Below are 208,151 nucleotides of genomic sequence, written 5' to 3'. Positions count from 1 at the left end.
CAGAGAAGAAAAAAGCTGATGACAGGGTACTTTCATGTTTCTTATCGTGACACCGTATCAGAGCGATCTAGATGGGCCAGACAAAGTACCACCAGGTCCCATAGCTTTGAGCAAAATTTCATCTTTTTCATCATATCTCCCTGCCTTTAGTCCTCAGGGGAGATGGGAGGTTGGTGGTCCGTGCATTTAGACCACAGTGAAAACAGAGGGGGAGTCTGAATTACAGATAAGTCTGGTCTTATTCAACAGGACATATCTGTGTTTTGTGAAGAACTTACAAATATGGAGCTGGATGAAAAGAGAGAGACAAAAGGTCTGATAAACTACGCACACATCGTCTCACGCAACACTTCTCAGGAGGAGATAGCGTGCTCATCTCTTAAATGCCCCGAAAGCTAAAGGTGGGTTTCATGTGGGGGATGGATGGAAAAGGGTTTCCAGAGGAAACATCTTTAGACTAATGCTTAAACGTCTGTGATCAGACGTGCATTTCCACATTTAAAATGAAATTTAAAAAAAGAACACAAAGTCACAACTGAAAAATGTATAATGAAAGACACACTTATACTTCAGTGGTTGACTTATCGGTGTGTGTCTGTGTATCAGCCAGCCCGTCAGCAGGATCCTATCTATGTTCTCAGGGTCCTGAGGTTCCACGGTCCCATGTTCCAACAGTCTTGTGTTCCTGGGGTTCTACGTTCAGAGGGTCTTAAGTTGTCAAGGTCCTTTGCTCAGAGTCCTAAGTTCCCAAAGTCCTGTGATCTCAGGGTCCTAAGTCCCCAAGGCCCTATGTTCACAGGGTCCTATGTACCCCAGGTCAATGTCCTGTTAACACACATTAACTTTCGCCCTAAGGGAGCATTAAGCTACGACCTTAAGCGATTCCATGATTTCAACCATTTGATAAGTGTCCTCAAGTATACTGCAGGCGTATTATATTGACAGGGGAAACACTGGATCCCTGGACCATAGAACCCTGGGTTCACAGAAATGACTTTGTGCGTAAGCATGCTGGCATGTGCTTATTAGCACAAAACATAAAGCGCTACAGAAAAAATCAGGATATCACCAAATCATTTGGGTTCATCCTCTGGTGACCACAAATGCCTTTTATAAAATTCTATGCCGGTCCATTGAATAGATGCGGAAATACCGCAGATTCAATTTGGACCACAGTGGTCAACCAACTGACGGACATCCTGAGAGCCTTGTTGCTGGCATGGCTAACAAGCATCACTACTCGGTCAGTCGGTGATGAGTGCGACACCACTAAACCTTTCTCAGTACTGCTAATAATTACTACCAGCGCAGAAGAGTGCAGGTATTTGGCAGTGAAGGTATGTAATTTCCTCTTTTATCGTAGCTCGTGTTCAGTGCTTGTTCCTGCACGGAGCTGCTGCGGGAAACTCCAACTCCCCGACGCAGAGCACGCTCTGCTCATCTGCAACTGTGCTGCCAGGTGTCAACTTGTGACACCGTAATAAAAGAGCATTTTTTTCCATACTTGTAATGCATGAGTGTGAAGTCTATAAATAACTCGAATGCTTGATTTGTTTGTTCATTTTTAGTTTGAACATCCGTTTCTGATAATAGATTTGTCCCGGGGTGGTAAATTTGGAACGATTGTGAACATGTGCCCCAAGGTGCCTGTCATCTTTTATCACTTCATCTCCACTTCACTGGTAAATATAATACAGCTTCTTTAAATGAAGCCATAATAAAAAATCAAACAAAGCTGCGAATGGGACTAAATTTAGCCCTTTTTTAAGTGTGCTCTACATTGTTCAAAATCTTGGCTTCAGACGCTGCCGTCCCCAGCAGCAGAGGTGGAATTCTTACATGGGAGAGATAAGGACAGACTGCTCTATTTGTCGGTGCAAGGGGCCCCTTAAGGGCCCGGAGAATCTGATGTCCACACACTCTCTCCCCTGCACTCTGACATTTTCTCAGCAGTATGAGGTTACATACGAGGAAAAAGACATCTACATCATCAAGGCTCCTTCTCTGTGAACAAAACTGCCTCTCACTCGTGTGTCTTGTGACATCAGGACAAAATGTCAAAAGTTCCCAAAAGATCGCCAGCAAAACAAACTATTCTCTAAATGAGAATGGACAGGAGCTAGTATTTTTAGATGACCTATGTATCAGTTGCTATTTTTGTCGGCAGCTTCTGTTTGGTACGATGACTTTTGACCTGTGAGGTTCTTTCTGAATTTTAGAAAGGGGCAAAGAGCATAAAGTGTACTGAAGTACATCCCCTGGATTACAAGAGCTCCAGGGTGAGGGTTTGTAACCCGCGGTAGCTGCAGGCGAGCAGGGTCACAGCCCACCCAAGGGGGAGGGAAGACAGGGTCACAAAGGCTGAGGAGGATGCATGTTCCCAGACACAAAGTAGACAGCTCCAGAGCCCAAACACAAAACACAGGAAAGCACTGGCAGACAGGCAGGAAAGGCTTGATTCTTGATACTTTCCTGTAAAACCCCAAGTTAAAAGAATTGGCATCATCAGGTTAAAGAATTAAAAGATAATGGTGATAATTGTGGCAATAAGATGAAGCCAATAGAGACCCAATTTCAGGTTAGATCATGCTGACAATTATTTGCACTTTGAATCTTAAGATATCTCCTCGCAGTGCAGGAAAGATTACAATTTGGACAGCGCGAGCAAAGTGAATGACAATAGACTCTTGCATTGCAGCGGGGTCCCTCAGGAAGAAAAGGTTATAGGATCTCTGAAAAGGCGGCCATTGTTCATCATCTCCAGCGAAATGACTTTGTAAAATTGAGAGGAAGAAAGGCAAACCAATGGACCAATGTGATAGCAGCCCGTGAAAGTGGAGAGCACTGATGCATGAGTGAAAAGCGCCTTATGTCAAATATAATTGTCCTGCCCTGAAAAACAAGCTAGCGATGTCTGATTTGATTCCCTCCTGTTTGGCTCAAGTTACTTCCTGTCTGCTTTAAGCATGTTTGCCGAGACAATCAAGCTCCTGGAGAGATTTTGGGATGTTCCGATGTCTTTGTCCACCAAAGACCTGAATTTAATAACCTCTCATTTCCTGTTTCCTTTTTTGTTATTTGTTTGAAGTCAAATGTCTTTTTTAAAAGTCCCAAAAACTTGGTTGACATTCCACATTTACACTTTCACTTTCTTGCTGGGAGTCCGATGAGATGATTTATGACACGCTCGTATCTGTACAATACATATGGAGCTACCCACAGCTTAGTGCAAAGACGTGGGGTAAAGCCTAATCTGTATAAACAGATATCTGTATATGAAAGTAGAATCTGTTGGCATTAGATAAAAGCATTCTGGTTTCTGTTTGAGAAGGCTTTGGTTGCATGCAGGTAACCAGCCCGTCCTCATCAGGAAAACAACCATATTAACTGTGAAAGCAGCTTATTGTGACCCATATTGATGTTTGTTGTTATGTGGCGACCTCTACTGGCCTTAGTAATTATTATGGCAGCAAAGGAGAAAGTCAGGTGAGGCAGTATGAGCAAAAAGTCCACTTAAGGAGGTGGTTTGGTCGGACAAACACAGGACTGTCTTCCAGGAGACCATTGTTGGTGTCCAGTGTGAAAAACAGAAGTCAACGGAGTTAGTTAATTAACGTATGTAACCCTAATCCTAACCCTAGTAACGTAGTTATTTTAACACAGACCACAATATTTTCCCAAACCTAACCAATTTTTTTTAGTGCCTAAACATAACGAGGTATTTGTCTGGCCTAACACGACCAACTGCACCCTATGATGAGGATCCAGTCCATGTTGTTTCGGTAACGGTGACATATGTTGGTGGCAGTCGACCTATTCAGTAGTTTTGGTATGAGGATGTGTTGAGGTTAAACAGTCCGTTATGAGAGCAAAGGAGGCGGAACGCATTGACCAGAATTTAATCTGAAACCATCAGATATCATCTGCTGACAATTAAGCTTTTTATTAGCCTTTTTTTTTAATCATCTGTATTCATATGCAGATATCTATTTGAAGAGATTAGCCGAAATGTTATTGTGCGTCTTAAATTGCTTATTGGAGGCACAGAAGAGGAAGTGTTGGCCTTTTCAATCCATCCCACAGTTGTTGAGACATTTCACTCAAAACCACATTGGTCAACCTCATGGCGAAGGAATAGTCAGGAGGAGTCATGAGAACCACAAACATATGTGTAAAATGTGATGGAAATGAATCCAGTAGTTTTTGAGAGATTTCAATCTGGACCAAAGTGGTGCACTAATATACTGACATACAGAGCCATGGTACTAGCATGGACAAAAAAGAAATGAACTAGTACAACATTCATTCTTTTGACCTGCAATAATTATCAAATAATTAAGTTGTGAACCCTTGAGCCCAGAATGAGACTAAACAATTTAATTTATTATAGTTTCCCCTCCATGCTTGGAGATGCCAGCTGTTAAGTCAAGATGGAGAAGGTGGATGTCTTCCTTGGACACCTGTCATCCTCCATCCTGCTTTGGCCCTTGGAGGTTGGCTCCGTGGTGAGATGTCTGCAGTGGCCCTTCTCCTGGCTTTTCTTTTGCCCATTGCTGCTGGCCTGGAAGCACGTCCAGCTGTCCCATCATTCTGTCAGCACCACTGTCTCCCTCAGCCCCAGATTAAAAACGCCAAAGGGGCCGCCAGGAAAAGTGGCTCGCCCCGTCTCTCAGGACTTATGTCAAAAATGTTTCAGTCCTCAGGTAATTTGCTACAGTCTGGGATCCTTTCACTATTACTTCAAAGAGCCTCGCAAAGAGAGGCAAAGAGAGAGAAATGAAAGGGAGGAAAAAAGATATTTAGTTGTGGGTAGTGACAGATCTACATTCTTGAGTATTGACATGTGATCTGAGTGAGGAGTCCTCCTCCTCTACAGCAGCCCTTAAATCATCTGACTGATAAAAAACGCACTGTGTCCGTGGACTGTCTTCCAAAATAGAGCTTAGTCAAACAAATTGAGTCATTTCCAGAAGAATTCACAGTCGCTCCCACACAAATAGACAGCATAGTAGAGAGGAAAATGTGAAAAGGGTTAGAAAATCATCCTGAGTATTCACATTTGACACATTAGAGGTTTTTAAGGATAATATTTCTAATGTTATACAGGATTTTAACTTGTACTTCTGCACAAATTTAGATCTGTTGCCCAAATACATGGCTGAATGTGCAAATTTTTTTTAGCCCGAGGCAGATATTCTGAATCTGGAAGGAGGTTAAAGTGTCTGAATCAATCTTAAATGCTCTTGGGTTGATGCACTCCTGCAAATGTTGGCACGAGCAGTTAGTTCTTCCCTCTGTGTAAGAAAATCCTCTGCTCTTGGACTTAAATACAAACTGGGCGAGACCTGAGGAATGAGGAACAGAAACAGGAAATTTCAACTCGGATCACCTCACGAGAAATGTAGATTTACTTGAAAGCTCTTCATTGGCTGATTTTTATGCCCAAACTGAATAAACAAACTGACCTTAAAGGACAACACAGTTTCATACTGTTTTACTTTGTTTATATTTGGCGGACCCTGCCACCATTCTAGCTTCAAACAGTGTTCTGTGGACCTTAATTTCCTCTGAGAACAGCTTGTTTATTCAGTCAGGGACAAAAGTTTGTATTATTACCTTATTAATATTGTAAATATTACAATTCTGAGTTTAAATTTCTTCTCCAAAACTACATAGTGCCCCTTGAAGTTAACCAAAAATTAAACATGGCAAATGCAGCTCAGCAGCAGATTGTCACAGTCTGGGTGTTTCAGGGACTGTCGTGATGGGCACCTGTCCTGTGGAGCCGCTGAGCTACATCCTAGCACAGTACAGAGTGCACTCTTGCTGTTCATGTGCACATGTGTGATGAAAGTTTGAAAGTATTCAGAGCCCCTCAGCAGGCCGGGACAAACCCTTGACATCTCCACAGTGCAGCGTCTCGAGTTTTCTCCAGATCAGGAATGCATGGGCGCATTCGTGGCAAACAAAAACAGTGATTAAAGAGGGTAACTGGATCAGCTCTAATCAGCACGTCCTGAGAAAATGCCAGGGAGTTTTCAACCATTGTCAGGTCACTCTGAGAGGTGATCTCTTTCCCTATTAATTATGTGTGCCGTGCCGCAGCAGTCGTCCTCTCCAGCGTGTGAGCGACCTTCTCTGCTCTCGTATGTCTGTGCAGAATGATCAAAACATTTCAGGGAGACAGTGTGCAGGATCCAGCTCCCAGTGATGTGCCTGCCCTCTCATTTCTCTGACAAAGAACAATGGCCACCTCAGAAGTAATGGCACTGGCACAGAGAGAGGAGAAGAGGAGCAAAGAGGGAGAAAAATAACCATTACCCCCAAGACATGTTCTATCATGTGATAAATTCTGTTTTCTCAAGCCAAATCCTCCCTGCTGAAAATATTCAGAGCTTGTAAAAAAGATTTGATCATCAGATAAAGAACGGGTTGAGCTTTGAGAGAAAGAAAACGAGGGCAGGGAAGAAGGATGATCATGCATCGTGGGCTTACCGGTGATGGAATAGCTCAATGACATTCTCTATTTATCCCAAGCGACAGCTCCTTTTTATTATCCTCACTGTGAGAGGTCAGGGAGGGATGGAGATCACCTAACTCTGCTGTGTCAATGCTGCCCTCTGCTGAACAGAAGCTAAACAACCGCTTTCACACTCTGTAGCTGCCACTGTGGGTGCTTCTCACTTCATTTCTACCTTCTGCAAACTAAATGTGTCCAATTAACGTCTCTCACTGACTTTGCCAATGACTTCCATGATGAACGAGCTGGTAGTCACAGTGGACATTTAACTACAGCTTACACACATGGGCTGATTATCAGAGGTGGAGCAAGGACTCAGATCTTGGGAGCAACACCACAGTGTTGAAGTGATGAATTCAAAATTGTACTTAAGTATAAGTACAAAAGCATTATCATCAAAATATACCAAAGTACCAAAAGTACACATCGTGCAGAATAATGTATATAAGTGGATTATATTTATTGATGCCAGTGTTGTACAAAGTACCCAAAAGTCATACTTGAGTTGAAGTAATGATGTCGGTTTATGTCTGTAATGAAGTTTAAATATTAATTTGGTGACAAAACCTGGGGTCATTAAAGTTTTATGTTAAGGACAGTAGCATGTGTTACATACGGGGTCACAATTTCAAATGTTTCTAAATATTTTAATTGTAAAATAAAACATCATCATCACGGTCAGTTCTTTTTTTTTCTTTTTTTTTTACAAAAGCAAACAATTTGAACATTGTCAAAGATTGTCCTATGCTACTGTAAGTGCTATATATGCAAATATGTATGTGTGAGATGGTACACAAAGATACATAGTCACCCAAATGACTTTGACAGAATATGAACAGCATAAACATTCAATGTTTGCTCCTCCCTTGAACCATCACTGTCCTCTCGGGAACCAAGTGTCCCCACCCCCAGGTCGTGGGAAATATCGGTGGTTCTCGCACTACTACAGGTGCAGTCAGGTAGATCTATATACTATTGAAACAATGTTGCAATTGTTTGTGAGAATTGCTAACAGGTGTGGTTCCCGTCTGGGTTACCAGGTTTGTGTGTATGTGTGTGTGTGTGTGTGTGTGTGTGTGTGTGTGTGTGTGTGTGTGTGTGTGTGTGTGTGGTTAACTACATATTTCAGAGACAAACTTTTAAACATTATAGTGACCTTAATGTCATCCTAAACAACCAAAACAAATGTGTGTAAAATATTTATGCTTGTTATTTGTTTTATACAGTTAAAACCAGCCTATTAAATGGAAATACTCAAGAGACAGAAGTGCCACAAGATTGTACTGTGCAGTACTTCAGTAAAAGTGTGTTGAGAAGCTGAAAAATAAGGGGAAAAGAACTCATTAAACTAATTTGTGGTTTCAAAATAAATCATGTGCCGACAAATAATTTGTTAACGAGCCAAGGAGTCCAGCAGGTACACAGAACGTACTAGAGGTCAAAATATCGTAGAGGTGATTCTCCACAGTCTGGATGCTAATGGCTTCAGCAGCTCCATTAAAACCAGAGCGTGGCCGTTGTTTCAGCTTACGAAGCTGCTCAGAGGGGAATGAGTCTGGCCTCATGAGGGTACAATAGAGGCTGATGTGGCTGTGAAAGTTGACTGGATCTGCCAAATCATGAAGTGGAATCACCAAATCCAAGGTTTAGTTTCTAAGTTACTTAGTTGACTTTATTGCTTGCATTCAGGAAGGCTCCTGTTTGGATGATTTGGAGTAACTTTGACCATATGCAGACATGATGTTCACAATAATGCTTTGCACATCTCAAGCATGTTGTGTGGCTCTGCAGGTTTATTCTAATACAGTCCAAAATAACCTGAAGCCCTACTACTGCTCTGCATGTGAATCTTCCACACAAAGTAATACTGTACATGAAAGACTAATTATACAGGACATCGAGTGTACAGCAGCAGTGCAGCACAACTGGAGACTATACAGCACATCAGAAGGATAAGGGGAACAGGTTGCCTCATGATTCCTTTGCTGGGTGAGGGAGGGATACTTAAGGTTCAACTGTATTTTCTTGTGTGATGCAGAAATTATCTGATCTGCACATCTAATTAGCAAAGTTCCCACAAAGTCTCACCACTGGTCTGTGGTCAGTAAGGCTCTCACCTTTTACTCATTAGTCTAATTTTGTGCGACATGTGGTGAGAACAGATTTTGTCATCACAATGTTGTTGCCTTAATCTCAATTTTAACATTTTCACACATTATGACAGGAGAGCATGTAAACTCGAGGGCAGGTACAGTAGGCTGAAGTGCAGTCAAAACACTGTGTTGATGTATTAAAAGAGCACTCCAGCAATTTAGCAACGCACTGCTGTGACACTGTCAGACTCACTGTGGACAGTTTTAAAAGAAGAATGACATTTCTGCAGCAGAACCAGAGATGTTGTCTTTCTTTTTTAAAATCTGGCGACCAGGGATGGGAGCGTTACTTGAAATGTATTCCAAAACAGTTACTAATTACATTAAAAATGTAGTCAGTAATGTAATCGAAGTACCATAATATTAAAGCAATTTAACCTGATGACTTCCCATTACTTTTGGATTATTTCAATACCAAACCTCAACAAATAGAGACTAAAGAATGCTTTTAAGGTTTAAACATAGACGGCCCTCATCCAGTTTATATGGTATAACTGTCTTCATATAGGTAAAAATATTTGTTTACAGTATCAGACATGTCTTAGCAGGACTGGTGTATTTACTGACATTAATGAATGATGACTGTATTGCAGTTAGCTGTGCCTGCACAGGTGATTAACTTACTGAAACAACAGAGCCGTCGTTAAGGTTATTAGTTCCACTGGTGCTTTTTATACAATGACCAGTCAAAATGTCTGCTGAGAAAAAAGTTACAGGCTATTCGAGTCTATTAGAATCATTCCAGATGCCTAAATAGACATATTATGTTTTATTTCTGTTTTTAATGACATGATTATCTTAAATATCAGTGAACATAAAACCTGCAATGTATTCATGGTGAGTGTATAATCACATACATACAGTAGATAAATGTACAAACTGAGACGTGTTATGTTCAAGTAGCAGTTTTATTTCCAAGAAGAAATACAAAATATAGGCAATTTAATAATATGTACACTATACATTCCCAGCTGGGAGAGTTTTTCATCCTCTCCACAGCTGGTTTCAGCTAGTCTCCACTAGGTGGCTCTGCTGTTCTCAGTCCGTCAGTGTCCTTCATCAGAACCATGGCCTCCACATGGGTGAGGAGGCGTTTGGTGGTGACCCCTCCCTGGGTGCAGCGTGTGGAGGAGACCTCAGAGAGGTGAGAGGGGGGCACTGAAGGGCAGGAGGGCCGGAGTGAGGGATGGTGGACGGGAAACTGAAGAAGGAGGTGTTGGAGGACAGAGGTGACAGGCTGGGGGGGAAGGAGAAGTGAGAGGCAAACGACGGGAAAGGAGGAGAGGTGGCGTATGTGGAGAAGGAGGGAGAGAGCCAGGGGGAGGGAGGGGGGGACAGATAGTCGTGGCACGGTGTGGAGCAGGAGGGCGGCTGGAACGGGGAGAGAGATGGGAACCTCTCTTTTCTCGTCTCAGATGTGCAAATGGCGTCCACAGATGTTGCATGTGGTGGTTTAGCCGCCTCCGTCTCAGTCGTTCTCTGGCTGAAGTCTGGTTTCGGGTGCTGGCTCTCTGTGTGATGTTTCAGGCCCTCAATCAGGCTCATTCTCTGCGTTGGGGTTATCTTGTGCATGTAGCTGGTCAGCTGGGTCACACACTGCTGGAAACCTGCACTCTGCATGGTGAGGAGAGCAGGAGCACTGGGCTGATGAAGGTTTACCGCAGGAGCAGAGTCTGCAGGGAGTGAAAAGACACCATGGTGAGGGATTTGTTGCAGCAGAAAGGGACTTTTATGGAGAATTTCATACATTTTTTTCAAGTGATAAACTATTTTGTCTGACTAACCATTGCTCCTGTTCTTCTCATCTGTCCACTTCTGAAGATACTCCACAGCCAAGTCAAGAATCTCTGCTTTCTCTATTTTAGGATTCTGCAGCCGCTGTGTGTGAGAACAGTGAAACGAGGGAGGAAAAACATTTCATCATTGTAAGGTTATGAATCCTTTAAACACGTGCAGAGGCTGGATGTGATTTCCTTTGACATGACTCACTGGATCAGACGTGTTATTCAACAGCAGACTCCTCAGCTCAGCCAGACTTTGGTTTATCCGATCTCGCCTCTTCTTCTCCACAACTGGTTTCAGCACCTAGAAGGAAATAAAGTTATGGTCACTTATGAAGGTGTCCCAGCTGTTGGACCAATATGTTTATACAGTATATACCACCAGTTACATCTATCTATCTATATGTGTATGCTCTAAGCAGTTTTGTAAAAAAGTACACGAAAGTCATACTTGAGTAAAAGTAAAGTTACTGTCTTCAAATATTACTTAGGTAAAAGTGGAAATCACCCATACAAATAATTAAACAGGCAAAAGTCTTAAAGGATCTGATATTAAATGTACTTAAGTCCCAAAGGTAAGGTTAATTTAACATTAACATTTAACATCTATGTATATGAGGATGTCTTCACCACATTGGCTCTAATACAGCATGAGATCTGCAAAGTAACTAGTAACTAAAGTTATCAGATAAATGTAATGAGTAAAAAGTATAACATTTGCCACCATAATGAAGTGGAATTAAGGTATAAAGTATCAGAAAATAGAAGTAACTCTTAACTACAGTACTTGAGTGAATGTACTTAGTTACATCACTGGCTTTAAGTGATGCATTAATGGTTTATAATAATTCTGTATAAATCAATTATAAGTCGTTAATTAAAAATCTTTTTTTTAAAAATGGGTTGCCAGGTTGTAATATTTGTTTATTAGCATGGCTGCAGTAAATGGCAACCAAAAACTGTTGTTTAGTTACAACGTATGAAACGAGTGTTGATGGAGCGTTATTATAAATTGTAAAAGAAGATTTCTTACTCTTTTTCGACTCTTGCCATCCTCCACAGAGGTATTGTGTAGTTTCCTGGTCATGTTGCAGTGTTGGGTCCGAGTGTCCTGAGGGGTGAAGCTGCAGCAGTTTAAACAGCCTCCTGTCCTCTGTGGGGGGGTATATGTAGACCTCGTGCTACCTCTGATTGGCTGACAGGTGTGAGTGACGACACTTAACCGAAAGCGGCCTCAGTTAACTTCTTTATGGGATATAGATCAACCCGAAACTAAATGTTTTAACAGTGATTAGGTGGGGAACAGTCTAAAAAAACAGCACTTGATGTTAAAAGCAAAAATATTATAACATACAAGTTATCTTTGCAAATGATGACATCATCAGACAGAGGCAGCAAGTTTATCTCATGAAAGGTTCAGCTTTAAATTTCTGTCTTTATTTTGTATTCAGAACATTTCGTACATGAAATATTACATTTTTATTTAATAATGAGTCTCGATGTCCATCTTCTCACACATTATTGATTCATTTAATTAATTAGGCTAAACGTGGAGCATTTTCTTGACTTTTAACGCGTCAGAGACAAACGCACCCATGAAGTGAGACTATGGGAAACTTCTTCTTTTCTCGTGGGAACAGAAATGAAGTGAGAAAGTTTTTTACGATGTGTGAGACATCAGCACTCTGCCTGAAGTGATGACAAAGACCAAATGAGAGCAGCGCTGGGCCAAAAGATGAGGCTCAACTTCAGATACAAGAATGTATTTATTATTCACCATTTTCTGTAAAGGAGCCTACATATGACTATACATCAAATAAACATAAATTCAGCTGATGCTGGTCCTAAAGATAACTAAAGAGAGCAGGTCACGTGTGTGTGTGTGTGTGTGTGTGTGTAGCTGTGATGAAGAAGTGTGAGGATGATTATTACAGCTGAGTGTGAAGTGTGCTGCCCTCAGCTCAGCCTGATGCCTCGTGTTTGGACTTCACACAGAATCCAGCCAGTTGTTGACTTCACTACAGCCCAGCTCCGTTTGATTTCAGCTCTTTTGTCAGTGTGGCCGACACACCCGAAGAGCCACGATATTACAAGTCCACGGTCCGTTTGTCCGCCACCAAAGGGCACAGTCTCCCTCATTAGTTTCCCATCACAGGCTCAGGCGAGCACATTACAGCACTTATTTATGGGGCGGGTCCACGTGGCTTAAAGCCTACACACACACACACACACACACACACACACACAGAGAGAGAGAGAGAGAGAGAGGTAGTCAATATCTAAATAGTGCCTCTTTTATATTATATATGTATTAAATATACATTTATTTTATATAGGCTAAAAAGGGGACTATATGGAAACTATGTAGCCTATGTAAAAATGTATCCTTTAGTTTCCTTAGAAACCAAAGTTTCCCTGGTGACCAACCTCTGATCCTCCACTAATCGGCCTCTCTTTGATTTGAAACGGAAGTATCATTGCCTGTGAAAAGCCATTTAATCTGCGGGATCCCCGTGATCCGATCATCGCAGTGTTATCTCCACACTTGAGCCTATTATGGGGATCAGGGGGACCGTAAATGCAGTGCGGAGAAAGCTACCCCGAAAACTCAAAGCCCGTGAAGTCAGCCTTTAAAATGAAACATCTTAGATGGAAACTGGACATTTAACTTGTATGCTGTCTTCTGCAGGATCTTCTTGTGCGACACGAACTGGAGGTAAACACAACTCCTTCACACAGCACAGGCGTTTAGGTGTGAAATGGGCAATTTGGCTCCATACAACACGAGGCGATGGCCTATTTGGAGATATGAGGGTGTGGTGTGGGGGTCTGGGGGGAGGAGTAGACTAGTTTAATCTGATGTTTGTGTTCAAATAGTGATTAAAGTCGATCAAATAAACCTGAGTCAGTAAAATCAACAGATCTAATGTCAAGTTTGATTAGGTCCAGAAACTATAATGTTCATGTACTCAAGCACTGTATTCAGGTAGACATTCAGGGAACTTTACTTGAATATTTCCTTTTTATACTACTTTTTTCTTATCTCAGAGGTAAATATTCTTCATTTTACTTCACTAGACTACATTTGTCTGGCAGTTTTAGTTATTGTTACTCAGATTAAAATTGTTCATATACTTTTCCTGTCCAATGAAAACCATGAAGCCAATCTACAGATGAGAATGTTTGTAATAAAGTCTACGTTTTTCTATCTTACTTTAAGTTAAAGCCTATTTTTTATGTTTTCTGTGCACCTACATTTTTAACACTAGCTACATTCTTCTTCTTCTTGTTTTATCTGACTTACTTTTCATGTTTTTTTCTCTCATGATTTGAACTTTAACTTGTAGAAGTATTTTCACACTGTGGTATTAGTGCTTTAAAGGGACACTACGTAGTTTTGGGAAGAAATTCCAACTTTAATTTCATTTTAATTTACAAAATTAATGAGGTAATATTACAAACTCTTTAACTATTTATCTTTCCCATAACTGAATAAACAAGCTGTTCTCAGACGAAAATAAGGTCCCAATAACACTGTTTGAGGCTAGAAAGGTGGCAGGGTCCGCCACATATAAACAAAGTAAAACAGTATGAAGTTGTAATCCTTACAACACACCTTCTTTAATTCCAGCAATGTGCTCAATTTTGCCTCGTGAACGTCTTGTTTTGGGGGCACTTCAGTTAGAGATGATGTAAACTGTGACTGTGCACAACAAGTTAAAAGGTCTATGACGTGTTTGCTGCCAACAAGAGGACAGGAACTCTCCCTGGGGTCAAGGCCGCGCGCTGCTGAATGAACGAGGGGCGTGTCCCGCAGGGGCGGGGCTACACACGGGGATATCAACAAATTGCAATGAGAACACACACGTGCCATTTTGATTTTGGGTCCACAGCAGCGACAAACAGACACGAGACAACTTTCCAGCATGAAAGCGTTATCTCCAGAGTCTCCCAGACCTCGGTCCATGAGAAGGGTAAGCTGCCGCATCCTCACTCCTGTGAGGCTCAATGACACCTGAAGGTAAAACTGAGGGTTGTTCAGAGTTATTAATTGTGATCTTTTACTCTTCAACCCACAGTTCTCCAAACCGATGATGGAGAAACGCAGACGGGAGCGCATCAACCAGAGTCTGGAGACGTTACGACTCCTGATGCTGGAGAACACTGATAGTGAGGTAAAGACCTGCGTCATGCTCTGGTTGTAGTTTGATTCCTGGCAACATTTTACTACTCTGAACTTCGTGTACTTGGTGAATGATGTGTACTCTCGTTCCTCTGTTCAGAATCTGAAGAATCCAAAGGTGGAGAAGGCAGAGATCTTGGATAGTGTGGTCCACTTCCTGAGGACGAAGAACGAGGTGGAGAAGGGTCACCGGGCCGTGAACAGAGTCCTGAGCAGGGACCAGGGACGTGCATGTACCCGCCAGCACAACTACCACGAAGGCATGAGGTCCTGCCTGATGAGGGTCAGCCACTTCATAGCCAGCAAGAGCCAGGAGTTGGGGGAGACCTGCGGGGACGCAGTGCAGGCCTCTCTCGCGTATCCCAAATCCCAGACCCACCCTTCATCTCCAGGGGACATGTACCCCTCTCCTGCAGCTCTGTCTCCTCAACATCTGCACCACCAGCACGCCATGTCCCATCCATACCTCACCCAGACGCCTGTCCTCCACTGTGACACCAGGGAGCCCTTCTCCCCCAGCGCAGCCTCCATGCACATCACTGATCCCGTGTGGAGGCCCTGGCCTCAGTGACAGACACTTCGACACAGATTTTATTTTTGATATATGGCTGATAGATGCCGACAGACTGTAAATATGTATGTTGTTGTACAGCCTGGATTCTATTGTACAGTGAAGATATTTTCCATGAAAACTCACGTGTAAGATTAAATGTTCCACTTTCATGTGGAGTTGTTGCTTTATGCTTCTTATGATTTTTTTTTGTTTTTTTATAGTTTAGCTGTAAATATGTGATGTTTTTAAGTGGCAGTGTCCGAGCACTGTTGTTATTTTTTTGTATATGAATACCCACGTGTGTGTGTTGCTGCTGAAACGCGTGCGTCAAAATGCTTTTTTTTATTTTTTACAGCTTGATCAGAACTGCCATTCTTGTTTTGCTGTCTTTGCTCTGAGATGTAAATATTTCACACGTGAAATGTGGAATTAATTTTATGATTGTGCTTTGCTGACTTCTCTGTCCCTGTTCACAATAAAAGTACAACTTCCTGATCATTCCAGATCCAGAGTGGCCTATTTGCTTTGTCGATAGCTTGTACTTGAGCTGAAGAGGTGGGCGTCCACAGGACAGTTAACACATACTTTATCCGGCCTGGACAGCAGTTATGAAATGGTTTTTCTATTGAAATGTTGATGGTAGGGAGTCTGCTGCTCCTATGATCTTAAGTGCAGTTTTTCAGATGTAACAAAAGCAGCCAGGAGTGGTCGTTCACACACTGTCCAGCATCCAGACTGTTTCAGGTGTGGCAGCAATTTATAAAATCCACATCGAAATGAGCCAGACCAGCTGATAGTACAAGGTTAAATATTTCAATTCACTACATTATATATATAAAGTATAAATTCAAATATAAAGCCGAGCCGGTTCAACTATTTGGCACGCGTTCGCGCAATGGTTTCCATTACGCGTCCTACAATTTAAAACAAACAGCTGAACCATGTGAAGGTTCAGACCCTTTTGGCTGACAAGCAACAAGTGTTGAGCCGTTTTTACCACCTACTCACATTTTCCAGGTGCAGCTTTGCACTGTGCGTGTTGGAAGAGACACTTAAAGCATAGAGACAGCTGGCTGTGGTGATGGGGGAGGCCAGCTTTCTGCGTAAAAGATAAAATTATACTGTTATTAAGTCGTGATATTGTCTGATGTAAACATTGTCAATTTGCACTTCCACCGACAAAACACTCTTAAAATGTTGTAGCAAACATTTTATTTAGGGTTTCAGTTGGATGTTTTTAGTTATTAAGCACATCGGCCTGATTTGGGTCGTGGAAACTAAATGTTTCAGATCTGGACTGCAGATTGGAGGACACTGAGTGCTGCAGAGTGCAGAGTGTGTGTTAATGGCCATTGTCATGATCTTTTCTACATCTGAAAACTGCTCTAACAACAACAGGCTCTCTATCTATCTTGGGGTTACAGTTGGTTGATACATCTGTAATGAAACGACGCGCAGGTCACAGTGCAGGGAGCAGAGACTGTGCCATCATAACCTTTTTGGCATAACCTTTGAATATGTTCCTGATATTGAGGGGTAAGTTGGAGGAAATGTATTTATCGTGAGGGTTTGGTTGGTACATTCCTTGAAGCCTGTTTGAAAACATCCTTTATGAAAGCAGGTGTTAGTCCCGCTGGGCTGATCCCTCGACAGGATGCTCTTTTGTGCGCTTTGAAGCTTAAACCGCCTGGAGAAAAGCCCGCGGGACTAAGTAAATCAATTAAAGGTGGAATCAGATTAGGGTTTCATCTGAGGGGGGTTTCCTCTCAATGAAGATTGAACTGGTCCAGTGGCAGAATGACCGTTCATTAGTCCAGGATTCATCCAATGCGGATGCATCTACTTAAAGGTCTGTTTACTTTAGACAAAGAGCACGAAAAGGCAGAAATGTATCTCAGAATGTTTACGAAACTTAAACCGTGAGAAATCTGCCAGTTTCATCTGACCTGAGAAACCTACCACATCACTCCACGCGCTCATCAACAGTTGTTTCTGTTGGTTTTATCACATTGGCGCTAGCACACTTGAGAAGTGATGGATCACCTTTTGGCCTCATCAATAAACCATCTGATGACTGTAGGTCACATAAGGAGCATCGTCCGATAAGATATTTTGATTGTGGGATTCTCTCATAAACTTTTCTGGAGTTAGGCGACTTTAAGTTCATGTGTTTTGAGTTTGGGCTTCAACGTGGCAGTGATGTTGTTTCAAATTTAATGAAATCACCTGTAATAAAAATACATAAATCGGCCATAGTTTACTTGAATGTAGCGTCAGAGGTTATTTTATATTTTAGAAAATGTGTATATTATATAGCCTGCCTGCCAGTGGCCACGTGTCGGCCATCTTTCCAGCTAAAGTGATATAATAAGAGCAGCACACCTCAGTGTTAATGGGTCTGCCGCTTCCCACGCGCCACAGGTGACAGACTCGTGCACGAAAACACCGTCTTGTCCTGCAGTGTTATTACAGTGCACGTGTGTGTGGCGTCAGGTATTTACAGCCTAAATTCAGTACAAGCTATAGTATAAACATTTGTTTGTAAGCTTATATTATTTCTAGTTAAGAGTTATTCATGGAGCTAAAGGCTGAAGGTTCAAGAGTTAAGTAACAAAAACTAGCATAAAATAATGAGAACGATTAGGAGTGCCATATTTTGTTTAATGGTATAAATTTAGCTTGGTCATTTACATTATATTTCAGTGTGTTTTAAGTATTTTAATGCATGCTAACAGCTGTGTGTTAGCTGGACAGGCTAACACAGAAATTGTTTAGCTAGCTTAAATGTTATTAGCCGGTCGGCTAGCCCGCTGTAAGCTACTAATGTGGCTCAAACTTATTAACGACGAGATTGTCGTCGGTGATCTCATCTTTCAGTCTGTTGGTGTGTGAAACCACTGAATACAGTCACATTAACAGCCAACACATCTGCAGCTCTTTGGGATTAAATAAAAGATTAAATATACAGTCATGCTACATCTTTCAGCTGTTTGTCCTTAGTCTGCATTTGTTATTTAAGGTTTTTTTTGTTCTTACGGACTCTGAAGACTTTGTTTTTGATTATTCATGTCTCCTAAAGCCTCCGCTGGTGGTAAACTGCGGGGTAAAGCACATTCATTAATGTGAACAAAGCTGCACTGCTGTGCCTTGTTCAGGCTGTGAGGTGTGGGGCGGGTCGGGGACTGGACAACATCTGCTCCGGTGGCCACCAGCCTGCCCCCGCAATTAAAGAGGGGCTGCTTCAACCTGTTGTGTACTGATCACTTATAAACACTCTGCTCACACAATTAAAGACCCCCTCCAAGGAAAATCAAGTTTTTAACCTTGTTAACCTGTCCATGTGGTGTTTTTCTACACGATACCAGACATATTTAATAAGCAGTCAACTCCATATTATAGGTCAGAAAACTGAAGGAAAGTTTGAGCTTTCATGAAAAACACGTTTATTAGTAACAAGAGAGAAGTCACAGTAATAAGGCTGCAAATTACTGACAAGATACAAGCAGAATTTTATCAGCCTTATGTTAAAGGCTTACATTATATTATGACTAACCCCTTCTACTTTCGTCTATGTGTGTGTGTTTGTGTGTGTATAGGCATGCAGCTGGATCACTCGGTCAGACTTTGCCAACAGCCATGCCCTGAGCTTTCTGAAACTCCTGCTGCAAACTGGACAGGACTTCTCGATGCTGGTCGGATTTCTTTTCCATGTCTTTCAGGAGCGTCTCGTACCTTTGACTGGAACAGACCAAAGAAACAAAAATGAGAGATTCAAAAACACATTCATGTGGACTGAATGTTTTCACGTAAGAGATGTAGGAGAGAGAGAACAAAGAGAATGTAAACACACTTTAATTTAAAAAATATGATTGATTTTATTGATTGTAGTGATCGGTGATTACTAAAGAGTGATCACAAAGTTGATTTAGCAGCAGTCTGAGGTTAATCTCTAATTTTCTGATCATCTGATTGGAATACACAAAAAAGGTGGATGCTCCTGCAGCCACAGGGAGAGTGAAGACTGACAAGGATGTTGTAGAATAGATTATTCTCTCCTTACTGCCCTCTACATGTGAGCATGATAACACAGCTTAGTTTGCACCAATATCCACCCTGAGCCATTTGTAAATATTCAGGAATTGACATAGTACCAGTGTCTTTTAAGACTGCAAGTATGTGGAGAGCTATCAGAACACTGATACCCTGATATTGTTTAAGGAGTGGAGAAAGGAAGGAGAGGGAAAAAAACAGAGAGAGAGGGAGATAAAAAAGAAACAATGGGATATTTCACCTCCCTGCCAAGGAAACTTAACCAAATATTATTCTATTTTTATTTCATTTTGTTTTTATTTGTCTGTTTAAATTTTTTTGACGAACTATATACGTGAACTTTACTCTTTTCCCTATTCCACTTCCGGCTATTTCTAAACTTCTTCCCAAACTTCTTCCCCTTACTGTTCCCCAACACACACACACACACACACACACACACACACACACACACACAATTTCGCAAACATACATAGTGCCAATACTGTATACTCTAGACTGTTTTTTTTTGTCGTTGCCATTGTCTGTATTCAGTGTTTGTTTGTTGTCATGATTCCTGGTGTACCTGGTTCTGTCTTGTCTTATATCACTTGCTTCACTAAATAAAGGATAAAAACAACTCTAAATACCACTGAATATACCATGCTAGATGACTTTAGTTGTGAGTTTTACTTTAACACATGATGGACAACATACAGAATACATGTCCATGCAAGGCTGGTAAGGGCCACATTTAGAGGAACCTACAAAAGAGGATGGGCCTTACAGGCCTGTAGTGACACATTCAATCCACAAATGTGAACTTCAGGGGACACAAATTTGATTTAGGTCACAACACCTGAAGCAGTTTAGGACAAGTGTGCATCAAGCACTGGTGCTATTGAGTGCATGCTGCACGTTGGCTTTTTTCAGAACTGGGACACACTTTCCTACTTACCTGATGTGACTGGAAGAACCTAATATTTACTCTATTTGCACAAACGGCTATGGTGCCTTAAACCAGATATGAGGACTACAAGCAGTGTGAGGCTTAGCTATGTGACTTAAAGGTAAAACTCTATACCTCCAACATTGCCATGGCAACACATAGACTAATTGTAATTATTATGTATAATTATGATAACTGACCTCTAACAACTGAGACCACACTGGGCCCCCACATATATGGAATAAAGACTTATTTATAGCCTATTGATCCGGTCACACTGGACTTCTCCTAGCATGGCACCTGTGTAGGATGTTAGACTACAGACTGGACAGAGTGACTCACATCTCTCCGTTGATGTACTCCAGCCTCTTTGTGACGGTAGCTTTGGCTTCATCCAGGTCCTGCTTCACTAATACTGGGCCAATAAGCTTATAAACTATGTTTGCGCTGTCCAGCAGATCCAGCTCCTGGAAAGACAGAGAGATCATATGTTAATACTGAACACACCATTCGAGGAAATGAGTTTTATAAAAAGGAAAATGAGCTGAGTTACCTCTTTGACAATGTTGTTCTCTGTCAGCTGCGTCTCCAGCTTCTGTCTGGCTGACATGCTCTTGCTAACATCTAAACGACAAACAGGTATTAATGAACAGAGGCAGCGGTCTATTTTTACATAATGTAACAGAAGTATTGTTGCTATCATTTACTATATAATAAAAGTACATGCAATAGCTTTTGAGTTCATTTCACAGATGACTAGCTGCACTACTATGGTCAGTTAGCTCGACACAACATGGCCCGGTGTGACAAAACATGCAATGCTAGCTGCCACCCACCTTTTTGTATCTGTGTGTATTTTTCTAATTCCGCTTTCAACTTCTTCTGAATGGCGTCTGCCATCTTTGCGTTTGATCTAAGAAGTAGTATAGACTGAGTAAATGTATCAAAGAGCTAAGAGGCTAAATGTGGTGTGACATGGAAGCTGTGTGCTAGCTAACAGGAAAGGGCAGCGGCTAAGGCGGATATTAGCCGATCCCTTCAGCGTAAGAGCATTCGCTACTTAACGGTTTTTACATGACCTGATAATTAGCACAAATTAAAAAAACATAAATAAACGGTCATTAAAAATCCACTCAGAGTGTGCGCATGTATTTGTTGTTTAATTTAAATATGTTCTCTTCTATTTAATATATTTGGTGATTTTTTTTTTACCCTGTCATGGTTGCGGCTGTTTACGACACCGTTTTACGACACCGCACAGTCGCTCATCTCCCTGGTTCAAGATGGCCTCGTCGTTTTGGAAAGGTGTTGTCGGTGTCGGACTTTTTGCCTTAGCTCATGCGGCTTTCTCAGCGGCACAGCGTAAGTTTCAGTACAGGGAGTGAAAACACAAGTCTCCGTGTCTTTGTTTGTATCAGGAGGGCTCCGTTGTCACCGGGAAGGTTGATAAAACAGCCGGTTGGGCCTTTGGGTTCAGCGGCTAGCTAACTAGATGCTAGCGGAGCTTAGCTCCGTTCTTAGTTATTCACAGTGGTGGAAGAGTGAATCACCATCTACAGTTAATATTAACATGTAACCACCAATGATTTACGACGTTTAGTGTGACTACCGTCGTTGTAAACTTTTAATACGGCTTTTTGTAGATGCATATGCCTTAGCTGTTCAGTTGCATCTGTCACAGTGTAACGGGGCTCGTTTGAATTGTTGGCTAACATGCATTTGTCCCATCAGATCGGTCATACATGCGACTCACAGAGAAGGAAAACGAGACACTACCAATTGATGTGAGTACTTTTAATCCTAATACATTCGTTTTAATTATCCCCCTTCTTTTCACAACAAAACCCAAAGAGTTGTTTGTGTTATTTTCATCGTTATCTGGTTCTGTCTTGTTGCAGATTGTATTACAGACCCTATTATCGTTTGTGATGACCTGTTATGGTATTGTCCACATTGCTGGAGAGTTCAAAGACATGGACGCCTCCTCAGAGCTGAAAAACAAGTGAGTTGAGCAATCCTGTAGCACCTTCTCCCCTTGATAATGTGGTTGTTTGTGTCCTCTGCCACTGGGGAAGCATGCTCATCACCTCTACTGCATTCATAGTAACACTACTGTGATTCAAATCCCACAGACACACACTGAACTTTTGTTTGTCTTCAATCTAATGTAAATGTCAGACACTTTATAATATAATGAGATGCATTGAAGAAAAAAATACAACAAATGACAGGTAAACATAAGGCATCTATAAAGATAGCTCATGCATCTTTTACTTTCAGTAAAGACCAGGCAGTGTAACTACTAAGTTTCAGATGAAATTATCTGTCCAAACCATACATTAAGTTGTCTTCAATGAGTCACATGCCAAATTATTACAATCTAAGCAAGCAGACTGTTGAGCAAGCCTCCTAAAGCTGTTTTACAGTCTACGCAGTATCTGATTAATAAGTGCGTCACTATATAGCATGATTGTAGTTTAGATTTTCTTCCACGCATTCAGCCACATCCGTCTGCCCTCCATGAGACTCAGCAGATCATCTTGTCCAATTGTAGAAACTTGACTGAAAAACGGAAGAAGAGTTCTTTCTTTTTTTCAATGAGCCATTTATTATGTAAGAAATCAGGAAATGAAAAACATCACCATTCCTAAAATCTAATTTAATCCTGTCAGATGACGATAATGTTCAGTTTGCAATGATACAAAAGAAGATGAATCTTTCTTTATCAAACACAATCTTACTCCGTAAAATGTAGTGGATTGTGTTCTTTGAATTTAACCCATCCCTGAGGAGCGGTGGGCAGCCATCTTATGGCGCTGGAGGACCTACTCCAGATCTAAGATATTAGCTTGGGTAAAGCACTGACCAGAGAACTGACCTAATATACATGTTTTAATGGTGGGGCAAACCGGAGAACCTGGTGTCAAGGACCTTCCTGCTGTAAATCAACAGTGCTAACCACCGTGCAACAAAGGAAAGCAGTAAATTCTCAGACATAAGAGGCTGCATTTTCTTGATTATCAAAGTTGTTGAGCCAATTAATCAACAAAGCATTGCGATCATCTGCAACCAGTGCCTTATTATTTATATTCATGTAAGTGCCTGAACTATGTTATATCACAGACTCCTTTGCTTCTTCTTTTTTTGTATCGTAATTTTCCACCAAGAGGACATGTGGTAAGAGGTTCCTCATGCACACATGCACAGAGGAATGTGTTATTTGAGTGTTATTTGTTGATATAAAAGCAGTGTACTTAACGTTATGTAAATAATTGACACTAAAAAAAAACTCCAGTGGTTTGTTAATGCTCAGAACTTTTGATTTTAATGTCTTAATTCCCCACAAAGAGCACAAGCAGTAGTAATGCACTATCATGTGCACGTTTCCACTGGTAACCACAAGATTATTATGGCAGTAGGTTTTTCAAATTGTTGTATGTATGGGTTTTGTTTCCTTACCGTTTAAGTCCTTTGCTCATTTCTCAGAATAGACTTTGAAGGGAGCAGATGTAATTGTTTGACAGTGGGCACAGACGTGTGATCTGCCATTGTAAGAGGAGTTAGTCCCGTGTGACTTATGTGTTGCACTAGGGCTGTAATACATGCGTTGAATAGTTTTATTATTAATGAGTATTTTCATCGTTGATTAAATCTGTCAATTAATTTCTCAAAAATTCGATCATCGAAATGGTGAAAAATGTCAGTCAGTGTTTCCCGAAGCCCAAGATGAGTCCTAAAATGTCTTTTTGTCCACAACCCAAATATGTTCAGTTTACTGTCATAGAGAAATAAAGACACAATAAAATACTATCATTAAAAGCTGGAATCTAAGAATTTTGCCTGTTTTCTGAACCCAATGAACTGTGTTATCAAAATAGTTGGTGATTAATTTAACATTTGAAAACCAATCACTAATCATCATATCGCTACATGACAGTGCACCTGCTGCCTTCTTAATTGTCCGACATGTGAACGTCCGTCTGTATCTTTGAAAGCAGGACAATATTCCTTTGCTAGTATGTAAAGAATGACAGGGTGTAATATGGTCTGTTTCTATGTCTTTTCATAACTTAATCCTTTTTCTCTTTTCAGAACATTCGATACACTGAGGAACCACCCGTCTTTTTACCTTTTCAATCACCGGGGTCGGGTGTTATTCCGCTCACCGGAAGAGGAGCCCTCCTCTGTACGCAACCAGCAAGCTCTTCCCAACCCCATACGGCTACGCAAGCTGGAGCATTTGCACTGAGACTGGCCTTTTCCTGCCTGTGACATCACCCACATCAGATAAAATTTGTTTTTGTTAGACAGAGGGGGCAAGAGAGAATTAATCTCCCTCTACTTTAATTTGTATTTGTACATAAACTAATATGCTGTCCAAACATGCATCTCTGTCCATACAAGTGGTCACCACCATATTCAACACTGACTGTGCCAACCCTTCAGTTTTTCAAGCCGATTTGTTTGTATATACAGTATGTAATCGCTTTGGAGTCTTAAGATACAGAGACATCTCCCCTTTTTGTCCCCTCTGAACTGAACTGGGATCTTGCTGTCCTTTGTATATTCTTTGTATGAGGGGCATAGAAAACGTCTGTTTTGTCACTGTTCCATTTCATCCACGCATCAGTCCTCTGCAGCTGTCTGGGCAATATTTTGTCAACCGAAACGAGTTTTGTTGTATAAACGTAGGACCCATTTATTTCCTTGATGATTTCCTGAAAGCATAAAGGCTCATTTGAACATCCTGTATTCATTAAAGAGGTTTGAGTTATGACACAGGAAATCGACTCAAGGTGAGATGTGAGAACAGGAAACATTGGGCAGATGCTCTAATGATACTGTGAACACTATGGCGAACTAGAAAGTAATGGTACATTAATTTGGGTGAAGTTTGTTATTCCTTCATTTTACATTTTGTTAAGATTCAACAAATGTTTTTAATTTAATAAAATGCATACTGATTTTACAAGTTGTCTGAATCTGATTTTTGCTTTATAACATTGAGAGGCTGCTTCTGCCAAAAAGGGATCAAATCTCTACTGTGTGTATCACTGATCGTTTACGGGAAGAAACGCTCCTATGCAGAGATGTACCTGTGACCTTGCTGGACTGCTGCATCACAAACAATTCCACCTGACCAGTTGCTCATTTTGGCCTCTAGGTGGCAGCAGAAGCTGAATTTTGAGACCGAGTTGTCAAGAAAGCTGCACCAAATGTTACTCTTGAGCAGCACAACATGTTAAATGTTCACATCCCCCATTTGATTTGCATTGAAACATATTTGAAGAGAGGTTATTTCCAAATAATTTGGTTGGATGAATTGATCTATCCAGTAAAATACATCCAAGACGACTGCTGAAAATGTTGCCTTCATTCAAGGAAAGATTCTGTTTTTTTTTGTAAGGGATAAGAGATTTAGTAAATCAGAGCTTATGCTTCATTTCTGTTAAAAAGCAAACCTTGTTCTTCAGCACAAATATCAGGCAGTTTCACATCTGTGGATAAAACAATCCTTTACCGAAGATTAATCTGTTTATTTTTTAAGGCTATATGTTTAGATGCAACATGTCCAAATGTGATGGCACTGTAGGCTATTAGTCTTTAAGGTCTTAAGTACACACACACTTGCACACAAAACAGGAGACACCATTCTACCACTGGTTTATTTTTTGTTTTGTTAAAAAAAGAGTAGGTTCATAAAACTTTCCATTTTATATACGTATTTAACAGTTTACAAAATTGGCTTTAAACATTTCAATCAAAATATTTCTTATACTCTGAAATAAACAAATTCACAAAAATAATCTCTATTCCTTATGAACATTAAAAAGTAGTGTACATCTGTCATAAAAAAACGAGGGAAATGGAGGAGGAGCACTAACGTGGTTTCATGTAAAAAGCAGCAGAGGGCAGATTATTGGCTGTTAAATAGCAGGTGACTGTCGACTGAGCCTGACAGATGCTGAAATTCCTCGAAGGGAAGTTGTGATTCTGGGAATCAATGGAGTGCTTGTGGTGCTGTGGAGGAAGATTTACAGGACGCTGAGTGTGTGCGCGTGTGTTGGAGCAGAAATCTCTAAATGGATTCCAACAGCTGCATTCACTGAACTTCTATTGCTGTAATGGCAGGAAACAGGGTAATGATCCTCAATCAATAAACCAGTAAACATTCATCTTGTGGAGGGAATTTCATTAACAGTCCAACTCAGTAATACATCTATATACTACTGCTGTCCAGCTCCAGCTTCAAAAAGCACTGCTGTGTGAAGGTTGTCAACACAACTGTAAAATTAGTAGGAAAATGGACCCAATTTTGACACTTAAAAGCCAATTAATAAGGATAAAACAGACGTGTGAAGGCTAAACTTTGTTGGATTTGATAACTGAAAAAAAAAAGTATTTGGGTTTGACAAGACAAGATATACCATGATGAGAGAAATGTGAAAAATATGCCATATCATTTAAACTGAGGTACCTATCCCGTTAATATGGCAGTACTGGATATGCAGATATTTTTGCATCAATGTGATGTTGTACCGATATTCTTCTGTTATTTTATTGACTGGATTAGCCAAAAATAGACATTTCCATCTGACTAATTTTTCTTTCAATTGTTTCTCAATTGAATATCAAGAACATTGGCGATATATCACAAATATTGCTACTGTAACATTAAATTACATAAATACTCAGATTGTATGCATATCGCCTACCCTTAAAGGGTAACTCCACCAATTTTACACATCAAAGTATGTTTACAGGTTGTGAGGAGTACTACGGAATATGTAGTACTACTTATGAAAAAAGTAGTATGAAGTGTTTTGTGGCTCCAGAAGTTGCATGTAATCTGATATGTTGGCCCCAGTAATGTCATTCATTAGCTTGCATTGTGGGTAATGTAGGCACTAGGTATTGAAAAGCAGTCCACTGGTCTACCACTGTACTCCTATAACACTGTTGAACTCATTATGGACAGTTTAAAAATGATCAAAATCGATTCAACATTACCAGAAATATCACCTTCGCACATTCTTCTTCCTTGTCAAAACCTGGTGCCTACATTACCCACAATGCAACTTAGCCACTGAATGACATCACAGGGGGCAATATATATCAGATAACATACAGCTTCTTCTGGAGCCGCAGAAGTCTTAATACTACTTTTTTACATATGCAGTAGTACTCCTCAAGTCCTGTAAACACACTTTAATGTGTAAAACTGGTGGAGTTACCCTTTAATGCAAATGCATATCAGTATGAGGTGATATGGCTAGGAAAATATCAGATAACAGGATCAGTATGGTACAGAAAAACATAACTATCTTCTGTACCTCATCCTTTACAACACACTCAGAATCTGAGGTAAACCAAGGTGGACCAAATTTCAAACACTTTTCAGACCAGCTGAAGAACGATCTGTTTCTGCAGAATAACAACAACAGGAATGACTCTGTCCATCCCCCACTCTGTCATACGAGGATCTGACGGCTTATTGTGTATCTGTCTTACGGAGTGTATGTGTGTGTCTATTAAACAATGTGCCGCTACAGACAAAAGCCATATGCATGTTTAAGGCATCTGTCAATATAAAGAGGATTATATTTAAAGTCTCTTTACTAATCTGGAGTGGATCTGTACTGCAGGCCGCTCCTTCAGTTAAACCCCTCACCCTCCACCTCTAACAGAATGTGATGTAACAGAGCAGGGACAGTGGGAGCATCTACTATCAGTGCATTCGTCCTTTTTTTCTCCTACAGGCCCCCAAATTGTCTTTTTGAGGCCTCTCAATGCTCTTTTGTGGTGGTGAATCTAATGGTCAATACTTCAGACGAAAGGAGCTTTGTTCCTGTTTTTAGTCCCAAAGTGGCTTCTTCACTAACTGCCATGATCATTTGGAAGCTGTGAGGATGCCGCGTGCTTCTCGTCCACTTTAGCGAGGGCTATCTCCAGCTGCTGGATCAGCACCCGCTTCTTGAACCTGCAAGAGAGAGGCAAAGGAAATTAGAAAGAAGACTAGGGGTGACTCATGTAGGCGGACAGGATTTACAAGGACATGAAAATAATTACAATGTGGTTATGAGTCATTGTTAATAACATGCCTCCAGTTAACCCAATACTTTAAAAATTAATCATTGTTTCTTACCTGATGGCCTCTTTGATAGCATGCTGGATGAAGTACTTTTGAACATTTGCTGGTCCTTTCACCTGCTGCAGTAGTCTGAGTATCGACTCATAGTCTGAAAAAAAACACACAGAATTGAAGAGACAGACATATGTTTCCATTATGACACTGACTTCAACAGGTGACAATAAAAATAAATGTAGTGGCTTATACTCACTTCTCCCAGGTTTGCGGACCTCCTTGATGACCCGACTCCTCAGCTCAGCTTGGCTGCCATCTAGTGGGGCTATGTATATGGTCTCTAGCACTGTGGGGTCAGCCTCAGGGTCCTCTAGGAGGCTCTGTGGACTCAGTCGCTCACAGTTGAGTTTCTCCTCCAGCGGCTGCTCCTCTAGATGATCTTCCACTAGTTTCTCCTCCGTCATGTTGACATCCTCTCCCAGCCTGGCCTTCTCCTCCAGGCTCAGTGGAGATGGGTTATCTGCTACAGTGTCCAGCTCTGCGGGCCAGATCTCCCCCGGTTCCGGCTCAAGAACCCCATCTCCGTTACTCTCAGTGACCACCATGTTGTTGCCATCCACTCCTGTCAGGGTAACAAATATAACAAATTACAAATTCAGTAATTTTCTAATTTTCAATCTATTTTCTATGCATCTCATGCTCTAGGTTCTTACCTTTATGCTGTGGGATGGGTTTGAGGAGGTTCTGCTGCCCTTGAACCCCTGCCGGACTCTTTCCCACCACCACGTGGTTGGGGCTGCCTGGTGGAGTCTGTGGCCGCCGCAGTAACGGGGACATACTCCGCCTTCTCTTCATAGTGACGCCCGAGTTCGGATCACCAGAATTTACTCTTTTCTTATTTTGAGGACCTGCTACAAACTCATCAGCCTCATCGATCATCATCCCCTATACAAGAAAACGAACATTAAAGAGAGGTCAAATATTGAACAAAGAGAACTCATTGTGCATCGATAAAATGTTTTGTGTTGATGTATTTTTACCTTCTTATCCTGCTTGAAAGGATTCCCAAATGTGTGCAAGCGTTTAGGTTGGTCAGGGTCGATCTCCCTCAGAGGAGAAGGCATCATTTTTAGGTACTCTTGATAGTTTCCCATCTGAGCCACCGGAATACTGTGCAGATAGTCTGACAAGCACAGAAAATCTTATTAAAATCAATCAAATACTCAAGTAACTACACAGGATTTCCCACAGTATTTATTTTGGCATCATTTACTTTCATTAAATGACTATCCCCAACCATGCAGCATTTGGACAAATTGTTAGAAATGTATCTTAACTGGATCTGCTCGATACTTTTTAGATTAATATTTTTTTGCATGTTTGCATGAAATTTTCTTAAAATTGCATTTCAAAGTCAGCTCTGACTATTTTAAGACTGCAAACAATTGGATTTCCTCCTTTGGACTTGACGTTTGACTGCTGCTTTCATCAGGATGGTGGCAGGACAAAAGTACTCAAAATAACTTTAACAGTAGGATTTTATACCTTCGTCTTGCCCTCGTATCAGTTTTTGTGATGTCCGCAGCAAATTGGAGCGCATTCGGGTGAGCTGATCCAGAAGGTTCCGCCTTGGGATGTCGTAGGCATTTCGATAAGCTTGAGGTTTTACATCCTGTGAACACATCAGCATGTCCAGTCTGAGAAAACACACCACTTGCCCTGTATTTCCTCCAGCGTTCCCACCCATCATCAGTATGACATGCTTTTCAGAAATGTCCTTCCTGTCCTAAATCTACCTTGTTGAGCAGAGCGATCTGGAAGCCAGCAAACTCTTTGAAGTTCATGTCCACCAAACGAAGGGGCCCCTCCCCGGTGATTCCCTGCAGCAACTGCTTGAAGTCCCGGCGGTGGGCCAGAGAGAGGGAGCTGGAGTGGTTCTTCACCTTGATGCCAGTTTCTTGGGGAGCCTTCTTCCCCACAGACACGATCAGACGATCTGACTCCATCTTTGCCTTTATACCAACAAAACAGGGAGAGAAACAATACACTTAACACGTGTGTCAAGTGCTTGAGTTCAGACTGAAATGACACTTTGGTAAGGCATACTGTTTACAGCACAGACACATCAAAGCAGTTTGTTGTGCATTTTTCTATGTTAAGTCTTGAGTCTTTTATAAAAATAATTTCACACTTCACGCTTGCTTTCTTTATACTAACACTCTTTACCAGCCATCTGCTGAACTCAAACACTGCAGCAATATGTTTACATCAATAATAATGGTATAAACACACTGCAGCTCCTCTCCCACATAATAGAACAAAGAGGAAGAGCTTGTTTGCCTCGTGTTTGGATGACAAATTAAGATAAATTGCATTGCATACTTTCATTCTATGAACATTCACTAAGGCGTCACTGATGATTACCTTTAAGGCAGAGAAAGCAGACATCTCAACAACAACATCCCTACCTGTGACAGAATTACAATTCTTTTTTATTGCCTCATATAACTCAAGTTGTTGCCTTGTGTGTTAGTTGTTGCCTTAACCTGCCAATCAATTTCCAGAGTTTCCATCCCATGTTTTGATTTTGTCTCATGCTCACTGTACCTGCTGGCTGAGCTTCTTCAGGTAGGAGATAACACTGTAACTGAGGCCACAGTCCATAGTCTCTGCAATAAGATTAGGCGCCCCCATCATCCTCAACGCCTTTTTCAAGGGCTGTCAGAAGATAGCAAAAGAAAACTGTAGATGTTAGTTAAATGCAGAAACATTATAAATCCATGTGCTGAATGGTTACTTAAAGCAGCATAAGTGACACAGCATTAGTTTACCAATAGGTAGTACGGAGGCATCGTCTTCAGGTACATCTCAAAAGCCTGCCGCCACTTGAGGTTTGGTTTTAGTTTGTGCACTTTAAACAAATCATCTGAAAGGAGACAAAGAAAGGAGTCAGACATCCACCTGCACCTCCTATTGCTGCTGCAAACATACACTACCATTTATCCTTTTAAATGTCCCATAATACCCCAAAATATCTATTTGTTGCACAGCATTATTAAAGATGAACTGCTGATTAAGCTGTTGTTGTTATGTGTGACTATGTTTATAGGTAAAGACGATCAGGGGGAAAAAAAGATTGTGGATAATGAGGTGACCCAGAAAAGGAAGGCTCAGATCTACTGATCCAGAAGTTTTGAGGCCACTTTAAAGAAACAATTTACTGCCATATGTCTTACCTAGGAGTGGGAGAAGGACTGGGTAATTGTAAGGCATGACAAACAGGTTGACACAGGTGAGAGTGGTGCTGGCTTTAAGGTAGCCAAATGGCTGCCCCAGGTCATTCTGCTTCGCACTGCTGCTAACAAACACCTGAGGACAACAAGGAAAATTATAAAGTCAAATATGATTTTGGTTATTGAGCTGCAAAATTTAACTTCAGAAAGCCGTGCTCAGGGACTTCATAAAAGGTGCATTACTAATTCATAACCACAAACAACAAACAAAAAAGATGTTTTGAATTAAGCTGGCAGCCTCATTACTATTTCTCATTTTTCAAAAATTCATATAGGCAACACCAGGGACAGTAGAAACAAGCCAACAGGAGAGGATGGGTGTGTGAATATCTACTATACCTGCCAGCACATGTGTGGAGACTTCCTTTCCAAAATGAACTGGGTGAGTGGAGATGGCTCAAGTTCATACTTGTCAAAGGGAAGCTTGTCAATCACCATGGGCTCACAGTCCACACAAGAGAAACGCACCACAGGGTGTGCAGTGCGAGGTGGCTGGGAAGAAGAGATGGAGATCAGTGAGGAAACTGTAAGACATGTTTATCTGTTGCTTCTTTGCAAAAGCAACAGATAATGGAAATCAGAGGTGTTTGCAGAGTTGGACACTTGATTATATCGGCTGTAAGTCAAAGTTACTGACTCAGAAAAAGAGGACTGCCAATAAAAGATAGAAGGGCAGTAAAACAAGAGAGACAAGGTGAAAGTGAAAGAGGTTTGTGTAAATGTGTCTCTGCTGGGAAAATCTACTCACACACTGCAAATATGGGGTGAACAGAATAATGTCAAAGACAGCCTGCAGTGTCAATCTATTGCGTGTGTATGCAGATTTACCTGCATATATATTCATAAACCCAGTTCATTAAAAGATAACCTGCAAACTGATGGACTTAAGGTGCTCCTGACACATTATAGCCCCTGTCTGCTCACCAGGGTGGGAGAATTCTGGTCTGGCCAGAAGGACTCTGGTATGGGCCAGTGCCCAACTGGAACCCCCGTCTTTGGGTTCGGTCGCACATAGATGAGTTTGTGGCAACTGTGCCACGGCTGTGGGCCAAAGGACGACACAGGACGACTCAACTCCACTGCGTTGTCTGTAAAAATAAAAAACACAAACAATTAATGGGAACAACAGCTGTCAACCTGAGTCACTGGTATGAATAAGGTTTTGTACAAGCTTCCCTTAAAATGTCTGTTTATAAGATACAATACAAACTGGACTCTCTCCTTTCACCAGTATAATTATTATGAGTAAAAATGCTCAGCATTTATGCTCTTTTATATTTGGCTGATCGAGAGAATGCACTCAGTTCTCCTTTTAGTGTAAAACTGCACTGTGGTGATCCTGGGTGAGAAGAGTCTCTTCTGCTTTCGGCTGGTTTACTGCCCGCAGTATGTTTGCTCTAACTCACTGCATGAAATGTGATGAGATAATGTACTCAGAAACTCAATAAAACACACTTCTCACAGAGTGCATGAGCCATTTGATTCATGCTCCATGCACTTGACTGGGTGCTTTGGTAGTGAAACATGTTGTGGGTGACACCATTTACTGACTTAAATACTCGATTTTTTAAACTGCTCCTAATGTTTGTAAACTTGTCCATACCTATTTTGAGGACAACACAAAGGTCACATTTTTGTGTCCGTTCAGTCTGTGTAATCCAATAACTCACCCTCCCCAACGAGAGGCGGATCCGGCCCCGTCTTCTCAAAATTAATAACAACACCACTTTGAACCTTTTGGACCAGAGACTCCAGACACTGGTTCAACATCCTCTGTGTCCGCACGCAGTATGATCGCCCTGAGAGAAAGATGGGAGTTTAGCGTCGATAATAAAATTAAATTATGACTGCTACCAAAAAGTGTAGACACATGATAATTATGAAAAGAAATGGTAAGAAAATAATGAACCTCCAGTGACTTCACACATCTGGGTGATGGCAGACTCATCTGTGGGGACACTGCCAAGCTGCTCGTTGTCTGGCGTGGCTGCTCCTGGCAGCCTCAGCACCAACGCAAACAGACGCTGGTCCCAGCGAAAGGGCTCTTTGGTCAGCTCACTGCCTGCCAATGGAGAGTTCAGAGGCAGGTGCAGCTAGACAACAGACAGGGTAAAAATAGACAAGGATGAGAAGTTTTATATAAGAAATTTGCCATAGGTCACCATTTTATTAACCGTCCGTCAAGTCTGGACACATTACTACAAACACTACATGGTTGCACTACTGCATTTGTTTGTGTTCTCACCTCATCTGGCACCCCAGAGCTGTGTGTGAGCTTGTTCCCATCAGTGATAGTGATGATCACAGATGGCTCAAGGAAGAAGGGGTTACGGCCCTGAGAGGGAAACAGTAACACCCAGCAATTAAATCACAGTTCAGCCAAACAGTGATCCTGATTTTTCTCACCAGACTGCTTTCTTTCGTTTATGTTCCAAACCAAACACATTGTCTGGGCTCTGTGTCTCAAAGAGATTGTAAAACACAAGATGTAACCAGTCTCTTCTGCTTACAGTCATGCAAAAGGCCTGTACGCAGATTAAATTTAACACAACAATTAGCTTGGTGTTGGCATAACACCTCTGACAACCTCCTGGATACTAATGTGAACTGTGTGTTGCAGCTTGTAATCTTGTAGCTGTAAGCTGCAGAGTGTCCTTGTGTTACTTGTTAAGGACAGAGGCCTCTACCACTGTGCTGCAGGGGTCAGCCTTGTCTAATTCAAACACACAGAGAATGCATCAGTGGATTTACACACACACAATGCATAGTACTTGAATCACTACTTGAGCGTAGTAGTCTATCTTTGGCTCCAGGCATGGGTTTGGAGGAGAGATGTGTGTGAGGAGCTGATGACAGTGCTCACTGGGGCAGGATGGAGTGGATTAAGCTGCAATCAAGAGTCAATATTCTTCTCTTTGTCTCCAGGTAAGGGAATAAAGACTGCCGACTGAAAGCTTTGGCACAATCGTTATCAAAACCTCAATTTGTCCTGTGTGTGGTGGCTGTATCAGGAAGGCCTTGTTTCACACTCACTTTCTTGCTGCTCTGTCAGACCTAATTTTGTCTTGTGGAATCAGCTTTAAAATGCTTTGCTCACAGGCACTTAACGTCCTCCACTTGTAATATTATCAGCTTTGCTTGGACTAAAATCAGCATCTCTCTGTTTCTAGGCCATCTTACTGGTTTTCCTGGTCAGTCTATTACACAACCAATCCGCCACTAAATGATAACAAATACATGGCATACTAGAAACAGGGCACGTCACTGTCTAGTCACTCTGTGTGTTTAGGGTATGAAATGTGTACCTGATGCCATGTTTTCAACCACAATCAAAACTAGAAAAGACAGATTAATTTGTGTTTTATACAGTCACTGTATCTAAATAAATTCTGTGAGTAATCATTAAAGGTGCACTATGTAGTTTTGGGGAAGAAATTAAATTCAGAAGAGGAAGATCTTCATTGACTGATTCTTTTGCCTAAACAAACTAAATAAACAAACTCTCTTTGTTTTCATGACTGAATGAACTGAATAAACAAACAGACCTTAAAAGGACAAGACAATTTCATACTGTTTTATATTTGGACCCTGTCACCTTTCAGAGTTTCAAACAGTGTTCTGAGGACCTTATTTCCCTCTCAGAACAGCTTGTTTATTCAGTAATGGAAAACATAAATATTTCTGATTTTGCATTTTTACGTCCTTTAAATTTCAATATTGTAATATCTTTACCTACATAATGCCACTTTAAAATGATTAATTACTTTTAAACATTTTTTGCTCATAAAGAAATTACATCACATTGCTCTTTTTGTCTGACCAACGGTCATTCTGATAATGGACTAATAAATTAAAATGACTAATAATTGCAGCTCTAAAAAACCCTATCTAAACTAATTCTACTTTTTCTTATGACAACAGATGAGACTGCTGCCAAAGAAATGTATACCAGGATGCTGTTATCAAATACCTGTCCATAGTTGTCGATGCCTGAGACAAGACGGTTGAGGTTAAGCAGGTCAAAGGCTGTGCGAAGGGCGTGACCTAACGTGGTCAGCCCAGATGCCTGCAGGTTCTTCAGCTCGCACATGAAGGTGGCGTGGTTCTCCTTCCAGCCGGCCTGAAATACATACATGGACAGTGTGCTGACTGCACTGCATGGAAAACACACAACACAGTAGCAGCAGAAGAGGCCTGAAGCCTCAGTGCATGGTGAACAACCGCAAACCAAAATAGATCCACACCCACAGATACCCATACTATGTAATTACAAAGGAAAACAGAAGGAGTTTTGTTCGCTGACAACCACAAACTGATTCATGTCAAGCATATGACTGCTACCTTGGGTAAGGCTGGTGTGTCTAAGCAGCCCATTGATTCTGTGCAGGATGACAACCAAAGTGTAACCATGCAATGATATCAGGTTATGTCAAGCTCTGGAAATAGACGATAATATTGTTGAAATGCAGGCCCACATTTGAGCTGAATGGTACTGTGAAAAAAAGAGTCTAATTTCATACATGACAAGCACCCAAAAATACTCTTCTTCCCACTGCAGCCTGTCCTCTCTACTGACGGAGATATACTCCCACAGGAGAGCTCGTGGGTGTGTTACTGCTCTTGGACTTTTCTCCAGCAGGGTCAATTACCTTACTGCTGCAGCTTCATGCTTAATCTAAGGATGACCTGCAAGCTTACCACTTCCTTTATCGGGAGAGAAGGAGGGGGAGACGCACAGAGAGAGGTGAAGAGTAAGGGAGATAAAACTTGAAGTGCCAGTGTCAACATGTGTGCTCTGAATTAGGCCAGTGTCTAGATTTTTAGATTGTCATGGGATATCATTCCTAAGCCATGATTTGGGTGGAATTTCTTGTGTCACATGAAAGACGTTAGATGAATATTACACAGACATACAAGCAACATCACTGAGGCAAAACTGAATGTGGAAGACAATCACAGGGATAGTAGAAAAGTAATAACCCAGACATAGACCCTTGTGTAGGCCAGTGGAAGTGTAAGGCTTAGCTTGCACTCAATAATTCAGACTACAGAATATTTCTATTTTCTTCTCGACCAACCTCCTCTCTCTCCCTCTACATCAACAATTTATTGCCTCTCTGTAACTGTGCAATCAGAGCAGCCCCATTCAGCATAACCTTGTCCTTTCATCATAATCCTCATAGCACACAGCGGGCAGAAACAACAAAGGAGGCAAAAAAGAGAGGAAGAGCAGGAGGGACAGGAGTTGAGGACTGACTTTGAAATAAGGGAATAGCACTTCAGACAGCAGCACCTGGGTAATTTTAGGTGAGGGAGGAGAATCAGATGTCGGATTATTTTGCTCTGATGTCAAACACACGATTGTGTGGATGGGATACATCAGCCAGTGATCTGGTTTTTCAAATACTGCAAGGTCAATGACTGAATGAAGTAGGAAGAAACACATGAATGACAACATCCACTTGCCTACAATAACAAGATAAAAATTACACAATAGTGCTCTGAGTGCTGAGGCAGTGAGCTCAAACTGCTCCATTTGGAGGTCAATAAAGAGCCAGATAAAGCCTGATAGTTACTTTGCTTTTGCATAACTTTTAATATAAAAGCTAAGCAACAATGTAAAGGTTTGTAAAACAAAATATATTGCGCTAAAAGTTCTCCTTTACATGTTTGATTCAAATATCTAAGGAAAGGGAAGTGGCTAAAAAGCTTTGCCTATCCATCAAAAATTAGGGGTATAATAGTACCATTGTCCAAAAAAGCATTTAATTTTATGTTACTTTACCTAATATATGTTAGGCAAAATATAATCAAAGTAAAAAATGTAGGAAGCCCTAGACTGTTAATAATGGACTAGTCAAAAGTATAATTGAATATATAAATCATAGCTAGTTCAATGTTGGAATTAATTGTACAAGAGAAAACCTCTAATCAGTTCATAAAATAAGAAGAATTTATTTTACCAGCGCAATTTTTCATCCACTTCTCCTATATTCTCATTCCTCCCACATGTTTAATTATTCATACATTTCCCATTTTCTTTGTTGCTTGTATGATCATTAGAAGTGTGTGCATCCCCACTGCTTGGACAAAAGTGTGAAATATTCTCACTTCTGTGCTGGCGCACCTTAAAAAGCTGCAGCTGTTGGAATGGTGCAGCAAAGTACACAAAAGTTGATTTTTCAAAATCCAAAAAAGTTTGTGAGAAAAACAATTAATACAGAATTAAGTTGCAAAAACAAGTACATTTTGACTTGCACTATACTATATAACATATGCTCCTCCGCACACCAGAAACTACTATTAAGATGAAATACATAAAAGATGGATTATAGGAAGATTGTATAAGGAAAGCAAACTATTTTAAACCTTCCAAGCATAAATGGAATAAAAGTACTCAGCACATTTGTTGAGTGGTAGTAATGTTGTTTGTAGACAGAGTTAGGCAGGCCAAGAGATTTCTATTAAAGACCAGTCACTGGAGCAGATCAGGGACTTGGGGGTTCATGCGGGTACTTAGAATTGCACTTTATTGGGCATGAAAAGCTTAGTTGTGAGGAAAGCTTTGTTGATATGGAACCCCTAATGTTGTTGCAGTGATTCACAAGTTGTTTTGTTTTGTTTGGGTGCATGTGTGTGTGTGTGCATGGAAACTAGAATGTTAGTATGCTGAGCATAGCGCTCATAATGTCAGTATGACAAATAATTATCATCTGAATAATGAATATTTTCTTCAAGCGAACTCACATGAAAATTAAAAAAAATTCTCATGATGAAGAGGGTTTATCAACTTTCAGCCCAGATTGACCAATAGTAATGCGTGGATGATGCAAAGGGAGGAGTAGAGGATGATTGGCGGGCTTCTTGACCAATCTAGACACTGTACTTTCAAAAAAAGAGCGACGTCATAGGCGATAATAAATCTCTCCGCCTCCATCTCAACGCCCGAGACTTTTCTCAACACAAAAGCAAAATGTCCGCTGGATGGTCGGAGGCAGTGCAGCTCCGGGTCTGCGGGTATTTGGAGCAAAAAAAATGCCGTTTTTCGCCACCGGGAAGCCGCCCAACACTGACTACAAACCAGAAGGACAATAAAGTCTCACTGACAGAAAAATACGTTCGACTTGTCAAATGTAAAAATTGTATCAGTTGCTAATTACCTTCACTCCGTATGGTGGATCATCGAATGTAACTAGCATGTACCTGTCGCCTCTACTAGCCGGGTCTCGGGCACGCAGCTGTCAAAAAAAGAAAACCAAAACAACATATATATTAATTTCGACCAATCTTGTCCATGGAACCCTAAGCTCTCCAAAGGTGCATACTTGCTGAAAAAAGTCGGGGTAAAATCATTCTTTACCTTCATAAAGACCTCAACCGCGCCTTTAGCAACGTCCAGATACGTCGTACCCAAATAAGTGCGCTGATTCATAGAGGCGGACGTGTCTAAGAGGAAAAGTAAAATAGGCATTTTAAATGTAAAGCCGCGGTTGTATGCTTTTCTAAAATAACTGTTGTCCACATATGACCTATCGTGCGGCCAAACAGTTCACACATGTGTGTATATATTTGTTATAATAAGCCCCCCCTCCAGAAGAGGGCCGTTGCCTCTGCTCTCTCTCTGGCTGCCTTTCTAGAGCTCTGTCTCAGCTCGCGCTGTTCAACTTCTGCTCCTAACCGAATGGAACGCCCCGCTCCCTCCACTACGACGCCATTGGCTGAGCCCAATTCCACTGACCACGCCCTCTCTAATATATAAATATATAACGAGGTCGACATGGCTCGTGTATACAGTACATCCGCTTACCCTTTCGCTCGTGCGTGTGTGTGTGTGTGTGCTAAACGGCCGGATATTGAAAAGTATGGTGTGTGGCTCTGGTGTGTGTTTGTACGCATGTGATCCATACCATAAAGAAACCTGTCTGCCAGGTTTAAAACGAGTTAACTGTCAGTTATGGATGAATATCATATTCAGAGACCTGAAATAAAGAAACATATCTTGAAATTTGTTGCCAATTCCCTCGCACCCCTCCTCCACACACACACACACACACACACACACACACACACACACACACACTACCCCTCTCTTTCTCTGCTCCCTCTCATGTCACTCGCTTGATGCGTTCAAAGCCCCTCAAAAAGGTCCGTCCTTCCGACTCAGAAACACAACACAACAAGAACATATGCACTTGCATTACCTAATCAACCACCAACGATATTTTAGTTGGAGACTGTTTGAGTCCAGGAATCAAGATTCATATTTACGGCATGTGCATTGTGTGCTGCATAATGCACAATCAAGATAAAATGCACATTTAAGTTAGAAACAGATAAACTGAGAAGATAGAACATAGGCTACGCAAATTCATTCAAACAGCCCACAAAAAATATAGCATTGGAAATGTATAAAGTCACTTTCACCATCAAACCTCCACAACCACATGAAGCACCTCCTGTTCTGCATGTGCTTTAATGATTGAAATACATCCGACAGCACTTGAAGGCAGCATCGCTATTACATTAAAGAGTATTTTTGATATGTCTTTATAACACTTTATCAAACACCTTACCAGTAAATCACGCTAAACCGCTGACTAATGTTTATTATAAACTCAGACTATAACAAACGAGAGAAAAATACTGCATAGATTAAAGGTCAGTAGAAAGTCATAGCAGCTAAACCCAGACACATTACCTACTGTAACAAAATAAAGGCCTCATCTTTTTTGACTGGTTTTTCTGCCTAAACTATAATGCATATGCTGTGTAACAATACTCTTGACAGTTGCACTTGTTGTTTGTCACTTGCTCACAGGGAAAAACAGGTTGGGGTGGATGATAAATAAGCTATAGCCTAAAATAGGCTAAACACATGAAATATATTTTTTTAAATGATAAATCAAGTCTAATATCTGTTGGCAACTGAACATCATCATGACTACAGTGAGGGTAAGGGTTTTACTTTTATCTGTCTGTGCAAGGTGAAATAGCCTGGTGTACAATGATATCCTATTGTGATCGACGTGGTGAAACACTTCAAAAATCGATGCTCTTCAATCTATTGTTATTCATGTAGAAGTAGCTATATGTGAGCGCAATTTTCAGCTACTTTAGACGATTATCATCATCATTAATATCTCAAAGTATTACACAATTATAGCTAACTGTATTGTTACGCTCTTAGATACACAAGGGACGGATAATGGAGTTATTCTGCACAGACTCCTCGCTTGGAACATCTTTACGTCCGCTTTGTTGACGTCTTGCACGTACTCTTTCGCCCTCCGCCATCCCAGCATGCACTGCGAGGTCTGCAGCATATTATTGACAAAGAAAAAAGCCTGAAGAGAAACAACAACAGGGTGGGATCAGAAGCTCTAACACTGGTGATAGCACTTACGTTACTCGACCCCGAGTGCTGACAACAAGGTAAAGTCTCCCCCTCAGCTTTTTCTTGAAATAAAACAACTCTGTGTTTTATTTGCTGCGATGACACTGCGTGTAGACAACGTTAAGTGGCTATCAGCTAACATCTGGGGTGTTCGTTGTCGGCTAATGCTAGCCTACGTTAAAACTCTTTAACAGCGGTAGCAACGCATTATAACGATATGTTATTACAGTGTCAGAGCAAGTAAATGTCGTGACATTAGATGGTTCAGATGAAGTTTAACCATAGTCATGGTAAAATGAGTCTCAATCACCCTGTTGCTAAATTTGTCTCCAACACATTCGCATAAGCACCTCGTTTGTTGTGTCTGTTGACGTTGTCACCTGCGATTACGCTGCAGTTTAAAGGCAGCTTTTGTTGTAAGCTAACACATCATACACAAATACACATAAACCTGGTTAGATAGCTTTCTCGAGACGCAGTTAGCTCCAGATAGCAAAACACTTGAATAAAGCGTTGTTGCTGGTCATATAAAGAATTAATCGTGTTTTTCATGAATACGTGGGGAAAAAAAGTGTTGCAACACCACGAGTCTGGGTCCTCGAGCTCTACAGCAACCATGTAAACACACGGAAGCACGTGACCAGCCACATGGAGTTCACTTCATGCTGTTGAACTGCACTTCTTTAAACTGTATATGTCCATGAATTCAGTTACTTTTGCCTTCTCTAGTTGCCCTGCTTTGCCGTTAACACTTACTGAATGTATCTCCTTTTGTTGAATAAAGCAGTATTTTACCTTAAAAGCTATTAAATCCTGCAGTAAAGGTTAATTTAAAGATGTACGTTAGCAATTAAGTGTATCGTTAGGAAGTATGGTCTCTGTCATGTTAGATTTTGTTACACAATGTTAGTGCAAACAGTATTTTAATGTACAAGGTGCAAACTGCTTCATGCACTTCTGAGTTTAAACCATGCGTAGACAGTAACTTATTACGGATGCAAGAGTATTAGAATATATGCCAGTCAATAAGCAACAAGAAATTGTAGTGCTGAAATTAAGATTTTTTGAGATCCTAAATATCTGCATTGGTAAAGGCCTCTAAAACATAGTATCAGTTGGGCTTTAGTTGAGTGTTCACCGTACTGTAAGCTTCATTGTATTTGTCACATGCAGATTAAAGGTCCTATTTGTAAGAAAAGTTGATTTTTGAGTCTCATTCCCAACTCGTCAAATGTGCTTTGGGATGGCAACCATCCCGACCTACCGTCCCAAGGCGTCAGTATTTGACAAGTTGGGAATGAGACTCAAAAATCAACTTTTCTTACAAATAGGACCTTTTTAATATGCAAAGTAATTAGATACAACAGCTGCTGGATCGATAAATAGAATAATAAACCAAATATTTCCCCACCAAATGCAGTGGAACAGACTATGAAAGTGTCACTGAATGTTAATAAGTGGCTCGCTGGTGCCTCTTGAGTAAATATGCTTAAATATTCATCACCGGTGTCTCTTCACAGTACTACTATGTCATGGCCCTGAGGCGATGAGAGCGGAGAGTGCCATTTCCACCTAAAGGGAGTTGCACAGCTTGATAGTTTGTGGAGAGAGAGGTGGGGGGGCCCAGGAGGCAGACCGCGGACGGGGAAGGGGAAGAGCTCAGCTGGAGCCAATGCAGCAGCAGCATCGACAGCCTGAGCTGGTGGAAGGAAGCCTTCCCGTGTTCGTGTTCCCCACTGAGCTCGTGTTCTACGCAGATGATCAGACGTCTCACAAGCAGGTGCTCACCCTCTACAACCCTTATGAGTTCGCTCTCAAGTTCAAAGGTCAGTCGACAGAGAAAAACACTGTCTATTTGTTATTCCATGTATGCTGTGTTATGTTTGTTGAATACGCAGATTATTGAGATAATCTATGCAATGCTTTCCTCTTAACAGTGCTGTGCACAGCGCCAAACAAGTACACAGTGGTGGATGCCACCGGAGCAGTCAAGCCACAGTGTTGTGTTGACATGTGAGTTGGTTTTTGTGACTCATAACTTTATCATGCAGTGGTAAAGCACTGTAGGAACGTTGTTTATACCACTGACTTTCACATCGGGTCAGGTAAAGACTCAATAAAACTTTGTGTCCAAACAGAGTAATCAGACACAGAGATGTGCGGGCATGCCATTATGGGGTGTACGACAAGTTCCGACTGCAGGTGTCGGAGCAGAGTCAGCGGAAAGCGCTGGGTCGTAAAGAGGTGACAGCCACGCTCCGTGCCTCGGCCTCGCAGGAGCCACCCAGCCCCCGGGCCCAAGATGAGGAACGCAGAATCAAAGAGCAGTTTGCAGACAGCGAGTTCTATGAACAGACTGCATTTCAAACAGGTAGGATGGAGGGCAGTCGTGAGGGGCGACCACTAGATGGAGCCAAATGCTCATAAACTCAAATATTGGAATATTTTACATTTCACAGGACATGGTACATTACATTAATGTCTGTGGCCTATGAAGGTGCCGGTATATCCACATATCTCATCTAGAATAAAAAAACATAGCGATTTGACCCTTAAACATAGTATGACAGTATAACAGGTTTTAATTACGTCCTGATTTATATTTGCTCTCGTAGCAAGCCAGGTGGGTGTGTACTACGTGTCTTTTTTTACTGATACAATAGGTGCAGATTAGCACATACGAAGTTCCATCTTTTTGTGTAAAACACAACACACTTTTTATACACTTAAAGCGGAAACACTTAAAGGAGAAAACAGTTGTGCAGGTATTCACTTTCAGGCTATCATTATCAAGTTGAAGTGCGTACAAGCCACAGCCTCATTAAAACATATCTTCCTTTTACAGTAGTGGAATCTTCACTGTTCACCTGTACCAACATGTGCAAGTGTTTTGCTATTCTGAGTGCAGACTTATCATTTCATCACCTTCACTGTCATAAATCCTGTCTGATTGCAACATTCTTTGAGCTCAAGCTTCTTCCCTTCTTGCAAGCTAAATAAGTCTGACTTTTTTTTGTCATAACATTTGTTTGTTTTAGGATATAAATGATTAATTTAGATATATTTTATATCGTCAAAATATCCTTTGAAAAGAGCCAATTAACAATTAATTGATCCTACCAACAAGTTTTGTCTGTGTATCCAAAGCCTGATATATATTATTCTTCTCCGCCTCCTCTATTGTTTTTCCAAAAACAAAAAAAGATTTACGTCTTCAGTAGTAACCGGTGGGCTTGGAGCTAAGACGCATTAATACTGTATATTGTTGGTTTAGTGTAGTTTTTTAAGCAATTTGTTTACATCTTTTAAATCTGAGTGATGCATCTGATCCTAGCACGCATGCGTGTGTGTCTGACAGAGAGCCGCCCTGTTGCTGGAGGTCCCAGCCTGCTGACGGTGCTGCTTGGCCTGGTGTGTATGGCTGCCCTGATGCTCCCGACACTGGGGGAGCAAGAATCTACTGTGCCTGTCTACCTCCACTTAAGTGTTAACAAGAAACTTGTAGCTGCTTATGTTCTTGGTGAGTAGAAAAAGGATCAGTCACATTTTAAGGCCATTTTTCAAGACAGAATGTGGTATGCATTGTCAGGCAGAGGTGGTAGAAAAAGTAACGGACAGAAACTCATTTTTGTTGTTATCAACAACTCACATGTGTCTATAAATACCAGGTGGTGTTACTTTGTACAAATGTGGAACAACTGTGGTATAATTTGACTTATTACAGAAGTTGCACATCACTTTTGACCCCAGTAAGGATTAAAGTAAACACAACAGAATAAACGGGAATTGTTTGTATCATTCTTGTCCTTGTTAATATGTAATTGCAAACATATTATGTATTTATTAAGAGAATGTAGCAGTATTAAAGTGTAAAAATAGTACATTGTAGATAGTGATTGACAGATAGTAGTAGTGCTCTTCATGCTTCGCTGTTATTGTAAAGGGATGAAGATGCAGTTGTTATAGATATAGTTGTTCTTTATGTACACTTACACAGTTATGGTTATAGACTCTCTGTCCACCTCCCAAATATCTATAGAAATCGTGATATCTTTATTGTGAATTAGTTTGGCTATGATAATCGTGTTTTGAAAATCTGATGTTATGACAGCCTTAGCTTCTATACTGAAAAACTCTAAAATTGTAAACTTCAGGATGAGTTTAAGTACTAAATTATCTGTCGAACGATGATGACTATGAGTCTGTGTTCAAGTATAAAATATCATGTTGCTCTGTTTTGTTCCTTTTGTTAATTTTAGGTCTTCTTACGATGGTCATCCTACGCACATGAAGTGTTGTGAGCTGAGAGGAGAAGGGGAAACGATCTCAAGATGAAGAGTATGTTCACCCACCGGAGGAACTGCTACGCTCCAACAAGTACAGCTGACAGCTTTGGGACGGGGTACTTATTCAAACCACCTCGAAAGATTCATTTTGTATTCTTGTTTTCCAATAAACATATTTGTGTTAATGCATAAATTGACACAATACAGAACTGATGCAAACGGTGGAGCGCTCCAGTGCATAGGTCAAAGGTAGTGTTAGAGGAGCTGTCCCCGAGCAGGGCCTGTGAAGAAACATGAAGCCATTCAAAGTGTCGTCTGGCCTCATATTCTCTGTGTCTGTATTTTTATTGCCATTATGTAACAGAATATGGTGAACATGAGTGTGAAGGACATGCAAACATGTATATAAAGCCATTAAAATTTTGTTATGGTATTCACCTGTAACCATCGTTATATTGATGTTTTAAAGCATTTTTAGTGTAGACTCTGAGGACTAAATGCAGTTACTTGCATGTGTGGAAACCTTATCTGAATGAGTTTTTAATTTTTCAGCATTGAGATACTTTTACATGTCACCAAAGGAAAGATCTTCTCTTTGAGACAGTGGTTTGTCCGCCGTACTATATCAATGCTTCATCGAACGTTTAATAAAGTCTCAATACAGCTGTCTGCTAAGATGTTCACAGATCATTAAGGGTATTTTATACACTTCACAAGTTGGGTCAGGAGGCTGTAGAGCACATGATTGCTTGATGTTAGATTTATGATGATGGTTACTGAAAATGGTCCCATAGTCTCCTGCAGGGCTACGTTATCAGCCTTGAAAACAGAAAACATGATGTACCGCTGCTCAGTAAACCAGGTTTCAGGATGATGGGCTCCTACTGTGGCCCTGGATGCACTGGTAAAGGTCCAATGTGTCAGATTTGGTTGCATGTAGCTGTGAGGTTGCAGATTACAACCAACTGAATAGCCTTCACCTCATCCTCTCCTGCAGCGGCCCGAAAGGCCCTCGCTAGAACCGGTGTTTGGCTTGACCATTCTGGGGTACTGTATAAACATGGTGGACTACATGTACGGTTACGTCAGTTTCAAGTGATTGTACACTAATGAAAGCAATTGCTGTCACTATTCATAAATATTGATATTAGATTATATATATATATGTATATATATATTTTTTTTTAAATTAAATGTTTCAATACAGAGACCTCCATCAAGTTATTCTTTTTTAAAATTACCTGAGGGTCTTTGTACCGAAACATTGTTTGAAAATATTTTAAAAGTAAGCTGAGGTCTTTGTATGGAAATGTTAATTTTCCCTGATTGCAGTGAAGTGAGCAGGTTTTTGTTTGGATTTTGTCAACCCTTGGTCTTCAAGGTACCTGTCGATCCACAGATGTGTAAAAGTTTTGCTCAGCGAGTGCTCTGGATGTTAAAAACACCTCTTGATACTTAAAACAAAAGCTGCACACACATTATAAAGAAATAATTTATTTAGTCCTGATGTCCACGATTGCAATCACAAAAGACAAGCATAGGCATGGTGTTAGCCAGCTTGGCAGATTACAGCCATCACAGACATACAGTATAGTATACGATTATTTGCTTAACTTCTGCCCTGAACACTTCATCAGATTACTTAAGCAATAAACAACATCTTGGAAAAAATATCTTGATGACAGCAGGGCGAACTGACAGATGTTCTTCTTGTGTACAGGAAAAGACCTTCAGTAAATAAACTGCAACCACACTTGTCTTTAAATTAAAGGGCACCCTTCTTAAAATGATTTTCAATCACTTTCCCTTGTATGTACACATTAAAGCCTACACAGCCATAAAGGGTTCAGACGTTACACAGGTGTTATGGACCCTGCAGCCATTATGGTGCAAAACTCACAGTACAGGCTTGACCTTTACATACTGTATTTTTAAGATCTAGTTTTACTTCTCCCCCTGCTTACACACAGGCTGAAACATTACAGGACAGCGTCCTGTGTAAAAAGCTCTTTAATAAATGTAACCACAGCAAAAACAGCAGTCTCTTTACTCACAATGTGACGGTGCCATTTTGTTTTTGCTGCACGTTCCAGCGGTCAGTTGATTTGGTGTAAATAACACAAATGGATTTCTTTTACTGGGAATAGAAACCTAACACCATTCAGTTTTTATAATAAACTTTTTTTTTTTTTTTTTTTACATAAATACGAAAATTTCGCCAGAGGAAACTGAATCATTTCTATACTCTGCCTTTCTACAAAAACATCCTGACAAGAACACAGGATACAGAGGAACCTTTAGTGTTGAGGCCCAACAGCATGACCATCGTTTTTCATCCACAAATTACTGCTAGGTTTATTAACTGCTCATACTAGGCAATTAAGGTTGCAGCAAGTCATGGGGAGGGGGGCTTAAAAGCCAAACTGAAACAAAGTCACAACAGTTCACAGCCTCTATCATAAAAATATCAACAATATCTGCTGTAAACATAACTTCAGTAGAACAGTAAGGAAATCTCCATAGTTGTACCCCGGAAGTAGTTTGTTTCTTTACAAAGAAAACTCTTGCTGTTGAAGACTTGTGCCCACATTCACCTCACAGCCAATCACAAACTGAAAATGTTGTACGACATTTGACATCGTTAATATGTACATCAACACAAACAAAGCAGGGAAACAATAAGTTAAATCTTTTCTTACAAAATTTGCACACTGCGTACATACAAAAAGGCCTGTGGACAGAAGTTTTCCAGCACAAAAACAGGGGAAATGTACACATCCAATAGTCTCTCTTTGTCCAGTGCTCAACGTCTCTCTTCAGTGAGGGGGACTGGTAGGACAGATTTGAAGCGTAGCCACTTATGAACGCAATATTACTATGAAAGCCAAGCACCATCAAAGATCCTCTACTAGCAGCTGGTGCTCACAGTGTCTTCAGACAGTCCCAGTGTCACAGGGATTGCCTCTAACACACGAAAACTCATCCATGGCAGCCATTAATTCAAACATATCAAGTCCTCCAACATGTAGCCATGAAAGCAGCTGCTCAGAAACAAACATTCCACTTAAACCAAATCTAGGCGATGGTGCGGTGGAGGGTCTGAGAAGGAAACTTGTTCCCTGGAGAGAGGCTTTTTGGCTCCAGTCCTTTTGAGTGTCTCTTGCTCTCCCATGCTCACTTTGGGGACAAATCCTGGAGGGAAGCGAAGGGGGAGTTGCTGGACGAGGAGGGCGAGACTCCCTCCATTTTGCCCGGCGAGTCTGTGGAGGAGCCGATGCTGCTGAGGCTGCCATCCAGCAAATCTGGAGAGTGACTGAGGGAAAGTGTCAAGTTCAGTCACACTGTGACTGTGGAAAACATCTGCTATATTCACAGTCTATCGAGAGCTTATGAGAAGCTGACATTTGGTTTAATTCACGGTCACATTTCTCCATTTTGACATTAAAATACTGCTTTAAAGTTAAGTTGATTAAAATATATGAAGATTCCAGTTTAAATGTTACATTTTTTCCAAAATTCTACTTAACGACTTTGTGTGAGAGACGTATCACACAGGTTTCTAGCCAGTAGCTCTGTGTGCACCCACAACAAGGCATCCTGCCTTTGTCAGGATGGCAGTCGAATGACATAAATGCCTTGAATGTAATTGGCAGGGCATTGCCTGAACAAGTTCACTGAATTTTGCCTCAAATCTACCGAAGCCAGCTAATCCAAAAGACCAGGCGTCTGGTTACTTGAGCATTCACCAGTAAGTCGTTATCTAGATGGTGCCATTTCCGACATTTGAGTCGATCCAGAAAGTCTTACCAGGAACTGCGATCCGACAGGTTGGAGACGTCGGAGGACAGCATGGTGGTGGTACCCTGGAAGAGCCTCTTAGGCTGACTCTCTGTCTCCATCTCACCTGCAAAGGAGTGGAAACCCTGACATTTAGAAATCTCTCAATAAACACAGGCTTTGGCTTATACTAGTATAAAGTACAGATCTAGTTGGTTTGTTACCAGAGAGAACCACTGCAGTCTTATGAAGGTACATTTAATAATTACACTTTAAATGTTATCAAAACAGAATTAAGTTAACTATCAGCAGAGTCAATGTACGAAGAATTATAATATCCAAATCCGTATGTAATAACCACAGGTTTGAAGAAGGTCGCTAAAAATAACTTTATCAAGCTAGCTGAGGTTCATAGGCTACTTGAAGATCACCAACAGACATTTTGAATGTCGGGCTTTAATACTGTAGTTACTCTGTGCATAGCGAGAACCCTGTTCATATTATACAGCCAATATTTCCCCAATTGCCTCCAACAACAAAGACAACAGATATGAAGATAACTATTCTCAAAGCAGGACGTGTTCGGTACCTCACCTTTGCGTTTTATCGGCCCAAGTATGCTGGCTCTGATGCAGTTGATCGGGCTTTGACTCCGTCGGCTAAAGAGCACAGAAAACACACACGTTGTTACATTGACGTATTTATATTGAAATTAAGCCATTATCCGTGGCCATCAGGTACAGACACAAAGTCATCTTAAGATTTGTCATTCGATAATTTTATTATAGTTTACTCAGACATTTGTAAAAAGCCAACACAATAAATTGCTGTAAAGTGCATAAAAAGTCCATTTTACACCAACAGGGAGACTCGGTGCTCACCTGAAGCGTCGCGTTGGGCTGGGTATTGGGCTTGGTGTCAGGCCGTTGCTGCTCACAAGGATTTGTAGTGAAGGAGAGAAACACTGCTGCTCGCAAAAGAGACAAAATAGAAGACAGACAAGATGGGAATGAGGTTAAACATTAACTTTCAGCATCGAGGAATCAAAAAGTCATGAATGAGGCAATACTCTTACTTATCATGTTGTGTTAGTGTATTTAAAGGGTGGGCTTTCTTCAATTAAGATCAAAATGGAGAAGGCAAAACGAAATGAAAAACTTATTTTAGGTCAATTCTGCATGTAGAAACATTTTATTCTTTAAATATGTAGCAGAGAAGGGAATTAATCAGATGCAGAAGTAGTATTTCTAGACACAAACACAGATTTGGTTGGCAATAGATCTTCGTTTTTTGAACCTGCAATAAATTTAAAGAAACAAATTTAGCCAAAAGTTTGTGTTTTTCTGTTGCTAATAAACTGCTTCCTGCAGGCTGCCACAGTCCTCCATTCATTAACCTGATTTCAAGTTGTAAAGAAAATCAGGTTACAGCAACCATGAAAATGCTTTAACTACGACCGTCATCTGGTTACTCACAGTATAATCAGGTTAGGTGGGTGCAATCATTCTGAGAGCAGACGTACCTTTTTTCCTATCCCTCTGGTCGGGGATGGGGCAGGAGACACAGGCACAAAGTCGATGCGCTTTGGAGAAGAAGATGCCGACTTCTCCAAATCATTGTCACTCTAAGAACACACAGGTACCACATTAGCAGCCATTCAATCACATCTATACAGTCCAATGTAGCGAGGCAGTAAAGTAAGTGAATAAAGTATGTCGGAGTATTATACTACCAACTCAGTCTGGCCTTGATAGACTGGTGGCCCTGTTAACTCCACAAGTGTTAATGTAGCATGTTTGTACTCGTCCTCTCTACAGAAATGGAGAGGCCAACCATGGCCCAGGGCCAAAACATGCAGTGGGAAGGTACAACACACAGCTGACTTTCAAGGATTCAGAGAAACAGGACATATCAACAGCACTGATGGGGGTTGGACAAACTGTAACCAAGAGTCACTCTTTACCAGACTGAGGCTTTCTTCCCAGGACTGGCTCATCTGCATGGCGGCTTGAACTTCCCTGTGATTACAAAAATAGATAAACAAGGAATAAGTTGATGCCTATAAGCTTTTCACCTACAGAACAGTAATAATTCAAGTAAGTCTCTTCATTCACCAAATGAAATCATAAATAAGTCTTACCGCTCATGAGCAGTCTCCCTGTTCATCACGTCTATTCCCTCTTCCTGTAAGAGCACACAAGAGGGTTAATGGTTATCAAGTCGTAGTTTACCAGCTCCTCTTTGCTTTTCTGATTTACATACATTCAGCAAACAGATTTCAAAAAGTAGTATCTAGTAGTATATTACTACTCAAAAAAGGTACAACCTCAATCTAAACAGCAAAGTGATCCGTTTTTTCATGCCACGTATGGTGATTACATTCAGCCAGTAGCTGACATCAGAGTAACAGTTTCCTCTGTCGGAGTCCGATACTACCAATTGATCAACTCTGAAAGATCGATGGCCCTGTGAACTCCAATAAGTGTTGTTCTTGCATGTTTTTTAGTCACCATCACTCCCTATGGCTTGAGAGGGAGACAGCGGTCTGACATGCTCGGAAACATTTCCAAACGCCGTTTCTTACTTGTTTTATCTGATGAAGTCTGGTGCTGGGGACGCGAATAGGTGATGAAGGGACCTGTGAAGAAGGATGTGTGTAGACAGGAGAACAGTCAATACTGAATAATACAGACACAGACTACTAGTAAACGTGTGTGTGATGAGGTATCCACCATGTTGGGCCTGTTGACTACTGTAGTGCTATTCCTCCGGCTTCGCAGGACCTCTCTCTGGAACACCTGAGAGTTATCACTGCAATGACAAATGCACAGACCAACCATATGTTATGTGTTGTATCACTGAAGTTACTTCAACGTGTATGAAAAAGGACATCAGTCAATAAAAGAGTAAGCAGTAAATCAGTGTAACTATATCATATTGTAGGACCTTAAGCCATTTATCATGGGTGCACTGTTGGATCTCCTCAAGTGTCCATCGCTCTGAACTAATGAAGATGGGATTTCCAGATCCAGCTCCATCTTTTCTTGTGGCAACACTCCCGAGTTGTTCATTTTGCTAGCTAACGCAGCCTGTGGCCAATTCATACACATCAAATGTCTGACCAGCTCCGTGTGATGTTACATTGTTGCTCCTCAAACTTTGCTAACTTTACATGTTATAAAGAAACATCATCACCATTCAGGCAGCCGAGTTGAAGAGAGACAAACGAGCTAACGCAGTGCAGTAAACCTGCAAGGCCCTGTGGTCTGTAACTCCGCTGTTGAAGCAACTTAACGATGGCTATTACACATAACAACGTTATCTCTATAAGTCTTCACATTACAACTGTAGGTTCAGCCAGAGCTGGCCTGTGCTAACGTTGGCTGTAACGTTATGACCAGTCACCAACTTTCCTGATGGATGGTTAGCATGCCATGGCTACATACCGCACAATGCCCGGCAACTCTTAGCTACCGGCCCGTTAGTCTGCTGGTGCAAGGCAGCTGTGGGTGACGACTGAAGCGCTCCCAAACTACCGCTGCATGTTAGCGCGGTAAACTAGCTAATGTTAGCCAAACTAAGCAGCTGCTAACTTAAAACGACAGCTAGCCTCAAGTTTAACGTAGGCGAACACTGCTGTTAAGTGAGTATCATAACGCGAGTGTATCTTCTTGCTAACACTGAGTAGCTAGCTGATGTTAGCCAGTGTTGTTCCTGGCTAACTAGTCGATTCAGTCCAGCTACCTAGCTCAGTAGGCTAACTGGCTAGCTAAGTTAGCATTAACGCCAATAGCCACAATGCCATGTCCTGAGAGAGGCCGGGTCACCATTTCACTAAATGATCGTGTCCACCAGCTTGGTAGTTGCTACGGCTCACACAAGCAAACTAAACGGTGTCTACTGCAAGTTTTCTACGCTCTACAATCTGGTTTTTCGTTTCTGCAGGACGCCGCCAAGAGTGAACCAGGTCCCAGATGATACCACAGGAGCTAGCAGCTAGCAGCAAACTTCACGCCCCTTTTAACGTTAGCTAACCTGTCCAATGAGATCGCTCCCTTCGCCGGCATGCCGAGGCGGAAAGTGGCGAACTGCATCCTCTGGTTCCTGGAGAAACTCTCAAACCACCTGCAATGTCAGTATTAACATGTCACACTTACAAAGCGACATATTTTGCTTTATCACAAATGTTAAGTTGTGGTTATGACCTGGTCCCCTGAGATCTTCGGCCACAGGAGGCCCAGTGCAGATGCCTCCAGCCTCCTGCGACTCTTCTGGATCATTTTCTGTTCAGGACTCGTGCTCACACTGACCAGCTGCAATTCAAATAACTTCATGTTTCTCATTATTATTATCCAATAATCTTCAGTGTGTGTTTTCATATACATTTACACTGTTTGATTTGGCAAACTAAGTGCTTTGTGTAAAAGCAAAGGTGAGCATTTCTCAAGCAAATACCTGGTTTACATACGACTCAATTAAATGGCAATGAAATCATGTAAATCAAGTTTTGAAAAAAAAAGTCATGGTCTCCTATGTTAGAGTTCCTGACTTACAGGGAACAATTTCAAAATATCACATAATAATTGAACCCATGAAAAGCCCAGTGGGAGAAAAGTTTTTTTTGCATCAACACTAAACAAAAAGAAAAAAAAAAGATTTCTTATTAAAGGGATTAAAATGAGTCATGTCGGCTTTCCTCGTCTCTCAGTTAATGGTCACCCAGCTGTAATCACTGACCTACTGGGCAGATAAGCAGCTTGGAGTTCAAAGTCTGATGACAACAACAGTGTTTACTCCTGCACCACAAACACTAAATCAGTGAATACTTAATTGGGGAAGTTATTTATCTTATCTGCATCTCCCAATATTTCCTCTATTGACTGCCCAGAAATCTGCTCAGTGTTTCATTCAAGTATTTGGCGTATTGTTTTTAAAACTTTGCAGTACAATTCAGCAGTCGCAGGAGGTGTGTGAACATTTAATGGCTGGCACTGAAACAGTCTGTCGGCATCGGTTATAGTGACGGCGCCACTGAATGAGAGCATTTTATAAAGTAGATGTCGGATTCAGTGACAGGCAAGATACAGATGGAGTAATTCAAACATGGTTGAGTGAGTTCAGTAAAACTATAATTGAACATTTACATGTGTGAATTATACATGTTATCCAGCATATAAAAAGAATGAGTCCCGTTACACAAGGTAAATTGTCTGCTCACTAAAACTCATCAACAAGAGGATATTTCATCTTCAGCATACTCGTGTTTAATTCAGGACACCTTTTCTACAGAGTGTATCTCAAGAAAGTGTAATCACACAGCACAGCAATCCAGGAAGTGTGTCGTCCAAAAATATACATGCAGATGTCAAGAAAATGTAACATCCTCTTTTAGAGTGCCCCTAAAACAGCTCATGATAGTTTGAGGTAAAAAGTAAAATTACAATAAAAGCAATATTTGATTAAATATGAGGTGGTCAAATGTGGATGTGTTGCACGGTTGTGATCATGTACTTTAAAATTAGCAGCACTGCTCTTTATAAATTACTCCATAGCTTAAAAAAATAAATCAGTGTGGGGGCGTAGAAGTATTATACTAATTTCAGGTGAGGCTGGGCTCCATGCTGACTAACCCAGATGTGGTTATATAGCAATCAATTTTCTCAAAGTGTAATCTCTGTGTGTGTGTGTGGCTAAAGCAGGCAATGCAACTGTCAGGACTATCACTCCATCAGTGTATCCTCAGAGACCCTGAGCAGGCAGAGTATTTTTATGACACAAATATGAAGTAATAAAATATAAAATGAACCGCAGAAGGACATGATAGACCCATTCATTAAAAACTGTTCGGAGGTGGTCTTCACGCCTTGTACTTCTCCTTCCCTGTTTCACTAATGACGCAGATATGCTGAAACAGAAAAGGCATCCATGAGTATTGCAGCATGCTGTTGATTTACTCATTAAGTTTCTTCATCTATCTGAAATACTTACATTTAGATCTCTAAAGTACTCGTTGTAGTCTAGCGCGTATCCAACCACAAATTTGTCAGGGACCTCGAATCCTACAACTGAAACAAATGGATAAATAAATCAGTTACTTGTCTTTGTAGTGATACACTAAGAGTACTGAAATAAAGTATGCAAAGCCTCATTTAAAACACACTTTCAGGCAACTATACTGTGTAACATCCAGTACTTTACACCAACGTCGTTAGACGTTAGAAACATTTAATGTCTTGAACTCACAGTCCGGCCGGTAGCCAACACTTCTTGGTGTTCTCTTCACCAACAAACTGAGGACAGAAAACAATAATCATCAATAATAATACTTAAAAGCTGCATGAAACACTGATAAAGGGACACAACAGTCAGAGAGACGTGCAGTGAAAACCTCTACCATCTGTTGTTTATGATACATTCAGAGAAACATGATCACGTGGTTCCACAAGATAGAGTAGATCGTACTCAGGAGGGAGTTTCAAAGGGATCGCGTTACCTTGCTACTTTAACCATTTGGGGATTGTACTGTTTGAGGAGCTGCAGTAGAGTCTTCATGGTCTTCCCTGTGTCGATGATGTCCTTGAAATGGAGCACGAGAGAAGCTCATATCAGCAGTCTTGGATTAGAAAGCGGTCAAAGTTACTAAAGAAGAAAACATCTTTACGTACCTCCACAATCAAGACATTCTGTGGAAAAAGAAAAGGATCATTATTTCAGTGAGGAAAAAGTGAACTGGATACATTTTAGTATGAAATTGAACTCAAAGAGATGTATTTGCATCTCCATCACTGTGGCCCATTTACAGCTGGTATTAAAATGTGATCTGTATCCGGCAGATAAGGAAAAAAGACGTGTTAACACAAGGCGTTAATACGTCTTAATCAGAATGTGATCAGATCTGCCTGACCACATCATTATGTAGTCTGCTGTATATTGACTTTGGTAGGCGTAAACGCACCGTGCAGCATGTTGGCATCCGCACACACCATAAAGTTGATACAAAGAGCGAGCAAGTGAGAAAAGCTGAAAGAGAGACGCTTCTCCTTACTGATCACACGTCTATTCTGTGCTCAACAAAACTGTGTGACAGATGAAAGCAAGTATGGGGCAGGGAATGAATGATCTACGGTAAGACATTACTCATGCGTAGCTTTTGCTCTGGAGGACAGAGATCTGATCTAAATAGGGGTAACAAGAAATGCCAACAATACCAGGTGTAAACACAAAGGCAAGATCAGGTTATTTTTTTTATCGGAGAGCGTATCTGGGCGCGGATCCCATTTTAATACCAGGTGTAAATGATCACAGTGTCAACACATATCGACACGACAAAAACATGCTGCTCTCCAGATTTCTTACCTTGCCCGTCAAAGTAGAAAGGTCATCTCCACCAATCACTTTGATTTCACCTGTCGACTGGTCGTTCTGTGAGGACGAGACGGGACGCACACTTCACATTATATGTTGTACAGTGGTAGAACGTCCATTTAAAACAGCTACATATGCTGAACATTAGATAGTATGTTCGTTGCATATGCGTCAAAATGCAGGAATCAAGTTAACAACAAAATTATGTATATTCAGTGTTTCAACAAAACACATTTTGTGTATCATTAAGTGTGTTTCAAGTGTGTGCATTTTCATTTTGTGCATAAAAAACAGACAGGAAATACTTGAAATTAAAGAATACAAACAAAAACATGAAAGACTCCCAAAAAAGTTGGCTGCGGTGGAAAAGCTGGCGCATCGTTAAAAAGAAAATTCAGCAAATCAAAACAAACATGAAGAATGAATCATGACGGTCATGATGTATGTGAGTCATCGGTCTCCAAGTGGTCAGCGTGCTCGTCAATGAGTCAACAAGAAGTAAAATGCAAAGCTCTTTGGATAAAAGCACTATTTAAAATTCAGCTATGTTTCATTTAAATAAAATCCTAATATTCACATTCTGGTTTTGGATGGAAACAGGAACTGATTTGTATTTTATTTTGCTGATTGTCCGGAAAATCGGTTAAAAGTTGTGTTGCATTTGGATGGAAAACCTGGTTGCTGTCCTGAAAAATGTTTTCTTCCTTATAAAACATTTACAAATCTAATAATCCCACACTGTTTACATCCATTGTTGCTAGCTTGAAGTCTTCATCTTTTCTCCTCATGCTGGCACACTATGCTTCTCAGCACCAACAACTAATGATTAGTGGAAAAATGTCAAACTGTCAACCAGAATGAAAACGGCATTCTGCGCATTCTCAAACATTAGCTGCATTTCCACAGCACATGGTAATTTTAGTCCCAGCAGCAATTTTACAAAGAACAACTGGTTCCTTCAGCTATTTACTGTTAATGTTTACTATGTAGTCTAAAGACCGGTGAAGATTGCCAAACTTGTCCACTGACACATGAAAAACCAGTTGGCTGTTTGGTCATTTCTGCGTGCAACTATACAACAATGACAAACATCGGTCCATTTGTCACATGCTTTGTCCCATATTGATTTGTCGGAGCACAATTAACAAAAAACAAACCTAAGTATCTGTCATTTTGGAAAGTACAACACCTTGAGCAAGGACTGTTTGAGGGGGTAAAATAGTGTCCCTGAAACTTAATATAAACCCTTTTCCCTGCGACAGGAACAAACTGCGTTCCTCTAAAGGTTCCTAGTTCCTGGGGAAAAGTATTACAGTGGACAACCGGCTTTTGTACCTAATACAAACAAAATGGTGGAAAATGGATAGATTACACAGTAGCTCTTGAGGCGGATGAAGTCCACTGTCATTGGGATGGAGCGGTCACTGTTCCTGTTCAGGGCCTTGATGTAGTCGAGCAGATCTGCGAAGAACTTGTAGCCCCCTTTGAGCACACACAGGGCCACGATGTGGTGTCCCCCCATTTCCTTCATGATTTCTCTGGCCAGCCTCTCTGTCCTGGGGTCACGTGAGAGGGGGGGTGGGAGAGACAGAGAGAGGACAGTCAGCTACGTTTGTGCTACAGTCAGCATTAGTTCCCATTTTCTTTCTGTTTGAGTCAGCGGGCATAGCTGCCATTTCTAAAGCACTCCAAAGTATAATAACACCAGAGATCCAGTTAACACAAAGTACTAAAAGATTTTATTCCATTAATTATAAAATCCCAAATCTGCTAATAAAAAAATGTGATCTCTTACTTCTTATCATCAAATCAAATTTGAGTGAGTGTGTGCGACTTTATTTAAAGTTATTATTAGTGAACATCTTCCAACAGGGCTTTTGTCAAAAACAGACTGGTCGACCATCGCCCCTGACAAACCCACCTATCCAGGATGAGTCCATGTGGTATGTAGACCCTCTCCAGGTCAGAGGCATAGTGCTTTGGTATGCAGAAAAGGTCCAGGTCATATCCCTGCTCGTCATCGCTGATCTGAAATAAAACCCAACAGAAAGGGGTTAAAAAAGATCTCAAGGTTGTTACCTAACATGGGGCATGAGGCATTCATCCGATACAGGGCAGTCCGAGGGTAAATGGTGAGGTCAACGGAGGTCTACTTTCCCACCGACTCCCTCATTATATTTTACTGCCTCTGTAAGACACATCATCCGAGCACAATGCTTGATTCAATAACAGACAGTTGTCATCTTAGATTCTTAGAGGAATCTTTCCGTTTTATTAATCATCACAACGTCGGTGAATCCCTCCCTTTGCCGCCACTTAAAGTCTCTCCTAATTAAAAATGTTGACCAACTAGTCTTTCCAGAAATTACATATTATGCCAAGTCTTTAACTGGAAGTTATTTGTTATATTTTTTTAAATCAAATTTCCTGCTCGAGCTCAGGCTGCATGCCACATGAACCCAGACAACATAACTGGTATCATGTGACAGCTGAGAAACTGGTGCCGAGCTCGAGGTGCCGTGGGAATGATGTGAGTGACTATAGCCACACTCAAAGTATTTATAATGGGGCAAAATTTGGTTCCCAAGTCACAACATCTCACTGCTTCACTAACCACAGGATTGCAAAGCGTCACATCATATGTGGTTAAACTCGAACAAAGCATTCCTCCTTGTGACCGCCAAAATGAAAAAAACATGCCCATATGTTTGGGCTACACCCTTTCAAATCCAAATAACAATGACTGTTACCGACCAGATGTCATCATGGTATCACGAGCCAAAGGAGTCTTTTCTACTGTTACACACATGCTTGCTTCATATTATATAAGAAACAAAGCTGGACAGTAAAACGCAACTCAGACAACAACTTGATGAGTCTGAGGTCAATTTAGGGGCAGACAAAGTCCAAGTTTGGCAATGCTGCACTGTGCAGCTAATTTCATTTGAAATGAGGCACACGGGGATGAGCCACTGTAATGCCGTATTAGCAAAAAGTGAATTTAGCTTCAATACAGCGTCAGCAAGTGTGTCTGCCAGACTGATGGCAACCAAACTAAACACAACCAAACACTGGCCTCCAAATGCTGGTAATGTCCTAGAAAGTAGGCCACACTGGTTTATGTTTTATTTAATCATTCCACTATAGACTTCATCATAGGCCGGTCTACTCATCTATAATATGTATGACAAAAAGCACACAGACTGCGCACAGGCAGCATCTAGTGCTGAGACTCAAACAGACTTTTCTTGCTGCAGATTACTGTCCCTGAAATGCTGCTCCAGATTGGGTGGGACACCTTTCACAGGTTCAACTGGACAAACAAGTAGCCTTTTAGATGTTTACAGGTGGAACCAGTTGTTGATGCCATTTCCTCATATTATTATCTTGATTTGCCAAAGGGAACAATTTATTCTCATTTCTCTCCAGAAACAAAAAAACAACCAGATAAGCACTACTTCACAGCTGCTCCTGTTTGAAATGTAACCCTTATTCTTCTCAAACATGAGCTTGTGAGTAGATATGAAGTCATATTTGGACCAGATATATCTTCTACACAGAGGACGCTCAAACACGCCCCCTTGTTTGCAGCTCGTCCGTTTGTCTGATTGTAATTGCGTATTAGCGTGTAATTATCACTAATTAAACTCGTACCCTGCTCTCAGACACGTGATCCCAAACATCATGTTTTAATGAGTCCAATCCAGGAGCGTGTCTTGCGTCACCTACGCCAAAGCGTGGACAGCGCGTGTCTGTGACCGTCTCCATAGCCGCAGGCCACGCTACGTCGGAAACACAATGCATTGACTGTTGTCCACAACGAAACGTGTTACCGAGGTGAGCACACACACAGGAACGTAACTACTAACATCACACAGTGTCTGTGAGGTCAGGTGAGGTCTGTGGCGCAGTGAAGGTCGCAGTCTCGGCGGTGTGCAGCGTGTTTCCAGTGAGCACGTAAAGACCCGCGACCACCTCCTTTCTCTTAATTCACTCCTGGCTGCTGCTGAGGGGGGCACTTACCACAACACAGGGGCTGGATGTCGCCATGTCCGTGTTGGTCCCTGCCGGTCGGTTGTAGTCAGTCTGCCGTGGTCTTCAGAGTAGAGGACACAAAATGTACTCTCAGTTTGATTTCGCGGACTCGTCCCCCTTGTGACAGCACACACACATGGAGGCAGCTAGCTCGACTGCTACAAGAGGCTGCTGTCTTTTTCCGGGCTGCGGCTCTACTGTAGCTCTGCCGAGGTGTACACGGTGACGTAGGAGCGCGGCGGGCAAATCAAATGAGCAGGAACGGATAAGCCCCGCCCCTTTCTGTATGCGTGTGTGCGCGCCTGAAACCGCTGCATGAAGTTCACGGGTAAAGCAGTAAAAGCAAATATTTGCTTTTAGGAAAATACACATCTGATTTTTTCATCTGGCCCCGTCTTGGTACAGGTGTGGATATAAATACACATCAGCAGCCCCCACAGGTCTCATACAGTGAAGTCTGCAGTTAACCACCGTGACCTTGGACTTGTGAACAAAACTACTTCTACCTTTTTAGGGCAGGTTGAGTTACACGTGGTGGGAGAGCATGCTGGTGATACCAAAGGTACATATAGATTTCATCAGCTATGGGTGGGCACGGATGCAGCTATTGTTGTGGACACCCAGTATGCATCCAAGTTATTTTTCTGGGTATTAGTTCAATCACCTCAGGAGACTTCACATCCTACAGTTACTTAGAACAACAAACACACTGTGCATATTTAAATGGCACAATACAGTGAAAACTTTTAAGTCAAACCAATAAATGCATAATAACACCATCAAGCCCAACTGATAATTTGTAAATTAAAAAGATAATTTTCCAAGTCAAGAAAATTGCGGTTTGTTGTAGTTAAAGTCAATTACCATCTAGTTTTGTGTGAAACTGCTCAGCGAACTACATCATGGCCAACAATTCGGCACAGAAAAGGTATTTTAAAAGAAGAAAATCACAATAAATCTGGCCATATTGCCAACTGCAGTTATGTGAAAGGGTAGTTTGTCAGTTTTGTGAGCTGCTAATATACAGGAGCATCTCTACAATGTTCAAGTTACAGGTTTTGGTGAGCGTACAACGAGATGATGTCACTAATGCGACGGTTGGGTGTGTAGTCTTTATAATTATGTATTTTCACTGTCTTATATTTCATCAGTTTTATGACAAACTGTGACTTTATTGACATGAAAAAATATCTTTTAAATGTGAAGTTCATGGCACAATTCAAACAATTCATCAGTCAGCCGATACTGGCCTATCACAAATATTGTAGTACTGGCGTATCAGTTGTGTGATATTTGCTGTTACTGAAACTTTTATTTTTTAGATAACAAAATGCAGAAAAAAGATGCTTGAGGTAAAGGTGAAGTTTACTCTTTAAGTGCAGTTATTAGAGCCCGACTGACACTCAGTTAAACTTTTATTGTCTATAATGACATCAGTGCACTGAAACTGTAAAACTTCACTGGGAATTGAATAATTATAAATTACCCCAAGCATCTTTTTCTGCATTGTTGCATCAAATAAAGGTTTTCATATCGTCCAGATACGGCAACATATACTAGTATACTAGTGTACTATATGTACTAGTACACTAGTATATATGCTAGTATACTAGTGTACTGTATGTACTAGTACACTAGTACATATACTAGTATGTATATATAAGTTTTGTTATATACGTTTCTTTGTCAGGATTGTTTGAAATCACATTTGAGGGATCATTGCAAAAAATGTGTGTTTAAGTACAAATACATTGTGAATAAAAAAAAAAATATTGGTCTATACATCGACAGTGGAATTTCTTTACTCTGTAATATCGGTATTGGCATCAGCCCTGAAAAATCTATTATTGGCCGGGCTCTGCGATCATCTAGATCTTCATGCTGGGACATATTTACAGAGTCTAAAATCAAGCAATCAATGCAGTGACAACTTCCTGTGTCTGTAGCATTTAGCCATGCTAAGGAACATGCCCGGCTACTGACCCGTTCTGCTCTGCCTTTGATCTGCTGTCGGGCCTCTGACAGAGTAGGTTAAGCATGCCAGTCCTACAGTGATCGCCGGCAACCATGGATGTGTTTTAAACTGGTGCACAATGCCAAACTGAATGAATACACAGGACACACTACCTTACCATCCACTATGGTTGTAGTCATTCATGCCGAGTCTGATCACCAGCTTATGTGATTGGCCACCGCAGCTTAATCGGGCTGCATTTCTCCAAAAGTTGAGTTGGTATGTTTTTTCTTCCTGAACCCACTGCAGCCAACAATGCCGCAGCCGAAACAGACCACCCTCATTAAAATGAATGGGAAGATCTGTGTTTTCACTGCACCACCTGAGTTGGTATGAATCCACCCTTAGCTGTTAGAGCAACAGTGTGTCCACTAGCAAAGTTACAGCACAACTTTTGGTGCCCCCAAAACTTGCGATTTGACTGATGTCCCTCTGCACACATTGGATAATTTCCCCTTGGTACAAAACTGTACATATATTTATATATTTATATAAGTTGTATAGTCAGTCTGAGCTGCACGATACTGTGACATAGCATGTGGATTCTGTAATATATTTTTACAGAATCTGCAGTGTACAGCGTTTTTAAGGAAAAATAATGTAACAGTGGTCGATCTGCAAATTTACCAGAGAAAGCAATGTCCCCTATATGTACTCCCAGGCTCTAACACAGAAATGGCTGCGACCAGTGAATGGACCCTGCCGTAATCTGCTTTACTTCAATGCATGTTTATGAAGAACGTCTTCACTATTATCATCATCCTCCTGTTTCTCACAGGTAGTGGAGGCTTCTTAATTCATGATAGCTGCCTCTAGCCTGGTAACGTTAGTTTTAATGTTAGCCTCCTGGCTTTTTAAAAGGCTACATTTTACTAAAGCAACAATAAATAAAATTGTTATTTTACAAGATAAATATATAAACAATTCTGCATTACTATGTCTAAAAACGACTGGACATTTGTTATATATTATGTTGAGTTGTGTACTTATATTATCACACACAGAGAAATCTACAAGTTCGCTAAGGGCAACGGTGCGTTTCATTTGGTTGCCCGTCACTACTTCCAGAATAGTGAAGTCAGCCAGGGAGACTCTAAACTTATTGTGAATAAAACATTAAAACATTACCTCATCTGTGAACATTTGTGCCGGAGTCCTGTCATTTTTTCAGCAGTGGTGGTTGTTTAATGGTGTATTCACCACCAGCAAAGCAAATTTGACCACAGGATCATTTGTTTATTTGCGTTACTCTGCAGTGTTTGTCAAACTAGCCAGACTACTTTACTGTACACCAGCTACAAGCCAAAGCTAGCAAGCAACAGCAAACACCAAGGGTGTGTCTTGGTTTGTGTGTTTATATTCAAGTTAACTCTTGCTGAACTCAGCACTTCATTTCACCCTCTCCTCATGAATTAAAGTACATTTCCCCTCCAGCTCCAGTCAGCAGTCAACATTACAGTACATTAATGCCTGACAATGGAGGTTAGCTCCACGGTCGCTGCTGCAGTCAGGTTGATAAACGGGAGTGAGGATAAATCCACTTCTTTATCCCAAAAGTTATAAAGTCAAGTTATTAGGATGAACATGATTATTGCTTGCCTCCATGTGCCCCCTTAGTGGCTAGACCACAGAAAGCTGTGTAATACTGTTAAAATCTTACCTGTTTAAGCTTAAGTATACTACTATAAATGTGTATAGCTCACAGACGTTTGTGACTTCTGACATGAGCTACATCAACACAAAAGCTGCTTTAAGTGATACACTTTGATTAAAAGTGTTAAATAGCTCTGTATTCCTATAGTAATCACCGTTATGTTTGGTCAGTAACCATGTCTCTCTTCCTCCTGCTCATGCAGTAAAAGAGAATTTTTTTTAAGGTAAAAAAAAAGGCGGTCCTGTCTACTCGTGAACGCGCAGAGCAGGATCCTCCTGTTTGCTGTTATGTCTGGCGATTACCACTCCAGCTTTAAGATTTTACTCTGATCACTATCAACATCTTTATTATCAACATATACTACATTAAGGCCTTTAAGTGCATATGATTTGTACACTGAAATAATTTTAATCCAAACGCATCCATAAAAAGTACTTTAATTGCAGGAGGAACGCTCCAGATGTGAGCATGTTGAGCCTTACTGTTGATGGAGCTACCGGTCTGACCTCACGACACTGCAGCTACAGCTGTGCGACATTCCTCACTCTTCTGACCTCACCAGAAATCTTCACCTTGAACACCCTGTAACCCACCATGAATACTTCTTTGTGTTTTGAGGACCATGTGGACACATGAAAGACTCAATTCACCCATTAAATGTGTAAAATAAAATCTTCTATTTCCAATCATTAATGGATACATTTGTAGAGATACAAGTAACAGTACATCAAACAAAGTCAAGCCAACTCTTCTAAAGAGCTCTACTTTTGCCCTTTAGCCACTAAATAAAAAAACACCACCTTCAACAGTGGAAAAATCCAAGTGCATGCTGGCAAAACTTGTAATCGTGACTGTTTGAAATCCAGATATTCAAAATTACTCATGATGATAATACAGTAGCAAAATATTACATATCAAGAAAGAAAGGCTAACATCAAAAGAGTATTAAGACATGATTACAGAAACAAAGTAATCAAACTGCACAACTTGATAGAGAGACGAGTAACAAACAGACCCCTCTTAAAAGTGAGTCCTTTAGAAGCTAAGGAAGAGCAAGAATGTGTCGATTTCAGCAAGTGTGGGTTATGTGACCTGTGGGGGAAATGGGCAGTGAGTGACAAAACATCTGTCCATCAGCTCTTAATAACAGCAACAATACATGTATTTGAAACTGAGCCCATAGCTGACTCTTGGGAAAGACTGGCCATGGCTTTTCATGATCCTGCAGCAGTCCAGTGCTCTGCAGAGTACCACCAGTCTGTGAAAAGCTCATCCAGCCAACATAAAACAGGGTCTCATGAAGACGTCGTCTTCATCAGGACATCATGTCCATTTACTGGAAGAAGCCGTGTGAAGGGCTTGTGGGAGCTTGTAGACCACGGCATTGTGAGTAGGCTAAGATTTAGTATAAAAAATATCGCTCCCTCGTCTTTGAGTTCTTCTATTTTCACCCCACGTCACATCCAGCAGGCCAAACTGAAATGACAGGACATTTTTAAACTTTTCTTTTTGGAATGGCTCTGGTGCTGCAACCTCATGTCTGACATTAAAATGTGGACATTTTGTAGTTTTAACAATATTTATGTGCAACAACCACAGCCACAAATAAACGTACCTAGTTGCCATTCACTTGCGTTGACGGTGTTCCACCGTGATCGATTGCTGCCCTCTCCCTACTGCGATTCTCTCGTTCTTCATCTTCCTCGTCTCTCTCCTCGTTACCACTGTGGTTCTTACAGTATAGTCTAAAAAAGAAAAAAAAACAACACACACACATACAGGAGAGTTTGTAAATAAAGAAATACAGTAATTGAGGTTTAAAGACTAAGGTCAGAGTTACCCTATGGAGTTTTTTATGCATTGTTTTTATGAGTCGGTCCCCCCTTTTTTCGCTACTCTACTGATCAACAGCCGGCGGAGGGAACAAACAACCAAGAAATGTGGATGTAGTAAGTCTGGAAATACGAGACTGCAAATTAGCTCACATGGATGTAAAACCATGCACGACCAACCCAACCATGCCTTTTGAAGAAGGAAATGTGACATGTCAGGCCTCAAGGATACACTCAATCCATTTAGTTGAGCAACACTAGCTCCATTCACACTGCCTTTTTTAGTGCGGGAATCAAGCGCCAATACTCCGCCTCGCTCTCTGTGTCAAAGTTACAGATGCGGAGAGGGGGACAGTTTTGCTGTGGCTCCGATCCGCCTCCAGAGGTAGTATCAGAGCCCCAGCAGAGGCGAGCCGGCGTCTGTGTGAATGTAAAAGACGGAGGTGTGGGACAGGGGTGTGTCGGTCTGATGGTGTTCACAGTCTGACAGTTAAACGGATACTTCACTCATCAAATAAAAGAGAAATGTCCCACACTTCAACCCACAAAGCAACGTTACAGGACCAAACAATAGTAATGTGGTAACTGGCAGTGTCTTTGGCAACTTATGAGGAAAAACATCCCGCATCCATATGTGGAAAAGTTTCCACTCTACATCACATTTCTGCGTGAAAAACAGCATCTTTACCCGGCAGCAGAGCCAGGCCGCTCCTGCAGTTGAATGGTGGTGATTATGTGACGTGATTCAGAGCAAAACACTTTAACTCACCATGTCTGTGTCTCCTTCCGCTATTGTGTTGCTGTATTTTACGGTCTCTGGCAACTTGTATTGAAAAAAAATCCGCCCTCCCGACCGAGACTTCAGTGAACTTTCCCCCAGAAAACAGCATCCCCCCCGCGAGTGAGATAGTCAAACGCTTTACTGATGGCGATTGTGTAATTATGTAATTTAGAGCAAAAAAACTTTGCCATTTTCCAGGATGCATGGTGGGTCAAGATCTCCATCACAACACATTATAACAGCATCCATATCATTATAAACAGTCGGCGGATACATGTTTAGATCAACAAGTGGAAACACGTTAAAATGTCATGTCATGTCACGGATGTCAACGTCATGATGTGTACCGTCAAGCCTCTTTTGGTTCAGTGTGAACAAAAAAAAAAAACCTTCTTTGCAGCGATAATGTGAAGTCTCTGTGTGAAAAAGGGCTACTGAAGTTAATCCGAACCGTTATTAAAAGAAAACTTGTCACTCTCATGCTTATTTGTTTTTGGGTGGGATGTGGTTTGGGTTTGTCAGTTGCTGTGAAGCAAACCTCACATCTATGATCAATACATACCAGCATGTGACATAACAAAATATAACTAACTACAAATCATTCAGACAAAATGTCAGTCTTTGAAAGGGGATCATAAGAGCTGTGATCCTGCCTGAGATGACCATGTCTACAATTTTCTCAGAATCAGGAAATGTTTTACAAATAATAGTGTTCAAAAGGATATTTGTGACTTTCTGGATGTTTATGTCAAACTTAACATTAACAAGCAAAGGCATTTTATTTCTAAAGGAAAAGCATTATCTGTAGAAGTTGGGCTCACTTGTAGATGCCACGAGCCATGTTTTCAATGTACTTGGCTTTGTCCTGAAGGCCGCAGTGGTAGTGGTAGGTCTTCACACATGCCTTGATTTCACACCCAATGGTGGCACCCAGCTGAGTGCAGAGCGTACATTTCTGGAAAACATCAAAGACGAAAATATTTAGGTAAAAAATTATGAATAGTTTCTCCTACAAGGTTTTGAAAACTCCTGTTTGACGAATCTTCCTACCATTCTTTTCCCCCTTTTAATTTCCTGGATAACTGTTTTCACATCAAAGTTCCCAAACTCAGCCCGTGATGTAGTGGTCAGCTGCACCGTCCCCGATGAAAAAAGCTGGAAGGGATCATAAATTACACACAGATGCAAGTGGTATTACTTTAAATGCACATTTATAACAAAGTGTTCATAAAAAGAATTTCCCACACATACACACACACAACAATCTTACCATGCACTTGTAGTGTGCAGCCACTTTTTTGGAGTTATCGGTGTGAAGCATGCCCCTCGTTTCATTCTCTTCGTCACCAGCGTGACAAAAGCCACAGCGCTGGCCGCCGTCTCCCGGGCTGGCCCGCAGAGGTGACCTGTCCCGCTAGATCACATATAAAAACAAGAGGTCATGTCAAAAAGTCAAAAACAATAGGCCACGCAGAGCCAACAGACCACTCAAGTAAATTTCAGCAATTTCGTTTGTGAACAGATGCTGTTGCCTTACATGGGAGGAGCTCTCCTCGTCTGCAGCCTGTGAGGTGGAGGAGCGGGAGTCTTCCGATTGGCCACGAGAGCCGGCCTTGGCTCTACCCTTCTCAAACCTTCCTCTGCCTCTACTTTGTGGAGGCGACGAGTCTGAATCCTCCACACCTCCTTCTTCATCTGTGGTATAAGCATTTACATTACAACAGATTTTAAACTGACACAGACAATCATCATCTTGAGAATAATAGCATGTAGCCTCGTGGTACAACAGATGTTAAAGCATGCTTTACCTTGAATGCCATCCTGAGAAGCATCCCGGTGTTTGCGACAGTAAAGGCTGTGTTCAGGACCAAAACAAATGCATTTCAATTTATGTAAACATTAATGAAAAATGTCTTATTTGTTGCAGAAGATTCCAAATGTAAAGGGACTTACAGGTAAATCCCTTGTGAGGGATTCTCTTTGGTCTGGGCTTTGTCCTTCACAGCACAGTAATAGTGATACGTCCTCCGGCACGTCTTCACATCACAGCCGATAGTGGCGCCCGGTCGGTGACATGAAGAACACATCTAAGAGCGGAAAGAAACACAACTACATCTTTATAAAAAATGTTTTTAAAAAAGCACATGCAGCTCCACTTCATTCAAGATAGTTTGCAACTTGTATTGTGATTTGTCGATTACTAATGTAAAATGTGATATCACAATGTGGCTCTGAATAATTATTTCTCTCATGAGGCCCTGACAGGCACAACTGTCTGAAAGGCCATATGCAAATAGATATAATATGATCATCCCTGTGGGGAAATTAGATTGTTGCAGGAGAAAAAGAAATTAAATTCAAGAGGAAAGATGTTACAGAGAAAAGCTTGATAATAATAATAATAATAATAATAGACTGTAAAATAAAATTCAAACATCTTTAAAATTTATGCAAAAATACATTACCGATATGAATGAATTGTTAGCATCTTAAAAACACTTTTCAGTATATATTTCACAATAAAAACCCAAATAGATATAGGTACTACAGGGATAGTTATGTGTATAAACAAACATTGTACCTGTAAATATATGGATAATCTCTTTACTGAACAGTATTTAAGTATGATATACAGTAATGGAGTGAAATTAATTTGAGTGCAAATTAAATTAGAAAGGATGCCAATAAGATTAAACTGCATTTCAGTGCAACATTCCTTGAAGAGCAGCTCAGTCTTACAGTGAGCACTACTGCTCACACACATACTGTGTACAGTGCATTCAGAAAGTATTTCTGACCCCTTCACTTTATTTTATCTTTTTTACATTTTGTTATGTTGCAGCCTTATGCTGAAATTGTTTAAATTATTTTTTTCCTCATCATTCTACACTCAATACGCCATAATGACAAAACGGAAAACAAAATTTCTAGAAATTTTAGCAAATTCATTAAAAAGGAAAACGGACATTCAACATTCAACTCACATTGACATAAGTATTCAGACCCTTTAACTCATTCTCTTTTAGTTGAAGCACCTTTGGCAGCGATTACAGCATCGAGTCTTCTTGGGTATGATGCGACAAGCTTTGCACACGTGGATTTGAGGATTTTCTGCCATTCTTCTCTGCAGATCCTCTCAAGCTCTGTCAGGTTGGATGGGGACAGTCGGTGAACAGCCATTTTCAGGTCTCTCCAGGGATGTTTGATTGGATTCAAGTCAGGGCTCTGGCTGGGCAACTCAACGACATTCACAGAGTTGTCCCGGAGCCACTGCTGCATTGTCTTGGCTGTGTGCTTAGGGTCATTGTCCTGTTGGAAGGTGAACCTTTGGCCCAGTCTGAGGTCCTGAGCGCTCTGGACCAGGTTTCCATTAAGAATATCTCTGCTTTGCTCCGATCAGCTTTCCCTCAACCCTTACTTATCATCCAGTCCCTGCTGCTGAAAAACACCCCCAAAGCATGATGCTGCCACCACCATGCTTCACTTCAGCAGTTTTCAGATTAGGGAAATGAGCCACAACCTGTTCAGTCCAAATGTCAAAAAAATCTCACAGGCTGGATGAGCTGAAACGCTTTCGTTTTTTGGCCCAAATTAAAGATAAGATTTGTTCTCTGAGAGTGCCGGAGTTTTGTTCATTATTAATATCTCATAGGAACACATCTTCAATGCTGGCCATGTAACACCCCGTCTCCACTGAGAATGAAAAGTGGGTACCTACCAATTTATTTCCCCTCTTGATCTCCTTTTTCACATCCTCAATGGAAAATCCTCCGATGTTTTCACTGTCTGAGTGAGATGTGACCAGGGCAGAGGAGAAGAGCTGCAGAGGACATTTAGAAAAAGTATAAATTGGTTTGTGCAGTCTGATGATGATGATGGTATGTACAATATCTGCATTTTAATTCCCCTTGACTACTGCTGATGCACCATATTCCACAGTAACACGAGGCCTTCATGTGTTGTCCTAGCTTCAGAGCTGATTTCACAGTGATATATTTACAATTTATGGATAAATCACTTGTTTGTGTTAAACATATTTACTATATCTCTATTTATTTATTTTTTTTCTCTTTTTGCTTTATAAAATGCAATATTTAGTATGCTTCCCTCTCTTGCTTCCACAAATTTCACAATCCTTCAGGCTCAACTGTATTCTGCACATTTTCATAAGGGTTGCAAGTAAGCATGACTCTGTCTTGAGTCTGTCTTGGGTTGAGAACAATGTGCTCTCCTCACCATGCACTTGTGGTGGGCTGCCACCTTCTGGCTGTCGGACATTAGCAGCTGCCCACACTCCTTGTCACGGTTGGTTCTGCAGAAGGCACATTTAGGCAGCCGCGCTGCCGCTCCTTTCCTCTGTCCTGACATGACCCAAGGCTTTTCTGTTTGCCTCTAATGAAAAAGCAAAACAAAAACACCACAAATATGTTCAGATCAGAATAACAAGATAGCCTTGTATTGCATAGGCTGGTACATAATTTTAAATGGATATAAATTAAGCAGCTATATAAAAAAAATAATTGTTAACTCAATTATCAGGTAACAATACATTACCATGTCACCAACAATATCATTAAAACAGTTTTCATACACATCCATGCATTCATTATATATCCATCCTATAATCACAGCTCTTATCTGATTCAATCTGGCTGCCACAATACTTTTAAATGCAAACAGTATATAGGTGATGCCCGGAGTCCTTGGCAATATAGATAACATGAATGGTGAAAATGACAGCCCAACATATTAGCAGTAACGTAATATGAAAACAAAGTTTTGTTATTAATGTCTTCATAACTTGGCATAAACATTTAAATCCAGTGAGTCAGTGCTGTCCAACATCCCTTACAGATTCAGTTGTTTAAGAGTAAAACTGTGTTCTGGAAAAAAAGTTCTTTCACTGACTAAATGTGAGCATTGTGAAATAATGAATAAAACCTTTTGGAAAGGAGCCATTAGGAACTCTTTCCCAGAAACAGCTGGAAACAAAACTTTGACTCAACTACTGCTGCAAGTAACTCCAGACCAGAGCAGCGAAAGTAACAAAAGTGTCCTTAAAAACTCCTGGCTCTGATGGATCACACATGGCCCCCACACCGTTTGTTGCAAGATTGCAGTTTAACACTTAACAATAAGTTCCCCATGGCCAGAATACTAAAAAAAAAAAAGTGTATGCTAAAATTGCTCACCAATGGCAGTATTTTGTGAGATATTGCTCATGTCTGAGGGGGGTAATCAATAATGATGTTTTTGTTTCATCATGGAACAATTGCAGGCAACATCGGTACAACACAGGCTGGCAATTGACAACATTCACCAGTCATTCCAGATCTAAATCAGATTAAACAGGAACAGGAAGGGGAATCAGCGGCAGGACTGTGAACCCGGAGGATCAGATGTGATTCAGCCCATTTAACCTGCATAGGGGCTACTTTAAATCAGACAACCCCCTTATGAGTAGTTTCAGTGAAAATGATGCAACATGTTTCCTATTTTGCATAAACGGTCTGCTTCAGAATTGTGCCACATCTCGTCTGCCACATCTTGAAAACATCCTGATCTGTAAAAACAACATTATTCAGTAGAAATCTGCTATTTTAGACTGCCTGTTGTGATCAGCAGTGAAGACACACACACTCCCAGGAGCTGCCTGGGATGATTTAAATGTTGAATATTGTTACTGTATCTTTTTCAGCTGCATTTTAATTAAAAAGTTTTAATGTATATTAATCAAAAAAACATATTTTAAATCATGCAACACTGTATTGTTTAGAGGAGAAGATCATACCCCCAAATGTGTGCTGTCATTTGCAGAGATAGTATTTGATGCTGTCCATACTGCACTGGAGGCGACACAGATACATTAAATACAAGGATTAAAAAGATCTATTCAATCCTAAATAGTCCACAAACGAAAGTGGGTGTTTTTAAAAAAACATCACAATAGCAGTGTGCTGCGACGCCTTGATAGAGCCATTACAGCCATGATAGCAGGGCCAGGATTTCACTGCGGCGGCTACAGCAGCGGAGCCAGCGTGAAAACACACAATACTGCCCGTGTAAATAACACCAAATATCCTTTATTTCACCCTCTGCTCTTCGCTCACAGTCTCCCACAACACAATCCTCTACTACATGGCGAGGTTGTGGCTCATTTGTGCCGAGAACAAGAGGAACACAAAAAGTGCTTCAAATTTCTCCTCCAAAGTTTTGAATTAAAGGGGGTGTGTGTCTCTTTCTCCACTAAACTAGCTATAACTGAAAACAATTTCCACTATGAACATCTCAACGCCCCGAAACCTCTCACAAGGCCTTTTCATGAGGGAAAATAAAGGTCGACGGTAGGAAAATGTGACTCTTCGACATTGTGTTTCTACTGAAACCCGAAAAACTGCGAATATTTCCCTTTAAATGTGGGAAATTATCATGACAGGCGCGGGTCTTCGCAAACCGTTTCGAAGTAAAGAGCGCCATACGTGATGTATCCCTGTGAAAAGAGAGCAGCTCAGCTTGTACGCCAGCAATACGGCCCCAAACGACAATAGGCCATAAAACAGCACGGCTAACATCCAGCCGCTGGTACACAGCTCACATCTTACCTGCTGATATTATCTCACGGCGCCCAGACGGTCGAAGGGATGGAAAAGTGTTCCGAGTAGTGGCTGTGTTTCTTTCCGTCCTTCAGAACTGATCGTGAGGTTTTCACACACTAGCATCAAGCTAGCTACCGTGTGCTAGATAGCATGACTTCCTGGTGTGGCTTTCAGAATAAGAGTCGGGTTGTGCAACCGTCGCTGCCATGTTTCAAACGTGAAAAGATGCAGGAGGTCAGAAAATGTAGGAAACGAAAGTGCTTTACAAAAATGGATCATGAAAATGTCTTCACTTCTGAAGTATCAATATCTCCAAAGCAGGTTTTACCCAAGGGTGGGCCATGGCTTCATGCAGATTTGGTGCAGGTTTATCTAACACTGTATTGTTATGTCAGACAAATGACATTATGAGTTGTTCCAGCTATTTTAAGGCCTATTTGTTAGAACAACAGCAACAACAAAACAGAAAAACGTGAAACAAGTGTCCCCAAGAGACCCCGTCAGCTGCAGGGTCAGTCTGTAAAGGGGCACTATGTAGTTTTGGGGAAGAAATTGTAATCAGAAGAGAACGATCTTCTTTGACTGATTTTCTTTTGTTATGCCTAAACAAACTAAATACACAAACTTATTATAAACGACAACACAATTTCATACATTATTACTTTGTTTATATGTGGCGGACCCTGCCACCTTCTGAGCTTCAAACAGTGTTCTGGGGACCTCATTTATTATAACAGCTTGTTTGTTCAGGTATTGAAAAGATAAATATGTCTGAGTTTTGTTACACATTTGTACATTTAGGCCATTTCAGATTAGGTAATACCTATCTTATCTACCTATCTAAGCAACATGATATAACTTTTTACTTTGAAGTCCATGTAAAGCAATAATAAGGTTCAGATTTTCTCACATCACAGACAGATGTGCTGTTAACCAACCATGAATGACCAAAAAATAATAGTAAAATAAGGTTTCAAAATCATGAAAAATGTACAGTATTCCCTAAACTGAAACGCTGAGGGTGTGTCCGCTTTACGTCTGACAAATTGCTCCAGACCTTTGTATTTACGATAGTGGTGTTGCACCCAGTAACTGTGGGGGTGTCCTGGAGGGGCCTTTATTATCTTACAGGGACATATCAGCCCATTAGCAAAGCTTTGACCTTCAACAGGTTAAATCCAGCCATGGACAGCATAAAATGGCACATTGTAGTACTAAGTTGTAAAATCAACATCATTTTATTTGATTTATTAGCAAGGGGCCTTACATTGATCCTTGTGGAGCACCTTTATTAACAATTTAGGACTTGAGGCAGGACAGTCAGAACAAGGCAGTTACCCCCTTTGTGTGTGGTACTACCTGAACTGTAGTGGCTCAAAATCACAAAGCACCACATGTAACACGGTTTTAGACGTACTTGGATGGAATGGAAATGGACAGCATTTATGAGCATGTTTGCAATTCTGAATTTTAAATCTTTTTGCATAACAACACAGGGATGCATAATGTGACATAATGAGCACAAACCCTCTGCAGCTTTTCTTATATTTTTCAACATCTGGCTTGGATTTCTGTTTGGAGGATGCTGAAGGGTGGTTTCAGCCCACAGCGTCTGCCATCAATTGTGTAGGGAGCATAATGGTAGACGTTTAATGATATGGGCATCATATGGGAACCACAAAGACTAAAAATGTTCAACATGGTTAAACTATTTAGCATATTATAAGAATAGGCTTTAGAGTACTGGCAATACCATTTGGGTGGGTATTTTTTTAGTTGCCTTGCTGAGACAGTGTTAAATCTTTTGGGGGTGGATTAAAAGAATATCTATCTATCTATCTATCTATCTATCTATCTATCTATCTATCTATGACAAAGTAAAACAGAGATGACATGACAGATTTGGATAATCTATATTACTTATTTATATTAAATCCTAATGATCGTTTGAATCAGATAACGTTATTTGAATAAATTAAGATATCTTTTATTAACTCCAAGTAAGAGAATAAAAAGATATTGAAGATCTGATTAGGGAAGTTATTATTAATAAACCTAATACTAATAGGTAAAGATATTCTCATGTGCCTCTCAAAGGATTAATTTCATTTGACGACGTTTACAAATGTTAATTTCCAGTCAGAAGAGATGAAAAAGTCTGTCTGAAATCATTAATATTATTGAACACTACTTTTTCTCCTCGTCTTTTCGCGAGAATTTAGATGCACTTGATTACAGTTACGGGGTAGTCCGGCAGAGGGGGCTTCCCGGGGAGCGTTTAATCTGTCCACCCACAAGAGTCACGCGAGCCATGAAACATGCGCACCTTACAGCGGAGAGGGCGTTTCCACAGCGTCACTTTGGTCAAAGTGATTGGCTAAAGTTAGTGTCGGTCATTGTGTAAAGCAAAACATACCCGCCCAGTGTCCCCGGGATGAGGAGAGGACGGGAGTTTCAACAGAAGAGAACAGGGAAATGAAGTTGTCAGACAGGCCAGCCCAGCGACTCGCTCTTTACAACTAGGCAGCTAGCAAGTTAGGTGACAGACGGTCACGAGTATAGAGATTTACATGAAATATCACAGCTATGAAGGTCGACCGTTTGAGCAACTTGTAGCTACAATTAACACACGTTAGACAGCTACAGCCACAGATCTCAGATAACGCTACAGACAGTTTCAAAGCAGCGCTACAGTGGAAAAAGAAAGTGGAGACAACTTGCTAGCCTGGTAGCTAACCTTTAGCCACCGAGCCTCCTTCAGCTTCACAACTAGAGTTCACTCGGTGAGTCTTGACAGGACGAGCTGAATATTTCAACAGTGTTTGTTATGTGTGTGTTTCCACGGTACTTGCTGTCCACGTACTGACGCTAGTTTGCTAATTTCTAGCTAACTTGCTGCTAACTAGGTCACAAGCTAGCTCAACTTTGCTGTACGTTGAAAAAATGTTAAACTTGTACTCTGTTATATCCTCGTTCCGATTAGAAAGGTCGCTAGTTAGCGTTTTTATTCGGTCTGGACTGGGGTTAACTCGGAGAAATGATATAACAAAGGGCAAACCCAACGTGTCACTGTAGCGCTACTGTACCCGCATATCTTTGAAAACTTTCTAATGTAACGTTAGCAGTGTTAGCTAGCTGTTCGTGCTGTTCTGGCCTCTAAAGCTGTAACTCAGTAGTCTACTTTTACGTGTCGACAGGATAACTAACTTGGCTCTATCCTTGATCTCTTCAGGTGAGGGCTTTACTGCCATTTCCTGATGCAAAGCGCTACAGGAAGTCGAAATGCTTTATTCATAGTTATTTGAAACAGTGTTTTATCTCTTCAGAGACTTGGGCTTGGATTACCAGTCTTCAGCTATGCCTTTTTTTGGGAAGTCTCAGAAGAGTCCAGCTGAAATAGTGAGGAGCTTGAAGGAGAATGTGGCATACATGGAAAAGCTGGACGCTGCAGACAGCAAAAAGTGTGAAAAGGTCAGCACTTATAATTTTAACGTGGCTCTTATTTATTTATTTATTTTACAACAAATCATGGTCGGAGTCGTTAACTGTCCATTCACATTTCAGGTTGCAGAGGAGGCGTCCAAAAATCTGGCTTCACTGAAGGAAATACTAAGTGGAACAGGTGACAAGGAGCCTCAGACTGAAGCAGTGGCTCAGCTTGCACAGGAGCTGTACAACACCAACCTCCTCATTGCTCTCATTGCAAACTTGCAAAGGATTGATTTTGAGGTGGGGTGAATGTTCTTATTTCACTTTGTGCATGCGAAAAGTATCGATCACTTTGTGTAGCAAATTGTCAGTGTGAGTGTGTATGCATCTATGCCTAAAGCAAAAACGTCTCTGCATATCATCAGTACCCAGTCAGCCATTCATCTGTCTGAGTGCTTTTTCTTTTTTTTTTTAAAGGGGAAGAAGGATGTGGTTCATTTGTTCAGCAACATTGTGAGACGGCAGATTGGCACCCGTACACCAACGGTAGAATACATCTCTACACACCCACAGATCCTCTTCATGCTTTTGAAAGGGTAGGTTCATCTTTTCAGGCTACGTGAACTCAGTATTTGATAACATGTTCAATGTGTGCGCTTTATAACTGCAGTCATATCAAAGGTAAGTCTGTCCTTGGATACTCTTTTGGGTGAAACTTTTTTGGTGAAAACACCTTCCCTCAACATGCCTCGTGATTTTCTACATTACCCGGTATGTGTTTCAACAACTCCCCTACGAACGAGCGTGAACATGTCGCACTTACCTGTGGGTTATACATGTAGATGAAGAGTGGTAGTACAGCTGATTTAATAGCTCTTAAAAACTGAGTCATCCTGCCTACTCAGAGAGCAACATGTTTCATGGCTGTACGGCATTATGGTCGGCTGAGGCAGCTGTGAGTGGATCACCAGTTGCCCTTTTTTGGATGAATTTCTCCTGCTACGTTATTGAACTTTGTTCCAAAATGTCAAGTCTTAACAGAGTCAATTTGATTGTCAGAGAGGAACATCTAAACCTGACATTTAATGTTGATGTGAGAGATTATTTTCCAGCTGCATAGCTATCTTCCGGCTTGGCAAAAATACTTCGACATGGAAAATAAGACCTACAGATCTAATGTTCATCAGTGCAAATACACATTTATAAGTAGTGTTTGGGGTGAATTTACCTTTAAAATACTTTGATTATATGCTATTTTTGATTGTGTTACATCTGCAGTGTTTGTTATATAACTGGCTATAAATGACTTGACCCAACATGTATTAACCTGTGCAGATATGAGAGTGCAGAAGTAGCTCTGAACTGTGGAATGATGCTGAGAGAGTGCCTGCGTCACGAGCCGTTGGCACGGACGGTGCTCTTCTCTGAGGAGTTCTACTGCTTCTTCCGTTACGTCGAGCTCTCAACCTTTGACATCGCCTCGGACGCTTTTGCCTCATTCAAGGTACACTGCCATATTTTTTCCCCGTTTCCAGCATCTTCATAATGAGAGTTCTTATCTAATGTCTTGGTCTCTTCTGTTCCTTCTCAGGATCTCCTCACAAGACACAAGATTATGTGTGCAGATTTCCTGGAGAACAATTATGACAGGGTGAGTTTTTTCCTAACGTGGAGTTTGATCTTAAATTGAAATAATGCTCATGCTGTATCTAACATACTTTTAAAATGTCTGTCAGGTCTTTACAGAATACGAGAAGCTTCTGCATTCCGACAACTACGTCACCAAACGACAGTCTTTGAAGGTAAAAGCTCCAGTGCTCTGTCAAATAAAGATCAGTTAAACTTGCATTTGAGCTACAGATTCAAGTGTAACTGGCGTGCTCACTTACTTTGCTTGATTGAGCGTTGAATTTAACAAGGTTTTTATTTCATTCCATATTATTTTTCAGCTCCTTGGGGAACTTCTCTTGGATAGACACAACTTCACTGTCATGACAAAATACATCAGTCGGGCAGAGAACTTGAAGCTGATGATGAACATGCTAAGAGACAACAGCCGAAACATCCAGTTTGAAGCGTTCCATGTCTTCAAGGTGTGCAAAAAAGAAACTTGTATCATCAGTGCACCGTGTACTGTTTTATAATACTTGTAGAACATAAAATGCAACATATCTTTTTGAAAGAAATTTGCTAGACGCTGCCTATTTTAGTCGGTAAAGTATCAAAAGTGGTATTTTAAATGGAGGTTCGGACTTTAGTTGCGATCTGATTTTAGGATAAAACTTGTTTGACAGTTCGTATAATGTCTGTATCCTTTTTTGAAAGGTATTCGTTGCAAACCCCAACAAGACTCAGCCAGTGCTGGACATACTGCTGAAGAACCAGACCAAACTCGTGGAGTTCCTGAGCCACTTCCAGACCGACAGAGCGGAGGATGAGCAGTTCTGTGACGAGAAGAACTATCTGATTAAGCAAATCCGGGACCTGAAGAGGCCCACGGCGGCGGAGGATGCTTAGGCTCGGCAGGGACGGCTGCTCTATCAGGTGGTAGATGGTATAGGTGGTGGCTGGAGCTGCAGAGGGCTAGGAGAGAGTCTCAAAGACGTGCTTCATTAAGATTTAATATTAACTACAAAATATAGGAAAAAAAGTAAAGATTTCTTCTTTCACTTACTGTTTTCTTTTAGTGCGGATGTGGAGGTGATTTCCATCCAGCAACTTGAGTGGGCCAAGAACTGTTATTTAAACCATAGTGCTTCTTCTTTAGTGATAATGAAATGCATTTAGTCTGTTCTTGTAATGTTGGACCTTTAAACTGTTACCCTTCCACATACTTTGTTGCTGGCAGAGACCTTAGAATAACAGAAACGTCACCCCGACATAGCCAACGTGAGCTCTGAGGTGTTGTTGACAGTCTGTCAGAAACTTGTCTATATTTTAGAGATTGAAAAGCTGAGGAATATATTATTTTTCTAATGTACCTTCATGGTAAACAGTTTAAAACATACAGTAACTCTTCTCTCTGAACATTGTTTAGCCTAACTAATTGCATAGCGTTGGTTTTTTGCCTTATTGTGAACTGTTGTGTTGTACACAGACTTCAAATGATCTTTAGAAATCCGGCTTTGGCAGAGTGACACGGGATTGTATCGGCTCGGTCAGCACATAGAACGTTTTGGTGATTAATGTGTAGTTATTAGGCCTTTGGCTGCGTGTGGGGTTACAGAGGTCATAAATGATCCTGCAGTGCTGTACTCGCCCAATGCATTAGCTGACACAGGAAGAGAAAATCAAAACCATAGAGGAATCAATTAATTGTGCTGTGATTTTGAGGCTGCGCTCAGTGAGGCTTCCATGACTGAAATAGAAACAAGGCATCAGATAATGCTGCAGGGTACCGGCCTTCCATTCACCGCTAGAATGGACAGCCAGGATATACTGATTGATCTCACTAGGAGCAGTCCATTTCATCCTCAAATACTGAGCACGGACTGCGAGGATTAATTTTAAACAGTGATTTAACCAACAATTAATACATGAGGTTTTAAACTACTTGATGTATGCCATCTTAGGCATTTCTCCTTACAATGTTGCAGTTTACTTTGAGGTGTTGCCTATAAGATGCATCATAAGTATGTTACACTGCATATCTGTTTATATTCATATAGTCTTGATTTAGAGAATTTGGCTGTTTTATTTGTCTGGAATATTTTAAAACTAAACTGAATCATCTTAAAGGATAAGCTCACCCAAAAAATTAAATTCAGTCTTTAACTACTCACCCTCATGCTGATGGAAAGTCAGGTGACGTCTTGTATTGATTCTCAAAGACATTATTTACACCTTCAATGCATGGTCAAGCTCGTCCACCCACTTCAAAAAGGATGCGCACGGACGCTTATAGCATAGCAGCAACTGTGAAGATTTTGGCTAAAAAAGGCTGTAAATAACTTATTTTCAAATTAATTTGGGATCCCCGGGTTCAAGAGACTTGGATTAAGCTGGATGCTAAAACAAACACAGGATTGTAAATAATACCTTCTTGTCTTTGGTTCATTTCTGATGCAATTATAAAAAAAGCACACTGTAACATGCTGTGATGCATCACAAAGCACACCCTATCAGATAATACCCACATGCACTGTATAAAAACAAGAATGAGTTTGTTTTGGATGACTAGCACTGAATTTATTGAGTTCCTCACATGCATCACTGATTAGTTGTATTTCTTTAAAAGACTTCTGTTGATATAAATGCCTTACTTCTGCCATTGTCACTGAAATGGCTTATTAGGGATTTCAAGAAGTATGTTGTCTGTCCGCACAGTCTTCTAGTTATATACCTCATGGGATTTGAGTTTGCAAATGCTGTGTTCTCTTTCCTTTCCTCTCTCGAGAAAATATTTTATTTGACCGTTTAAAATACACAACAGTGGTTTGTTTGTATGCATGCCGAAACTTGGTGTATATGTTCAAACTTGAACAGGGACTGCGACCTGGTTTTCACGATGGAAAACTAGATTTTTAAACTGAAATATTTCATTGTGTGGTGCCACACAAATGTTAATTCATAATGAATTGCAGTGTGGTACCTTGTAATGAACGTTGCCTTATTTAAAGACATTTAATGGATCATAATGATTATTATGTAAAAATTCCAGACCTCTTAATTTGTTTTTAAACCAAAGTCAATATGAATGAAAAGGGTGAAAATGTACATTTCAAGTCCCAAATGCATTACTAGATACTTCTCAGACCTCCATCTAGTGTAGTGTAGCTTTATCACCGACTGCATTGTGCTTCAATCTCATAGTCTCAGTGTAAATCTAGATTTTAATACAGATCAACAGAAAACGGTCAGTAGTTATTCAGCTGTGGTTAATTGGCATTTAAAAAAAACAAAAAAAACACTGGTTCTCTGCACCAAATAGTCACAAGATCAACATCAGGCCTTTATGTAACCATTGAGTAATTTGGTAAATGTGCTGTGGTACACTAAAACATCTGAAGTCCTGCACACAGTGCACTGTCATGTGCTCAGTTAATGAAAGAAAGTTTGTCTCAACTCCTTTGTGATTATTTATTGTGAAAACTATACGGACACATTGGACTGAACCCACATAGACTGTAGTCATTGTTAGTATCTCCACCAACAAACGTACAGCTTGCCGACAAACTAAGGTTACATAACAGTCTGTTCTCTGGATTAATACCCAAGATTACCGGACTGTTTTGTAACAAAATGACATCCATTTTTAAAAGAAATAATCCGAATGAAATTTGGTTTCTAAATGTGGATACAAACTTTGTTGAAATTTGAGTCAGGTCATGACATGCACTTTGAGAAGGACTTGCTGTACACAGTCATTCCAGCAGAGGGCGCTTTTGGCGACCATCGACACCTCGCATTGGTTGCACAAAAAGCTTTTCATGTCTCCATGACCCTACCTCTAATTATAATTATATAAATAAATCACTGGCAATATTATGTAGACATCAACACAAATTCCTTAAGATCAGTAGTATATATTTCATGATTTAGAGTTTTGTGTTTAAATATTTGTTGTGCTTTACTTTTTTACTCTGTTGCCTTTCTTTTTTTCCCCCTTCTCTTTCCACACTCTGGATATTTTCTTTATTTACCATGGGAGCGAATTATCTGTACATAACTTTATAAAGGATAAAAGTGTGAAAGCATTCATGAAAATAAAAATCTATGGCAATTTATTTTTTGTGTTCCTGTTAGTTTTGTCTGTTCTGAGCTGTTGGGGCAAGACACCACCTTAATCATTATAATTAGTATATGTAGTTTGATGACCTCACCTAATTACCAGCATATTAGGGTTACACGATATGGCAAAAAATATTATTGTGATATGATTTGCTATTTAAGGGAATGATCATTTTTAGATCACAGTTTTAATTTTCCCCGACAAAACTATTAAATGATGATGTGACATTTTGTTTGGATCTGATCCAAACAAACACATTTCCTTACATATAAGAACAAGATTTGTCGACTGGTGCATCTCTGTAGCAGAACAGTCGGCACTCAGCCATATTGTGATTTAGATAATATTTTGATTAATTGTGCAGCCCCACAGAATTTGTTTTAATCTTCTGTATATGCTTGTAATTGGAATATTTTTGAGCAGGAAAGGTCATTCTTGACATTTGGGAACAGTATATGGAACAAAAAAGTAAAGGATAAGTTAAACTAAAATGAAAATCCAGTCCTCTACTCACCCTCATGCTGACTGCAAAGTCAGGTGGAGTTCATGAAACATTTCTGGAGCTTCACAGCAAAACAGCGTTGCAGCATTCTCTTAAACAACTGAAGTAGATGGGGACTTGTTTTAAAAGGTAAGAAAAAAAGTACCCAACTACTTCAGTTGTTGAGGAGAAAGCTGCAACGCTGTTTTGCTGTGAAGCTCCAGAAATGTTTTGTGGACTAAGAAACTAAACCCAACTTTCCATCAGCATGAGGGTGAGAAGATAATGACTGAAATGTTATTTTTATTTGATTTTTTTTTTAACTTATTTTTTATCCTTTAAATAATATTTGTGATGTTGGGGATATCTCAATATATATGTGGCTGTTTCTCAGTACCTTTTGAACATATAGGAGAACAAAACAATATCTTTTTCTTAATGGATGAATCTTCAATTTTAGGTGAACTTATCCTTTATAGGTCAACTCGATGAATACTTTTGTGTTGGTCCCTGGTGGCATTTTTGAAAACTTAAATGGCAGTTTAGATAAAATGATGACAGAAATCATTGTTGCAGCTCTACTTAAGATAATGCAATGCAATGTGGTCAATATAGTCTGCTTGTTTCTGATCACAAACGACTCACAACCAGGACTAAAATGTTATGTGATCTACGGGTGGAAGGACATTTGCTGCACACATTGAAATGTAGCTTCATCTGTGGAACATCATTCAGTCCCAGCTTACATGTTGTCAAATTCATTTATCCAGTGGTGCGAATGACTACAGCTAAAAATAACCCCTCCTCCCAGTAGTAACTGAGTGTGGAACGACAGTCATCCCAGTTCAAAACACTGGGACGCATTCCATCCTACCAGGAGGTGTCCACCATGTGGCCTGCTCAATAGGCTGCCACGCTATTGTCTGTGTGGAGATCAATTAGAAACCCTGCAAACTTAAAGTCAAGCTGAAATGAAAAACGCTTCTTTTCCTTTAACCATTTGAGGTTGAACAGAAACCACAAACATCATAATGACTGCACCAGACCAAGCCTTTTTGATTCATAATACAAAATGATCATCCATCAGTGACCTAACCCAGGTTTTCTGCAAATTTGCTGCAAATGTTACGACCACAATTAACCCTCCTGCTCTCTCACTGGCAGGCTCCGCCACATCAAACATGCTGGGTGAAAGAATTAAGTCAGAATGGGCAGCTGCAATTTTCTCTCCTTTAAACTCCGCTACTGGCGGCCTATAGGAGCAGAGGGAAAAAAGGCAGTATGGGAAAGTGGGTTAAAGTTCAATCAGGGAAGAAGGCAAGTGAGGCAACGCTGCAGCCTGTTCCCACAGTGGAGGAAGTGGCACCGTGCTCAGTGCCTCTCAGAGTTGTTGGTTTGGATCCCGGTAACAAAGAATGATACTGAGTGATTATTGATGTGGATGCATGAGGCGGGATGGTGGAGGGACGTGCTCCTGCAGACGGAGCAGAAGACTATGTGGGGGCAGGGTTTTTACAGGGGTTAAAGGTCACAAGCCTCCTGGGTTCCTTTGACCAGCGCAGCGCCGAGTGGACGACAGACACGGGCTCGTGAAACTATCCGCAGGCCAGTCAGCAAATTTAGAGTTTGCAGGGAAAGTTTTCACGGGAGAAACGAGAGAAGAAACGTCTGCGTTTGATACCAAACAACCACGAGGGATCTCGTGTTTGTGAGCGGGTTTTAAGGACATCCGCAAAGACTGCGTCGCCCCGGCGCTCCTCTCCTCCCCTCCCCTCCCATCCCCCCTCATCCACCCCCACAAAGAGAAAAACAACAAAAAAAAGATGCTCTCACAATTTCATGCACGACAGAACTTTTTGTTTGTGCAACAGAGGGCTGCAGAGGGGACAACATCTGCGGGCGAAGGTACCGAGCGACGTCGGGAGTTTTCTGCACGATTCTCTCAAATGAATGAACCTCAACACAAAGCAAAGGTAGGCTGAGTGCAGCTCCTGCTCTTTCTTCTGTTACGGATCACACATGTGCTCTCTGTGCTCGTTTTAAAAAAAGTTTGAATGATCTAAAAAAAAAAATGTTCAGATTTTGTTTATGTCGCCTCGTCGCTGTGCTGCGTCTTTAAAGGAAACCAGGGCGCGTGGTCAACACGTCTCAGTCTTAACGCTTATATGACTTTTGTTTAGCTCGTGCGAGTCGGACCGTGTGTTTGGTTGTGCAGGAGTCGCTTTGATTTGTCTCTTAAAGTTGGTTTGTTCGTGTCTTTGTTGGCTGTGCGAGCGCGTGGGGCTCATCCAGGATCTATTTTATTAATCCGCACAGTGACATATTGAGCCTCCCCCTGCTGACCAGCTGCTGCTGTTTGTCTCAGTGAATAAACGATGTGTGATTCACATCATTATTTAATTGACGGCGGTTGACACGCGCGTCGTCGCATCACGAGACTGTTGGCGCCACTTTGTTAAAACTGACACGGCGCCTCGGTAAACTCACTGTAACTCAGTTATAGTCTCCAGTCAAAGATCGTAGAGGAATCAACACGATGTGTAATAATCTGTGTTTTTCAGCGCGTGTTTTTAAAACACGGGGCCTCTGAGTTTAAACTCCACCTCGTGTGTGGTTTGAATGGACAGTCATTGAGACTGTGGAGGTTGTAAAAGTGTTTACTCAACTCTTACTTTATACTTCTTCTTTACTAGGGTTTCAGATTGAATTTTGTACTTTTTACTCCACTACATTGATCTGAATATTAATAATAATCAAATGATATAATACAGTAGTGACACTCTGTAAAGGACCAGTCTGTGTTTTAAGGCCTTTTCTTTCTTCTTTTGACTTTTTTTTTTGACATTTATGTCAATAATATGCCTACTCATGTGCTTTTACTTAAGTAACAATGTGTATGCAGGAGTTTTTCATGTAATGGAGTAGTTTTACTGCTTTTTTCTTTAAACAAAGAACTTCCCATCACCGTCACCTTTAAATTGAACTCAAAGTTAAGAAAGCTCTGGTCCTGCACTTGTTGTTTTTGCCCTCTAAAAGTTAAATTAGAAGGTTTTTTGTAATTTAAAAAAAAAATGTAGAATAACTTTGCAAAAAGATTTTAGAAGTCTTCATCAGCAATAATACGATGTAGCCTGTGAAACATCCACCTCAAGTCTCCGATCAGTGCAAGGCAACATTTGCACAAAGGATTGCACTTCTTTCTTTCATTCTTTCTTTCTTTCTTTCTTTCTTTCTATTTAAAGAAACACAAAGGAAAATTAGACATTATAGCAACAGTGTAGAAAAAAACAAGCAACATAGAATATAAAGAATATAAAATAAAGCATGTATCCATTATCTGATGAAGAGTAAGAATAAATAAATATTTCTCTTTTGTTCCACTTTTCAATGAATGTTGTTCTGTTTCAGATGGTCCGGACTGGAGGTGTCTTTCCTGGAGAAAAGATTGGAAGTAATTCCAGTACATCAGTCCTCTCCTACGTCCTCTGCCTGCCTGTCTTGCGGTCCTCCAGCTAAGGTGCATCTAGTGTAGTTAGTGGTGTAGTTCAGTATCTACTGCCCTAGTTGCTCCTTCTGGCTGGAGGGCTTGTTGTTTTGTCAGAGTCGATAATTTTCTTCACATTTGCTCCGAAAACGACTTCATCTGTGTGATGAAACGCTTAATGTCCAACACTAATGTGAATGACTTCTGTATGTTAGACTTCTGTATTTATTATGTGAATATCTTGTGTTACATGAGGTGAATAAACTGTCTCACATTTATCCGTGTGTGCTCGGGCCTCTTCAGTGACTCATGACTTTCTGGCTCTGGAGCTGAACGTGCTGTCGACTTTGCAGTCCCAAAGTGCTCACAGTGCAGGTAGTACACACAGATCTACTGCAGTTTGTGCACTTCAGGTACTTCTGGTCACCTCCCCTCATTCATCAGCCTGTTCTCACACTCGAAGGTGGAAAACTCTGGTGGCTCTACAGCGAGTTTTGTTGGTTTGCTCTCAGCTTCTGCCAGTCCTTGCTGTGCAAATCCATGCAAAGCTCTCTGTTCCTCAGACACGCAGCCAAAAAAGGAGATATGGGTTTTTGTTTTCTGTTGTTCCAAGCTTTGATGAACACATGGAGCACTAAACAATTCACCGCAAGCACAAGAGAGCAGATGTTGTTTGCAGTCACGTTATGGCATCTCAACATTAAGTTTCTTGACGTTGCTGTTTGTCTCGCTGTTTTCAGGTGGATGACTTCACAATTTCAATACTCCAGAAAATGAAAAGAAATTGCACAGTATCCATCTGCAATCCGCCAGATGTTTAGAGCAGCTGCACATTAATCACTCATTTCTGTGGAAACGTGGTAGAGAAATTGTCTTGATGGTGCTTTGGTTCGGCTTTAAAGGTGCACATGGTAGTTTTGGAGAAGACGTCTGAATCAGAAGAGAGAGATTTTAATTGACTTTAACTGATAAACTAAAAAAACAATCTGACCTTAAAGGACAACACAGTTTCTTACCGTTTTACTTTGTTTATATGTGGCGGACCCTGCCACCTTTCCAGCTTCAAACAGTGTTCTTGGGACCTTATCTTCCTCTGAGAACAGCTTGTTTATTCAGTTTTGCAAAAGATGAAGAACTCTGAGTTTGTATAATTACCTCATTAAAATTGTTTGTTAAAGGTGATATTTGTAAGAGAAGTTGATTTTCGAGTCTCATTCCCAACTCGTCAAAAACTGAAGCTTTGAGATGGCGGCCAACCCGTCCTTAAAACCCAAAGCGTCATTGTTCGATGGGTCGGCAATGGGACTCAAAAATAAACTTTTCATACAAATAGCACCTTTTGGATTTCTTCTCCAGAACTACAAAGTGCCCCTTTTTAACAAACTGTGTTCAAAGCAGTGCAGAGAGGATGAGTTACACGTTGGCCTCTCTGGTGCCTGACGCACACTGACCACTAGATGGCACCATTTCAGCTTTATTGGCTCCATTGGATCTGAGTGGAAGTAAAATATCTATCCACTCAAGAGGAGGAGAAATAATCAGTGTGAAATAAAATGGCACTTTGTAGTTGAATTAGATTTATGTGAACATTAAAGACAAGAGGAGGCTGTTAATGTTCACTTTTACTCGTTTTGTGCTGACGTACGAGTGTTGTGCTTGCTCTCTGTACACACTTTCCATGCTTTTGAATAATAAAAGCTCATTTTCAGATCATATCAACGCCTACATGTCATTTACTATGTAACATACCTGTGTGTGCATGCCGTGCCTCTGCCGTGTGGATAGTAAAGCACACAGGTACTGTGCCCTAATTGCATCCTCTAACATGCAGCACCATTCATCTGACACGACAACAGCCCGTGCCCCCCCGCCTCCCTCCTCCTCTGTATCAGCTCACATCACTGCTGTTACACGAGACATAGCAGATCTCTACACGCGCAGGCTCACGCTGTGCCGGGCGCGCTCCCCATCTATCCGGGGCTCGTTCATCTGTGCGCAGAGAGCTGAGAGTCAGTGCGCCAAGTGAAGAGCGACTCAGAAGTTCTCAGCGGCGGAGAAGCTTCACCAGAGAGGCTGAGCAGAGCGGAGCAGCTCTCCAGACTCCAGGCGGGCGGAGTGTCGAGGACGAGGGAAGGATGCTGATCCGAGCCGAGCCGGGAGCCGCTGCCTCTTCACCTCATCAGCGCAGACACGGATTCCTCCTGTAACTTTGAGTGTGTTCAAGTTGATCTCAGCTCGTCTTTAAACGTCCGGTTTGGCCGTAGGTGCCGCTCGCCTGCCTGCCATGCCTGCTCCATCGGTCCGCGGCGCGCTCTTTCTGTGCGCCTTCCTCCAGATGTTCGCGCTGCCCGGCGGACAGACTGTGCCAAACTGCCAGGAGGTTCGCACGGTGTTTCACTCTCTGCACCCCGGCTCCAAGTGGGTGCCCGAAAACCCAGTGTCAGGTAACTGTCATCAACTTACAGTCGTGTTTTACGCACATGATTAACCTGTCTTATTGATTTCTACCATTTTATCTCTGACTGTAAACACTCAGAGGACATCAGCATCACAACAGTTCTTTAACACCACCAAGCCTTTCCTACTCCTCGTTTCAAGGCTGCTGACTTCTCCAGTGTGCGAGAGTCAACCCACACACACTCTCCATCCCTCTGGCTGAACGTTTTCTAACCTCCTAGTTAAAAAAAAAATGCAGGTTGAATCACATAAACCAGCAGTTAAGTGTTAAATAACAAGCGTACAAGATCGATCCGGTATTGATCCGAACATGGAGCCAAGTAACATTTCCTGAATAACTTTTGGTTTGGTCAGTGCTTCTGGAGGCTGGAGGCAGATGTGAGCATCTCTCTGTCATGTGGGTTTAAATCTCCTGCTGAGTTTGGGAGGATTTTTTTTGTGCCACAGATGATGACGGACTGCACACAAGGATCAGCATTCAGACTGCTCTCTTGGCAGCTTCTCCTCAGCCACAATGTGTCACAGAATATAGATTAGTGGTGTGATATGAATTGTGACCACACTGAGAGCATATTTGGATCATTAGTGTTCCCCGGAGCTCAAATATCACTGGCTGGGAGGGAAGTGTCTCGAGGAAAGGGACCTGACTTTTGAGACGCCGAGGAAAAACACACCAAGATAATTCCTAGATTATTCCTGTCTCTGTGGGACGGAGGAACAGACTCCTCTCGTCCTATTTTGCAGAACACAGCGTGTCGGTGTACCGCCGGAGCCTGTTGCATGTCGTCTGAATCAGTATGTAAATGGAGATGCCTCTCATGTGGCTGAATCACAGCCAGCTGCAAATGTTAATTGGGTGTTTTAGTGTCATGTCAGCACAGGCAAGTGCTCCAGGTTAACTGTTTTCTCTCTCTGCACTCCCAGCATGCACTTCTCACACTCCTCACTCCCACCTGATTCAAAGAGGTTTACCAAATAACACTAAATGCTCTGTGAAGGCATCACAAAGTGCTTTAAATCAAACAGCGGGGAACATCAGCGATGCACTTTGAAGCATATTTTGTCACGCTCCCTCGACCCCCTTTTTTATTCTCCCGTCCAACCACCGAGCCCCGCATTTCCCCGCGCATCCATCTTTAATCACACACCCTCCACCTCCTCGGCCATCAAACATTTTATCAGCCAGCCGAAGGGGGAATCATCGTAGCAGGCCAAGAGAAATATTTAGCCGGATGCAGAGCAGCCCCTTCTCTGAGGGCTCAGTCTGATTCCACACCATCACTTACACTGAGAATCAATTCACCAGTCAGCCAAAGGACAATCCATCCCGGCCTGTTAAGAGGTAGTTTGGTTTACTTGTTCCCACGATGCCCATGGCTGCTCTGCTGTAGATTAATTTGCTGGTTTTATTAAGTGATGGCTGTACAACAAGTAACTGATGATGATGTAGAACAGGGATTGAAAACCTTTCAGCCCGTAAGATTCTGGTTCTGCTGACGTTTCCTGTCTTTATTAATAGATTATAAACATGGTTTTGAATTGATGTATTAGTTCAGACACTACCTCCCCGAATCCCAGATAAGTCCCACTTGGATTTCTGTTTATAGAGTTATAGACGTTGTCTGTGGCCTGTTTCCTCTCTCTGGGCTCTTATCGACTCTAGACCCTCGAAAAGATTTATTTTTTAGCACAGAAAATAAACATTCATCATATTTGTACATTCTTTCTCCATAAAACATAAAAAAATTGAAATATTTCTTGTTACATGTTCATTTCCTTATTTTCTTCATCAAATGAGAGACAAAGTGAAAATGTACCACTTCCAAACATTTCCACATACAGGATTTTGGTTATGTCAGAAAAAAGTTGATGTTTGCAACTGTGTGCAAGCACAGTAAAAGTATAACCCATGGGAGAAAACCATTTTAATCCTTATATTGTTTTTTTAAATTATATTACACTCTGTATTCTGTACATGCAGGTTTCATGTCCTGGTGACAGTTGAAAGTGAAGTAATGGCTCTCTTCCCATTTATTTTGATAGGGGCCTCGTCCTGTAAGCTGAAGTAACGGCCTTGGGGCGTTCCCAAAATGGCTGCCCAGTGGCAAGACTTACTAAAAAAAAACTTTGTTACTATTTAGGAAGTAAAGCACAAGAAATCACAAGAAAACTCCAAGGCTCTCTCTTTCAAACTATTAAAATGCTTTTATTGTCACGGCACGGTCATGTGAGATTTTAAAACAAACCTGCGTTTGTTCAGAGAGTCGGTCTTTTTTCGACTCCCCTGATGAAGGTTTGATGCTGAAACGTGTCGGACTTTGTTTTTAAGTATAGTCCTGTGTTGGTTTCCTGATTTGTTTTGAATTAAGCCTGTGAACGTGGCCGAAGGCTGCTTGCACATTATATCACCAACATAAACAAGTGAAGTCGGTTGTGTGTAAAAACTGTTGATTCCACACTGAGAAACCACAGGGAGATGAGGCTATAACCATTTATTTATCCTTCTTCTTTAAGTTTTAATTATACTTTAATGATTATCGGGGTAATATTGTGGATTGCGATTACGTTGGATAGGGTAATAGTGACATGACATTTTTATCGTCCCATGCCTAACCCCGATCCAAAGAGCATATCTAACAAACTCAATGTGAGTCCAGGAAGTCCTCCTACCCTTATAATAAAAAAAACACATGGGTCAGTACAGATGCCCAATTAGATCTTAACTTTCATTAGGTTTTAACATTTGTCCCATGGAGCCACATCTGAAAAAGAGCTCTGTAGTTAGATATGATTGATACAGACTGACACAACTGTACCAGAATAATACCAGCAAGACTTAAACCTCAGTAAAATCCATCCCAACATGTGCAGAACACAATAATAAAGCAGATATTAAACTGTTGATATTGTCTAAAGACTCTCTAAACCCTCCCAGAGGGATCTCTCAGGACCGCACTTTGGGAACCAATGCATTAAAATATAATGGGACGTGCTATCAGGTCTCACAGCTGAAACAAAACGAGTGGGGAAATGGATTAAAACAGATTTAATGGAATTATGTTCTAATAGATTTTAGAGAAGACTCGAAGAGAGAGACTTCAGCTCATTTAGCGCGGCCTGCAGTGAGGACGTCACACGGCCTTGGCTCGAGTCTTTCATACAGTAAATTAGTGAAGTCTCTTCACACTGGCACCAACAGATTTTTGAAGGATGAGGCGTGAACCCAGAGAGAAGCGATGGTAACCTTGTAGAAATGTGTGATTCATTTGAAGGAGTAATGCAGCCGTTTGCAACCTTTTTGGCTCGTAGCCGCTTGAAACAGAGAGCTGTAGATTATTTATGTTTTGTTATGTGGATTACTTTCATGAGTAAAATTCACAAGAAAATAAGAAAAGATTAAAGTCTTCCAGATTAAACAGGATTTGATTTGAGACAAGCTGTTTTTTTCTGCTTACTCTCGCGTCTGCCGTCTCTCGATTTGTTGTTTATCAGTGTGTGTGCGTAAAAAGTTGCCTTACCAAACATTACATCATCGACAATCATCACTTTCACTCATTCTCGCTCACAGTAATATATTCTGGTTTTCTCTGTGTAGATACACATTCGGGGACCTCCTGAAAATGTTGTATTATTCCCAAAAAGTCACATTCTCTTCCTAAATGAATTATAAATGTGCTTTCTATTAAGAAAACGTGACACATATTGAATTTCCGGGCATGCTTCCAGTATCCACACTGTCCTTTATGTCCAGGCTTGACATTGACATGTCCATCATCATTCCAGACAATATTGAAGCAGTTCATAAAACTTTTAAAAGTAATTCCCAGAATGAGACAGAGTTATGGCCCAAGGCTTGTACTTTAGGTAGGATATCCATAAATCCCAGCTCTTCTACTTTTGTCTTAATGAGCTCACTTTTTTTTTTCTTTTTTTACTTTTTCCAAAAGCATGAAATATGCAGTCACTTCTCATATATTCAGTCCATTTTTGTTGGCCATGCCTCATCCATAATATATCTCCGTCATTAATTTTATAGAGAATAAGTTGAAGGTTTACACTCACGGTTACATTTCCTGTAATTGTCCTGAACTTTGCGCTCGCTGGAAAAATTTGGCGAGTAAATGCGCAACAGAGCGCTTGTCGCGCGGCCTAATGCGACACGAGTTCTTCGTCGAGGCGTGCGGGGAATGAAAGATTGATGAAATTAAATGTTGGGGATGGCTCGCTGTGATTTGACTGGGGATGTATCGCTTGCCGTGTGCGACGGTGGAGTAGCCTGTATTGATATGGTGAACAGTGTGGGGGAGATGGCTGATTCAGAGACACGTCCGCAGGAAGGCAGAGCAGAATTCTAATAATGCTGCATGAGGCGCCGGGGGGCAAGGAAAATAAAATAAATAAAATAAAAGCAGAGAAAACAAAAGTTTCTCTTCCCACCGATGTGATTCAAAAGCAGTGCGTGTGTAGAGGAGCGGTGTTACAACAAAACTGCTGTAGGAGTATCACTCACTGCTTTGTTGTGGCTGATGCTGTGGGTGGTTGTAGTGTCTGAAGGTGAAATGGAGGCTGGGTGTCAGTTCGCTCCATCGTGCCGCCGTGTGTGTGGATGAGTTGCACGAGCAGCTTGGTCGAGCACTTACCCCAGGACATGAGAGTGAGAGCTGCTCCATCAGTGTCAGCGGCGGTTTTGAGCAGAGGATGTGGTGGATCACTGACAGCGGCGGCTGACCTGATTCATGAGAAGAGCATCAGATTCTCACTTAATGGAAGAGTGGTACTAGTTTGCTGGAGGCTGCGCTGACAGCTGCCACTTATTTTAACAGAAAATCCTGCACAGTGGTCCTGCAGAGGAGTTGTTTTTCTCTCCCTGAGCTGAAACAATTACAGTTTGGTGTTGGTTGATACTGCTAAAGAGGGTGTTAAAAAAAAAGGGTCCAGGAGTTGCGTCTCTCTCAGTAATTAGCTGCAGGGTCGGGTCATCTGAGCTTGTTGTTGATCGTGACAAACAAAGAACAAACGCTCCTGCTGTTTAAACGACACCCTGGACGTGACCAATCACTGGATCGGCTTGACCTGAAGCGAGAGGTCTTTGTTCCTTATTAAGCGCTGTTTTGTGTTTTGTTTACTCGGTCTCTCTTTTTTGAGAACCCCCCTCTTTAATGAAGGGCACTTGTGTTGTTTTGTGTACACTTTAAAAAAAAAAAACAGCAGAAAATCGGGCTCTTTCACATTCACGCTTGCAGCTTTCAAATTATTGCTTCATCAAACGACTTAAAAGTGGAGCAGTGAGCAAAGCACTAAAAATACTTAAAACAATTGTAATCCCCAGTAGCTAATGATATTATTATTCCTTGGCTTGCTTGTAAATCGTGCTATCTTTATTTCATTTATTGTCTCTACAAAGTGACACCGGCTCATTTTGCCCTGGAGAGGAAGCCAAGGAGTCCCCACACGCTTCGCCTCGACACTGGTAGCTGATGTTTAATTTATGCTCATAATGAACAGCTTTTAACATATTCTATATCTTAATACAACTTGTTTTTCCCCCATGGTCTCCATCATTAAACTTGCATAGTGATAGCTTTCTAATTGGCGCTGGGAAACCGAGAGACACACACTGTATTTGTGGCTGTCCCCTTTCCCTTGCTTGTTAAAGCAGCGAGGGGAGGGACTCCTCTCGTCTGTGTGTACACAGGACGCTTTGAGCCCCTGCTGGAGTTTTCACCCGTGGCATTTCAGCAGAAACTCTCTGTCTTGAGAGGAGCGGCGAAGGGACTGTCACAAACTGAAGGGCGATCAATGTGTTTCTGAAAAGGCTTTCAAAGACCTTGACTGTCTTGAAAACGCCAGCTGTCCTGCGTGTCGAATCGTCTGGCCCACCATTTCAGAGTATTGATTCAACGTACGTAATAATTTAAAGGCGTCACCTTGGACTGAGCTTGTACGCTGGGGGAAATTTACATCTAAATTGCTCCCGGGCCCTGCACCTTGTCTCTCTTCATTTTCTTTGAGAGAATTGGCCATCAGGACACAAAAATCGACTAATTAACCAATAACGCACCGATAGAGAGGTGCTCTCTGTGCTCGATAGCTATTAAGCGCGAGGTGGGTGAAGTGAAACAAGCTCAGGACAAAACTGCGGTGATGACAATGACTAAAAAAAAAAAAAAGAAAGAAAAAAAGAGGGGGGAGGAGAAAACGAGCTGAGCCTAAAGCAAAGAGCAGAAGCAGGAGGCTTATTCCCAAGTGATCTGTCAGTCACAGAGAAGGCTTTATTTAGATGGCGTGATTTTATTATTTGTGAAACTCTACGGGGAATCATTTTCCCGCCGAACCCCTCACTTATTCCTCACCACTGTGGAGCCTCTGTAATGAAACGCATTTATCATCCGCAAAACGACAAATGTGCAGATGAAACTGTCTGTTTTGCCGGAGATAATTGCTAAATCCCCGTCTCTCTCCTCTGCACCGGCCTCACTCCCCTCACCTGTGGTGCTATTGACAGCTTAATAATTTTGCCCCTGCAGTCTGAAATTAACTTGATCTTATCTGTCAGGAGTCCTTTGTCGGTATTGATTTAAGATATTAAGCCTGTCAGTATGCATACAAAAGGTGCAGAGTGACAGTTTTATTGCCTGTTTCACTCATTAGACTCCACACCTTAAAGCCCGTTTGGGAGTCGGGAGAGAGTTAGCCAAAGCTGCTCTCTGTTTGACTCTTCAGTACTTATTAATTATCAACGCCTTCACTCTGTTGCATCTCCCGCTATAGTTTAACTTCCTGCCATGCCTGCTGTTTTCATTGTTACGGTCTGAGATCTGCTTCTGAAGATCTATTGTTTGCAGATGTCACAGAGACAAAGCCTCAATGGAGATATTCACTTTTTTATATTAAGATAAAGCCTCCATCTCAACAAAAGCCTTCTGACACGCTTGTTATCAAGACTTCTCTGATATAAATATATATCCACGATCCGAGCCCTCCCTCCAAATTAATCTCTCCGCTTCCGTCTCTTTATCCGCCGCACCCCGAGCAGCTGAAGCTGGCAGACTCCCCTGACATTTGTTTACCACACCATCAATCAGGCCCTTGTCACTGACGCCTCTCAGGCAGCAGATCCTGCAGACAACTCCTCGACGCAGCTTGGCACGTTACGACTGCAGCCTCCGCCGAAGCTTTCAACAGCCACATGGGACAGAGCGAGAGGGAGGGAAGCACTAAGGAGAGGGAACTCCTCTTTGTGTTTAAAACATCAGATGGTTGTGCCCTATTTATGTCGGTGTGATGTCTTGGGTGTGCATCGCCTTGGAGAAGGGATTTGGGAATACGCTGGAAATTTAAGGCTTGTGTAGAAAGTGCAGTGGACCTTTCTTCTTCAACGGAGGTGTTTCGACACAGACTTGTGAGATCTGCAGTTTACAGTGCATTTGTGTCGCTCCGTCATTAGTTTACTTTGAACTTACACACCTTTTATGTTTCACACTTCTGAAGAGACATTGTGATCGCAGAGGCATGCTCAGAAAGAAAGAACGTCTCTTTGTCAAAGATGTCCTTCTGTGCATCGTCACATAAAGCTCCAGTTCATTAAGTGTCGCTCTCGCAGCAGCTGAGGCACTTTCCCTATCCTTGGTCAGACTGAATTCCAACCTCGTCGTCTTTATCTGCCTCCTCGCTCGGGTTTTTGCGGTTCCAAATGGAATTAATTTCTCTGGGCCGTTTGTTCTTTGATCCGGTTGTGTGCGGCTGCGTCGCACCCTCAATGACACATCCTTGTCACCTTAGTTTTGCTTTCGTGAGGCTTACATCCGCACCTTTCAGAAGTGCTCTGGGAATCCAATTATTTCTCATCTGTGTAAACAACTTGTAGTGTCAGTGGCCTGGCGCAGGAATGTTGTTTCATCACCTTCAATGTGTTTTTTTTTCAAAATATCATACATAGTGAAAGCACGCTGAATCCTGGGTTTGTTTGTCTGCCTCTGAACGGCTCCTGGCTCTCATCTTTGCACCTAGAGTGTATTTTTTTATTTGATCCTCTTTGTGAGTGTGGCCTGGAGTGGTGGGGAAACTTCTGTTGACCAAATGGATGAACACAGCCTAGATATATATCTTGAACGTATTTATTTTTGACTTCAGCGCTGCTAATAATGCAGCCTCTACATAATGATCCTCTGCTCATTAAGGCTGCAGAATCTGCTGTAGTGTTTCCTATGTTTAGCATGCAGATGATGCAGCTGAATCTTTTTCTGTGTGCGTGAAGGAAGAGGCTTCTGTTCTGTGAACATTAAACAAAAGTGGCTTTTGCAGCTCCTTCCCTTTGCTCATCTCGACTTCTGTCCTGTCTCTGCTGGTTTCCTGCCAGGTGCGGATCTGCAGGTCTGCCAAACCAAAGGCCCGACCTGCTGTTCCAAGAAGATGGAGGAGCGGTATCAGGTAGCCGCACGCAGCAACATGGAGTCGGGCCTGCAGGTTGTCAGCGCTCAACTCAAGCGTCTTATCATCGGGAATGCTGCCATATTCCAAGGTAAGCAGTGAGCGCCTAAGATGTTTTTTGAACGAGCCCAGAGAGAAAACGGCATCATAAACCGATAATTGACATCCTCAAAACAAGGCAGTCGGTATCCACTTACTTGACTACGCATCCCTGGTTGCATCAGCAGCTCACTCCTCCAGACAGTGAGTCACATATAAATAAAGAAGCAGCATAAAGCACGCAGACAGGGATGAGACGCTCAGCTGCTGCTCAACTAAATGTTAGAATGGCAGAGACGTGCGGTTAAAGTGACTTTAGATGTAGTGTGCGCTTGTCGGTGCCAGACATGTTGTTCTAGAAAGTGACAGCCTCCTGAGATTTTGGCGCAGTGCAGTCAGAGATGGCTGTTATTCACAGAGTGAAAATAGCCAGTCAGCAGTGGTCCTGGAAAGCACTCACAGATGAGAGGGGTCAGAGGAGGCTGGCTGGTGTGACTGGTGCTAAACCAACAGATGTATTGACAGCTCAGTGCAACAGTGATGTGAAAAATGTGCATAAATCAAACCTGGAGATCGCAGCATCTCAACTGCTCTCAGCTGCGAAGACGAGGATGAAGGTGCGGGAGGCAGGTGACGATGAAATGATACCTGGTCTAATGGCCGAAGCAGATATGTTATAAAAGTCAGCAGAAACTAAGTGACACTGTCAAATCAGCATTTCTTTGTGGGGTTGTTGCTTTAAAGAAGTGAAGCTGCTCTGGAGGCAAAATATAATCCCAGTTGACACCATGTGAACATAACAGAGCTCATGCTTAAATTTACTCATCACTGATGATCTGATTAAAGTAACTGTCTTGGGAGCTATGCTTTTTCAGTCAGATGAGAAGATCGATGCCAGTGGTGGAAGGCAACTAAGTACATTTCCTAAAGTATGTAACTGTTTTACGTTAAAATAACAGCTTCTAAAACATTTTGATGGTACACTGACCGGTCATAGGGAGAACAGTGTCTCCGTCAGTCCCACTCTACACCCCAATCACTTGTATTTGAGTGATTAGGATCCTCCCAGTAGAAGTACAGAATGCTTCATACACCATCAGTGTGAAACTGGATCATATTTTATGTCCTCCAGCTACAGCTTCTCGATGGACATCTAGCTTTACTTGTTGCTAAAGTTACCTCTAACCGCTAACTGAAGCTGCCTTTAGCTAGTTAGCTCACCTGATATTACACGTGATAATATTGTTACAACTTTGTGTTGAGACAAAATACCATTTCTTACACCGTGTTGCTTTATGTACAAGTTTGAGGTACAAATTGAGTATTTCCATTTTATGCCACTTGATACTGTGAGTCCACTTCAGAGGGTACTTTTAACTTCACATCATTGATTTGACAAATACTTATTACTATTTATTAATTAACCTTCATATAAGGATTTTACGGAAAAGACAAAACAATGATAAAATACAATGTATTGTTAAAGTTCAAAGCAGTATTTCCAGCCTTTTCGGCATGTAACCCTGTTATAAAAAAATAATGCCGTGACTCAAACACTTTCTTGTGGACTGTTGCAACTACACAGGCTACTTGGCAAACTTTTGGGAGATATTGCTGCTGTGTTCACTTTTTCTACCCTTCTTCAGGTATTCTGGTGCTACTGTTTACCATGATGGTTTTAATTTTGTTTTACTGTACAGTATAAGTAACATTTTTTACACTGGAAACAAAAACTTCAACAGAAGCAACACTTGTAAACTTTACGAACTGGCGTCAAGTAATCTCCCGGAGAGCAAAGAGGTACACAGCTTTTCCCTCACAGTGCAGCCGTATTAGTAACAGTTGTTTTGAAATATCCTTTTCACATTTAATGTTGAGCTCTTTTTTTTTTTTTATCACCCGACACAGGCCTTTTCAATCCAGCGCAGCAGCTCTGTTTACTGTCTCGGGGTTTCTTTAAGTGGGATGTGCAGACTCGCTGGGCCAACTTTTTTGAGCACACACTCATCGGTTGTGAAACGCAGCACCATCCTGACATGCCAATTAAAACTTGGGGTTTAATGGGGACCGAGGGGTTTGCTTGACGTGGTTGTTCCACACTAACTATGTTAGAGACTGCCGCTGTGGTTTGGCTGCACTTTCCTAGAAGGGGTTCAATACTAATTGCTTTAGCATAGGGCTTGAGAAAACTCCCCAAACAGCCCCGGACTGAAATCCTTTTAACATCCTGGTCTTATCTGTTTCCCTCTACTTCATTTTCATCCTCTCTCTCTCTTCTCCTCTTTTCTTCTCTCTCTCTCTCTCTCTCTCTCTCTCTGACCCTGCCAGTATCTCTCTCCATCTCTGTCTCGCTCAATCTACTTGACTTTTCTTTCTCCTTCTATCTTTCTCACCCTGTCTGTCTCTTTCTCTCGCGCTCTTGTGCTACTATTGGGAATTGAGCGCATGCCTTGTTTGCAATCTTCTTTGCTGCTCTCTGTCTCTCTTCTTCAGCACTCACTTCTGCCAGAGATCAAAGGGCTTCCCCTCTCCACTCCTCTATCTCCCATCTCTGAGCGCTCTCTCTATCCCTGCATCCCTCTCTCGTTCCAGCTCCACCTGCCCGGCTGCTCCGCTTTCCCAAGCCTCAGACTACACCAGAGGTTTTCACCCTTTTGAAGTCAACTTCTCCAAACAATAGAGAAACTAATGGCTCTGTCTGTCTTTGTCTTTTAAGCAGTAAGATGACAGGCTGCTTTAACATTAGGCTTCTTCAGGATCAATACCAGGAAATAGGTAAGGCATTAGGAATTTCTAATGATGCGTGCCTCTAGCACAGAATGACTCATATGCCATTTGACAATCTAATGAGCCCTGGCTGATCTCTTTATAGTGTAGCAGGGAAACACTATGTAATGGATAAACTGCAGCATCCACTCTGATATGTGACAGACTCTTGGATTTCATTTTGATTCCCATTAGTGAGATCACAACACCATCTTCCCCCGCGAGCTCTGATTGCCTCGCGCTCAATGGCCTGATGTTGTCAATTTAGCTCAAACCGAGAATCTGTAAACCTGTGCAGGATGCTCCTCTTTAAATCTAATCTTTAAAAATGAGAAGCTGATCTTGCGCATGCTGAGAATTTAATTTGGAAAATAAATTATGGAGTCCAATATTTCTGATGAGCGTATTAGTATGTGATGCTGCACGTCATTGAGCAGCCTGCTGATAATTTGAACCATGAAATATATTGCAGAGTTTTGAGGCAGCGCTGAGGGGAGGGGACAGTGGTGGCGGTGACATAAGGAAACTTAAAGGGCCACTTGACTCTTTTACACATCAAGATCAGTCGTCACAAGCACCGCCACTGTTATTAAGTACTCATGACATTACATATTAAAAAAGTTTAGTGAAAGGTCATATTGATAACCTTTTTATGTGGACAAGTCATTAATATGATTGGGAATTGATAATTTAAAAAAATTTTGTTGGGTCCAAAATGATTATTTTGTTTATCTTGTGGGTATAATAGTGTAACACCTCAGCAGTTTGTGGGGGGAGTTCTACAATATACGCCCAGCATACTGTGCTACATGTCAACGTTATCTAGCGTTAGCAACCTTAACGGCACGCCACGTTTAGATGCTTAACGTTCAATCAATGTTCAGTTTTCAATCAATGACATTTCAAACCAAGTACTCATCAGCAAAAACAGTTACATAACTGATTAAATTACTAATTTCATAACTTCACATCACTTTGCCCTCAATGTCTAATAACTCCAAAGCCGCCATACCCACACTTTGTGTATTCAACGTAACAAATGTTTAGAAATATGATGGATGCAAATGGATAATTTTTTTTAGAGAAGAAAGCCTGTACAAGTTGTGACGGGTCATCTCTGTTTGTTGCTGTGATTTATGGGGAGCTGAATAAAGTGGATGGTATGTGTACAAAGCACAGACCAGGGTTCACAACCATGATGTGAGTCCACCATCTTCCCATAACCCTACCATTGTGGTGTGCATGCCTAAACATAACCCTCAAAAAGTTTAATAAGGATATAAATGTCAGGGGACACTATATTGCAAGACTTGTAATGGCAGGAAAACAAACTGAATACAGTGCACAACTTAGCAGAAACTTTAATTTAAAACATTTCCTCATTATGTTGATAAAAAATGTTTTCCGTTTATCTTATCTTTCAAAATGTGTTTGCTGTTGCAAATTGTAAGTAAGTGAAAGCTTTAGACTTACCAGTCAATCAGCTACGGTCATGAGCAGCTGAAATGAGTTTCCTCCGTAGGGTGGCGGGGCTCAGCCTGAGATAAAGGGTGAGGAGCTCAGACGTCCGGAGGGAGCTCGGAGTAGAGCCGCTGCTCCTTTGTGCCGAAAGGAGCTGGTTGAGGTGGTGAGGGGCATTTGATAAGGATGCACGTCCAACCTGGAGGAGACCCCAGGGTAGACCCAGAACTTGCTGGAGGGATTACATATCTCATCTGGCCTGGGAACGCCCCCAGATCCCCCCAGGAGGAGCTGGAAAACTTTTCTGGGGAGAAGGACGTCTGGTACCCTGCTGGTACCCCGACCTGACCACTGAGAAGCAAAAGAAAATGGATGGAGGGAATAAAACTAAATCAATGTAAATATACAAAAACTTTAAGCAAAAAACAGACTTAAATACACAAGGGCTGATTAACGAATAACGAAACACGGGTGTACACAGAAAACAGGCCGGAAAAAGACAAAGACAGGAAGTGGAAAGTAAAACATGACACATGAGGATAAAATCTACAAAGTAAAACAGGAACTGACTTAACCACAAGCCCGAACCATGACAGAAGTAACGTAGGATCAAGGGAGTTGTTGTCCTTATTGTGAACTAATCGCCAATACAGTAAAAATCTGATTTTCACGGATGAGGTAACGTATTAAAGAGAGACTACTGTATGTAGTTCTGGAGAAGAAATCAAACTCAGAATTTTGATATTTATAATATTAATGAGGTAATAATACAAAACTTTTTTTCCATAAGTGAATAAACAAGCTGTTCTCAGAGGAAAATAAGGTCCCAGAACACTGATTGAAGCTAGAAAGGTGGCAGGGTCCGCCACATATAAACAAAGTAAAACAGTATGAAATTGTGTTGTCCTTTAAGGTCAGTCTGTTTGTTCAGTTTATTAAGTCATGAAAGCAAAGAGAGTTTCACATTGCATTTAGTCGCATTCGCCAACGTCTCTCATCACTCTTCCTGACACCTCATCTGATGTTTTCCCAAAAGCTGTGACCAAATGAAACGCAGCGCCACCTTCAATAAAAATGGAAACATTGTCCCAGAAGGAAACATTATAAACAAATCTATAATCACCTATCAAAAGTTTGTCAATGAGTCTGCAGTTCGACTAATCAGCTCATTTAATTTTTGTTTGAGTACTAATGTGCTTAATTAGTTTCCACCCACTAATCCACTGGCTGCAACTCTTAAACAATGTCTTCACACTGTGGCTCAGCTGACTTTAGCGCAGATTTTTGTTTGTGATGTGATTACTGCACATCTCATGATCTCCACTCCCGCCTCGCCCATCCTCTCTGTCTGTATCCCCTTTATAACTGCTCGACCGAGCAGAAACTCATCCAAAAACCATCTTCTGGCATTTTGGGTGATTGGCAGCTCTAATTGTTGTTATTTCCCCAGCGATGTGTCCTTCAGCGAGGCGCTGCTGCTGATGTTGTGGTGCTCAGCCTGAGCCGGTGCCTGCAGATTAGAAATTAGATTATCCTCCTTTGTTAATGAGACGAGCTTTTATTTAAGTTTTTAAAAATGATTTGTTGAGGTTATTATTATGTAAGTGGCTGAGCGTCGGTGCGGGCAGAGTCGGGTTGCTTCTTCCTGTGCAGTGCTCGTGTAAAATCACACATCCTGATATCGAGCCTCTCTCGACTGCAGTGCTGTGGAGAGAACAAGACCACACTGCTGTCTGCTCAGTTTCATCGCAGCCCCTCTGCAGCCTGAGGAGCAGTCGTCACCCAGAGGGGAGTCACTCTCAAGTCCAAAGAGCAAACCCAATTAATAAACATGAGAGGACGGGATTGGCCCGATTGCTTATAAAGTCAAATATGCGGGGAGGAAAGTTGAGCAGCGCATGTGTGTGTGCAGAAATCAGAGAGTCTGTATGATACTCACTCAAATAAGTGGGACAGCCAGCCTGGTGCTCCTGAAATGACTCAATGAGTCCATAGAAGGCTGGCTCAGTGGGGTGTTCGAAAACAGGTCTGACTTGGACTACTTTCAGGCAGCATGAGGGCGATCTGTATGTGGCTTCACTCGTTGCTGCGAGGCGGGGGAGCTCTCTCCACTTTACTCTGAGCTCACAGGGGCGACGCTCTGTAAATGAACGGGAGTTTGGAAGGCGCTTGAAAGGATGCTTGTGTCTTTTTATCAAATATAAAGGCACAACCTGCGGTGTGCTCTGCTCAGCAAACTCACACACACACTCACACACACACGCACCATAATCGAAAAAGTTCCCTCAACAGAAGTGTGAATAAATCTTCCTTTGTGTCCTTGAGTTCCTCGTACCTCGTTCCTAGCGGGCCAACAAATTAGCATCTCATTAGCAGTCTCAAAAAATTCTATCGACTTCCCCCGCTTCTTCTGGATGGGTTTTAATTACTCTAAGTGTATAAGGAATTAGAATGGCAGACCCCCTGTGGCCCCGGTGGAGGTGGTTGTTGACCTTGACAGGAGTTTGCCCTCATTTGTCTCCGATAGTGCTGAATGGACATTTGCCATGGCAGTAACCCAAACGAGATGTGGCAGGAGGGGGATGATGCAGAACCTGGCAGGCCTGAGCTGCCTTCCCATCCAGCAGCCAATAATCAAAATCAGATCTCGCTGCCCTCTGCATCCATTCCCTGTCTCCTGCTCGTTAGCCATCCGCTCGATCCCGAGTGCTCCGGGAGTCTGGCCCGGGCAGACCTCTCCTTTGTTCTTCCCATCATCTGCTTTCCAATAATCATCCCCTGCCTCATGCTCGCCATGGAGTCATTTTGTCTTCTGGAGAAGTTTTCCCGGAGTAATCCAATAACAGCGAGGACTGGTGGGATATATGCCTGCTGCGAGACGTCTGAAGTTGTTTACTTGCCGCCCCGGGCTAATCTAATAACTTAATGATGGGGAGAGGCAGTTTTGCTATGTCCAATGGGCTCCTTCGAGCATCGTTTACTGGACACGCTGGGGTATACCAGCCATTACCACGTCTTCTTCTATCAACTCGTAATTTGATTTTAACTTAATTGCCATGTTTTATCATTATGCGTCAATCCTTCGTTGGCTTGTAATGAGATTTTCGGGACTTTTTGAGCACTCTGCTGGGCTGACAAACTGCAGCGCAGATTGATATTTAATAAATCCAGTGCAGTACTGAGAATACCGTCTGTTTGAGTTCTGAGGTTTCTCTCTGTGTTCAGGAGCCACAAAGGGAAGAGACGAAGGAGCGCCTCTTTGCAGTGAACAGCCCGAGAGAACATTATAGTGTTTGTGAGGCTGAGAGGGAACGTAGACACGTAAGCACCAACACATCCAGGTACAGCAGGTGTAGTGATGCAGCCCTTCTGAGCGTTTCCTCTCATTATTCAGGCTGCTCTTTGTGGAGATCAAGTCTAATATCAAACGCTGAGTCACCAGAGGCAAATACGCATAACAGATATTTGGCTGCAGTTTTCCACTGAATTAAAGCGGCAGTAGAAGTATTCCTCTTTAACTTTTCATTATGAAGTCAGTGTTGATTGCTCAGTGTAATAGCCATAGAGTAATGACACTGTTGGTGTCTACCATAGGTCGGTTCCCTATAAGCCTCGCTTTCACTTTGCAATTCTGGGTGCCACCGGGTATGAAAACTCCTGGGAAAGAGGCCGTAGGCTGATTCACAGTACAACCCGATCTGCTTTCATGTCTCCATTATAGACTAAATGAATGAATAAACTTTTTCTCCTAATGTTTTCTTCTCCTTCAACCCTGCTGTAGTTACTTGTCTGCACAAATCAATACTCTATCAATAAAGTAGCAGCAATTCTCTTTCACTTTACCTCCTCAGTGAGCATGCTTCTTTCTTTTCTCTCACTTCTAAAGTGGCGTTGATCATTTATTCAGGGAAATTCGGAAACCGCTGCAGTGTGTCCTGTGTTTTAGTTGCTACTCTGAGGAAAAAGCGATCCGGTTGTCTGTGCGTAAGCGGCGCCAGCAACAATACCACTCGGAAACACAAGAAGGGGAAATGTAAAGTTGTCCGTTTCCACTTAAAGTTAACATGGTCTGCATGCATACTAATGTGAGTTTCTGTGTCACGTTTCCCCCGTTTGTGTCAGACTGGAGCCTCTGTGTAGTTCCAGACAGAAACGTATCCATCCTGCTGCTGAAACGGAAGTTCTTGTCTGGATTGATTAATTGATTTCTCTTGTCTCTTGAGCTATTTAGGCAAAGTTAGCCTTTTTTACTTTTTCACCAGGAACATGTTTATTGTACAAAAAAGGAAAAACTAATAATTCACCTAACATTGTCTCTAAGAAAGCAGTGGGTTTGTGACTGCTTGGCCCAGTGATCATCTTTTTTGGCCCTCTTCCCCGTCATCTGCCACATCCTGTTCTTCACCGAGCCATACCATGTGGTATGATGTCAATACAACTGTCTGATCAATTTCAGGTCTATTTTGGCTGAGAACCGTGCACTTGACATGAAAAAATAGCGAGACTCCATGTCTCTCCCTAACGTAAGACGCACATGAGTCGTGTACGATGATGTGTGATGATGATTGATCTAACTGACATGCCCGAAATAAATAAATAAAAAGACTGTTGTACGATTTTTAATTAGTAATTGCTAACTGATCGCAAAAACAGTCATTGGTACAATGGGTTTCTCTTAAGCAGGTCTAAAGAATATATAAAATAATATCTTAAGCCTATTTTTATCTTAGCCAAGGAGGTTATGTTTTCACCCATGACTGATTGTTAACTTTAGATGTGGATCCAGAAATTTTTTCCACATTTTTGTTATCTTTTCAGAGACTAATTGATGGATGTTGATGAACAAAACAGGCACATTTAGGTGGCTGGTATATAAGAATGATTACTCAAAGGGACTGTTCTGCCTTGGCAGAGGTATGCGCTATACTGAGTGCAATTCAAGGAATGTATTTAGCAATGTCAGCCTTGGTCCCAACCCTGATGTTTAACCTAAAATACTACAGGAGCCTGGGTGCAGAGCTTGCTCACCTGAGGAAACCAAAGTGAAAGAGGTGAGTAATCCTCACCGTGGTTGTCTTTCTTTAGCCCACAGACCACTTTGAGAAGCTGTTGAAAAAAGTGAACATGAAATCACTTCCTCCTGGTAATCATTTCACTTCTTCTTCGCCAAGATAAACCTTTGTTTTCGTTTTTTGCACGCTTTCATTTTTCATTGTTTGGCTTTCCAAACTGTCTGTCTTATCTCTACAGGCTTTATGTAGGTTGCCAGGCGCTCCTGTCTCCACAGGAGGCCTCGACATCCTATCCCCAGCAGGGCTGGCATCCTGTTTAAAGTGCTCCTGTTGTCTTGCACGCTTCACAGTACACCTTTTTAATCGTGCCTCCGTCTTTTGATTTGACCGCACTCAAACCCAAAAATGCGACGGCTGTCTCTCTGCTGATAATATGTCAGCCAGTCTGCACCCCATGGGGTGGATATTTGCATATTATTTCAGCTGTGACTCTAGAAATCTTCAATAGCAGAATTATCACCCCAGAAAGAAAAGAGCCAAGTCTTTCAGTCTTACACTTTGGGCTGTTCATCTTCCGCATTTCCACTATTATTCTTAAACAAAGGCTGATTTCTCCACTGAGATTAAGAGTCGGTGAATTATGTTCATATTCATTTTGGAAAGACCTGTGGAGAGGAGGATTAGTTAGCTTTGCTTTTAAGCTTGTTTTAGATATGAAGGGAAAAAAGATAAAATAGAAAATAACCTTAACATTTTGTGAATGCATTCTTTTCTTTCTTCTATCTTGTGTCCTTGAATGTTTTTTTTGTTTGTTTGTTTTTTAATAAAAAAGGTTTTCGCGAATAAAGAAAACCTTTCATGGGTTTGAATCGAAGTTTTGCTAGTAGTCCCATATCCAAATATACTCAGCCCCAAATGTTATTTAGCTTGAAGGCAGGACTTTGTACTCTTGTCTTCCCAGACCACAGACGCCCTTTTAACTGTGACAGAGCTGCGTCATTAAATTCATTTATTCTCGTTCAGTCTTTACAGAAAGACCCGAGGTTCGATTCAGCTTTGGTGTCACCTCGGCGAAGCGTTATCTGTAGGGAGAACACACGATTCCTGTTCGTTCCTACAATTCCTTCGCCACCTACCCTGTCGTGTTCTTTACACTGATGTGTCAGAAAATTGTCATGAGTGGTTTCTAGGGACGAGTGTGGCTCTCGGTGTTTGAGCCACATTTTAATGATGTGCCCTGTTGCACGCCTCTCGAGCCGTATTTCATCATAGAGGAAAAACAAACAGTGTGGAGTGAGGATCAAAGTGTCATTTGAAATGCTATCATCAAACAGAGCTGAAGGGACTGACAGCTCCTCCCAGCTCCAGCTGAGAGAAGGAGGCTTTGTTTCTCTCTATGTCTGAGGAGTGGTGTATCAGCTGGGGAGGAGAGGAGAGGAGAGGAGGGAGAGGAGAGGAGGAGGGAGGAGAGGAGAGGAGAGGAGAGGAGAGGAGAGGAGAGGAGAGGAGAGGAGAGGAGGAGGGAGGAGAGGAGAGGAGAGGAGAGGAGGAGGGAGGAGAGGAGAGGAGAGGAGAGAGGAGGAGAGTAGAAGAGAGCAGAGGAAAAGGGAGGAGAGGAGAGGAGAGGAGAGGAGAGAGGAGGAGAGGAGAGGAGAGAGGAGGAGAGGAGAGGAGAGGAGAGGAGGAGGAGGGAGGAGAGGAGAGGAGAGAGGAGGAGAGTAGAAGAGAGCAGAGGAAAAGGGAGGAGAGGAGAAGAGAGAAGAGGAGAGTAGAAGAGAGGAGAGGAGAGGAGAGGAAAGGAAAGGAAAGGAAAGGAAAGGAAGAGGGAAGGAAAGGAGAGGAAGAGGGAAGGAGAGGAAGGGAAATTAAATGAAAAGGAAAGACGAGAACAAATAAGAGTAAAGGAAATGAAATGAGATGGAAAAGGAAAGGAAAGAAGGGCAGAGGGAGAGTGAAAGCAGCATATTGACATGAACACATCTCATACCGAGCTAATGAGCTCCTTTAGATGGATCGTCCAGCATCTCCATACATCATGTGAGACTTTTTCCCACTTAATGGATGATACAAATCTGCTTTTCAGAAGTGCCCACAGTTCTATTTAATCAAAGCCATTTCTGTGAGCTGAATCAATTCAAACGCAGGAACACATTTGAACAGCCACATCTATTAACGAGACGTGTTTGAGAAAGTACACATTTGTCTTCATATTAACCCAAATGGAGGCTATTCTTAGATGTCGCTTTGTTTATATTTATCCTCACTCCAGGGCATGCATACTCGGTATAAATCTAAAGCCTTTACAGCTGACGTGTCGTGGCTGCAAAAGTTCTCTCTCCCTTTTAACTCAAAGCTATCACTCCCTCAATCTGAAGTTATTTGAGTTCAGCTCTATGGGGGCAACCCCAGCAAGACCTGAAGGTGTTTGCTTGTCAGTCTTTTTCTTTGTGCACAACGTTTGGCAGCTTGTGGCATGGGACACCTGCTCCAGAATTAATCTTCAAGGTCTCCCTGTTTATGAAAAGCATCCTCTGCTTTGGCTAGGTGCACTCTGCAGTCAGTTCGCTCACAGGTCTGAGTCGTTTGAACCTAATTCAGGTTGCAGTCTCGTGATATCAGCACAGAGTTTCTCTGAATAGGAAGATTACAAGACTGTCACACAACCGAGAAGGCGACCCATTTATTTCTGCTCATCCTCCATCTCTTCATAGCTCTTCCTTCACCTCACGACCCCACCAGTTTGCCCTCTTCCGCCTACTCAAACCATGCACTTATAGTTCAAAGGGATGCATTTTTCATTTTGGACCATGAAATATTGAAGCACTTACGCAACATATGCTCAGCCATGCAGACATAACAACCTGTCAGGGCAGGGTGGAGAAGGGCAGAGGGGCTGATCTTACATCTTTGTGATCTCATGGCTTATTTATAACAACATAAATATGTAACAACAATTAACCAAATTTAACTTCTGAAAAAAGGGTCACTGACATCACCTGAAAAACATGTGTCATTCAGAGCTGTGTTCACTGATTCCTCTCACAAATCCTCTCTCACTGTCATGAGAGTTATAATTTTCTTCACTAAACAACTAAAGTGAAAGTAGCGCAATGCTATGACATTGCAAAGATATGGCGCAAGTCCGTGGTCCTCATACCAACAGTCAACATGGGTTTATTTTATTAATACATTTTCCTAGCTTATACCAAGCAGTCTGTGTGTCTCCCTGTCGAAATTACTTTAAGAGTGTATAGTCATGCTAGCATTTGTGAGGCTATATTTAGGCAGGTTACTGTTTAACGTTAATTCTGAAGGACTATGAGTTCACAGTTTGAGTCAAGCAAGCACAGAGACAGTTTTCTTTGGTTGTGTCTGTGCTTTTCTTCCGGTTGGTTTGTCAGAGAAACAACCAGCAGCGGTGCTGATAGGGTGGATTGTGAACTGTTGTTTCCCGGGTAAACAAACCACCCTCTTCAGTTGTCGCAGCTGTGTCTTAAGGGCGAGGGAGACTGGACCGCCTGTCTGTTCTTGCTGGCCCAGAGACACTCAAGAATAATCTACGGAGACCCTGAGAGGAGCAGCAGCTGGCCTGCAGGAGGGGTGTGACAGCTGAAGGGTTCAGTGTGTTTACTGTGGAAAACTACAGTTTACAATCCACTGTAACAGCACCGCTGCTGGCTGTTTGTTGTACAGACCAACCTCTAGAACACAGACACAGCCAGAGCCAATACTCTTTATGTCAACGCTCATGTCATAGTCATGCCCAACCAATGCAACCAACAAAGACCAATCAGAGGCAGAGTAGGGTCTTGCAAGAAAAGCAGTGGGATACATTGTAACACATATTTGTCTTCAACATAAATAAAGTACTAGTAGTCTGATTATATGTAAGTTCAGGAGAAAATGGCCGTACCGCTCAATTGATTTATTACCTCAGTAAACAGTGTTCTAATGAGTTTATGATCTCAACTGATAATTTCAAGTCTTCTTCAATACACCATGATGTTCATTTAGCATGTTATTGTCCCATTTAGGGTAAAACTGATGATAAATCAGGGCAGGCTTTGAGATTGATGATCTTATGATTGACGAGTTGTTATCACAGCGTGTCTTCGGGTTCTCAGTCAGATCTAATCAGGATATTCTCCCCAGCTCCACTTTCTTGTCCATTTATGGCCACTCCTGGCTCCAAAAATAAGATGGCGATGGCTTTAAAGGCTATACAAGGGTTCAAAATGGTCCACAACTAGTGAGTGACATCAAAGTAGGTTTACAATATTGGACAAAATACATTTTGGGGATCACCATTATTATTATTACAGTTCTTTCAGAGGGTAATATGAGTGTGTGTACAAGATTCATGAGAATTCATCCAGTAGTTATTGAAACATTTCAGTCTGAACCAAAGTGGTAGACCACCTGGCTTATACTGCTATTCGTAGTTGCTAACGATATAACAAAAAAAGCTATTTATTTTACAGAACTTTTAAAGTTAAGTTTAAGTTCATAAAACAATTTTCGCAGACAGGATAACATATTGGACATAACATGTTGAAGAAGTCAAGTTACAATAACACACAAATACTGTTCTGTTAAATCTTCACAGCAGCTGTAGCTTGTTGTGCATGCCAACAAATCTTAAATATTGTTAAAATCACAAAGGTTTTAACGTATCAAGTCCTTTCACAGATGCTAATTCATTTAAAAAGGATAATTAAAATGGTTATTAAAGTTAAATTTCTTTCAGAGGACCACTGAGAGGTCGTGTTGACCTACAGAAATGGAAGGGCAGCTATCCCAGACACTAATGATCACTCATGTTTTATGACAAATGACCTTTTTTCAAAATTCAAGTAAAAGCTTCTTGTTGGAAGAGGACTCTCCTGGGGTAAAGTTTAGCTCTTCTACTTCCCGTGATGGTACATTTCACATCACAGTGATTCAGAGTGATCAGATGAGAGCTTTATGCTTTGGAAATGTAAAGAAAGTTTTGAAACAAACACTAAGATCCAAACCTCTGAACCACGACATTGTTCTGCTAGCTACTTCCACCCACACACGGTCAGGTGCAGTTTTATGATTGTGAGATTGAGCTGTTCACCTAAATAACATTTGATTGGATACCTTTACATGTACGCCCTTGTGTTCAAGATGAGTCACCAAAAGCATGTTTAAATTATACAGAAAGAAAAAACATATACCAAGAATGTTTATTCAAACAGGGACACGGGATGAGAACTGTTATCTTACTGTGTCTTTAAAGTTTGGAGCTAATGTCATCCTACTTCATGTCCATTATCACACGCTTTGATCTCACATTGTTCCTCCAGATTTAAACAGTTCAGCAGTTGCCAGATTTTCACTCCCTCCTCTTAAAACAAACCACTGCCACAGCTCAGGCAGCAGGCGAAGGAGTAGTCTTTATTAAAGCGATTGACTTAAGGAATTATTGATGAGGCAGGACACCATGTTCGCCCAGCAGGGGTGTGTGAAGAGGGCACAGCAGCCCAAGGGCGAGCCAGGACTGAGCAGCTTAACGGAAGGAAGAAAGAGACGCGGTGGAGGGGAGCTGCTGCTGCTGCTGCACGCTTCTCTGCCTGCGTGGCGTGACTGATGTGAGGAGAAATGTTTGGGTGGTGAGGAGTCTGCTCCGAGTCCCGATGGAGCCTCATCAGTAGTGCACCTCTCCGTCCACCCCCTCCCCACCACCCCATACATCCCTACATCTCCAACCACCCTGGCTGGACGAGAGGCTAAGTGGTGTGAAGCAGGGAGCTCTCCGACAAGCTCCATTACTCCTCCTCAGAAAATTCCCCCGGCCCGCCTGTCAGTGGAGAGGTGATGGGGTGGGTGTGGGGAGTGGTGGGTCGATCAAATGAGGTAGAAGAGTCTCATTCATTTACCAGCTCCCTTAACAGCTATATTTTTTTAGTGACTTCATAACGATGGCTCTCAAAGTAGTTAATCTGCCTTGTTAGCCTGACTTTTGAGCATTCAGCTAAAGGTTGGTTTGTCGTTTTTTCTTCTCGAAGTGGCGGGAAGATGGGCGGTACGAACAGGGAGGGAGAACTGTCATGGCTAACTCGGACCTTGTTAGTATCGATCCCCTCGGATTGAGCACCTTTCATTTATAATTCATCTCCGTCTGATGGGCACAGATGGAGGTAGGAGAGGGTGGGGATGAACTGTGTTTTAGTATGTTTTCCTTAACAGTCTGAAATGTTTTATAGTGATGGCACAGATAATAAGCCACAGGGGGGTTAGGTGTCACCTCATAGGGAGGGCCTCATCCCTCCTCTCTACAGGTTCATCCCGGCTCTGTCAGGTCTGATGGGTGCTGCAGGCGGCCCTGGTGGCCTCCGCTGCGTTACAGGAGGCCTGCATGTCTGCTCCCTTCCGCAGCGCTGCGGTCCACTTCAGGGAATGTCAGGTTGAACGACGCGAGTGGAGGGGATCGCTCCCTATTAATATTTGAGGAGCTCTCGTCGCTGCAGCTGTTTACTTAACAGAACACGCTCCGGGGCTCCCCTGAAGAGCGCGCCACAGAGGAGCTGACAGCACCACCCTGTCACTCACTCCTCCTGCCCTCCACCCGCCTTTCCCCCATCCCCCCGTCTCTCATGGGTGCTATGCTGCTACCTGTGTCTTTTCCCCGAGCTCCGTCTCCCCCCTCATCCATCACAATCCCATCGTGCTGCTTCCTAACTGTCAACCTCTGTAGGGACTGTCATTATTTTTCATTTGTGCAGCCGTGTTATACGAGCTAAGTGCACACGCTCGCTCAGTGAATGACTCCGTTGTTCTGCCATCTGCGTCTCCCTTTCAATTTGTAAACATATCTGTATCTGTGATCTGCTCTGTCAAGATCTCGCCGATGTGTCACAGCACTGGTTGTTTGTCACCTTAGTGAAGTGCAAGTGGATTAATGGCTGTTAAGACCAAACTCTGTCCTCCTACAATGCTTGAAGGATGGTGACAAGCGTTCGCCCATGCGGGCCGTGCCACTCCCAGCCTCATTTGCGGGATGTGTATATCACTGTTTTGAAGTCAGACAGAGTTCAACAGTTCATGCAGCTTTAATAACTTGAAGCTTTTTCACCGTAATTTCTCACTGTCTTGTTTCTGCAGATACAACACAGCTCATGCTGTTCAAAGGGATACTTACACATTTTGGGAAATATGCGTAATCACTACCGTACAGAGAAAAGTGATATATATATACAGTAATGAGATGTTGCTACAGCCACCAGTTTATTAGCTTAGAGTACATATCACATGATTTTATCTGCTGTCAACTAGGGATGCAACGGTACAGTTTTCCCACAGTTCGGCATGCATCATGGTTTTTGGGCCACGGTAACGGTACGGTTTCGATATCTTAATATGAAAGTACTCACACTAGCAAAGGCAATATTGCATGTAAAAATAATTAAAAGCAGATAAAGTCAAACCACAAACCTTATTATAAAAATTTAACACTTATCTTAATTTCCATAAAAAACATATGCAGTATCCAATCAAGTTAAGCAGCAAACATTATTATAGTATTGTATTGTACTGTATTGTATTGTATTGTATTGTTTGCCTTTGAATCTAACAGGGTGTATTGAACGGTTCGATAAAATATTGAATATTGTTGCATCCCAACACCAGCTGACCGAGACCAGAACATCAGTCGTCCCACCTTTATGGTTTTATTAATCGCCCAGCATTTCTGACGTGTTCCCTCTTTATGTAACATTTTATATCTCGTTCCTTTTGTCCTCAAAAGCCTAAGTAGTATAAACAAGACTTGGTTGAACGTTGACCAGGACAGCTGTTTCCCCGTCTCCTCTATTAACGAAAATTGAACACCAGTTCTGGTTAAGTGACTGGACGTCAATGGGCCTTGCAAGGTAATGTGGACTTTTTCACCACTGAACAACTATATTGCTTCATGGAGTAGTATCAGTCCGCTCATCTGACTCAAGTGAGCGAATAAGCATACTTCCAAAAATGTTTAACTATTCTTTCAAGCTGCGGTCTGTCTTCGAGTAGGTCTCAGCACAGATACACAGACATGAAAAAGACTTTCAGGTCAAGAGCTCTGTCTCTCTTTTCCTTGTTCTTCTGCTATACTTCCCTACTCACCGGAGGCTTTCTCTTCCCCTCGGTTGAGCAGGATTTGTCACAGGTGTTAGCAGGAAGCTCTCGTTGCCATTATACCACAGAGTCTCTTCCTGTCCTGCTTTGAACACTGCTTCATTTTGGCTTCCTCGGGATCGGGAAGCAGGCTTTGTATGTGCAAGTAGATCGGATAATGTTAATGGTCGAGACCAGATCAGGCTGAGGGTCTGTTTGTGTGTGTTTGTGTGTGTGAAACGCCCCATTAATTGAAAGAACAAGAGCTACAATCTCCCTGAGCCGGTGCAGATTTTCTCTCATGTTGAGCTTTGTCTTATGCAGCTTAATTTGCACACCTTACACCGCGCTCGTGGCTCTCATGTTGTGTTTTCGTTTGAAGCCGGGCTGTGGTTTCTCTAAGTGGGCTTATTTGTTGAGCAAAACTGCACAGTCAAATGCACCAGGGAAAGTTTAGAGGCTGGTCACGTGTCTGTCTGTGTGCAGATACTGCAGGTTGTGTACGGGTTTTGTTTGGTTTTCGGATGATTCTCTACCTTTCTCTTCTTCTCATACAACTACTGGCACATGCATATGCAATATGTATGCCCAATTTTGTCATATCAAGGGCTTGTTTAAATGTGTCGGTGAAGGTTTGATGTTGGCAAATAAGAGAGAACTGTGCAAAATGGAAGCTAAAAGGGAAATAGTTTGGTAAGGCTGAGAAACATGGGCTTTTAAAATGTTTCACATTTTGAAAGCTCCTCTTAAAGTGCATTGAATTCGAGTATTCAAGAGAAACGAAGGACATCGTAAATTCTAGAAATACTTGTCTTTGTAAAAGGTGGACGGCGGACATTCATCTTTCTGATGAATGAAGTCTTTTAATTTGGTTTTCTTCTTTTCTCTATTGACTCACGAAAGGTTTTGTCACACTGACCGCTTCGAACGCGACCAACTGTCATCTTTTGTAGTTCGAGCGAGCCTTGCTGTTATATCACGGATGTTTAAAGTTAGACGCAGTGTTCCCGCAGGTTAAAAGGTAGAACACTCAGCCTTGCTCCAACAAAATAGCAGCGCCTCTATTCATGCATTTTTCACGAGGGCATGGAGTTTTTTGTGTGCAGTCGGTATAGATGAAAGACACGCTAGGAACGGTCCGAACCCTGCTAAAATCCCGGGAGAGGTATTCGGTTTAACCACGACATTTCAGAGCAAACTGTAGACAAGACCCAAGGGTGTGGTGGTGACTGGATCCCCTTACATCTCTCAAATACGAGCACAGATGCCCTCATGAGGTTAAAAGGCTAAAAGTTAGAGGAGTGTCTGTGCGGGATAATGACTGACTCAAGGGAAAACCTGCCTGGTGGCAGCAGCAGAGAGGAAAGAGAAGCAGGCTGGTGCTGAGAAAGCTGCTAGAATCTATAGGAAATAATGAACATATGTTTTCTGCTTTACAGTCTAAACTTTAAGGCTGCACCAGTCAATTTTTCTAAGTCAATCGAATGACTGCGCGCAATATAAAGGGTGCTACTTGAATTACCCTCCAACTCTGCAGCTCCTATTCAGTAATGAGATGACACAGAGCTGAAGTTACCAGAATGTGACTCAGAACGTGTTTCAGGGACTCTCCATATCCCAAGATAAAACAGTGTAAACATGGTCACTGTGGGGAGCACAAGGTAAAGAATGATACGGCCTTCATCACGTGTAATTTTGTGCTGGTGCTGTCAGCGGGTGAAATCTACCGTCAGACTATAAATCTGGCATCAGCAAATATTCAAACCCTTTAAACTTTAAATAAAGACGTTAAACTTTCAAACATCTCTTAGGGGATCGTACTTCTGTTCTGATGAGCAGAAGCCAGTGTCAGTTAAATGCGCAGTATGTAAATTCTGCCACTAGTGGTCTCTCAATCAAAACAAAACAAAACAAAACACGTAAGTAGAGTGGGATCATGGGAGTTGTTGTCCTCATTGTTCAACAACCAACATCTTGGGTATTTCTGGCTATAAAGGATAAGCAAACAAAATCATCAATAAACTCTGTCTGACATGACTCAGACAGAGAAGTTCACAGACAAGTGAACGTTTGAAAGTTTTATTCTCGTTCTGTTTAGTCTCATTCACAGATTCCTGAGAGTTTTAGCGACAGGCCACCAAATGAACAACGACAGGCAACCTTGAATAAGATTACAGATTTCTCTGAACTTTGTTGGAAACATTTGGTGAAATATAAGTATGATAAATATATATTGGTTTTACAAGTTGAGTTGAGTTGAGGAATTAAAATGTTTCTCTGTGGTGCGTATTGTACATTTTTCAGAGAAGATATATGTTTATCGAGTTTAGACCCGGGCCGAAAGGGACAAATTTGGGCACCCCTGATCAGAGTTGCTGTGCAGAAATGGCCATATACAGACTTAATTACTGGAGAAAATCAAATTTAGACCTCAGCCAAAAATGATCAGACCATCTGTATAATGGTACAATTAGAACAAAAGAAGTTTCTGTCATTGGCTATCAAGCACTATTCTACTTTATCAAGATAAATAACAGACTAACATGGGCAGTCTGAAGCCAATGAATCACTAATGAGTCCAATAAATTAATATGTTACCATCATAAAGCACGGTGTAATTCAACTTTTTGGATCCTTTGTCTATGTAATATACGTATATTTTTCTATTTATTACTTACAAGTCACAAAGAAACAGAACAGACTAACTGAGGTAAAGGCTGAAAGAAGAGTTGAGAAGAGTCTTGAATTACCGAGACATTTCTGTTGCTATTTCTTTAGATTAAATATGTTGCTCAGCGATTAGATGAATTTCAACACACAAGACTGTTCATATGACCGAAGAACTTTGTGTTCTTGGCTGCTGGAAACAAGGATTTTTGTGTGGCTGATTGAAGATATCGGCCGTGGCCAGCTATTCTTTGTATTTCTTTGGTTCATCCTGGCGGAAGGCTCCACTGTTCTTTGAAAAATAATAGGCAGCCTTGGGAATGTACTGAAATGAAAGGACAAGACAAGGCATGTCAGGAAATTACTTTCCCTCTAAATTATTTTTTTAAAAGAATTCACCTCTCTGAAGCGATGTCGGCTATTGACCGCTTCCCTTTGGGGTCTTTTTTTATTTTTTTAGTCTCTTTGTGTTTGACAAAAAGTAAAAAAAAAAGAGAAAGAAAAAACACGAATTGAATGAAATGTGAATGAATTGAGTTTCCTTGTACAGAAAGCACAATCAATAGCTGTTGCTGTCATTTGCGCGGCAGGAGAGGCTTTGACTGTCAATGTCATTTGAAAGTCTGCACAGTCTGAACGACAGTGGAGACGCAGCTACTTTGAGGCTCTCAGTGAGACACTGAAGGGGAGAACAAAGAAATTAAACCTACGGCAGCGAGCTGCAGTCTGACTGACGACGGCTGTCACTTCGCCAACGTGACACTGAACTTGCACTGCCGAGCCACCCACAGACAGTCAAACTGGATTACTTATGACTGTTGAGACAAAACAAGTACTTTTAAACTTTCATTGAAGGTTTTATTATAGGAAATTAATACTTGTTAACATGCATGTGTGTGTGTGAGGTGTACAGCCGAGTGTGTCTCCTGCTCTTGTGGTTCTGGGTCTAATTATCAGGCCTCAGACGGAGCCAGAGGCCAACAGGTGTCTCGAAGAGGCTGCTCTGGATCAAAGCCAGTGAAAATAATTACACAACCCAACTCTCCCCTCTCTTAGATAAGACTAACTGCCTGCCGCCTCGCACTCGGACACGCTCTAACCGCAGACCACATATCCGCGGCCCTTCTACTTGAAGGCAAAATAACACAATCGGTTTTATGTGCTGTGGTGCGAGGACGGCGCGCGGACAGACGGACGGACACCCGTGCGCTTTGTGTTGGTGTGTGTGCACATATGTATGTCTGGGCGCACGCGGAGCGCTGAGGGCTGAGCTGGCGCAGGCAGACAGATGCAGAGTAATGCCAGTCAGTTGAATATTTTATCTGTTCATCATTAACACGCAGCCAGGAAGCCAAGAGCAAACTTTAAAGGACAGACGCGCGCTGCACCAGTGCGTTGGCATTTTCATGGCCTCATTTCAAAGAGCCTCTTTGAAGTCTCTTAACGAACTACAGCCGCGCCACATTTATCTAAAACTACTGAACGACGATAAAGCCGATCAGTTCATCAAAAAAGGAGCTTGATTTGATTCGACTCGACTCCGCTGGACTCGCCCCGCCGTGACGTGACTAACCTTGACTCAGTCTGATTAGAGTTTTTCTTAAAAAAAAAAAAAGCCGATATGCATGTTAAAAGATCTCCAACTGTGAACAGAAAATAGCCTGTAAAAGTTCTGGAAAACACTATTAGTTGAACAAGGAAAATAATGGGAACGGATTTTAAGCTGAAGCTTTTATACTGAGGTCATCGGGAGGATATAAGTTAAAGATATATTATGTAACGTTCCTGCATTAAAATGTCTAAAAACAATTACATCGTTGTAATTTATTTTATGTGCTGTTTACTTACATTATCCTAGATGTTCCATTAATGATCAAACCTGGAGAAATCTAGGTTTTATTCAAAAGACGTCACGTTTCACTTGGTCGCCTGTTGCTATAACTTCGCGTGAGGAAGGAAGTTGGCGAACATGACTAAACGTAATGTAAGCTTGACCTCGTCCATGAACATTTCCGCCTGCGTCACGTCAGATTTTCATCACTAACGGTTGTTGTTTAACGATGAAGACAACAACTCCCATGATCCCTTGCTACTTACGTCTTTTGTTTTGGTTTGATTGAGACACAATTAGGGGGAGAAGTAACATATTTTGCGTTCGCACTCTGAAAACAAATGTTCTCGCATCAATCAAACATTGTACACGTTGACAGGAAAGAAAGACAGTAGAAATCTGAGCAAAACCATCTGTTTATTCTAAATAAAACCGTCTTTTCTGCAGCCAGTTTTTCTGCACCACAACACACAACAATAGATGTGGGAACTGGGGTTGCTGAGGGGGCTGCAGCACCGCCTAACTAGAGGCTATAACATATGCCCAATTTACAAGAAGGCCCAAATAATTAAGAATTTGTTAGAAACTGCTTCACAAAGATTATAAAGTTTATCCTAACTCAACAACTCACAAAATTGAATCTGGGGATTTTCTCTCCCTCTTCATCTCCTCGCTGTTGTTGACTCTAGCTTATGTGGCTGTTTTGACCTTTAATATGTTGCTGTTCGAATTTGCTGTCTGCTGTAATGCAAAATGTTATCAAAACGTTGTAAATTATTGCTAATTAGATACATGTTATCCATTATTAGATACATGTTATCCATTATTAGATACATGTTATCCTCGCCATTCACTGCAAAAAACATGAACGTTGTGCACCATGTACTATGACGTCATTATATAGACTGACCCCTCAGCACCCCAAACAGTGACCGACATCCCGTGTCCATGCATATCACTGCTGTGTGAAAGACTAACCAGACGCTGACACGGACAGGAAACGCTCAAGAGCTTCAGCTCAACACAATGGTGCTTGAGTGATAATTCATATGCGTGCCCCACAGCTGCCCACGGGGATACAGCGCCTCTGGCAACATGCACAGTGGATGTGATGAATATGTAAACGAGGACAGTCCTGCCTTTACATTATGATACTAGGACTGTGACTTTGACTGCTGTCCTTGCTGAGGTGAAATCCCCAAACTACTGTATGTGTGACTCCTCCTCTCCTCTACATTTACTCCAGGTTCACAAAATCTGAGCATGAAAAATACGTATTTGATGTCTTTAACCTAGAAAGGACAATGTTACCAGTATACACAGACTGTCTTTGGCTTGCACTCCTCATGTTTCTCCTCAAGGTTTTTACTTTGACCAGGAACCCAGCCACAGCTGCTCCATCAGTCCGAGGATGAAACCACAGAATTCCTGTCGTTGTTGTCGACAAAAGATTCGATTTCCCGGTCAACCTTACATGCTTGTTATTGTTATTATCCCTCTGAACATGGATTGATGTGACGAAGGTCAGATTATTCCATGTTGTGAGTTTTACAAATGTGGGTGTCATACTTTGATTTTGTGGTTCAGTTATTTCCTGTTCTGTCATCAAGTTTCATGTTTTGCTTTTTACTTCCTCCCTTTGTCTGTTTTTGGTTTGTACTTTGTTTGATTTTGGTTCTTGGTTTTTCCCTGATATGCTTTCTGTCTTTTGTTGCCACAATATTGGATATTGGATTTATTGCACTTGGACTTCTTCTTTATGTTAATAAAGCTCACCTTTTGTTGAGTTACCTGCCTGCCTGTGTGTCTGCATTTGGGTCCCCTATGTCCCCTAACTGTGACAAAGGCACATGATATACTGTATGAAAGGAGTATTTACAGTATACAAGGCTCTGCTCATGTAATGAGGGCCTTCTTGATGCCTTCATCTTTAGGACCCAGATGGATCCTTGTGGTAGTCCCCTCCTCCTCTTTTTCCTCATGTGGAGGTGGTTTGATGTTGAGGTGTGCTGTTGGCCTGCTTGTGCATCACATAACCCTTAACAAAACTTGTTTGGCATGGACTTACCTTTAAATCTGGAGTGCTGAAGGTCCTCGAGTGCTTTCCGTGTTTTTACTATATCTCATAGTTCATGATCTGTGTGTTGTGTTGGTGTCTAGGCAGCCACCTTAATCCTGTAAAGCACCTCAGAGGGTATAACCTGTGAAAAATAGGACAAAAGTTATGTAACCCTAGTTCTGTGAGTACAGGTGGAGCCCTTTGAAATTGTGGACTTGGTGAATGTGTGGTTTGGGTGTGATGTTGATGTGTCTTTCCTGATTAGTTGAGCAGCAATCTTAATGTATTTTTAGTTGTTTAATACCAGTCTTTATTTATTTTGGATAAAAAAACTAGACTGAGGTTGTTTCAGAAGAGATTAACATTTGTTTGTGTTTATTAATGAAACACGTCTCTGCACGTTGTAAGTGGCTTATTGACTGCACTGCTGGGTGTTGTTGTTTCAGCTTCCCTGAGTTAGCACTGACCTGAGAAAGACAGATTTTACATTTTGTGCTCCACATACCTGGAACAAATTGGAGCATACGCTGAGGCCTGATGTTCTGGGTGCAGTGGAACAATTCACAGATCTGATGAGAACCTGATTAACTCTGAACGTGACAGTTTTAATTCATTTGACTCGACACAAGAACATTTTGTTTTTTCCTTTTCCTCTTGAGGATTTCAACGTGTAAATAATAAATCGGTGTGCGTTTCTCAGCATTTAGTGAAAATGAATTACAGTACAAATATGAAAGCCTTCAGATGTGTATGTATGTGTGTGTGTGCCTCGCTTCAGTCAGTCCTGGCTTAAACTGGAACAGTGCAGCCCTCACCTCACAGCTCTGATTTCACAGAGTGGCGGGGCCGTGTCATGGCAAGATCAGGCATCACTGGAGGCTCCCTGATCCGCCCGCGAGCCAGAATTCCTCCCTGGGGTCTGACTGCCAGGCTCAGCGCAGACTGTGTGACAGACAAACTGCCGTCTGTGGCAGCCCACAGTGGACCAGAGCAATAGGAAGAACAAGACCCCGTAGGAGGGAGTGTGTGTGTTTGTGTATGTGCACGCTCTCACGTGTGCGTGTGTGTGTGTGTGTGTGTGTGTCTATGCATATAGTCCAGGCTCTGCCTGAGCTACTTAATACAGGCAGAAATGTGACGGGACCCCCTAGTGAGACGTGAACTTCCAGCCCTCATGGCTCAGGCCCAGAGGCTGTCAGGGGCTACTCTTAAGTCTCTCTGCTGTGTGATCATACGATCACAGCTGGCAGGACTTTCATCATGTCCTTCTCAGGTAGAAATATGCTGCTACTTTAATGAAATTTTGCTCAGGATGTTTAAATACTGGTTCAAACCACATACATTTAAAATGTTTCACTGTCCCAGAATAAGCAAAGTGAACCTGTTGTTTTCTTTATACTTGAAGTCTTGAAGTCGTGCAGTGACATGATCAGTAACAGGATCAGAGTGAAACCATGTCATCTCCCACTTGCCAAGTTATGACTCTTATGGAAAGCCAGTAACATGAGAAATGCATTGGAATTTCAACCAGAACAGTACCAACAGAATCAGCCCAGTCGCCAGGATGTAATGTTCGCAGTTAACGTTTCTGCAAACCACAGATATGTTCAAGTTTGTAGTTGTCATTGAGCGAGGTGCCGTATGAACACGTCTGAAATATGCATCGTATTGCGTTCAGATTACAACTTTATGACCTGACTTACATTTCATGAGGTGCAGAGCAGAGTGGTGGACAATACATTAATGCAAAAACATACTATTCACCTCTGTTTTTATTACACTGTTGCTGTGCTTCATTATCAAATCCATTCTGCTTGAAAAAATACCCAATGGATTGAAATTCCTTACTCTGTTTTCACTGCTGCCTTGCACCCAGACAGAATCTCACATAGCACGCACACACATGCACACGAATGCGCAACTAATGTTAGCTCACTGTGAAACAAGAAATGTTAATTTTCCTGAATACACCTGAAAACTGAAATACGACAGCAGAATCGTTACTGAATACGGTTCAGATATGTTGGGCAGCTTCAGGAAGAGTAAGAAACAGTTGTTGCTGCCGCTGGAAGGCGAGCGCAGGTTCAAAAGGAGCCCGATAGAAAAAACATTACAGCACCTGTAGTCATCAGTCTAGACGTTAGTTAAACTCAAAGAGTCTGGCCTGCAGGTTTCACACTGTGAACTGGCTCATAGGGGATTAAAGAGTCTGTGATCTAATACAGCCACTGGCCAAACCAGCTTTATCTTAAAATATGCCTGTAGAGTATAACCAAATCTTGAATGAGAATATTTAAACTTTTAAAACTTTTAAACATTAGTTTAAATTTAGCCGTACGATAACGTGTTTTGACAGAGGTGTTCAGTCATGCTCTCTGATTCTGTTTAATAAGACAAAAACACGAAATTAGTTCTTTTCAGGGATGTTCGGATTTTCTCGTTTCTTAAAATTTCCACAGCTGTTGGCAGCAACCAGGAAAGCACAAAGGACTTTGTGCTGGCTGTGTGTCTTTGCATGTCACGGTCCAGCTGGTGTATTTACTGCATGCGCTCATTGGTGTGTCCGCTCTGAAGCTGACAATGACAACACAGAGCTGATGAGAAATATGCTAAGAAATACTCAAGATTTTCCAATTATTTGAGCCACTGTACCTAATACTTTTGTATAATCTGACAAAGGCAGAATAAAATAATGTTGGGACGTGAGAAGCTTCATCATCTTCCATTGTTAACACAACAAACTATCACATAGCATCAGAAAGTGACAGATGTTAACTTTCACATTTGTCTCATTGTTAAATCGGTGTGAGCGAGCGATCCAGCTCGAGCAGCCTGCCCATGTGTAAATGATGGATGTAGGGAGTGTGTGTTAAGCTCAGCACATTTCTTGGCTCTCGCCGTGCGCCCCGGTGGTGCCGTTTCCTTTGATGGTTCCTCACAAAGTCAATCGACTGATGTGTGAGACGAAGCTGTGTATCAGAGTGAAGAGCGTTAGAAGTGCACGTGGCGCCCGCCACTGTACGTTTATTGGACAGAGTCCGCTGCCGCTGTTTCTTTAATGCATAGTTCTTGTCAGTGATTATCGCCTGTTTGTGCTTCAGCTCTTTCACACTCCGATAGTGGGCACAGAGCTTTGACCAGTTGTGTAAAGTCATCAAATTGCAAATTGAACATTGCTTTTGACTGTTATAATAATTTAAATCCACTGTGATGCAGCTGAAGTTTATTAGTGACCAGATTTCTTGTTTGACATCAAGGAACAGATGGGGGCGCTCGTAATGACCAGGTGGACAAACATTGATTTACATATTCATCACCTGAAGTATGGAGGCCGTGTTACTGGGAGGGAAGTTGTTTGATATTAATATGAGTTATTCCAAACCATAAAGGAGATGCTGTTATTTTTAAACTTGGGCCCCATGTTCACAGATTTTGGTGTGTAAATGACTTCAGGTTCAAAAAGTTTTGGGATCGGTCCAGTAGATTCCTCAGCTGACCAAAGTGACGAGGACTGAATGTCTGCAATGTAATCCTTGTGGACAAAGTATGTCCACAGAAAGTGCTTGTTTCTGACAGGCTCAGATTGTTATTATCTCATTGTATAAGTGTCTGACAGCATTAGGGGAAGGATCCTGACAGAGATAGACCCCTCAGTAAAGAAAAATATCCTTTTTCTTGCCCAATCCACCAGACTCCATTGACAAAAACAGTCATTTTATCATCATAAAACATACTTGGCTTTTTAGAAGCGCATTTCTCTGTACAGGTCAATGTTGCTCTTCTGCTCTTTTCTAATTACACATACAGCAGAGCTTCGTATTAACCCCATGACTTCAAAGCATATAGTGTTTCATGTGTTCCTGGATGAGCGAGATGTTGCTTCTGCTGCAACAATGAGGCTTAAAGGACCATAGACGTGTGTGATGATCTGCGGAGAAGGCTTCTCTGCTGCCTGCAGCCTGTGTGTGTGTCTGCTCATCTCTGAGGTATAATTAAGCGAAAACACAATTACAAACAGCAGTGGCAATTTCTAATAGCTTATGAGTGTTTCTTCTTGCCAGATTCGCTTGCGGCAGGCGGAGAAAATATGACAGATGCCGAAGCGATCGCTGCAGATCCTGAGCCACCCACTCTGCACTGCTCCGTCTGAAAAGCCCAACTGGTACAAGAGTACCGAAAGGAAGCGGGCGGTGCTTAGGTACGCCCGTAGTTTTTTGGCCTCCTTGGCAGGAGAAGGCAGAAAAGAGTACCGGGAGGTTGTGAGAACTTCCAGTACACAAGAAAAAGTCACGTTATGCCAAAGGGTAAAATGTAGAAGTACCGGTACTGCGTACTGATCAGTACCAGCCCACTTAGAAGAGTCTGCCGAGATCAGACATCAGCATGCTGTGTCTCAGCTGACACATGAGAATTTACCAGTTTGTCTTTAACCATCTTAAATTAAAGTATATTATGCAGGATTTAAAAATAAAATAAAACAAATTCATACAGAAATAATCCCTGTCAATGATCAAGCCAACCCAGCGTGTCGGTATGTGACGACCTAACAATCACTAATCTTTATCCAGAGTCACTTACTGCACCTTTAAATGGTGTGTTTACAAATAGCTGCTGACAAATCCTGCGTAGTATGCCTTGAATAACATGACGACTGGAAAATGGGGAAACAACTGGTCTGTCCTAACAAAGGTCACCTACCTGCACCTTGTAAGCTCGTTAATATGTTACATCTCATTTGTTTAACCTGTTCTAAAACCAAAATGTAAAATAATAATCTGTGGTTATCTCCAGCCTCTATCCTAAGCTAAGGGGCTGCTTGCTCCAGCTTTATTTTTAGTGTACTGCAATGAAACCTGACATAGATGAGTCACAAAAGTGGTTTGCTTTTCTGTCTGATGTTTTATTTTTTGACCCATTTTGAACACGCACACTCACAGTCTTAAACATACAAACATTCTCATCACTCTGCTGCCTTCAGCGTGGCTGTCACCACTGCTGACACAGACTACAATACCTGTCAGAAGTGTCACGGCGATCGTTTCTCACTGCGTACCTGTACATTTATCTCTTCACAGTGAACACATGTACTGTAGAAGTGATGTTTACAGTTTGTATATTTTATTCAGAGCCTGCAGAGGTGGAATAAACCGACATAAACCATCCATAGCGACAATTCATTACGACGGGATTAAAAGAGAAATTTATTTTCCGTCTTATGTAAGTGACACGGTTTGCGCTCACAGTAAACACAGCATCTATCCTAGTTCATCATGTGTTCTCTCTTCCTCAGTACCGTGGTGGGATTTGTTTATGTGGGACACCTTAATGATCAGTGTCACGGCTGTAAATGTACAATGTGTCGTTCAATCTTGAAGCCTATACAAGACAAATCGCAGCTGACTAATTCCTGTTGGGCTGTTTGCATTCATCCATTTGTTTGGATGATTGAACACAGGCATGATGGTTCTTTTGCACCGTCACATTTCATTTTCATTAATTCCTCCGTCTGTGCTCCGCTTTGTCCTCCTCACTTTCATTTTTCCAATTCATTTTGTTTCTGTCTCGGTCTGTCACTCGCTATCTGCTCTCCTCACATCACTTCAAACACATTTCAGAGAATGCACTAAAACAGAATGCACAAATATTCGTCTCATAATCTCGGCGTCTTATGATCACTCTTTGTGAACTAGAACAGCTCATTTTCAGAACTATAAAGCGGAGAAGCAGAGATCAAATGCTGCTGATTTTGTAGATACAAAAACAAAAAAAAAACCCTCTCTTTCTAATCAGAGTTTCAGTAGCTGAAAGCAGAAAACTGTGAATATTAGATTGTGCCCTTTTGAAGAGAATCCTTTCTTATGTATCTCAGAGAGAAGACACATCTGAAGAACATGTATGTAACTGCACTTACGATAATGTTTCGTTCTTTAGCTTCATTTCTAGCAAGCAAATCTGATGCATCTTCACTTGGATCTGTATTCCTCATCCGTCCTTGTGTCCTTTTTGTGGTATTAAATACATCACATGACATCAAATGTGACATGGAGGAGACAAAAAGACACATTGACCGAACAAAATATTCATTTTGATGAGGTAGTTTTCCACTTCCTCCGGATTTTTTAACTCAGGTTTCACATAATTTTATCATGTAACACAGCCCTAATTTCTTACTTACAACATTTGTGATATGCTTGTATCTTTTTTACCTTGCTGTGGTAGTCAAGGTTACCAGTGTGAACATGGTATTCGGGCATACGCAGATTATATTACTTGTCCACCCACAGCTGTTTTGCTTCGTTTCATAGAAATAAAACCCTTTTAGTTAATTTTCAGGTACCAGTGCCAACATTCATCAAATAATACAACTCTTGAGAAGAAGCCTTGACAAGGAGCTAACATTACAAGCGGTGTGTACTTAAAGGTGCAGAAAGTGATGACCGGTGTGAGAACCCTATTGAAATAGCTCCGATTATGATTTCTTTTTCTTTGGCTGAATAAAGCACATTTTGGAGGAGCTAAACATGCCAGAAAACTCATGAAACCTTGAAAATATATGAGTTTTAGTGTTTTTGGCCATGGGCCTGGCAAAATGGCTCGCTAAACAGCAGCTCCCACAGCAAGTTTCATCTACATGTGGGAAATTTGGTACGTGTATCACATCTATATCTACATTTTCTACCATTTTCAATGTAGTGTGAAAATCAAGTGTATTTTTGGCCACTTACAGTCGTCATACTTTATTGAATTCTCGACGGGAGTTAATCCAATCCACCCCAAACATTGTCACCTTAAGAATGAAAGGTTGTCCAAAGCTTGAGCTTTCGTCAGAGTCAGAGTCCCGGCCCGAAGACGTCCGATTCAGGTTTCAGGTTTCAGGTTTGGGTGTGGCAGAATGACCTGATAGCGCGCCCTACATTTATTGTAGGTGTCCCCGGCTCGTCTTAACTTAATTATACGTGGTCTAGTCTGCCCCAAACTTCAAATGGTTGACAAGAGGCCTGTCCTGAAGAGATCTACATCCCAATATTCAGTCAGAGTCACGCTCGGCAAGAGAAAGTAAGCCTTGTGTGAATTCGAGTCACACAGAATTTTTGAATTTGTTCATTCTCACAAATTAAGCCTGTACCATCCAAGATCCTACAAACTGAGCGACGTTTCATTCATGCTTCGGCTGGATTTAATTGTCTTTCTTTTTTACCACTAATCAATTCTTTTTGTCAGAGCTGCTTCTCATCTTCCCGTTCTGTGTAACTCACCTCTTTTAACTCCTGCTCTCACCGCTCACTTACTTCTTTTCACACCTTCGCCTCTGATTTCTCGTCCTCTGCCTCCTCGAGCCCTGCCACTCCTCCACCTTTCACCACCATCCACCCTAAGACGTACATCCCTCTCCCTCCCTCCTGCTCTCTCTCTCTCTCTCTCTTCCCCTTCTCCCTCTCATCTCTCTCTCCCTCCGTTCAGCCTTTTAATGTCAAAGACATTAAAGAGCTTTCCTGGAATGATAAATGTTTTATTAGGCCTCACTCTCTCTTTTTTGAAGGGTAAATACAAAGAGGAAGTGGAGGAAAAGTTCGTATCTCTGTCTCCCTCTTGACTTCATTTCCATATCTGTCAGTCTGCTCTCCCCTCCGCTGTGACCTCTCATCTCCACTCATCCCTCCTCTCCTCTCCTCTTTCATCCCATCTCTATTTCACTCCCTCATCTCGCTGTACTGGAAACCAGCGGCTTCACACTTGCCTCATAAAAGTCTGGTAATATCCAGTAATAAAAAGAGTCCCATGATGGAGAAACCTGTGGAGAAAACCTCTCTCTGTCTTTTCACAGTTATCGTTCAGTGCGTCAACAATTGTCCATCAAATCTTCAAGCATCTGAAACGCATTTATGAGCCGGTGGGGGGTTGCCAGTTGGACTTAAAACGGACCCAGCCCCGCTGCTGCACTGTTGCTGAATCTTACATTTAGCCTCCAGGTTCGTAGATGATTGTATTTCCTGTGCTGTAATAGCTGTCTGTCCTCTGGGACTGCGTGTGTGCTCCCTGTCTCTGGCACCCCTCGGCTGCGCTGCTGATTGCTCCTCCTTTCTCTAAAAATGGGTCACGTTATGTGGGCTGCAGTGTGACACCGACTTCTACCTTCATTCAGGACAGTCGGCTCGTAGCGTTTGATAACCCGCCCAGCGTGGGATAGTAATGGATTACACGTAAACGGGATTACATGTGAAATGTAAAATAAGTAACTATGATACATTTTTTAAAACAAGTGATGAGGTTACTGCTACATTGGAAAGGATTACTTGATTTCATTTTCGATTATGTCTTTAAAATATGGCGATTTTAAAATTATTACTTTTTCCATGTTAACCAATATCAACTTTTGAACAACTTTGCGTTACAAGAACAAACTCCTCCATGTGGCCTTTGAGTAAAGAACAGTAGAAATAAAAACTTGAACAAATTAAACAGAGTCCCACATGTTGTGGACTTTACACAGTACACATTTATTTTGACCGTACTGTTTTTGTAAGTGTAATTTGATTTGACCAACTGTAAATGCTGAGTACACTGTAAACAAAGTGACCTCATATTAAAAAAAATGGCGGAAACCGATTACATCAGAATTACCAAGTAAAGTAGACTCATAATCTGGAGTTGTTTAAACTTTTTAGCTCGCACAACTTAAATGTAATAGTTTACTCACCTTGGTAATTCTGAGGTAATCGGTTTCCTGACTATTTTTTAAAGTAAAGTGCAATATCTTTTCAATTTTTGAATTTGAAGTATCCCAAAAGTGTGCAAGTCTGTTTTCCTGTGATGACAAGTCATATGTTAGTTGTTTTCTTGAAATCATGAGATATTTATGTCACTTTCACGGGATAACAAATTGTTTTGTTTTTTGTTGTTTTCCCGAGTTAATGAGATAATTTATGAGAAAATGACTTCATAAAATTCATAAGAGTGGACCATTACACACAACCTCTCTTTGGCCCGTGGAAAAGAAACTGTGACATAGGTGGGTGTTTGAATGTTATAGGCCAATAAATTATTTATATAAAGTAATAAGATTGAAGTACAATCTGATGCGTTGATCAATAATAGTGATCCTTGATCTGTCATTTACACTTTAAATGAGTCGCTACATCTCTGCATTATGGCAGGTCACTGCTGATCTGATAAACACTAAGCAATAAGTTATAAGGAGCAACTGTTTGTTTTCTTGTGATGACAGGTTAATTTATCTCGGCATAACAATGCTAGTGTTCTCAAGGTAAAGAGATGAAACATAACATAATAATCAAAATAAAAATAATTAAAACTTAACACTTGAAAAGAATTCCACCTATGGCCGTTATGGGCTTCCATGCAAAAGTATTCAAAAACTATTGAGATTATTGAAATCCAATGGATTACATTATTTACAAAAATTGCCATGTATTCATTAACTGGCTACATTTCCAACTAATATGGTAAATGGTCTTGCATTTCATCCAGTCTACTAACCGCTCAAAGCGCTTTACAATACTTACGACATTCACCCATTCACACAAGGCGCCAACATGTAGCTGGGGGGAGCCGGGATTCAAACCAGTGACCCTCCGATTACTAGACGACCTGCTCTACCTCCTGAGCTACAGCCACCCCAACCTAGGACCCAACCCTGAACCCGCCGCTGCTCTGGACGCTCCATGAAAACACAGAGAATGTTTTTAAGCCAGCTTAGCATGCTAGCTGCCTGGCTCTAGTGATGGAAATGTCTGGTGAGGGCTCCACCACTTGCTACAGATATTAATGTTTCCCTCTAGGATGAACTGTAATAACTTCAATGATCCCTTAACCCATCTGGCATCCATCATTAGTGAGAATTTTAATCAACCAAAACATTGTTACCTCTGCCAAGCAGGTTATGTTTTCACCAGTGTCTGTTTGTTTGTTTGTTTGTTTGTTTGTTTGTTTGTTGGTTGGTTTACACAAAAACATCTGATGGAGGATGTGTCTCAGCCCAGAATAGACCCTATTCATTTTTGGTGTAGATCTGGATGAAGGGACAGATCGAGGATTTCTTTCTGACAGTCTGTAACATTGTGAGTTAGGGCTTCTTTTTTTAAAAATTTCTTTAATATGTCAGGGAATAATGTATGAATGTTGATTAAAAAATGTGGCTGGTATCTATTAGAGAGTACAACAGGGAGCTGTTTGGCTTTGGCGGAGGTATGCGCTCTACTGAGTGCCATTAGTTTTATCATTGAACAGCCTCAGTAGCACTTGTGTTTAGTGCTAATTAGCTAATGTTAGCATACTGACACACTAAAGTGAGTTGGTGAACATGGAAAACATTTCGCTTGCCAAACAGCCTGTTAGCATTGTCACTGTGTTAGCTTTTAGCTGAGAGCAGCACTCTGCCTAAGAACAGGCTCACACAGGCTCCGTCGACACTTCGTCTTTCACTTTCTCAACTTTAAATCAAAGTGTTGCACCTTTCCTGCACTGATCTGATGTGTTGGCTGCTGTGTACCAGAAACAGATGAAAGCTCGACACAAAGCATCCAAGCAAAATTTGCTCTCACCACAAGGCCTTCGCTGTCGGCGCCCTTCCCTCTCCATGTGCACTCACACATCATTCACGTATTCCTGATGTTTGCTGCAAAAATCCAATATTTCTCAGCTATGTTCCATTCAATCCCGGAAAGGTTGACACATTTCCGTTCTGGCTTCATTTGTGCCGTAATTGCTCCAGCCTCTTCCATTAATACACGCACACAAAAACCCGGGAGACCGCACACTCGGAGCAGCTCTACAGCATCGGAGCCATTTCCTCCATTTCCCCTCAGTTATCCTATTAGGCTATAGGGACATGTGATTGGTATGCCGGCTAGGCCAGGACTAATGATGCATGGAGCTGTAGCCTCTGGTTAGACGTCATGGACCAGAGGAAACCAGCCGGGCGCTTGTGTACGGCGCGCCACGCTGCACTAATCGGTCATCCCCCGAAACATTAAGCTTGTCAAAGTGGGTAATGGATTGGCCCAATTAACATAAGGCTTTGATGGAGAACACACCTGTTTATACACCCAAGTCCGACACATCTTTCATTTACCTCGTAGTTGTCTGGGAGACTCTCTTATCAAGGTGAATGCAATTTCATTTGGAAGCCGAGTCCGCAGACAATTAGAGTTTACTGATTATTCTAGTAACGGCAGCGACAATGGATTTACTCAAACAAAGGAGCTGAAGTAATGGCTCACACCCTTCACAGTTTTAAAAAGACTTATTCTCTGCTTGGTGATGTTAGAATTCATTGTGGATGTGCTGTGTGTGTGTGTGTGTGTGTGTGTGTGTGTGTGTGTGTGTGTTTTAGCGTGTTTGACCCTGGAGTTCAAGGACAGTCTTGTATGTGCTGCCTCTGGCTGCTCCTGTCTGTACCCAAGTGGTGTTTATTTAAGGAGCCCATCTACCCACCCACTCACTCACACACACACACACACACACACACACACACACACACATACACACGCACACACACACGCTCAGGTGCGCACACTAGACTAACCTTGTGCTCTGAAACACTGCACCCCCAGTTCTACGATGATATAAAAACAACTTTGACTGGTGTTTCTATCCTCCGTTTCCAATAGTATGCTCCAACACACACACGCGCACACACACACACACACACACACACACACACACACACACACACACACACACACACACACACACACACACACACAGTGTCCTGAAGCTCACAGTATGTCCTGCAACCCTGCTTCCCATCCTACTGGATTAATTACTCTCCTCCCTGCCTGTGATCCCCGAGAGCGTCTGAGCCGCGTTAGCCGGCCTCTGCCTCTCGCTGGTGGGCACGGAGATGGCAGCGCTCGCCCATTCATCACCGTGACTTTGGGAAGGGAGACACGAGGGATGGGGTGCGTGGGCGAGCCAGAGTAAGAGAGAGAGAGCGAGAGGGAGAGGGTTGGAAGTGAAGGTGAGAGAAAGGTGGCGGGAGAAGGGGAGCGGAAAAAGCCAGGTCCCCTCAGACCGAGGCCCTGATTAAAAATTAAAAGTGTTGCCGTTTCACTGGTTCCAAAGGTTCAGATCGTAATGTATGGATTTCTGAGGTGATCCTCAAGGGAGGAGGAGGAGGAGGAGGAGGAGGGAGTGAGCTGGCTGGAGAGGAGCACCCGGGCTGTGGGAGCGTAGGATTAGTAGGGGATGAGACACATCTTTACCTGGAGATAAATAGCCCAGCGTAGCTCAGCGCCGGGACTCTCCCTATTGTTTCCCCCTCAAAAAACGTTGTCACATTCATTTTTTATTCTGCTGGAGATGTCTTTTTCACAGGAGATAGATGAAGGCCAGGTTGGGAGGGACGAGAGGGGGAGAGAGGGGAGGACGGCACCGAAGGTTAGAGCAGCTCTAATTAATGGAGACAAAAAAGGAAAGTAAAGACAGATAGAGGAGAGGAACAGCGTGGACGTGTGTGCGTGTCGGCCTTCAGACCAGGAACTTTTGGAGTTTTTGTGCGTCTCATTTATGTTTCTGGTGACTGAGGCATCAACCTTAACCAGTGTGTGTGTGTGTGTGTGTGTGTGTGTGAGGGCGAACAAGGGAGTCCTGTTCAGCCTGTGGGATGAGAGAGGTGCAAGAAAAAGAGGCAGTGAAGAAGAAGGGAGAGGATGGGGGAGAGGGGGGAGGAGGTGAGGAGACAGGGTGAGGTGCGTCTCAGCCATTCAGGCAGCGTAGGCGTTTGTCTTTCATCTCCTCTCTCACACAAACAACAAAGCGTCTCTGAGAGTTAACCCCCCCCCAACCCACATCATGTACAATACCCTTTCTTAACGCTCACTATTTATAGTAGCGCAGGTTGAGAAGTGGCTTTGCAGCATTGTTTAATTAGGCACTTGTTTACCATTAAACTGAGTGCAGTAAATACGGCTCAGAAACTCATCTGTGTGAGCAAACAGGAGACTCAGCTGTGCTGTAGCGATCTGGCAGCAGAAGAAGACGGAGAAGAAGAAGAAGAAGAGGTGGAGGAGTGGCGGGGCAGAAAGTTTGTTTTTCCAGCTGTGGAGAAGAAGGAGAAGATCACTGCTGCATTTTCAGGGATTCCGGTTCAGCGCGACGGTCCCGCGTTACAAAGAAAGAAACAACAAAAAAGGCAGGCGAACATGATAAAATCCAGTGCTGCTTGTTGCAGAATTGAGGAAAAGAAGTGCTGGATGCTTATTTACATAATGTTTGTGCTAACAATCATGTCAACAGTGCACACAGCAGCGAGAGCAGCAGCGATGATGTAACCTGCGATCAAGACGCTCTCAGCCTCCCGAAGGCAGCTGATGAGGCAGACAAAGCAAAGTTTCATTTAATGAATTCTTTGTGAACTGAAAAGGACTCAAATCATCCTATTTATTTCTATTTTACTAATGTTACCTAATATCTGCTTTACTTGATGAAGCTGCTTTTGTCTCTTGAATGTGAGGCGCTTAAGTCTTAAAGCTCCCTCCGGTCAAAAATGTGTTTTCCTTTTTGTTCCTGCAGTCGAATGTTCGAGCTTCACGGTGTTGAATGATGTGCGTGATGACTTTGACACGAGAAGTCTATTTTCACATCCGTCTGCTCAAAGTGTAAATGTCTGATCACAAGAGGCGGGCCTACGAGCATGACTTGTGACATCACAAATAGTTTGGAAGCCAATCCTGGTCCAGTATTCATCAGTCATGAGAGTGATGTGGAAATCTGAAGCCTCCAGTGCACAAACACTGAGAATGGAGGAGACATCTTGTGTCCAGCAGATAAAATTGTGAACTGAAAAATATTCATATATATTTTTAATGATGGAGAAAGAATAGGTGCCGTGTTGGGGATCTGAATGGGGTAACTACACTTCTTTTCCTGCAAAATCGGAGATCTTTAGACCTCTCGTACTGCTCCGTAGTTTCAAACATCCCTGAGCAGCTGACAGTTTTGACAAGCTACAGTAACCATTCAAGCCCTTGAGGCTAATGTTAGCTAGCATATTACCGTTGATCGATATTAAACTGACAACAACATCTCACTTCCAGTTCTCGTCTTGTGTTGAACACGTCCTGCCGTCCATTTCCTCATCTAGGCTGCTCTTTTGTTTGTTTCTAACTGCAAAGCTCTACTACAGCATGTTGTTTCACTACGTCCGCCTCCATTTTGTTACCCATGAGATCGCGTTAGGGGATTACCCTGCTCCCTCTGGCACAACAATCTTAATAATATCCTGTAGTTAGTTATGCGCCATTATTTTCAAATCTTGTATTGTGTACGTGTTTGAGGTTAGACAGAGGCCCATCTGACAGGCTTCTCTCGATGTGCGAGATGCAATATCAAGCAATATAAAATAATTGGTTGCAATTAAGATAATAGATTATCTCTTCTCTCATTGGTGTAAAGTAGTTGGTTTTAAAACGGTGCAGCTCAGCACATTGCAAGTAGTAAGTTACAACTCGTATCGTCATGAATCTTTGGTCTGAACTGAGCTTTGACCGTTGGAGTCAGGAACAGAAATGTAAAAACATCAGTTTGTGGCTTTAGATGGAGTTACATTATATTTGTAATGTTCGTGGAAAAAACAAACCAACACAACGCAACAAGTTCTCACTGAAAAATCAACTCTATTCACGCTTCGGCTTTGTCAGAGGAGGCAAAGTAAATCCTCACAGGTCTTCTGGTTGAGTTGAACTTTCAATAACTTTAATATGCAGATTCCAAAAGCAAGCGATGTCTGACAGTTTTAACATTTCCTTCAATTTAATTTGCCGCATCATCCACTTCCTCCCCTGTTCTGAGTACGGACTGCTCCACAAAACAGTCATGGTTTCCAGAGAGTTGCGAGACAGTTGGTGGCACAGTTATGTCTTTTATTGTCCTGTTCGCCAAACAAACACGCTTTCTAACTGACAGTTAGCCAGCCCGTTATCAAGCTCCACCTGAGAGCGTCTTTCCCTCTTCAATAACACTTTATTGAATAAAACAATGTACAGTCGTCAGAATGAAATATCAAGGGAGAGTCAACGGAAAACACAGAGAAGCAGTTGTGACTATTATGTTTACAGCTCGCTGGTGTATTGGCCGTTTGCTCAGCAGTCGTCTATAGTAAATACACAGTAACTGTATTTCCCCAAAGAAAAAGTGTAGTAGGTGTAGCATTAGTATTAATATCGCTTCAATTTTTTAAATTAATAATTGGAATTAGTTTTTTCTTTAACTGTATCATCCAATGACAGTGTGAGCTCCATGGATTAAAGCACCATCATGCTTCAGAGCGGCTCCAGTTTACATCTCATTGCCGCTGTTGTTGTCTACGGTTTACTTTTGTTTCTCTGCGTCTCAGTTTTCATAAAATGTTTCCCCTGATGTCTTTCCAGATGAATCCCTTCATCACCTTGTTGAATTTAAAAGTGAGATTATGCCTCGCACTGTAATGACTATTTTCAGTGGATGCAATGTTGCGGTAAATTACAGCATAGAAAACACATTTGAATGTCCTGTACAAAGGCTTTAACCAGATTTCGATGTTTGTTGCTCGAAAGGGTTTTCATGCGCAGTGGTACTGAGCCAAATGCGTTTTTCAGATGTCAGAATACAACATGGGGATCTCTGCTCTTTTGTTCGGCCGATTGAATACGGTGCCAATCATGCTTGTGTGTTTTAAAAATGCAGAGACACTTGTATTCCTTTCATCAGTGTAAATTTGCTGGTTCACTATGATTTGCCAGCCACTGTGCCATCGTGCTTAAGGAAATATTTGCTCCCAGATTAAAGGGGCTTAGGGGCAGGAAGCGCATTTCTTTTTCTAAACAGTCTCTCTGTTTGAGATGAGAATTCCCTCTCGTCTTCTTTGGTTGAGAGATTAATGGTTTCCCTCTTTTGTTTCATAAACTGACATAATCCCAAAATCTCAGGACATCTGGTGTGCTTGTAGGAAGAGACTCCATTGGGTGTTGATTAACTCATTTACTAAGGACGGTGCCGTATCAATATTTTATTGCAGTGTAGTTTAACGGTCATGGAAAAATAAATCATGTCCAACAATGTGCCACGACCAACTGAAGCCACAACAGCAAAGAGTGTTGATTTGAGCTTCAGATGGCTCCTATTAATTAATCCCACTGGTCACAGTTGTTTCATATCCAGTTTGTAAAGCTCTGAAACTGCCATTTATGTTTTCATGACTCTCGAGTATATACAGTACATGAAACAATGTAAGTGTAGGTAAATACAAACTTGATTTCATTTGTAACAATTTCATTTGGTCCTTGAGTGTCGCTGTGTGACTTCTGGTTTATCTTTAGTTTTCTGTTTCTCTTTGGTTTCTTTTCTTGGACTTTCCTCAGCTTATTCCTGCCCTTATTTTTTTACTGATTAAAGATCCTCATCCCTCACCTGTATCCCACCATATTCACGACTGTGGTGCAATTCAAAGATGTACGGTTGCTGGAAAATGAACCTTGGGTCAAAGATGAAAGAAGGAGTTTCATGCGCCTCAGCCGCTTTAAATGGAGCTGAAAGCCTGTCTGGTGCTCTCAGAACAGGGTCCAGTATTAAGAGAGAGTTCAAGAGCATGGTTCAAAGTGTGCTGGAGGATCAGGAGCAGCAAACTTTTATTCAGTGACTGACGTTTCGATGTCATGTGCGTCTTCATCAGAGTCAGACTGACTTGGACTGTGTTCCTGAGGTCTCTGAAGTTATTTTTGACCGCGATGAAGCAGAAAGAGTTTCATCCTCACAAATTCAGAAGATACACACCTGCATGAGCAGACCAGTGGAGTTGTGTGTATGGACATCGTCATATCTACATTTTAAATAAGTTAGTTTAGGCCCCAGCGTCAATTCACATTCAGTAATTTATATCAGAGTGAAAAAAATATGTACTTTATCTCTCCTGTATTGTGGCTCAGCCTCGCCTGATATTCAGTTAAAGCAGTGTATCCGAGGTCACTTTGGTATTCTTTGCATCTACTCGCTACTGAAACTCACAGTCATAAACACAATAGGAGAGGATGTGTGGGGTCAGGCACTGATGTTCTCCAACATAAAAATAGAAAGGTCAAAGTCAGGAATTGAATGTGAGGGAAAGTTACAACACGTCTGTTGGCAGATTGTTTCCATTGCTTTCACGGTTCGCTTCTTGCTTCTGAGCTGCCTGCGTGAGATGTTCGAACAAAGGCTGAAGGACACTTGTTGCACGCTATGTTCAGATTTTGGTGTTCGTCAGAGATACCGTTCTGTTTTCGCTTTCGCAACACAAACAAAGCGTCGTCATCTTTTTCTGACTGGTTCACAGTTTTCTCCGCAGTAGCTGGCGCCAGTGATGAATACATTCTCGTTATAAACTTCACTTAAACCCTAATATTTATCCTTGTGAGTGGCTTCGTTACGCAACGCTTCCCCTGAGAAACACCATTTAGTCAGTGTTTAACACATTTATCACTCGCAGTTTTGGGTTTTCCCGTGATGTCACATCTGAAGTGATCTTTCCTCCTGCTATGTTCTCTCAATGTATCATTAGAGTAGTTTGCTACAGCAGCTTGTTGGGTGCATTTCACACTAAACTTTGCGGTTGCATCAGCATTATGAAATGTAGATATAAAGAGTTGAAAGATTCAAGATTACAGCAAGTAAAAAAATGAAAGTACAAAGAATATAAGAGTGTATGATCATGATGGGCTGTCAGCTACAGCAGAAGAGGCTTATATGTGCAGGTGAACTGGATGAATATTGTTAAGTCTCTCTGGATTCCATGTTCAGTTAATACATCTCATGAAGACGCGAACGGTACGAACGAATATAAATGTTGAATGAGCCTTCGAAAATGCTGTCTTAGCTCATTCCCCCTCTTTCTTCTTCCTGGTATCCTTTGTGGTCGTCAGTGCGATCAGGGATTCTTCCAGTTTACACTTAAAACAGCAGCATGCTGATTTATTCTCTGTCATCTTCTAAAGTCTGGCTCTGCGAACGGTCTTCTGCTTTTGCACTCGCTGTTCAACTTGTTGCCGTTTCCCAGCATCTCCTTTGTTTCGCAGACAGCTGCCTTCCTCTGCCTTCACGCACTCCAAAGCTCTCCACTCTGGATCTTTACTCTGATAACTTTTGCAGTTTTACCGAGCGTTTCTCAATCGATCTGTCAAACGCTGATGTTAAATCAGCATAAATCAATGTCTCCTCTTTTTAAGCAGCCTCTGGCTATTTCGGTTATTTTCCGCCGATCATTTCCCTCCTCTGCCTGCGTGCCTCTCGGCCCTGATGCCTCCCTCCTCAGCGACAGCTACGATAACCTTGGAGCTGCAGTTTGGAGCCTGTTGCTGAACCGCTCGGTCTAACATTTTCATCATTTTAGAGCCTGTAAAGGTTACTTTCTGCCAACCACAAAAAGCTCAGCTAGAGCTTTTTCTTCCTCCAACAATTCAGCTACACATTTTTCCTGTTCCACATCAAAGTGTGTTGGCATGTTATTTCTCCCTCGGGCTGTCCTTCCTTTCACAACGTAATCTTTGAAATTTCCCTGCTTGAAAACAGTTTGTTGATTTGGAGACACGTTTTTCTGATGTTGCAAAACTTCGGTCCATCACACACACACACACAACTGCACCGATTCAGTGTTTGGAGTCCCATTTCTGCCCACATTGTCACGAGGAAGGGATACAGTAAACACTGCAGCCCTTACACTGCGCTCTGTAATGAAACTGTCATTGATGTCCTTCAGCCCTCATGGGTTCAGGCAGTCAATTACAAACACAATCACACACACACACACACACACACGGTCCATTTGATCTCAAGACACGGGTAAGACATCTTGAGCTAACCTTGTGGCAGTGTATCATCTCACATACTGTGTAGCATTATAGAGAAAAGAGCTAATATAACTCTCAATTAATTATTAAAACAGCGAGGCACTGGCCTTTCTAATCTTTTATTAAATTCAGCTTGTATTAATTAAGAAGAAAGGTAGGATTTGTTCTCATCTCAAGCATGCACAGGCATCAAGGGGGTAGAGTGTGAGTTAATGAGTGTAATAACTTATGTTTTAATATTAACCTTAAATATTCTGAGGTCGACGCCGGCTGTAAAGCATGCAGCAGAGAGTCTAGCTTGAGGTCAGACGCAGGGGAAACAAGTCCAACATGATAGTTTGTACATCGTTTTTCAATCCGCCCCAAAGTTCTTTGTCTTGTAACGAGTCCGCGGCTCCACATTCACAATTAAGGCGGCAGCCGTCCAGTCGTCCCTCACTGTTTCCCTCCATCTCGCTCCCTCCATCTCTCACACTCCTTGTTTCTCCCTCTGTCTCACACTGTGCACCCATCTGTTTCGAGAACTTCAAAAACACTCTGTATCCCCTCGCTGCTTCTCTTTACGAGTTCACTTCAGTTCAGTCCGACGCTTTTTAAAGTCATAAAAAGCCCGACTTCAAAAAGGAACGAATCTCATCTTTCGTTGGTATTTAAGCACTTTGTGAAAAATGGCAATGCAAACATTCCTGCTGTTTCATTTGTTTCTGCGTGAAAGCGAGATGTGCTGAATTAAGCCGGTGCATGGGCGTGATGCGACGCGAGCATGAAAGATAGACTAGAGGGTGAACGAGTAGGAGTGTATTCATCCTAAACCGCGGGATCTACTTAGAGATGCATATTGGATTAATAGACCTTGGCGGCTTGATTTGGAGTGGAGTACTCAAGCTGTGTTTTTTCGTGACCTCTCTCATCTCTGCTCAACCCGTCTCCACTCTGGATGGGCTGCAGGCTTTTTATCAACGTCCTCAAATCACAACCCTGGAGAGCAACGAGAGCTGTGTGTGTGTGTGTGTGTGTGTGTGTGTGTGTCCTGTCTCTAAGTCTGTGTGCTGGGAATGGATCCATTATTGGAATAGCCTTTCACTTCTGAGTGGTAGGATTCCTCTGAGTGCGCAGATGTATCTACTGTATGTGTATTTTGTCTGCAAGGCGAGCATTTGATTGGGGTGTCAGGTCTCTCTCACCCGTTTTGGCGAGAGGTGTGTGCGATGTGTCTTGCAGCTCTGGCACTGCTTGACTCCAGCTGCCTTTGAATGCAGCTTCAAAGCTTGCCTCGCTGAATGTTTCTCTCCACACGTTCTGGCACTATTCACTAAACCCCCCCCCAACCTCCTCCTCCTCTTCCTCCTCCTCCTCTTCCTCCACCTCCTCCTCCTCCTCCTCCCCTCCAGCTCTCTGCTGTGTTTTTCCAGTTCACTTTTTGCCCTCGTGTCCTTCCCACCTCGCCGCGTCCTCCATTCCACTGCACACCGTGTCCTCTGACAGCGCCCGTTTGCCGGTCGTAGACTCAACTTTGACCTCGGCAAGGACCGCAGCGCCAGAGATCAATGGAGTCAATGGTGAAAGACAGAAATATGGAGGCAGAGGAAGCAGTCTGGCATATTCTGTATCAGGACGGAGCAGCTGTATCGGTCTGTGTGTGTCCTCTGCTTCCTGTCTTTCATTAAGACATAAAAGCTCCCGTTCCAGCATTTTGGATGTGGCTGGCTTATTTTACAATCACTCAGACTGAGGTGATGTATTTTACTATGTATGGATGTTAATATAATTATTTAGATTATGAGGATTATTCTCCAAGTCCACAAGCACAAAGCATTCATAATGAAAGCCACACATAAACGTTTTCTCCAGTAAAATAAATTTCACTCAGTCCTACTCTTTTACTATTTTTATTATTAACTTCTTCGATTAAAAGAGGTAAAGTGTGTGGTTCAGTAAAGGACACTTTTGTATTGACCTTTGATAGTAAATTGAGAGAGCTCTCAAAGAGTCGGAGCAGTTTCAAGGATTCTGCTGCGGGAACGAACCAAACTTAATATACACACATGAACTATTAAAATTGATTTGATTCAATACTTAATACCAAAACCTTGTGTGTGGGAGGTGTGAAGTTATAAAGGTTGCACCTGTGCACCTGTGTGAATACGATTGGTAGCCAGACAGTCAATGAATGAGCCGGCGATTGTACAGCATGAATAAAGAAGCGGATGTTAATCAGCAAATGTAAGGACACCTTCACTGCTCCGCCTGAACTACTGCTACACTCCTTTCACTAAACATCAGTAATTCCAGTGCAAGTTAGTTGGATGTTTTCTGGCTTCTGTAATATTATTTTTAGGAATATGACGGAAAATTCTGGTTCATTATAGGACAACTTGAGTTACATTTGGTGTTATAAAAAGTACCCAAGAGTCACACTTGAGTAAAAGTAAACATATCATGTTAAATTATTGCTTTGGTAAAAGTGAAAGTCACCCATACGAATAGTACTTGAGTTAAGGTTTTGAAGTATCTGATATAAAATGCACTTAATTATCAAAAGTACAAGTAAATGACACATGTATTTACATGTATATATAGAAAGTGTATGGGTTGACCGATTCTGGGTGATTATTGGATCTGAGATTCAGTATTTTTCTGATTAGAATGTGTCAAACGGACACTCGCAAAAACACAGCCTCCTTGGTGGAGGTAGTTAAGGATTATTAGCAACATTACTGCACTAACTTCCTCTTGTACCTCCAAATAAAGTGGTTTGGATACACTGGGTACTGGGTACCTTGTTTGTACCTTGTCTGTCTGACTCTTTGTATGTTTGTCGCAATTTTATCTGATCAATTATATTGATGAAGACAGAAAAATACAAATAATGGCCAGAAATATGTAAGAAAGACTCAAGTTATAATAAACTAGTGAATTATATTTTGTATTATTTTTGATAAAAAAAACATCCCTTCAAAATAAGAATTATGGTGATATGTTCAAAATGTGTCCGACACACTGACCGCCTCTTCAGTAAATGTGTTTATAATGAGCAGACTTGAGGTAATAAGAGCAGAGGATGAATTCTTATTGTTACTTATTGTGTCTAGCTGTGAGGAGACACTGTCCAGAAGCTCCTGGGGAGCCAGATAAATGAATGAAAGGGAAATTCTGCTACTGGAGTGAGTGTGTGTGTGTGTGTGTGTGTGTGTGTGTGTGTGTGTGTGTGTGTGTGTGTGTGTGTGTGTGCAGCTCCTGTCCTTACACCTGACTCACACCTACAGTTTGCCAAATGTTCGCCCACACTGTCACCACCTGGCCACTGCTGTGCACTGTGTGATTGAATTGTGTACGTCAGCGTGCATGTGTGTGTTTGTGTGTGAGACGAGGTGCTCTCTAACAGATGGAGTAACCTAATACATGTCTCATTTCTGCCCCGCTGTCCATTGGCCCTCATGGTCCGCTGGTGATGCTATCTGGGCCTTACCAGCATCCTGTCTGCTTTGTTCCTGGAAGCATCCCTCCCTCGCCCCACCCTTCTCTGTTCTGCTCTGCCTCGCCGCCGCCGTCCCATAAGCCCAGGGCAGCCGGCCTCGGACACACACTGGTCCCGCAAGAGCAGCATGCAGGTGGAGCTGCTCTCGGGTTACCTGGGACAGGTGGCTCTGTGGGAGTGAGATGTGTCTGGAAAAACAACATATTGTTTACAGTCAATGAACAGATGCTGCTTTTGTTGTAGAGCGGTTCATAAAATCATAACTGAATGTGGAGCCTGCTGGGAGGTTTGTGAACGTGTCAGCTCAATACTCTCATGTTAAAACTTCATTACTACAGATTTGTTGATTTGATGTTTTTACTGCAGAAATATGACATTTTGAAATGTTGCAGCTGTTGAAGGAGTCTTCCAGAAAATGTTTTCATGATTTAATGATCAAACAACCACATGATTTTTCGCATACTGTCCATTGCTGCAACACCTCTATTCACCCTCTATCTGTTTCAGCTCCTGTTTCTTTAAAGGTGCAATATGTAAGGGTTAGGGTATTTAAAATGCACTAAAACCCTCAACAGTAAATAAAGAAAGGACAGTTTTGATGTTATGACATCTATGAACTGTATTACAGAGATATCTACTGAGGTACGCAAGCTCCTGTGCTAGCGGTGTTAACACTCTGTCCCCGAGCTGTCTGAACCGCTACAGCTGCACAGCTAACTGAGCTAACTGCAGTTCGCAGGATTTAGCGGTTACACCTTTGATAAGCTGCCCCCTATAAATTTGACAGGTGGCCAATGTTTACATATCACGCCTTTAAGGCCTTCTCCTGAAAAGCCCAATCTGATCTGATTGGTCGCCCAGCGTGTTTCTGCATCAACTGTGCTGGTGTTTTTACAACCACAGTCGTGCTGAGGGTGTGGTTGTGAGCTGAGACTACATAGTTGCCACATCACAATCTTAAGTAAGTCCTGACGGCTTATTTAAAGGCACAGTTTCTATACAGGCTGTGTGCATTTCTCTGTGGATTGATCTTTTTGATATTTTCACAGTATTTATTCAGCACCTACACCTGCTTAATAATCAAGAATGATATAAAATCTCACTTTCGACAATATGGGACCTTTAAAACTGACATTTTGGAGATGCAAGGTTTCCACCTGACGCGCAGTGCGCTGGCATGTGTCTTTATGAATGGCTCTGCAGCCCTCCTGCCAGTCCTCTCTCAGCGTCCTGGACAGGTTCTGTTTTGTCACCGGGACCAGGTGGCAGTGGCTTCTCCATCCGTCTCCATGGCGGCTAGAGGTGACACCCCATCAGCCAAATGGATTAGTCTCATTGGCTGGGTAATTTATTGATGTTTTCCTCTCCAGGGGATAATAGGTGTATGGGCCGCTGATTGATGAGGTGCACGTCTGCCTCCGCAGCGCGTCAACCACAGTCAGCGGTCAGTCAGACTGTCTGGCGCGTTATGAGCAGTGCAGTTGACTTATGTAACGCTCAGACTGATGGCCTCGTGCACATCAAATATGTTCATTTGACAGGCCGTTCATAGATTATGTGAAAAGACTGTTTTATGTCTGAGCTAGAGTCACTTAGAGCTTCGAGGTGTCAGGAAGAAGTGACATCCTGCTGACACAGATTCATTTCTTTTAAACTTTAGACTACCCCGAATCTGCAGCACTTGATCACACTTTAATTGGGGCCTTTGATTAACGACATCATATGCAAAGAAAGTAGATATTACAATAAAGCATTCAGAGTGCCGATTTACAGTCTCCTCGATGACGGTGTGACGGGGTATCTGTTTAATATTGGACATGATTTAGTGGATATTCATATTTCTAATGCCCCTGGAAGCTGAGAGGCCTAAAATCCTTGGGGTAAACTTTATCTGGCTGCTGTAAGAGGTGAACAGAGGTAAAAGAGGAGAGGCAGAGACATTTCCCTCTGCTTTGTGCTGCTGATCCGTCTGTAAAACGCCCTCAGTCTCAGAGGAGAAACCGTTTTCCAGCCTCCTGCCTCCATCTGTGACACTGACAAAATAAATGCTACTGCTAATTTTAAGCGTGACCCAATACGTTCCTGCGAGCTCCCGCTCTGCTAATGTATGCTCTTGACCTCCTATAGTTGTATCCAGGATGTCACAGGTCCCTGACATTCAGCCCCTCTCCCCTCCATTAGAGGACACCTGATCCTGCACAGCCTCTCACTGATGAAAGAGAGCAAGCAGCGTTGCACAGGAAATGGGCTCAGGCTACTCAGAGCCATTGAATTGCGTTTATGAAGAGCCCTCTAGTCTTTCTCTTATCATTACAAAGTGGCTCTCCTCTTTGTGGTGTAAGAGATACTACAGGTGGCAGCTAAATTACGGGGTTTGATTTAAGAGGCTTTCATAGGAAACCAAGAAAAGGAGCAGCGACTAAACAAATGGATCCTGCTTTTGTATTACCGGGAATAGAAGAAGAATTTATACGTTCATCTGCGTGTGTGTTTTTCTGCGCGCGTGTGTGGGCGTGCCTCACCTCCTCCCAGTCTGTCTCCTTGTCTCGGCTGGCAATCTGCACATCTGCCTGCTCATTGATCACAGAGGGAAGTGCTCCGCAGACGCAGCAGGACAGCCATAGCCTGAAAATCTAAACAGATGTGCCCTGCTCCCGAGCATCCTCTCACACTCACACAAATGTGCTCAAATGTTTTTCCTAACCTTTATTCACCCAGCGACTCTATCGCCGAGCACACACACTGTTTTCCGTTCTGTTTCATATTCACACACACACATTCAAAGTTACAACCACAGCCTGCTACTGTTTGCGGCTGAGGCAGTTTGGAGATAAATGGCTCATTTAAAGCACGACTGTTTAACTTCTGCTGAGCAGCGGCCACTGTGGCTGCATGTGACCACCAGACAGGATAATTGTGTGTTGCCTCTTACTATAAAGCAGGGAACCTCTGTTTGTCTGAACCAATCATCTGCTTCACACTTGGCAGGCGTGTTGCGGAGGACCCACAGAGGTTTAGTATCTTTAGTTCAGTTTATAAAATAATGGAACAACACACACTACAGGTAAGGTTATCGTACCAGATGGAGACATACACCACCTCATATTATCTCGTGGGGAAGCAGATGTAAACAAAATGGAGAATAGCATGGTGCAACGACTTTCTGCAGTAAGGTGCTGCAGTGAGAAAAAAACAATAGCAGAGGGTCAAATGATACAGTTAACACAGGTTTTCTATTCTTCAGCTAGAACTGAAGGTGAGATGATGCTAGCTAATGTTAGCATCAAGGGCGACAGTGTTTACCATTGCTTGGCAGCGACATCTGCTCCTGTTACCTTTCTCATTGGTTTGTTGAGGTACGGTTTGGAAAGTACCAATGTAATCATCCATTATACTTGTAATCAGCCGTATATCGAACATGTTTGATATTATCTGTGAGCTGCTCGGGTGGCTTAAGACTGAATCTGTAAGCCCCTCTCATTACCAGATCATCTTTGGCAAACACCAGTACCAATCAAGACCAGGACCAGATTTTCTCAGATTTCTTCAGGAGGGGTGGGTCTGTGTTTATTGTTGGAAATTAACATTTTCAGATCTTTTCCTGATGAAATGAGTGTGTCAGGGCCACACCTGGTGGAGATGACAATGACGATGATGTAAAAAATCTGGGGTTTATCAATACACATTTCATGAGGCTTTGACTTCACTGAAGCTATGTTCATGTGAGCTTTAAAGCCCCAATGATGCACACACTGTTAGGGGATGCAGCTACATCATGGCAGGTATATTGCTCAGTATCCAAGAAAGCACAGTGTCATGTAATTTTGTTTGACCGAGCGTCTCCTGAAAGCTGCGAGCAGCAATACCAAAAACTGGCACTGCACTAGTTTCATTTAATTTCCCAAGATTATCTTGAGCCAGTTGATTTAAAGACATCATCATTTAACAACAACGTACTGGGCTCGGTTTAAAAAAATGCTTTCAAACTCAAACACACAGTCTTGTTGTGAGCATACTTTTTATGTGACCTCTCTTTTTTTAGAGGTATGCAGAACGAGATAACATCACAGAATATTCATAGAACTTTGTCCATCAACAGGGAAAATAACTCCTTTATGAAAAGTTACTCAAATAAAAATGGAAATTGATTTTATGTGTTATTGATTCTGTTTATTGTTCTGATTCTTTATTGGTTCTTGATCAGTTTTCAGTGTGGACAAAACGTAGGCCTATGCAGGTTTTCAGAGTCAACACAGCTGTTTTATTAAGTCTGAACACAGTGTAGACAGAGTAGAAAAAAGCTGCCAAAAGTCTGTCATCATCTAAACTGGATTAAATGAAAGAATATTTGTTATCATGCAGGTTTTCTCAGTCAAAGAAAGAAATCTGCTAAGCCTGCCTGCATGGCGCAAATGCTATTAAAACAGGATATTTACCCTCGGTCACGGACGCGCTGCTCGGTTGAAAAGCAGTGGCGCTTGTGCTTAGAGCATCAGATACGTGGCATTCCTGGAACTTTACTCATAAAGATGTTTCAGCATATTGCCGGCGTGTCCTCCCTTACATGAAATTATAATTTTACGAACATTGGAACTAGAACTGTTTTCATCTTTCCTCTTGAAATGAAGTCTTTGGACTGTCTCTTCCTCTTCGCCATGACTTCTTCTTGTTACAAGTTTCCAGCAGGGTAGACACATGAGTTTGACGTCATTATTTTGCAATGCACAACTGTAAGAAAAACATGCCGGCATCGATAAAGAATCAGATAAGCTCGGAGGTGTACGATTCTGATCAATCTGGCAATTGGAAATCGGTTCTCAACTGGAACCAATTCTTGATTCCCATCTCTAACCAAACGCTGAATGTAAATGATGCTAGAGATGTACACTCCGGCTGTGTGTGTGCAGCGTGTACAGTGCTTATGTCTTATTTTTGTAGCAGCTGAGGCTTTGACTGATTTGAAAGATTAACAGAAAATCCAGTTCTTTCTGTAATTTTCCTCCTTCTCTCATTATCTCTGTAAGTTAATGAATTGGGTCATAAAGCCTCAAATTAAGCACAATTTTCACTTAAGCTGAAACTTTTCCAACTCACACAGATGTGTCTGCACCGCAGTTCACACCACCCAGAACCATTTGCATTCTACTCATGCACTTGCATCTATTTACTATTATAATACATCTTAATTTTAGCTGCAAAGTTTTTTTTGTTATGAATTCAACTCTGAATTTGAGGGGGAAAAAAGATTATGGTAATTCTTTTTGCAAAAGTTCATGGCTGAAATGCACTCCCCCAGCAGTTAGCGGAGAGAGGGAGGGATGCTCATTTCCTTTGCTCAGATACTGTCATATTTTCACAGTGTGGCCCTCTAAATTGCACACAGACGAACACATTAAACGTCCTACACAAAAGAAACAGAGCTGTCACATCGTTTCTCAGTTCTGTCCAAGGACCCAGAGCTCTGTGTAGGCCGACGAGCGTCATTTGACCTCAGAGAAGCATGAAGAGAAAGAAATTAAACTATTCGAGCGAGAAATATCAAATAACAGAGATAAAATGGCGAGCTTTTGGAGCACAAAAACCAATAACTTCCTCTAATGTCCCCTAAACCAGCACTTCCCCCGCCCTCACAAAGCAGTCGTGGCTATCACTCTCAACAAAGTGATGTAGTGGACTAGCTGCGCTATAAATGGGATTTCGGCATCCCGAGCTATTCTCCTGTCCAAAGCTTCATTTCACTGACTCTCAGCTCCCCTGCTAAGTTCAGTAATGGAGCTTTAAATCCCCTCTGTTGTTGGGTCCTCACTCATTTTGCTACCGGGTCGATGATAGAGCTCTCGCTTCTTATGCCACCTTGTTGATAAGACTTCACTTTGTGCCTTGAAATGCTGCTGATTATTTTCCCTCCTCGCATCAGCCACGCACGCCTCCCTCCTGCATGCTCTGGATGCTTTCCTCCCTGCAGACACCCTCACGGTCGTGCCTCTCCCGGCTGACTAATATATTGAGATTAATACTCTCTTCTAAAGGGACTTTTTTTAAGATCCTGTGAGCTCTTTAGTCGTGTTGACGGGTCAAACCCCAAATCTTCCTTTCTTTCTGTTACAGATGCTTTGATCGCCTGTTAGTGCTGTGTGTGTTTGTGCTGTGCATGTGGGAACAGTCCCATTAGAGACAACAACAGATTGAGAAAAACTGGGAAAAGTGAAAGAGAGGCTATGCGTGGGAAGATCCCTCTGACTCTGATCATTAAGGATGGGATGAATGTTTGTGGGGAACTGCATCTATTTGACTGTTTCATGTTTTTGAGCGAGGTTGCTGCCTTTTTTCTGACAGCTTGCCATTGTTGTGATTACTGGGGCATATCATCACCAGCTTTCAGCAAAAAGTTGTCCCACCTTTCGCTGCATCTGACTCCATCTTGTGTTGTTCTCTTGCCGTCTTTCAGAGGCCTTCGACCTGGTGCTGCGACACGGCCGTAACTCCACCCTCGCCATGCTGAAGTCAGAGTTCCCAAGTCTCGGAGGTGGTGCCCAGAGCTCCGTTGGGCAGCTCTTCCTGGACATGTCGCTCTACATCCTGGGCTCGGACTCACAAGTCGACCACATGGTGACGGTGCTCTATGGTCGCCTCTTCCCCCTGACGTACCGCCGCCTGCTGGGGGGCAGCGTGTCCTCTGCGACTGAGGAGTGTGTAAGAGGAGCCTGGAAGGACTCAGGAGCATTTGGCCCTTTTCCCAAACTGATGATGACCCGTCTGTCTCGCTCCCTCCTGGCCACACGAGTCTTCCTCCAGGCACTGAACCTGGGCATCGAGGTTGTCAATACCACCGACCACCTGCGGCCCGGCCGGGATTGCAGCCGGGCCCTGCTGAGGCTGTGGTACTGCCCGCACTGCCAGGGCATGCTGGGGCCGCCAGCTTGCAGGGGCTTCTGTCAGGCTGTGATGCAAGGCTGCCTGGGGGGGGCTGCCGAGGTGCAGCCTCATTGGAGGAGCTACGTAGACGGACTGGGGAAGCTGGCGGGGGCCATGAGGGGAGAGCAGGACATGGAGGCGGTTGTTCTGAGGCTGCCTTCAATGATCAAACTGGCTATCAGGCACGCTGTGAACGCACGCACCCGTCTCACTGCCCTGGTGAGTTCAGTACACAAACACACCTACACAATTAGTAAGCGGCCAACAGACTGCAAATAGCACTGCATTAAAAATACAAGGGGCTGCAGTGGTGTGGGCGTCTTCCTAGGAATGAGAAAATGTAATTTTCACCTGCAGGAAGTCCAGTCTGAGTCAGTCTGAAGGCTCACCAAACACAACACACTGCAGTGTTTACAGTTTATGAAACACATATCCTCATCCGTCTGGACAATTGTCAGATAAGCAGCAGAATTAAGGTAAAGTCACACATCTCTGTGGATATTTCCTCTGTCTCTAATTCAATGCAGTTGAAGCCTTGCAACTGATGAATTCAATCATGTATTTCCTGTTTTGGGGCAAACTCAATTATGTGTGAAGAGAACTGAAATCTGTGTTTCAAGATGGTGAAAGTTGCTTTTGGTACTACAGTCTCCCTCCGGCTGAGCTGAATGACTTCCTGCTGACTTCCTGAAACATGAATGGCGTGAAAATAATTAACTGATATCACTCTGGCTTTTTCCTTTTATTGGACCTAATGGCTTCCTATGCAAGTAGAAAGATAATAGTTGAGTTGATATGAGTAATTGTCATGCTTGTAAAGGGGTCTGTGTGCATCTTGTGCAATTCCTAGTGAAACTCCATTATAAATGAAGTGGAAACAGCCATGTGAGGTCACCAGTGTTGGGTAGTACACATAATTTGTGACATTCTTTTGAAAAAGTAATGCATTACTTTACTTCTTTACTCCCTGTAGAAAGTAATTCCTTACATTACTCATTACCTAACTTTTGCGTTTCTCCGTAACATCATCTGAGATGCATCGTCACATAATTGCCAGTTAAGAATATGAAGTTAACTCTTACTTATGCCCACATATCAGCCTTATCTTAACAAGGAGCACAAACACAAGATGTTTTATGATCTGTAATAACATATATGACATCCAGTATAATGACAGTCAGCCTAAACAGCACTCCACAGAAAAATGCTGTGCACTGTAGGCCATATAACAGCCGACGTCCCCATCTTGCTTTTTTGGAGCCAGAAGTGACCATGTTTGGACGAGAAGGTGGAGCTAAGTTGTTCAATATTAACTGGGATGCTAATTTTGGCAAGAGAAAAACAAAAAATGAGTGTTTTTCCATACAACCACAAGCTGATCAGGACATTTTAAGGCGACCAAAATTATTGAATATTAAACACCCCAAAGGAGGCTATGTCCACTTCCATCACAAGGTCTATGGTCACTCAATAGAAATAGTGATGCATTGGGTTTGTTTTTTTCCCACTGCCATCACCTTGTTTGGCACAATATTACACTACTAGACTAAACTGCTGCATCACACTTCCAGACTGTTTACAGCTTTTGCACTGCTCAATATTTATTTTTTATCCACATCACATCCCTTTTCGGTGCTCATTGCAGACCAGTCTGGCAGACAGCAACCTCTTTCACTCACGCTGTTCATGTTACAGAATACACTACCAGGCATATGTGTTCACAGGTAGTATGACCATAGCAAACCATCGCCAAATGATGGCAGTTAAGTATAGCGCCATCCAGCACTATCACTGTGCCAACACAGAGCTCCCTTTGAAATGGAAGAGGAAGATGAATTTAATTATGTCAAGTGCAAGCATCATGGTCAAACCCTGTCCCTCAGAAAACTACAGAGGACACGCAGAAATTGAAGAAATACCGCATTCTTGCAAAGTTAATTTCAGTTCTGAAGACTTTTATCTGCGGTCGAAGGTTAGCGATCCAGGCTGCAATTCTTCCAACAAAGAAGACATTACCTTGTAACAACACACAGCTACAACTGACCTACAGCATATTCTCTCCCCACATCCAAAGCGAGAATGCACCTTGGACTGAACTGAATCGAGACGGAGAAATAATAGCGAGGACAGCGAGGGAGGGAGGGAGAACAAGGTTGTATTTTTCAGGCTGCCAGACAGATTCTCTCAGCATGTCTCTCTGAAACTCGTCTCTCACTCCTCGGCAGCACTGACCCGTTATGTGTGGTTTCCACTGCAATAAAACAGTCAAGTTTGTTCGTAGCCCACATGTGAAGCGAGGGTGAAGTGCTCATGAAATATGAAGGCCCTTTTTCTCTCTGAGTTACAGAGCTTGATGTGCCTTTTGCTCCTGTATATCTGCTGAACTTTTCACTCTCACACCCCGAATCCCCACGGCGACCAGGTTTCCACTCAGAACCCATCATTTATTAACACACAGGTTGACCTCACTTACTCTACAGCGCGAGGGCGTGGCTGCATCCATGAACTGCTGACTTAGGGGAAAACGCTCTGTGTGTGTGTGTGTGTGTGAGAGAGAGATCCTTATCCAAAATTAAACAAGGCCTGTGTGGGTTTATTTAAGACTGCAGTTCCAGTCACTGCAGATGACTTTAGACTGTGTTTATGGCTCTGACTCTGGTTCCAGTATATGGGATTAAAGCTGCTATGGTCGTGTATTGTTCGGCACTGTGACAAGGTCGTGTGTGTGTGTCTGTGTGTGTGAGTGTTTGAATGTAATCTTGCAGAGACACTCCTTGCTCTGTGGTGTCATTGAAGGGACAGAGGCATCGTTTCCCTGTCTAATTTTGTCTCACAGAGGAGTCAACCAAAATTAGACAACACCTCAAATCACCTCCAGTAATAATTTGAGTGGATGAATTTAGGGATTAAAGGACCATTGCAGTGTTTTTTTCATATTTTAGCCAATTAACTATTAAAGGTGTAATATGTTAAAATTGGCATTCTCTTGAAGTCATAATTAAAAAAAATTGGGGGCAGCATATCAGAAGAATAACCGCTAACTGCTGCTTACTTTAACCACCAGTTAGCTAGCTAGTTAGCTCAGTTAGCAGTACATCTAGCAGTCCAGACTGGGAGCTCGAATTACAGGGAATGTATTAGTGTTTACACCGATAGCACAGGAGGTTTGGACCAGTATGGGTCGGGCTAGGTGTTTAACATGCTAACTTTAGTAGATGTCTCTGCAACACACATAATGTCATAATGTCAAAACTTTTATTTCTTCACATTATGTTGATACTTTTTGTAAATTCTTTAATGTTTTCAACTAAAATTCTTACATATTGCACCAACATTTCGAGGGAAGCAAGATTTCCCTAACTTTTCTGGTTATAAAGCAGGTCTAGGTGACCACAAAATGCTCAAGCAACAGAGAAATGCACACAGTCTGTATTCAGAAACTGTGTCATTAAACGTGCGTAACTTTGTGATGTCACAACTATTCAGTCACCGCCCTCTGCCACGCCCTCAGCACAGCTGCAGTTACAAAAACATCAACAGACCTGACATGGAAACATGGTGGGCTGTGCCTGCTCTGGCTTGTGAAGGCTGACCAATCAGAGCAGACTGGGTTTTTTTTGGAGGTGTGTCTTAAAGAGACAGACACTAAAAGACAGAGGGTGAATGGAGGTGTTTTTTCAACATTAAAGCATGTTAACATTTTCTAGTAGACATCCAAATAAAAGTATGAACCTGAATATGAGCAGAATTTGGGACCATTAATTTTCAATTATATCAAAGCCAGCTTACATTTCATTTAGTTATTTTGTTGTCACTTACATTATTGTTAAGAAGTAGGGAGATGGGAGCAATACGAAATACAATTATATGAAAAGAAGATTTTCACCTGCATGAAAGCAAAAATAAAAAAAGAATAACTCATGCAGTGTGGTGTTTTCATGTAATCATATAGATGCTTTTAAATTATTCAGATGGAATAAGGTTTCGTTTTCAGAAAAATGAGACAGTCCCACTGAAAATCGCTGCGGTCCATGTGCTGCTTACAGCCCATTCATCTTATACCCCATTAAGACAGACAGTGACATGGGTTATCGCTGCTCTATCTCAACGGGTCAATGTGCATCAGACAACCGCCTTTGACCCTCTCTCTGACATGGATTGAACGTCGATGCTCGACTCTGGTTACCAGGCATGCATGTATAGAAATATTGAATGATTTTGACAGATAAGAGTCATGTCATCGACTCCTCGACAACAAAAAGATAAAGAAAGAGAGAGAGAGAGAGATCGTGGAGGAAATAGAAAGCATGCACAAGTGGATGAGTGAGAGAAATCAAATGTGTGCACATAGGGAGGGAGAGAGGTGGACGCTTTCTTTGTAATTCTATGAATTAGCCTGTGATTGTATGTAACTGCATACAGCCTACAGTGACAACCAGATGTTGAGCTGTGACAGGTGTCTCACATGAAAAGGTCCAACATAGGTCAAATGCAGGTTCAGTAGATCCACATTACACAGTCTGCGGTTTGAATCAGTGTCCATGGGTCAGATACCTGGTGGGGGTGGGTTGGTGATGTCAGAGATGTTCAAATCATACGCAGAGTTCCTTTACATTATTTTACTTTGACTAACTAAGTAATAAGACCTAATGTAATAATCTTCAGTGAGAAATGGGATTTTGGAGCATTTTCAGGCCTTTAACAACAATTTAGTCTGTCGACTGTTGTCACATAATAAACACTGCTGACAAGTGTTGACCGACTAAATATATCGTCTAATGTATCTTGTTCAAATATCTTCTTTACTCCAAATTGATTATAAATTATGAATTGGCACACAAACTATGGTTTGTTTTGGCAAATCTTAAGCAGTAATATAAAGTGTTAGGGTTGTCGTGATTCCATTACCAGTATCAGAACTGCCTCTGATACTGCCTCAAATGCTTTATCGGGCATCAGCGAGTACGCCAGTCTATGCACCAATCTAATACCACGTAATTTATTTATTAGAAACAGGACCCTGCTGCTTCCCAGCAGCTCCTGTACACCTGTATCCAACTTTTACTGATGTGTGTAACCTCAAACTCAGCAAGACAGGGGAAATTTGCTTTAAAATAGTTTCACCAGGATAAAATACAGTTTTCTAGGAAATTGATTAAACAAGACAGGAGCCAACACAGCAAGTCACTCATTGCTGTTACTGGCAACTGTTTTAGAGCACCAGAGAAAAAAATGATTTCCAGTCGTGTAGTTTAACATCAGTCAGAGCTCGGAAAATGTCAGTAATTTGGGAATATTTTACACTCGAAAAACTACCAATGTGTAGAGTGGGCAAGGCTTTAGGTTTTTAAAGAAATTATAATTTATTCCTACATTTATTTGTTTATGCTCTTATTTATTTATGACTGAAAGTCAAACTGGATACATTTTTCATCCTATGTGTTTGTTTTGTTTATGTTATACAAAGTGTTTAACCTGTGTCAGGCCAGATAAGATGACATCAATCACATCACATCATTGGAGGGTTAGTAGTATACGAGGGATGCAAATTTATGGCAATTTCCTTAATTGAAAGTTGTCTGCCTTAACAATTGATTATTACTTAAATATTAATGATCAACACTTCATGAGAAAACTGTGTGACCACTCAAATGATCTACTTTCCATGCAAATTCAGAGTTGGCTACATTAGGACTTAAAGAGCAGATGAAGTAAACACCAAGTTACTTGAACGATCACACAAATAATGACTCCATTTTAACTGAAGAACGCTCATCTGCCGCGATCAAATAACAGGCCTCACAAAGTCCGACCAAATGGCAAAAATGTAATAATATCATTTAAAATATCATTTTAATTAAATACATTCTCTAAAACCATTATTGTGTATTTGTTTTAATATATTTTATTAGCAAGTATTCATGATGCTTAACAAGATACCTTTTGATGTATTTGTGCCCTGATCACAGTTTTAATCTGTTAACTTCTTAATGACAATTAATCTATTAATCATCAATCTTTAACATACCGTTAGTAGATGGCTATTTAAAAAATGATAATGATAATATTTATATATATATTTTAGTTGTTTAAAGCACTGGTATCAGATCGGTACTTGGTTTCAGCCAATAGGCAAGTTCAGGTGTCAGAATCTGTATCAGGAAAGAAAAAATGGTATCTGAGCGTGAAGTATACATTTATGTTTTGAGGGCTTGAAATTCTGTCTGCTTGTCTTTAAGGTGTGTTCGTGTGGCATTTGAGTGGAAACCTAAAGTAATCGTTCAATGATACTTAAATATTTTGCACACAACATAACGGATCCATGGAGTACTATGTCTTGTTTTGTGGTTTCACATGATGGTGAGAGCTGCAGCCGTTGTCTCTCACTTCATCTCCCCTCCGGCGAGAGTGCAGACCCTTGTTACTGAGGGTGACAAACGAACGGATCGACTCTATCTGAGAAAAAGAGTCCTCGAGGTGTGAGAGAGACGTCTCCTCTCACACTGCGGACTTGAAACATGTTACTCTGCTGGGGAGATGACCACTCATCGTCCGCCAGCCGCGCTCCTCGGCATGTTAACATTCATTTCCTCCATCCGGTGCAACTCCAGCGTGAATCAACCAATGTTCAGAGAGACGGAGAGGGCAGCCAAGAGCCCTGCAGCTCCAATCTATTCCCCTGTCAACTTCCCGCGTCTCTCCTGGAGTTTGATGTCATCCACCTCTACATCTCATCCTCAACATCCTTCTCTCTCTTTCATCCTCCTCCATTTATTTCTTTTCCTCTTGTTCTTACATGCTGCTGTGAGAGAAGATGCATGATTTATGAAGCTCTATTTTTACCGGTTACCGAGGAGAAAGAGAGGAGAGAAGAGCGGCGACAAAGAGAGGGGGAGAAAAAGAGGGAGTAGAATGGAGGGGAGAGTCTGAAGAGCGAGCCCAGGGGGAGAGAGGACAGGAGAGTGTGAAGGAGACATCCATCACCCCGCGACCCCTCGGCTTAAAATGAAGACGGGAAGTAGGTTGAGACAGAAATATGATGGATCTGACCAAGATTAGAGGGGATATACTGCAGAGAACAAGAGATGCATCTTCTTACACACTCAACACAGTTTGGTCATTAATTGCCAGTAACATTTTTTGTCAATAACACACTTTTCATCAGCTCTTTTTTGTTTTTCTTCCCCTTTGTGCGCAAAAATAGCTCAGACAGATCAGATCGCATGCAAACTGTTGCTTCACTGAGGAAACAAGAGCACTAATTAAATCTCTGCTCAAACACGGAGACTACTGCAGACACAGCAATCAGATGCTGCTTTAAAGCCATTTGAGCTCTCACACAGGCATTAAATCACATCAGTGAATGCTGTGATATATCATCAAAGCCTTTTGAAAGATATTATCATATTATTAACATATGTTTCATTTTAATTATAGAAGATAAATGGTGTTTTTTAAATTACTGTGTAAATTACATATTTATATGTACAGTTGTAAAGTTAGACTTAATGAGCAACACTGTAACTTTTTTGCAGAAAGATAGTTGATTGTTGAGTCTCTTTCCATCCGTCCATCGCGGGGGCTGGACCCAAGCTAACATAGGGTGGGTGGCTGGGTACGCCAGCCTCATGCCCAGATTGTCACCTTACAGTACCAATGAGAATCAAATACCAAATCGGGTCATGGTGTCAGACTACAACCATTAACCCAAATATAAAAATATGACATCACTGTACATTGTATCCTCATATATAACCAGTTTGTTCAATGTTGATGAAGGAATAGGAGCACATTTTGTAAAAGTACACTATTCTTGCCAGCAGTTAGATGAGACATTTGATACGTCCCTGTATGTTAAATACGTAGCCAGCAGCCAGTTAGCTTAGCTTTGCATAAAGACTGAAAACAGGGAAACAGCTAGCCTAGCAGCACTTCACAAGATAACTAAGTTTACTTGTTCTGTCTGGTTTAGTTTCATCCATACAGAAGCAGAAGTGTTACATTTATCGATCTTCTCGTCTAACTTTAGACAAATAAGCATTTTTACCTAAATGTCAGACTGTGGTTGTCATGTTTCATCATTATTTGTGTGCTATATATTCACTCATAACATGGTTACAAATCTCGCATTTTTGCATCCTTTGAACTAAATAGCCATTCATCAACTCGTCATTATCCTCATGAAATGTTTCCACTTCAGACTGGCACATCTGACTAACTCATCTGCATCAATGTCTATGACATCTAAAAGGCATCAAGCTTTAATATCTTTTCACGGCTCTGAATGCTTAAGGAACCTGAGGGAGAAGTGTAAAATATTTTTTCTTGACCTTGATGCACAAACAGCTAATACCTCATTTAGGTCAGCCTCTGATCTGCACAGATTACTCACTTACTTTAGAGATACTGTACCTGTATGTTTCAGTAATGACAATTATGAATTTACTCTGCCGGAGAACTCAGCCTTGAGCTATAAACAATTTATTATCTTTTTACAATATTTTGGGATTTGTTGATCTCATTAATGTGAAGACGAGATTCACGAACCCGTGGAGTTGCCTGAAACTCTTTGTGATTATGTTTTAACCACCTTTGATCGTTGTATCATTGTATTTCAGTGCTTCATATCCACAGTATATGGATCAATTGGGACACATATTTAATGCCTGTGTTGAGTAAAGATGAAAGAGGATGAGTTTGTATTAGAAATGGCAGTTAAAGGGGAATTTATATTTATATATATTGTAGGGTTATTTTTTGCTTTTATTTAAAACTCTAAACAACGTCAAAAATCAGACATTTGTACTCGTCACTCTATTCAGTTTGTTGTTCTGGGTTAATGTAGAAACATGGTGGGGGAAAACTTGGTGGACGATTCTTAGTTTCAGATGCTTAAACACTAATGACACATAATTATTAATAATTATAATTAATTAAATCAATTTCTGCCAATAGAGCTCCCGAAATCCTACATGTTGGACCTTTAAGAAAAAGAAAAAAAAATACAAATAGTGTAATTCTGATCATTAAATAAATTGACTATATTTCACAGTCACAGGAGTTGCTGAGCTAAAAGGCTGGCTGCACACTTCACACCTCCCACTGCCCAAGCCTGCTCTAACACCTAAACAGCATGTTGATATAGTAAGCTAAAAGTAATCATGTATAATAAATAGTGGTTGGAGCCCCTGTGACATCACCCATTGGTTTTTGAACTACCATTTGAAGCTTCGAGTTTAGCCAGAAGTGACCATATTTGGTTGAGAGGATAGAGGTGAGGAGGATATCTCAAGTGGATCTGACTGAGAACCTTGTCAATCACAAGGTAGCCACACCAGAAACCATACCCTGCTTTATCTTTTATTTTACTCTAAATGGGACCATAATTTATGAAATGCTGTGATGAAGAACACTTGAAACCAGCGATTGAGACCATGAACTCATTAGGAAAATGTTCACTGAGGTCATAAATAAGGCTTCACATTCCAGACCCAGAGGCTTCATCCAGTGTCTATTAAGTTGTACTTGAGTTCAGCTGTCGGGTAACATCGGACAAGAAAGGTTGGGAACAGCTGTTTTAACTGACTCAAAATATGCACAATATTGATTCATATCTCAGAATTGTTTGTCTTAGTAAATCAATAGTTCAAGACATTTCCAAACAATATCCACCACATCAAACTGGAAGATATTGTTGCATCATATTCCTCATTTCTCCAGCCCAGACAGAACAGTATCTGTTTGGATATATATCCATGATAGCTGTCTGCTTTGACTTTACTTTTGACATATAGTGAGACATTTTTACTTAACTGGGAGAACTTGAAAGGGCTTCAGCTGAAATGGGATGTCTGTGTGTGTGCATTACACCAAAGTCAGTTCCTATGCTGGTGACAAGGATGCAGGGAGAAGGAGGAGGAGGACGAGGAGGAGGAGGAGGAGGAGGAGGAGGAGGAGGAGGAGGAGGAGATGAGCTGAGTGCTGACTCAGTCTCTCCCCTGAGCCTGGACTCCCCTCGAACACAAACATTACTCACCAAATATTCTCCAATATGTTGTTACAGCTGTGCATGGCACCCTGCCACCTGACAACACAGATAGTATCATCTCTCCTCCTGAAACTGTTTGCTTATTAAGAACTCCTCCTGATCAAGATTAATGTGTAATCCTGATCATACATTAGACTGTCAGGATCCACGTGAATCACCATTGATTTGTTTGGAGTTTACCTTTACACCATGTTTGCACAAGCACAGTGCCACATGGAACCTGAGACGCAGGTGTGCAAGTGGATTGTGAGATCTGTGTGTGTGTGTGTGTGTGTGTGTGTGTGTGTGTGTGTGTGTGTGTGTGTGTGTGTGTGTTGTATTACTGGCCGTCAGCACCCCTCTCTGTCAGTGTTGCTGGCTGTTCGGTGCAGATAAAAGTGTGCAGATATTTCGCAGCTCTCACGCTGAGGCAGCCTTTATCTGCAGACTCTCCTGTTGGTTGTGTTAGTCCAGCCCTGGGTGATATTAATACCCCACTAATGAGCCCCTTCCTTGAAGAATCCGGAAACAATCGTCGGGAAGGCGGGGGGGAGGCGGGGGGGAGGCGAGGCGGCGGCTGCGCTGAATCAGTCTTTCCCTTGTGCCACAACTCCCCTACGGCTTCCCGGGAACGCACAAACAAAAAGAGGAACGCAGCTCCAATCACATTAATCATGGCCTGTGGGAGCACCGGCACTCGCTGCAGGCGCAGGAGAACGAGAGAATTACACGAGAGGAAGATGTGGAGGGAGAGAATGGGGTGGCAGAGACAATGGGCTGTGTGTCTGTGATTGTGTGTGTATGTATGTGTAATTTTTCCCAAGTACACGGTAGGGGAGTATTAGTAGAGATGGCCAGCCAGGGATGCTGGGCATTAGTGAATGCCTGGTGCAAGAGAACTCAACCATCTGTGACTATCAGGAAGGGTGTGTGTGTGTGTGTGTGTGTGTGTGTGTGTGTGTGTGTGTGTGTGCGCATGTGTGTGTGTGTATCCTTGGATGACAAGGCTGTATTGATTAACCCTGATGATTCTGTCTCACAGCAGATCAGCATTTCTGTGTCAGCATGCATGCAATAAACAGGTGTGTGTGTCTGTGTGTGTGTGTGTGTGTGTGTATGTGTGTGTGTGTGTCTGTATATCGTGTGTGCATATTATGTAGGAGTGCGTGTTCATCATGTTAATGGGCTTAAGGTGCATTCTGTTCAAAAGAGTAATTGCGTGAAATGATTCCCTTTTTGTTTATGCAGGGGATTTGGCGTGTGTGTGTGCGCGCATGCAGATGTGTGTGTATTTGTGTGTATGTGGCCTCGGCCGCCACCAGATGAAGATGTCCAGCTCCTCTGTATCTGGTCACATCAGTATTCAGCAGCAGTGGTGCCAGCCTATTCACTTAAAGGGGAGCTGGGCACAATTAGCTGTTAACATTACATGGCAGAATTAAGCCTCGGCCTGTATCCCCGGGGGAAATTAAACCACCGGCAAATCATTAAACCACAAGCTAAACATTACCAGCCATTTGCATTTTTATTGCACCTGAAAAGAATGTGCCAGGTCCATTATCTCTGAGAGACAGAGAGGGACTTCTTATTTATTATTGTTATGCCGTCCCATGTGGAAACACAATGGCGTTATACGGGGGAAAGGAGCTGCAAACGAGAGGCCTTATATTCACGCTCGCGTTTTTTGGAGTGTTATGATTACAAATTCGAACAAGGCGGAAACGGCTGGCACAGGGTACAATGACTTGTTTGTTATGCAAATCCCCGCGCTTTCATCCCTCCCAAAAATAAACAAACCCAAACAGATGACAATTTGCGGAGGGGCTCAGCTGAGTGCGGCCGGCGGCTTGGCTGTTGACAGGTTCTTACCGTCTGCACTGTCACTGCTGTTAGGAGTTTGAATAAACAGGTTTGAAACAGGCAATGAAACATAAGTGGGGTGAAAAGGTTCGGCCAGCTGAATTCACTCACTTGATCCTGATGTCTCATTTTCTCCCCTGTCTCCTCTGCAGGTGAGCGGGATGTGTGGAAGCACTCCTCCTGCCCGTGCCGCTCGCTCGGTCAGATCTCCTCCTCCCCAGCCTCCCGCTGCCTCTTCAGCCCTCAACGCCCAGCTCTTGTCCTCGGACTCTGATGAGACTCTGGCCGGCCTCCGCAGGTGAGGAAATCAGGACTGAGACCCCCACCAGCTGATAAAGCAGCACTCGCTCTGCAACAAAATATGTCAGGTGTACAGATATTGTCCCTGATACTGGGGACAGATTTCCTCCTGTTTCTTTTTGGCACTCAGTCCTTCTCCACTCTAGTGTTTTTAACACCCCCGATGCAATAACAGGCTTAAATGAACAGTGTAATAATGCCCAGCGGGGCTGCTGGCCTCAGCAGCACAATGGCCAGATTAATGTCAATTAGGAATAGAGACACTGCTTATTTTTGCCTCTTTTACTCTCCTTCTCAAGGGGGGTCTCATTGACTTGCTCTCACTCTCATCAAGCTAAATCCCCTCTCTTATTCTATCTCTGCCTGTTTCTCTCACTGCAGGACAGTTTATCTCTCTGCTCTCCTCCCTGCTGATGTGTTCCAGTCATATTTAGATTATTTCACCCTCTGTTTCATTTCCTGTCTTTGCATATTTCAGGGAGTTCATATCCAACCTGAGGGGCTTCAGCTCCTTCTACAGTGGTCTTGGAGAGGCGCTGTGCAGCCGCGAGCCTGCTCCAGCAAACCACTCCCTCTGCTGGAACGGGCAGGAGATGACAGACAGGTGAGTCAGGCTCTCATTTGCCACTAAAACACACAACGAGCCCCGCAGTAAATGCACCTGCAGACAGACTTGCACTCCAGCACAGCCTGCAGGACGCTCCCGCTCTGGTTTATCAGCTTTATAAATGATCATTTATACAAATAGTCTGCTCTGATTCTTGAGTTTCCAGCACATCTTGGAGAGTGTAGGTGAGTTGAAGGGTAAGTTTGCTCAGAGCTGATGAGCTTCACATGAGGGCCCCCCCCTCTCCCACCGAGTGTGAGTGTAAATCTTGACTTTGGCTCTATGGGATGTTATTAATGTCAGGCGTGCTGTCACCTTCTTCTCGCTTAGTTAATTGCTGTTTCGATCGTTCTCTCCTCCTTCATCCAACATCTTCCGTGCACCCTGCAGAACCTCATTTGGTTTCCGCAATATTTCACTTCACCCCTGTCCATTGGCTCCACACATCATAACTTCTTCCCATCCGCCCGGTGCTGCCAGCCAGCCCCAATTTCAATTTGGCTTAGATAGTTATAGATATCATTCTTTTTTTTCTTTTCTGCTTTGTAAATTATGTGTAGAATTTAATCAATGCGGAGGCACACATCTCAGACGTGGAGGTTAATGTTCTACCTCTTGCTCCCGAGGAGGACGGAGAATAAATTCAGAGCTTTCTCAAACTGCTGGAAGAGAGTCCATCACGAAAATAGAAAAGAACCTCAATCTGTAGAGGAGACATCAGGTTGGCATGGGGGCAAAGCTGTCCTGAGGGGATGATTACAAGCTGGACCAAACAGCGCGATAGGAAGGTGCAGCGAGGCTGGAAAGGAGACGAAATGATGGAGAGATTACAATGTCTCCCGGCAAGCAATTCTCTGTGTCATCTGCGAGGGCATATGTCTGCGAATTTACCCCGGGTACATTTTCACTCTGAGATTTGTTCTGGATCAGCTTCCATTATCCTCTCAGATAGGACCTTTTCCAGAGCCAAACCTGGCATTCATTCTCATATTGTCTCATGCAGATAAATTTAGATTGGATGGGTGTGGGAGGGGGGGGGGCTGGAGGGGTTGGGTACTGAATGTCTCCGATACTTGAGAAGTGATCTTTGGAGCTAAATTAGGGTCTTTTTATCAGGCATGTTTACCATCCCACCTGGAGCCGAGATCAGAAGAGCAGCACTTTTCACCACATCAAAGAGCGTTGCAGCGATTACTGTGATAACAGATGTGATGCCGTGTCGGCTCCAAACATTACGTTTCTATTACTCTTTTGGATTTAATGACAGTGTAAACTCGTGCATGTGTGATAAGTGTTGAAAGATAAGATGCTGTGTCAACTGCGAGCATTACATTTAGGGACTGTAAATAAATGGGGGAGAGGAAGTCAGCAAAGAGGTAAGAGATATTGTAATTGTCTTTTGGTTCAAGGGTAGTCTTGGGATGGTTCATAAAGGTGACCTTTGCAATATGCAAATGACAACAGTTTCGTCTCTTGATAAGGTTTTTATTAATGTGTATTTTTCAGGATTTACACACCAATCAACATCAGTATTAATGTGCCAGTGTTAACCAAAAGGCTAATTTTCAAGTGTTGTCCCCTGGTCAGATGTGAAATTAGCCATTAAAACATAGCTAGCTATCAAGATGAATCTTGTTGATGTTAATGCTAGCAGCTCTGTAAGGCTGCGCAGCTTTGCCTTGAGCTAAATGCTTTTTTTACCGCAAATAACATCAGTATAATGCTGCCGCATGCTAGCGTATCAGACGCAACAGCAGCCTGGTGGGATACACGACGGGCAATGTAATAACATTACAGTAACAATTCTTTACTGTCCCTGTTTCATGGCGGTAGATCTCGTCCTCTACTCGGAGGGCAAGGAGCTTCCGGACCTTGTTGTCTTCCCAGTTTGCAGACATTTTCAGTTGCTTTTCTACTTTTTGAGTCAGCACACACAACATGCTATCAACACGTCATACCCCCGTCCCATATCACCAGCTGTGTGAAGGGGGTATTAGTTTAGCATGCTAGATTTTAATTGTTTTGCTTATTAGCACTGAACATAAAGTGCAACTGGAAGGTCATCACTTTGGTATTCAGTGAGATTTTAATGTTGGTCTGAAGGTGTCAGAGAAAAAGTTAAGGGATCACCAAAGCGATGACAATTTGTCCTGAATGTCTTTAGTTTTTTTCATGACAGTCACTTTATTAGTTATTCATTGTGAGCCTCGTGGTGGCACCAGAGTCAGTAGCGTGCATCATCTGCGCACTGTTGATATCTACACTTTCATGGCAATCCATCCTATTGTAGTTGATGTGTTTCAGTCTGGACCAAAGAGGTAGATTGGCCTCCCCATAGCCAAGCCCCTGGCATGGCTTTGTTTTTTTTTGTCTTCTAAGTCAAGACAAGGGTTCAAAGAAAACATTATTAGCCCTGGAGAAGAAAAGTTATTAGGTCTCACCACCCTAATAATTTCCCTACAGTCCCTTACAGCTCTTTGTACGATACCATCTAAATTTGATTCTGTTATTCTCAACATGACATTCAGCCAGAGGAAGTGTACCAACAGTAACAACCACACTGTTTACACACCGAGGGACTGCGAGTGTGACCGGGTGGTGTGAAAAGCGTCAGACTCCATTATGTATCCCTTCAACACCTGGACTCCCTCGTCTCTTCTCCTTTTGTTGTTTATTCTGATGTGAGAGGCGCCTCATTCACACTGGACCTCATAGCATGGTAATTGGTGTTGGATTAGATTAGGTTATCACCGGAGTTAACGGATCTGATCGGCTCTTATAGCTGCAAACAATAACACGGAAACTATCAGATAAGAAGCTGAGAGCTGACAACTGAGACTATCAGCAGCGAGAAACCGTTTTAACGGTGAAACGCGCTGAATTATGTCTCTGACTGGCATCCATCACATGAAACACTAACCTGCCTCGGCTCCTTATCTTCACTCCAAATCTCCCTCCCCTGATCCTCCCTCCCCGACCCATATTTTCTCTTTTCCTCGCCTAAATGGATCACACATCTCTCTCCATTATTAATGTGATAATTAGCAGCAGAGAGGGGGTGAGATCATGGCTAATAAGAAGAATAAATAACTGGGGAAATGTAATTTGAGTTTAATGAAAAGTCAGACTTCGGGGAGAAGACAGATGAATGGAGACAGCAGGTGAAAGGTGTGAGTGTGCGTGCTGGGTGTGTGTGTGTGTGTGTGTGTGTGTGTGTGTGTGTGTGTGTGTGTGTGTGTGTGTGTGTGTGTGTGTGTGTGTGTGTGTGTGTGTGTGTGTGTGTGTTCACAGAGATGAGAACAGAGTATGACCTCATGCTTTACACACACAATGTCACTCACACACATATATTTCTCAAGGCCCTTTTCCCTGTTTCCAACCTTTTCTCATTTCCCCCCGCTCCGGCCCATTTCTCCTTCGTCTTCCCAACATTTGCGGCAATATAGCAGATGACATTTACGCTGAGATACGACCCCTGCCCCCACCACCGTTCATATCACTGTGGTGCCCGGGCGAAGATATGTTGTCAGTCCTGACTCTAGTTTATCCAGACAGGCTTGTGGGAGTGAGGTAGTCTCCTCGGAAGGGGTTAATTCCTGGCACTGCCAAGAGCGGAGCAACACCTGCAGGAAAGTTTGAGACTCACCAGCTCCTCCTCCTGATAACATACAACAGAGTCAACAGAGCCGTGTTTCCTCAGTTAACACAGAGACATGTAAGCACCTGCCTGTAGGCTGATTGTGGAGCCTAAATATACTCGCGCCGCTAAAGCAGGACAAGAGTACATCTCTGCTAATGTCCTCTCATTAAGAGCAGATATGATTAAAAGCCACTAATTGGCCAGTTTAATGTGCGTGGAATTAATTATCAGGCAGACTTTGTGTAATGGTTAAAGTCCTTTGAGGATGTTTTTTGACTCATGGTGTGTCCATGAGTTACATTTTATTTTTATGCCTCAGGCTGAGTACGTTTTAGAGCTGCAGTGATTTATCTGAATTGATTAGTTGTCAACGATTAAATGAACGGCCAGCTGTGTTGATAGATTAAACAGTAAGTGTAACTTTTCAAACTCAGAAATGTTTACATTTCCAATATTAATGAGGTAATAATACAAACTCAGACATATTTATTTTTTCCATAACCAGATAAACAAGCTGTTCTGAGAGGAGAATAGGCCCCAGAACACTGTTTGATACTAGAAACGTGGCAGGGTCCGCCACATATAAACAAAGTAAATTGTGTTGTCTTTTAGGGTCAGTTGGTTTATTCAGTTTATGCGGTCATGAAAACAAAGAGAGTTTGTTTTGTCATTGAAGATCATTCTCTTCTGATTAAAATGTCTTCCCCAAAACTACATAGTGCACCTTTAATTTTGTAAATGTTAGCTTTCTGAATTTGAATTGTGCACCTTTAAATGTGAATTTGTTCATGTCTCTTTACTTCTCTATGACAGCAAAGTGACTGTCTTTGGATGGTGGACGAAACAAGATATTTGAGAAAGCCATTTGGAAACCCTGATCAACATTTTTCACAATTTTCTGACATTTTATAGACCAAACAACTATTCAGATTAATTGACCATGAAAATAATCTTTAGTTGCAGCCCTGGTACGTATCCCACTAAAGGCTGATGCTGAAACATTTTAGTCATAAATTGTGTCTTTCTAAGAAGTATGCAGTCCCCAGAGGTTTTATTAGAAATATAAAAAAATATCTTCAAACGTTACTGTGTCCTGTTTAAATTTATAGGCGTAATGTCTTCAACGAGGGAGAAGTTAGTCCTTCTGTTAGAGTCGAGTTACAAATGGTCTTTCCAGCTCTGCAGCTCTGCCCCTAAACTAAAAACCAGAAGAGCTGTCATTCACCTCATCAACACTAGATGGTGATAAACACCTTGTCTGGAGTGCCGGAGCGATGGTCAGCTCATCATGTCTTCCCCTCATGTTGAGGTCTTTAAATAATGAATATCCTCCGAACAGCCTTAAAAATGAGTACTGATTTCATGTTTCCTTCCTGTGCTGTCAGGTTCGCTGGACCCGGCCTGAAACGGTCGCACCCTGGCTCCGAGTCCCGAAGCAACAAGCCCCCTGAGCCGGTCATCAGCCAGATCATAGACAAACTCAAGCACATCAACCAGGTGAGCTGCGTGTATGTGCCATCCAGGTTTATGTAATTTCGTCCCTGTGAGTTCTTGTGTTTAAGTTAACACTTTCAATAAGCAGCTCTCTGTGCACACAAGTGTCCCTCTCCTCTGTGGAGGCCTGAGGGTTTACCTTACCCATTAGCTCTGCCTCTCTGGTCACAATTGGACATTGATCTCCGAACTGCTGCAGGCCTCGCTCTGCAGCACCTGTGGGGGTCAGCACAGGACAGGTTAAGATGTGAAATGAAGATGCTCTGTGCTGTGTTCAAGGTGATGTCAGCGCCTTGCTCTTTGTAAACACAGCAAAACAGGAAACTTCTGATCAGACATTTTGTTTTGTGTCTCATCTGCTCAAAAGAGACAAAAAAAAATCTCATTAGACACAATCTGACCAGGCGAGGACACATGTTCTGAGGGTGATGGGGGTTGTTGTGACGGACGGGAATTATGTCCTCCGTCCACAGTAAGCCCCAGCTGTCATCAAGGCCCAAGCCCCCATTTTCGGCGCTCCAGTCGCCATGGAAACCACCTTTTGGAGTGGGCTGACAGAGTGCAGAGATGCTTGCATGTAGCCTCAAAGTCAGCCTCTGCCGGTGGATGTATCAGCCCACAGATCTGTCTGTGTTTCCTGGTTCCTGGTGGTTGCACTTGTAGCTGTCAACACTTCGGATTGACCAACTTCCACCTCCCCCTACACACACACACACACACACACACACACACCATCTTCCAGCTGAAAAGTCTATGTGCGTGTGTGTTTTTTGTCTGCATGTATATGGGTTTGAGCCTCGGAGTGTTTCAGGCCTGTCACGGTGGATTACAATCCTTTTCTCCTGTTTAAACAACCTGGGAGATCCGAGCAGCGGCTGTGGACCTTCCTCCGCTCCCCCTCTGACAACCAGAGACCCTCAAGAAAAATACCGTGGGTTGTGGTTGGAGGCGCTGTAATTTTCTCAATTGCTTTTGCTGTATTACCTCATTCGCGCTCAGTCCTGCTGAAAGGGAGAGGAGCAATACTTGAACAGGAGTGTGAGGTGTTTCCTTAACCCTCTTCCCTCTTCAAAATCCCTCCAATGATTCATCCTAGATTTGACTCTAAATGTTTTATGGAGGTTTAAAAGATAATTTCACTATATAAAAACACGGCTCTTACTTTTGATAGTTTTGGCCATCTTTGCTCCTCTTTAGGAAACCACTTTCCTGCCAACGTCGCTAAAACAAAGGGCAAGGAGCTTATCCAAACCGCTTTATTCTGTGGTAAAACCAAAAGTGAGTGTAAATGTCTCCCTGCACAGGAAAGCTGCAGATGATAACATCTTTGGTTTGTACGTTTGGTCAAAGTTGAACCAGGACAGATAAATTGGGCCAACCCGGAAGTTTGCTTAAAATCTGTTCGATAGTCTGACGTGTGTGTTTCTTGCCCTTTCTGGCGACTTTTCAGCAGCTTTGCTACATTCCCAGAACTCAGCAGGTTAACTTGTTAAGTATGATGTTATAACACAAATAGGAACGATGGCCAAGAATTCAAACATAAACTCGAGTTGTAATAAACCGGAATCATCGTTTAATCCTAAAAACACAGGACATGTACTCTCATGCACTCTAATGTAATAAGCCTTTCAAAACTTCCTGCTCTGACGGGAACACACATTTGTATCCATATGATTACAAGCAGAGCTGCTGCTGCAGTGCAGACTGTTTACCATGTGGATCGGGTTCCTGATAGGCTTTTGATGAGATTTTGCGAGAAAATGCAGTTTGGTGAAATGACTGAGCTCATTCAGACAATCCCTCAGAAACATGGAAGCAATGTGTGTGTTCGTCCGGTGTGTGTGATCAGATCAGATGCTCCCAGTAACCTAACACTCATCCCTCATTGGCTCCCTCGTTGCACGGATGACGTGGTACACATGTGGACATTTATGAGCTTTTGATTCTGTTTACATTAACGCCTGATATTTGCGAAGACTGGCGATGCACATGTGAGCTTTTAATCCTATATCTGATGACCTTACAGCCGAGAAAAGCACATTTCTGCTTGAACTCCGACTTCCCTTTAGATCTCGACATCAATGGGCTGGATAAACATCTGACAAAAGACTGACTGCCCTTGATTGCATATTTCATGTGCAGTAAAAGTTTGTATGGCTCATAGCCATTCCTGCAGAAGTCAGATTACACAAATATTTTTACTATAAATCATCACTATACTGGGGTGCACAGAATAACAGGAACGCCTCACAATATGATGCAATATAATACAATAGTCCTGCAATAAAAACACCCTGTGTGGAGTTCACAAAATAAAGGTTTTCCTGTGCCTGAGAGCGCTCACTCAACTTCACTTCTGAGGTTTCTGTTTACGGTGTTTATGTATCAGTTTTCATCATACTGTAAGCTGTCCCTGATATTTTGTTCAACCACTTGTATATCCATTTTGAAATTTGTAAACATCTTAGAAACAAACATAATGTTTCCACGCTAATGTAAGAACAAGACTGAGACTCTACAGCCATGCTAGCAGCTTTGTGAGGCTGCACTTAGGCACAGCTAAATGCTAATGTCAGCATCCTAACATGCTAAGCAGGCACAGTGTTTATCATGTTACCATCTTAGTTTAGCATGTTAGCCCGTGTGACCTAATGAGTGCACTGTATGGCAGACTTTATGGTAAGTTGGTGCTTATCATCATCAGCAATTATAATATTAAAATGTTCACCATCTTATTTTTAAGCATTTTAAGCTAATATTTGCTAATTAGCACTGAACACAAAGTATAGCTGAAGCTGATGGATACACTGAATTTTTTTACCTGATGGGGGTATTAGGTGAAATGATAATGGATCACCAAAGTTATTACAATACATCCTAAGGGGAACAAGAACAGGTTTACAAAATGTTACATAAATTCATCCAATAATTGTTGAATTATTTCACTAAAACAAAAAAAGTCAACCTGGTACGAGAGTTAAAGGCAGAGGATCACCAACTATAGTATGAGTCATCCTCTGAGGACCATGAATGATCCCAGTGTCTTTTCTGGACGTTGTATAGACGTTTATATATCGTTTATCGACTAATTCTGGCTGTCAGTGGATGTCCAGATCATAGCCAGTATGAACGCCTATTCTCAACTAATTCTGGATGTCAGTGGATGTCTAGATTATGGCCTGACTATTGGCATGACCAGGCCATGATCTGGACGTCCATTGACAGCCAGAATTAGTCGATAAATGACGTTGAGAAAAGACGTCCAGTCAGGCCATAATCTGGACGTCCACTGACAGCCAGAATTAGCTGATAAACGATATATAAATGTCTATACAATGTCCAGAAAAGACGTATAAAAAACTTTCATTCTGGCTCCCAAGAGGACGTCTTTTAGACGTCTTGGATGTCCATAAATGATGTCTAAAAGACGTGATCTAGACCACTCTTTGCTCACTGGGATGATGAAGAGTCGGGGTATAACTAAAGTTATTAGTTTACATCATTTGGATCCATGAGTAAATTCCATCTCGTAAATGTAGAATGTTTTTATTGGATCAGTGGAAATTTTAAGTCATTGTTTTTTATCCTCAGGGCACCATGAATCTCTACACAAAGTGTCATTGCAATCCATCCAATATTTGAAGTATCAAAGTGATGTACAGACTGACTGACATAGCTATCCATAGAGCCAAGCGTGGCTTAAACATACAGTATCTGCCGCTTGAGTCGACTGATGTAAGGCAGAACCCTTAACTTGTTTTAAAATCCCTCTAAACGTTTATTGACTACACACAGTATTTCATGGTCCTCGCTGCTCTGAGCCGGCATGTTGTAAACAACCTCTGAAGGCACTGGAGAAAGTGATGTTGTTTAGTTAAAAGCACTTTTACAAGGTCTCCGCCTCCGAGCCTGTTGAAAGACCACCAGCTCTGGATGTTGCAGGGCTAAAAGCAAATGGACTAATTAACCGTCTGATACGAGAGAGCAGGCCACAACTCACAGATAATTACTTTCATCTGCCCTGTTTATATGTGACGTGTATGAGGAGAGGCCAACAATGAGATAGTATGTGTAATGTTCCTGGAAGTGAACCAGGAGAGTGCCACGCTGATTAAAAACTGCGCTATTTCAGTCTTGTGATGTCGTCCCAGTGTTTGAGCATCATGTACGCTATGTTCAGAACTGCAGACTGAAGAATGTGGACATTATTGTCCTTTATGTGCATTCAGCTCTACATTCGGGACACGGGTCACTCACATACGGGTCTTTACAAGTCCTACGAGGCTCTTTTATCCTGCACACGTTTTCCATTTGAATGAACATTATTCTCCTTTGGCTCAAACGGTGAACACAATCAATGGTTCTTCCAGCTTGTCCTGACCCACTTTCTAACCAAGAATCAGTCCCAGCCCACAGCATGCGAGACTATGTCATAAAATATAGGGGCTACACTCTCCAACAGTGAGGGGAACATGGGACCCCTCCAAAGAATCCACTTCCTTCCAACTTTAATCCCCCCGATGTTTCATTCCTCCGCTCCTAAGTGCTCCGTGACGATGGCCCTGTGAAATGCAGCTACGCGGCGGAAATGTGTCATTTCTCACGTTGTCAGTGTTGATCAGAGTATCAGCAGATACAGGGACAGTCTGGCAGGGAGACTCCTGCCTTTGTGCCTCTGTGAAGCTAAACTAAACACCATAAGGAAAAAAAATCTCTGAGCCGGTCGCCTCAGCTTATAAAACAACGTTTTCTCACGCCTAAAGCAGCTGATGTCATGACTGAGCTATAGCCAAGTTTAAAGTGAACTGTGCACTATAAATGGATGAAGAGAAATGGCTTTCTCCTTCGGTTATTGCTTCTCGACTTGGACTCTTTAAACAGAGCGGGACTGTGAGGAGCCATGGACATTTTTGTGCATGCTTACACCGTGTTACAAATTCCAGTGTGAGGTCCTGTCTGTGTGCGGTGCCCTGTGTATGTTAAAGCTGATAAAGACGAGCGTACATCAACATGTCAGACAAGTCTCTTGAAGGAAACATGTTGTGCCCATTTTCAGGTTCATTATTTTATTTCGGTATATCACAAGAACAGGTTTACATACAGAACAGTTTTCTCTGTCTGAGATGCTTTGTTTTAGCTCCTGTCTCTTTAAGGCCCTCCTCTGCTCTGATTGGTCAGCTCACACGCGCCTGAGCCAGCATCGTTGGCTCTGTCGTGTATCCAGCTTCCGGTTAGCGTCACTTCTACCGTGAATATAGGCACAAATAACGCAAATGTGTGACATGGTGACATAGTGATGTCAGGAAGTCACAGAATTAAAGGCGGGACTACTGACGAGGTGTTTCAGGAGGCGTGTTTTCTGTGGGAGAGAGGAGCTTCTGTTGGTGCGGGCTTTAGGCTTTTTAACTTTCGAGACCTTATACATGCACAAGAAGCTTTATAACACACTGAAGGAAAGGAAAAAAATTAAAGCGCATAAAACTGCTTTAATGAGAACTTCGCTGTAACACCGCATTAATGCTTTCATTGTGTAAAAATCTGGCCAAGTTCGTTCCCTCGCGGAGAGAGATATCTGGAGTCAGCGCTCCCAAATTAGAACATATTATTTTGGTGATGTGTTCTTGTTCTGAGGAGATGAGTTTGTTTTTCAGAACATCTGTTTAACTTCCCAGCATATCGGGTTTCTCCTCTGAACGACTAATCTCACAGGAGATGGTTGAGCTAGTGGCAAAATAGAGCAATTATGTGATTGGTCTTTGATTACAGAGCATTTCCCACTCATTTGTCAGATGAGTTTGCCATTTGGAGGGTCAGGCCTCCTGGGATTATTCTGACAGCCTCTTCTTGGCTACATGACACCCTTTGGAGAAGATACACTTGGAATACCACCAATATGAAAGACATCTTTGTTGAAGATTTTTATGAATCCCTTTCGGCTAGATACAATTATTTCATCTTCAACTGTTAAAATTGCTCTGTCACTTAGAGAATAACATCTCCATGTTGCGTGCCAAAGCTTTTGTTCAAATGTTTCAGCTTTTACTCTCTTTCTCTCCCTGTTCGTTGCCTTTCTTTCCGTCTCTCCAGCTGTGCTGAGTTGTGTGTGACAGACTCCAGCTCTGTCGCCCTTCCCTCCTCCTTCTCCCCCTCTCCTAAACCTCTCGATCCCCCTCCTCCTCCTCCTCGTCTCCTCCAGCTTCCCAGTCTAATTGAAGCCAGAACCTGGGAAAATCCTGCAGGTAGGACAGGAATCCAGGGTGGAAAATAAACCAGATCCCGAGCGCCACAAATTCCATCACGCAGTCTCACTTCCTCCGAGCCACCAGAGCCTGGGCAGCATGCGCTCAACACCTTGTGCGAGCTTGTGCAGAATATACTCTTTAATATGTAACTCACACACACACACTTGAGCGCGGACAGTTTTTACAGTGCACGCTCGCAGCAGTTAATCTTGCACACACATAATTAGGAATATAACTACAGCAGATACTGTTCCAGCTCATATACAGCTGCGACAGCAGCATTCAAGTGGCTATAAAATAAATAAAACACTTGAAATACTCTTTGAATAAATACGGTGTGATGTGTTGTAATTACAGTAGAGATGAAATGGAAGCTGCTTCATGACAAGGCCAGCGTGCGGTGGCCTTTTCCTACAGGGTGTGCTTACAATCAGACTAATAGACACCATGGGTGTCAGACTAGGCTTGCTGTTTTGTAAACTTACACTTGCTAACCTGGCCATTATGCCCGCTCCAGTCAAAGAGGCTGTCTTCTGTTTGATGTTATTTACTGAGGGTTTTTGAAGCGTTATTTAATATACCCCCTCAGGCACCTCGTCCTCTCGCCTTCCTCGTTTTTATGTGTGTGAAGTATGACTGCTCTGGAAGCGGAGGAGGAAGGAGGGCTGTTACGCCGCTGTATTTGTGAGCGGGGATAAGCCATGAGGGTTCTTTAAACGAAGTGTGACACCTGGTGTAAACCTCTGAGGAGCTGCAGGGCGTTTGTATCCCTGTTAGGACGCCACACATGCTATCCTTTCGCTTTCCGGAGACTTCTGACTGCATGGTAGGTTTAGGATCTGAGGAGTTGTGAGGAGTTATGGTTCCTTAACTTAAGGAATCCAAGTAACAGATACACCACCCACCTCCACACACACACCCCTCTCCCACCACGGCTTTCTCCCCTGCTGACTGGGAGGTCAGACAGAGCATGTGAGGGCCCTTTTCCTCCCAATTAGTCTCCCTGCTAATGAGGCCCAACCATCCCTTCTACCACTGCCACCCATTCCTCCATACCGCCATACCTCCACCTCTCCCTCCTTCTCCACTTCCCCCCCACCATCAGCCCTGAGGCCTGAGCCGGGGTCACCTCTCTCTACCCACTCCGCCCCTTTGCTCCCACACCACTGCCACCCCACTGGGTATAATTATCACGCAGCCGGCTTATAAAAACCCTGCTGCACAAGCCAGGCAGCCAGCTCGGCGAGCAGGAACCACAGCGCGCACACACACACACACACACACACACACACTGTTTTTACCTGTGTGTGCGCTGTGGGCTTCTCATGCCCTGAATTGAATATTTCTTTGAGCTGTCAGGGAGCAGAGACATGAACAGCTGAGTCTTCCTGCTGCTGTCTCTGATCTGATCCACACATCCTGGGCTTGTTGTCACTGGGCACGGTCACGTGTTGCTGTGTAACAGGATCCCCCCCGCTCCAAAGAGGTCAGGGGTCACACTTCCTGTTTCCTGTCTCTGCTAGGTCATCAGAGGGTCTCCCTGTAAGGGTCAGGGACCCTCCTCTGTTCCTCCTCTGCCTTTTGTTTGGGGCAGCGGTGCTCTGGGGGGTACAGCGGAGCTGAGGCTCCTCTCTGGACCTGTCAACGTGTTAGCGCTCGCTAACTTTATCATCCTCTCTGCTGCCTCCATGCCTTTTCATCTTGACAGAAACATTTACCTTGTGAGTTTTTCTCCCTTTTTTTCTTCTACATCTCCCTCTTTGCCCCCACTTTGCTATTTTCTCTCACTATCCAAGCCATTATCTGTGTTTCTGTTTGCTACAACCCAACCTAGCCAGCAGCAGAGCAGCTGGTTGAAGTCCAGCCAAGTGTCCGCCGGCTGCTATAGGTGTAATCATGGGACAAGCAGGGACGGTCTGCTGATGTCAAAACTTAGGGCTTCTTAGGCACACATGACTCTGGGAACCACCGCGATAACGTGTAAAGCAGACAAGCAGCAGACAAAAAGAGATTGTCTGAGGGGCGTAATCTGATTTAGCAACCAGTGGCCTGTGCAGGAATGAGACTTTTTAAACTATCAAACCCCATGCCGCAAATCAGGCATATTGTAGGCACAGACAAGTCGAGATTTTCATTCGGTTAGCCTCAAAAAAGATTGGAAATTGCTGTCATACCAGATACCAGAGGGACTTAACCCTGTGTATTCATGCCTAGCCTTGATCAGAGAAGACACAAGGGTTTGTTCTTCTGGAAACAGTTTATTTTATCTGCTCTATAAAATGTATATATAGAGTTTTAATTAGCTTTCAGAGGTACAAAGTCCCTACCAACAAGATCTAAACCTTCATCCAGGTTTCAGTCCAATCTGGATGGAGGAATCTGGAAATAGCCTTATGGGCTTAGTCACAAAGGTGGAGTGGACACACACCCAGTTTAACACAGAGCTGGAGAGCTCCCTTTCCCCCCTCTGTGTGTTCTGCTCCAACTGGAATTAACATCAGGAAATTAATCTTGTCTGCATTAACTGTCTGAGGCTGGGCTCCCGTTGCGTGACATACTCGACCGCGGACAGATAGAGGGGAAGGGAAAAAACCAGAGAAGAATGAGAGAGCATAGGTCCCCCTCCTCTTTACGTTTCACATTCAATAAAAGTTGAGTAATGAGTCGCGGAGAGAGGGAGCGGGTGGGACTGCGGGGCAGGCTGCGTCGTCCGGACCGTCGCTCTGTCTGTCAGCGTGCTGAGGAGCTTTCCATGACTCACTCTGTGGAAAGTGCCTCCTGTCATTCCTCTGTCTGTCCATCTGTCTGGTGTCTCTCATTCAGTCCCACTCTCCTGCTTTTCTCCTGGCTCTCTCCTCCCAACAGCACGTCTGCTAACTTGATACAAGCACAGCAGCTCAGTGTACATGAGGGGATTAGGTGCAAGGAAAGTCCATTTCCTCCATTTATCACAAGAAGTAGTCCGTGCTGAAAAGTCATGTGTTTGATTGGTCTGAAACTGTGACCCGGGCACCAGCTCCTACACTGGTTTAAAAATATACGCTCTGCTGTACAGTATGTTTGTGGTTTTACAGGAGCTCTGTGATAAATAGGAGACTATTAGAGCCTCAGTGTAAAGTGCAGCAGTTTATTATTTTTAACCAGAGCTCTCAATGCCTAAAATCTGTCTGTTACATGACTGATTACTTCCCCTCACTTGAGAACCAGTCTCTTTGGCGAGGATAACTTCAGTTCATCATAATTTTTGCCTCATATTCTTGGTTTTGGGCACATTTTCTTTTGGATACATCAAAATCGTACCGACCAAGTAAGTAACTGAGATTTAAGAATGGCAACGTTGTTAAAAATAGCCTGAATCTTTTTTCAGCAGGGCAAGAAACACAAGCAGTCTGATGATTAGACAGGTTGTAAACAACAGCTCGGGTTAGCCAAACTTATTCTGTGTATTGTATGTGTTACGTATGTTGTAAACATGCGTCACTTCAAAGATAGACTTCATGGTGAACTTTGACCTGCTGCACTTGCTTTAGTTATGCTAAGTTCCTCTGTGAAATGAGAGATCATAAACCGTTTGAATACACCCTAGCAGACTTTTATGAACATACTGATCTAACCACTGAACTTGTAATCTCAATATTCCCAGACTCCCCTAATAAATCACACGGTTTTAAGAGTTGTTGTGTGAGGAGAAACACAACAAACTTTGTAAACAAAGAGAAAAAGAGAAGATGACGATGATTGTTCGTCTATTAAACACAATGGTGGCAAATAAATTGTGTCGGGTGCTCTTGGGAAAAGGGAGAAAAATGTGATTTCAAAAGCAATCCAGGCACTCCAAAAAAGAAAATATCAGGAGACGATGGAGGAAATACTAAAAAGCCTTTATTGCAGTGGCTAAGTCATTAAAAGTGTAATAATTAAAAAAGGCCCTGATGTTTCGACCATCAGGTCTTCATCAGGGCTTCAAAACAAAACTTTGTAAACAGCTACGGCAAATTCAAAATGACTCATTACGGCTTGTAAATTCAGAGTTAAATGCAATACATTGAGTTGTTTCAGTTACTGAAAATAAAGTTGTAGCAGCCCGTTTGCTTCTGTGTTGAAAGTCTGTCTTACCTGCCAACATTCAGCAGCTGTTTGAACACAGTTTCATCATTTACACTAAATTTATGAAAGAAGACAACATTTTATTGATCGTAAACGTATCAGATTTTACAAACACAGTAAAAGTAACCCATTAATGGTAACTTCTTTGATGCCCATGGAGAAAGTCCCCAGACTCCCTTTAAAAAACGCTCAGTTTTGTGAGTTTGGAGAAACTTTATAAACTTTGTGAAATGCTGTTTACAAATAATTCTTAACTATTTGGGCCTTTTTGTTAGTTCAGCGAACATTAAACATGAAGATATTTCTTTATTAGTGTAAAAAAAAACAAAAAACATTGTATCCTTTGTTCCATAACGTAAGAGTTTATTTGCATCTTACTGCCAGGTGTGAACTGATGGGCATTAAACTGTCCGCCTGTGATCGGATCGTTCAGGACGGTTGTAAATACCAGGCCTTCGGTCTTCTGTGGCTGAATATGAGATTGATGAAAGGTTTGAGATTGAACCAAAACAGTGAAGTTGGGGGACATAAAACCAAAACCTCTCTCCTTTCAGCTCACTGCAGAGTTATGATAATTTTCCGTGGGTTTGTCACAAAATATGACTCACTTCACATCACACACGGGTATCTGACCGCTTTCTTCGAGGCAGAATGCTGCGAGAGCGTGAACCTCAAAATCAGGTCAGCAGCTTTCATCACTTTGTCATACTAAAAACAGCACGTGTTGATTGTGTGCATTTCAAGCCTTCAACTCAGAGCAATTATGGAAAGCATCAACATGAGACGGTGAAATCGTGGCTTTTGTTATGAGTGTATGGTAAGCAGTGGTCTGTTTGGGAACCTGAGCCTTGAGTTCTGTAGATTAGATTTGTAGACGAGATGTGTTGAGGCATTGATAGAAACATTCAGGGCAGCAGATTCCGTCTGGGCCGAGTCATGAGCAGCGTGTCCGGACATGTCCTGTGCGTGGAGAGGACGACAAAACACAGGGGCTGATCCCAATCACACACGCTGACAAGAAGCCCGGTTTCCCTCTCCACTCTCTGTCTTCATTAGTCATCCTCGCCACGTTCACTCCCAAAATCGCTCTTTCACTTCAGTTGTTTCTATACTCACGCGTGTTTTCTTATCTTCTGATTCTGTCCTGTTTTATGTGATTTATGGTCACACTTGAACCAGGATCTCACTGCCAGCTCATGTAAAAGACCACAGCTGATGATGAGTGAGCGCAGGTTGATTTCTATCAGGTCAACCAGTGGCTGGGCTCCGGGGCTCAGTTGCAGCTGTCATGTCGAACAGTGACCCTGTGTGGAGTTCATGTCATGTGTGGGAGGCAGTGACAGACTTGCGGTTTCTGTGTCTCTGTCTGGGCTGGTCTGCATTGAGCAATCGGCCACATGTTTGGGCTTTGTGTGCAGCCTTTGAGCTGGTGTTTCCTTGGTGTGACTTGTGCTTTTGTGTTAAGGGGAGGTGAACCCTGTGGCCTGCGGGATGCCTATAGCTGCCCTGATTACATGTTGTGTGTGTCCAGCTGTCTGTCCGAGCCAGCTCCCGAAGCAACACAGAATAGAGAGAGGGGAAGAGTGAGAGCGCCAGATTTCTTCTCCTAATGGAAAACATACTGAGCGTTCCTCCAAAAAAAAAAAAGTCTCTTTTATTTGTTTCCTCTCTGCTTCCTCTTGCTTTGGGTTTTTCTTTTAATTGCAGAAGATTCCAGCCCAGAGCGAATTGAGGTTTCTCCCTCTTGTGGTAAATCTGAAAGCTCTTACCGGATCACGCTGTGGCTCAGCCATGCCAAAAGCGCAGCGTCACTTTCGACACAAACATATATCCCACCCCTCCCTGCTACCACAGCAGTGGCACGGGCAGTCAGCCAGTGGGCAGAAGCCACAGAGGTACTGCCCTGCCACCCCTCCTGTGAAGAAGGGCAAGGCCCACTGCTATGGCTCAGTGAGACCACTGCTATGATCATGCAGCCAATTTCTTTATTTAATTTCCCCAAAGACCATTTTTTATTATTCTTTAATCTGCTGTTCGTCTGCTGCTATTTATAGCTATTGTTGATCCTTCTTCCCCTCACATGAAACTGGATTTTGATTTATGAAGGTAAACTCCACAGACGCTGATCTGTTGGCAGTGTTGGTCAGCTGGTCAGTCACCACTTTGGTTCAGACTGAAATATCTCAACTGCTATTACATGGGTTGCATTACATTTTGTACAGAGAATCGTGGTCCTCTGGAAATTTATCCTAGGTACTTCTTACGTCGCCATGGGGTATAAATTTGGGTATTTTACTGGAAAGTGTTTGTGCAGACATTCATAGTTCTGAGGTGATATATAGCAATGATTTTTGTGATCCACAGAATTTTACTCTTTCGCCACTCTTAGTGTCTCCACAAATATTGGATGGATTTCCATGAAATTTGGAACAGACAGTCATGAATCGTAACCACTTATCCTCACTGTCATCCATTTTCCTTTTCCATCTAGCTCCATCATCTGGTTAAAATTTCAAATTGTCCAACGCTCTGGTTTATTACCAGATATCTGCACAACAGAGCACATCAGCATCTGCTGTACTTTGTGATGCACTGTGTTTGTTGTACGGCCAGAATCTTTGTTTTAAGCGTTCAAAAGTGAAGTAGCATTATCAACAGTGTATAAAGTTACAACAATATTGATGTTGTGTCAAAGATGTCTGTTTATTGTACAGCAGAGATGTTTGCTAACCAGCTAGCCCTGGCCTGTCCGGTCTTGTATTAACACTTAGCTGCAAGTTCTTTACGTTTCACAAGCTCACTTAGCTGCTCTGCCTAATAAATAAACAAAAAAACTCAGAAATTATCAATAAAGGAAATATCCTTTTACCTACCTTCCTTATTAAACAGAAAAATGTAATACCAACATACTGTATCTCTCTTTTACTGAACAAAGACAAGCTTAATTTACTTGTTCACTTGTTATTAAACACACTTTCTCGGTAATGTATTCACTGTTGCAAAAAAATCATCCATCAACTCAGAGTCTACTATCAGTCCTGATACAGCCGTCTTCACTACGAGGCTGCTGAGCTTGGTGAAGCTGAGCCCTGTTGACTCTGGTATATCAACTAAAATGCTGTTTGCTTCAAGCTAGTTAACGAATAGCTGCACGGCTAACTGAGCTAACTGAATTAAGTAGCTAACAGCAGCTAGTAGCTACAGCCATTGATAGCTACATCAAAGAGTATAGTGAGCAGCAGTTAGCGGTTACTCTATAATCTTCCCCTATTTGTTTGGACCGACCTTCAACAGGTGGCCATATCTCACACATTGTACCTTTAAAGCTAATTAGCAAATGTTAGCATGCTAACAGTGTAAACATTATACCTGCCACAGGGCAGCATGCTCATGTTGTAGACTTTCACAGTCTTGTTTGCTCTAACTTCAGTATACAGTGAATCAGAGGACAGCACGTCTGTTTATGTGTTGAGGGGAGTTGCTGTGTATGCTGGCAGGTGGTGAGTTACACATGGCAGTGTTCACTCAGACTCAGCTCTAAACAGGGGCACGACAGTTGCTGTCAATGTTTTTCCCCTCGCTCCTCATACCTTTTTTTAGCTTTTGTTCTGAAATACCCTGAACCACATCGTTCTCTCCCTGCTTTACAAGTGTTTGTTTGCTTTTTAATTGGTTTGTGAGGCGCCCCTCCTCTCCCAAGGCCCAACTGAGTTGCCGAGATACAGACCATGAGAAGGAATTTCAGGACATCAGTAAATCTACGAAGAACTCCGGCAAATGCGGGCAAACATGGCTGTGTCTATAACAAAACAGTCCAGTACATTAAACGTCCATCCGTCAAGTGGAGGGTTTGTTTCTGGGACACCTGAGGGCTCTGCTCTGTCAACAGGTGGCGCTTTGCTCGACAAACAGAAGTGAAAATATTGGTATGCATCAGCCGTCCCGTCTGTGACTTACTGTTTGTCCGAGTGACCAGGGCTGTTAGAAATGTTGTGCTCATCCTGCGCGTATGGCCTCAATGTTGTGAAATGAATGGAGGTTTGTCGGGCAGATGTGCTCGGAACAAGGTGATGTGTGTTCCCTCTCTAAACTTTAGATTTTATGTCACTTGTAAAAGCCCAGATTGACTGGTTTGTATGCGCAGACGAAGGGAACAGAGTTGTTTATCTTCCGACTGACGTAATTCTGTGATTAGCGCTGAGGTTTTTATACCTCCGCGCTCTGTCTCCCACACACACACACACACACACAGTCTGTCTATGCTGCAGCTGACCTGAGACGAGGCCCATATGAACTCAATTTTCTCCCACAGACAGCCAGAACAACCAAAAACAACAACAAAAAATGCATGCTGACGTATGCAGATAGGAAGGAAATCAATAAAAAGCAAACAAGGGAGGCAGAGCGGTGAGATGAAAGGAGGCTCGGAGGGCAGGCGGATGGAATTTAGCACATCTGTTACTTTGGCAGGGCTCTCAATCATGTGTGATGTTGTGGAGGCTGGAAGATGGTCAGAGAGCGTCCGTGTAGGTCGTCTCCAAGCTCGCTCACATGTTTTTCACCCGTGGATACAAGGCAGGATAGGTTGTTTTTATTTCTGCGTACACAACAGGGAACATACCGTGAAACTCGTTGTGTTTTAGATTGACATTTTCCTGTTCAACGTTTCCTATTTCCCCTCCTTTGCACTCGGTCAAGAGGAATTTAGAGATTTTTAACGATATAGCTTTACAGCTCTTGGACATTTCTGTATTATTTATGTGTTGATTAGTTAACCACCGTTCTACGTAAACACTTCTGGTATGTGTTGCTCAACACGTTATGAGCTTCTGTAAATCACACGGGAAAATATCTGAGTCGAACGAGAACTGTTTTCACAGTTCAGAGGCCAAACTGGATTAAGATTCTGTTGCAAATAATATCATACTCCTGTTAAAAATCACTAGCTGCTTTCTCTAGGCAGCTTTTGGTCCATTGATTTTTTGTTGCCTGATTCTGAATTTTTTTCTCTGCATCTTTGTGTGCTGCCACCTTGGTCAGGGCTCCTTTGCAAAAGAGCTTTCTGGCCTGAAACTGGGCTTCAATAAAATACAAAAGCAGAAGTCTGAATATTAGAAAAATCAACATTTCTCATTTTAGATCTTGAGACCTCGACGTCTTCTTGGACCGACTGTGTTATGTGGTGTTATTGAATCCCTGTTGCCCTGAGACAGCCGCTCAAAACAACGATGTCTGCCAGTAACAACACAATCTCACCGGTCTGCCTGCCCCACAGTTTCTTTTTCGACCAGTAAATTACATGGAGCGACAGCCACAACCTTTTGAATGAATCACGTTTGGACGAAAATAACAAAACTGGCAGTGATAACAAAACTATTTTCCTGCCTTGGCGATTATAATTGAAGTTTGGTAAATACCACCTCTTTCAGATCTCACCGAGTGTTTGTCTGGAATTCCCCCTCACACTGTCATAATCACATGGTGCATGCTCAGATCAAGAGACACTCCTTATTTATTTTCACAGCTTTGTTAAAACCATTAATGCACATGCACGTTCCGGCCACAGAGTGATTCATGGAGGGCTGGGAGCGTTTTAACCTCACTACCTTTAACCTCCTCCTGTTTGTCCCACAGTTGCTGCGGATGGTGACGGTGTCTGAGAAGCGGTGGAGAGCCCGGACGCGTGGAGCTGGCGGAGGAGTGGACGGGTGGAGCGACGAGGGGGAAGAGGGATTCGAGAGCGGTGACTGTGACGATGAAGACGAGTGCGCCGGAGTGTCAGGGCTGGGGCCGCCACCAAGGCGCAAACGGTTACGCATCTTTGCAGGTTAGACACATGTATTCAAACTGGATCTCAAAATTAACTTTAAGTACACCTTGTGTGGTTTTAAATGAGGTGCCGCATCCACACGGATGCCTTAGAATGACATTTAAGGTCCCGTGTCATGCTCATCTTCAGGTTAATATTTAAAAAAAATACTTTAATGCTCCAAAAACACATTATTTTCTCATACTGTCTGTTTCTGCAGCACCTCTATTCAGCCTCTGTCTGAACGCTCGGTTTTAGTGCCTGTCTCTTTAAGGCGCACCTCCTGAAAAGTCCAGCCTGTCGTGGTTGGTCAGCTTTACAGGCCTGAGCAGACAACGCTTACCACATTTCCGCATCAGCTCTGCTGTGGGGCTTTACCGTACCCATGTGCTGGCTCGGCTTGATTGGGTTGACTCGGCACAACGCGGCAGCGATTTGCTTTTCCATTACAACCGGGCTACCCACTTTAAGGTGTGTCTTTAAAGGGTAACTGCACCAATTTTTCACATTAAGGTGTGTTTACAGGTCTTGGGGAGCACTACTGCATATATGAAAAAAATAGTAAGCGTGCATGTAATCTGAGAAATTGCCTCTAGTGATGTCACTCAGTAGATAAGTTGCATTGTGGGTAATGTAGGCACCTACATACTTATTATTTTCACATATGCAGTAGTACTCCCCAAGACCTGTAAACACACTTTAATGTGTAAAACTAGCGGAGTTACCTTTAACTGATGACACACTTGTCTTGACTAGTGGTTCGTCTGTAATTACTCTTCCTTATTATATTATTATTGATAACTGCTCAAACAAAGCTCTGTGAAATTGTAATAAAAAAGTTCCATGTCCTATAAATTCTTTACAATAAAAGTTCCTTGTTAATTTGTGAGTTAAAAGCTTTCATCATGAAGCAGGAAAGTCAAGAAATGTTGGGTTTCACCTGCAGTAACTTAATACAGCCCCTAAAACAGCTGAAAGCGAACACAATGAAACAATAAAATACAGCAGATGTCTGAAAGTACAATCAGGGACACTGGAGCGAAACTAAAGAGATTCTGTTAGAAGCTACAAAAGCACTGAACGCTGATCCCGCAGAGACTTTTAAAGAAACACATTTCTCTCAGGTCTCCTGCACAGACATGTGTCTCTCAACACACACTTGTGTGAGGGGGAGAAGGGGGGCCATCATATATTGGCTGAGGTCGTGAGACCACTCCGGAGAGGGTTCGTCCCAGCCACAGTGTGGCACAACTCGGTGAAATGGTGATGTAAGCAGAAACCAGAGCCCCTTTGGTGTTTTTGCAACGACAGCTGTGATGGCAGCATGATGATGACTGTGTCATTGTGACATCACAACGTTACGGAAGTCCTAACAGCTAGTTTGAAGGCACAGTGCCTGAATACGGGCTGTGTACGTCTCTCTGTGGATTGAGCGTTTTAATGATTTCACCGTGTTTAAACAGCACCTAGACTTGCTTTTTAATCGAAAAAGACACGGAAATCTCACTTTCTACATTATGGGACATTTAACTTGCATTTATGAGGCAGGCTGTGATAAAACTTTGGGCACAACCTATTAAGTTGTTTAAGTTTTAAGCCTGCTAACCAAATTGGAGTTATTTACCTTAAAACTGGTAAGTGCAGGAAAAGGTTTGGCTTCTTCTGCAGTGAGTCAGAGAGATCACAGTCCGTACACAGGCAGTGGGCACAGCAGAGCGGTGTTTACATGACTACTGTACATGTTGACACCACCGTGACACTATGCGGCAGGAGACGCGAGACTTCCTCAGGTAGCCGCCTCACCTCGACCCCTTGACCTCCCCGTCGTCAATCCCCTGGAAACGTCGGACGTGCTCTCCTAAAGCCAAACAAAGAACAAATGAAGCTACAAACTGTTGGAAGAAAAGAAACCAAACAGAAAAGGAGGGAGAAAACAGCCAGAGAGCAGGAACAAGGGGGTTCGATACACCGACACAAAGCCAGCGCAGCTGAGCAAACACGGCACAGGGAGTAGTCCTCCTGTCGGGGATGTTGTGGCAGAGATTTGGGTTCGCCAGGCAAGGGAGCGGGAGCAGGAACCCGGGGTTAACGCAGGAATCCTGCAGGGCCATCACTTCCAGCAGGCTGGGCCGTGAGAGTCTGATGCCCTCTTCTTGCATGCTCCTGTTAGCCGGACTGTACAGTTCTGCTTCGATACACAGAGTCATTATACTGTCTGCTCCGGCTCACAAGCTGCTGAAGTTGACACACTGGGAAATTAAAGCGCCCTTTATAGTCTGACCTCCATCGCAGTCTCAGTATCCCCTTCATTTTCCCTTATCTGCTCAGTGAATTAGCAGATTAGATGTGCATTGTGCTCCTCATGAGTGTGTGTGAGTGAGGGGGTCTGCAGGCTCATATACTCCTGTTTGTACATTGGCCAGTAATGTTTGCAGACCTTGAAGAGTCCCTTCTCATTGGCAGACACACAGATAGCCGCTGATAGCCTGTGATGACCCAGCAAAACGCTGACCTAGCACGGCCGCTCAGCCCATTTTGGTCAAACAGGGGACTGGGATTCAAAGGTCAACCTGCGAGCATGAGGCCTAATGGGCTCCCTGTCTGTGCTCTGCTGCCCCAAGATGGACGAGGCAGATCTGGTTTCACAAAGCCTGGAGCGGAGCGATGGTGTAGCAGACACACATGCACACATAAACACAAGAGCTAGGGAAAGGTGACAGAAGCTACAACAAGGTGCAGACAGGACAGAGGCAGGGCTGAGACCCCCACACAGCCGGCTGTCAGCCTGCTGACCACACGGAGGATGTTCCCAAGCGTACGTAATGATTGATCTGTCCTCACTCATTCTCGGCACAGATCCCATGACCTTCTGATCACCAACGCAACTCACACACAACACACACATAGACACACACACTTCCCCTCCTGACCGTTCAGACCCCACGTCGCACATTCCCCCGAGCATTCCAGGCCAGGGGAGCTATTCCAGGACGGGGACCCCCCCTACACCAACCCCACCCATCCAAAGCCAGACGAACAGCCAGGCACTGGACTGGTTATAGCTCACACACCAGACACTCACTCACTGACCTCTCCGGTGACGTGTCTGTTAATTTCTATTATATGCAAGGACTGCAACAAACAGGTTTAATTATTATTATTATTATCATTAACTATGTTACTTTTCCCGATCAATACAGTAGCTGCTGCGGCCACAAGTGCCAATTATGGGATAATGTTATATTGTATGGGGTGGAAGTAACTAAGTACAGCAACTCAAATTACTGCAATTAAGTCATTTTATAGGCTGTAGTTGTACTTTATGAGTATTTTTTCAAGTCTGTTATTTTACACTTACCGATGTATGCATTGCACCACGTCATCTACTTAATTATTTTTAGTACTGAGTACAATTTGAATTGTTATCTTAACCTTTCATCTGCATTTTTGTAGCTGATAAGGTTATCTGATCACAAACAGGCCAATTAAAACATTGCTGTGACCACTGAGCAGAACAGAGGAGGAGCTGAAGAGTTGTAAAATGTCTGAAGATCAGGAGAAACAGAAACCCCTGACTGAATGCCTGCTGTTGATAAAGCATTAAACATCAGCAGTTTAAAAGTAACTAATGTTCTGAGGATAATGTTTGAGAAGAATACCTTGTACTTATACTTAGTTATTATTTCCATACCAGTAGATTTACTTGTAATTGAGTAATATTTCAGTAATTCAATGAAAATTGTTTATGCTGCTAGTACTAAGAATGTTGTTGTGTTGTGTTAGTTCTTGTTCAGAAGTCACATACACTGTCCAACCTGACAAAGTGACTTTACTTAAAAAGATTCGAGGAAACCACTCACCTCAGAATTATAGACTAGACCAGATTTTCAATTGTTAAAACATCTTTAGCTCATACAACTTAAATTTAATAGTCTACCTTACTTGGTAATTCTTAGGTCATCGGTTTCCTTACTTTTTTAAAGTAAAGTCCGCTTTTAAAATGTATAGTGTAGCCTCACTGAAAGTATTTTTTAACTTTGCCTGTAGATGTGTCAATGAAGCTCTTTATTATAAAATCAAAAGTAACGAATATATATTTATGTATCATGTACCTGTTGCATTCAGACTGAGAAGATCATAAACAATCAAAAAATGATTTTATATAATTATTTATAATCCCAAAATGTGTATGTGAACACACTCAGTAATGTGGGCTTGGTATGTGTAGTTGTTTTAATCCTGTAACCTGTTACACCATATGATTCTCTCTTGCTCATGATGAGGGCTCACCTGTGTTTCCATGCTTTCATGCACACCTGGTCTTTGACCAACAAAGAACCTGCCACCATATTCATGAAATCTGCTTAAAGTGTCTCCTCATTCACTCATCCTCCTTTCATTTTACCTCCCAGTGTCACTTCAAATGTGTAGGGCAATGTTTCAGCGCTGACAAACACTGAGTAATTTAAAGGAGACCTATTATGCCCACAACAAGGAATACAGTGCTGCAGCAGTGGACAGTATGAGAAAACTGACCGAGCATTAAAGCATGTAAACCTATTCTAGTAGTAACCCAAAATAAAATTATGAACCTGAAAATGAGCATAATATGTCTCCTTTTGTATATAACATAGTAACACATCATGTGAAAGTGAGACCTGTTTGATTTGTGAAAGCTCTTGCAGTTTGAAACATTGCAAATCATATTTTCTACTCTCAGGATAATGTTTCTTGACTTAAGTCCATTCTTGAAACAAACTGAGAAAAAGTGGAAATAATCCACAGAAATGCCTCTTTTACTACAGTAGTTCACCACTCAATTCTAACCCACTTATAAAAATGGCCATTTAAGAGTCTTACGCTTACTGCTAGACTAAATAACTTGTTAAAATGGGTTTTTGAAGCAGTTTGGAAACATTCAGTAGTCTGAGAGCCAACAGTTGGTGGGCTGTGCCACAGCTCAGCAGCCCAGAGCTTTGCCTTGTGTGTTTTCTTGCTGAGCTGGACGGGGCCTTCGCTGTGCACTGTGCCTCGCCATGCTCAGCAGGAGCCGCGTGAATAGGCCTCTTGTTATGTTCCTGCACTCAGACATTCGGTCACTGTAAGCACCCCGAAGGCAAGCTGCTCTTTTGGGAAGCTCTTGAGCATTTTATCAGCACCAGGGGTTAGCAAAATACAAAGTGGAAATATTCCTGTAATGTGAAACACGCGGCTTACGATGAGAGGCTGGGCTGGGCTCACCTTTCAGGTCTGCTCCAAATTTTGTGGCTGGAACAAAGGAGCGAGTAAAAGAAAGAAGAAGGTGATGAAAGAATGCGGATAAAGAACAGAAAGAGACAAAAACACCTTTGATAAGTCTAAAGGTTGATACACTGGGAAACCTTAACATTCTTTACTCTGTATGTGGGTCCAATTGACAGCTGTACGTGCTGCCAATACGAGAACCTGGTATGTTAATTAACTGCAGCTGCGACCCCTGACCCTCGGCACCTGATAGGTGAGTCACACGGCGCCGGTCCTCCACAGTAGTGTTTGCCACATGTCTTCATCAAAAAAGCCATAAGCCAGACACTGTTGACATTAGCTCCGGCAGCTCCGGGTGCATCCACCCTGCACACTGTTTCCTCCTTCTTTAAGCTCCATATACTTTCATAAAGCCCATTATCTGAGCCACCGCTCTCATGAATGTGCTTCCTGTTTAACAGTCATCCACATGTGGTTGCCAGGTAGAGGGCCCGCTGCGTGCCACAGGTTAGCGTGAGACAGAAGGAAACAGGCTCAGACGATGCAGATGTGCGAGGACGAGCGCAGGTGTTTGGGTGGAGGAGGAATCTGGGTGCCCACATGGCCTGTGTCCTCAGCAAGCAGAGCCAGATGATACAAAACATGCAGACTTGAGTATTACTGTTTGAGGCCTACCTCCATCAAGATTAAATCATCTGCCAACATATATCAAATAAAAGGGAACAGGTGAGACTCTTGAGTCCGTTTTTATCTAACATCCACAGCAGTTACAATTTTGTAATCTAAATCTAGATAGATATCTGCATATGAATGCAAAACATGAGAAGATTTTGGTTTCGGAAGGGTTCTGGTTGCTGTTTGTGGTCCAAGCTGTTTTGAACAATCGAGTATGAGCAGTCTTTGGTTGCATGCAGGTAAACAGTCTGTGGAGAGCAAAAGGGACTAAATGCATTGGCTGAAATCCTGGAACCCATTGGCTCTTGCCTGATGATGGTTTAGCTTTTTATTGTCTTTTTTTTTACATCTGCCAAGGTTATGTTTTCAGCCATTTCTTTCTTTGTTTGGTCAGTTGGTCAATTAGTCGGTTGGATGGTTGGTTGGTTGGTTGGTTGATTGGTTGTTGGTTGGTTGGTTGGTTGGTCGGTTGGTTGGTCGGTTGGTTGGTTTGGTGGTTTGGTGGTTGGTTGGTTTTTTGCTTAGTTGGTTGGTTGGTTTGTTTGTTGGTTGATTGGTTGTTTTGATGGTTGGTTGGTTGGTTGGTTGGTTGGTTTGTCAGCAGGATTACACAAAAACTACAGAACTGATTTCCATGAAACTTGGATGGAGGATGGGTCTCGCCCTCGTTCCAAAATTTTCATCAATTTCTCAGGGAATAATGCATGAATCTTTATGAAAAAATCAGGCGTATTAAGTTGACTGGTATCTATGAGTGAGTACATTTTGATGTAGATCATAGATCTGGTTATCTTAAATTATAATTATTAAGTAATAGGTGGTTCTGGGGGACAGGACTATCGAATGTGATATTGGATTAGGCTTGATTGAATTAATGGGGACTGTTGGGCCTTGGTGGAGGTTAGCGCCATTCCAGTTTTTAAATGTATCGGCATTCGTTTAAAGATAAATTGGAGTCATCTCTCAACTCTTGCATCTCAAGTTGCCAATCGGACTGTAAACAATCTGGCTCTGGATATCTTCTGGCCCCGAAACATTGGCTGTTGCCAACAGAGGCCAGATAGCCAATGGGTTCTGGGATTGCAATAAATTAACTTTGACTTGAAATTTTCCAGACATTTTATTTTCAACCATGTTAGCTGCATTGCTCTAGGAATAGCATGCATTGTTGATACATCTCACGGCCTACTACCCAGGTACAGACTAAAATATGATGGGGAACATGGTAAAGCTTGTACCTGCTAAGCATCAGCATGTTTGCATTGTACTGTGGGGATGTTCGTATGCTTACACATTTAGCTCAAAGCACCACTTTCCCTCAATGCAGCCTCACACAGATGTTTGTTGTAGACTCTTTTTATTTTATGCCAACCAGAAACATAAAATGTCCATCAAAACCCTTTTGAATTCTTCCAACGCTGAAAAGCTTTGGTTGCGATAACAAGTATTGATGTTACAAAAAAAAAAAAATCTGCAACCAGTGATCTTAGGTCTTAGATCTTAGTATTGCTTTAATTTCGCATAATTATGATTTATTTTTTTCAGGGAAATCAAAGAACAGATGTTTTTGCTCAGTTGCAGCTTAAAAATCTATCCAAAAAGAGATTTGGAAGAAATGCCTTCTGCTCTCATCCTTGGCTGACAAAAAGATCATTCTTTAGCCAACTAAAATCTCTTTATCTTTTAGATGATTAATGACAAACTTAAAGCGATGATTGTTTTCCAAAAGGGATATATAATATTTCTGGAGAAGTCTTTCAATTGATTAAAACATCAGGTTCGAGGAGGTGTTGAAAGGTTTAAGGGTGGTGTTGGTGGAGAGACTGATAATGTGTTGCACACTGTAAGTGTTCTGACCCAATGTTCTGTACAGCCGTCCCTCCTTGAGCTTATAAACAACCTCTGTAAATTCAGCCAATCCTCCTCCTTCCCCACCTCCTCCACGCCCCTCACAAAAATAATGAAGCTTGCCACCATCTGTGTAAACAGACTTGGCTAGTAAGAGCTGCAGTCATCTCTCGCTCTGGTTCTTACTGGAGCCAGCCACAAGGCCCTGTGTATCCCCAGTTATGGGGCTGAGTGTGGTGGCAGTGGAGGGGAAGATGGGGAAAAAAGGGAGGAGAGGAACACAGGGATGAAGTTACCCTCTTATTGGACCCTTGTTGGTCTTCCGCCATGGAGTTTTCTCAAATCAATCCGGGGATTAAACCCTTAAGATTAGTCAGAAGGCAGGAAGAAGAGCCCTGGTTTTAATTTCTGTGGATACGAGCGCACAGAGCAAACTGGGTTCTCATCATCTACGCGAGCAGGGGGGGGCCCACCGGCATTTGATTCACTTTGTAGGCCTATGCATTTTTCTGTGTTTGTGTGTGCCTCTCGGAAAAAGCGTTTGTTTGCTCAAGAGCTTTATTTACATTCACAGGCACTTTTTGGACGCACTAAATTGATTCCAGGCCCCGTTCCTGGGCCATGTCCATCAGCCCAGCCACAGTCCACAAACACTCTGCACACAGCGGGACCATTCTCGAGGCCCGCCGCTCCACTGCTCGCCGCCGCAGTGACACACAGCAGCCATTTTGTGGGAATGTCTTAAAAGCCGGGTTTAGGGCTTGGGGTGGTGTGCATTTTACGTGTTAACCCTCTACTTTCACCTGCGTCTCCTAAATTCTCCCTCTATCCATCTTTTTCTCCCCGTGACCTGCTCCCACTCAGCCTCTTCGGCCCATTCTTCAAAGTAACTCAACGATGCAGGAGCCCTGCTGTCGATGGACTCGGAGCTGCTGGAGGAAACCACAGGGTAACCACTAAAAAGATAGTGAAACTGCTCAACAGGAGTTCTCTGTGTGTGCAGCAACCCGGCCAAATTGTCACTCTTGGCTGTATTTCTAGTCTGCCGTTCCATGACAGGAATGTAGGGAGAGAATTCTGCATGTTTGTTGGCAGGGACATCTGCACAACAAACACGTCTCAATCTGCCAGCTCCATTTCCTTCACCGGACTGACTGTAGGACCCAGGAGGAGAATGTAAACAGATCTATGTGGGATGTCAGCTTGCCTCATTATTAACAGATAAAGATAGTATCCGAAGAATGTGTTCCCCGACCAGGATGTCCCCCAGGACGAAGGCTGACCCACCGGTCACCGGCTCAGCTCCGTTCAGGACCACTCCTGCCTCTCTCTCTCTCTCTCTCTCTCTCTCTCTCTCTCTCTAGGTCAGCCTCTATCTCCCTCGCTGATAAGAACCACCATTGTTCCATCTGTCCAAAAACACCCCTAACCGGCGCTCCCTCCCAACCTCTGACCCTCCATCAGCACCGACCAGGGTTACAGGCCTCCTCTGTATGTGGTGCAGCTCCCCACCCTGAACGAGCCCCTTGCCCTGAGCACAGAATCAACTCTTTGTATGTTTGATTTGTTATGGTTTTTACCCCTCACAAGAGCGAGCACACACTTTCCACTCACTGCGAGGAATTCTCAGTTAAAATTTATGCCTCTGTTTCAAGCTTTTATTTCTCTTCGAGCTCCTTCTCTTTCTCCTTTCCCCGATCATATTAGCTGTTACTGGAAGAGGAGACTATAAATACATGGGACTAAATCTAATTTGGACAGCGTGGGGAGAGGCCAATGGGTGTGACGTGCTGGCCATCCCCTCGCCGACACCACCTCCCTTCACTGACCATGTTAATTAATAGGTGTTGACTTTCGTTTGTCCCACAAGCCACAATTTAGAAAGTGTTTTGGACGGTTGGTTTCCTCCTTTTGACAGCTGGCTGTACTCCTTTCTTATCAGAGAAAACCCACACATTCAATACTCAGTTTGGAGTTTGAGTGTTTCAGATTTCTTCCGTCTGTTTTCTCCTCTTTTAGTCTCCTAGCCCCATTAATCACTTCTGATTTCATCTTTCCGTCTACACTGTTTAGAGCTCCATGTTTGTGTCCTCAGTCCTCGTTGGCATCAAGTCTCCCTGCATTACTCTCTTGCCCTCTGTGTGGGAGGATCCCTTGGCCTAGAATAACAGTGAGTGTTGTGGAGGTTAGGAGGCTGGAGCAGCTCAGAGAGCGGTGCTGTTGCAAAGGCCTGGGGCAGGGCCTCTTCTGGGCGTCCCGTTTGTCTTGGCCCGACATTCCCAGCCTCTCCGAGCGCCCCTGTGGTCGGCCTGTGGGTGTGGAGGCAGACGGTCACATTCCCGCCAGCCCATGGACAGAAGCATCCTGCGCCGCTCCCTCAGTTCCTTCCCAGCTCTCAATCAGCAGTGTCTCGGGACAAACAGCCCTCGCCAAGTTAGCAAAGTTACAGAATGTGACCGGCAGGCCAATAATCACAGCTCAGCTCTATATCTGTTAGCCTCTACAAGATAAGACCGAATCAATCAGTCCAGCAGCTCCTATCATGTTTTTACAGAGCCATTGTCTTCTTCGCAGCTGTGAGGGCTCCTGACAAAGAATTGCACACACACACACACACACACACACACACACACACACACCTTCCAGCCCCTCGATTTTTCAAAATTTGCTGAGCGCAGTATTTAAGCGAATACTTTGCTCTGAGGAGATGAGACCAGTGATAAAATATTTGCTTTACCTCGGAAACCATAATATCTCTTAAGCTGTTGAATCTTAAACCTAGATCAAATTTGACCAGCTTAGGTGTGTTATGTGCACACACCGTCTGCCAATGCAGCAGCAATCTAGACCATCTCCGACGTTTCATAAGAAGCACCTGTGTTTGGAGACTTAACATTCCACATACTTATCTGACCAAAAAAAGGCCTTTGTGCATAGCACACATGTACCGAATAAACTGTACTGGACCATGAAGGTACACATTTGCCAGAGGGGTTAGAATAATGTGTCAACTGGCTGCTGATGTGCTGTGCCGACTCCTTGCAGTAATTTCAGTGCATTTAAGAAGTGTGTGAAAGTGCAAGACAGCACGAATGAAATGTTTCCTGTGATTTTATGTATCTTGTAATCATCACCTGTAGTTGTGGTGTGCTGGAAAATGTGGCTTTCCACTCAATGTTGCAGTTTTCGACATAGTTTGCTTGATGTGACAACTGCGGACTGTAAACGACGAGCCTCAGGCGCTGAGCGCTGCTGAAAACAAAACTCCAGACTCTCTCACCCCCTCCCTGTTTCCCCTCTTCAGGCAGAAACATCACACACACACACACACACACACACACACATATAAATGCATGCATGCACTCACTCCAGCCACTGTTTGACCTGTTCCATCCAAACAAACATCCGCTCCCCCTCAAAAACCACAGTCTGGATGTATTTGTCTATTCTCCTGAGGAATGAAGAAAACATAAAACCTGAATGCGTCCCCGCCTGTTGACTCGCATGCGACTGAACCTACCTGCTCATTCTCAGTCCGGAGCCTGAGCCTAACTAATCAATGGGTGGACTGTTGACCTCTCCCCTGAGTCGTAACTTGAGCTTGTAAGGCCACAATAAAGCTAGCAGGGGCATGCTAGCACGATGGCATCCTTTGAGGAGTGATAGCCTCAAAATGGAGGGTTTGAATGGACGAGCAGGAGGAGGGCTCGGCTCCGCTGAAAGCCACAAGGGCCCATGTTGGTCACATTAATCACAGCTGGGATTGTGGCTCTATTTTTAGCCAGGAGTTATCCATCCATTGGCCTAATTGTCCCTGCCTGTCCACCGTCCTGGCTCCTCCCCAAAAAGCTGAAGAGAAAGGATAGAAATAAGAAGAAAAGGAGAAGTTGATTCTGGATTACTTCTGTTTTCCTCTCTTTCACCCTCACTCTGTCTATACTTTGCCACACAGGCACAGGTGTTCATCACTAATGATACCAGGATATTATTAGTCCCAGGCATGTGCAGGAGTGTACAGGGATCTAAGTTTGCATAGTGTTCAGTCCCTGTTGGGTTGTTTTTAAAGCCTGCAGAACAAGGCCCCTCTGTGGTGCTGCTCATGTCGAAGTGTTTAAACTAGCAAGAAAGACCCTTTTTTTTTTTTCTCCCTCTGGTTCGAGGGATTTTTTTCACAGCCTGAGACTTCTTTTATTTATTTTTTTCGCTCACATTATTGCCTCTGTAAAGCACACCAACACAATGCTCTCCCACTTAGTCTCCCGCTTTTTTCACAAACACACACGAGGACGGGGCGCGCACACCCCACTCAATCATCCGCACACAAACACACAAATGCGGACATGCGTGCCCCCCCGCCCTCCTTCTCATCCACAGTGTATATAAAAGCTGTATCGAATTGCACCTTGAGCTTAATTGGCTCGGCAGTACAGCGCGCCGCTGTCGACAGTGACAAATCGCTCTTTCAGAGCCCCCAAGAATGTCTGCCCACTGCCATGTCAGAGGACACAGGAGGGGGAAAAAAAGTTAATTGTCCCCTGGCTGCTGTTCAAATGATGTCGTAACTGCAAAGAAATTCATCGGAGGTGCTGTTTGGAGCTTTGGAGGTTTATTTATTTGCCTCCTTCCTCTGTTTAAGATGGCAGCGCAGGGGCCCGTGGGCACCAGGGACTCAAAAGGAAGGGCCCTGCTCTCTGTGTTTCAACTCTAGGAGGCTAAGCCCAGGCTTTAGCCGGACTCCTGACTGCTTCCTCTGATCACACAGCGCTTCAGATCAGCCACATCCTCCCACTGGATCACTCCCACCACCAGGGAGAACAGTGCACAGATCAGATGAGACGGCTAATTCAATTTCGAGCTGTCTGTTATTTTAGGAGCTCAGATGTGACAGCGTGCATGAGAAAGTGAGCGTACGTGTGCATAGCCACCAAGACTGTGTGAGGGAGAGGTATGTGAGAAATGCACCAGTGTGTGTGTTAGTGTATGTGTCTGCATCTGGCTTGACAGGGGACAGCTCAGCTCATAGTTGGCGTTCCTGACCAGAGAGCTGCTTTATTACTGATATCCTCCTGCCCTCTCTCATAACTCAGCCTTCTTATTTGAGTCTCCCTCGCAGCTTTCTGCCAGACAAAGCAGCACAGAACATGTCACACACACACACACACACACACACACTCACACACAGACACACACAGGGAGGAAGAGCTCTGCACAGCGTCAGTAGGAGAACAGCTGTGGATGCAGAGCAGTAAGTGAGAGCAGAGCAGCAGGTGACCATGAAGTCATCGCAGCGAACAGAACAGATGGAGAGGAGAGGGAGGAAAACAGTCAAATACAGGAGTAATGTAGGATTCACATGGAAAACTAAAGAGTAAACTTTTATTTATCCAGCAAACCGTCACGGTGAAAAACATTGAGGACACCTGGGGGTTTCCCAGTCAAACCACAGCCTGCTGTTGACTCAACGGCCTCATTGGAGCAAATGAGCTCAGTGCTTTGCTCCAGGGCATCTTTACAGTAGTTATGGAGGCAGAGGTGAAAGTTAAAGTGATAGTTGGGTTCACTTGATATGGGGTTGTTTGAGGTACTTCTCGCTAGTGTGCAGTAGATGACCGTCAGCTCTCTCCCTGTGTGGAGAAGCAACAGCAACGGCACCTACAGCAAGACGTATTTTAGCCACCTAAAAGAAGGCACACCTAAAAAATATATATCTGTTTTAAGTGTGTGCTATATTTTGAACATTTCTGGTGCTTTACGTTGCCGCCAGACAGCCCTTTCCTTTGGGACTACAGTCCCTCAACCACACAACGTCCTGGTGCAGCTGTGCCTGCCAAGTACTCCATTATGCTGCAGATCAGCTGTTTGGTTCAGATTTTCAGCGGCTGTCCGAGGCAATTAAGATCGCCAAAAATGTTCACAGTATAGCACACACTTAAACGGATATATATATTTTAGGTGTGCCTTCTTTTAGGTGGATAAAATACGTCCTGCTGTAGGTGGCATTTAGCAGTACAATGCTCTGCTTCTCCACACAGGGGGAGAGCTGACGGTCATCTACTGCAGGTGACACACTAGGGAGAAGTAACTCATACAACCCCACATCAAAAAGACCCAAACTATCACTTTAAGGATGACTTTAAGGAAGGCTGCTTGCAGGAGATGTATCACCAGTGTAATTTTCATCCACACCGTCCCTGAAGTCATTTAACTATTTTCTGAAATTCCCAGAGAACCTGAGCTCAGACATGCAACACCGTGTATGATTAACGACACAGTGGAAATAACAGTGTTATCCACAAAAATAAATAATAGCTGCATTGAGTTCGGTGTCTCCTGACAGTGTTGCCGGAGGACGTGGAGTCTGTTGAGCCAACTTCTCTGCATACAGAAAGGTTTTGTTCTATGTGTGAGGGAGTTTTTGACATTTGTAAAGGTTATATTCAGGAGTATGGACTCAGAAGTTGAACCGTGTTATCATTTATGAGAGATATATTTTATACTCAGGAATGACTGCAGTAAAACCCCAGACTGTCATGTGTTTTTCCGCCAATGCTGCTGGGGGATTTATTTTACTTTTTGGGCATGAAGTACAAGAAGCTGGCTTGTTTTATTTCCGAAAGAAATGCAGAGGGCAAATGCTCAAACAGTTTCACATGCGGTCAATCCAAGAAACTTGAAGGTTATCTTGAAGAAAGAAAAATGAAGGAGAAAACTGCAGTATATTACTGTAAAAGCCTTTATTTTGAAACTTTCTGTTTGTGTATGGATTACACAAACAAGCTGTAGCTTGTTAATTGGCATTAGAGGATTTCTGAGTGTACGACCAGGCCAAGGCTCACTGTTTCACCCTGCCTCTTGTCTTAATGTAAGCTAGAATAATTAACTTCTGGCTCAGTATGTCTAACTGTTCCTTTAACATGCAGAGTAGTTTAGATCCTCACAAGGTTTTCATCAGGGCAAAAATAATAATAACAAAAGTCTCAAACTAGCTTGTCACATCTGAAATCACGGTGCCTGTGGCTGCTATCTTTGGTAACATGATCCTTGTCATATGTGTCCCTGGAGCATCTCCTGACACAGGACCATAAATCCCTGATTCGCTGGTGTTACAACATACTGTATCTAGTGAACCACAATGAATTTCACAACTGATTCAGGGATTCAAACTGACGACATCCTGTCACAAACTGTAAATATCTTTCACACAGCCCAAGAAGGTTTGCACATCTAGTTTTGGACTAATTAAATTCAACAGCTATGCCTTCATTTTTAAACGCTGAAGTTATTTTTACTATCGCAGAGAAGATGTTCATCAGTCAAAATGGTTGTGTTTCAGATCTGGAGACATGACTTCATCCAGCCTCTGTGGTTTTTATTTTTATTTTCTGTGTTCAGCATCTCACCACTTAAACTCCACATTTCAACACTCGCTCTCAGTAAAATATGTGTCTGTGTGATTCCACATGTGTCTACAACAATAACATGTGACATCTGGTTATGTGCGCCGCTTGTGTCTCTCCTTCTACCGATGTAACATTGTTTTTACAGCTGTGTAAGACATCATGCAGAACTGGGACAGACATACCACACATGTTTTTCGACTTTTGTGACAGTGTTTGTTCTAATTGTCTCCATCCTCTTTCCTGCCTCTCTCATATTTTTCATTCCTCTCCTCCTCTCGCTATCTCCCATCCATCTCCTCCGTCTGTGTCCCTCTCTCAGACCTGGCTGATAACCTGGCAATGGATGACTTCACCTTCCAGGAGCAGCTGCTGACCCCTCGCTTGGCCACAGCCGGAGTCGGAGGCGTCTCCTCACCTGCGGCTCCGCTGTGGAGCGGCAGCCTGGTCCCGACGCTCCCCACGATGCTTGCTCTGCTCCTGCTTTGTCGCCACTGACCACTGCACACTCCCATCACGTCCGAGGAATGTGACAAACTTTTTTAAAAGTTCCGGTTCCTGATGTAAAGTTCAGCGGCTCATTAAATGAAGCATGAACAAGTTAAAAAAAGCCACATTTCTTTTTATCTGTCTCAGCGAGAAGCTGTTTTGTTTGATTCAAAACCACTGGATGTTCTCAACAAACCTAATAAAGCACATCAGATAAACCCATGGCATCGTGTAAATAAGAAACATGCCCTCTGGTCCACTCCCACTATGGTTACTACAACTTTTGGTCCCTCTTGCTTCACCTCCTCTCTGCTCCCATACTGACTTCTGTATCAAAACAAAGTGACGGGGGCTTCTCGTCGTTAGACAGCTTTGTCACGGACCTACAAGTGAGGAGCTCCTCGGAAAACAGACTCACAACAGACCTTTTAAATTGCTCCCACTCCCAGTCTGCAACAAGTTACTGCCCTGCAGAAACGAGCTGGAAGGAGAAGAAAACATTTGTTGCCCTCCTTCATGGCAGTCAATAATCTCCTGCCAGGATTGGGGAGTTGTTGTGAACTTCTTATCCTCAGAAGCTGAGGTTAAACCCTTATTTAAAGATGCACTGTACCTTAAAATGCTCTGTTGCTACTTAAATCTCACTCTCTCTCTCTCTCATTTTTTGTGTCCTAGTGATAGCTAAATTACGTCAGACTGATTCACTCTCCCACTGTCAGTGTTTGCTTTATTTTGTGACGCTGATTTGTTTTTGTTTTGTTTTTCAGCCCGACGATGAAAAAAGATTCAAGGGCTTTCATAAGAGCTCCCAATAAGCCTGATAACTGTACAGATGTGTGTTTCTCTGTGTTGGTGCCATGTTTACAAAAATATGTTTATTGGCATATTTCACAAGAAAATGTGGTTCGTGGATTGATGTATTGGCTGGACTGCGAAGCATTGCTGCAAATTTCTAGTTGATTCTTTAGCACTGTGGGTAACGGCGGGAGATATAAATATGTGTAAAAACATGTGTAAATTAATTTTGTAATGTTGGTTTGCATTTGGCTCACACATTCTTAAAAGTTTGGCCTATGTATTTCATTTGTGTTTAAACCAGACGTTTTTATTGTTTGTTTAATCTTGCTCGGTTCAAAATGACATGTGGTGAAAACTGGTTTCCATCCAATGTTTAGACCGAATGACATGTGATGGATGTTTGGAAAGACACTAATTAAAAGCTCAAAGTGTATCTGCTGCCACCCAGCTAACCCTAACCTGACTGTCCATCCATTCATTCACCATTAGCTATAACCACTTATCATCCAGGTTCACAGGACGCTGGAGCCAACTTCCAGCCAATATTGGGGGATTGGCCCGTTGCATCCTGGACAGGTTGCCAGTCAATCACATGCCGAGACCATTCACATTCACATCTACGAATGCAATTTAGAGTTGCTACTTAACCTATGCTGCATGTCTTTATACTGTGGGAGGAAACAGGGGCACCTGGGGAAAACCCACACAGGAACTGTTCCAGCTAACCAGCAGGTAGCAGATTATTTGACACATCATTTGAGGAAAAGCTCTTTGTTCCATCTAGGTGTGCAGGAAGTCATGTCAGTGAGCCAGCATGCAGAGTACCAGGGGCCTGACACTGCAACACCTAACCAGAATGCAGCCCTAATGTTATCAGTTACACCTGCGTTTGTCACGGCCCTCCTAACAATCAGGACAATGTTACACCTTGGATTAGACGTTGATAAAATTAAATGACCTGTAACATGTTTGGGGGTTTTTTTCAGTTAAATGTTGACGACAAAAGTACAATGTATAATAAATGAAACATGTTTTACAGTTTTGTGTTTATTGTATTTTAATGCCACATAACAGTTATGATAGGAGACAAAGTGTCAGTCATAAAACAAATGATTGAAGAAGTTATTTCTGATCTTTAAATTGCACAACTGTGACCCCTTCCACAAGCCTAGCATATCATATTTAAAGAGCAACGTCAAAAAAATACCTGAAAACTTTCAAGTCTTAATATCTAAAGATCAATGTTAATATTAAATTATTGAAGATTTTAAAGAATGATATTTACGTCTAAAGATAAAACTTGGAACAAACATCTTATTTTAAAGAAAAGCCCCACTAATCTGCAGAACTGTGTGGGAGTAGTTAAATCAGGTATCATTGACGGTGGTGCGTCAACATGAGCAAATAAACCTACAACTGTCATCGGACTTTGATTCAAATATTGCTGAATCCTGATTGGTGCACAACAGTATGTGGCATCAACTTGTTCCAACGGAGCCCCACCCACCTCCAGTGTTGTAAAAAGGACCAAAGGGTAAAATACTTCAAGTATCTGATATCAAATGTAGTGACGTATCAAAATTAATGATCTGGCAATAAATGTACTTGAGTGTCACGAGCAACGATTGGCCTATCTGACTATCAGTTCTAGTATTCATGATTTTTCTGAGTGTCTTTAAAAAACAAAGACATTCGAAAATGTGTATGTACTGCAAAGTAACAAGTAACTAAAGTTATCAAATAAAAGCAGTGGAGTGAAGATGTATTATTTGCCTCCAAAATGTATAAAGAAAATAGAAATGGAAAGTTAAGTACAAGTACCTCAAAACAGTACTTAAGTATAGTACTTGAATAAATGTTCATAGTTACATTCAGTCTCTGCCCACTTCAACCGACTGGAAAAAAAACATCACTGACAGAAATCATGATGTGAAATAACCTCTAAATGTGTTAATGTCAGAGAGAGACTGACTGAGAAAAGATGTTTTCACAACTTTAAAGGAAAGATTCACCTCCAACCCTCTTAGCACCATGTTAACTCATGTTTAACTCATTTAAAGAGCAGCTTCACAATAAATCCAATAAATAGGACAGGTTTTGCTGCACTGACTTCACCTCCTGGTCATTGAAAGTCTGTTTGGCTTCACAGCTGTCTACACCGACCATTACACAAGGGTGTGGTCAGGTGTGGTCTGTTGTGGCCACAGCCAATTGTGATGTAGAATTGCACTGTCCTGTACTGCAACCACAAACTGGCAACACAAGCACGGTTTTCAGCCTGAAAAAATGAACAACATTCCTTAGTTCTTTCAGGTGTTTATTTGCTGGTCAAACAAATATGATGTGAGGTCACGTCAAAGAATTTCCATTGCAGCAACGCAGAGATCAATATCGAAAACAAATTCAGTCATATAACACATCGACAGTAAATGTCAGGTTGTGGTGTCAGTTCCTCAGAACAAAGACCAGAGGATTGTTCCGAGACTTTGAACAGCTTTCAACAATCAGGGAGTTATCCATTGTACAAACAACAGATGCCAATGTGTACACCAACAGAAGCCACCGTACACCAAACTGAAATGCAACATGTTTTTGGGGAAAGGGACATCTGCTTTTTCTCAAGTGGAAAAACTTTCATTTTCTCATGCTATCTTTCCTGCTCTCTCCTCGCACATATAATCCACAGTTAATTGGAAAAGGTCAGGTCGCGACTCTCCGCCCAGTTAGTTTCTGATCCACTAGTTTTCACTTCTCTCTGTGTTTGCGCATAGTTTTCTCAGTTCATCTTTTTGCTTTAATTCTCTGGAGGTTTCTGTCCAAGTTCTCTGATAGCAGCACAGAAACTTCTGAGCAGCCCATAATTTAAACCAAGAAAAAACAATTATTTCAACTACAGTTCCCATGAGTCTTAGACATAGGCACGCTATCAAAACCTCATGGGAGATGTTACTGCTGACAAAATATTTGCCTGTCTTAAAATGATGAAGTGTTCAATTCCTGTTCAAGAGGATAAAGCCCTGTATCTTTTTTTATGTGATAATAAAGTCCTTCAAATGATTTCTGATGCAATAAAATGAAGTTTGTAGACCAATGAGACAACCCTGCAAAAGTTGGTGCTGTCTGTGTCTTTCTTTGAGCTTTGGAGCTTTACATTAGTTTAATTGGGTACGGGTCAGGAACAGTTAGCCCGCTTAGCTAAACAACTGATTCTGAAACAGCTCAGAAGGCGGGATTAAGAGTGGGTACATTGTCTTCCTTCATAGCTAGCTAACTGCTATGCTTCATTTAAAAATATCAACAGAAGCATGGAGATAAGCGTGGATGAGCTGTACAATTGTGGTAAGTCGACATCAAGAGGTAATAACTTTAAAATAAGACCTTTTAAGTTGATTTGTTTTTGTTTAATGTGAACAAAGTTAAGATAAAAGCTCCTAGCATCCACTGACGCAGCCGTCATGTTGACTGAAAATGATGTTGGCAGAATGGATACGTCACTTGGTAGCCTACTGATTTCCGGGGCAACGCTAAACAAAAGTGTCAGTCTCAAAAAGAAATTAATTAACGTGAACTCAGCATCAGGCGTAATTAATTAAGTGAAATGACACTGCACTGTGTTTTGTCTCTTTTTTTTGGTGAATGAACCACACGCAAAATACTTGTGTACGGGGAAAAAGCAAAACAATCAGACCTACACTTAATTTTTCTGTTGTATCCGTCACCTGCTATGAAAAAGCAAGAAGTGAAAGAAACAGAAGTGATTCATGAGACACTATACTATTATTTACATGGCATTTTCATATGTGTAGTATTAACACAATATCATCACACACACACACCGGTGTAGGTTGTTGGGAATGTGGGTAAACCAAAATGTAAAATGACCGATCACTTCTGAAACAGCTGAAAGCTGTATTTATTTAAGGTGGAATTTTCCTTTAAGAGCAAGGGAAACTAAAGAAAATGGATGGTATGCTGCAGGGGTTACGAGCAGGACACACAAATGTTACAAGTCTGTATGTTACTTTATGTGCTTTTCACCCTCTGATCCACTTCAAAGGCCTTCATGAATCATATAATTTATGTTTCTCTGGACTGTGCGGGCAGTTCTCTGAGTCCTCAGAGCAGCATGTGAATCATGTGTGTTTTTCTTTGAATCTGTATTTCTCACTCCCAGAAGATGATGAACCACTCTGGGCATAAGATCTCCCCTCTGCCCCCTCTCTGCGGGGGTTTCTCCAGTTTGAATCCCATTAGCTCTACCCCTGGAGCCACCTTAACCAGGTAACAGACACTCATCCACTGCTACACAATGAAACGAGCTTCATTAGTCCTAATTGTTTGTGTTTTGTCTCCATTTTTAAAAGCCTGTCTACTTTCTTAACAGGGCCAATCACTCACAGCCCCGCACGTCACACGCCTGTCACTGCAAACACACTTCAAAATCCTGTTTCTGTGTCCTGGAGCTCTGCTGTAACTTTTCACACCCACGCACCCTCTGCTCCCCAGATCCAGATAAAAACGCCATTGTCATCCAGCTGTGCTTTTCTCCCCTGAACTGGATTGCAGCTTTTAAGATGGAAAAGAGAGGCTGATTATTAGGAGATGAGCAAACGGTGGCTGCAGAGAGAGCAGCAACTCACCCAGGATGGGGGGGGGCGGGGGGTTATACTCTGAATGCTAATGCGAGGCTAGAGAAAGGGCAAACGGGCCTATTGAGATGCAGAGTTCACATGTTTTCTTAGGGTAATATTGGGGCAATGTTGAAACAGCACGCATTATGAGAGTGAAAGGTCAATTTGATGTTAGTCAGCAGGAACAGTGAGAATAGCTGACTACCAGGAATTGTTGCATTTTCTGCCTGAGTGATTGACTCCCTATGAATATGTATTTCATGGTCACACAAAGATGTTTGGGCTTGGGTACCTTTTACGAGCCTGAGGGGTCGTCAAACGGTGCGTATGAATTAAAATAACAATATAATTCAGGTGCTTGAGTGTGTATGGGCTCCCCAGTCCAGTCCAATTTTTACCAAGCTGGATGGTGAAATTCCTCTGCCGGAGAGAAAAGCCTGAGACATGTCATGTCGTTCAAAGCTCATTCATGTCTAATTACCATGGCACTGGACCATTTTCTTACCTTTTGTTGGCCTATTGAGAGGAGTGCCGGGCCCACGCTCTCCCATGCACACAGCTCCAGCATCCTCCTCCTGCTCCTCAGCAACCCCTGGCTTCCCCTGCAGCAGCCGCAGTCACACAGAATGAATGGAGCAGCCTGAGGAATGTGGACACAAAAGGAGGAATGTCATTTTGCTGAGTGCTACCCCCCCTCCCAAACCAATGGACGTGTGCACACACACACACAACACACACACACACACACACAGAAGCACCCCACAAGTCCAGGCATGTTTAAACGCAGGGGGTAAAAAGTCTTATTATGACTTCTTTTTTAATGAAGGGATTTGCGTACATGACTGAGTGCAGTTCTATATCCCACATTTGAGACGTTGTCAGGAAAAAATGTCTAAATCTCTGCGTTTTCTGATTAAGAATGAGGAGAGGAAAATGTGTGATTGCAAAGGTGATTTCACGGTTAACTTTTTACATTTAATTGATTTAACTGATTGTCTTATCAGTTAAAAAAACATCTTAAACAGCTTTTTTCTGGTGTTACAAGAAGAAACAAGTTGCAAGGAGGGCAAAGGTCAGAGGCAGGACCCAGCATGGCCGCAGATAGGACAAACTGCTCACAAAAGAAAACACTGATGCGAAAATACGAGCGAAGAGGACAAGATGTATTCTTAGTAAGTGGAGGACGGATGAGGATATGGTGGATTTTAAGTATCTGTTGAACAGATGACATTTTTGAAATGTTGATATCAAGCATTTCCAAATGGGAGGAACAAAAAGCACTCACATTTCAGGACACATGCAGACAATTTCAGACATGCTTTGAGAATGAAGTTGTTGTTTTGTGATGAAGGGACATTTTTCCTTGATTGGAAAATATGCTAGAGTTTAAACGCAAATTATGACGTGTGCAAAATTGGTTTTAAAAAATGTTGGGACTATTTCAAATGCACACCACAACAGCAGCAGGGTCACGTGGTTTATGGGTCAAAAAAACGAATGTATTTCCCTTGATGATCTTCATGTTTAAAGGAGACATAGTATTCTCATTTTCAGGTCCATAATTTTATTTTGGGTTACTGCAAGAATAGGTTTACAGGCTTTAGTCCTCAAAAACACATCAGTTTTCTCACTCTGTCCAGTGCTGCAGCTCTGTGTCCCCCTTCTGTCTGAAACGCTCTGTTTTAGCTCCTGTCTCTTTAAGGCCCCCCTCCCGAATACCCGGTCTGCTCTGATTGGTCAGCACACACGCGCCTGAGCCAGCACCGCAAACAACAACAGAGTAGCTGTGCTAAATCAATTCTCCCATGCCAAACTGTGACTCCATGGTGTAGTGTGATGTCACGTAATTAGAGACTTTTTAACTTTCAAGATCTTTTACATGCACAAGAACGTAAATAAAACACTGAAGGAAAGGAAAAAATGAATGAATTATTTTCCAGTCTTCAGTAATCTTAAACTTAATTGCAAGTGAAGTGGACAGTGTGCAGGAGTCTTTTTTCCTAATTTTGTTGGCCCTTGGTCTCAGTCTCCTCCGTACCTGTCAATCCTCAGGTGTGTAAAGGTGTACTCTGTGAATCTTCAGTAATCTAAAACTTTTTCTGACAGTTTAACAAATCTCCCAGTATTTTCTCTCACCACTGTCCACTTGTGCAGCTCCACGGCACTTCCAGCAGACTGTTTACTGTAGTTTACACCACCGGCTGTGCTATATTATGACAGGCAGCTACATACGAAATACACGACCGCCCCGTTGCTAACAGCACACAGTCTGTCCTGTGTTTGTGTAAGAAACAGGCCTGTAATTTTGACTCTATGGTTACTGTAACAGCAGGCAGCTTTTAATCCAAGGCTTTAAACAAACTAAGACATATTGGATTATAAAGACTGAGCTGGAATAACACATTTGAAGAAAACAGGTCTTCAATGAAATGAGCTTTCTTGTGTAAATCGCTGTCATGTAGTATAAAGTATTCGGTAAAGACAAGTAAATAATGCCAGGACACATTAACTCGTACTTTATTT

At 42.3% G+C, this 208,151-nt stretch overlaps 11 protein-coding genes and 1 long non-coding RNA gene across 17 annotated transcripts; 6 read left to right on the top strand and 6 right to left on the bottom strand.

The window, feature by feature from the left end:
• Positions 1-9,564: 9,564 nt before the first annotated feature.
• Positions 9,565-11,572, bottom strand: her11 (hairy-related 11). Its single transcript, XM_084352432.1, has 4 exons — positions 11,488-11,572; positions 10,663-10,758; positions 10,458-10,551; positions 9,565-10,346 (listed from the first exon to the last, which is right to left on the bottom strand). Exons 1-4 carry the CDS (start codon positions 11,539-11,541, stop codon positions 9,733-9,735), a joined length of 858 nt encoding a protein of 285 aa, XP_084208558.1. The 5' UTR covers positions 11,542-11,572; the 3' UTR covers positions 9,565-9,732.
• Positions 11,573-14,307: 2,735 nt separating this feature from the next.
• On the top strand, positions 14,308-15,693 carry her5 (hairy-related 5). The gene is made up of 3 exons (XM_084352501.1): positions 14,308-14,428; positions 14,534-14,629; positions 14,738-15,693. The coding sequence occupies exons 1-3, from the start codon at positions 14,381-14,383 to the stop codon at positions 15,206-15,208; spliced, it is 615 nt and encodes a 204-aa protein (XP_084208627.1). The 5' UTR covers positions 14,308-14,380; the 3' UTR covers positions 15,209-15,693.
• Positions 15,694-18,609: 2,916 nt separating this feature from the next.
• pfdn6 (prefoldin subunit 6) lies at positions 18,610-21,193 on the bottom strand. The gene is made up of 4 exons (XM_084353810.1): positions 21,005-21,193; positions 20,722-20,792; positions 20,511-20,635; positions 18,610-18,928 (listed from the first exon to the last, which is right to left on the bottom strand). Exons 1-4 carry the CDS (start codon positions 21,066-21,068, stop codon positions 18,808-18,810), a joined length of 381 nt encoding a protein of 126 aa, XP_084209936.1. The 5' UTR covers positions 21,069-21,193; the 3' UTR covers positions 18,610-18,807.
• Positions 21,194-21,418: 225 nt separating this feature from the next.
• Positions 21,419-25,140, top strand: mmgt1 (membrane magnesium transporter 1). Its single transcript, XM_084353673.1, has 4 exons — positions 21,419-21,530; positions 21,900-21,952; positions 22,067-22,170; positions 24,261-25,140. The coding sequence occupies exons 1-4, from the start codon at positions 21,452-21,454 to the stop codon at positions 24,415-24,417; spliced, it is 393 nt and encodes a 130-aa protein (XP_084209799.1). The 5' UTR covers positions 21,419-21,451; the 3' UTR covers positions 24,418-25,140.
• A 675-nt stretch (positions 25,141-25,815) lies between these two features.
• Positions 25,816-40,200, bottom strand: ints6l (integrator complex subunit 6 like). Its single transcript, XM_084352897.1, has 18 exons — positions 38,908-40,200; positions 38,708-38,785; positions 35,518-35,667; positions 33,793-33,882; positions 33,457-33,640; positions 33,218-33,346; positions 32,472-32,635; positions 31,887-32,039; positions 31,491-31,623; positions 31,086-31,180; positions 30,862-30,972; positions 30,051-30,266; positions 29,800-29,926; positions 29,295-29,437; positions 28,968-29,199; positions 28,511-28,876; positions 28,315-28,408; positions 25,816-28,149 (listed from the first exon to the last, which is right to left on the bottom strand). Exons 1-18 carry the CDS (start codon positions 39,016-39,018, stop codon positions 28,047-28,049), a joined length of 2,679 nt encoding a protein of 892 aa, XP_084209023.1. The 5' UTR covers positions 39,019-40,200; the 3' UTR covers positions 25,816-28,046.
• A 624-nt stretch (positions 40,201-40,824) lies between these two features.
• Positions 40,825-45,902, top strand: mospd1 (motile sperm domain containing 1). Of its 2 annotated transcripts, none has more exons than XM_084352789.1 (6): positions 40,825-40,979; positions 42,462-42,767; positions 42,879-42,954; positions 43,080-43,312; positions 44,276-44,461; positions 45,201-45,902. In XM_084352789.1, the coding sequence occupies exons 2-6, from the start codon at positions 42,614-42,616 to the stop codon at positions 45,230-45,232; spliced, it is 681 nt and encodes a 226-aa protein (XP_084208915.1). In that variant the 5' UTR covers positions 40,825-40,979; positions 42,462-42,613; the 3' UTR covers positions 45,233-45,902. The 2 variants fall into 2 exon arrangements, with proteins under 2 accessions (XP_084208915.1, XP_084208916.1); XM_084352790.1 differs by having other exon boundaries at positions 40,832-40,979; positions 44,300-44,461.
• Positions 45,903-47,221: 1,319 nt separating this feature from the next.
• Positions 47,222-53,355, bottom strand: pabir2 (PABIR family member 2). Of its 5 annotated transcripts, none has more exons than XM_084352536.1 (11): positions 53,210-53,355; positions 53,040-53,129; positions 51,737-51,815; positions 51,589-51,642; positions 51,145-51,188; positions 50,968-51,022; positions 50,527-50,628; positions 49,886-49,971; positions 49,599-49,663; positions 49,035-49,131; positions 47,222-48,540 (listed from the first exon to the last, which is right to left on the bottom strand). In XM_084352536.1, the coding sequence occupies exons 2-11, from the start codon at positions 53,096-53,098 to the stop codon at positions 48,402-48,404; spliced, it is 780 nt and encodes a 259-aa protein (XP_084208662.1). In that variant the 5' UTR covers positions 53,099-53,129; positions 53,210-53,355; the 3' UTR covers positions 47,222-48,401. The 5 variants fall into 5 exon arrangements, with proteins under 5 accessions (XP_084208662.1, XP_084208663.1, XP_084208660.1 ...); XM_084352537.1 differs by having other exon boundaries at positions 53,040-53,108; positions 53,210-53,226; XM_084352534.1 differs by lacking the exons at positions 53,040-53,129; positions 53,210-53,355 and adding exons at positions 51,951-52,093; positions 52,200-53,023.
• A 756-nt stretch (positions 53,356-54,111) lies between these two features.
• hprt1 (hypoxanthine phosphoribosyltransferase 1) lies at positions 54,112-60,618 on the bottom strand. Its single transcript, XM_084352540.1, has 9 exons — positions 60,393-60,618; positions 58,291-58,397; positions 57,742-57,925; positions 56,361-56,426; positions 55,670-55,687; positions 55,498-55,580; positions 55,248-55,294; positions 54,993-55,069; positions 54,112-54,909 (listed from the first exon to the last, which is right to left on the bottom strand). Exons 1-9 carry the CDS (start codon positions 60,417-60,419, stop codon positions 54,862-54,864), a joined length of 657 nt encoding a protein of 218 aa, XP_084208666.1. The 5' UTR covers positions 60,420-60,618; the 3' UTR covers positions 54,112-54,861.
• A 4,107-nt stretch (positions 60,619-64,725) lies between these two features.
• phf6 (PHD finger protein 6) lies at positions 64,726-73,432 on the bottom strand. Its single transcript, XM_084352533.1, has 11 exons — positions 73,288-73,432; positions 70,922-71,077; positions 70,404-70,505; positions 68,639-68,772; positions 68,494-68,540; positions 68,223-68,380; positions 67,956-68,099; positions 67,736-67,840; positions 67,507-67,640; positions 65,688-65,817; positions 64,726-65,548 (listed from the first exon to the last, which is right to left on the bottom strand). Exons 2-10 carry the CDS (start codon positions 71,051-71,053, stop codon positions 65,688-65,690), a joined length of 1,086 nt encoding a protein of 361 aa, XP_084208659.1. The 5' UTR covers positions 71,054-71,077; positions 73,288-73,432; the 3' UTR covers positions 64,726-65,548.
• Positions 73,433-75,723: 2,291 nt separating this feature from the next.
• Positions 75,724-82,436, top strand: cab39l1 (calcium binding protein 39, like 1). Its single transcript, XM_084353386.1, has 9 exons — positions 75,724-76,064; positions 76,608-76,752; positions 76,846-77,010; positions 77,188-77,306; positions 78,046-78,214; positions 78,302-78,361; positions 78,447-78,512; positions 78,660-78,803; positions 79,036-82,436. Exons 2-9 carry the CDS (start codon positions 76,639-76,641, stop codon positions 79,225-79,227), a joined length of 1,029 nt encoding a protein of 342 aa, XP_084209512.1. The 5' UTR covers positions 75,724-76,064; positions 76,608-76,638; the 3' UTR covers positions 79,228-82,436.
• Positions 82,437-84,453: 2,017 nt separating this feature from the next.
• On the top strand, positions 84,454-86,684 carry LOC311257616. The gene is made up of 2 exons (XR_014622643.1): positions 84,454-84,895; positions 86,331-86,684. It is a non-coding gene; the product is annotated as an uncharacterized lncRNA (long non-coding RNA).
• Positions 86,685-88,342: 1,658 nt separating this feature from the next.
• On the top strand, positions 88,343-202,035 carry gpc3 (glypican 3). Its single transcript, XM_084353577.1, has 8 exons — positions 88,343-88,850; positions 97,223-97,384; positions 149,994-150,679; positions 162,500-162,645; positions 163,126-163,251; positions 168,280-168,391; positions 184,372-184,564; positions 200,033-202,035. The coding sequence occupies exons 1-8, from the start codon at positions 88,691-88,693 to the stop codon at positions 200,206-200,208; spliced, it is 1,761 nt and encodes a 586-aa protein (XP_084209703.1). The 5' UTR covers positions 88,343-88,690; the 3' UTR covers positions 200,209-202,035.
• Positions 202,036-208,151: the final 6,116 nt, after the last annotated feature.

This window comes from Pagrus pagrus (assembly GCF_965226575.1).
Source record: "Pagrus pagrus genome assembly, chromosome: 5".
NCBI classification, from domain to species: Eukaryota; Metazoa; Chordata; class Actinopteri; order Spariformes; family Sparidae; genus Pagrus; species Pagrus pagrus.
The sequence above is the reverse complement of the archived record's forward strand: the minus strand, read 5'-3'. Positions and strand labels throughout refer to the sequence as shown.

Coding starts and splice junctions, on each gene's coding strand:
- her11 (XM_084352432.1), bottom strand. CDS start 11,541: ATGACCAGGAAACTACACAATACCTCTGTGGAGGATGGCAAGAGTCGA. Junction 10,759..11,487: donor ATGGCAAGAGTCGAAAAAGA/GTAAGAAATCTT, acceptor ATTTCCTTCTAG/GTGCTGAAACCAGTTGTGGA. Junction 10,347..10,457: donor TGAGAAGAACAGGAGCAATG/GTTAGTCAGACA, acceptor CACTCCCTGCAG/ACTCTGCTCCTGCGGTAAAC.
- her5 (XM_084352501.1), top strand. CDS start 14,381: ATGAAAGCGTTATCTCCAGAGTCTCCCAGACCTCGGTCCATGAGAAGG. Junction 14,429..14,533: donor GACCTCGGTCCATGAGAAGG/GTAAGCTGCCGC, acceptor TTCAACCCACAG/TTCTCCAAACCGATGATGGA. Junction 14,630..14,737: donor TGGAGAACACTGATAGTGAG/GTAAAGACCTGC, acceptor TCCTCTGTTCAG/AATCTGAAGAATCCAAAGGT.
- pfdn6 (XM_084353810.1), bottom strand. CDS start 21,068: ATGGCAGACGCCATTCAGAAGAAGTTGAAAGCGGAATTAGAAAAATAC. Junction 20,793..21,004: donor ATACACACAGATACAAAAAG/GTGGGTGGCAGC, acceptor TTTGTCGTTTAG/ATGTTAGCAAGAGCATGTCA. Junction 18,929..20,510: donor GAGTACATCAACGGAGAGAT/GTGAGTCACTCT, acceptor GGTCTGTTCCAG/TCAAAGGTACGAGACGCTCC.
- mmgt1 (XM_084353673.1), top strand. CDS start 21,452: ATGGCCTCGTCGTTTTGGAAAGGTGTTGTCGGTGTCGGACTTTTTGCC. Junction 21,953..22,066: donor ACGAGACACTACCAATTGAT/GTGAGTACTTTT, acceptor GTCTTGTTGCAG/ATTGTATTACAGACCCTATT. Junction 22,171..24,260: donor TCCTCAGAGCTGAAAAACAA/GTGAGTTGAGCA, acceptor TTCTCTTTTCAG/AACATTCGATACACTGAGGA.
- ints6l (XM_084352897.1), bottom strand. CDS start 39,018: ATGCCTATTTTACTTTTCCTCTTAGACACGTCCGCCTCTATGAATCAG. Junction 33,347..33,456: donor GATGTGTGAAGTCACTGGAG/GTTCATTATTTT, acceptor TCTTTCTCTCAG/GGCGATCATACTGCGTGCGG. Junction 29,200..29,294: donor CTTTCAAGCAGGATAAGAAG/GTAAAAATACAT, acceptor TTTCTTGTATAG/GGGATGATGATCGATGAGGC.
- mospd1 (XM_084352789.1), top strand. CDS start 42,614: ATGCAGCAGCAGCATCGACAGCCTGAGCTGGTGGAAGGAAGCCTTCCC. Junction 42,955..43,079: donor CCACAGTGTTGTGTTGACAT/GTGAGTTGGTTT, acceptor GTGTCCAAACAG/AGTAATCAGACACAGAGATG. Junction 43,313..44,275: donor ACAGACTGCATTTCAAACAG/GTAGGATGGAGG, acceptor ATCTGATCCTAG/CACGCATGCGTGTGTGTCTG.
- pabir2 (XM_084352534.1), bottom strand. Junction 51,643..51,736: donor TAGTCAACAGGCCCAACATG/GTGGATACCTCA, acceptor CCTTCTTCACAG/GTCCCTTCATCACCTATTCG. Junction 48,541..49,034: donor CTGTCGGATCGCAGTTCCTG/GTAAGACTTTCT, acceptor ACTTTCCCTCAG/TCACTCTCCAGATTTGCTGG.
- hprt1 (XM_084352540.1), bottom strand. CDS start 60,419: ATGGCGACATCCAGCCCCTGTGTTGTG. Junction 57,926..58,290: donor CATGGACTCATCCTGGATAG/GTGGGTTTGTCA, acceptor ACGTGACCCCAG/GACAGAGAGGCTGGCCAGAG. Junction 55,070..55,247: donor TGTTGGCTACCGGCCGGACT/GTGAGTTCAAGA, acceptor CATTTGTTTCAG/TTGTAGGATTCGAGGTCCCT.
- phf6 (XM_084352533.1), bottom strand. CDS start 71,053: ATGTCAGGACAGAGGAAAGGAGCGGCAGCGCGGCTGCCTAAATGTGCC. Junction 68,100..68,222: donor ACGAGGAGAGCTCCTCCCAT/GTAAGGCAACAG, acceptor TATGTGATCTAG/CGGGACAGGTCACCTCTGCG. Junction 65,818..67,506: donor ATGGCTCGTGGCATCTACAA/GTGAGCCCAACT, acceptor TTTCTTTTTTAG/ACTATACTGTAAGAACCACA.
- cab39l1 (XM_084353386.1), top strand. CDS start 76,639: ATGCCTTTTTTTGGGAAGTCTCAGAAGAGTCCAGCTGAAATAGTGAGG. Junction 78,362..78,446: donor TGGAGAACAATTATGACAGG/GTGAGTTTTTTC, acceptor AATGTCTGTCAG/GTCTTTACAGAATACGAGAA. Junction 78,513..78,659: donor CCAAACGACAGTCTTTGAAG/GTAAAAGCTCCA, acceptor ATTATTTTTCAG/CTCCTTGGGGAACTTCTCTT.
- gpc3 (XM_084353577.1), top strand. CDS start 88,691: ATGCCTGCTCCATCGGTCCGCGGCGCGCTCTTTCTGTGCGCCTTCCTC. Junction 88,851..97,222: donor GCCCGAAAACCCAGTGTCAG/GTAACTGTCATC, acceptor GTTTCCTGCCAG/GTGCGGATCTGCAGGTCTGC. Junction 163,252..168,279: donor GGGCAGGAGATGACAGACAG/GTGAGTCAGGCT, acceptor CTGTGCTGTCAG/GTTCGCTGGACCCGGCCTGA.